The sequence below is a fragment of the Diplotaxodon limnothrissa genome, linkage group LG10 (genome assembly GCF_057381915.1).
Source record: "Diplotaxodon limnothrissa isolate DT_005_m linkage group LG10, D_limnothrissa_male_GT1.1, whole genome shotgun sequence".
In the NCBI taxonomy this organism is placed as follows: Eukaryota; Metazoa; Chordata; class Actinopteri; order Cichliformes; family Cichlidae; genus Diplotaxodon; species Diplotaxodon limnothrissa.
The window spans coordinates 182,048-470,405 of record NC_140605.1 but is presented as its reverse complement, the minus strand read 5'-3'; the positions used below and the strand labels follow the sequence as shown (position 1 = coordinate 470,405).

General features: G+C 44.5%; 4 protein-coding genes and 1 pseudogene across 4 annotated transcripts; 2 read left to right on the top strand and 3 right to left on the bottom strand.

Annotated features, from left to right (window-relative positions):
• The first annotated feature begins 28,023 nt into the window (after positions 1 to 28,023).
• Positions 28,024 to 43,009, top strand: LOC146623663 (uncharacterized). The gene is made up of 3 exons (XM_085363273.1): positions 28,024 to 28,437; positions 32,604 to 32,730; positions 40,810 to 43,009. The coding sequence occupies exons 1-3, from the start codon at positions 28,165 to 28,167 to the stop codon at positions 42,405 to 42,407; spliced, it is 1,998 nt and encodes a 665-aa protein (XP_085219399.1). The 5' UTR covers positions 28,024 to 28,164; the 3' UTR covers positions 42,408 to 43,009.
• A 35,324-nt stretch (positions 43,010 to 78,333) lies between these two features.
• LOC146623662 (uncharacterized) lies at positions 78,334 to 87,755 on the bottom strand. The gene is made up of 4 exons (XM_085363272.1): positions 87,730 to 87,755; positions 86,006 to 86,084; positions 80,860 to 81,107; positions 78,334 to 78,451 (listed from the first exon to the last, which is right to left on the bottom strand). Exons 1-4 carry the CDS (start codon positions 87,753 to 87,755, stop codon positions 78,334 to 78,336), a joined length of 471 nt encoding a protein of 156 aa, XP_085219398.1.
• A 13,718-nt stretch (positions 87,756 to 101,473) lies between these two features.
• Positions 101,474 to 194,655, top strand: dmpk (DM1 protein kinase). Its single transcript, XM_085364212.1, has 15 exons — positions 101,474 to 101,639; positions 119,043 to 119,134; positions 173,648 to 173,731; positions 173,907 to 174,002; positions 174,128 to 174,276; positions 176,020 to 176,113; positions 177,254 to 177,451; positions 180,285 to 180,533; positions 180,767 to 180,846; positions 182,226 to 182,322; positions 182,453 to 182,601; positions 185,153 to 185,250; positions 187,889 to 187,950; positions 188,142 to 188,216; positions 194,554 to 194,655. The coding sequence occupies exons 1-15, from the start codon at positions 101,474 to 101,476 to the stop codon at positions 194,641 to 194,643; spliced, it is 1,779 nt and encodes a 592-aa protein (XP_085220338.1). The 3' UTR covers positions 194,644 to 194,655.
• LOC146623661 (uncharacterized) lies at positions 137,443 to 140,860 on the bottom strand (annotated as a pseudogene).
• Positions 194,656 to 197,932: 3,277 nt separating the features above from the next.
• Positions 197,933 to 211,221, bottom strand: LOC146623659 (rab3 GTPase-activating protein catalytic subunit-like; the record flags this gene model as incomplete). Its single annotated transcript, XM_085364832.1, has 10 exons — positions 197,933 to 198,716; positions 199,008 to 199,123; positions 199,945 to 200,048; positions 204,436 to 204,532; positions 205,277 to 205,504; positions 208,882 to 209,073; positions 209,251 to 209,352; positions 209,954 to 210,126; positions 210,267 to 210,359; positions 211,074 to 211,221. Coding segments are annotated over 10 exons (1,437 nt in total), but the record flags the coding sequence as incomplete, so codon positions are not given.
• Between the last annotated feature and the right edge of the window lie 77,137 nt (positions 211,222 to 288,358).

Genomic DNA, 288,358 nt, shown 5'->3' with positions numbered 1-288,358 from the left:
TTTTTTACCACAGTGGACACCTGTTTCTCGAGTTTAAAAGAGCCATCCAGGAACACTCCGAGGTTTCTTACAGTGGACGAAAGATAGCTAGCGAGAGGGCCTAGGGCATCAACTAACTGGTCTAGCGGAGTGTGACTACCAAAGACTATGATTTCGGTCTTATTCTCGTTCAATGTAAGAAAATTATGTGATAACCAAATTTTTACTTCATGCAAACAGTTGAACAGAGGTTGCAAAGAAGCAGTCACATCAGATTTCAAAGGTAAATAAATCTGGATATCATCGGCATAACAGTGAAAGGAGATGTTGTGTTTTCTAAAAATTAATCCCAACGGCAACATGTACAAAGAGAAAAGAGCAGGACCGAGCACGGACCCTTGAGGCACACCACAATAAATAGGGGCAGAAGCCGAGGAGTGTTGCCCCATAGCAACAGAGAACGACCTCTCTGAGAGATAGGATTTAAACCAAGATAAAACCGTACCTTTGAGACCAACAACATGTTCCAATCTTGATAGAAGAATGTTGTGATTAACCGTGTCAAAGCAGCAGTCAAGTCAAGTAAAACTAAGACCACAGAATATCCAGAATCAACAGTTAAAAGAAGATCATTAAAAACTCTAAGTAAGGCTGTCTCTGTGCTGTGGCGAGGTTTAAAACCAGACTGAAACTTTTCATTAATACCATTTGCATCTAAAAAGGCCTGAAGTTGTTTTAGAATTACCTTTTCCAATATTTTGGAAATAAAAGGGAGTTTAGAGATCGGCCTGTAGTTAGTGAGAGCATTAGGGTCAAGATTTTTCTTTTTCATAATAGGTTGCACAACAGCATGCTTAAAGACAGACGGTACACAACCTGATGACAATGATGCATTCAGCAGAGATAAGATACAAGGACCAATAACATGTAAAGCTTCCTTAAAGAAACGAGAAGGAAGAATATCATGCGGGGAACCAGAGATTTTGAGATGATCAATTATATCTTTTAAAGCAGAATAAGACACTGGCTCAAACTGTTGAAAGACAGTCAAGCATTCAGGAGCTGGAACTGGGTCTAAAACTGATGATGGATGAGATGGATGAGAAGCCCTTAGAGCTGAGATTTTATCAGAGAAATACTTTAAGAATTTATCACAAAGAGCAGGGGAGGCATCCCTATAAGTGGTAGTGCGAGGGTTTATCACAGAATTAAAAGTATTAAAAAGTGCTCGGGGGTTGTGGCTATTAGTCATAATAATGCTAGACAAAAAGGCAGATTTGGCAGCTTTAACAGACTTTTGATACTTAGATAGACAATTATGGAGGATGTCCAGAGAGACGTGGAGTTTGTCTTTCCTCCATTTTCTTTCAGCACGACGACATTCACGCCTAAGGGCGCGAGTAGTATCATTTAGCCAGGGTTGTGAGGATTTGGCACGTTTAATTCTCAGAGGTGCCACAGAATTAAGGATGTCAGCGCATGTAGTATAAAAGAGGTTAGCAAGCTCATCCGCTGATAAAACCCCATTACAGTTAGCATCAGAGAGGGGAGAGTCAAGGAAAGCATCAATGAAGTGGGCGATTGACTGGGAGTTAATCGTGCGCGATTGCCGCACAGGACCATCACTGTTCAAATCCACATCGCTCGCTACAGTATTAAACAAAACCGGAAAGTGATCTGAAATCCCAAAGTCCTCTATGTCCGTGATGCAAATATCCAGACCATAAGACCAAATCAAGTATATGACCTTTAGTGTGAGTTGGTTCACTTACCCACTGGGTGAGATTGAGGGTGCTAATAAGAGCGAGGAAATCCTTAGCTAGCGAACTGTCCTCACAGCAAACATGAATGTTGAAGTCACCAACAATTAATATACGGTCATAACGTGGCACCAGTAGATCAGCAAATTCTGGAAGAAAATCCTTAATAAGTTTCGGGGGACGATACACCACAGCGCAGAGGATGGAGGGGACGCAGTTCACTTCCAATAACTGCACCTCGAAACTGCGGTACAGAACAGGTGGCAGCTGCCGACATCGAAGTTTGTTTTTAAAAACTGAAGCTAGCCCTCCACCTCTTCCAGTGGTCCGGGGTGAGCTAATAAAAGCATAGTCAGGTGGGAGCAGCTCCGAGAAGGGAAAAAGTTCGCCGGGGCGAAGCCAAGTTTCCGTCAGGAATAAGAAATCCAGTCCCGACGATAGAATAAGGTCATTTAAAATAAAAGTCTTATTCGTCAGTGACCTTGTATTTAATAAGGCCATACGGAGAGTGGTCACACTGTTACTGGTAGGAGAACGCCGCAGCAGGCGAAGGTTGCCGAGATTCAGGCCTCCTCTGGAGGACCGCACCCAGCACCGACCGGGTGGAAGATCAGCTGGGAGGTCCAGGTAACCATAAGGTCCGACAGGGCGAATCCAGCAATGACAGAACAGTGTGAAGTTAGCATGGTCTCGGAGGGCAGAAATACATGACAAAATGTTTGTAGAATAGCGATCATTTATTGCAACATAGGACTTTAAAAGGGCCTTGATACGAACACGGATGCCGCCACGTTTACCCCGTCTCCGTGAACATTTCCTTTGAGAGAAGGTAGATGGTAAGTGGCGGAGGTAATCAGGAAAGTCCTTCGAAAGCGGAGGAGGATCGTCAGATCTCCATTTAAAATCTTGTGTCTGGTAGTCCAAAGGCCGGAGATTCAAAAGAGTTTGGCGATCATAGACAAGTAACGTGGAGACATCAGGGCAGCACATAGAGAGAAGGACAATAAACAACAAACAAAAACGGAGGAGACGGCTTGCCGTGAACACTGGCGCCATCTTGTGACTTATGAAATGTGAAATACATAAATAATTAATTAAATGTGTAATTACTTACATGTGTCATAACTATTTATTTAATTCCAATTGTAATTAATTATTGACACATTTAATTAATTATTTAATGGTGTATTTAATTAATTCATTATGGCAGTCCTGGCATTCCATAGACATGGGGTTAGTATCTTGCCCAAGGATATTTGGCATGCAGCCAGGAGGCAGCCTGGGATCGAACCATCAACCTTCTGATTAGTGGCTGACCTGCTCTGCCACCTGAGCTACAGCCACCCACAACACATGATAAGGAACTCACTACTGATAAGTTGTACAGGAGGCGGACTGGGAAACTGCATGTTTAAAAGCCCAAAGGTAATCAATTAATACAAGGATGAAACTCCTCTGATATAAGTGGTTGATGAGAACTTACATAACCCCAGTCAAACTGAACCACTGGTCCCCTGTCATCCCATATAGCTGTAGTAAATGTTTAGACAGAAAGTTTAACCGTGTATGTAGCTGTCCAATATTACAGCATTACTGGAAATCAATTATATAAACTCTAAGATCATTGCAAAAATGTGCATATTGGATCGAGAGAACTGTGTTTTTAGCTCCAGACAGCTAAAACTGATTGATTCTGGACTCCTGCAGGCCACGTGGTTCATATCTTTGTTTTGGAAGAAAATGGATGTACCCTCAAGTCATATGTAGGTGAAGAAGATGGCATCATGTATTGTATTGGAATGACTTGTATTCATAGCTGGACTGGCCATCGGGCATACCAGGCATTTGCCCGGCGGGCCGCTGGCGATTTTTTGTTTTTATGGGCCGATGGATTTTTTATTTTTTTTTTGGAAGGGTATAAATAATGAAAGGTGCTGGATTGGCCAATTGGTCATGATCGACTCTGGGCTGGACCAATTACAGCCGAGGAGGTCGGATGCACCCTCCCCCTTGTTTAGCAATCTTATAGACGAACTAAAGAAAATGGAGAACAAAAAAAGGAAAGGAGGTGAAGAAAAAATTAGGGCCAAAAAGAAACAAGCCCTTCAGGCAGACGCTGCCAAATGTGTAAAAATAATTGAATTGTTTGGCGGTAGCTATGGCAGAGATTCCACAGATTTAGCAACATCAGCAAGTGGTGGAGGCCAGCAGGTGGATGAGGGAAAGGTGAGGCAGGAGGAGAGCCCCGAGGCGGCCGCCGGTCTGACTGTCAGGTGAACTGAACTTCAGGTAAGAAGTTATGACCTGCAGTCTATCTGGGTCAGATATAAACCAAGTTTAGTTGTAGTTTATTTTCGTTGTGCTGAGTTTTTACAGTCGCTTAGAATAACTCGTACTGCGTACTAGCTAGCATGACGGAGTTTCTATAGTGCTGGGCGGGTGCTATGAAGTTACTGATATAGTTACTGAATTTTATTTTATGCTTATGGTTGGTTTCTCAAACTCTTCAAAATCTTAACAAATTGTGCCAATCCTTACATGTTGCACCAGGCTGATTTATCATCAAAAGTGGAGAAGTCTGTGACAGAGGAGACAGAAGAGCAGCAGAGAGAGACGGAGCAGCAGGGACATACAGAAGAGCAAGAGAGAGAGTTGGAAGAGCAGGAGAGTGAGAGCCAGGGCATAGATTACTTTGCTCGCCCTGAACCTGCCATATTACAGGCCTTCTTAGATTACCAACCACAGCAGAACAGCAGCAGTGCAGTTGTGATGAGGGTGTTCAGCTGTAAAGATGGCACCAACAGAAGTGGCAAAGAACACCATTTATTGTTCAGCTTTGTGTGTCTGGCATTTGCAAGGTGGACTGACACCAGCACACAAATAATTTCCCCCAGGGATCAATAAAGTATTCTGATGATTTATAACAGGCATGAGTGACTGGCGACATATACATCTGCACACAGAGGAGCATGAAAAGAGCACTACACACCAGACCTGTGCTGAAGCTTTTTTCTCAAGGTGCTCAAAAGGCAACATCAGGAGCTTGTTTGCTGGCAGTCAGTTGTCAGCTCACAGAGCACAAGTGAAAAAGAGACGGCAAGTTTTAGAGCGTATAGTGGATGTGATCAAAGTACTTGGGAAGAGGGGACTCAGCTATAGGCATGTGGAGAATGAGGCTGCATACACTTTGGGTGATAACACCATCGATCATGGTAACTTTCTGGAACTGATAGGCAAGTATGATATGTGCCTTGGAGAACATTTGAATGACTGCATTGAAAAAAGCAAGAAGTTGCATCAGACCAGTGGATCAAGAGGTAGAGGATCTCTCATCACCCTACTCTCCAAAACAACTGTTAACTCAGTGATTGATGCACTTGGCCATCTCATTCAAGAGAGCATCGCCAGTGATGTCCAGAAAGCTGGTGTCACAGGCTGGGTCTCTGACCCAGCGCTCTGAGTTCATTTTGTATTTGTCTCATTTTAGATATGTGATTAGTTTGTGTCATTCCTATTTAGCTTTAGTTAAGAAAAGGCAGTTATTATTTATTGTTTCCTTGGTTTCTATGTTTGAGTTCTTGTATCGTTCATCACGTGTTAGGTCTGTTAAGCTTGTGTTGTCATGTCTAGTTTCAGTGTTTCCTGTTTTATTTTGAAGGAGTCGTGTGTTCTTTGTTCATTGTATTTAGTTTCACTTCCCCTGTCCTGTCATTAGGTTCATGTCAGTCAGCTGTTCCTCCATGTGTTCCCACTTCCCCTAATCACCTCCTGTGTATTTAAGTCCTGTGTTTTCAGTGTGTCATTGTCAGATCGTCTGCTTTGTTTGCAAGCCAAGAAGTTGCGTCAAGTTTCCTCATGTCAAGTCCATGTTCCTGTTGTAGGTTTTTAAGTTAATTTAGCTCACCCAGTTTAGTTTGTTAGCCTTGCATTTTGCCTTTTGTTTACAGTTATTTTGCCAGCCTCAATAAATGGCTCGTTTTCTGTTATTCAAGTCATGTTTCACATTTTGTTTCCGTCTGCATTTGGGTCCACCCTTCACTCTACACACAGTCAGCCCTGCTGATTGTGACAGCTGGGGTGTTTTCTGTTCAGCTAGACACAACCCAAGACATCACAGGTTATGATCAGTGTTCAGTAATCATCAGGTGTGTTACTGAGGCTGTGCAGGAGAGGCTTGTCTCCATAGTGAGGTGCGAAGCATCCACGGGGCAGTACTTTGTAAACTTACTTTCCGGAGTTTTAGAGCATCTGAATCTAGACAAGGCCATGTGCATTGGGAATGCAACACATGGTGCTTCAAATATGCAGGGCCAGTACAAAGGCTTTTCAGCACTTATGACTGCCCAGTCTCCAACTCATGTGCATGTGTGGTGCTATGCACACATACTTAATCTTGTGCTTGCTGACACAACACAAAGTGTCATTGAAAGTGGATCACTCTTTAATTTACTTAATGACATAGCTGTGTTCATCAAGGAGTCCTATCACAGGGTTAATCTGTGGGAGAAGCAAACCCAAGAGACAAGACACAGACGCCTCAGTCCAATAGGTGAGACACGGTGGTGGGCCAAGCATGATGCCCTCCAAAAACTCTTTGGACATTTTGGAAAACCAGATGATGGCCTCTTCGTTGATGTAGTGCTGACGCTGGAAGCCATTGAAAAGAGGGAAAAAGAAAAGCCAGCTGTTCGTGCCAAAGCACGAGGCTTTAAAGAGTGTCTCTTGAAGCATGAAACTGTGTTAACAGCACAGATATTTCTTAGAGTGTTTGAGCAACAACTTCTCTGTCGAAGTACCTCCAGTCAAAGGGGATGGACATTATCTCTGCCCATCATGTGGTGACTGCCGCACAAGATAGCCTCAAAAGTATCGCCAGGGACTTTCCAACTGTGAAGGCAGCTGCAGACACATTTGTGAAACAGACAAATCAAAAACTAGAGGAGAGGGAGAACAACACAGACATGGAAGTGGAGGCTGAACTACCTGAAAAGAGAGCCAAGAAGAGAAAAGGCCAGAGAGATGCCTGAAGATGAGTTGCAAATCAATGCTGAGAAATCATATGAGGTGAAAGTGCACAACATCATCCTGGACAGTTATTCAAGCAATCCACAGACGATTTGTCATACATGGCCCTCTTCTTGCGGATTTGGCATGGTTGGACCCCAGGAAGTTTAGCCAGGTCAGAACAGTTTCTCTTCCAAGTAATGCATTTCAAAACCTCAGCACCCGTCTACTTAAATTTGACAGCAGGGCTACAGTTAATAATAATAATAATGATAATAATAATGATAATAATGGATTGGATTTATATAGCGCTTTTCAAGGCACCCAAAGCGCTATTCATTCACTCTCACATTCACACACTGGTGGAGGCAGCTACGGTTGTAGCCACAGCTGCCCTGGGGCAGACTGACAGAGGCGAGGCTGCCATATCGCGCCATCGGCCCCTCTGGCCAACACCAGTAGGCGGTAGGGTAAAGTGTCTTGCCCAAGGACACAACGACCAGTACTGTGATCATCTGAGCAAGTCCATCAATTGCCATTCACTGTTCTTTGTCCTTTCACTTGTGTCCTGTTTTTCAGGTTCCCATATAATTTCTTCAGAAGTAAGTACTGTATATGATGCCAGTATTTTCCCATATTTTCTAGATACTGTATTAGTACTGTGTGTAAAATGCCATCAAAAACTCAATTAAGTGTTATTCTTATTCTTCTTTCTCACCTTTCTTTCTCTGTCTCCTTGTTGTGTTAAAAAAATATATTGTGCTACCATGCTGTTTTGTATTGTTTTGGTAAATAAATAGTTTATGAAAATATCACTAAATCTGTCATTTATTAATTTTAATATTAATTAATGATCATGTCTCACCTCTAGTGTTCTTGGTCTTAATTTCAGGTTTCTACCATGTGTTGTAGATAGTTCAGGAGGTTAACTCTACCAAGCAGTCTTTTTGTTTCCGCTATGTACTGTTTAAAATCCAGAATAGGGAGGATGGTGTAGGTTTACGTTCATTAGATTGCCTTGTTGGTATATATGTGTGGCGAGACGGGGTAGAAATAAAATAAATACTCTTCACAGTTTTTCTTTTTTTAAAAGAGACAACACCACCCTGGGAATTCCGCCCAGAGAATACTGGAAATAACACTAAATCACCGAAAAGGCGCCTAGGTTCGCTATACTCAGTCCAGAGACGAGGTTCAATGATAAACAAATTGACAATTTATTAATAATTATTTAAAACACCAAATAAAAACACAATCATAAATATTCACATACAAATATGCTTAAAAAGGTATTCAGAGCCGAGGCTTACCAGTGGAGGGGCAGGGATGCCTCACACAAACTAAAGAAAGAAAACACACCAACACACAGGTGCAACACACTATCACACTAATAAACTAAACAAGGCGGGTGTGTACACTCAAGGGATCCCACCACCAAGGCACCCTAGTCTCCTCCACGTCGGCACTCCGCATCTGAATAAAAGAAACAAAGAAAATTTTAATATATTACAACAAACTAATGTGTAGCACCGGGGGATAACCCAACTGCAAGACCACACTGGTGATCTACAGCTAGAAAAAGGGCCTCCCACCAGTGGTGTAACAAAAATCCAAACTACAAATCAAAAGCAATAAAACAACATACAATCTGGATAAAACTCTAAAATCTGGAGCAAACGGAATCGCCGTACTGCTCCAACTTGCCATCACACGACGACAAGTTAACAGTCAATCAATATGCACGCCAGCTGACTCCGATAACTGGCATGCATATGGCCGTTGTCCACGCCGACGTCCACTGTAAAAGCTGACAGCAGCAGGGAAAGAAATCTCACAACGGGAACAGACGGTAAAAGCACAGCAAGGCAAAACAGCAGCACTTCAGTTCGCGTAGCTTGGCGCAAAACTAAGGCCCACACTTCCTGCGAAACATAATAAATAATTACTATAAAAGAACAATAGAAGGCAGAGAGCGTAACAAAAGTTGATTACGTACCAAGTAAGCCGTGTCATAGAACGTAAGCAGAATAGCTCAGAGGAGGCTTCTATAGCTACGACCAGCCGCGATGGAGACTTCAGAAGAGTAACCCGCAAATGATCTCTACCACACCAAGGGGGAAGTCAGGTGACCGAAAAGGAGATCACAGGCAAGCGACCCAGGGACACTCAAATGGCCACTATTTATACCAGCGCCCCCTAAGGTGCCAGGCTGAAAGTGGGTTGGACCGAGGGATAACATTCATCCTGCCACATTCTACCCCTCCTTCTTGCATCGTCGCCCCGACGATGAATTACAAAGACACCCAGATTAGTCCCAAGGCCTAAAAGATGCAGAGACAGCATGTACCCTAAGCTCAGAAATAGAGTTAGCAGCCCCTTGTGCCACCTCCCCTGTTGGTCTTGGGAGACGATGGATGTTTGAATGCTGGCCAGCTGTGGACCGGGTTGTTTTTCGCACCACCACATTTCTTGTATCAGAACTCGTAGAGGGAGCAGGAAGAGAGCTAGATGGAACTGGTGCTACACTCGGAGTAACTGTACAAGTGGCTGGGACATCGAATGTTCGGTCTTCTGGCGGGAGCAACAACTCAGGGCTACTTGGAATCACTGCCACTGGGCTGTAAGATGGTGAAACATTTACTTGAGGAGCTCCTATGCTCAGGAATAACAGGTCAATGTCACTTGATGAGTCATGTCCTGGTTCTGGGGAGGATATTTCTGGGCCATGTGGGCTACTGCTTGGAGCAGGCCCTTCTGATGGTGTAGCTGCCGTTACCACAGCCTTCAACAAGGTACGATGAACATGCTTCACGCTGCTGGGATCATCTGCAGGTGCAATGGTATATACTGCCCCACCTCCTTTAGGTGCCCTCAGGATTCTATATACCACTGGTTTCCATCGATCTTGGATTTTACATCTCCCTCTTCCACTCAAATCGCGCAGGAACACCAACTGGCCGTCGTTCAATGGTGCCTCTTTCACCTTTTTATTGTGGTGCCTCTTTCTGCGGTCGGCAGCCAATTGCAATAGTTCCTTGGCTCCTTCATGTACAACCTGTAGCCGGGCTTGATGCTCCTGAATCCACTCGTGCACATCTCCACTGATGGGGTCCGGTACTCTGCCCAACAGAAAGTCCACTGGCAACCTGGGTTCTTGCCCAAACATCAATAAAAATGGAGTTTCCCCAGTAGCCTGATGGGGAGTGGTATTATAACAGTAGAGTAACTGGGGCAAACATACATTCCAGTCTCTTTTTCTGGATACTGGCAGGGTCCGCAACAAATTGTGCAAAGTCCTATTAAAACGTTCGCACTGACCATTTCCAGCCGGATGATAAGGAGTAGTGTGGGACTTCTCAATACCATAAAACCTGCAGAGCTGCTGGATCAGGGAGCTTTCAAAGTTACGACCCTAATCGGAATGGATACGCGCTGGTACACCAAACTTCGAAAACCACTCAGTCACGAGAACCTGGGCCACTGTAGCAGCGCATTGGTCACGACAGCCAATGTATACTTGCTGAAAACATCAGTCATCACCAAAACGTTCTCCAGCCCATTCCGGGAAGGTTCGAGCAAGGTGTAATCAATGGCCAAGATTTCATTTGGTCGAGAAGCCAACAGATGTCCCATGAAACTTTGAGCTGCTGGTTGGGTGTCTTTTGCAATTTGGCAACGTTCACATCTCTGACACCAACGAGCTACCTCAGCAGACATACCTGGCCAGTAGCACCGTGAGCGGAGAAGTGCTAGAGTCCTTTCCACACCTTGATGGCCGTGCTCCTGATGAACATGAGTCAACACCTGCTCAAATAGTGCACTAGGCAGCAAAAGCTGAAGTACCACCTCGGCACCGTCCGGGCGATGAACCTGACGATACAGAACTCCTTCCCTTTCAATCAGACGATCCCATTGTCGTAGCAGCACCAGAGCAAGTGGAGCAAGCTGCTGCCGCTCCTCAAAGCTGGGTCGCTGCTTCCGTCTCCAGAACACCAAGATCTCTTTTATCACTGGGTCGGCCTGTTGGAGGGTATGAAGATCAGGAGTAGTGAGATGGGGCAAAACTGTAATGGCAGCTTGTGATACCTCAGCTGGTCCCAGCCGCAAGGCTTGTTGAAGAGGTCCAGGCAAGGCTGTACCAGGAACCATGGCTTTAATCTCCTGAGGATCAGGTGGATGCTGGCGAGATAAAGCGTCTGCATTCTTATTACTCCTTCCTGACCTGTACTTTAAGTCGAAGTCAAACGAAGCGAGCTGAGCTGCCCAGCGCTGTTCAGTAGCCCCAAGTTTAGCAGAAGACAAGTGACTAAGAGGATTGTTGTCGGTGTAAACAATACACTTGTGGCCCAACAAGTACTCTCTAAATTTCTCAGTCATGGCCCACTTAAGTGCCAAAAACTCCAGCTTCATTGAGCTATAATTTAGCATATTGCGCTCAGTGGGCCTCAAACCCCGACTGGCATAGGCTATTGGCCTCACCTTACCCCCTTGCTCCTGGGAAAGCACTGCCCCTAGGCCGGCATGGCTGGCATCCACTTCTAAAATAAAAGGCAAAGAGAAATCTGCATAAGCAAGCACTGGTGCTGTTGTCAGTTTAGTCTTTAATGTCTCAAAACTTTGAGCACACTCTGCAGTCCAGTTCTCCGCGACACCATGCTCTGACCTCTTCTTTGATTTTCTGCCTCCCCACTCTGCCACCAGTCTATGCAGAGGTGCCGCCAACTTGGCAAAACCCTCTACAAAACGGCGATAATAGCTGGCAAACCCAAGAAAGGAGCGTAGTTCCGAGACAGTCTTAGGAGGCTGCCAGTTAGCCACCACTTCCACCTTGCTAGGGTCCGTGGAGACACCTTGATCGGAGATGACATGGCCTAAGTAGCGAACCTCCCGCTGGAAAAAGGCACATTTGGCAAGCTTTGCTTTTAAACCCTCCTGCTGAAGCCGACCTAGCATCACATCCAGCCGCTCAAGATGTTGCTGTACTGTTGATGAAAAGATTACAATGTCATCAAGATAGAGAAGCAGAGACTGGCACTGTTGATCACCGAAAAGGCGTTGCATTAGTCTCTGGAAGGTGCTAGGGGCATTACAGAGCCCAAATGGCATTCGGTTCCACTCAAATAGGCCGAAAGGAGTACAGAAGGCAGTCTTGGGCCTATCCTCTTCCGTAACTGGGACCTGATTATAGCCACTTGCTAAATCCATGGTGGAAAACCAACGGGCACCAGTCAGCGCATCTAAGGATTCTTCAATGCGCGGCAGGGGGAATGCATCTTTCCTTGTCTTGTTGTTCAATTGCCGATAGTCAACACACATGCGCGGGCTGCCATCCTTTTTCTTAACGAGCACAATGGGAGAAGCATAGGGGCTGCTACTCTCTCTAATCACCTTGGCCCCTAATAACTGGTTAATATGCTCTTTCACAACCTCGTACTCTGAAGGGGGGGATACGCCTATAGCGCTGCCGCACGGGGATATCATCTAAGAGTGGAATGTCATGGGAGATCAAGTTAGTGCAAGCCAAATCAGTGTCATGAGCAGAAAAGACAGAGCTGTATTTCTTAAGGAGAGACCTCACCTGTCCCCGTTCCTCCGCTGACAGTTTAGACAAATCAATCCCTTCCATCTGATCCTGCACAGTAGGAGTGGCGGTGTGAGATGCCATTGTGGCTACATTAGGGGGTATTTCTGTCACACCAGCGGGCAAACTGACCACATGAACATCTTCCCCGGTCCTGGGGTAAAGCAAGACCGCCGTAGTCCCCACATTAACAACTGGTATGTATGCAGTACCTCTAACCACTCGAACCAACTAAAAGTCCAGCAGGCAAGTTAACATCAGTAGGTTCAAATAACACGGTGGCACCTGAATATTGCTCAGAACAGGTGGCGGCCACTACTTTCATTACACCACCCGGAATGCAACATGCTCGCTTACCCCTCACTCTCACATGGCCAGACAATTCCAGTGGGGCTCTTATACTAACGTCATGGCACTCTTGCAGCGCCTGCACAAGGGGTTTAGGGGCCTCTGTGACAAAGCCCAAACTAAACAATGCTTCACCGTGTTGCCCAAAAAGCTCGTGGTAACACTTCCGAATGACATTCATCCCCAATACACCCGGAACCGTGGAAGGTCCTGCACCTGGAGGATCTTTAACGATCAACACGCCACACTGTGGAAGAAACTTGTCACAGAGCTCTACACTTAGCTCGATATAGCCAAGGTAAGGAATGGACAACCCATTAGCCGCTTTAAGCTGCAACCAATGACAAGCTTGGAGACGCTCTTGACCCCAGGACTCAAAATGCTGGCGGAAAAAACTTTCAGTAATGGTGGAGACCATGGACCCCGTATCAACCAAACAAGGTACTTTTATAGCGCCCATGTCCACATCTATATGAGGACAGGATGAAATTAATTTGGAGACTGCCTCTGGACCATTAGAAGCAACCCTTGAGCCAATAGACACCCCACCCGAACTGTGGCTCGGCAATACGGAGGGTGCTAGTTTTCCAAAGCCGTATTTAAAGGAGAGTGCCTGCGATTATGCAGAGGGGCCTGCGAAGGAGGCCGGGAACGAGGAACGCGTTCCCCATCACACTCCCGAGCAAAATGTCCAGGTTGCTGACAACGACGGCATATAATGGAATCGCCCCGTCCTGAGCGAGGCATTCGATGGGGGCCCTGCAATCGAGCAATGCTCTGAGTGAGCTGATTAAGTTGCTCCTGCTGGCACTTTAACAATTCCTTCATCTCGCTCATCTCAGACAAATGGGTAGACTGGGCTATTCCTGAAGGACCGTGTGGCGTGGGTGTGGTCCTTGGCCAGCTGCAGAGGAGGAGTGACGCAGTGAGCTCCCGGGGCGGCGCAGGGGCGGGGTGAACAGGTGTGCTGGGATCTGACAGTGATTGTGTCTCTTTATATGTTGGCAGTGACAGACGGAGACGGAGGTGATAGCAGAGAAAGAGAGCGCGGGAGCATATGTGTCCACGTACAACCCCGAGTTTAATAAAAAGTTCTGCATTGTCAAAGTCGCTCCGGCTGGTATTTCTTGGGTCCGCCGTTACACTGGTGCCGAAACCCTGGCGTGATGTCCGGTCCCCTGCCGGCTCCCCCTGCTCCCCCGGCGGCGCCGCCGCCCGCCCCGCCGCCCGCCCAGCCGCTGCAGATCTTGGGCCAGATGATGGTGGACATGGCGGCGATGGCGGCTCGTCAGGCGGCCACGCAGGACCAACAGTTGGCGTTGCTTCGCCTGCAATCGGAGCAGCAGACCGCGGCTCTGGGGCAGCTGCTGGGGAATGCGGCCGCGCCGGCTCCCGCCCCTCCGCTGTCGGTGACGTTGCACCGGATGCGGGATGGGGAGGACCCGCTGGTTTTCATCGAGGCTTTCCAGGCCACGGCGGTGGCCTGTCGGTGGCCGGAGGAGGAGTGGGCCGCCCGGCTGCTGCCGCTTCTGTCGGGTGAGGCCCAGACGGCGGCGCTGAGCCTGCCCCCCGGCTCGCGGGGGGTGTTCGAGGACGTGTGCCGGGCGGTGCTGGATCGTTTGGGGCTCTCCCCAGAGGATTACCGCCGTCAGTTCCGGGCCAGCAGGATGTCGGGGGGGGAGCGGCCGTTTGCCTGGGCTCGGCAGCTGGAGGATGCGGCAGCGAGGTGGCTGCGACCGGGCCCCTCGGCTGGGGAGACGCGGATGCTGAACATGGTCGTCCTCGAGCAGTTCGTGGGAGGCCTGCCCGAGGCGACGGCTCGTTGGGTTCGCTGCCACCGCCCGGCGGATTTGACGGCGGCGGTGACGCTGGCAGAGGACCATCTGGCGGCCGACCCGGTACCGGGCCGTGAGGAGCCGCGGCGGGGCGCCCGTGTTCCGCCGCCCAGGCCACCGGCGGCGGCGTCGCAGAGGAGAGGCGGCGGCCCTGCGGGAACGGAGCAGGCAGCAGGGTGGAGCCCCAGGAACCCGTTCCGGCCGCTGCTTCCCGCCGGAACCCCGGCGGCCGCCGAGGTTGCCCCGGAGCCACGGGGAGCCGCACAGACGCCGGGGCCGGACTGTTGGAAGTGTGGGCGGCCGGGGCACCTGCGCCGAGACTGTCCGCTCATGGAGGTGGGGCAGGTGTTCCGCGTTGCCGGCGCTCCAGCGCCCGCCCCCGGTCCAGGAGTGACGTACCGCGTGCCGGTAAGGTGTCAAGGGGGTATTCGCCATGCTTTGGTGGACACGGGCTGCACGCAGACTCTGGTCCACCAAAGTTTGGTTCGCCCCGGGGCATTGTTGGAGGCTGACTGGGTGGAGGTTAAATGTGTGCACGGGGATATTCACAAGTACCCAGTAGTGTCACTGTTGCTGAAATTCGGGGGCAAAACGCATAGAGTGAAGGCGGCGGTTAGCCCGCGCCTGTCGCATCCCCTTATTTTGGGTACGAATTGGCCGGGGTTCCACAGCTTACTGGGGCAGTACGCGGGGATGCGATCGCGGTCTGTAAATTCGTGTGACGTTTGCGCGGCGCTCGGCGGTGACGCGGGGTCGACCGACGCTGACTCTGGGGGGGAGGAGGAGGCGGGGACTTCCACGGAAGCCCCGCCGCCTCCCGTTGTGTACCCCACGGAAGATTTTCCACTAGAGCAGTCTCGGGACGACACCCTACGCTCAGCCTATGACCAAGTGATGGATATTGATGGTCGCTCGGTGCGCCCCGACGCTGCGCGAACGTACCCTCATTTCCAATTGCGGAACGATCGGCTTTATAGAGTGAGCCGTGACACTCACACTAATGAAATCCGCACACAGTTATTGGTGCCGCAAAGCCGCCGGGAAATGATTTTCCAGGCGGCTCATTCGAACCCCATGGCAGGGCACTTGGGTGGCGAGAAAACTCTGGAGCGCATAATGGCCCGATTCTATTGGCCGGGCATTTGGGCCGACGTGCGCCGCTGGTGTGCGTCGTGCCCCGAATGCCAGCTGGTTAACCAGCCGGCCATGCCAAAGGCGCCGTTGCGCCCATCACCGCTGATGGAGATCCCGTTTGAGCGTATTGGCATGGATCTCATCGGGCCATTGCACCGGAGTGCACGCGGCTATCGCTTTGTGCTGGTCCTGGTGGACTACGCAACGCGGTACCCGGAAGCAGTGCCGCTACGCACCATTTCAGCGAAGAGCGTGGCGCAGGCACTGTTTCAGGTCATCTCCCGAGTCGGTATTCCGAAAGAAATACTGACTGACCAGGGCACGTCGTTCATGTCGCGCACATTGCGGGAACTGTACGAATTACTGGGTATTAAATCTATTCGGACCAGCGTCTACCACCCTCAGACTGATGGGTTGGTGGAGAGGCTGAATAAGACTTTAAAATCCATGATTCGTAAGTTCATTCGCGAGGATGAACGCAATTGGGATCGCTGGTTAGACCCTCTGTTGTTTGCAGTGCGGGAGGTGCCCCAGGCCTCCACGGGATTTTCTCCCTTCGAGCTGTTATACGGCAGGAAGCCGCGGGGGGTGCTCGACCTGATTAAGGAAAACTGGGAGGAAGGTCCGAGCCCTGCGAAAAGTGAAATTCAGTACGTGCTGGACCTGCGAGCAAAGCTGCACACACTGGGGAGGCTCTCACGGGAGAATTTGCTCCAGGCCCAGCAGCGGCAGCGACGCCTGTATGACAGAGGGGCTAGACTCAGGCAATTTTCACCAGGAGATAAGGTGCTTGTGTTACTTCCTTCTTCCAGCTCTAAATTACTCGCCAAGTGGCAAGGACCCTTCGTGGTCACACAGCGAGTGGGGGACGTTGATTATGAAGTGGTACGGTCGGACAGGGGCGGGGCCACGCAGATTTACCACCTCAACCTCCTCAAAGCCTGGAGGGAGGCGGAGACCGCTTCTCTAGTGAGCTTGGTAAGAGGGAGAGATGAGTTGGGGCCGGAGGCGCCAAAGTCTAGCATCCCCGCCTCCCTCCATTGCAGTGACCATCTCACACAGGCCCAGAGGGCGGATGTTGCTGCATTGCAACAGCGCTTTGCCGACGTGTTCTCCCCCTTGCCCGGCCGTACTTCTCTCATAGAGCACCATTTTGAGACGCGGCCTGGCGTGACGGTGCGTTCACGGCCCTACAGGCTGCCGGAACATAGAAGGCAAATTGTTTTCCGGGAATTGAAGGAAATGCTGAGGCTGGGAGTAATAGAAGAATCACACAGTGCTTGGTGTAGCCCCATCGTCCTTGTAGTAAAGAAGGATGGGTCTATACGGTTCTGTGTCGATTATCGCAGAGTGAATGAGGTGTCACGTTTTGATGCTTATCCCATGCCCCGGGTCGACGAGCTCCTGGACCGGTTGGGCACCGCTCGCTTTTTTACGACTCTGGATTTAACCAAGGGCTACTGGCAGATTCCCTTGTCTACAGAGTCCCGGGAAAAGACGGCCTTCTCCACTCCGTATGGGTTGTACCAATTCGTGACGCTTCCGTTCGGCTTGTTCGGCGCCCCTGCCACTTTTCAGCGCCTCATGGACCGGGTGCTGCGGCCCCACGCTGCCTATGCTGCCGCCTACCTAGACGACGTCATCATTTACAGTGACACGTGGGCGGGGCATGTGCGGTGTGTGGCCGCGGTGCTGGAGTCCCTGAGGCAGGCGGGGCTCACGGCCAACCCGAAGAAGTGTGCGGTTGGACGGAGGGAGGTACAGTATTTGGGGTACCACTTGGGGAGCGGGCAGGTGCGACCTCAAGTGGAGAAGACGGCGGCGATTGCATCCTGCCCGCGTCCCAAGACGAAAAAAGAGGTGAGACGGTTTCTGGGGCTGGCCGGCTATTACCGGCGGTTCGTCCCAGGGTTCGCGGACCTGACCAGCCCCCTGACTGATCTCACCCGCAAGGGTGCCCCAGATCTGGTCCAGTGGACGGAGCGGTGCCAGGCGGCGTTTGTGCAGGTGAAACGGGCTCTCTGTGGAGAGCCGCTGCTGTTCACACCTAACTTCTCCCTCCCTTTTTGTCTGCAGACTGACGCCTCGAGCAGAGGGCTGGGGGCCGTTTTGTCCCAGCAGGTGGGGGGAGTTGACCGGCCGGTCGCGTACATCAGCCGGAAGCTCACGGACCGCGAGTCACGGTACAGCACCGTGGAGAAGGAGTGCCTGGCGATCCGGTGGGCGGTCGACTCCCTTCGCTACTACCTCCTGGGCCGCCCGTTCACCCTCTGCTCGGACCACGCCCCGCTGCAGTGGCTCCACCGCATGAAGGATGCCAACGCCCGGATCACTCGGTGGTATCTGGCCATGCAGCCCTTTAAGTTCAAGGTGATCCATAGGCCGGGCGCGCAGATGGTCGTGGCCGATTTCCTCTCTCGCTCGCGGGGGGGGAGTAGGTTCGGCCGGATGGGCCCCGGCCTCAGTCGGGCGGTGGGGATGTGTGGCGTGGGTGTGGTCCTTGGCCAGCTGCAGAGGAGGAGTGACGCAGTGAGCTCCCGGGGCGGTGCAGGGGCGGGGTGAACAGGTGTGCTGGGATCTGACAGTGATTGTGTCTCTTTATATGTTGGCAGTGACAGACGGAGACGGAGGTGACAGCAGAGAAAGAGAGCGCGGGAGCATATGTGTCCACGTACAACCCCGAGTTTAATAAAAAGTTCTGCATTGTCAAAGTCGCTCCGGCTGGTATTTCTTGGGTCCGCCGTTACAGACCGCTATGGACCCCATACTGAATGCCATAAACAGAAGGGACAGAACTGCTTCTATGCCTAACGCCACTAGGCAACCCTTCACGTTCCCACCTAATAGCTTCCCCTCTAATCTCCAGCAATGTCAGTGTTGGCTGCCTCCTTACTAGCTGCTTTAACTCCCGCCGCAAGGTACTATCTAAGACCTGTTCAACAAATTGATCTCTTAATAAAACGTCAGCATTGGGCATGCCATTGGGGGCACTCGATTTAACTTTTTCCATAAGACCCAAGAGAGCGAGGGAAAACTCTTGCAGTGTCTCACTTTCCTGCTGTTTTCTAGAGAAGAAAGCTTCCTGCAATGCTACATAGGAGTCTGAACAGCCATAAAGTTCTTGCAATATAGTAATTATCTTAGCAGGATCAGTCCTCTCTGCACTAGAGCGATATTTGATCTCCTCACGTGCTTCCCCTTCTAGGTGGTCAAACAGGAAAAATGCTTTATCAGCCAAAGACAAATGACGTGCTCTAGCACAACCTTCTATTTCCTCCAACCATTCATTCAACCCTATACCTGATTTTCCTCTAAACATAGGGCATTTTCTGTCACGGGGCACAAAAACTAGTCTCTCTGCTACAGAGACACCAGCCGTTGGGGGTTAACAGATGATGCAGTTGAAGTAGAAGGTGTAGCACTAGTACCTGACCCAACAGCCCTCTCCTGGCGCAGCCTCTCATTGTCTGCTTTCAGCTGCGCAATCAAGTCCCTGAGTTCCTGTAACTCTTCCTCCATCTCTGTAACACAGCTGTGAAACCCCACACCAAAGTAGCTGCTGCTTTGCCTTTATTCTGTACAAAATAAAATAAAAAACAGTTTACGTTACACCAGACAACAAAAAAAGAACACACGTCTCTGTGTTAAAGAGTATATCCTGTCAACAACGCCAAGTTTGTGGCGAGACGGGGTAGAAATAAAATAAATACTCTTCACAGTTTTTCTTTTTTTAAAAGAGACAACACCACCCTGGGAATTCCGCCCAGAGAATACTGGAAATAACACTAAATCACAGAAAAGGCGCCTAGGTTCGCTATACTCAGTCCAGAGACGAGGTTCAATGATAAACAAATTGACAATTTATTAATAATTATTTAAAACACCAAATAAAAACACAATCATAAATATTCACGTACAAATATGCTTAAAAAGGTATTCAGAGCTGAGGCTTACCAGTGGAGGGGCAGGGATGCCACACACAAACTAAAGAAAGAAAACACACCAACACACAGGTGCAACACACTATCACACTAATAAACTAAACAAGGCGGGTGTGTACACTCAAGGGATCCCACCACCAAGGCACCCTAGTCTCCTCCACGTCGGCACTCCGCATCTGAATAAAAGAAACAAAGAAAATTTTAATATATTACAACAAACTAATGTGTAGCACCGGGGGATAACCCAACTGCAAGACCACACTGGTGATCTACAGCTAGAAAAAGGGCCTCCCACCAGTGGTGTAACAAAAATCCAAACTTCAAATCAAAAGCAATAAAACAACATACAATCTGGATAAAACTCTAAAATCTGGAGCAAACGGAATCGCCGTACTGCTCCAACTTGCCGTCACACGACGACAAGTTAACAGTCAATCAATATGCACGCCAGCTGACTCCGATAACTGGCATGCATATGGCCGTTGTCCACGCCGACGTCCACTGTAAAAGCTGACAGCAGCAGGGAAAGAAATCTCACAACGGGAACAGACGGTAAAAGCACAGCAAGGCAAAACAGCAGCACTTCAGTTCGCGTAGCTTGGCGCAAAACTAAGGCCCACACTTCCTGCGAAACATAATAAATAATTACTATAAAAGAACAATAGAAGGCAGAGAGCGTAACAAAAGTTGATTACGTACCAAGTAAGCCGTGTCATAGAACGTAAGCAGAATAGCTCAGAGGAGGCTTCTATAGCTACGACCAGCCGCGATGGAGACTTCAGAAGAGTAACCCGCAAATGATCTCTACCACACCAAGGGGGAAGTCAGGTGACCGAAAAGGAGATCACAGGCAAGCGACCCAGGGACACTCAAATGGCCACTATTTATACCAGCGCCCCCTAAGGTGCCAGGCTGAAAGTGGGTTGGACCGAGGGATAACATTCATCCTGCCACATTCGTATCAGTGTACATCAAAGCAGTTGTTTTCATGCAAAGGCTTTATGGCTTTTCCTATAATGCCTGATGGGCCGGTCTCTAGTCAAAATGCCCGGGCCAATTTTTTGTCTCAGTCCAGCCCTGCTTATATTCTCAGAGGAAAGGGAGCAGATTATAAAAGAAATGTGGTCACATTTTATGGAACTCCAAAGTGTTCAAAATTAAATAAATAAATAGGTCAAGATGAAATAAATAACTATGTGAATAAATAAGACACAGATATGTAATGTGAGAATGATATTGTGAAATAATGGAACACATTTTGAAAACAATGCTCATTATTGTGAAACATATTACATTCTGCTATATAAATTTTCTTATTATTGTGAAATATTATTTCATGGTCATTATTTTTCACAATAACAGAGATTATTCCTGAGGCATTTTATTTATTTCCAGCCGTTTATATTCCAAAATGACCTTTTTTCAAAGTCAGTCTTTATTTCAAAATCCCGTTTTTCCCGATGGTCTATTTATTTCATAATGCGACTTTTCAGCAGAATGACTTTGTCTGTCAATCAAGAAAGACAGGGCGGAGCCAGTTGTGTGATTGGTTGCTCCTTTACTCAGACATAAGTAATAGCACATGAATTGTCGATTTAGGTTTAATGGTGCAATGCGTCTCCTATGCAGCTGGCGGCAGTATGCAGCTCAAAATAAACTTAAGGCACCGACAAATGCAAAACACTGGGCGCGAATAACGTTACAGGTGTATCAATTCTTGTGAAGGGCATGGCTGCAGGAAACAAGTCCGTTTCTGAGTTACTCAGAGAACTTGCTAACCGCTTAGATTGAACGTCTTCACCTCAGTCTGCGTATTGCAGCAGTGTACTGGAGATGAAGTGGTCCCTGGTCCAAGTTCTCATCACAACCGCACAGTGTTAACGTTAGCAAATGCTAACGCTATCACAGCTAGCTCCACTCCACGAAACGCTGTTCAGGGTAAGTAACGATATGTTATTATTGCTTGGTTAGTCTGTCTGTCTGGCAAAAATGAGCTTTTTAATCAGTTTAGTCACAGATTTTTTTTAATACTGTTTTTTTATCATAGCAAAGAATTCTATAAATTAGGTAAGAGAAAATAATTGTCTTCTGGGTTAATGTCTGTATTACTATTTACATTGTTGTAGGTAATAGTTATTCATGACTGTTTTAAAGTGGCTTATCTTCTGTGCTAATATGGAAGACAAGTAATCTATGTGAAAGAAAAGAAAGCAATTTTAGTTCAACGTAGTGATTTTGTAAGTGGGTATAATTTGAAAATGCTTTTACTAGTACAGTGGATGTTCTTTAAATATTTAACATTTAAAGTGTGTGTCACTTTACAGACTCCAACTTCAGTTTTGGTTTGGTCTCACCGTTGTAGGTCATAACACAAACAAGTCGTCAAGTCAAGCAGCTGAGGAAAGGGCTTAAGGAAACCATGGTATGGCCACTTCTGACAGAAAGATCAGACATCATTCCTCCTTTCTTACCAAGGGAATCAGAGACTGCTCCCTGTTGTGAGGTAAGGTCAGGTCACATCTTTTAACATCTGAATAGTAAAGCTATTTGGTTAATTTATGAAGGATGAACATTAATTGTTGACACAAAACACCAATATACTGTTTTGTATGCGTGGGTTAGTTGAACAGCTGGGTTACATTTAATAAAAATACACCTAATGTTGCTGATGCTCTTAAGACTACAAGATAAGTAAAGCTATAAAATGACTGTGGCCTGCCACAGAAGATGAAGATGAGGAAGAAGATGAATGCTCTCGAGGATAAATGCAGAGTGGCAGGTTACCTTCGGTCCTTCATTGAAAATGGTAAGTCTGCTGCGATAGGTATTTTGCCATTGGTTTTCTCTGATTATACTTTGGTAAATTACATACAGTCCAGTGATCTTGGGTCATTAACAAAGTACACTATAGTAGAGCTGGGCGATATGAGATTTTTTCATATCACGATATTTATTTTTATTTATTTTTTTATAAAAAGGACAAGAGCGGTGAGGTCTATCGCAATAGTTTAATTTTTCTATTGAGAAAAAGTTATTTCGCAATACATATCGTTATCGTTCTATCGCCCAGCTCTACGCTATAGTATAATTTTGTTTTGTTATTTGCTCCATGCAATACATAAGAGTGGTGGCATTATCAGTTGCACTAGAATTGTATGTAGACTACTTTTAGCTTTGTTAACATAAAAATATCTATAAAAGCTACAACAGCAATTTGAGTGGGGCAAAAATGTCTGGTGCCCTGTATGTAAGTGGTCATCTTTATGGTATTTCTCCATAAAAGATTCAAAATAATGAATATAGGATGTCATTATAGTTTAAAACAATCTTCTGTTGCAGCATCTTGTGCACAACAAAAAGCCCTCATCAAGTTTTGGACAGGATGGGAAGTCTTGCCGAGAAATGACTGTGGAAGTGGTCAACAGCAATCTTCCAAAGTCTTCCACCGGTTTTGAAGTACTACGTCTTCCTGCACACTACTGTACCTATGAATCATTTCTAATGGACATTCAGGTGTGTCTCAACTCTACTGACTCAGGTTTTGGTCTGGTTTACGATTGATTCCATAACCACATGGTAAAATTAGACCATTTCTTCTTTCTTGCATCACATTACTGTACTCGGTGTTCAAAGAAACGGACAATCTAGTGAGTTCTAGTTCTTTTTAATACACTTGACAGTGAAAAATACAGAGTACAGGTGTGCATTTATGGCTTTTTTAATATAAACTGATGAAGAGTTCAGATATCAAAATCAGTTGTTCACTGTACATTATAAATTACACAATATGTTTTGTTTATACTCGCTACTGATACAAAAAAAATTTCTAGAAAAAATTATTTGAATTAAGATGTTACACTACTCTACTGTGTTCATTGTATTAAATCTGCTCAGAGTTGACATGTACTGTATATCCAACCAAGAAATGAATATCATTAAAGTGACAGCTGTATAAAACAAATCCTGTTTTATAGCCACTCGCTGTTTTGTTGAAAATGAAATTGGTTATGCTGTTTTGAGTCAGTATTAGCTACAAAGCTGTAGAAATTTAAAAAAAAAAAAAATCCTCCTGACATAGAAACTGATTAAATGTAATAATGTCTTTCTACAAGTGATTTTGAAGTATTGGTAGCACAGCAGGGTCTTGTTCATTCAGTGCATCTGGGAGCTGAATCTCAGGAATGGTGATCTCATTTGATGGGCAGCGATTATGTTGTCCTGTCCAGTCCACACCATAATCCTCATCAACCTGAAAGAGCATGCACATGTTTTAAATCTAAACTGAAGAGGTGTTTCCTGCAGCTGTTCCTAGATGGACTTATTGAGTCTGCCAGGGCCTATGTGAGTTGCTTAGGCATTGGCTACCAACTAATTATTCATTCACCCATTCTAGGTCAGGATTGGTTCTCTTCAGGTATAACAAATTTAACTTTGTTTAAAGTATTGCCATCTATACCTGACAGGTGGGATAAAAGAGAATGGCTTGGGAGGCGCACAGCAAATCTCAAAGTTTTCCAATTAATGCTGAAAGAACCAAGGATGTAAATGTATTCTTGTTTTAGCTTTACCGAAGACACCAGAGAAAGTATATCTATAATGCTGCTGAAATAGACAAAACCATTTCAATAAACTCGCTATTTAACATCAACCTTGTTATGCGTTATCAGAGAACAATCAACTGCAAACAGCAATGAAACATTCAACTATGTACTATTTAAAGCACTAATGACCCTGCTGTCTAACAAGATGTGATAAGTAAGTAGACTGTGGAAAGCTGGTGGGTCTACTCTCTGTGTAAAAGGTTCCTACAGGCTCCACTGACCCCAGTCTCCGAGTTAACACACTAACAGCTAACACTGCTAAACGTGTCTCAACGCCGAGATGGCGCCGATAGCTTTAGCCGTAGCTGCCCCACTTAGTTTAGACAGTAACAAAAAAAAGTAAGCGATAATAATTCATTGTCAAACGTCATAATTAAGGTCAACACCTAAACAATGCTGTGTACAGAATCACACAGGTGCTCAATTACAGCATAAACTTACCTTAGACCATCCTCCGTCATTTTCCTCCTAATTGTGCTCGGAGACACAGAAAATGTATCGGCAATTACCCCGACGGTTATCCCGGACAGCACTAAAGTCCTGAGTGCTGCACTGGGATTTCTAGACGTGGACGGCCAACATTTGAAGACTGTTCTTCCTCGGCGTATTCCAAACGAACACGGTGCTGAATTGATCTTAAACCTTTGACAATGCTGTCATCGATGCGAACATCTTGAAGAGCAATTATCATCCCAAGCATTTCAGAAACATCTAAACGACTCAAAACAGTATCTACAGGTAAATGATCCCTCTCTATCTGATTTGCTTAAATGAGCAGAACTGGCTGAAGTTCACACCAGTCCGCCATCCTCCGTGACTTTTGACCTAGCATGCTGTTGCTAGCTGCAGTAGCCGTCCGCGGAGCCGGTATCCAGGAAAACTAGTCGATGGTAAACGATAAGCCAATAGGTGCAAAGGTCCAGCCCACTTACATTGATTGACAGACAAAGTCATTCTGCTGAAAAGTCGCATTATGAAATAAATAGACCATCGGGAAAAACGGGATTTTGAAATAAAGACTGACTTTGAAAAAAGGTCATTTTGGAATATAAACGGCTGGAAATAAATAAAATGCCTCAGGAATAATCTGTTATTGTGAAAAATGATGACCATGAAATAATATTTCACAATAATAAGTAAATTTATATAGCAGAATGCAATATATTTCACAATAATGAGCATTTTTTTCAAAATGTGTTCCATTATTTCACAATATCATTCTCACATTACATATCTGTGTCTTATTTATTCACATAGTTATTTATTTCATCTTGACCTATTTATTTATTTAATTTTGAACGCTTTGGAGTTCCATACCAGGACTGCCAAAATGAAATAAATAAATATATCATTAAATAATTAATTAAATGTGTCAATAATTAATTAAATGTGTCAATAATTAATTAAAATGTGAAATACATAAATAATTAATTAAATGTGTCGATAATTAATTAATTGTGTCAATAATTAATTAAAATGTGAAATACATAAATAATTAATTAAATGTGTCAATAATTAATTAATTACATGTGTCATAACTATTTATTTAATTAATTAATTCCAATTTGAATTAATTATTGCCACATTTAATTAATTATTTAATTAAATGTGGCAATAATTAATTCATTATGGCAGTCCTGGCGTTCCATACATGTCTGCCTACTGGTGGCAAACATGGTCGGAGCAGATGGCCCTGCCCCTCCCTGAGCCTGGTTCTGTCGGAGGTTTCTTCCTGTTAAACGGGAGTTTTTCCTTCCCGCTTGCTCATAGGGGATCATATGATTTTTTTTGTAGGGTCTACCTTATAATATAAAGCGCCTTGAGGCAACTGTTGTTGTGATTTGGCGCTATATAAATAACATTGAATTGAACTGAAATGAATTAAATTGAATTTTGAAACTCTGATCGGCTCTTCCTGCCTTAAAACATGTGTTGCCCCAAATAGGTGAAAAACAAGAGACAGAAGACTGTCTCACATGCCCTATAACAAATATCATCTGTGCTTTTTTTTTAAAAAAAAGGATTATTTTTCATTTTTTGGGCTTGCAGAGTATAAATACAGGTTCAATTGAAGGTTTGTTACTGATGTTTGTTCAGTTTTATGCAGACTGGGGGTGTCTCAGTGGAAAAACAGAACATTGCTGATGCCGCTGTACAGACCAGCAATAAAGTTTAAGATTTGGGAGTTGAAACCCCCCTCTTTCATATGGCAGGTACAACAAGCAAAATCTTAGTCTAGGTTTGTTGTTATTCCAAATGAATCTATTAAAGATACTGTTGAACTTATCAGAAAAGAGGCAGATGAAGTGACTGAAATGGTGCTTGTTAAAACACTGGCTTTGGGATTTGTATAAAAAGTTTAACCCATCTGAGAAAATTATTTCCACATCCATCCGTTCTTGGGAGAACATTACATAAATATGACCATTCTATTCTGTCAAAGACCTGACGAGCATCCAGTGATAATAAAGCTGTATCCTTAGCATCAAATTTCTCATGAACCCTTCTTATGTTGTGAAACCCTTGACGTTCTAGTACAAAGCCATTTTAATCATTATGAACTAAATGTGTGATACTAATCTTCTTGCTAAAACTTTACAAAGTATTTCAGTGTCCAAACCCGTCTGACTTATTGGTCTACATGATGAGGTTTCAAAGTAACCATTGCCTGTCTCAGAGTGAGAGCCTCATTTTGATATGCTTTTTCATACATGTTAAAAAGCAATTATTAAATAAAAGGAATTAAGCCATGGCTTTCTGCCATCAATTAAAATACAGTGAAAATAACAATGAATAAAGTTTGACAGGTTAGAGTGAAATGGCAATCATATCAAGTCAAGACAAAGTAAACTTTATTGTCATCTCTGCTATATCCAGTGCAGCATACAGAGAGATGAGACGACAAGGCTCTAGTTACATCAGTGCAAAGCAAGCTAATAAATAGATATAAAAATGAGACAAAAATACATACATAAGCTTGAGAGTTACAAGAGTTACATATATATTTCACCTGTAATATTCTGAATATTTGTAATTGAGCTAGTCGTATACATTTAGAGCTACTTCTTATATTTTGTCAATGTTGTAATATGTTGTATTATTCAATTTAGTTCAGTCTTTTCCTGAGATATTACACGGGTGAAACGTTGCCCTGCTTTATTTGGGACTACACAGCATTTTATATCCCAGCCTTTTGGATATTGAGACACAGAAATACACACACAAGAACAAACTCGTTTGATTATCTGTGTATGCATGAATCTATAATAAGTGCCAGACAGAATACGAGCTGTATTAACAGTAAACAGTAATATTACTAAGAAGGCGATCCAAAGTCACACCGCAGTGTGGCGCTGCAGCTAGCGCTGTCACAGCAAGAAACTTTATGGTTCCATGTCTGCTGTGGATATCTGTGGGGCATTTGCGTGTTCTCCGTCTGCCTGCGTGTATTTGCTCCAAATATTCGCCCTTTTCCCACAGTCCAAAGTCCTGCGAATTTGAGCTGATGGCTCTTCACTAAGCTAGACAAAGTGCTTACAGTTTATACCAAAGGCCTGCCTCCAGATGTTTTGAGTGTGCAAAACTAGTGCGGCGTATACAACCTCATCATCCTCCTAAAATACACTGGAATACTCACGGGAATACATCGCAGTAATATAACGTGTTTATGTCTTTTCTTTATCTTGGAGTGTCGTTTTTATTTGGAATGAGGCATTCACTGAGCAGTATGAGACTAAGTTGTGGTTGTGCAGGATTCCCAGCAGCATTCCTGTAGGCTCCGCCAACAGCTGTCCAAGTGAGACTGTCCGGCAGAGCGCAGGCTAGAGGAGGGGAATGGGACCGAGAGCTAAAGCAGTGAGTTCATCAGGACAAACACACAACGGATACCGTTCCACAACAGGTATTCGAAGAATTTGAAGAGACAGCCAGACTTTTAGGGAATTCATTCAGCTTGAATTTTTAGGAAAACGGTATTCTGTGATGTCTTTCCAAGACCTTCGAGACTCTTTTGAAACGTTCTCGCAATACATGAAAACGGGGCGCAGTCGGAATAAAGAGCGATTGCAAGCCAGCCTGGCCGGGTTATGCGAGCTTGGGCTTCTCAAACAGAGACAGGAAAGCAGGGTGTTGCGCGCTCTTGGGATCAAGGACCCTTCGTCAACCGGGGGCCCGGATTGGGGAGCTCTATGCTCGGAACTTTGTGCTATGGACGCACCGAAAGGGAAGGAAAGCTGTGGTCTCAATCTCCACCATGTAAGTTCTATTTGTCCTAGCTTATTAGCCAAATTAATATTAAAGTTAGTATAGCCGATGTGAAAGCCAGCTACTTTAAATTTCAGTTGATCCGTTTTCCAAAAGTTCGCATACGAAGACAGCTGATCCCATACATAAGGGTGTGTGTGTGTGTGTGCGTGTGTGTGTGTGTGTGTGAGTGGGGGGGGTAGCGGTGTGTAGTGCTAATACCCGTGCCTCGTTTCTTAGCATTTACTTGCGCTGACTTGTAGGGATTGATTGGCTTTGAAATAGCTTCTTGCTTTTACATTACGATGGTAACTATAACGACCTAGAACGCGAAAAATGTCGGTGGCTGCTCTTTGTGCGGGGTTAGTGCATGAAAACGTGGAGAGCCAGGCATACATTACCATTTTTGGTCAGTTTGGGGGAGCTTCATTACATTATCCATTTTATGCTGAACACAGTGGCTTATCCAGAGATCTGTCTGTTGAGTTTGAATCATTTCTCACATGAAGACTGAGGTCATTATTTTGGCATTACACCAAACCATCTTTGACTCTTTAAAATGAATTCCACGAATCAACAGCAGATAAGAAGTTGCTCTGTGGCCTCAGGATGCAGTTCGGATTCTCATTCAAATATCAACTTATATATTTATATCATTGTAAATTATACATTATGCTATATATTGCAGCACAATGTAGCATGGGATAATCATTTACAGTTTTGGAATTTAATACACTATTATTATCTCCAAGGATGCTGCACTTTGTCTTGGTTTTCACTTCCAGAAATAAAGATGCAATTTAAAAAATGTAACCATGTCAACAACAGTTTGTAGTTTGAAGTATAAGACACTGTTTTTCACATTATAAAGAGCCATATTCATTCTGTGCAAATCTGAAACTCTTACTGAAACGAGGTAACATCTGAAAGACAAGTAGCTGCCATTTCTATCAATAAATCTAGTGTGCGCTTAAAACAGGAGTGAGACAAATGTCCTCCTGTAAAAGGATGCAGCAGATGAGCTGCTGACTGTGACAGTGAACAGTGTAAGACGTGCTACATGGTGAATGGTGGAGTTTGTCCGACTCGGGATAAATAGTTTAAATGTTACAACTATGCCATATAATTCTTTTTATATGACTTTGCACAACACTAGGAGCACTGGGAATACAGGGCTTGATTGTAAAGAAACAAATAGTTCCATCTTGTGACTTTCTCTCTATCTACAGAATTTAGAAAATGTCCAAACTACTCTTAAGGTTGCACACAACACTCTGCCCTAACCCCAAGAGAAGATATTGTGACTTGGAACATTTGCCTCTTGGTTTTTCTTTCTGTTTTTTATGTAGCTCATCGGTTAATTCCTAAACCATGACACCTAATGCAGTGGCACTATGGCTTCATATTGGTTTCATATATAATTTGGACTGGTTGGGACTTATAGAGGTTAATACTGAAATTAGTCATTCACCCCTTGCTCCCTTGTATTTGTTTATGTGTGTGGCAGTACTGGAAAAAAGGGACAAAAAGGCCTTATGTCTGCAATGTGGGAACAAAGACAACTAGACTGAAAAAAAAATGATGCGTATGCATGAAGAGAGGGTATCTGTGTTTATTAGTGAGGAGTTGCTGACAGCTGACAGCAGGTGGGGAAACAGAGCAACCTTCACAGTGGCCTCCAGCGTGTAAAGAGATTAATGAGAGGGTATTAGGCAATGTGAATGCATAATGTGTAGTGTGTCTGTGTGAATGCAATTCAATTCAATTCAATTTTATTTATATAGCGCCAAATCACAACAAAAGTCGCCTCTAGGCGCTTCATAAATGCACTCTGCATTATCTAACAACTATGTTAATCATAACTGAATACAAGGTCTGATTGTGTTCCTCCCTCAATAAACCACCAGAACAATATGGGAAGGACAGTTTTCTTAAGGTAGGGGGACACATTCAAATCTGTATAAATGCACTGCAAAAATAGGAAAGACTCCGTTTACTGCCAGCATTATTATTATTAGGGCCTCTATTTATAGTGAAAGCTAAATTAACTATAAACTTTAGAATTCAAAAATTGCATTTTGCGGCCTACAGTGGCATACTGGCTAAATGTTTACTCCCTGTGAATAAACCATGTTTCTTATAGCTTAACAAGTGAACTGCATGTTCACTTGCTAAGCTATAAGGTACCTGTTATTGTACATGACGTAGTTTAATTGTGATAGTAAGTGTTTGTGGGTGTAGCTGTCTGTTAATGTCTAGGTCACTGCTCTGTCTGTTTCTACCTACTCTCATCCCGGGAACGACTAGAAAGTATTTTTGCATCTGCTCACACAGTTGTGCAGTTAGGGAGTAGTTGTATGAGATTCCAAGAGATTCCTATGACTTCATTTAAAAGTATGTATGATGTCAACTTCAACGAATTATTAAATTATTACATTTACTTATATTATTAATGATTATAGGGTCCCTTGGGGGCAATGTTCCCTCTAAGCTGTGCACTGCTGGCACGCTCTCTGCACACAAAAAAAAACTAACCTGAATTGAAATGAAAATGAAAACTTTAACAATTCTGTTCTGCATGTTAGTCAGTGACTGGCTGCTCCCGTATGGGATCAGAACGATGCCGCCTTATCCCACAGTCCAGCCAATGATGCGATTCACATTCGTATGCAGCTAATCAACGTGGTTGACAGGCTATGACAGCGTCCTTATGTGCGACACCGGTGTTTTAGCAAAGCGGCTGATGTGGAGTGAAGCCACGTTAATGACAACGTGTCCAACCATTGGAGATGTGAGCAGGACAGACGGAACAACTGACGGACAAAGTGTGGACTTTATACCAGTTTTTAAATCGTGTTGATCGGCCACGTAAAACCAGAGTTATGATAAAATATCTGCAATGTTTGTTTTTCTTCCTGAATACTGTCGTTGTTTCTATTTACTGCGGGAAGAAACGGTGAAAACAGCGTTTTATAAGGAAAACGCTCGAAAGCCTGTGAGCAAAACAGCCCCCCTCCCCCAGCCTTTCCTATTGGTGGAAAAATGATATGGCAACATGGCATTTAGTTGTTTAGGAAGGGGGAAGTTTTAGGAGTGACGGCGTGTTTTGAGAGATTTGAGACGTTTAGCACAAATCTTGTGTAGTTAGTGTGTAGTTAGTGTGTAGTTAGTGTGTAGTTAGTGTGTAGTGTAGTCAATAGTTGTGTTGTGTGTCAGAACAATGAGGCGCCTGCTGAGTGTTACAGGTGTTACAGCAGTGACACATCTGCTGCTCTCAGGCCTGCAGGTATCAGGCTGTTGTTCTCCTTCATCTCATTGTGGACAGAAATTATTTTTTGGAGCGGCACAAATAATTTGTGTGGCATCAGATTTGATGCAGAACAGCTGATTGTTCTGTAAATAGTTTGAAATGTTTATTTAAAAACGCCTTGGCTGCATTTTTAGGTAAACAGCTGCAAAAAACTTTGTTTCCATAACTCAGTTACTTTTTTGAAGAAGTAACTACATAATTAATTGCCCAACATTGGTCATTATTTACTGTATTTGCAGACAGAGTTACAGACTCTCTCCCAGACCACAGACTCATAATACAGTCAGAGCTTTATAAAAAAATAAAAAAGAAGAAGTTTTTTTTTTCAAACTTGGAGTTCAGGTTATTTTTTCTTCCAATAGTGTTAACATGCTGCACAGGTCATGAACTAGATTTATTTAAATTTTCATTGTAAGTGGGCTAAAGCAGGTAATTAAAAGTAGTCTAACATAAATGCTGTAATTTGATTATTTTAATAAACATGTAACTTGGATGGATTGGATGCTGGCGTGACCACAGTGCACACGTCTGCTGTTGCTCACAGTGGTCCAAGGGACGCTCAGGGAGTTTGTGTGTTCGCTCACACACATGAAACATTAGAGGGGACGTTGCTTGGGGGTTGCATCAAGAAGGGTGTTCAGCGTAAAACTAGCAAAGTAAACATGTAGAGCTGCTGTGGCAGCCCAAAGCCATGAATGCCAAAGCCACTGTTACATTTAATATACACCACAGCGATGAGTAGCTTCTGTATGGGAAGAAAATGTGACATAAAATGTGAACACAAATAGAAGCACACAGCTTTGGAATGAATGTTCAGTCTTTGATGATTTTTTTTGACAATTTGAATTTCTTTCTGTGTGTATTACAGAGCAGTCTGCAGTTTACTCCCTGGGGTTTAAGCACATCTTTAGAAGAGCAGGTGGCAGAGCTGAAGGTGGACTGTGAAGTCAAATCATCAGATTCCACTGATCTGGATGCCAGCCAGCTCATTTCAGGTAAAATTCAAGGCAGGGATAGCTCAGTAGGTAGAGTGGTGGCTCCATGGTTCGAATCCACGGAACAGTCCCTACACACTGCTCCCCGGGTGCCCAATAGCTGCCCACTGCTTCACTGAGTGAATGGGTTAAATGCAGAGAGGAATTTCCCCAATAAAGGGGATCAATAAAGTATACATTATTACATTGAAAGGCTCACATATCTCTATTATATGATCCAGAACTGGAAACTAAGATTGAAAAATACAATCATTTGTGTAAGTTTTAAAATCATATTTATTTATTTTCATTTATTAACAGTTTAGGAGTGAAGAATAGACAGAAAAGGGAGGGAGGGGGAAAGACATGCAGCAAAGGGTCACAGGTCAAATTCAAACTGGGGCATTATGGAATTAAGGCTACATTTTTCCATGTGTTTGAATTACTTTGTATTTGTGTGTGGATTACTCACAAAAGCATGCATTTGTGAGTAATTTAGATCTGTCATGGGAGCATGAAATTCTATTAATGTCAAAAGTTCCACACGGGAAAGAAATCAACAGCACAGTGTGCTAATTCAACAAGTGTAGAGCTCAACAGCTACGCGTGCAAACAAGCCATGTTGCATGCGACAGTGTCTGCTTTGTGAACACTGCAACAGATGCACACTCCTGCAGTAACTCCCTGCTCTTGAAGCTGAATCCTGCACGCACCAATCAACTGAATTTAGACTTTTCGGACAGCAGTGCCCAAACGAAGAAAAACCTCTAGTTTACCATTAAAGTAATCCAGTAACAGCTGTCAGCATTTCCACTGCTACGCAGAAAACAATACGTGTTGACAGTTAATTTGGCTAACTTCATTTTCCAAAATGTAAAGAAATATAGTTTCTAACAGAGCTCAATGTTGCTGCCACAAACTGAGGTACACTGGTCCATCAAGTGACCAATCACATTAATACCCCGCTTCCTTTGGGCTCCGCCCTTCAAACACTTAAAGGTCAGTTTTTTCCAATGAGCATCTCCAAAACTGCAGCTCTTGTGGGACTGTTTACCAGTACTGACACCTCAGTAACAGTAATAGTGGTGATCCAGTGACAGCGACAGCCAAGGCTCATTGATGCATGTGGGGAACAGTGGCTGGGCCGTGTGCTTTGATCCAACACACAACATAGAGTAGCTCACATTGCAGAAAAAAGTTCATGCTGGTTCTGATAGAAAGGTGTCAGAATCACAGTGCATCACAGATGTTTGCTGTTTTGGCAGCAACACGGGGACCAACACAACATAATTGGCAGCTGGTCAATAGGCCTAATCTGTGTAAGTACCACAGTTTACTTTTAACAAAGACAGAATGATTTTACAGGTCTTCGTTTGTTATATGTATGAGACTAGTAGACTCACAACCATGACTGGAAAATAGATGCGAAGAGAATTACTAGTGTGCAAAAGCATAATCAGTAATATCAATAGCAATCTAAGAATATGCTATAATCTCACACCATCCTCTTCAACTAAGCCAAAAACAGATATTGTAGTGGAGGTATCAGAAATACACAGCATTATGGCACTGATTCCTTCTTTAGCACTATGGTCACCCTGGTGTGTCGGCCAGAACACCACTGAAGGCCAAATTGTCCCAGAGTACAGAAGAAACAGCTTGAGGTTTGGTTTGAGGCACTTTATTCTCACGACTCAGTTCCTGTGGCTCTAAACACGGGTGTGCGTGTGTGGTTTGTTATTATTCACGCACACATCACATCCCATCGACAAATCCACCTCTCGTCCGACACTAAACTGGCCACCTTACTAACTGGATGACGTCACCTGACGGTGGGCTGGCTCAAACTAACAGAAGGTTAAACATTAAATGAACAGTATATAAACTTACAAACACCTGTATAAGAACTCAAATAGAATTATCCTTTGAACTTGGGGCCTTTTATGCAGATATAGTCTTGCTAAATGAACAAAAAACAACACACACACACACACACACAGAGAGAGAGAGAGACCCATTAACGACTCAGTTCAGAAGGACTGAACGGGGTCACCGTATCACAAAACAAATTGACATCAACAGGTTTGCAGGCGTTTTGGACAAATGGCAGGGTCAGGAAATAATATTTTTCAGAAAAAACTACCTGATTTCGTCAGTGGAGGAGATATGACTGAGTAAAACCCTGAAAAAGTAAAATTTAATTCATAAGGAAAATGTATACACATATGTATAAAAATGACTTTATTTCCCAATTTAAACATGTAGTACAACTCTTAAAATGTGTCTTAATTACTAGTAAACTAGTAAAACACACAGGAAGAGCCCATTTTCATATTCATGTTGACCTTCAGAGTGTTTCCCTGGCTGCCACCTTGTAACATCCTTTGCTTCCCACTGCACTGTATTAGCCAGTAAACACTAATTAGTGCTTTGAACTGATGCATAATACAACCCAAATTATTTCAGCCATCTTGGGTGCCACTGTCAGAAGAAATGGACGATATGGTAAATGATCATTTGACACACCTCAGCTTTAAACAGGTGATTTCACTCCATTTTAGTCTTTAAAACTGGAGATTTTGCTGTGTGATTTTTGTTATTCTTAAAGTGACACTAGAGAGTGTCTATATGAGTCCACTCCTCTGAGTGTTAAATGAACACTTTTGATAGTGTTATATTTTTAAAAGTAACCTAGTCAGTTTTGAAGATTAACAATGACTAACACTGAGCAGTGTTGATTTTCTAACACTGGAACATAACTCAAAATGTTAGAAATATTCCAGTGTTTGAAAATCAGTACTGGAGATTTTGCTGTGTAGGAGAAAGATTTGTAGTAAACAAAAATTGACAAATTTTAGAATTACATATGCCACATTCATTGTGTTTGGGTTTTTTTGCTTGTTGTTTCAGTACAGTGCAGTGGAATAAGCAAAACTGATTAAGTCTAAACAGTAGTAAAGTTCAGCTACAGTTAGCTGGATCATACCTACAGTTGCTTGCAAGGGTATTCGGCCCCCTTGAACTTTCCCACATTTTGTCACATTACAGCCACAAACATGAATCAATGTTAAGACCAACACAAAGTGGTGCACACGTGAGAAGTGGAACGAAAATCATACATGATTCCAAACATTTTTTACAAATAAATAACTGCAAAGTGGGGTGTGTGTAATTATTCAGCCCCCTGAGTCAATACTTTGTAGAACCAGCTTTTGCTGCAGTTACAGCTGCCAGTCTTTTAGGGTCTGTCTCTACCAGCTGTGCACATCTACAGACTGAAATCTTTGCCCATTCTTCTTTGCAAAACAGCTCCAGCTCAGTCAGATTAGATGCACAGCGTTTGTGAACAGCAGTTTTCAGATCTTGCCACAGATTCTGGATTGGATTTAGATCTGGACTTTGACTGGGCCAGTCTAACACATGGATATGTTTTGTTTTAAACCATCCCATTGTTGCCCTGGCTTTATGTTTAGGGTCGTTGTCCTGCTGGAAGCTGAACCTCCGCCCCAGTCTCAAGTCTTTTGCAGACTCCAAGAGGTTTTCTTCCAAGACTGCCCTGTATTTGGCTCCATCCATCTTCCCATCAACTCTGACCAGCTTCCCTGTCCCTGCTGAAGAGAAGCCCCCCCAGAGCATGATGCTGCCACCACCATATCTGACAGTGGGGATGGTGTGTTCAGAGTGATGTGCAGTGTTAGTTTTCCACACATAGCGTTTTGCATTTTGGTCTCATCTGACCAGAGCAGCTTCCTCCACATGTTTGCTGTGTCCCCCACATGGCTTGTGGCAAACTGCAAACAGGACTTCTTCTGGTTTTCTGTTAACAATGGCTTTCTTCTTGCCACTCTTCCATAAAGGACAACTTTGTGCAGTGCACGACTAATAGTTGTCCTGTGGACAGATTCCCCCACCTGAGCTGTAGATCTCTGCAGCTCGTCCAGAGTCACCATGGGCCTCTTGGCTGCATTTCTGATCAGCTCCTTGTTCGGCCTGAGAGTTTAGGTGGACGGCCTTGTCTTGGTAGGTTTACAGTTGTGCCATACTCCTTCCATTTCTGAATGATGGCTTGAACAGTGCTCCGTGGATGTTCAAGGCTTGGGAAATCTTTGTGTAGCCTAAGCCTGCTTTAAATGTCTCAATAACTTTATCCCTGACCTGTCTGGTGTGTTCTTTGGACTTCATGGTGTCATGCCGTCACAGAGCAGCTGTATTTGTACTGACATTAGATCACACACAGGTGCACTCTGTTTAGTCATTAGCACTCATCAGGCAACGTCTATGTGCAACTGACTGCACTCAGACCAAAGGGGGCTGAATAATTACGCACACCCCACTTTGCAGTTATTTATTTGTAACAAATGTTTGGAATCATGTCTGATTTTCGTTCCACTTCTCACGTGTGCACCACTTTGTGTTGGTCTTTCACGTGGAATTCCAATAACATTGATTCATGTTTGTGGCTGTAATGTGACAAAATGTGGGAAAGTTCAAGGGGGCCGAATACTTTTGCAAGCCACTGTATATTCATAGTGCTTACAGAAAGCTAGTATGCATTCACTTCATTTACTTGACAAAGATAAGCCACAGGGATGTGCAGTCATGCTGTGTTCTCCTATGCAGGGGCACAATTACATACATTTACCAGTGATTCCCAAACGTTTTTGGTTAAGCCCCCCTTTGTTTTACAAGAGCAATCTTATTGTTTACATGAGATGAATTTCTACAATGGCAGATAGAGCCAAAATACTGTTATTGTTAATCTGACTATCTGCAGGTTTTACAGGCTTACATACACACACGCAGTTACTGTCCCTCCATTTACAAAAGCAGAGGCGTCACGGTGTGATTATTTTACGTGTAGTTGTTTTTTCCTGTGTAATAATATTCAACATTTCTATTAATACATTTTTCAAAAATGCCTCTCTGTGCAAAATGGTTTCAAAAACATAAACAGCTGTGGGATCCTGTTTGTCTGTGATTTGAACCGGGGGAACAAATTATGGCAGGATCAGCCTGATGTTATTTGTATCCCACTGTAACTTTACTGTATACAGAGCTAACATCTCCAAAATGTCAGGTGTAGTTAGTCATTACAAAAAGTGTTTGTGAACTAAAAATGTGGGGTACTGTTTGTCCGTGAGTTTGAGAGCCCAGCGCTGCTCCCGACGCAGGAAAAACTAATTCTGTGGCAGAGACCTACAGTGGGGCAAAAAAGTATTTAGTCAGCCACCGATTGTGCAAGTTCCCCCACCTAAAATGATGACAGAGGTCAGTAATTTGCACCAGAGGTACACTTCAACTGTGAGAGACAGAATGTGAAAAAATAAATCCATGAATCCACATGGTAGGATTTGTAAAGAATTTATTCGTAAATTAGGGTGGAAAATAAGTATTTGGTCACCTCAAACAAGGAAAATCTCTGGCTCTCACAGACCTGTAACGTCTTCTGTAAGAAGCTTTTCTGTCCCCCACTCGTTACCTGTATGAATGGCACCTGTTTGAACTCATCATCTGTATAAAAGACACCTGTCCACAGCCTCAAACAGTCAGACTCCAAACTCCGCCATGGCCAAGACCAAAGAGCTTTCGAAGGACACCAGGAAAAGTATTGTAGACCTGCACCAGACTGGGAAGAGTGAATCTACAATAGGCAAGCAGCTTGGTGTGAAAAAATCAACTGTGGGAGCAATCATCAGAAAATGGAAGACATACAAGACCACTGATAATCTCCCTCGATCTGGGGCTCCACGCAAGATCTCATCCCGTGGGGTCAAAATGATCATGAGAATGGTGAGCAAAGATCCCAGAACCACACGGGGGGACCTGGTGAAAGACCTGCAGAGAGCTGGGACCAAAGTAACAAAGGTCACCATCAGTAACACACTACAACGGCAGGGAATCAAATCCCGCAGTGCCAGACGTGTTCCGCTGCTGAAGCCAGTGCATGTCCAGGCCCGTCTGAAGTTTGCCAGAGAGCACATGGATGATACAGCAGAGGATTGGGAGAATGTCATGTGGTCAGATGAAACTAAAGTAGAACTTTTTGGTATAAACTCAACTCGTCGTGTTTGGAGGAAGAAGAATACTGAGTTGCATCCCAAGAACACCATACCTACTGTGAAGCATGGGGGTGGAAACATCATGCTATGGGGCTGTTTTTCTGCCAAGGGGACAGGACGACTGATCCGTGTTAAGGACAGAATGAATGGGGCCATGTATCGTGAGATTTTGAGCCAAAACCTCCTTCCATCAGTGAGAACTTTGAAGATGAAACGAGGCTGGGTCTTCCAACATGACAATGATCCAAAACACACCGCCCGGGCAACAAAGGAGTGGCTCCGTAAGAAGCATTTGAAAGTCCTGGAGTGGCCTAGCCAGTCTCCAGACCTCAACCCCATAGAAAATCTGTGGCGGGAGTTGAAAGTCCGTGTTGCTCGGCGACAGCCCCAAAACATCACTGCTCTCGAGAAGATCTGCATGGAGGAATGGGCCAAAATACCAGCTACTGTGTGTGCAAACCTGGTAAAGACCTATAGTAAACGTTTGACCTCTGTTATTGCCAACAAAGGTTATGTTACAAAGTATTGAGTTGTATTTTTGTTATTGACCAAATACTTATTTTCCACCCTGATTTACCAATAAATTCTTTACAAATCCTACCATGTGGATTCATGGATTTTTTTTTTTCACATTCTGTCTCTCACAGTTGAAGTGTACCTCTGGTGCAAATTACTGACCTCTGTCATCATTTTAGGTGGGGGAACTTGCACAATCGGTGGCTGACTAAATACTTTTTTGCCCCACTGTACCTCGGCACTTGTGCAGGTGAAGCCAAAGGGAAGATATGCTTCACCATATTTTCTAGTCTTTGGCTTGGAAGGAAGTTGTTTGTAAACAAATTTGGCGATGCTTCATCTCCTGCTTTGCGTTTGTGTGGGAGCCCCGTCAAAAACCTGTCCATTACGCTAGCAGTGTCCAAACATTCTTTCTTTGTTTTGTTTTTTTCTTTTCATACTGTGCCCCCGCCTGCAATGGCGCTGTGCCCCGCCTAGGGGGCGCGCCCCACACTTTGGGAACCTCTGCATTAATCTATAATTGATCAATATATTTGTTGGTGTGTATGATGGAGGAAGGACGAGCTATCCACAGGAAGCATTTTGAAAAAAAAATGACCAGGCTTGTGAAGTTGAACAGCTCTAGTTGTTCAGGTTTTTATTTATGGATTTGTAAAATCGATTTACATACATTCAGATTGTTTTGTATTTGTCATCGGACTGAAGCACAAGTTTGCAAGTATTCAAAATGACTCACAAATCATTGCATTTGTAAATCTTAGCTTGTGTTTGTGGATCATGTCATACACATTTGTGAGCCCTTTCAGATAAGTTTAACCCCATAGTGATGAAGAAATTTATTCCTAGAAACTGGTGGACTGTTGTTAAAAGGAGAACACGGCCCTGTCCCATTTGTCGAGTGTTGCTGCCATCAACTTCAAAATGACCTCTTTTCTATTTTCTATTATGAATAAACTATAGATTTATAAGATTCTGTTTTTAATTTACATTTGACATACATGCCAACTTTTCTTAGAACTGTAATTGTATCATATTTTCATAAGCAGTTCAGTTTCACATCTATAACATAGAGCGACAGACAGTAGCCGATGTTTTATCGGTTTTCTAATAATTCCACTCTTGTGGAAAGGTGCCTTTTTCAAGTTACTGCACATAAAAGGTGTCATATCCTAGGTCTAACCCTAGCCTTTCTTGACACCTGAAAATTTAGCTTATGGCTGTAAAATAAAGACAAAACATTGGTGTAGACATGTTTAATGGTTATCACACTGACGTTTTATTTTAAATCCTTGCAGTTTAAGCACATGGAAGAGTCTAGGCATATTATTCCTCTAATAAGGTTAATAGATTATTGAGTGAAAACTACTGTATTGTTTGTGTATCAATTATAAGTGTCACACTGGTCCATAGTTTTTCATTTTTATCTGCAATGGTCAAGATTCATAATTACAGGTAAATGTTCATTAAAGTGAGAACTGACATCAGAATGATCATATGTATTACCTCTGCTTTTTATTTTTGTTAGGGAAAGCCCGTGTAGCCAAGGAAAATGGATCTTCTGAAATGAATTGCTACCCCGTGACCTCATGTTCCCTCTCAGCCCCCGAGGGGAGTGGTGAGAAAGAGACAAAAAAAACATACATGTCCACCCTGACAAGACATGCCATCGTTACCGGTGCTTTAGGGAAATTGAAAGAAGTTGACCCCAGTCTGTATGATTATCAACAAACCCAAAAGGTTGAGACTTACATATTTGGAGTGATTCAACGACGAACTCTACCCACACGGCCCTCAAAGCCTCGTACGAGCCTGGCACATGATGCCCGAGTTGTTAATGTGGTAAGGCAGAGTAGTTTATGCCAAAAGGATGAACAACATTTACCAAAACAGGAGTTGGCTCAAGAGATCATTGCACCCTCCCAGTGGTCAGAAGGAATTGCTTCAGAGGCTGGCCTTAACCTAGATCAGGAGCAATACCTTAGGATAGGGCCTACTGAAGATCCCCCACTCCCATATCATCTTCAGCAAAAGGGGCTTTATACCAAACCCAGGCAAGCCTCCATGACGCTGCTTGACTATCCACATGGTAAAGATGTCCAACCAGACTCCAGCACTACTGAGCCTGACTTATCCCAACGTCTCCCCAAGTACCAGTCGCCTCCAGCAGCAGCAGCAGCAGCAAAGTCTACTCAACCATCTTCTCCCGAAGATCATCTGGTCAGTGCCGAGTATATTCCGGGTCAGCCTTGTCGGACCTCCAACCGAGCTTATGCACATCACCACACCAACCACCACAAAGGTCCTGGGGTGTCCAAATCCAACCGATGTGCATATTCTCCAGAAAGACTCTATCATCAGGAGCAGCAACCCACGGCTTTTCATATCCAACCCCCAAGGTACAGAGGAGGCCCAAAGAAATGTCGATCAAATGAAGACAGAGGTGGTGCCAGCAGAAAGCCAGGGAAGAAGGCGTGCAGGTCTCAGTCAGAGAATAGCTTACAAAGGTTTCCAGAGCGCAAGTTTAATACAGTCGAGAAGGATGGTAGTGGAAGTGGGAACGCTGGAAGGGGAAGCCGCGGTAATCAACCCAGAAGCAAAAAGCAGCAACAAAGTAGCGGTAGCTACAGGCGCTCGCTGTCCACTTTGGAGCTCAGCCAAGATGAAGCTGATCAGCCACCTGTGACAATACCTGTGCAAAGCAACCAAAACTGCTGTCTTAGGCGCACACGTAAACCCCGTCCTACACACGCATCATATGCTTACCCCACAACCTCGCACCATTTCCACCATCATCAGCACATGGAGTTTCAGTTGGAAAGGGACCAAACGCAACTGTGTCAGGCCACCGATGATTATTCTCACGCAGGTCAGGTAGAGTCTGAGTCGAGCATGAGTGAGGCTGACTCTCCAGATTCCAGCTCATTGTCCAGTGATTCAGATGAAAGTGGTGGTCTGGTTTGGCCACAGCAATTACCCCCAAGACTTTCCCTCCCATCAACACTTGCTCCATCTGGAGCACCTCTGCAGCCTAAGGCTTTTGTCAAGATAAAGGCCTCACATGCACTTAAAAAGAAGATCTTGCGCTTCCGTACTGGTTCACTGAAAGTAATGACCACTGTATGAAGTGAAACGAATGCCAAAGTGAAGTAACATGAGATGCAGTCCTTGAGTTTATGTACAGTGATGACATATTACATGGAAATGCTAATGAACTGATTTTGGACATGAATGGGTTTTAGTCTCAACAAGCAATGAAGGAAATGGCTGTCACTCTATGCATCTCCAATCTCTGTTTCAAAAGTAAGATGTAGAAATGACATTTTCCATGATAGTAGAAGTCTTAAATAGATGACTCACGCTAAAAAAGTCCTTGTCTTTGTTCAGATAAGTCCTGAAACACTGTCACGCATGCACATGTATATCATATTCCAAACCATGTATATCTTCACTTGAACTACCCTGACACAAATGAAAACGATAAGGGGCCTAATGTTAGACCAAGACTTTTGTTTGGGACTTGGTTGTATAAATCACAACACTACAGACTGTGTGTCTGTAGTGTGAAATTCATTTCACAACACTACTCCTCTTAAGGCACAACATACCAACAAGGTTTCACTAGAAACCAAGTTTCAAAGGTTTTGGTGAGCTTGCTGTCTGAATGTGCCTACTTTTACTCACCCAAAATGGTGCTATGTGTAAATCAAAAGCACTTATGAGCAGAGCTTAAGTACATTAATATTAATTTGTTTTATATAATATATTTGCATTGTTTAGTATGTCGTATGAAAGTAAGTCATTCATTTATAGGTATGTAGATGAGCACAGGCTAGTAGAACGACTGCAGCATTTAAATAAAGTCATTGCCAATCGTATTTAAATGTATTTGGCAAATAACTTGACCCCAGTTCAGTCACAGAGAGATGGCAGACTGATAGTAGACCAGTGACTCTGTCTTTATTGCCTGTTTATCATTTTACACATTTACAATAATTTTTAACATTAAGTTTTGTTGCTATCTTCAACCACTGTGTGACTCTGATGTCTCTGATATCTAAGGCTTAATATTCTCTTTCAAGTGTGTAATGTCAACTTTACAAAATTAAGGATGCAATAAGTTGGACAAGGGATTTAAAAATAGCAGATTATTTGAAATCAATCACCATAAAAATGAAATAATAAATGCTTCTATTGTGACAATGACTCAGCACACACACAGGCAGCTTTGCAGGGTGAGTGTCCATTTATTCACAATGTTTACAACACCACAGCACTGAGCACACTCATGTCTCCAGTCCCAGCAGGCTACTCAAACGGGGTGATTGCTCAGACAATCAGTCCCAGCTGCTCTGGAAAACTGAGCTTTCTGGTAACGTTAAATCAAACCGTGCTCTTTTCCCAAACTTAGCCAAATATCTTTGGTGCCTATGAGTAACCAAACAAAGGTCAGCTGCTCTCTTCAAAGCAATTTTGTGATCAAGACAGGAATAAAGTAAAAAAGGTGTGGTTATTATTTTATGTTCTTTGCCTTACCAAACAAAGTGCCTTTAGGTGGCTGCTATATAAATAAAATTGAATTGAACTGATATTTGTGTGTGTGTGTGTGTGTGTGTGTGTGTGTGTGTGTGTGTGTGTGTGTGTGTGTGTGTGACCAAAGGGGGATTTCTATGGGCTGGGCTGTTTTATGACTTTAGGATTTAGCTGTTTCAGTTAACTGAAGGGGAGAGGAGAAAACATGTCAACACAGCAGCAAAAGAAAAACTTGCAGCCACATTTGAAAATATTTAACACTGAGTCAGAAACCAGTTGATTTCAGCTTTTTTGTGCTATGCTACAGTCCGTTTATAGCTTTTTCTCCATTCCTTCATTCCTCCATCTGGTAGTAGTTAGAAACAGAACCCTCCCTTCTGGCCAAGAACCGAGAGTATTTCCTGCTTAGTTGGTGGTGGGACAGAGAGGCATAGAGCCTGCAGAGGAAACCCCAGAGAGAGAAACAGAGGCACAGTTAGAGCGTGGGAGGAGGGTGAACGAAGGCCTCATGCACATACATCTGGCTTTCATTACCCAGACAGAGAAGGTGATGGTAAGTGAGGGCAGACAGACAGAGGGCTTGTATATGTGCCACTTTTGGAGATACTGTACATTTCTCTCTTATTTTGATGTTTTTCTGACTTTCACTAAGTTTATCTACATTTCAAAAGCTTGGAACCGACTTTCTAAACCTGCCTTCACTGTAAACAGAACAGCAAGAAGGCGTGGCTCATTTTTTTCGCTATTATTTTAACTTTTTTCTGTTTGTAAAAACATGAATCTTGGTGCTCTGGGCCTTCAATGTAAAGCTCGTGTACTAGTCGTGTCAGCCAAGTCCTGAGGGAATGACAGAGCCATCAGAAGAGTAGTCAAAGAGCAAAAGGTTCAAAGAATTTAAAAAAATAAGAGCACACAGAGAAAATGGTTTGGTGTGAATGTTTAATCCCCCTCTAACAGTTTCTCCCCAGGGACACAACACAACTGATATTTTGACGTCATGTTTAAAATGCAGTCAGTCCAAAAAACATAATTATGTTAAACTCAGTTACTCAGGATTTATGGTTTAGCAGGAAATCTCCACCATGGCTGTGTCCTATCTGCGAAACACTTTGAAAACCTACGACATAACCCAACGTGAGTCTCCCAAAATATGTGCATCAGAGCGACAGACCCCACCTCAAAAGCACAGAGAGAGACCACAACTCCCCACAAAGGCCAAGAGCTAAACTAAAACACTGATGTTTAATGGTCATGTCAGCTTTGGTAACATAGAAATCTAGTGTAGTGTATTAATCTTCTTGTTTTACTGTGAAGTTGTAAAATGGTGTATTGAAACATGTTTTAAAGAGCTCAAACAAAGAAAGTTCTTATGTTCCCCAATGACTAATATATTGCTTTAAAGTTTGGAGATGATCCAGTGGAAAGCAAAGCTCTGAACAGGCTGAAACCTTTGGCTTCTACAAAGTGTAAACTTGAGATTTTTATTTATAGTGTGTGAGTTTGTAAAACTTTATCCATTCATTGTTATGTCGTAGGGCAAGGGTGGGCAACTCCAGGCCTGGAAGGCTGGCGTCCCTGCAGGTTTTAGACATGTCGTTGAACCAACACAGCTGATTTAAATGGCTAAATTAGCTCCTCAACATGTCCTGAAGTTCTCCAGAGGCCTGGTAACGAACTAATCATGTGATTCAGGTGTGTTGACCCAAGGTGAGATCTAAAACCTGCAGGACACCGGAGTTGGACAAAGTCTCTGCACTCCTGTCCCTTTAACTTTCCTCTTGTGTTAGCTTCCTGTTATCATCTCTTATGTTAACGGGTCGGTTTTGACCCGTGAATTAAATCAGCTATAAAATACACTAAACACAATAAGTTATCATCCAATTTGTTTCTCATCTCTTGGTTACCTTGTTAGGCTTCCTTATCCATGAAAATGTTGGTTTTAATACTTTTGGTGTGGGCCTCTTTTTTGTCACTATACCCCTCCATTTCAATACAAAAAAAAATAGGAAAATTAACCTCAAGAGAATCATATTAATAAACAAAAGGTTTTTGTGTTACCTGACTATTACTGAGGGACACATCGCTTAAATAAATCTATTTTATTGATTTTTTCATTTTAAGATTAATAACTAAAATATATATATACACATACACATATACATATATACACATACATATATACATATATACACATACATATATACATATTAGGGGTGCAACGATATTCGTATCGATATTGAACCGTTCGATACAGTGCTTTCGGTTCGGTACGCATATGTATCGAACAATACAACATTTGTAATTTATTTTATCAACTTTCCTTCTGACGATGCTGTCTGTGTTGAGCGCTCAGTGAATCTGCGTTCGACTACTCCGCCTAGGCTGCACTGTCGAGCGCAGATCCACTGAGCGCTCAACACAGACAGCATAGTCAGGAGGAAGAGCGCAGGGCAAGCTAGCGAGACAGAAGTTAAGCTCTCCTTGCAAGATGGACCTCCCCCACCCTCATTCAGATCTGGCGTTTGGAATTATTTTGGTTTTCATGTGACGTGTGACCCTGAAGGTAAGCGAGTCATGGACTAAAGTAAAACAGTATGTTGGATGTGCCATGCAATGCTTAATTACATTGGTGTGAACTAGTGTGTTAGCGCAGTTAGCTCGTTAACGTGTTGGCCGTCTAGCCCCATGCACGGGGCGATCGGCGGTAGCTCGTTAACGGAGATTTGCCGTGTTGTGGCGTTAAGGTCATTTCAACGAGATTAACCTGAAAGCACTAGTGGGAACACAACGAATATGACTGCACATTTACGCCGACATCATCCTAGTGCAAAGACAAAAACAACAAGCATGCTACTAACTTTAGCCGAGTCATTTAGACAGCTGTTAGCACATGATTCTCCTTATGCTGCTGAGAATATAGCCCAGAAGAAGCGGATAGTATAGCTTTTATTTTGGAAAGAGACATTTCTCTGTAATAAACTCTCTTTTCCAAAGATGAGTGATTCCTCAATCAGATACAGGGCTTGCAAAATCGCTAGCCCGACGTCCCGGAGCTAGCGATCTTTCCAGTCGGGCTACAAAAATCTCTCTGCCCTGCCCGTCGGGCTATTGTAGGAAAAATATATGTCAATGCTTTTGCATTCTTTCAGAAATGTAGCTGGGTAATTATGTCATTGGCATCGGTGAGCCACTGTCAATATGTGACATATTGAAATCGCGTTTGAATTTGCGCTTGTTTTTTTGCTTTCACTTTGCAATGACAGCACTGATCTGTGAGTGATGATAATTTGTGCACCAATTCCTCTGACATCGTCTTATTAATCGTTAGCTTACTATGCAAACATGACAAGTGAAATCTCCCGCAGCAAGCTTAAACATGTGAGAGGTTGATCGCGCAGAGAATCGCTGAGCTTATGTGAGTCCGTGTGTAAAAGTAGCAGTATATATATTTTAGTTCTGCTGAGCCAAATAAGACAGGTCGGGGTGAAGAAGTGACAGCCAAAGAAAAGCTTACCACAAAACGGAGAAGTTATGACAAATGAGACTATAAGGCAAAAAGAAAGTGCAGCTTTATGGTTTCATGGACAAAAGAATTTCTGTGGCTGCAATATGACGAGCTAAATAACCAGGGGTGCACATAAGTGGTCCGCAGGTGCGCATTCGCTGTCAAAATAAAAAACGCGCACAAGGGTTAGGGTTAAATTTAAAAACTGTACTTTTGAGTTAAAATATATATTTATAATTTTAATAAATGACAAATTAAAAAGGCATGAACATTTTTTTGTATCGAAAAAATATCGAACCGTGACACCAAAGTATCGAACCGAACCGAACCGTGAATTTTGTGTATCGTTGCACCCCTAATACATATATATATATATATATATATATATATATACACATATATACATATAGTGCCTAAGAAATACAGCAAGCTGCCCATACCTGAGGCCTTGGAAACTGCCAAGCAAAGACTCACAGCCTTGGCCAGCCGCTTGAGGAGGTACACCAGAGAGATAGAAGGCAGGAGAATAAACCAGCTGTTCTCCACAGAACCAGCAAAGGTGTACTCTCAGTGGCAAGGGAACAATAAGAGAACAGCACCACCAAGGCTGGAGACGGAGCAATACTGGAAGAGCATATGGGAGAAGGATGCAACCCATAACGGCAATGCTCAGTGGCTAGTGGATCTGAGGGCAGACCACAGCGACCTCCCTGAACAGGGTCCAGTAACCATCACAGTGGCAGATATCCAAGAAAGGGTCTCCAGTATGAAGAGTTGGACAGCACCAGGGCCCGACATGGTTCACGCCTACTGGCTGAAGAAGCTGACTGCACTCCACGAGCGTCTGGCAGCACAAATGAACCAGCTGCTAGTTAACGAGAGACACCCGGAATGGCTAACTGAAGGCCGGACGGTCCTGATCCCCAAGGACCCCAAGAAGGGACCGGTCCCCTCCAACTACCGACCAATAACCTGCCTCAGTACTACATGGAAGCTCCTGTCAGGCATCATATCGGCTAAGATGAACAGGCACATGGGTCAATACATGAGCGGGACACAGAAAGGAATTGGCAAGAATACCAGAGGTGCAAAACACCAGCTACTGGTAGACAGAACAATCAGCCGAGACTGCAAGACCAGACTGACCAACCTGTGCACTGCCTGGATTGATTACAAGAAGGCCTATGACTCAATGCCCCACAGCTGGATACTGGAATGCCTAGAATTGTACAAGATCAATGGGACCCTAAGAGCCTTCATCAGGAACTCAATGGGGATGTGGCGTACAACACTAGAGGCCAACTCCAAGCCCATAGCACAAGTTACCATCAAGTGCGGGATCTACCAAGGAGATGCTCTGTCCCCACTGCTGTTCTGCATAGGCCTGAACCCCCTCAGTGAGATCATTAACAAGACTGGCTACGGATACCGACTACGGAACGGAGCAGTTGTCAGCCACCTCCTGTACATGGATGACATCAAGCTGTATGCCAAGAGTGAACGAGACATCGATTCACTGATCCACACTACCAGGCTATACAGCAATGACATTGGAATGTCGTTCGGACTGGAGAAGTGTAGTCGGATGGTAACAAAGAGAGGGAAGGTAGTCAGAACTGAGGGGATTGAACTACCAGAAGGCAACATTGCAGACATAGAGGACAGTTACAAGTACCTGGGGATCCCGCAGGCAAATGGGAACCATGAAGAGGCCGCTAGAAAGGCTGCAACCACCAAGTACCTGCAGAGGGTCAGGCAAGTCCTGAGGAGTCAGCTGAATGGTAAGAACAAGATCCGGGCCATCAACACATACGCCCTGCCCGTGATCAGGTACCCTGCTGGGGTAATAGGCTGGCCAAAGGAGGAGATAGAAGCCACTGACATAAAGACAAGAAAGCTCCTGACCATGCATGGAGGGTTTCACCCCAAGTCCAGCACCCTGAGGCTGTACGCTAAGCGGAAGGAAGGGGGCCGGGGACTGGTGAGTGTCAGCACCACAGTCCAGGATGAGACAAGGAACATCCAAGAATACATTGGGAAGATGGCCCCAACTGACCGAGTGCTCAGTGAATACCTCAGGCAGCAGAAACCCAAGAAAGAGGAGGGAGACGAGGAACCATCATGGAAGGACAGGCCCCTGCACGGTATGTACCACCGGCAGATAGAGGAGGTGGCTGATATCCAGAAATCCTACCAGTGGCTGGACAAAGCTGGACTGAAAGACAGCACAGAGGCACTAATCATGGCAGCACAAGAACAAGCTCTGAGTACAAGATCCATAGAGGCTGGGGTCTATCACACCAGGCAAGACCCCAGGTGCAGGCTGTGTAAAGATGCCCCAGAGACAATCCAGCACATAACAGCAGGGTGCAAGATGCTAGCAGGCAAGGCATACATGGAACGCCATAACCAAGTGGCCGGCATAGTGTACAGGAACATCTGTGCCGAGTATAACCTAGAAGTCCCGAGGTCAAAATGGGAGATGCCCCCAAGGGTGGTGGAGAATGACCGAGCTAAGATCCTGTGGGACTTCCAGATACAGACGGACAAAATGGTGGTGGCTAACCAACCGGACATAGTGGTGGTAGACAAACAGAAGAAGACGGCCGTAGTGATCGATGTAGCGGTTCCGAATGACAGCAATATCAGGAAGAAGGAACACGAGAAGCTGGAGAAATACCAAGGGCTCAGAGAAGAGCTCGAGAGGATGTGGAGGGTGAAGGTAACGGTGGTCCCCGTGGTAATCGGAGCACTAGGTGCGGTGACTCCCAAGCTAGGCGAGTGGCTCCAGCAGATCCCGGGAATAACATCGGAGATCTCTGTCCAGAAGAGCGCAGTCCTGGGAACAGCTAAGATACTGCGCAGGACCCTCAAGCTCCCAGGCCTCTGGTAGAGGACCCGAGCTTGAAGGATAAACCGCCCGCAGGGGCGTGCTGGGTGTTATACCTGTCATTTATTAAAATTATAAATATATATTTTAACTCAAAAGTACAGTTTTTAAATTTAACCCTAACCCTTTTGCGTGTTTTTTATTTTGACAGCGAATGCGCACCTGCGGACCACTTATGTGCAGCCCTGGTTATTTAGCTCGTCATATTGCAGCCACAGAAATTATTTTGTCCATGAAACCATAAAGCTGCACTTTCTTTTTGCCTTATAGTCTCATTTGTCATAACTTCTCCGTTTTGTGGTAAGCTTTTCTTTGGCTGTCACTTCTTCACCCTGACCTGTCTTATTTGGCTCAGCAGAACTAAAATATATATCCTGCTGCTTTTACACACACACTCACATAAGCTCAGCGATTCTCTGCGCGATCAACCTCTCACATGTTTAAGCTGCCGGAGATTTCACTTGTCATGTTTGCATAGTAAGCTAACGATTGATAAGACGATGTCAGAGGAATTGGTGCAAATTATCGTCACTCACCAATCAGTGCTGTCGCTCTCTATACACAGTTCGCACGATTGCAAAGTGAAAGCAAAAAACAAGCGCAAATTCAAACGCGATTTCAATATGTCACATATTGACAGTGGCTCACCGATGCCAATGACATGATTACCCAGCTACATTTCCGAAAGAATGCAAAAGCATTGACATATATTTTTCCTTTCTACGATAGGCCGACGGGCAGGGCAGAGATAGATTTTGGTAGCCCGACTGGAAAAATCGCTAGCCCCGGGATGTCGGGCTAGCGATATTGCAATCCTTGTATCTGATTGAGGAATCACTCATCTTTGGAAAAGAGAGTTTATTACAGAGAAATGTCTCTTTCCAAAATAAAAGCTCTACTATACGCTTCTTCTGGGCTATATTCTCAGCAGCATATTAAACATATCAGGTCCCCATAAGGAGAATCATGTGCTAACGGCTGTCTAAATGACTCGGGTAAAGTTTGTAGCATGCGTGCTTGTTGTTTTTGTCTGCTTCCACTTGTCTTTGCACCAGGATGATGTCGGCGTAAATGTGCAGTCATATTTATTGTGTTCCCACTAGTGTTTTCAGGTTAATCTGAAATGACGTTAACGCCACAACACGGCAAATCTCCGTTAACGAGCTATCCCTGATCGCCCCGTGCGTGGGGCTGGACTGCCAACACGTTAACGAGCTAACTGTGCTAACACACTAGCTCCCACCCATGTAATTGAGCATTGCGTGGCACATCCAACATACTGTTTTACTTTAGTCCGTGACGCGCTTACCTTCAGGGTCATACGTCACATGAAAACCAAAATAATTCCAAACGCCAGATCTGAATGAGGGTGGGGGAGGTTCAGTTTGCCATGTTGCAAGGAGAGCTTAACTTCTGTCTGGCTAGCTTGCCCTGCGCTCAGTGAATCTGCGTTCGACTACTCCGCCTAGGCTGCACTGTCGAGCGCAGATCCACTGAGCGCTCAACACAGACAGCATCGACAGAAGGAAAGTTGATAAAATAAATTAAAAATGTTGTATTGTTCGATACATATGCGTACCGAACCGAAAGCACTGTATCGAACGGTTCAATATCGATACGAATATCGTTGCACCCCTAATATCGTTGCTGGGTGTTATATATATATATATATATATATATATATATATATATATATATATATATATATATATATATATAGAATAGAATAGAATAGAATTCAACTTTATTGTCATTGCACATGCACAGGTACAGGGCAACGAAATGCAGTTTGCATCCATCCAGAAGTGCTTTAGTGATATAGATATATTACAATATATATTAGCAATAATATAGATATGTGAGTATATTACAGAAATGGGTCTATTATGGTATGTTATAATGTACACGGTATGAAGTATGTTGTGAATATTCTATAACTATAAGTATGTACAGGCTGTAGTGAGTACAAGCTATGTACAGGATATGAACAGGATATAAATATGAAAAACTACACAGAATATGAAATGAAATAAATAACTTTACAGAATATATATGTATGTATGTATATATGTGTATATGTATATATGTGTATATGTATATATATGTGTATATATAAAAAAAAACACCCAGCACGCCCCTGCGGGCGGTTTATCCTTCAAGCTCGGGTCCTCTACCAGAGGCCTGGGAGCTTGAGGGTCCTGCGCAGTATCTTAGCTGTTCCCAGGACTGCGCTCTTCTGGACAGAGATCTCCAATGTTATTCCCGGGATCTGCTGGAGCCACTCGCCTAGCTTGGGAGTCACCGCACCTAGTGCTCCGATTACCACGGGGACCACCGTTACCTTCACCCTCCACATCCTCTCCAGCTCTTCTCTGAGCCCTTGGCATTTCTCCAGCTTCTCGTGTTCCTTCTTCCTGATATTGCTGTCATTCGGAACCGCTACATCGATCACTACAGCCGTCTTCTTCTGTTTGTCTACCACCACTATGTCCGGTTGGTTAGCCACCACCATTTTGTCCGTCTGTATCTGGAAGTCCCACAGGATCTTAGCTCGGTCATTCTCCACCACCCTTGGGGGTATCTCCCATTTTGACCTCGGGACTTCCAGATTATACTCGGCACAGATGTTCCTGTACACTATGCCGGCCACTTGGTTATGGCGTTCCATGTATGCCTTGCCTGCTAGCATCTTGCACCCTGCTGTTATGTGCTGGATTGTCTCTGGGGCATCTTTACACAGTCTGCACCTGGGGTCTTGCCTGGTGTGATAGACCCCAGCCTCTATGGATCTTGTGCTCAGAGCTTGTTCCTGTGCTGCCATGATTAGTGCCTCTGTGCTGTCTTTCAGTCCAGCTTTGTCCAGCCACTGGTAGGATTTCTGGATATCAGCCACCTCCTCTATCTGCCGGTGGTACATACCGTGCAGGGGCCTGTCCTTCCATGATGGTTCCTCGTCTCCCTCCTCTTTCTTGGGTTTCTGCTGGCTGAGGTATTCACTGAGCACTCGGTCAGTTGGGGCCATCTTCCCAATGTATTCTTGGATGTTCGTTGTCTCATCCTGGACTGTGGTGCTGACACTCACCAGTCCCCGGCCCCCTTCCTTTCGCTTAGCGTACAGCCTCAGGGTGCTGGACTTGGGGTGAAACCCTCCATGCATGGTAAGGAGCTTTCTTGTCTTTATGTCAGTGGCTTCCATCTCCTCCTTGGCCAGCCTATTACCCCAGCAGGGTACCTGATCACGGGCAGGGCATACGTGTTGATGGCCCGGATCTTGTTCTTACCATTCAGCTGACTCTTCAGGACTTGCCTGACCCTCTGCAGGTACTTGGTGGTTGCAGCTTTTCTAGCGGCCTCTTCATGGTTCCCATTCGCCTGCGGGATCCCCAGGTACTTGTAACTGTCCTCTATGTCTGCAATGTTGCCTTCTGGTAGTTCAATCCCCTCAGTTCTGACTACCTTCCCTCTCTTTGTTACCATCCGACTACACTTCTCCAGTCCGAATGACATTCCAATGTCATTGCTGTATAGCCTGGTAGTGTGGATCAGTGAATCGATGTCTCGTTCACTCTTGGCATACAGCTTGATGTCATCCATGTACAGGAGGTGGCTGACAACTGCTTCACTAAATGAGTGTTACTGTTTATGTGTGTCAAGATGGCGCCGGTGTGCATGGCTGACCGTCTTCGACCCCGTCTGCGCCTCGGCGTTGTACTCCTCGTTGTTTTATCTTTGGTTTTATGTTCTCTAGGTGATTGTACGCTAATAACTTATGATAGAGACACGCTCCTGAATCTTCGGTTTTCCTGTTCTCAACGTCTGGACAGCCTTGGGACCGCGGGTACCGCTATCCCCCTGATGCCTGTCTCCCCCACCAATGTGACCTACTTACCTCTTCCCATGCTCCGCAGGAAACGTCTCAGGAAACGGGGTAGAAGGAGTGGTGTCCGTGTCCGCTTCAAGGCTTATATCAGAGCCATGGCTACGGATTACCCTGCTACAAGCCGTGAGCTATCTCGTTTCATCCACTATCTCAGTAGCCGCTTTGCGGCTAGATTGCTAACCCACCGTTGGATATGCTCCGTCGGCCTTCAAACCTACTCTGCCTGCCCAGTGGCTTACCACTCTGCTCGATCTTGGATAACACCGCCTGGCCGTGGTGTTCAACACAACAACCTTAGCACCTTGCGACGGGCTACTACTAAGGACTTGGCTCCTCGGACTCGGATGGCCTTATTTAATGTTAGGTCTCTTTCAAATAAGGCCTTCCTCCTTAATGACTTTTTTCTCACCACGGGACTGGATGTTCTATTCCTGACGGAGACATGGACTTCTCCGGGTGAGTTCATCCCCTTCTCTGAGCTTCTCCCTCCTGACTGTGCCTTCTTTAGCTCACCTAGGCTTAATGGTAGAGGTGGTGGCTTAGCCTCGGTTTTTAAAAATAAACATGAAGCACGGCTGCTACCCTCCCCAACCTATTCCAGCTTTGAAGCTCAGCTATTGGAATTGACTGGCTCTCGGACTACTCTGTGTGTTGTGGCTTATCGTCCGCCTAAATACCATAAGATGTTTATCTCTGAATTTGCTGACTTTTTGGGATCCATTCTTTTTAAATATGGTTCTGTTATTATTTCTGGTGATTTTAACATTCATGTCTGCTGTATGGATGACCAATTGGCTAAAGATTTTCTTGCACTGACTGACTCTTTTAATCTTATTCAGTGGGTGAATGAGCCTACCCATGTTAAAGGCCACACCCTTGATTTGGTTTTTTCATTTAATGTGGATATTTGCATTAAGGAAATTAGAAATACTGGACTTTCTGATCATTCCCCGGTTATCTTCGATGTTGACCTGGGCAACACTGGACAATACTTAGAGGCTCCTCTTTACCCTACGCGTACTATTAATGCTGATACTGTGGTCAACTTTTCTACGTCTTTTGTGAACTCCCCATTTATTATGCTGGATTGTTTTACTCCACACACGCTTGAGAATTTTACTAATACTCTTTTAACTACTTGTTCCTCGATTCTTAACATTGTTGCACCTATCAAAATGAAACGCCCCAGAACTTACTCACAATGTTGGTTAAATGATTCTGTTCGTGCTTTACGACGTATTTGTTGGCGGGATGAGAGGAAGTGGAGGAATGATAGACTCCAGTCATCATATGATATTTTACGTATTAGCCGCTCAAAGCTCCAAACTGCTGCCAGAATGGCCAAAGCGGCTTTTCTCTCTAAAATTATTACCACTAATGGTGATAATCCTCGAATTCTATTTAAAATTTTTAACTCTGTGGTGAACCCCTGCCCCTCTATGCCACTGCCGTGCTCCCCGGGTCTTTGTGAAAAAATTTCAAACTATTTTTTAGATAAAGTTTTATCTCTTAAATCTACTCTTCCTTTGGTGACTGATAGTATGTCTATTCCTGATTGTTCTGCTACTCTTTATCAATTTGAACCCGTTTCACTCACTACTCTGAAGCGTCTAATTGATAAACTGAACAATACTAATTTTGTACATGATGTTCTCCCATCCCGTATAGTCAAGGATTGTTTTAATGCAATTGGACCTTGTTTATTGTCCATATTGAACCTTTCCTTGCTTTCTGGCTATGTACCTTCAGCTCTCAAACATGCTATAATTCAACCTGTTCTAAAAAAAAAGGAACCTTGATCATAGTGATTTTGCCAACTATAGGCCGATTTCTAAGCTTCCCTTTCTGGCTAAAATTCTTGAGAAGGTGGTTCTGCTTCAACTGCAGACCTACCTGGATGAGAATAATATAAATGATAAATTTCAATCGGCCTTCAAACAACATCACAGCACTGAATCAGCGCTGCTTCGTGTCTTCAATGATCTTTTACTAATGGCTGACAATGGACGCCCCTCTGTCCTAGTGCTATTGGATCTTTCATCGGCATTTGACATGGTTGACCATAACATCCTATTGGCGAGACTAGAGCACACTGTAGGCATCAAGGGCGCTGCCTTGGATTGGTTTAAATCCTACCTCTCCAATCGGCTCTCTTCGGTACATCTGGCCACATCCTCTTCTTCGGCTGTACCTGTTTGCTGTGGTGTCCCCCAGGGATCTTTGTTAGGCCCTACCCTTTTCTCATTGTACATGCTTCCTTTAAGTGCTATCTTTGAGAAATACCACATTGCTTTTCACTATTATGCGGATGATATCCAGATCTATTTTGAGTTAAACGATGATCTTGCTCTGTCTTTGAATAGCTTCCGAGAATGCATGTGTGAGGTCAAGAAATGGCTTTTGGCAAATACTCTTATCCTTAATGATAAGAAAACCGAAATTATGATTTTTGGTAGTAATGCCCTTCGTGCCAAACTCCTGTCCTCGCTGATCTGCACTGGTTGCCTGTCAAATATCGTATCCAATTTAAAATTTTGTTGTTTACTTTTAAAATTACCAATAACACTGCACCAAGCTATCTTAAGGAACTTTTAAACCCATATGCTCCTGCTAGGGCGTTAAGGTCATCCTCACAGTTACTGCTGGTTCAGCCCAGATCTAGACTGAAATCTAGAGGTGATCGATCGTTTGCTCTAGTTGCACCGGAGCTGTGGAACAATCTCCCGATTGGCATCCGGGCGTCTGATTCTATTCATTCTTTTAAATCACAGCTAAAAACATATCTTTTTAAACTTGCCTTTTCTACCAGTTAAATGCTGGCTTGCTTGCAGTGACCTATTGACCTATTGTATTAAATTCTCTGCTATCTTTCCATTATTGGTGGCTTTTATCTGTGAACATAATTCGTTACCTTTATGTATTTGATGTTAATGTGTGAACTGTTTTATTTTTTATTGTTTTATGTAAAGCACTTTGGTATGCCCAAGGCTTTTAAATGTGCTCTATAAATAAAGATTGTTGTTGTTGTTGTTGCTTCGTTCCGTAGTCGGTATCCGTAGCCAGTCTTGTTAATGATCTCACTGAGGGGGTTCAGGCCTATGCAGAACAGCAGTGGGGACAGAGCATCTCCTTGGTAGATCCCGCACTTGATGGTGACTTGTGCTATGGGCTTGGAGTTGGCCTCTAGTGTTGTACGCCACATCCCCATTGAGTTCCTGATGAAGGCTCTTAGGGTCCCATTGATCTTGTACAATTCTATATATATATATATATATATATATATATATATATATATATATATATATATATATATATATATATATATATATACACTGAACAAAAATATAAACGCAACACTTTTGTTTTTGCTCCCATTCCCCATGGGATGGACGTAGAGACCTAAAATTCATTCCAGATACACAATATAACCATCCCTCCCAAACAGTGGTCACAAATCAGTCCAAATGTGTGGTAGTGGGCACATCTGCTATATTGAGATAATCCATCCCACCTCACAGGTGTGCCACATCAGGATGCTGATCTGACATCATGAGTAGTGCACAGGTGTACCTCAGACTGCCCACAACAAAAGGCCACCCTGGAATGTGCAGTTTTGTCTCACAGCAAAATGCCACAGATGCCACAAGCAATGAGGGAGCGTGCAATTGGCATGCTGACAGCAGGAATGTCAACCAGATCTGTCGCCTGTGCATTGAATGTTCATTTCTCAACCATAAGCCGTCTCCACAGGCGTTTCAGAGAATATGGCAGCACATCCAACCGGCCTCACAACCGCAGACCTCGTGTAACCACACCAGCCCAGGACCTCCACATCCAGCAGGTTCACCTCCAAGATCGTCTGAGACCAGCCACCCAGACAGCTGCTGGAACAATTGGTTTGCACAACCAAACAATTTCTGCACAAACTGTCAGAAACCGTCTCAGGGACGCTCAACTGCATGCCCGTCGTCCTCATCGGGGTCTTGACCTGACTCCAGCTCGTCGCCGTAACAGACTTGTGTGGGCAAATGCTCACATTCGATGGCGTCTGGCACGTTGGAGAGGTGTGCGCTTCACGGATGAATCATGGTTCACATTGTTCAGGGCAGATGGCAGCTGAGAATGTCCCAGTTCTTGCATGGCCAGCATACTCACCGGACATGTCACCCATTGAGCATGTTCAGGATGTGCTTGACCGGCGTATACGACAGCGTGTACCAGTTCCCACGAATATCCAACAACCTCGCACAGCCATTGAAGTGGAGTGGACCAACATTCCACAGGCCACAATTGACAATCTGATAGACTCCATGCGACGATGTGTTGCACTGCATGAGGCAAATGGTGGTCACACCAGATACTGACCGGTTCTGGGTCCCCAGACCCCCAATAGCGCAAAAAACTGCACATTCCAGGGTGGCCTTTTGTTGTGGGCAGTCTGAGGTACACCTGTGCACTACTCATGATGTCAGATCAGCATCCTGATGTGGCACACCTGTGAGGTGGGATGGATTATCTCAATATAGCAGATGTGCCCACTACCACACATTTGGACTGATTTGTGACCACTGTTTGGGAGGGATGGTTATATTGTGTATCTGGAATGAATTTTAGGTCTCTACGTCCATCCCATGGGGAATGGGAGCAGTAACAAAGGTGTTGCGTTTATATTTTTGTTCAGTGTGTGTGTGTGTGTGTGTGTGTGTGTGTGTGTGTGTGTGTAAGACTGCTTTCTTCCATTTGTGCAACATCTCTAAAGTTAGAAATATCCTGTCTCAGAGTGATGCTGAAAAACTAGTTCATGCATTTATTACTTCCAGGCTGGACTACTGTAATTCATTATCATCAGGAAGTCCTAAAAACTCCCTGAAAAGCCTTCAGTTAATCCAAAATGCTGCAGCAAGAGTCCTGACAGGGACTAGAAAGAGAGAGCAGATTTCTCCTGTTTTGGCTTCCCTTCATTGGCTTCCTGTTAAATCCAGAATTCAAAATCCTGCTCCTCACATACAAGGTTAGGGTGCTAGCAAATATAATCAGCAGGATTCAACAAAGAGTGTGCTTTGTGAACATTAACTGAAATTGAAAAATTTGTTATCTAAAAGTTTGGAATTAAAAAGGTACACCGATAAGCTACACAAAACACTATTGTGTGTTGTAGCAGGAACAGGAAGTCATACTGCAGAGAGGGCAAACACTAAGTGACAGCACCACACTCTGGTAGAAAGTGGTTTCTGGTTGCATATTTACAAGCCCCAAATGGAAAACACAGAGGATAAGCGTCTAATGCAGGAATGATGAAAAGAAAATACAGACCAAAAACAGAAAGCAAAACCCAGGAGCCATGATGAGTAGTTACACCATGACCAGAAACAGTAGGAAATATACAGCAGCATGTTTCTCGACATATGACAGAGACAATAAATACAAGAGAAAATCAGGCAAATGAAACACAGCTGAAAGTAACCACACATGAGGCAACAAAAAGTAGAACTAATACAATAATATGCACTACCAATATAAACAAAGTTACAAAACACAGACTGAACAAATGAAGTTGACACAGAAGGGAAAGGCTCAGATACTAATACTAACTGAAATAAGCATTAACTGAAACAAAGAACTAAGACTCAACATACTTAGGCAAGTGTCAATCAAGAATAAGCAATCAAAGCAAGAACCAAATGGACTATTAAATAATAAAGAAGAATTTAAATGTGCAAAGCCCAAGACCCTGACAGAAAGAGGTGATCTGTGCTACATAGCAGCAGTTCTCTGTCTTGATGATTCTGAATTTTTGAAAGTCATGTTTGCCTGTTTAACAGTGGCATTCAGTCAGAACAAGTCAAATCTAAAAATATATAAATAAAAACGCGCCATAATAAAGCCATCTCTCTACTTTCATGTCAGACAGTGCTGTCATAAAGCTCCTCATGTGCATTCATCCTTTTCATTACTGCCATCTTGTGGCCAGTTCAATTCAATTTTATTTATATAGTCACAATCAGAATCTGAATATCTTTATTATTAAGTGAAATTAAGTGCAGAGTCAAGAGAAAACATTTAAATATAGTTACAAAAGAATAATACATATTAAAAAAAAAGACTTAGAACGCAGTCAACAGCAGTTGCCTCCTGGTGCTTTATATAGTAAGGTAAGGGCCCTGCAACAATACCAAGGAAACAGAGAAAACCCCAAAAATCAGATGAACCTCTGTGAGAAAGAATTTGCCAACAGTGGGGAAAAAAACTCCCCTTTAACATTCCAGCAGAACTAGCCTCAGAGAAATTATTTGCTCATCATTATGTTTTTTCTTGTGCAGAACTTGTGTCTCGTCAGTACATAATGTTTAACCTTTTTCTTGTGGCATCTTAAGACTATTCAGTCTCTATAGATGTCTTACTGTGAAAAGAGCATAGCATAGGGGACAGCTGGTATGAATAGACTGACGGGCCTAAGCCCTCCCTATCCCTATACTTCCGGCGGCACCACGAGCAGGCAGCAGCTGATAGTGCTCTGGCTAATTCAGAGTCCTTTTTATGGTGTATTGTTTTGTTTTTGTTTCATGAACGAGTTATGATGCAGACCACCCACAACATGCAGACAAAATCAGGAAAAACAGCACAATTTCCCCGACAAATCTGCTGACAGAGCTACGGAGCCTGCGTCTGCTAACTCCCCAACCCCCACCGAGGCAGCGAGGCTCAGCTGGCCGAAACGCAAGCACTGCAAATGTAAACAACAGCGAGGGAAGCGCACCAACACTAGTGCTAGGCTAAAGGGCTAACCCATTCCGGCCAGCACTTCCATCCATCCTGCTCTCCAATAGTGATGTGCAATACCACTGATTTCCTTTCCGATCCGATACCAAGTAAAATTCAGAGTGGTATCGACGATACTGATCCAATACCGATACTCTGTACAAAAACCTAATGTTTCATTGTATTTCATAATACAATATATAATTGTATTATGTAATCGTAATAATATAGCATCATAATGATTACAGGACATCAGAGTACTTGTTCATATTGCTTAATAATGCAGAATTATCCTATAGAAATAAAAAAAAACTGAAGTTGTGCGCTATTTGAACATGTTGCCTGCCTGCAGCACTAAAGGACTCCGCCAGAGACGTCTGTCTCCCCTAGCAGCACCTGTCCCTCTCCTCCTCTTCAGTTCGCCTCAAAATAAGCTCGTCATATTCTGTGATATGATTAACTCTGAGGTGCTTGACTAGGTTAGTGGTGTTGCCACAACACCTCACTGTCTTGCCACATGTATCGCAAACCACGTCTCAGCCGTTTGTGGAGGTAAAATACGTCCGCACATGACACCGTTCACAATCAGCCATTGTTGTGAGTGCGCACGCCAGGGGCTGACACATTTATACAGCCGTATTTCGCATATGACTGTGAAAGGCCTAGGAGGAAGTAGTTTCTTCCCATTTAGACGATCCGAATGATATAGTTTCTTTCCACGGTGTTCCTGTTAATGAAAAATTACAAATTTACCCCAAAGTACTAAAATATCGATGTTTTAACATGAGAATCGATTCTAGAACATAAATTACTGGTATCGGAAGAATCGATATTTCAATATCGATCCGCACACCACTACTCTCCAACGTTCACTCCCTGGACTATAAAATGGATTATCTGTGGCTCCAGCATTCAACCCAGCGTGACGTAAAGAACTGTTGTGTTTTCATCATCACGGAAACGTGCACGAACTCGGCTGAAGTGAGCCGCCACTGCTCACCACCAGAGATGGGCAGTAACGCGTTACTGTAATCTGATTACTTTTTTCAAGTAACGAGTAAAGTAAGGGATTACTATTGCAAAAACGGTAATTAGATTACCGTTACTTTCCCGTAGGAACGCTGCGTTACTGCGTTACTAAAACCGTGATTTTTTTTTTGCGAGAATGTCTCATGACAGTGACGTAAGCGAGTGCGCCGTTAGTGACAACAGCTGTGTGCAGATCAACAATGGATCATATATCGAGTGCGGAGAGAGTATGAGCGTGCAGCGTTTAAAGCGTGGAAGTACTGACCTTACTTTGAGTTTGATTCCATAAAAAGTGACAAAAACATTAGTGTCCGCTGTGCGTGGGAAGAAAACTTCTTTTTACAGCGAAAAAAACCTTAAACAACCTCCGAGTGCGCAACGATGTAATGGGAAATTCACAGAGAAACTCGTGGATTCTTCACCTGACTGCTGCGGCACACCTGCACCAGGGTAAACCTCTGCCTACCGCAGTCCTGCTTTACAGGTGAAAATAGAGCAACAGGACCGCTGAGTCTTTGATTTTATTTATTTTCTGCTGTGTTTTACTTGCATCTATTTGAAAGACTGAGTGTAAACACAAAAATTATTTTATTTTATGTGCTGGAATGTGCAGAAAAAAGGTTTAAATGTTAAACTAATTTCTTCCAGTCAGAGAATGTTGCATATAATTAAATTTTTACTTGATGCATAAAGTTAAAAGATTAAAACTGATAAAACAAGTTTTAAAAAAGGACTTTTCCATTTGATTACATTTTGTATGATGGATTATGCAGAGAAAGTAGAATTGGGCTGAAAGATTTATCGCTTTATCACCTATTCAGGTTGTAAATCATGTTTTTAAAAAGTAACTAAGTAACTAAGTAATTAATTACTTTTGAAAATAAGTAATCAGTAAAGTAACGGGATTACTTTTTTGGGGAAGTAATCAATAATTAGTTACTGATTACTTTTTTCAAGTAACTTGACCAACACTGCTCACCACAGGTGGAATTTTTAATATTAAAGTGTCATCTTTTCTATTCACTGAGAGAGTTTTCCTCGATACTTGTTATAGCACTGTATCTCCCACCAAATGCTAATGCTAACATGGCACTAGCAGAGCTGTCTCCAGCTATCAACGAGCTCCAGACTGCACACCAGTAAGCTTTTCTTTTTGTAGTCAGTGATTTCAACCATGCGAATCTCAAGACAGTCCTCTCCAAATTCCATCAACACGTGAACTTTCTAACCAGAAAAAGAACTGCCTGGATACAGTTTACACTAACGTGTGCGGAGCCTACAAGGCAGTTCTGTGCCTGCACATCGGCTCATCTGACCATGCCACTGTGTTGCTGCTGCCCACCTACACATCACTGCTGAAACGCACAAGACCTGCCAGGAAAACCATCAGAGTCTGGCCGAGTGGGGCTGTCTCAGGGCTTCAGAACTGCTTCGAGTGCACAGACTGGAACATGTACAGAGGCAGCCAACCAAAATTGCTTCTTGGACCTGTATGAGTTCACTGTGACTTGCTACATCACTAAGTGCACAGAGACGGTCTCCAAAAACATCACCACGAGAGCCAATGAGAAGCCCTGGTTCACTGCAGTGGTACGTGCATGTCTGAGAGAGAGAGATGCTGTTTTCCGGTCTGGAGATAAAATGGCTCTCAGAACAGCCAGAGCCTACCTCTCTCGCACCATCCAACAAGCAAAGCGCGCACATGCACAAAAGATCCAGAGCCACTTCCACAACACAAAAAAACTCTTGCAGGTTATGGCAGGGCATTCAGGCCGTCAGATAGTACAAGCCTGCATCAAACAGCTGTGAAGTGCTTCGAGAGACTTGTCATGGCACATGTGAAGGGCAACCTCCTCTGTTCACTGGATCTGCTGCAGTTTGCATACCGGCCGAACAGGTCGACCGAGGATGCTACTTCCACTGCACTTCACCTCTCCCTCTCCCACCTGGACAAGAAAGATGCCTGTTCATAGACTTTAGCTCAGCATTCAACACGACTGTTCCACAAAAACTGTTAGACAAATTTAGCAAGTTGAGACTGAGCACCTCTCTCTGCCACTGGATACTAGATTTCCTGTCAGAGAGGCCTCAGTCTGTCCGAATCTGTGACAATCTCGCTCCACCCACACGCCAGTCAGCATCCACGGTTCCACGGCAGAGACTGTTTTTTTTTTTTTTTTGGCCTGTCCCGTTTGGCTCTTTTGCATCAGAGTTGTTGTCTAAAGGCAAAGAAAGATGCCCAACGGATTTACTTTACCAAACTGACCATCCCAGCCTTGCGGTAATGGTCCATTTGATTCACCTTTTATTGTTTATTTTATTTTCACTTACTGAATACGGGACAGACTTGACTGGAGGAAAGAAGGGGAGAAAGAAAGAGGGAAAGAGAAACAGCTGAGAAGAGGGACGGGGGAGAAGGGCAAAAAACAAAAACCAACAGAACGGGCAGAGAAAAAAAATGCATATATCAATCACCTGGATCACCTGCTGAGAAAGAAAAAAGAAAACAAGCAGAAGAGAACAAGAGTAATAGAATAAACAACATCACAATGATATATGTGAATATAACAGTAAATACTAAATATTAAACATTATTGTGCAGCACATAAGATCAACAGAACACAGTGTGCTTTGAGGTAGGAGCCAAAAAGGGTGTAGTTTGTGGGTGTGATCACCCGTGTGTACACCTGTGAGCATGGACGCGCTTGTTTTTTGTTTTTTAAAAGGTTCCTTCATGTAATAATCTGCTAGAGGGTGTGGGGGGGCCACAGCCCCGTCCTCCAGGGCGTGAAGCAGGTGTGGAGGAGATCAAAACTCCAGACATCCAGAGGCCCCCAGAACACAAGAGACCAAGGAAGACCAACAGAGGGGCAGCCGCGCCACTGTCCCAGTAAGAGCTGAGGAGAGTCCCAGATGAGGGCTCACTCAGCAGCCGCGGAGCAGAAGCCAGGGGGAGTTGCAGTGACGCGCCCGTGAGCTCCGCCAGCAGCCAGCTGCGCCTGAGTGACCGAGCCCCAGGCCGAGAGGCCGGGGGCACCCCACCTCCGAAGTGGCCCGAGCGAGCCCCAGGCTCCAGGCTCCAGGCCCCGATAAGCGGCCGCCAAGGAGTGAGCCGGTGTGTACCTGGACGCCCATCCCCGGACACAAAGAACCACCAACGCACCGATGTCTGAGGGGGTCCGCCACTGGCAGGGGAAGTGGTGGTAGGGGGAGATAGGCCTCCAAACCTTGGAGGGCCTGAGATGTCCCCAGAGAGGTGGCGCCTGACACCCAACCTGACATATAGACACAGACATACAGGCACACACAGATACAAACATCCATTCCCACCCTCATGCTCTCATATGCACTTACTCCACACTCAACCAACGTGGAGACAGACATAAAGAGACGTTGTACACATGATCACACTCCCCAAGCGTACTCTACAAACCGGGTCTAGGTGCCCCCGCCCCTGGAGGGGGGAACTGCACCCAGACCCAGGTGGTGTTTCCCTTTTCCCTGCGGTGGGGGGAGGCAGACCGCCCCGACTCCGCAGCAGCAGGAAGGCTCCACACTCCAGACCGCAGTCGGACGGCCAACTCCTCCTCCTAGTCCTAGCCCCCCTGCTCCAGCAGGTCGCAGAGAATGGGGGTGAGAGAAGACTCCAAACCTCCCTCCACCCGCTCATTGTAATGTTGATGCATGTGTGTTCTAAGGTGCATTTAAAACCCAGGAGGGCATGGAGCTACCTGCCAGAGAGCAGCAGGTAAGCGCATGGTCCCTCCTGCTAGCCCTCAATATCTACGTGTATTTAAAATTGAGAGGTGGGCCACGATGCCAGGGGTGGGGTGTACACCCTGATGGTACTTTGGACTCCGTGTATCGTGCCCACCCCCAAGATCCTATATGTATGTGTTATGAGAGTGTGAGTAATGTGAATGTCTAAGTTGTGGGATAAAATTGAGGCAGAGGCAGCCAGAAGGGGACAGAGGGGGGGGGGGGGGGGGGGGGGGGGGTAGCCTCCTCTGCACCCTGGTGACATACCCCTACTCCAAGGCCCTGCATGTGTGGGTGGTTGTGGTGGAGCGGGAAGAGGGAGGCAGCTGGAGATGGGGAGGGAAGGAAGGGAGGGGCAAGTGACCCCTCCCTGGGGCCAGCTCCCCCGCTGACCCCAGTAGGCACCCCCATACTCCGCGACCCGCCAGGGAAAGGGGGCCCAGGCCCATCCAGACTGGGCCCAGTGCAGCAGCGCCGCCCGGCCCCACAGAGCCCGGGACAGTCCACCCAACCCCACCACAGAGAAAACTGCACCCACCCCACCATCCACTCATCTTCCAGACTACATAAGACAATAAACACCCAGGCTGAGATCTTCCTCCACCTCTCCTGTATCTCCCCCCTCCTGCAGAGTCAGTTCCTGAAGAGAGGAGACCTCCTGCAAGATGTAACAACCTCCCCCACCAGTTGAAGAGCCCCCAAGGTGGCTCGATGCACTGGCGGAACGCTGCGCCAGGCCCGGGCCCCCATACACCCACCCGCCCACAACCCCGGCAACATAACAACCAGGACCCGAGGCCCGGCTAGGGCCCCAGCCCAGAGACGGTGTGCCTCCAGAACCTTACACCGGTCCGGGACCCACCCAGGGGCAGCCAGGCTACCAGGTCAGTAACCCACGTCCGTCAGCACGGACCCTCCCCTAACCCCGCTGCATGCAGCCACGCGGAAACCGTCACCTAAGAGCCAACAGAGTCCTTAATAGGCCATGACTGCCACCCCGGGTTGAGCCCCCCAAGGAAGATGCTCCTGGGGAACCCCCCTGACGCCCTAAGCCTGTCCCTACCCCAGCGAAGGTGGGACCAAACTATGACCCCCCCATCCCCACTAGGTGATGGACCTAATCAAAGGAGCCCAGAGCAATTGATCTGATGTGGTGGCAGAGGCTGTATCAAGACTAATGTAATCTAATAGATAATTTCTATATTGGTTAGAATTAAGTTTGTTTTTTTTTCCCAGTTCATGAGGACTGTTTTCTTGGCTATGCATAGGGCAGTGAAAACCATATGGGCTATACAGTGGGGCAAAAAAGTATTTAGTCAGCCACCGATTGTGCAAGTTCCCCCACTTAAAATGATGACAGAGGTCAGTAATTTGCACCAGAGGTACACTTCAACTGAGAGAGACAGAATGTGAAAAAAAAATCCATGAATCCACATGGTAGGATTTGTAAAGAATTTATTCGTAAATCAGGGTGGAAAATAAGTATTTGGTCAATAACAAAAATACAACTCAATACTGTGTAACATAACCTTTGTTGGCAATAACAGAGGTCAAACGTTTACTATAGGTCTTTACCAGGTTTGCACACACAGTAGCTGGTATTTTGGCCCATTCCTTCATGCAGATCTTCTCGAGAGCAGTGATGTTTTGGGGCTGTCGCCGAGCAACACGGACTTTCAACTCCCGCCACAGATTTTCTATGGGGTTGAGGTCTGGAGACTGGCTAGGCCACTCCAGGACTTTCAAATGCTTCTTACGGAGCCACTCCTTTGTTGCCCGGGCGGTGTGTTTTGGATCATTGTCATGTTGGAAGACCCAGCCTCGTTTCATCTTCAAAGTTCTCACTGATGGAAGGAGGTTTTGGCTCAAAATCTCACGATACATGGCCCCATTCATTCTGTCCTTAACACGGATCAGTCGTCCTGTCCCCTTGGCAGAAAAACAGCCCCATAGCATGATGTTTCCACCCCCATGCTTCACAGTAGGTATGGTGTTCTTGGGATGCAACTCAGTATTCTTCTTCCTCCAAACACGACGAGTTGAGTTTATACCAAAAAGTTCTACTTTGGTTTCATCTGACCACATGACATTCTCCCAATCCTCTGCTGTATCATCCATGTGCTCTCTGGCAAACTTCAGACGGGCCTGGACGTGCACTGGCTTCAGCAGCGGAACACGTCTGGCACTGCGGGATTTGATTCCCTGCCGTTGTAGTGTGTTACTGATGGTGACCTTTGTTACTTTGGTCCCAGCTCTCTGCAGGTCATTCACCAGGTCCCCCCGTGTGGTTCTGGGATCTTTGCTCACCGTTCTCATGATCATTTTGACCCCACGGGATGAGATCTTGCGTGGAGCCCCAGATCGAGGGAGATTATCAGTGGTCTTGTATGTCTTCCATTTTCTGATGATTGCTCCCACAGTTGATTTTTTCACACCAAGCTGCTTGCCTATTGTAGATTCACTCTTCCCAGTCTGGTGCAGGTCTACAATACTTTTCCTGGTGTCCTTCGAAAGCTCTTTGGTCTTGGCCACGGCGGAGTTTGGAGTCTGACTGTTTGAGGCTGTGGACAGGTGTCTTTTATACAGATGATGAGTTCAAACAGGTGCCATTCATACAGGTAACGAGTGGGGGACAGAAAAGCTTCTTACAGAAGACGTTACAGGTCTGTGAGAGCCAGAGATTTTCCTTGTTTGAGGTGACCAAATACTTATCTTCCACCCTAATTTACGAATAAATTCTTTACAAATCCTACCATGTGAATTCATGGATTTTTTTTTCACATTCTGTCTCTCACAGTTGAAGTGTACCTCTGGTGCAAATTACTGACCTCTGTCATCATTTTAAGTGGGGGAACTTGCACAATCGGTGGCTGACTAAATACTTTTTTGCCCCACTGTATTCTTATCTGTAGTGACATTATCTAAGCTGCCCAACAAACACACTAAAGGGGAATTTGGAATGTTACATTTCAGACACTTTGACAAGTCCTCACATGTCTCGCGCCAAAACTTCTGAACTGGTGGACAGAACCAAAGAGCCTGGATGTAATTGTCCGGTGTATTGGTTTGACAGTGTGAGCAGTTGTTGGTAGATGTATAACCCGGCAGAGACTGTTAACCGCATGTCAACCGCAAGTTCCTGGGAGTTGACATCTCAGACCACCTCACCTGGACCACCACCTCCATCACCAAAAAGGCCCAGCAGCGCCTCCACTTCCTAAGACGCCTGAAGCGGGCCAACCTTCCTCCTTCCATTCTCACCATGTTCTACAGGGGCACCATAGAGAGCGTTCTGACCAGCTGCATCTCCGTGTGGTTTGGAAACTGCCAAGTCGCGACCTCAGCTAGCTACAAAGGATTGTTAAAGCAGCTGCCAAGATCAGAACATCTCTCCCACTGCTACAGGACATCTTCCACAAGCGCTGCACCAGTAAGGCCTCCTGCATTGTGCTTGACCCCTCACACCCCTCACATGGACTCTTTTCTCTCCTTCCATCCGGACGCTATCGCAGTATTGGGCCACATCCTCCAGACTGCGGGAAAGCTTTTTCCCACAAGCCATCAGACTCTTGAACTCACTACCGGCTCTCCCACTTCCCCCCCACCGCACACACCCACACAAACCATTAACTGATTCTATTGCACTTTACACACCACTACCTCTGACATGCTGTTCTATGGACAATTTTTACTCCCAAGAAAATCTGCTCAAGTTTACAAGCTGCTACACTGTTCACTTTAAACCACTCTAAACTGTGAATTGTAAAATGCAAATTTTATAACATTATCTCTTTTATTGAGAAAGCAATTGAACACGACAGTAGTATGGCTTTTTACACTATCTTTGCTTTCACATTTTTTAACTTATAGTTGAAAAGAAAAAAGAGGGAAAAAAGGGGGGAAAAAGACTTGGGTTAGGAGGTAGCAGGGTGGGTAAGTTCGCATAATACTCAGAGCTTTAAGGTAAAAAAAAGCATGGTTCATAAAAAAATCACACCTCACAGGCTTAACATATTCTGTCCATTTAGACCATATTCTGTAAAAGGTATCCCTCTGAACTTTAAGAGAAAATGACAATTTTTCCATCGTATAGATCTCTTGTACAGAGTGTATCCAATCTTCCATCGTTGGTGGTTCAGGCTTAAGCCATCTCCTCGTAAGAGGCTTTTTACTTGCGGCCAGTAGGATATACAAGAGTCTTCTATCACTGGAATTCAGTTTATCCACTGGTACATAACACAAAAATATGGTCTCAAAGGTTAAAGGACAAACAAATGAAAAAACAATTTGTAGATGTTCATGGATTAGAGACCAATACTGGCGAATAACTTTGCAATCCCAAAAGATATGGAAATGGTTAGCTCCATCTCCCCCATATCTCCAACATTTATCACCAATTCCTCGATATCTTTGTTGAGCAGGGGTGATGAAAAATCTCATAATGCTTTTCCAGCAAAATTCACGCCAAACATTAGACCCAGTGGTAGCCCACTGTATCATGCATGCGTGGCCCCAGCACTCCTCTGTAATTGACAAATTACCTTCTTTTCCCCACATTGCTGTAATATACAGAGTGCTGTCATTTTTACACCGCAGGATGCTGTTATATAGTTTGGAAATAATTTTACTTTGCGCTCCAGATTTGGTTAATAATAAAAATGTTTCTACAATTTGTAATTCGTTTAGGTTCACTTTTAAGTTTTGATTAAAATAATTTCTGACCTGTAGATATCTAAAGAAGTCGTCTGAGCCTAAATCATGTTTACTCCTTTCAAAGCTTTGGCATGCCCCCTTGTGGACAAATGAATAATAATTAGTTATACCTTTTGAAATCCAGTTTTTGAATCTATTATCGTACTGATTTGGGATAAAATCTGAATCATATGCACACCATCTTAAAACCTTGGAGGCATTTTCCAAACCGCAAATTTGTATTACTTTTTTCCAAGCAGATATTATTATTTGTAGTATGGGTTCATCTGCCATGTGTATTTTATTCTGCAATTTTATGTCCAATATTAAAGCTGTAACTGGTTTTCCTTTAACTATTGTTCCTTCAACATCTTTCCATCCGGCGGTGTAATCTGGACAACAGAGACATATCAATGGTCTTAATTGAGCTGCACAATAATATTCTCGTAGACAAAGAAGCCCACGACCTTCCTTTTCTTTCTTTAGTTGGAGCGTTTATATTTAACTCTAGTACCTGCTCCGGACCTGCTCTGTCGCCGCCACTGCCTCCCGCGTGGTCGGCCTCCGGACCGGCTCTGTCGCTGCTGCCACTGCCGTCAGCGTTGTTGGCCGCCTGAATTGTTTCCTCGCCGCCGCTGCCTTCTACGTGGCCGGCCTCCGGACCCGTTTCATCTCTGTCGCTGGCCCCCGGGTTGGCCACCTGTACTGCTCGGACTCCTGTGCTGTGCTGTTTTGTTTTGGTGTCAGTGAGGGCACTAATGAATGTCACAAAGGCACATTGCAATGTAAACACTTTCACCAAGTAGAAAACCAATGGAGTGATACACCTCCTGTTGTCAGACCTGCAGGTTTATCCCTGTGGTGTTCTCCTCTGTCTTTTTGTGGAAAAACACTTTTTTTTTTACTGGCACACATAATTTGTGGGACATCTTATTGCGACACCTGATTGTTCTCTCATTTAAGTTTTATTAATATTTTTGATTGATTGTACAAAATTAAACAACAGCAGGTGTATTGGCTGCATTTTTAGATAAATAGTTGTATATGGTCACAAAATGTGTGCATATGTTTTCAAAATGTACAATTTATATTTGCATTTCAAGTTATAATATATATATAATTTACTCAACATGTCTGTGGTTTTTTTACAGTAAAAAAAAATACTACTAGGATTTTAAGTTTTTGTGTGACTTCAGGAGAGTAATACTAATACAGTATGTCAATGAAAAAACAACTAAATTAAGACACGTGAGGTTGAGCTGGAAAAAAAACATGATACCAAACAAGGCAAAGGGGAAAAAACCCCAAAATGAAACAATTTGAAGGTGAAATACAAATGTAAAATCAAAAGGAGTCAAAAATGGCCAGTTATATTTTGGTCCTCAGAGGGTTAATCCAACAAATCATTTTTGTTCATGACAGTGCAGATTTCTGACATTTTGTGTAATTTAAGTATGTAACAATTTGATTTTTTTCTACCAAAAAACTTGGACTTGTGACTTGTATTTGTAAATGAACCGCTCCATGTTGTGTAGCTTTCTGGATTTTATACTTATTGGGCTACATATTTATTTATTATACAGGCTATATAGTACATAGAATCAAAACTCACATGTTTTATATAACTAAAGTGTTTAATTATGTAGGCTACAGAAAATAATTAAGTTACAGACTATATTTATATGAAAAACGTGTATACTTACTGCGTTTGAATCATTTCCACCATATGTAACCACCTGCATATGTGTTTGAAAAAAGGCTTTATTTTGCCACCCAATTTGATTTCTTTGCCCCCCTCAGAAAATTTCTCTACATCCACCCCTGCGTGTTAGAACAGCGGGTCTCCGGTGTCTGGCAACCGCTCGCCTTTTTCATTCACACGCTCAGGGACAGTGAGCGCAAATATAGTGTTTTTGACAGGAAGTTACTGGCCCTACACCTCGCGACGCGACATTTTTGAGGGTCGTAGCTTTCATAAACCCTTGACATTTGCAATGTCCAAGGTCTCTGACCCGTGGAGCGTGAGCCAACAGCGCCAGTTGGCAGCCATTTCCAAGTTTACGACAGACATTCAGCACGTGGCTGGTAAGTCTAACTGCGTGGCTGACTGTCTGTTGACCGTGCTGGTTTCTCCCGTTTATGTCGGCATAGACTTTGACGCTATGGCCGCTGACCAGCGTGCTAACCAGGGCCCTGTTTCAGGAAGCCGGTTTAGTGGAAAAACTGAGTAAGTATACCCTGAGTTAACGAAAACTCTGGGTTTTCGGTTTCACAAAGCGAGTTCAGCTGCAGCCTGAGTGAGTCACTATGACGACACACTCCGTGAAGCTAACCTGCCCCCTAGCAGGTTTACTACAACTAACCCTGACTGTCTCCGCCCCTTTGTCGGAAACCTGACAGTAGGAAGTGTCGGACATGGCGTGCCACTTCCTTGAAGAGCCAGTAGATCGTGAAGCCCAAATTCTCCGCAGAGCTCTCCGCCGGGAGAGAGTGATCAGAGCGCGTTTGGACATTTTATCATTTCCTGATGATTTTCTGTGCGAACGTTACCGTTTCTCAGCACAATCTATAATTTATTTGAATAACATCCTCAGGCCATATATTACGCATGTGACACATCGCGGACATGCTCTCAGTTCATTGCATATTATTTGTATTGCACTTCGGTTTCTTGCAAACGGGAGCTTTCTGTATAATATTGGTGACGCTGAGCACGTTTCCAAGGCTACCGTCTGTCGGGCAGTCAGGAATGTTACAGTTGCACTGAAACATCTCCTGTACACGTTTGTGGTGTTCCCCGGTCACAGACCCACAAGATTTATCAAAGAGGGATGCCACAAAATTGCAGGTATCAGGATGACCAAAACTTAATGTATGATGTGGTGATACTTGGACTACTACTTAAATTTCACATTTATTTTCAGGGTTCCCAGGCGTGATTGGCTGTATAGATGGCACTCACATTCCAATCATTGCTCCTTCAGTAAATGAAGGAGACTATGTGAACAGGAAGTCTTTCCACAGCATTAATGTACAGGTACATAGTTCCCTGTAGCATGTCAAACTAACAAATTATTTCATTATAGTAATGGATGCTAATTTGTGTTCTCTGCACTGTGAAGATCATATGTGATGCTGCCAACATTATCACAAATGTGGAAGCCAAGTGGCCAGGCTCTGTCCATGACTCACAAATATTCCCTGAATGTACACTGAGCACAAAATTTGGACATGGTGAGTTGAAAATACTTTAAAATATATAAAGACCAATTGCTTCAGGGACATTTGAACTGAAGTGTATCCTTCTGTCTTAGGAGAGTTCACTGGCTATTTGCTTGGTAATAGGGGGTATCCATGTTTACCCTATTTGCTTACCCCTTACCCTGACCCTGAACCGGGCCCACAGCAGCGATATAATCTGGCTAATTGCAGGACAAGAGCCAGAATTGAAATGACTATCGGAATGCTTAAGGCCCGGTTCCAGTGCCTGCAAAGACTCAGGGTCACCCCAGAAAGGGCATGTGACATTATTGTGGCATGTGTGATTCTTCACAACATTGCCACAATTAGAGGAGAACACTGTCCTTCTGAACCAAACATCAGCAGTGATCCAAACCATGAACATCCTGGCCCTCCCACGGACATACAAGATGGAAGCGCAGTCAGAGACACCATATGTCACAATCATTTCCTTTGACCCATCACCTCAACATGTTGAAAGAAGAATAAACAGATTTTTTGTTCAACTGGCTTTATTGGTCGCCTGTATTTCCTGTACACAAAGTATTAAAAGATGTAAACCTCATAAAGTGTCTCTGTTGCTTCCTCCTCTGTAACAGCTGTCAATGTTTCTTCATTATTTTCCTCTAGTAAAGAAATAGACAACATTGCTGTTCTACTGTAAACTCATATAATCTGTGGAGTATTACTCACAACTGCATGTTGGTCTGGCTCAACAGGAGGCTGCACCAGATGCAGTACACCACCACCATCAACTGATAGAATATGAGGTTTATACAGGTCACTTATAACTTACAAGGGACCAAATGGCAATTAACAAACATACCAAGCACCTTACACTTCATTGTCATTATGCTCTCAAAGACAACCAAGGCTGAGGGAAGGCAAAATCAGTCGGAAAATAACTTCACTACAAAATAATTCATTATGGTAAAGAGTTTATCAAATGAATGAGTAGCACTGCAAAGGTGACTGTGAAGAAAGGATGTATGCACATCATGTATTATTTTGAATTTACCCCTTATGTAGGCACTTGTGTCTTGCGGGGTTATTGACTCAGAGGATGTCCCCGCAGAGATGCCTTCGGCCACAGGGCGCCCACTGTTTTGGCTGAGGGCCAACTGCTCAGCCTCTGTGAGTGGTGGTGGTGGAGGACCCCCACCTGTTTTTCGGGCCTCCGCTTTTTTTCTGTTGGCTATAACGGGCCACATTTGAGCATACAGAGTAAGCAAATATGTACTTGTAATGTGCTCAGATAATTTCAATAAGTGCTTACAGAAAGAAAATTAATGTAGCCTCTAACTGCAATTGATTTACATGGGACAAACAGACCAAGCACTATGGCTCATAATACAATTACACCTTACCTGTTTGGACTATATTTTTATATTTCATTTTTACTTGCTGCCAGGCACGTTTGGGGCCTGTTGGGTTGCACCTGCGCTCACATCACATCACAAAATAAAATGTATAAAATAACAAATAAAATAACATATGATAAAATAACGTGTTAAATGGGTGGAAATCCCTAGATCAATGTTTATATTAACACTCACGCATTGACTCTGTCGGCTATGTTTTGCCATGCATGCTCCCTTTCTTTTGCAGCTGTGGCTGTGTTACTTTTTTCCGCGGAATTTGCATGTTATCGGCATATGCTGCCATCAGAATTTCGGCCTCAAGCGCTGTGAAATACATTGACCGCGCCTTCTTTCCCTCCGTCTCCATGGTGACTCGCTTAATCTGTGCTCCGCTTATCAGGGCTTTATGTATCCTCGTCCGCGCGCTTCACTTGGGGTTAAAGCAACTCCGCGTTGACTGAACTAATTGTTATCAGCCTTTCTGAAACGGAATATTCCGAGTTGGACAGTTCGGGGTTACTCAACCGTGAGTGTCGTTTTTCACTCTGAGTTTTCCAAACCGGCTTCCTGAAACAGGGCCCTGGACGTCCTTGCCTTTCAGTCTGAGCAAACGGGCCTTGCACTGGAGGACTGACCCATGTGGAACGGTGGGCCTAGCCTACTTTGCGATGTTTCCACCGACCGTCCACGTCCGGTAGTTCCCCTTTTTGGCGCCTCTTTGTGGCGTTGTTGCATTTTTGACTCAGTAAGTACACGTCCTCTCTCATCCAGGTGTCCGGGCCTCAGTCAAGCTGGTCAGCTCTAGGTTCGTTTGGTCGGCCCCTCGCAAATCGGTGAAAGACTGGGCAGCGGCGTACATCCCATGCCAACGCAGGGAAGCGTTTTGATCAGGTGCATGTGGATCTGGTTGGTCCTCTGCCACAGTCGCAAGGTTTCACGCACCTTTTGACTGTAGTGGACGACCCGGTGGCCCGAGGCAGTGCCTCTGGTATCCACTACAGCATCAGCGGTGGCCAGGGCATTTTCGTCAACGTCGGTTTCGTGCTTCGTCGTCATGTAAGCAAAATCAAAAATAGTATGGTACCAAAAATTGTTTTTTAGTTTAGCAGAACTTGAAATGTTTGTCCGTAGGTAAACAATTAGTATTGCACACTCAAAAAAAACCAAAGTTATTCTTAGTACTGTGTACTTGCAATGACTATGTTGTCCTAACATAGTTATCTTTACGTAAGCTTTACATTTTTTGAGGCAACGAGTTTCCATACATTGTTTAAGTTCAGAGAAATAACTCAGAATAAATAAGTTGCCCTAACTTATTTATCTTAAGTAATTTTTACTTTGTTTTTTGTTAAATTTTTTAAAAGCTGTGGGAACTAATTTGATTTTACAGTGGATCTGAATAAGGGCCTTAGGTTACACACAGCACAGCAGGACACTCGGGAATCTTTCATTGTTTTTCTTGGAACGTAGCTGCCACAAGAAAGCAGGATTTTTAGCACCTGAAGAACAGCTGAAAGTGCAGTTATAGGAGTGCCTAGTGTTGAAAGGGAAATGTAAAGTGATGTGCAAAACATGGTGAGTGTACAACTGTAAGGAAAACAAATTGCAGTTGTCCTACTTAAGGTAATCTATATCCATAATAAACCAAAACAATAGGTGTACTTTTTTGTGAGTGACTGACAGACTTTTAATCTTCGACACTAGGCACTGCTGGAAACTTTCTATTTCATCCCTCGATAAAGACAAAGAAGAAGTTGACTTTAATTAGCTGACCCTTATTACTGTAAATACAGACAGAGAATATATGTGGTTAGTTATACTGATATGATGTGGCTTATGTTATTTAGAGTATTCACCCCAAAAAATACACACTCCATTTTCAACAGTTTAGGTGAGGGGTTGGAGGTGTGCTGTACTCAGACTATACTATCCACCCCCAGTGAATTATTTCTTTATTTCTAATCATAAAGATTAAACATTCAAATGTGTTCCAATATGTTTAATTGCTTTACTTTATACACAAATGTAAGTTAATCTTGTTTCCCCATTCAGGTGATTGCTGCTCTGCATGTCTGGTTTTTAGTTTGACTTCCCTTGTTTTCTCTCCCCTCATTTGAAGTATTTATTTGATGGAGTCAAACCTCATCTGGTTTCGCCATGAAAGGCCATTCATTTGTTCATGAAAGTTATTTCAATCCACCTCTCCCCTACATCTAAAAAAAAAAAAAAAAAAAAAAAAAAAAAAAACAATTATTAAGGCACTGGTAATGGCAGCAGGAAATCATCATGAAATATCTGAACCAACCTACTTGGTGGTCAGTGGTTGGTTGTCCTTGTCCTTGTTTCGCTTGAGAATTTGACAACAAGAGACAGGAGCTGGGGTCCATTCAATAAAGCCCCTCAGCAGTACAGTTTGCTTGCTATTGTAACACAACCAGAGAGAGAGAGAGAGAGGACCCTTTCACAGAGGGTCGATCTTTTTGATTGCACTAAGGTAACTGAGAGTATATATAAAAATATTAAACACAATTTCATAACTTAATTTACTACAAGATTAAATAATTAAATTAAGTCAGTGGGCTTTGATCAGTGGTTGTTGATCAATGGTCATGACAGTTTGCATATTAATGATCATAAACTGACCTCCCAGCCCATTGTTCATTCAGTGGTGCTGGTTTCAGTCATTGTGCAAATGTCCTGTTTATAAGGTTGGAAACCTGCAGATGAACAGAATCAACTTTTTGGGATTTACTTACCTGAATGACTGAGCATGCATCAAGACACTGCTATACAAGCTGTACACCGACTACTTTACATCGCATCAAAGTCATATCTTCAGTGCTGTCCCATGAAAAGATACCAGTTATGTGTGTTCCTGTGCTTCCCTCTAGAGGACAGCTACTATAATAACATGGCAAGTGCAGTAACCTGCTAGGCTCTGTAGCGAGGGGGTAAAAGTTAAAACTCTAGGATGAGACTAGTGGATATGAACTTGACTTGTTAAACTGTCATTGCACACAGCCAGAAAAGTTAAAGGGAAAATATCTCTGTATCTTTTAGGTAAATGTTTAGCATCTGAAAGTCTTAAAATAATTTGTCATAAACCTTCAATTTAAATTTGTGAATTTAAAAGGTGGACTTGACTTTATGATTACCATCATTTGTCAGCACAGGATTTAGTCAGCGCACTTCCTGCCATAAATGTCGAGCTTATGGATACATGTAAAAACATAAACCAAAAAAAAAACCCATTATTATTATTATACCGTAATCATCCATAATGACCTGGCAATGCAAATTATTTTATTTTTTAGTAGTAAAGGACTCGCTGTAACAGCATATACTTTAATAATGAATATCCATGAAAAACGTTACACACAGTATATTTTAATGCTTGTACTGCTTCAGTTCCTCAGGCAGGGTGGGGCAGCATCAGGGGTGGTGGGGGAGGTGGGCGGAGTTAGCCGGATGAGAGACAGGTGAGTCTGGGATGGGCCAATAGAAGACTTCCTGGCAACTGAGCTACGAAATAAAAATTGGTAATGGTTAACTGACTTGATACAGGAACTAAAAATCTTCACATTCATTCATAGCCTTGGAAATTAGTTTATTGCTCTGTTGTTGGTTTTTTTTTTTGTTTTGTTTTTTTGTTTTGTTTTTTAAAGCAGCTCTCCGTAAACCTAGGAAATTTTACAATTCATCATTTATTCATTTAACCTTAATTAGTAATGATTTCATTAATTTCTTCACAAATACAATTTTAACCATCAGAGAAAAATATTCATAACCATCCCACAGACCTATAGCTATTTACAGCTAACACTAGTTACATTTATTTAGACTCTTTTTCTCCAATTGATCTTTCTGAGTTAACTTCAATAATTACTTCCTCCAAACCATCAACGTGTCTTTTAGACCCCATTCCTACAAAACTGCTCAAAGAAGTCCTGCCATTAATTAATTCTTCGATCTTAAATCTGATCAACCTATCTCTAATGATCGGCTATGTACCACAGGCCTTCAAGCTAGCTGTAGTTAAACCTTTACTCAAAAAGCCATCTCTAGACCCAGCAGTCTTAGCTAATTATAGGCCAATCTCCAACCTTCCTTTCATATCAAACATCCTTGAAAGAGTAGTTGTCAAACAGCTAACAGATCATCTGCAGAGGAATGGTTTATTTGAAGAGTTTCAGTCAGGTTTCAGAGCTCATCACAGCACAGAAACAGCTTTAGTGAAGGTTACAAATGATCTTCTTATGGCCTCTGACAGTGGACTCATCTCTGTGCTTGTCCTGCTAGACCTCAGTGCAGCGTTCGATACTGTCGACCATAATATCCTATTAGAGCGATTAGAACATGCTGTAGGTATTACAGGTACTGCACTGCAGTGGTTTGTATCATATCTATCTAATAGACTCCAGTTTGTGCATGTAAATGGAGAGTCCTCTTCACACACTAAGGTTAATTATGGAGTTCCACAGGGTTCAGTGCTAGGACCAATTCTGTTTACATTATACATGCTTCCCTTAGGCAGCATCATTAGAAGACATAGCATACATTTACACTGCTATGCAGATGACACCCAGCTCTATCTGTCCATGAAGCCAGATAACACACACCAATGAGTTAAACTGCAGGAATGTCTTAAAGACATAAAGACCTGTATGGCCGCTAACTTTCTGCTTCTAAAGTGAGATAAAACTAAAATGATTGTAGTTCACCTTAAAAATCTTATAAACAGGGTGTCTAACCAGACTGTGAGGAAAGTTGTTCTTGACTAATAAATGTCCCTAAATATGCATATTAAACAAATATTTGCTTTCTTCCATTTGCGCATTATCTCTTAAATTCTATCTCAGTGATTAAAAAGGAAAGAACAACAACAACATACATTATTATCAGGTTGTCGTAAAAACTGTGAAAAGCCTGTAGTTGTATCCAAAATGCTGCAGCACAGAGAGAGCCAACACCAAGTGAGAGCACCTCCCTTTTTCAGAGAGTGGTTGTTGTTTGGGGTGGCTTTACGTCAGGAGTTAGAGGCAGTCATCTACTAGTTAGAATGCTGGTGGTTTGATTCCTGGCTGCCCCAATCTGCATGTCAAATATCCTTGGACAAGATACTAACCCCAAGCTGCTCTACAGTGCATCCATTAGAGCAGTGGTTCCCAAAGTCTGGGAGCACAGCCATTGCAAGGGCGGCGTGGTATGAACAAAAAAAAGAATGCTTGGGCATTGCTTGCATAAGAGACGGGGCAAAGCGGAAGATGAAGCATCGCCAAATACACTTCCAAACCAACTTCTTTCCAAGCCAAAGACTGGAAAATATGATGAAGGATATCTTGCTTTTGGCTTCACCTGCACAACGTTGGTGCCACGGTAGGTATCCCTGGCAGAATTTGTTTCCCCTGCGTCGGGAGCACACGCTGGGCTGTCCACATCATGGACCAACAGATTCCAACAGTTGTTTTGCACAGAGAGGCATTTTTTGAAAAATATCTATTGCATCAATTGATAGCAGTGTTGAATGTTAGTACACGGTAAAAAAAAAAACAACCACATGCAAAATAATGACACCATAAAGATGGTTTGTTTTTCTGTTATTTAAAAGAGGTAGTAGTTTATTTTACTCCAACCTGTAATTTGTTGCAGTTTACTTTTATTAGTTTCATTGTTTACAAAAGGTGTGAGGTGTGAAATAAACTGCAGTGGGATTTTCTTGTAAAACAAAGAGGGGCCTAGCAAAAACCGTTTGGGAACCACTGCAATAGAGGATAAATGCTAGATAGTAAGCACTTGTGAAAAAAGTGCTTGGGTTAAAGAGGCAAGTTGTATGAAGTGCCTTGATTTCTCAGGGAGCAGATTCCTCTGCTTCCATGGCTGTTCCCAGGACCCAGACTCAGTGCTGGAAATTATAATTATCTGCTCTTTACCTTTCTTCCTTGTCCTCCTGCTGCTGTCCATCCACAGAGCTCTCTGTCATGTGATCAGCACTTCTGTTGTCATCAAGTTCTTCCTCCACATTGCTACCCACTGGACATCCCAAAGGCCAGCGCAGCTCCCCACTCTCCTGTTCACTGTGGTCTGTGGGCTCCACAACAATAGAGGGAAGACGCTCCCTCCTATAAACAAAGTCTTCGGGATAATCTGACTCTTCATTCATGTTGGCTTCAGGGAAGATCTGGTCAGGGAACAAATTCATAATGCTCTTAAAAAATGTAAATTGAAAATAAGTAACTGTAAGGACTGAAAGTCATGTGCTCATAAATAATACAATCTTATTTCAGTAGATGACGTTCTCAGCCTCCTTAGTTTTTTCAGGTACTGAAATAAATGCCAACTGGTTACAAATTAACAGAATTATTATTATTATTATTATTATTATTATAAAAAGGAATGAAATGAAAACCACAGTGAAGATGCTACTCAGACAAGCTCTGCAGCATCAATTACACGGCTGATATTCTGAAAAGTTGAAATTTTGAAACAAAATAAAGAGAGAAACAGACCTAAATGACTTTGAAGAAGGTTTCATTACATGTGATAGCAATATCAGTGAGCGACTGCTCAACGTGTGTTTCATCAGGCACAGTGACATAAATGGCTGTAACTGTTAAATGGTTTACTTTTGTTAAACCCACTGAATTAAAATGAAAGTCTGGGCTTTAATTACATCTCATGTGGTGGTGTTAACTGTAAAAACTGTCATTAGATCCAGCCTAAAATGTTCCTCTTTGGCAAAGTATATAGTTAGGGCTGGATCAGGTGAGTCCTGAGTCCTACAATAAGCTGCTGTTTCTTCTCCACTCATGTGTTTATACACCACTCTGCATTTAACCATTAATTATTATTAATCTGCTCTTTTCAACAGGGTGTCCTTTGTCCCATCTTCCTCCCCTCACTCCCAGCCAGTTGAGGCAGTTAGCCGCCCCTCCCTGAGCCTGGTTGTGCAGGAGGTTTCTTCTTGTTACGAGGGAGTTTTTCCTTCCCACTGTTGCCAAAGTGCTTGTTTACAGCGGTTCATATGATTGTTGGGATTTTCTCTGCTTGTGCTTGTGTTGAATGTTAATGTGCCTTAACCTCCTAAGACCCGAACTCTTCCACAGCATGCATTTTTTTTTTTGGAAAATATTTTTATTGAAAAAAGAAAACAACAGCACTTGCAGTTACCAAAATACAATCAACCTTTCTTCATTTTCCTAAGTAAATATACATAAATATATATATATGAAAAAAAAAAACAACGAACAGGAATCCCAAATACAGCAATCAGAGGACAAGGATGAAGAGTTACCCCAAGAACAGTTGACATAATAGCAAAATACCCTGTCCAGAAACCTTCCAGCTCAGGACACAGAAAAAACATGTGGCTAAGGTGACAAGGAGAACCGTGGCATTTATCACATTTATTTTCCACTTCTGGATACAATTCAGAAAGTCTAGACTTAGAGAAATGCACCCTGTGTATGACCTTAAATTGAATAAGTCCAAGACGAGCACAGGAGGTGGAAGATCGTACCCTCGCTATAGCCTGTTCCCAAGACTCCTCATGTATTCGAATTCCCAGTTCTCCTTCCCATGTACACTTAAGCTTAACATTAGAGTGGTTACTAAAAGACAGGATAGCATCATAGAGTTTCAAAATGGTTCCTCTGTGATGAGGAATAAATGATAACGTAGTTTCCCACTGCTGTTCTGGAGGCAAAGAGGGGAAATTTGGAAAACACTTGGCAACAAAATTTCGAATTTGAAAATAGCGAAACAAATGGGTCATAGGGAGATTATAACGAGAAGACAAGTTGGGAAAACTATCGAAAACACCATCCACATATAAATGTTTGAACTGTTTTATACCCTTGTCACACCACACTGAAAATGTCGAGTCCAAAAGTGAAGGGGGAAACAAATGGTTGTCGCTTAGAGGACCCGAGGAAGACGGCATTACAAAATTAAAGTGACGTCTAAACTGAAACCAGATTTTGACTGTGTTAAGAACCACCTGATTATCAGTGTACAGAGAGGGTCTTACGGGTAAAGAGGAATAGAGCAAAGCCGGTAAAGAAGAGCCCTTACATGATGACAGCTCCAATTTACACCACGAGGAACCAGAAGATTTTAGCCAGTAGCAAAGTTTATGGATGTGAGCGCCCCAGTAGTAGACTAAAAAATTAGGTAATGCAAGTCCTCCACTAAATCTGCATCGCTGCAGCAAGGTTTTAGAGACCCTAGGTGGCTTCCCTCCCCAAATGAAAGAACCAATAATCTTGTCCAGTGAAACAAAAAAATTTTTCGGCAAAAGTAAGGGAATTGACTGAAATAAAAATAAAAATTTTGGTAAGATGTTCATTTTAACAACATTAATCTTACCGATTAAAGAAAGGGGGAGATTACCCCATCTTTGAATATCAGATGCGATCCTTGATATAAGAGGAGACAAATTTTCTGATTTAAGGCCAGCTAGAGAGCGAATCACGTTAATCCCTAAGTACTTAAACCCAGATGGACTGAGACGAAAGGGTAGATCAGACTGTTGAAGTTGTCGTGCTGCCGTATTAACAGGAAAACACTCACTTTTCCCCAAATTTAATTTATAACCTGAAAACGAACTGAAGTTCTCCAGAATACTTAAAACAGCAGGGATGGAGCATGCAGGGTCAGTCATATATAATAACAAGTCATCCGCATACAATGATACTTTATGTGTAATTCCATTACGGATGATTCCCCTGAATACAGAAGAAGATCTCAATGTAATAGACAGAGGCTCGATGGCAATGGCAAAGAGTAAGGCAGACAAAGGGCAACCTTGACGACAACCACGACCCAGCGCAAAATAATCAGAGTAAACATCATTAGTATGAACACTGGCTTTAGGGGATGAATAAAGAAGCCGAATCCAGGAAATAAATTTATCGCCAAAACCAAATTTCTCTAAAACTGCAAACAAGTACTCCCACTCCACCCTATCGAAAGCCTTTTCAGCATCTAAAGAAATCACAAGTTCAGGAAGTTCAGATAGACGCTTTGAGTAAATAACATTAAAGAGTGTACGGGTATTAAAAAACAATTGCCGTCCCTTTATAAAGCCATTCTGCTCTTCAGATATAATTCGAGGAAGCACATCCTCAAGGCGAGATGCAATTACTTTAGCCAATACCTTTGCATCGGCATTAAGCAGAGATAATGGCCTGTAGGAACCACAGGAGGTTGGGTCCTTGTCATTTTTGAGAAGGAGCGCTATGGTTGCTTGTGTGAAAGTAGGCGGTAATGAACCCGTTTCCAAGGATTCGTTAAACACAGACAAAAGCAATGGTGCCAATTTACCAATAAATGTTTTATAAAATTCAATTGGAAACCCATCCGGGCCCGGGGCTTTATTAGACTGCATAACTGTAATAGCTTTTAATACTTCTTCAACAGATAATGGGGAGTCCAATTGCCCCGCATCATTAGCACCAATAACAGGGTTTGAAAGATTATGAAGAAATGCATTCATTTTAGCTTTATCCGTGGGAAATTCGGACCTGTACAACAAAGAGTAAAATGTTTTAAAGGTAGAATTAATTTCCAAGGGATCTGTAGTAATATTGTCATCAGAGTGTTTAATAATGGGGATCACACGCGAGGAGGCCTGACGTCGTAACTGATGTGCCAACAAGCGACTAGCTTTGTCACCATATTCGTAATATGAGCCACGACTGTGTAGAAATAAGTGCTCAGCCTCTTTGGTTGACATAAGATCAAATTCTGCTTGCAAATCAAGGCGCTGCTTCAGTAATTCTGGAGAAGGGTTCAGTGTATAACATTGATCAAGGTTACTAATTGCAGCTATAAGTTCTTTAAGCCTGGCATTAATCTTTTTATTAGCACGGACAGAGTAAGAAATAATTTGACCTCTCAGGTAGCATTTAAGAGTCTCCCATAGCAGAGAATATGAAACAGAATCATCCTGATTGAAGGACAAGAACTCTTCAATAGAGCCTGAAATAAATTCACAAAATTCTTTATCCGCCAGAAGGAGAGAGTTAAATCTCCAAAGTGGAGGACTACGTTTTTGGTTAGAAAGCTGAACATCCAATAGCAGAGGAGAATGATCAGATATTACAATACCAGAATAGTCGGAAGAATTAACACATGAATTAAGAGTTCTGTCAATGAAAAAATAATCAATCCTGGAATAAGACTGGTGGACCTGAGAGAAAAACGAAAATTTTTTGATTGAAGGGTTGCGAAATCTCCATGGATCAACAAGATCATTCTGTTTCATAAAATCTGAGAATGTTTTAGACATAGATGATGGAGTCAAATTACGAGGACTAGATCGATCCAAAATTGGATCAAAAACACAATTCAGATCACCACCAAGGATCAGCAAATGTGTATTCAGAAAGGGGATGTTACTCAGCAATCTATTAGCGAATTCAGCATCATCAAAATTCGGGGCATATACATTTACCAACAAAACCTTTTTCTGCATTAGGGTACCAGCAACAATGATGTATCTACCATTCCCATCAGCAATAACATCGGTCGAAGAGAATTGAACTTTCTTATTAATGAGAATGGCCACTCCTCTAGCTTTCGAATTAAAATTTGAGTGAAAGACCTGACCTACCCAAGGGCAATATAACCTATAATGATCCTTAATGCGAAGATGAGTCTCCTGTAAAAATGCTATGTCAGAATTTAGACGTTTCAAGTGAGTAAAAACCTTAGATCTCTTAACAGGGTTACCCATAGACAGCATGCATTTTTAATTTCTCTTTGATATTTGGGCTTATTGGGGCCCGATGAATGTAAAAACAAAGAATTACCAGATTTTATTTTTACTCATCTTTGCTTTTAAGAAAATTGAGAGCCACATATGAGGATATTCGTTTAAAATTTTGATAGAACAGTAGCAGTATATTGTCCTCATAAGTGGATATCAGGCCCATGTAGAGCAAAATTGAGTATTTTGGTCTAAATAACCTAAAATGTGATGTCCACATATGTAGACGCCAAGTCCTAGGAGGTTAAGGTAACTGTTTTTGTGAACTGGCACTATAAAAATAAAACTGAACTGAATAAAAAACCTACCTGATAGGCTTTGCTTCCTCTCCTCTGAACTGGACACTCCTCCATCTGAGATTCAACTTGAGTGAGAATGGTGTTCATACTACACACACACACACACACGTACACACACACACACACACACACACACACACACACACACACACACACACACACACACACACACACACACACACACACACAAGATGTAAGCCAGGGGTGTGATTGCCATTGTTTTACTTCTTTTAGCAACACACTCTGTATTTGGCTTCTAGTAATCTCCTCAGTTCCCGTTCACTTGATAAAGATTTGGTGTTGGTCATCTGAATGCCATCCTCACATTTTGCGCAGGACACAGCCTCCGCAGTGGTGAAACACTCTTCGTGGATAGGGCTTGATCGGGTTACCCTGATCCCTCAGTTAGAGAAAACCTAGGCTGCCGGAGTGTTCCTTCTTTGCTCACATCTGTTTACTCTTTGTGTTTATACATCACACTGCATTTAATCATTAGTTATTAATAATCTCTGGTTCTCTTCCATAATGTGTCTGTTTTCCTGTCTTCCTCCCCTCACCCCCAACTGCTTGAGGCAGATGACTGCCTCTTCCTGAGCCTGGACTTCTTGCTGTTAAATGGCTTTTCCTTCGCACTGTTGCCAAGTCCTTGCCCAAAGGCGGACCAAGCAGGGAGTCGTTGGGGTTTTCTTCATAGTATTGTAGGGTCTTTACCTTACAGTATAAAGCACCTTGAGGCAACTTTTTCTGTGATTTAGCACTCTATAAATAAAACTGAATGGAAATGAATTACTTTCCAGAGTGTGCCTCTCTGAGATATGGTTTTTATTCCTACATGCGTAGCCTCATTGGATGTGAGACATTCCATCATTTCTTTAATCCTGTCACAAATATTTTTGAAACACTTTGGCGACATAGGGTTCAAAATTTCTAAATTGGATTTGAAAGAATATCTAACTCAAGGTATAAAAATCAAAGATAAGATATACATGACACATTTATGAAACTGTAGTGTTTATACAAGGTGCTGATGGGCATTAGTAGACTGGACTGAAATGCGTAAGGATGAAATCTGCATGTTAACTATCAGAGACCTCACACTCTCAAAGTCTAGAGATTTCCAACAGGGTTCTAGGAATGTCCAGCTTAGTTCAAGTTTACAGGAAGCAGTGGACTGAGGAATGATTTACAGGGTTTTTGCAGTAGAGAAAAATGTCAAGTGTTATATGGTATACTGTAGGTATACGGAGGGAGACAGCTTCTCCTGCTGAGTTAATCTGCAGCTAATTACTAAGTACAAGCTTGATTAATGCCTCAACCCCATGGAGGGGGGAAGGGTACAAGAACATTTGTTTTCACTACTACTAGTTTTCAAATATATGTGCTGTAATTAATATATTTGTAACAGAAAGACCAGACCTACTCATAAAGACTTTTATGGCATATTACATATAAATAAACATACAATAGGTTTCTGTATATGCATTGCCATTCATTTAGGTCTTTTGAAATACTGGTCAGCAATATTTAGTATAGTCACTGTGTAGTTCAACACAGCTCTATTCCACACATTTATTAAATAATTAATTACTTCATTTGTTGCCAGTTCAGACTGCAGTCACCACAAGGCATTTTCTATTATCATTAAGGTAAAGACCATAACACACAATTCATATCCTCAAACCTTTAGAAAGTGGGTAGGTGGAAGGTAAGAGTATTTAAATCTTGTAACTTACCTATGTGAGGCAGGAATGCAGCTCATGTTTGGCCCAAAGACTTTGCGCACAAAACTAAAAAGGTATTCCAAGGAAAATGGAAAAACCTACACTAGTTCAGTTAAAAGTTAGTTACTGGGTGCTATCAGTCACTTTCCTGTCCTTCCTGCTAATCACAGGTTCAGTTTCCTCCTCTGGTTCTCTTCCCTTCATTGTCCAACAGTGTCATGTTTAGTGACGCACGCAGCACTTGGCATACACACTGGTGTGCAAACCTCCTTTCCAATCTGACCGTCTCAGTGTCACCTTTAATTACAAACAAAACCTTGATGTAACATGTGCAGCAACACGTGACTTGGCACGTGCTGATTAACAGGTGAGCTGTCCTGGCAGCACACATTCATCCAGTTAGGGAGATTATTTTACATCATAATTAATGCTACAAGCTTACCTCCATATAGCTTCAAATATGTATTAGTCAGCAGAGTTGTTGATGTCATAGTAATAAAATTCCCAGCTAAGGCTGTGGGAACTACTATTATGAGAACAGAATTTAGTTTAAAATCATAAGAACATGTTTCATGTAATTAAACACATGAAACATGTTGGAATTCATTTGAGATAATGTTTTACTAACACCTTAGTAAATATTAATAAATTATGTGAAGCTCAATCATATCACAGGTGTTTTCAGCACCAGTCCACCGAGGGGGTAGTGCTATTCTGTAACAGTGCTATTGTCTATTTAGTGACTTGCCACTGATTATTCTAATTGAATACTTGAATACTTGTATCTGTATGCTTTTAGCAGTCACCAAGGCCCAAACTATTGAAGGCTATGGCACAGTTATATATAGAGTTTTTCTGCACCCAAGTACATTCTAAAATTTACACACATTCGTTGGGGTTGCACATCTCGCCCACACATCTCGCCCACAGATACTTTGGCATTACAGTGCCATATGATGAATTCAATGGTTTGGATAGCCCAGTGCTTTTATCAGCAGTGTTGGTCAAGTTACTTGAAAAAAGTAATCAGTAACTAATTACTGATTACCTCCCCAAAAAAGTAATCCCGTTACTTTACTGATTACTTATTTTCAAAAGTAATTAATTACTTAGTTACTTAGTTACTTTTTAAAAACACGATTTACAACCTGAAGAGGTGATAAAGCGATAGATCTTTCAGCCCAATTCTACTTTTTCTACATAATCCATCATACAAAATGTAATCAAATGGAAAAGTCCCTTTTTAAAACTTGTTTCTCTGACTGGAAGAAATTTGTTTAACATTTAAACCTATTTTCTGCACATTCCAGCACATAAAATATTTTTTTTTGTGTTTACACTCAGTCTTTCAAATAGATGCAAGTAAAACACAGCAGAAAATAAATAAAGTCAAAGACTAGGGGTCCTTTTACTCTATTTTCACCTGTAAAGCAGGAGTAGGGTAGGCGGAGGTTTACCCTGGTGCAGGTGTGCCGCGGTCAGTGGAAGAATCCACGAGTTTCTCTGTGAGTTTCCCATTACGTCGTAGCTACTCGGTGCTTGCTCGGAAGTTTAGGGGGTTTTTTCGCTGTAAAAAGAAGTTTTCTTCCCACGCACAGTGGACACTAATGTTTTTGTCACTTTTTATGGAATCAAACTCAAAGTAAGGTCAGTACTTCCACGCTTTAAACGCTGCACGTTCATACTCTCTCCGCACTCGATATATGATCCATTGTTTGAAGAGAAAATCTCCGTCCCGGTTTCCCTCCAAGGCGTGAGCACCGATAAGCAGAGTTTTGTCCTTTCCTTATAAGACTCCTAATTATTCAAAGTAACACTCAAGTATGCCGTTCAGCTGGGTTAGTTACAGCGCCGGGAGTAGCTTGGGAGAACAAGGAAACACAGACTGCTTCAGGTTGCCTTCCCAAACCAACTCAAAGGTTTATTTAGTACAAAACAGCTTATATAGAGGAAAAAAAGGTTCGTGTGTCAGCAGGTTCTCAGTTCAAACCGGTACAGACCAAATAAGGAAACGTCTTCCTGCCTTGTGAGCAAAGAAGTATCCTTTGTGTAGTTTATCTCTTCAGTTACAATTTATGATCATCCCAGCAAAATACACTCCTAGACATAGAATACAGAGTTCTTTCATTAGTGAATTCTGAAACAAACCACCTGGCTTTTTAACAAGCTCTTTTCTAAAAGATAAGGAAGGGAGGATGGGAGTAAGGAAGTGGTCTCGTCTCTGTGGTATTTTCGACCTTGGGGTACCAGCCTGTGATTCTTACACATCAATTCTTGGGTCAGAGAGAAAGAGAAAAACAACTAGTAAATGGGCCTTATTGAGTAACTCTTTTCTGTATAATATCACAATAAAACAATATCCTGTAAATGCTACCATGGTATCAAAATATCACAACATTGTTGATCTGCACACAGCTGTTGTCACAAACGGCGCACTCGCTTACGTCACTGTCATGATACATTCTCGCAAAAAAAAAAATCACGGTTTTAGTAACGCAGTAACACAGCGTTCCTACGGGAAAGTAACAGTAATCTAGTTACCGTTTTTGCAATAGTAATCCCTTACTTTACTCGTTACTTGAAAAAAGTAATCAGATTACAGTTACTGCCCATCTCTGCTTATCAGTAGTGAAAATAACCAAACCAAGAAAAACTTAATGAACGTGAACAGTTTAAAAGAGTTTGTAAATGTTTGGGATGAAATGAACAAAATGTAATTTCGAATGAATGCAAACCAAAGAAAATGAAAGGAAGACAAAGCACATGACAGAGAAAATGACAAACATTCTTATGTTAAGTCTATGCAGGTTCTCAGTCATCCAGGTCATGGTAGTCTGCAACTGGACTTTAAGTTTTTTTTAAGATATTTCATCTCAGATTGCCCCAAATAGCTGAAAATGTTAGGATGCCTGGGTCGTTGACCCAGGGTTTTGAGTTTATATATTATTTATCATTTCTATGCTTTGGTTTCTTTGTTAGAGTTATATCTTATGGTTTGTCTCTGTGTAATCCTTAGTTGCTGTCTCCCCTGTCTGCGACATCCCCGTGTCCAGTCAGTGTCTGTGTCTGTCCTGGTCCCACATCTCTGTTTCCTCTGTTGCAGTGCCTGCGTGTGAGTCTGTGTCTTTAGTTCAGTTTGTGTTATGTTTCCTGTTTTATTTTGAAAGTCAATGTCTGATGTTAATGTATCTGGTTTCGTTTCCCCTTGTCTCGTTAGGCCTGATTTGCACCAGCTGTGTTTCCCTCCTGTTACCCATTCCCTGATTGCTCCCTCTGTGTATTTAAGCCCTGTGTTTCTCTGTGTCCGTGTTGTGATCTACCCTCATTTATGCTGTGTGTTCCGTCTGCCTGCTCATGTAAGTTTATTTTGGATTTTTTTGTTACGTTTTGCCATCCAGCAATAAAAGCTGAGTTTTGAAATACACTTTTGCCTGCCGTGAGCCTGCACTTTGGGTCCTATTCCTGCCTGCACACAGCGACACCTGACAGAAAAAACAGGCTGACACACTGACCGTGGAGCAAATTTTAGAAATACAAAGATATACCAGCAACCCTAGTTGTTTGTTTTCTGGGGCCAGAGTAGGCGACACTGAAGGAAACCTGAAACTGATGGCTAAGGACAAATGTCGATTCTGTCAAATAACAATTCACATTAGTAGTACTCAGTTACATCAACTGGAGGTTGCTTAAAATCAATATTGAATTTATGAATGTAACATTGTTTTTCCAATGTTAGCATTTTCTTTTCTTTTCTTTCTTCTGCCTGTCCCGTTTGGCTCTTTTGCCATCAGAATTATTGTCTAAAGGCGAAGAAAGATGCCCAACGGATTTACTTTACCAAATTGACCATCCCAGCCTTGCCGTAATGGTCTATTTGATTCACCTTTTATTGTTTATTTTATTTATTTATTTTCACTTGCTAGATACGGGACAGACTTGAATGAGGAAAAGAAAAGGGAGAAAGGAAGAGGGGGGGGGAAACAGCGGAGAAGAGGGATGGGGATAAAGGGCAAAAAAAAAAAAAACAACTAAATAAGCAGACAAAAAATAAATATATCAATCACCTGGATCACCTGTTGAGAAAGAAAAAATAAAACAAGCAGAAGAAAACGAGAGCAATACAATAAACAACATCACGATGATATATGGGAATATAACAGTAAATACTAAATATTAAACATTATTGTGCAGCACGTAATATTGACAGCGCACAGTGTGCTTTGAGGTAGGAGCCAAAAAGGGTGTAGTTTGTGTGTGTGAGCACCCGTGTGTACACCTGTGAGCATGGACGCGCTTGTTTTTAAAAGGTTCCTTCATGTAATGATCTGCTAGAGGGTGTGGGGGGGCCACAGCCCCGTCCTCCTGAAGCAGGTATGGAGGAGATCCAGACTCCAGACCCTCAGAACACAAGAGACCAAGGAAGACCAGCAGAGGGGCAGCTGCGCCACTATCCCTGAAAGAGCTGAGGAGAGTCCCAGATGAAGGCTCACTCAGAAGCCAAGGGGGAGTTGCAGTGACGTGCCCGTGAGCTCTGCCGGCAGCCAGCTGTGCCAGAGTGACCAAGCCCCAGGCCGAGAGGCCGAGGGCACCCCACCCCCGAAGTGGCCCGAGAGAGCCCCAGGCTCCAGGCCCCGACAAGCAGCCACCAAGGAGTGACCCGGTGTGTACCTGGGCGCCCATCCCCGGACACAAAGAACCACAACGCACTGATGTCTGAGGGCGTCTGCCACCGGCAGGGGAAGTGGTGGTGGGGAGATAGGCCTCCATACCTTAGAGGGCCTGAGATGTCCCCAGAGAGGTGGCGTCTGATACCCGACCTGACATATAGACACAGACATACAGGCACACACAGATACAAACATCCATTCCCACCCTCATGCTCTCATATACAATTACTCAACCAATGTGGAGACAGACATAGAGAGACACTGTACACACGATCACACTCCCCAAGCGTACTCTACGAACCGGGTCTAGGTACCCTTGCCCCTGGAGGGGGAAACTGCACCCAGAACCAGGTGGTGTTACCCTTTTCCCTGCGGTGGGGAGAAGCAGACCGCCCCAACTCCGCAGCAGCAGGGAGGCCCCACACTCCAGACCCCAGTCGGACGGCCAACTCCCCCTCCTGACCCCCCGCTCCAGCAGGTCGTAGAGAACGGGGGTGTGAGAAGACTCCAAATCTCCCTCCGCCCTCTCATATGTAATGTTGATGCATGTGTTCCAGGAGGGCATGGAGCCACCTGCCAGAAAGCAGCAGGTAAGCGCATAGCCCCTCCTGATAGCCCTCAGTGTCCACCTGTATTTAAAATTGAGAGGTGGGCAACGACGCCAGGGGTGAGGTGTACACCCTGATGGTCTTTTGGAGTCTGTGTAGCGTGCCCACCCCCAAGATCCTATATGTATGTGTTATGAGAGTGTGAGTAATGTGAATGTCTAAGTTGTGGGATAAAATTGAGGCAGAGGCAGCCAGAAGGGGACAGAGGGGGGATGCCTCCCCTGCACCCTGGTGACATACCTGCACCCCAAGGCCCTGCATGTGTGGGTGATTGTGGTGGAGCGGGTAGAGGGAGGCAGCTGGAGACGGGGAGGGAAGGAAGGGAGGGGCAAGTGACCCCTCCCGGGGCCAGCTCCCCCGCTGAACCCAGTAGGCACCCCCATACTCCGCAACCCGCCAGGGAAAGGGGGCCCAGGCCCATCCGGACCGGGGCCCAGAACAGCAGCGCCGCCCGGCCCCACAGAGCCCGGGACAGCCCACCTGACCCCACCACAGAGAAAACTGCACCCACCCTGTCATCCACTCATCTTCCAGACTACACAAGACAATAGACACCCAGGCTGAGATCTTCCTCCACCTCTCCTGTATCTCCCCCCTCCTGCAGAGTCAGTTCCTGAAGAGAGGAGACCTCCTGCAAGATGTAACAACCTCCCCCACCAGTTGAAGAGCCCCCAAGGTGGCTCGATGCACTGGCGGAACGCTGCGCCAGGCCCGGGCCCCCATACACCCACCCGCCCACAACCCCGGCAACATAACAACCAGGACCCGAGGCCCGGCTAGGGCTCCAGCCCAGAGACGGTGTGCCTCCAGAACCTTACACCGGTCCGGGACCCACCCAGGGGCAGCCAGGCTACCAGGTCAGTAACCCACGTCCGTCAGCACGGACCCTCCCCTAGCCCCGCTGCATGCAGCCACACGGAAACCGTCACCTAAGAGCCAACAGAGTCCTTAATAGGCCATGACTGCCACCCCGGGTTGAGCCCCCCAAGGAAGATGCTCCTGGGGAACCCCCCTGACGCCCTAAGCCTGTCCCTACCCCAGCGAAGGTGGGACCAAACTATGACCCCCCATCCCCACTAGGTGATGGACCTAATCAAAGGAGCCCAGAGCAATTGATCTGATGTGGTGGCAGAGGCTGTATCAAGACTAATGTAATCTAATAGATAATTTCTATATTGGTTAGAATTAAGATTTTTTTTTTTCCCCAGTTCATGAGGACTGTTTTCTTGGCTATGCATAGGGCAGTGAAAACCATATGGGCTATATTCTTATCTGTAGTGACATTATCTAAGCTGCCCAACAAACACACTAAAGGGGAAGTTGGAATGTTACATTTCAGACACTTTGACAAGTCCTCACATGTCTCGCGCCAAAACTTCTGAACTGGTGGACAGAACCAAAGAGCCTGGATGTAATTGTCCGGTGTATTGGTTTGACAGTGTGAGCAGTTGTTGGTAGATGTATAACCCATCTTGAACATCCTATGACCTGTATAGTGCACTCTATGTAGTATTTTGTATTGAATTAATTGAAGACTGGGATTTCTAATTAGATGAAAGGTTTTTAAGCAAATCTGAGTCCAGAAGTTTTGGTCTAAGTTAACTGATAAATCCGCTTCCCATTTTGCAATAGGAAGTGATATTGATTCATCTGTTTTAGAAAGCATTCTGTATTTTTTGGAAAGTAATTTTGGGGTTTTAAGAGTAAGAAATTGAACCACACTTGGTGGTGTTTGTAGTTCAACTTGACCCGGTTTAAATTAGATTTTCACCCAGGTGTCATCCACATACCTGAACCAATGACTTGGTGGTGTTCCAGGGTAGGATAACAAAGCCCTCTTTTCCACTTCTTCCATGTACAAATTGGCCACAATGGGTGAAACTGGGGAACCCATGGCACACCCATGTTTCTGCCTGTGGAGCTGACCCTTGTATGTGAAGTAGCTGGAATTAAGACACAGTTCCAAAAGCAAACACATGCTTCCGTGATTGGGATGCAAGTGAAGAGAAATGTAACGTCGTACGAGACCATGGTTTCACCTGCCTCCATAATGACATCTCTCAACTTCTCAAAAAAATCCAAGGTGTTCTGGATGTGGTGTTCAGAGCTGCCTCCCAGCGGATTGAAAGTCGAAGCCAGAAACTTAGAGATGTTTTAGGTGACCGAGTTGATCATACAGACAATCGGTCTTCAAGGTGCATTCTGTTCATGTATCTTTGATAAACCATACAGACTTTGTGTAGTTTCCCCTGGGTATAGCCTGAGGTATGAGGTCCGGTCAATAGCCTTGTCTTGTTCTAAATGCTTCAGACAGTCTATCACCCTCTTCCTGTAGCCACTTCCTGGGTCTCGTTTAAGGGGCTCATAAGTATTTTCGTCACGGAGCAGTGACAAAATTTTCTCATGATAGTCTTTCTGGTTTAGCAATACTGTGCACCATCCCCACCTACCCACATCAATGGTAAAATTTGTTTGCCTCACCTGTTCATTAAGCAGCTGGTGCTGTGCCTTCTGGAGGATTTTTGTTGCCCGGAAGCCTTTAACTGAAAGAGCTCATTTATAGAATTTTAGGAGTAATCCTGTTTTGTCGGCATCTGAAGCTATCTTACAATGCTGGGATTACAGCCATTCCCCAACTCTCTGTGAATGGTACTCATGGCCATTGATCAGTGATTGTTGATCAATGGTCATGAGAATTTGCATAATTATGATGAAGGAACTGACCTCCTAGCCCATTGTTCCTTCAGTGGGCTGGTTTCAGTCATTATGCAAATGTACTGTTTATAAGATTGGGGAAACCTGCAGAGACTGAAGAAGTCACTTGGATGGGTGATGAAATGTTTCTTCCAAAAAAAACACTATGTCCAGATGAACAGAATCAACCTTTGGAGATTTTCTTACCTGGATGATTGAGCATGCATCAAAATGTTGGGCTCGTTTTCTCAGGTCCCTTCCCCACTCAGACCAGGAGTGACATGTTTAGCCTGATTTCTCCTTAAAGTGCTGCCTGTTTGAGTTGCATCCAAAAAACGAGGTGAGCTTTTTGGACCAATGGGAAACCTCTTGTTAGGAGAGGCAGCATCCATCCCACTTTGGACGGAGCTGCTTTTATTTCTAGGAATCTGGCCAAATTTAATAAACCCTATAAAACATGACCGTCCCGAGTTGGGAGCGAGAAGCTGTCTCTCTCTGGAGCATCTCGTCTGCAAACCCCCAGTTCCCAGACCACAAAAAAACCAACCAAAAATCAGCAGAAAGAAAAAAATAAAAAGAATGAATAATATAATCCTTAGCTGAACCAAAGAATAAAATGGTGAAATGTGGACAATAATCTCTAATGTTAAGCCCCTTTTAGTAAACGATTTAATAAATGATCAGGATATTGATTTATGCTGCCTTACAGAAACCTGGCTACAGCAGGGTTAATATGTTATGAGTTAAGGAAAGGAAAGAATCAGCACTCCCCTCTTCCACTCCAGCTCAGGAATCAACCACAGTTTGATTGATTTTAAAATTCATATAGACCCTGAAAATGACAGCCTGAAAAGGGGCATTCATCCTGATATTAGACTCGGTCGGCATGTCTCTTCACATGAAATTTTGCATTTTACGTGTGTAAAAGCCATTACGTTGCCTAAAAATAAGATCAAGATCAATAAGACCTATAATACAATTTTGAATTTAAAGAATACTTCCAATAGTTTAATTTGATGATGTAATTTCGGCTGTAGCTTAGGAGGATTCGGCTGGTGAAGCTGAGGTTTTCCCTAAGGCATTTTTCTGGTGTTTTCCGACCAGCGCCTGGATTGTTCCCAAGATTGTTTGTGTGTCTGTGTTTCCTGGATGCTGTTGATGCCTGCTTGGTGCCCATGGTTGGCTTTGATGATGCTCTTCGGCCTCGTTGCCCATGGTCTCCCAGGCTAAACCTCCACTGTGAACCTTGCCGAAAACTGAGACCGTTGCGTCGGGTTTCTGGACTTGTTGACGCCTGTGCTCCAGCCTGTGCCTGGTGAACACCAGATCACTTTTAACCAAAACTTTTATTTTGTTTAAAATAAACTTCTCCATACTCCAATAGCAGTGTTGGGAAGGTTACCTTTACATGCCCCAAAATGTATTTTGTAACGTATTCCGTTACGTAACTCATTGAGAGTAAGGTATTCTGAATACTTTGGATTACTTAATATACTGTATTATCATGCTTTTTACAACTACATGTACTTTTGCTGTGTGATTTATTACTATTACTGAAGGCTACTTGCCATACCGATACCAACTAGATTTTTAAATCTTAATATAAAATGAGTAACAGTAGGGTGGACATTAGGTACGGCTGCACTTTTTGCAGCGATCTTGTATAGAAAACTATTTGTATATAAAACAGGTCTGCAGCTCCGAACCGTAGTAAAGGGCTAATACGTCGGGTTCCGTGTTGGCCTCGTAGCCGAAAACTAGCTTTACTTTGTTGTCTGGGTCAACTTTGCTAGCAAGAGACAGAGAGAGGCGTTGAAAGGCTGCTGCAACGGAACTTATTGTTTCGGAGGAAAACACGAACACAGTGTACAGTCGAGTCTTAATAGCTTACTTACAACTGGGCCCATGAGGCTACATTCTTTAGGTCTATGCCTGTAACACTCTGCCTATTGCCTCCATATTAGATATTAGATAATTTTTTGAACAATAATTAAAAAAAATATTTCGTCACATCATTATGCGGGCTGCAAGTAGGGGTGACATGGGCCGCGAGATTGAGACACAGGTATTACAGCCTCTTAATGCGTGTTTTGTTTGGGTTTCCACCAGCATGGAATTACCAAAAATAGAAAGAGCATAGCTAACATATGAAACAGGAAAAGACCGCTGTGTAATTCCTTCATTTCAACAAAGGTCGTGTCCAAATTCATGGGCTGCATCCTCCTGAGGACGCATTTGTAGACCAATTACGTCACAGCGACACGACGAAGGCCGTCCAAATTTGTAGACTCCTCCGAATGCAGCCGACAAATGTGTCCTCCTTTTCCCCGAATTTGAAGGATGGGTCGGGTGTGTCCTTCGTGGCCCACCATATCCCAGAATTCATAGCGCGGCCCAACCAAACTCCACTTTCCGGCAATGGTGGCTCTACTAAGTTTTAAAGGTTGTGTCCAAATTCATGGGCTGCATCCTCCTGAGGACCCGGCCTTCGCGGTCTACGTGGGCCGGGTCCTCAGAAGGTCGGGTAGGCCCGAAGTAAAAGGCTGGGGAAATTGGACAGTCTAGCCTTCTGATTAGCGTCACCGCTGTCTCGGTGGAGTTTAATAAACTCGCCGTCTGCTCCTTGCTATCTAAAATATAACAGGACACTGGCGTAAATTCTCGACTGTCTCATACTTCTGTTTAATCAGTTTTCTGTTTGACGTTTATTCAGCTGTGTAAAAACCAAGGAGGAACCCACCCAGGGGATTAATAAAGTTTTATTTTATCTAATCTAATAACTTTAATCTCACCCAAACGGATTTACTCACGAACAAATAAAACACTGAAAAAAGCCCAACAATAACATTTTTAGGTTGTCTAAGTGACTTATATATTACGTTTAACCTGAGTAGTGAAAGTCCGCGGTGATCTAAAAATGATGTGCCGGGAGTTGTGCCGTTCTCAGCGGCTTCAGTGACCCTCGAGCTCCCGGCTAGCTATCGAGCTGGTGGGTAGTGTAAGAAATAAATATATATTTAGTGCTTATTGTTACTTGTTTTAATATAGTTTGCTTCCAGTTTAAGAGAGGGCCAACTTTGAGTATAAACTAGGTCGGAGGCTGACAGGAGACTGCACGCTTTGTGCAGAGAACAGGAAGCATGGCATACAGAAAGTGAAACTAAGCAGAGTGCACTCCAGATCAAAACTGTGTGTGACATATAGCAGAACTATATATACGCCTTTTGGCTTGCAATGTTTTTAGAACTGTGGGTGCGTGTTCGTGTCTACAGTTCTCCGTTTCCGGAAATGTACAATAAAGATGATTTTTTTTGAGCTTGACCACTGAGTCCAGTCTTTCTCTGTCGGCAAAGGAATTCAGGAAAAAGAACCGGAATTTAATAGTAGCAGACGTCTCCGAAAAGTCAAAGCACTTTCACAAATATGCAATACCTTGGTAAATCGAGCAGATATTTGATGTTTACACAGCTACTTTCTCGCCTGAAAATATGTTAAAAGTTTATTTTGTGACCCATAAAGATTAGAAGGGGAATTTTAAAACTTAGTAGCGGCCGCCATTATTGGAAACTGGAGTTTGGCTATGAATTCTGGGATGTGATAGGCCACGAAGGACACACCCGACCCATCCTTCAAATTCGGGGGAAAGGAGGACAAATTTGTCGGCTGCATTCGGAGGAGTCTACGAATTTTTACAGCCTTCGGCGCGTCGCTGTGACGTAATCGGTCTGCAAATGCGGCCTCAGGAGGATGCAGCCCATGAATTTGGACACGACCAAAATTACTCTTATTAATCTTTCTGGGTCACAAAATAAACTTTAATCATATTTTCAGGTTAGAATGTGGGTGTGTAAACCTATGGTCATTTGACCTATGGTCAAATGAAACAAAAATTGAATTTTTTTGTCACAATTATGTTTCCTTCATTTGGCGAAAAAAGAGAAGCCTTTAACCCAAAGAACACCATCCCCACTGTCAAACATGGTGGTGGGAACCTAATGCTCTGGGGGTGTTTTCCAGCCAATGGACCAAGGAACCTATTCACAGTAAATGGGACCATTAAAAGAGCAATGCATGAAGATTCTCAACGACAACATCAGGCAGTCTGCAGAGGAACTTGGCCTTGGGCACCAGTGGATATTTCAGCACGACAATGACCCAAAACGCATAGCTGAGGTAGTGAAGAAATGGTTAGGAGACAAAAACATTAACATTTTGCAGTGGCTCAACCAGAGTCCTGACTTGAATCCAACTGAGAATCTGTGGAGGGAGCTAAACATCTGGGTGACGGCAAGAAGACCCTCCAACTTGAAAGATTTGGAGCTCATTGCTAAAGACGAATGGGCAAAAATTCCTGTGGAGACATGCAAAAAGCTGGTCTGTTATTATAGGGAGTGTTTGATTGCTGCAATAACCAATAAAGGCTTATCTATAGGTTACTGTGAAAGGTATGAATAATTCTGGACATAAAACGTTTTGCTCAAATGTCAAAAGCTGAGAATTTTTTTTCCCACAATGATGCCTCTTGTACATTGTACATATGCCTGTGTCATTTCTGGTAAAAAGAAAAACACTTGCTGGTTGAATAAAAACAACTTTAAGTCAAAATATGCCAGGGGTGTGAATAATTATAGGTTTGACTGTCTCTCTCTCTCTCTCTCTCTCTCACTCATATATACACATATATAATGTATGTGATGTTGAGTGTAAGGTGAGTGTATTTATAAATAAGGAGGAGAAAAGGGAGAAAAGGAAAAGAGAGAGAGGAAAAGAGGCAGGTTGTTTGGAATGTCAAAGAAGGAAAAGTTGGGGACAAGAAAAAAAATCTTGTTAAAGAGAGTACAGACAGACCACTACAGCTCAGGCAGCCAAGGGCAAAAGAGGGATACAAACAGTAGTAACAGATGAACAAACAATTTTAACCCTAACAATACAATTTTTCAACTCCATTGAACTGGATGAGAGGAAACGGCTTCTACTGCATTCCTGAGAGAATGAGTGACAAAAATATGACATGATGAGAACTGAGAAGGATAACAGAGAGACGAGAAGGGTGGGACAGAAGAAAAAATGAAGAGAACTAAAAAAAGATTTTGGACAGTTGACAAAATAAGAGATTTACATTTTCAAAACAAAAGCAAAATCTAGAACTGATTCTGGTCAGCAGTTCCTCTTTGCTCTATCACAAGAGGAAGGACAGGGAATAAAAGCAAACAAGGGCTGGTAATACAAAGAGCTACTAATGCACAAAATGAAAAGAGGAATTGTTTCTGAACAGTTCAGTGCTTTGCTATTACCTTAAACTGTTGCAGTAGGAACTTTGGATTACTTTGAAAAGGGGCAGCTGAAAGACAGCGAGAGGGAGATCCAGACCAAAAAAGGTGTTGAGTCAGAGTTGGAGAAACTGCAGGCTTAACAGACGCACGGCTATGGGAAGAGAAGAAAAAGGAGAGACCCCGACAGACATCCAGGCATCTGAAAGACATACAAGCGAGGGAGAGTGTAAGTGACAGTAAACTGAGGGAGGGATAGAGAATATGATAAAAAAGAGGATGTCTGTATGAAAACCTTTGCTCATGTTCTGTGATCAAGCAGAACAGCTAGAAAGGAAAGGCAATTGAGGAGGGTTTTGCAGTAGAATTAGGTCGTGATCTGGAGAAAGCCGTTACTATAGACATAATTTTAAAGAGTCAAACCGGAGAAACTGCAAACTGAAGATTTAAAGTCATGGACACCAGGGCTTCACTACAGCACTAAAACAAACAACCAAGCCCTCACCCCCTGGGAAAAATGTCAGCGGGGCCTGACCTAGGTGCATCTGATCTGGCAGAGGGCCACCGGACCACAGGACCTGTTGGACTCCAAACACTGTTGGATCTACTGGTTGGCGTCTATCAGGAATTCTACTCTTCACCCTTTGCAAGGGAGAAGTATGTCTCTGGTTTTCTCCAGTGGGGTGAGTTCTTGCCTCTTGTTTTAGGTGTGTGTGATTAGGTATTTTATTTTGTATATAAAAGTATGTAATTAGCCAACTCCTCACAATTGCTCCTTTATAATATCTCTAAATATTACTCTGCTGGACATTATATGCTTCTTGGCAACCATTTTGTTTTGCTCTCAGTCTCTCATTCACTTGTACTCGTGCTGTTTAAGAGCTACATTTCAGAACAGAAAACCAGAACTTTACTTATTATTCATTAATGGATGGACATACAAGTATGACTCACTGGTGTAAATATGTGTAACTTAGAATCCACATTCTTCCCATCTTAAACAGTTAAGCTTCATTCGAATATAATTCACTGGTCATATAATCTGTAGTTTAGACGTAGCAGCAGGCTGTGGAATTGAAGTATAATGAAACTGCCAATGATTTTAGGATATAAGTATTTACAGAACAGGGATCATGCATGGAGAACCTTCAAACATAGTAGCAAAGTGGGCATAATCTATGGAATTTTTCATTATCTGTGTAAATAAGTTTGATGGAATCATACTTATATACATTATGATTCCCTTATGAATTCACTGTCACCCCAAGGATGGTTGAACAGGCAATAGGTTGCCAAGAATACAGTGATTTAATACCAGATATAATGATATAATCCCACAGAGAGAATCACAGCTTACATATAAAGCTGCTTTTTGTGTTCGTCTTTTGATTTTGCATCCCCTCTTTCTTCCTCATTATTGACAGAATTGATCCATACGTGTGACTGGCTATAAGTATACCAACTGTATTTTCCAGTAGGGTGGAGAAGCTATCATCTTTTCAGTGACGTGACATTCCAAATTTAACACAACATGTGTTCAAGAATGAGGATCTGGTTTCAGGAAACCACCTGATCAACAATCAAGCAGATTTCTGTTTTTAGCTGGACTAAAGAGTGTGAACGTCACAAGAAATAATCTTGCTTCACACAGGTGGAAGACTCATGGGCATGACAGCTAAGGGGAAAATATTCAATTATTCTATGCTGAGATGGTAGAGCATCACAAGTATCTCTTTCAATAAAACAATTTTAATAGAAAACTAAAATGGTTAAGTACAATAATAGTTACTGTAGGCAGGAAGAAGTGTAAAAAAGCACTAAAATATTACAGTAAAAATAACTTCTACAATTAAATCATTAACTAACAAAAATATGCAAGTATATTTAGAAATTACTTAAAGTATTCAGAGTTACACCACTGACTGCAAGAAAATAGTCCCTTTGAATTTCACGTAATTAAATGATTAGACAAGAATTAATACAGAATCAGTGTTTTAATTCGCTAAGCACTTCAGCTCTAATTCTACATATACAAATTATAATTTGTAGCTTATTTTGGATTTTTTGTTGCACTTTTCTGATTCTACATAACTAAACTGTAAATCAGGCATTCTCACAGCACAGTTAATGATCTTTTTTTCTTATTATGGATAAATGACTCATTTATTGCTCTCCCTTCTACTTAGTCTGCTGTACATTAGAGGTGCAAAAGTGCAATAGGAGATGTCTGTGGAAGAGCAGCACAAAATGCAATTTAACTTGGCTCCTAGACCTCAGTCACACAGGCCTAGAGACCGGTCAGTATTTTATTTTATTTTTTTATATTTATATATATATATATATATATATATATATATATATACACACACACACACACACACACACACACACACACACATACATACACACACATTAACAAACCACATCAAACCAAGTTCTACAAAAGGAAAGTGTGTTTTCATAGTCCTCTTGTGCCATCTCTTTTTCTGTCTGGTTTGCTTATGGTGTCTTACCTCCCTACATGGCTACCTAAACAGAAGATGTCATTGATGGGTACCAAGCCAGTGTCAATATTTACAGGAACGAGCCATGACTCCATTACTGCATTTTCTTTTCTTTTCTCTTTGTTGTATACTCTTAAAATGCTATCTTAACAGCACTGGTCAACAGAAGTTTTGGTAGCAAAAACCATTTCAGTAGCAAATGCAAAATCCAATATAAAAATAAAAACATATGTTGGTGGCACTTTCTATTACAGCTCCAAAAAATAGAAAAAGCTTGGTGTCAACCATGGTGGCCAAGCTGTCATCCCTGTTAGAGAACACCTTCCACCCCATGCAGGTCTTTTTGACAGCACTGAGCAACTCCTTCAGCGACAGGCTGTGGCAACTAGTGTGTCAGGGAGGGATTTAGGAGCTTGTTCCTTCCAATTGCTTCTTTACAATGACCCACAGCAGTACAATTACTGTATCTTTGTATTTCTCACACACATACACATGATATTCTAATAACATCAGTGTCTGTTATTACTGTAGAATACTGTCACTTTTTGTTTAATATATTTAACGCCTGTTATGTCCCGGTGTAGGGGTACCGGAACGCAACATAAGGGTTAAAAGCAAAGTGACACCGCCCTGGTTCCCAAAACCATACACAGAAGCCGATTTACAAGTTAAAGGTGGTTTATTTTGTCTAAACTGAAGCTTAACTCTAGGGAGAACAAACAAAACAAGCTTATTCAGAAATGGAGGTGCTATCTAAACCCTAGGTGAAACAAAAACCAAACAAAAGTCAAGTGCTACTCCTAACTGAATAAGTAAGGAGAAAACATTACAGACAATAGTAAGGCAGTTCACCCCATCTGCTTCCGCACCCATTTACACATGAAAAGTAATCTATTTACAAAGCTCAACAGTCCTTAGCAAAACATGTGCACAAAAGTCACAGAGTTTGGAGGCCAAGGACGGATCTGCTGCTGCTGTCAGTTGCTGTCCCGAGACAACTGCTGGAGAGGGTTTTTCAAAACAGCCACTTGATCAGGAAGCCAATCAGCAGCCGTCAGCTCTGGAATGACCTGTAGACTTTTAAACACAGAACAAAAAAAGACAGCCACCGGGATCCGAATTATGGCCCGGACCGTAACACACCTTTAACAGAAAGTGTGGAAACCAGTGCAGTTAGACACATTCCTCAGGCTAAGGCAGTATGCTGCACAGTTTGGAGCTTGTTGTCAAGTGTATCAACTCTAGTCCAATGGACTGCTTTCAAACATATCCTGTTCAAAACATAACGCATTTGCATTTATATAGCACTTTCCTAGTCTTAAAAATCACCTTGAGTGATTTTAGACCACAAGTCACAAGTTACATCCTTTTCCTTCTGGGTCAATTAAATGTTTTATCCAGTTGGGAGAGAGACATTTTTTCAGAGCCTTGGCGGTTATTAGCCTTGATAGAACTAGGTTATTTATTAGGTCATGTGCAGTGACTGTCCAAGGATCAGTGATGTGGATGACATGAAAATAACCTCTGAAAATAACAATCTCATTATATAAAATAAAAAGCATCAAAGCACCACAGGACTCTATATATTACTTTTAGTCTACTAACCCAGAGAATTGGCTTGTTGTTTTTTTAAATGTTTGTTGCTTTTTTAAATTAAATATGAGGGTGACTTTTCACACTTTTGTGAAGTAACTTTGCAATACGTTGTATATCTAAAACTGTTCTTTCTTCATCTAAAAAGTTTACGCTGTACGTCTGTGTCACCCATATTCCTCTCTGGACCTGAGAATGAAACAAAAAATAATGGACTGGAAAACTTCCCTCTATTCATAAACGATAGCTGCTATTTTTAGTTGTAAAGACTGAGTCCAAATCTGACAGTTGCTATGCTGAAGAGGAACTCCATTTATGGAAAACAGAACAATGTTATGCTTAACAGCAAGGACACAGAACAGGGAGCAGTATGCATACTCACAGGTTATAAGAGGCATCTGTGTTTTTTGGGAACCAGTTGGCCACATCTAAAAAAGAAAGGAATGCAAATTTCACTTTTAGGGATATCTCCATTCACATATGTAAAAAGTGTACATACCTGATAGTATTCTGCTTAAGAATATTTGACTTGGGTCCAACTGGAATGGAATGGACTGTCAATTACATAGGAGTTTTCTAGTTCTAACTACTCCAAGCCACGTTACAAGCAAACATTCACGCATATTTATGCACCACTTTATTTACACAGAGCCTTATCGTGGCACTCAGGTGTGTACCACCCTATGAGTGCCATACATGCTAAGAATCAACAAATCAACCCAAGATGCAGATTATTGAGCTGTGAAAACAAGCCAGAGTATATGCAGGTCACTGTATGCTAGCACAAGGAGAATATGAAAATTTCACACAGAACAGTCTCAGCCAACTTAAACCCAGAGTTGTCTTACTGTGATAAGACCCCTGAACCAAACTGCTGACCACATGTCCATCTATTAACTTGTGTTTTTTGTTTGTTTGATTTATAACAGTTAGGTACGTTTAACTCCATCTTATGCTGTAGAAAGCAATTTGGTGGCATTATTTGTGTCCACTTGTCCTAGTACATCGAAAGGTTTTGAAAAGTTAGTGCTGAATTCTATGAATTTTCTTTTCTTTTAGACTTTGGTCTTGAATCACCATAGATCATCTCACAAACAGGGACTCCACAAGGGACTGTCCTGGCTCCATTAGATTTCACATTGTAAATATACAGCAGACTTCAAATACAAATTTGAGACCTACCCCATTCAGAAATACTTGGATGACACTTCCATTGTGGTGTGTGTATCAGGAATGGACTGGGAAGCTTTCAAAAACTTTCAGCAACTGAAGTCACAAAAACAACCTTATATCTAAAGTCTCTAACACGAAGGACATGATAGTAGATTTCTGAAGATTCAGGCCTCCTGCTGTCAAGGTTTTTAGGGTGGGCATAGAGATGGTAACAAAATATAAATATTTAGGTTTATATCTAGACAACAAACTAGACTGGTCCCTGGATACAGACAAACTATACAAAAGGGGAAAAATCACCTCTTTTTGTTAAGGAAACTAAGATCACTTAACATCTCTAGTAAACTCCTGCAGGTGCTGTTCTGTCAGCCTGTGGTGACAAGTGTGCTGTTCTATGCCGTTTGGAGAGGAAGGATCAGAAAAGGCATGCAAAGAGACTGGACAAACTAGTGAGAAAAGTTGGCTCTGTAATTGGAGTCATACTGGACACACTGGGGAAGGTGTTGGAGAGATGCAATCTAAATATGTTAGAAGCCATCCTGAATAACCCTGATCACGAATATCTTTATGGAACAAAAACATCCCATCATTACAAGAAGACTCTACTCTCTATAACGTAAAACAGACAGAGGCAGAAAATAATTTGCCCCCACATATTTTTAACTCAAATACATATAGCAGATGAGCTATGTCAGACATGAATTTCCCATTGGAATCAGTAATTATTGTTATTCAGGTCATTCACAAGAAAAGAAAAAGAAATCCATTCTGGGTTTTTATCAGTTAATTAGTTCATTTCCCATCAGTCAAAACAAAACAAAGCAAAAAAAAAAAAAAAAAAAAAAAAAATCACACACACAAAAACTCTACACCAACCAGGAAGCAAAACAAGTATGAATCCCACCCAGTACTCCATAATTCTGTCATGGTCTGCAGAAGCAGACTGTGAAGGAGGACCCAAGTGCAGACACGGAAGGAGACAGAAATGAGTTTAAACAAAAGGAGAGCCATTCATTATGGCTGATTAAACATAAAATACAAAACGAGGTAAAACGAGGGAATGTTAGGGTGTCTGGGTCGTCAACCCAGAGTTTTCAGTTTTACAATATTATTGAACTTTGATTTTGCCATTATTTATCATTTCTAGTCTTTTGGTTTCTTTGTTAGAGTTGTCTGCCTTCTGGTTTCAGTCTCTGTGTTCAATGGTTGCTCTGTCTCCCCTGTCAGCTGTATCCCCTTGTCAATTCCATCTTTCTGTGTTATGTTTCCTGTTTTACTTTGAAAGTCCGTGTCTCATGTTAATGTGTCTGTGTTTGCTTCCCTTGTCTCATTAGTCCTGATTTGTCCCAGCTGTGTTTCCCTCCAGTATCCCATTCCCTGATTGCTCTCTCTGTGTATTTAAGCCCTGTGTTTTCTTTTGTCTGTGTCACGATCTCCCTCATCCCACACTGCATGCGAGAAACTACAATGAGGAAACATGAACATGACCATTGATTAGCATTCAAATATCTCAGTGAATACATAAAGATTACCACAAAGCAAGAAAGCACGAGACAAGGCTAATCAAAAGGTATTGGCTGAAGAATATGCTTATTACGCCAACCCTTTTAACAACAGATCTTTTTAAGCATGCAGCTCATGTACATAGGGCTCGAAGCAAAGAATGAAGCAAAACAAACAAACAAACAAACAAACAAAAAAAAAACTTTCCACCTCACATGAGTAACTACATTAAATTAAATTTCATAAAAATAATCAATGCAAAACAAGAGTTTCAGTATTATTATTTTTGCTCTTTTCATTCTTGATTTATATATTTTTCTAATACTCTATTTTTACACGTTTTTAAACAAGGAAAATGAACTCCACCTTTTTAAATCACTGTCATAACTATTCCACAAGTTAACTCCTCTAACAGAAACACATCTCTGCTTTATGTTTGTCCTTATCTTGTTTTTTTTTTTTGTTTTTTTTAAACAAATCTGATCCCCTTAAGTCATATTGAAACTCTGACTTCAAACAGCTTCTGAGTACTTGTCATGAAACGCCGTGTGGCAGGCAGGAGATGAGGACTCAAAGTGCAGGACTCACAGACTCAAGGGATGAACTCAAAACCACAGCCTTATTTGCTGGTCACAGAAAAATGGGCATACAAAGTAAACTAAACTGGGAAACAATAAACTAAAACACACAGGGAGATCCACACAGCAAGAGGGACAACACGACACTGACTCAGAGAAACACAGGGTTTAAATACACTGGGTGTTTAAGCTGCTGCCGTCTGGCAGGAGGTTCAGGCTGCTGAGGTCCCGAACAAATAGACTCAAGGACAGCTTTTACAACAGGGCAATAGCCCTGATCAATGTAAATAGCTGACCTGACTGGATACCTCCCTGGACTTTTTAGGGGGAGGTAACAATGTTTAAAACGATAACAATAATATTTATATTTATAACAAGGTGCAATAATAATTAATGTGCAATAATAACAGTGTGCAATACACATACACTTATTCTTCTTTTTTATACTAAGTTAATATACTGTGTTGTGTTGTTTGTTACGTTGTGATGTGTCATATCGTGTCATGTTGTGTTATATGTAGTGCCGACGTAGGACAGTTTTTCCAATTTCATTGTACTACTGTACTATGTATGACGTATGACTGTGCAATGACAATAAAGAGTTATCTTATCTATCTTATCTTATCTTAAGTAACGAGGGGAATGAGACACAGAAGGAGGGCACAGCTGGGAGAAATCAGGACTGACGAGACAAGCAAAGCAGGACGCATTCACATAAGACACGCCCATCAAAGTAAAACAGGAAGTATCACACAGAGACGCGAACTTGACACGGTGGAGACAGCAACTAAGAAACACAGAGACATAAACCATAAGGCAGAGGACTCGAAGAACCAAAATACACAGAGGGAAACTCAAACAGGCAGACACAGACTTACACAGAACAGAGGGGACACAGAAACATGAAGGGCAAGGGATTGAAACTAGAAACCATAGAATAACTCACACAAGTACAATAATACAAAAATCACAAAGAACTAAACATGCTGGGTCAGGAGACCCAGGACCCTGACAGTACTATGGCAAAGCAAGTTATTTTGTGCTTTATACATTATCTGTGCCATTTTATATTCAACTAAATCATAACATTTCAGGGTATTCAGAACAAAATGTTATTTGTTTCTATATAGTTTGATTCATTTATAATTCTTATAGCTCTTTTTTTGTAACTTGAAAATAGGAAGAGTATTTGTTTTATATGCATTACCACATATCTCTAGACAGTAAGTCATATATGGAAGCAACAGAGAACAATAAAGTGTGTATAAGGATTTCTTGTTCAGGACAGTTCAGTTTTGTAGAGAATGGTTTTTGACATTTTTGTTTTCACATGGTTTATATGAGACTTCCAGCTCAGCTTATCATCAATTATCGCTCCAATAAATTTATTTTCATATACTCTTTCAATTTCAATTCCATTAACCCCGATATTTGCCAAAAATAATAAATTTTGTTTTCTTTCTATTTAACGATAACTTATTTATATCAAACCAGTTTTTTAATATATTTAACTCCTTTTCCACTGTAGTCAGAAGCTGTTCTAGGTTTTTACCTAAGCAATACAGAGTGGAATCATCAGAAAATAATACACATTTTAACAGTTTGGAAACACTACATAAATCATTTATATATAATATGAATAATTTAGGTCCCAGCACAGAGCCCTGAGGAACACCACAAGTTACCTTCAACTTCTTAGATTTTACCTTATTGATTTCTGTCATCCAGGTAACTTTTCATCCGCTTGTATGCCATCCCTCTTATACCATATCTCTCTAGTTTATTCATTATTATAGAATGACCAATTGTATCAAACGTCTTTTTTAGATTAGATTAGATTAGATTAGATTAGATAGAACTTTATTAATCCCTCGGGTGGGTTCCTCTGGGAAATTCGATTTCCAAAAAAGCACAGCACCGACAGAAGTTACAGAGTTACAGAATATTATATATATATATATATAATACACACACACACACACACACACACACACACACACACACACACACACACACACACACACACACACACACATATATATATATATATATATATATATATATATATATATATATATATATATATATACAGAGACAATATAAATAAAGTATACGAAGGGGATAAATAGAATAAATAGGAATAAAAATAAAAATACAAGTGAATTGCACATTTCAAGTATTGAGTCTATTGCACCGTTGACTATTTACAAAAGTATTGCACAAAAGGTATTGCACAGTGAGGTGAAGAGGCACTACAGCTTAGTTGTTCCCCCCTCCTTTGTCCTCCTGTTTCCCCTCCCTCTCCCCTCCAGGGAGGAGTTAAACAGTCTGATGGCGTGTGGGACAAAGGAGTTTTTAAGTCTGTTAGTTCTTGTCTTTGGGAGAAGCAACCTGTCACTGAACAGACTCTTCTGGTTGTTAATGGCCGTGTGCAGAGGATGTCTGGCATTGTCCATAATGTCCATCAGTTTCTTTAGTGTCCTTTTCTCTGCCACTGTCACCAGAGTGTCCAGCTTCATGCCGACCACAGAGCTAGCCCTCCTGATCAGTTTCTCCAGTTTCTTTAAGTCTATAAAAACACCAACAGTATATTCCTTATTATCTATTGCAGTAGATATCCCTTCTACAAGTTCCATCACTGCCATCGAAGTGGACCTTTTCGCTCTAAAGCCATATTGGTTATCACTTCGGAGATTATGCTTCTCAATATATTTATCAAGTGTATTAACAAATAACTTCTCTAAAATTTTTGAACCTGAACAGAATCATGAAATCTTTAACCTTACATGACATAGAGGGAAGCAACACAGATGACCTAACAAAGATGGAATGAAAACACACTGACTAAATACTCACAGGAATTGATCAGGGGAAGTGGAAACACATGGAGAAACAGCTGACTGGAATGAACATAATGAACCCACAGGGGAAGTAAAACAAAACACGTTGAACATGGAAACACACAACTCTTCAAGCTTCGCCATGATCCTATCTTTCGGGTTAGGTTCAGGTCATTGATAAAGGAGGTGGCTGACATCCAGAAGTCCTACCAGTGGCTGGACAAAGCTGGACTGAAAGATACGACAAAGACACTAATCATGGCAGCACAGGAACAAGCTCTGAGCACAAGATTCATAAAGGCTGGGGTCTATCACACCAGGCAAAACCCCAGGTGCAGGCTTTGTAAAGATGCCCTGAGAAAATCCAGCACTAAACAGCAGGGTGCAAGATGCTAGTGGGCAGGGCATACATGGAACGCCATAACTAAGTAGCTGGCATAGTGTACAGAAACATCTGTGCCGAGTATGACCCGGGAGTCCTGAGGTCAAAATGGGAGACACACCCTAGGGTGGTGCAGAAAGACCGAGTTAAGATCCTGTGGCACTTCCAGATACAGACGGACAAACTGTTGATGGCTAACCAACCGGACATAGTGCCGGTAGACTGTAGTGATAGATGTAGTGATACCGAATGACAGCAACATCAAGAAGAAAGGAACACAAGAAGGGCTCAGAGAAGTGCTGAAAAAAAGTGGAGGGTGAAGGTAACGGTGGTCCCAGTGGTAATCAGAGGACTCGGTGCAGTGACTCCCAAGCTAGGAGAGTGGCTCAAGATCCCAGGAACGACATCCGAGATCTTTGTCCAGAAGAGTGCAGTCCTAGGAACAGTTAAGATACTGCGCAGGACCCTCAAGTTCCCAGGCCTCTGGTAGATGACCCGAGCTTGAAGGATAGACCGCGTGCAGGGGTGAGAGGGGAATATTTTTAATATTTTTTTTTAAATTGTTACATCACGGTCTACTGGTACAGAAGTGCAACATAAGGGTTAAAAGGAAGGTGACCCAGCCCCGGTCCCCAAAGCCAACCCAGGTTCAGCCCTGGATTTACCTGGATTTGGGGCCGGTGTCCTGCAGGTTTTAGATGTGTCCTTAATCCAACACAGCTGATTTAAATGGCTAAATTACCTGCTCAACATGTCTTGAACTTCTTCTCTACTTTTTCCACTCCTTAATCATCCACTCCACGGACAAAGCTATTGAACTGCGTACATTTTCTGTTAAGCATTCTGAATTTGGTTTTTGCTTGCTATAAATTGGCCTCAAACCACACTATAGCAGAAGAAAAGGAGGATGAGGCACCAAAGTTAAAAATGGCAGCCACTTCCTCACTTTTGGAGCAGCACAGGAAGGCATTGGTGAGTGATTTCAAAACATCTTTCAGCCTACTGGAGTCGAAGTTTGACGAAGTCCGGTCTGCAGTGAAAGATCATGGTCAATGACTCAGATGTTTAGAAACTATTTAAGTCAGTGGGTTAGGGAGCTCCACAATGTTTGTTCCAACCTCAGCAAGTCTAATACTAAACTTTTGGCTAAAGTAACGGACTTAGAAAGAAAGAAATAGATGTCAAAACCTGCGTATTCTGGGACTTGAAGGCGTTGAAGGTTCGTTCCACAGAATTCTTTGTGGACCTGCTTAGTGAGGTCTTCAGGAAAGACAGGATCGGCTGGAGATTGCCAGATTTCAGATTACCCTGAAAGCCTGTTTATCTGGTCATTACGGAGGGCTGAGGGACAGCCCTGTGAGTAGATTTTTCTGATTTTCTCCTACTCTTGGGATATGCAAGGACTTTTGTTCATGTTTCAGCATTACAGATTCATCTTCTTTTCTCTTCTCTCCTACGATTTACAAGCAGGTACACCATACTTATTCTAGGATTGATTATTTTCTCAGATAATCGGTTGTCTTCGTGGGTCCAATCCCGTGAATACCAGAGGATAGTAATATCATACCATAAAATGTGTTATCAAAGACTTTTCCTGATGTTCCTCAATCCAGACGACACTGGCATTTTAATTCAACTGTACGGCAGATGACAACCTCCTAGAATTCATTTAGGAACAAATAAGCTCGTTTTTACAAATAAATACCACAGGAGAAAGTCTAAGGAGCTTGGAAAGAAAAGCGTCTGGACTTCTTGAACTTTCTTGCAGACATTTCATCTGAGAAGCTTCTTCAGTTCTAAGAGCAATTGGTGGAGAGTCCCAGATTTTGAGCCCTATGGGAGTGTCCCCAAGAGGGTCACGGACCCCCTATTGATCCTCAACCTAGTCACACGAGCCAAGCTGTGAACGCGAGTGTGGGTCACAATCAGCCAAGGTTTCGGGTGAACCCACTGTGAAACCTAGCCCCACCCTATCATGTGATTTACTGAGGCCAACAGGCCCAGGATGTGTGGGCATTAAGGCACCTGGGAAGGGATCTCAAAACTGGATTATAGATGGCAGACAGTTTGGTGTTGTAAAGAAGTCCAGACGCTTTTCTTTCTTTAGCTCCTTAGACTATGAAGACCTGGATGACTGAGAACCTTCACAGACACCACAGGAGTAACTTATAGCCTAATAATTTGGGATACACTGAAAACCTTCCTCAGGGGTCAAACTATTTCCTAAACAGCAAATATAAAAAAAGGCCCGTATATAATCACTTACTTTAGTTAACCAAATTAAAGAAATAGATCTGCTCTGCGCTACGGTAAAAAACCCAGACTTATACAACAAGCGCGTGGAACTTCAGACTAAATTTGATCTCCTTTAAACACACTAAATTGATGGTCAGCTTCTGAGGAGTAAGAGTTTGTTTCATATTCATAGCGACAAATCAGGTAAGACGCTAGCTAACCAGTTAAGGGGCTTTCAGGCAAAACAACATATCACAAAAGTCAGAATGAATAATGGTAATATCACCTTGGATTTTTCCAAAATTAATGATATGTTTAAGACTTTTTACTCTCAACTTTACACCTCTGAACTCCCACAGGAAAGCACTTTAATGGATAACTTTTTAACGCTTTGAACATTCCTACGCTTTCCTCTGATAGTAAAAATAGATTATACAAACCCATAATGCAAGAGGAGCTGAGCGCAGCTAATTCCTCACTGCAGTGTGGAAAATCACCTGGACCTGATGGATTTCCCATAGAATTTTTCAAAGCATTTTCATCAATGCTTTCACCTCAATTATGTCTAATGTGCATGAATCGGAGCGGATTCATGCACGTGTTGTAAACTTCCGCCATCCTATTTCAAGGCAAGTATCACTCTTGTCCCAAGAGGAATGTCCAGTGGAATGTTCGTCCTACAGGCCAATCTCTACATTAAATGTCGATGGTAATATTTTGGCTAAATTTTTGGCACGCAGGCTGGAAAATAATTTCCCATCCATTATATCAAAAGATCAAACTGGTTTCATTAAGAATCTTTACTCTTATTTCAATATCTGTTGTCTATTAGATATATTATACACCCGTTCCGGTCAGAATCCTGAGTGCATTCTTTGCTTAGATGGGAAGAAGGCATTCAATCAGGCTGCTGCCAATATTTATTCCCAAATCCTTTGATTCTTTAAATTCAGTTATATCATCTTATATATGGAGAGGTAAACACCCCCAGTTGAATAAAGCTCTTCATCAAAAGTCTTGGACTAATGGAGGCCTGGCACTGCCTAACTTCCGGTATTACTATTGGGCAGCAAATACGTGCTTATATCTTGGGTCTATTTCCAAAACAAAGATAATTGCCCTTCCTGGGTGTCCATGGAGTTGAACTTGGCTACAGATTCATCTATTCTGGCTCTGATTGGATTTTCACCCACCCTACCCCCAAACAAGAGCAACTGATAATCCAGTTGTCTGGCTCACGGTGAGGGTGTGGGCTCAGATGAGGAGGCATTTAGGCTTAAAAAAATTTAACATCTTAAAATATGTATCTCCCACTGTGATAAACCATGGCAGACCCGAAGACATTTTCAAGCTTTTCAGGATGCTTTATTGAGGCACACGGTTGCTGAATACACACATGAATGGCTGCAGTACCCCAGCTGTCAGCCGACACATCCACAACACAACAACTCAGACTGTGCAAAGCCTTTTCATCTCACCTACAGCAGCACTGCAGACCACGCCCCGCCATATACCCCCATTGCCCGACAGGCCGGCAAGCCATCTAGCCGAACCTACTGTTCCCCCCGCCCAGACCGTTGGTGCTCCTGGGCCCTGGTGAGGGACAGGGATGTGACCACTCTGGCGGTCGCCCACATATCCAGCAGCGCCAGTGACAATGTGGATCCAGGGGACGCCCTGCGTACCCAGCGGCAGCCCTGGAACTGGTCCAGGGGGCCAAGCAGCGACAGCGCAGTAGACGTAGAAGTGAGCCGGGGCTCACCGAAAGCTGGTCCACCTCCTCCACCGCCAGCAGGCATGCCTCCTGTACACTGGCAGTCGCGGACCCTTGGGCACCTCCAGCAACAGTGTGGCAGGTTCCTCCTGCGCTCTCCATGAGCTGACCTCCGGCTCTTGCTGAGCAGGTGGTTGAGCTGGTGGCGAGCCCAGGAGATGCTCCGCAGCCCTCCTCCAGGGAGCAGGAACGGGCACAGATCCCTGCCGGGCATAAGCTGCTACCACTTGATGAGTAGGGATGGGTGCGGCGGCCGGCTATGTCCTGGCTTGTCGCATCCTGGGGCCTGACATGGTCGTCAGAACAGCCTGGACCTCCTCCACGCCAACGCTGTCGGGGAATGCCGGTGAGAGTGAGAGTGCCAGATTCTTCATTACCTGTAGATGCTGCTGGGTCCAGTCTTACAGCTCTTCTGTGCTGGCCATTTTGGCCACCATTCAGGCCAACTCCTCCCCTTGGCGGCCAGTTTGTGGGTCTGCCGTGCCCCCCATCCTGGGTTTCGGCACCACTGTGATAAAACAAGGCAGACCCAAAGATATTTTCAAGCTTTTCAACATGCTTTATTGAGGCACATGGTTGCTAATTACACACATGAATGGCTGCAGCATCCCAGCTGCCAGGCGACACATCCACAACACAACTACTCAGACTGTGCAAGGCGTGATAGCAGATGCCACGCAGGTGCATCCATCTCACCTGCAGCAGCATTGCAGACCATGCCCCACCACACCCATATACACATTTTTTCAGATATCTGCAGATCAGACATTTTCTCAGACATTCTCAGACACTAAATTTTCCAATAGCAGCAGCTGCAATGTCAGGGATATGCACCTTAATGTACAGGGTGGGCCATTTATACGGATACACCGTAATAACATGGGAATGGTTGGTGATATTAAAGTCCTGTTTGTGGCACATTAGTATATGTGAGGGGGCAAACTCCTCAAGATGGGTGGTGACCATGGTGGCTATTTAGAAGTCGGCCATCTTGGATACAACTTTTGTTTTTTCAATAGGAAGAGGGCCATGTGACACATCAAACTTATTGGTATTGGTATTTTTTTTCCCGTTTGGCTCTATTGCCATCAGAATTACTGTCTAAAGGCAAAGAAAGATTCCCAACGGATTTACTTTACCAAATGGACCATTGCAGCCTTGCCGTATTGGTCTATTTGATTCACCTTTGCTTTTATTGTTTATTTTATTTTATTTTCACTTGCTAAACACGGGACAGACTTGACTGGGGAAAAGAAAAGGGAGAAAGAAAGAGGGAAAGAAAAACAGCGGGGAAGAGGAACGGTGATAAAGGGGCAAAAAACAAAAACCAACAAAACAAACAGACAAAAATACATATATCAATCACCTGGATCACCTGTTGAGAAAGAAAAAAGAGAAAACAAGCAAAAAAAAAGAGAGCAATATAATAAACAACATCATCGCGATGATCTATGGGAATGTAACAGTAAATACTAAATATTAAACATTATTGTGCAGCACGTAAGATCGACAGTGCACAGTGTGCTTTGAGGTAGGAGCCAAAGAGGGTGTAGTTTGTGTCTGTGAGCACCCGTGTGTACACCTGTGAGCATGAGCGCGCTTGTATTTAAAAGGTTCCTTCATGTAATGATCTGCTAGAGGGTGTGGGGGAACCATAGCCCCGTCCTCCAGGGCATGAAGCAGGTATGGAGGAGATCCAGGCTCCAGACATCCAGAGCCCCTCAGAGCACAAGAGACCAAGGAAGACAAACGGAGGGGCAACCGTGCCACTATCCCAGAAAGAGCTGAGGAGAGTCCCAGATGAGGGGTCACTCAGCAGCCGTGGAGCAGCTGTGCCAGAGTGACCAAGCCCGAGGCCAAGGGCACCCCACCCCCCGAAGGGGCCCGAGCGAGCCCCAGGCTCCAGGCCCCGACAAGCAGCCACCAGGAGTGAGACGGTGCGTACCTGGACGCCCATCCCCGGACACAGAGAACCACCAGTGCACCAATGTGTGGGGGCATCTGCCACTGGCACGTGGAGTGGTGGGGGGAGATAGGTCTCCATACCTTCGAGGGCCTGAGATGTCCCTAGAGAGGTGACGTCTGATACCCGAACTGACATATAGACACAAACATACAGGCACACACAGATACAAACATCCATTCCCACCCTCATACTCTCATATGCAATTACTCAGCACTCACCCAATGTGGAGAAAGATATAAATAGACACTGTACACACAATCACACTCCCAAAGCGTACTCTAAGCCCCAGATCTAGGTACCCTTGTCCCTGGAGGGGGAAACTGCACCCAGACCCTGGTAGTGTTACCCTCTTCCCTGGGGTGGAGAGACACAGACCGCCCCAACTCCGCAGCAGCAGGGAGGCCCCACATTCCAGACCCCAATTGGATGGCCGACTCCTCCTCCCAGCTCCCCCGCCCCAACAGGCAACAGAGAACGGGGGGTTGTGAAGACTCCAAACCTCCCTCCGTCCGCTCATAAGTAGTGTTGATGCATGTGTGTTCCAGGAGGGCATGGAGCTACCTGCCAGAGAGCAGCAGGTAAGCGCATAGCCCCTCCTGATAGCCCTCAATGTATACGTGTATTTAAAATTGAGAGGTGGGCAACGACGCCAGGGGTGAGGTTGTACACCCTGATGGTCATCCGGATGCTGTGTAGCGTGCCCACCCCCAAGGTTTCGGAAATGTCCTAATCTAGAAAAATACTGGAGAGACACATTTCAAACTTTGGCACTAATTCTTGGATAGCATGTGGGTCCTAATCCATTAGCTACACTTTTTGGCACCACTGGAGAGACTGATGCACAGTTGATCTTGTCACAGTGTCACACACCGTCTTTCACTTCCCTTGTGGCTAGGCATGCAACCCTGCTAAGATGGAGTAGCTCAATGGCTGAGGGACCTTATGTGTTATTTAGGCCTCGAAATGATCCATTATTCAATTAGTAATACCAGCAGGAAATTTTACAAGGTGTTGGGGCAATTCCTGAAATATTTTTCCCCACTTCTAGCACTACTCAGTAAATTCTCTGTTTTTGTTGCTGTTGTTGTTTTGTTCTGCTTTTTGTTTTGTTTTGTTGTTTTGTTGTGGGTTTTTTTTTAAACTGGCTCAAGGGACAGGGCTATTGTGTGGGATGGGTAGGGGGTAAAGTGATAAAAGCAATTAAAAGATATGAGAATGTGTTATTAAGCTGTAATTTATTACATCAGCTTAAGCAATAATTGTGAAACCTACTTACTTATTGTATAACAGTTGTGTGTATCTCTTTTTCTTTGTTGTTTCAATCTAATAAATATATATTTAAGAAAAAAAATTTATTTAGAGCACACTAATAAATTGTCCCACACTGATAAATTACTGCAAAATTGTTAAATTAGGAAAAAATGATATTTTTAAAATAATGCCACTGCATTACCATTTTTAGGTCCATTATTTCAAATAACACTGAAATAATAAAGTAAAATAATTGAAATCATTGTCTCTTCTCTCCTTTCTCACAGCTGAGCCTCTAGTAAAGGAGGTTAAGAAAACCCGCATCAAAAGAGAAGACTTTCACATCTTGAAGGTGATTGGCCGGGGCACATTCAGCGAGGTGAGCGAGAATTGTACCTACTACTTTATATGAGTATAATTTTTAGGTATTGACTTAAATTCTACATTTAAGAATATGAATTATTTAGCTGCCTTTTTATGTGGAATGGGGTTTTACTGAAAGGAACTGGACCTGTCTGCAATGATACTACTTACACTCCACATAGTTTCTTCTTAATCATTTCTACTAGATCTTTTAATATCAACATGTCAAGGCCACCAAAATGGGTAGAACTCTGTCACGGCGGGGTATGCCAGTGAGTTTGTGAAAAGGACCCAAAAGCAGACACTAGAGAGGTGAACTGAAGTTGAAACCAAGAGTGAGCTATTTATTATGGCTGGTGGACATGAACATAAAACACGAGCAAAGGCAAAACAGGAGCGACAACTAAACTGAAACCTAAAATGGGAAAACTAAAAAACTACTGTATTTTCAGACTATAAGGCAAAAAAACCTCACTCAACTCATTCTTCTTGCTTCCTCCACTTCCGTACCATTGATTCATTAATGTTGAATTCTCTGCAGTGGCTCTATTCCCATGTTGTTGCAGTATATTAATGACTAACCTCGTATTGTGGATGGATTATCTCAGTTGTTCTCCTGACTGAACTTTAGTCCGTTTATAGCATCCTGCTATGCAATTGCATTAGTCCCTAACCATCAGGAACCCTCACGGTAACTTTTATCGTATGGAAAAAAGTTAGTGTTCATCCTCCATCTTCACTGTGTATGTTATACTAACATAGCTGTGTAGCTAGTGATCACATAGCACATCATTTCATTATATACCAGCTAGCCCAACTTAAGTAACCCTACAAAAGTCACTGCTGTTTAGGGTTTTTTTTGTCTTCATTTATGTTGGAAGTGTTAGCAGAGCTGTGCGTTTTAATTATTCAGAAATCTCTCAGTCAGAACATGCTATATCATGTTTAGGTGGAAACTAGCAAGCTAACTTCCTGCTAACTTCTATCTCCGTTAAATTTAATACATTCTGTTTTCGTGGATGCCTGGATGAGATGAAAGAATTTAGATAGTTTTTAACTGTCAGTGATGCCGCAGTGTTCGGGACCTGAAGGGACAGAGTTTAGGACCCAGATTACTCTGCGAGGTTCCTAACTACCGTAGCCGTAATGCTCTGACAATCCATCAAGCGGTGCAGCTTCATAGCTTACCAAAGTCATACTAAAACATTTTTGACAGATTTTTGAGTGCCGTGTACCACATAAAATCGGTTCGAGGTCAGTAAACACAACCAGAATTCATGCATAAGGTGCACCGGATTATAAGGCGCACTGTTGGTTTTTGAGAAAATTAAAGGATTTTAAGTTTGCCTCATAGTGTAGAAAATATAGTATGAAAACTGTGACATGGCTGAGGTAACTATGAAAACTATAAATCAGCTATGACAACTGTGATAACTATGATGACTATGGTGACTATGACTACTAAGGTTACTATGACAAGACATGGAAGGAAAAGAAATGACCTGACACTGAACAAAGGAAGACAGAGGACTTATTACAGACAAGAGGTGATCAGGGAAAATGGAAACACAAGACTTTCAGAATAAAACAGGAAACATGAAGAGACGTAAAGATAAGATAAGATAAGATAACCTTTATTAGTCCCACACGTGGGAAATTTGTTTTGTCACAACAGGAAGTGGACAGTGCAAAAGTTATGACGCAAAAATTAGAATACAATAAGAATAAATACAGTACACAGCTGTACAGAATAGAATAAAATAATATACTATATACAGTAGAATAAAATAGAATAAAAATATACAATAAGATAAAAATAGAATACGAATGCTATATACAACTGAGTAAAAATACAACGATGCCAGAAAAGATTATTGCACTTAGTGTTATTGCACATGTGTGGATGTGTGTGTTTGTTCAGTTAAAGTCTTTGTTGTGGAGTCTGACAGCAGTGGGGAGGAAAGACCTGCGAAATCTCTCCGTCCCACACCGTGGGTGCCGCAGTCTCCCACTGAAGGAGCTGCTCAGTGCTGTCACAGTCTGCTGCATAGGGTGGGAGATGTTGTCCATCAGGGATGACAGCTTAGCCGCCGTTCTCCTGTCACTCACCACCTCCACTGGGTCCAGAGGGCATCCTAGAACAGAGCTGGCCCTTCGGATCACCCTGTTCAGTCTCTTCCTGTCCCCAGCAGAGATGCTGCCGCCCCAGCAGACCACACCATAAAAGATAGCAGAAGCCACCACAGAGTCATAGAAGGTCTTCAGGAGTGGGCCCTCCACCCCAAACGACCTGAGTCTCCGCAGCAGGTACAACCTGCTCTGCCCTTTCCTGTAGAGGGCGTCTGAGTTATGAGTCCAGTCCAGTCTGTTGTTCAGATGAACACCAAGGTACCTGTAGCTGTCCACAGCCTCAATGTCCATACCCTGGATGTTCAGTGGTTGCAGTGGAGAATGCTTGTGCCTGCGGAAGTCTACCACCAGCTCCTTGGTTTTACTGGCGTTGATCTGGAGGTAGTTCAGCTGGCACCAGTCCACATATTAACACCGGCTAGACAATATGAAACACACAGACAAAAAATACATGAGACTAACACAGAAAACCTAGGAGAAATATAAATTAAACTCAAGGCAAACAAATAATAATCCTAGAACTTAGCATCCTTTCAATATAACATACGAAGTCATAAATACAAAAATAAACACAAAATGCTGGATCATAGACCCAGCAAAAGTTTAACAAGTTTATTTATACAATAAAGTTCACAAGGCAAAGGCTTTCTGTCAGTGAAGTCTAATGTCCAAACAAAACAGGGAATTCTACCTCTCCTTAACTTCATAGAAGTCTTCACAGAAGACCTCTCTCTCTGATCTCCAGGGTTTTCTGCACAGAACAAACAAGTTAAGTAACTTACAGGCTGAAGGCAGACCACAACAACAAACAAGAGAACCAGATTCACTAACTATTTCAATGATCCAGTGTAAACTGAAAGCAACCTAAATAGTAGCAGGAAAAGACATCCATCCATTTTCTTCCACTTATCCGGGGCCGGGTTGCGAGGGCAGCAGCACAAGCAGAGAAGCCCAGACCTCCCTCTCCCCAGCCACCTCTTCCAGCTTGTCTGGGAGAACACCATGGCACTCCCAGGCCAGCCGAGAGATATAATCTCTCCAGCGTGTCCTGAGTCTGCCCCAGGGCCTCCTCCCGGTGCGACATGCCCCAAAAATCTCACCCAGGAGGCGCCCAGGAGGCATCCTTATTAGATGCCCGAACCACCTCAACTGGCTCCTTTCAATGTGGAGGAGCAGTGGCTCTAGTCTGAGCCCCTCCCGAATGGCCGAACTTCTCACCCTATCCTATCTCTAAGGGAGAGGCCAGTCACCCTTCAAAGGAAGCCCATTTTCGCCGCTTATATTCGGAATCTCATTCTTTCGGTCACTACCCACAGCTCGTGACCATAGGTGAGGGTAGGGGCATAGATCGACGGGTAAATTGAGAGCTTCGCTTTTACACTCAGCTCTCTCTTCACCTCAACAGACCGGTACAGCGTCTGCATCCACTGTACCGGATCTGTCTGTCAATCTCCCGCTCCCTGCTTCCTTCTCGTGAACAAGACCCCGAGATACTTAAACACCTCCACTTGCGGGACAATAAACTCGTCCCTGACCCGGAGTGGGCACTCCACCCTTTTCCGGCTGAGGACCATGGCCTCAGATTTGGAGGTGCTGATTCTCATTCCCACCGCTTCACACTCAGCTGCGAACCATTCCTTTTTTTTTTTTTTTTTTTTGGAAGTGACATCAGAAACAGCAGCATGTGACATCACGTGATGGCGGAGCTTCAGTTCATCCTTTGTCATCCTTTTTTTTTTTTTTTCTTTCTTTTTAATAGGACAGGGGGAAAGAATGAAAGAAAGAGGGGGAGAGGAAGAAAGAAAACCAAAGGGGAGAAGAGACGGTGAGAAGGGGGGGAAGAGAGAAAAAAAAAACAAAAAAAACAAAAAAAACCTCCTGGGTCACCTGTATGGAGAGAAAGAAAAACAAAAAAAACAGGGGAGACAGCAAACAACAAAGAGCAACATAATAATAAAAAAAAAAAAGCACCATCACAATAAACTAGCTAGTCATAGATATCAATAGTTACTAAATAATAAACGATATTGTGCAGCACGCAAGATAGACAGCGCACAGTGTGCTTTGAGGCAGCAGCCAAGAAAGCTGTAGTCCGCATCTGTGAATACCCATGTGTACACCTGTGTGCATACCTGTGTGGATCAGCATGCTTGCATTCCAAAGGTTCCTTCATGTAATGATCTGCTAGAGAGTGTGGGGAGCCACAGCCCTGTCCTCTATGGTATCAAGCAGGTATGGAGGAGATCAAAACTCCAGACATCCAGAGGCCCCCAGAACACAAGAGACCAAGGAAGACCCACAGAGGGGCAGCCGCGCCACTGTCCCAGTAAGAGCTAAGGAGAGTCCCAGATGAGGGCTCACTCAGCAGCCGCGGAGCAGAAGCCAGGGGGAGTTGCAGTGACGCGCCCGTGAGCTCCGCCGGCAGCCAGCTGTGCCTGAGTGACCGAGCCCCAGGCCGAGAGGCCGGGGGCACCCCACCTCCAAAGTGGCCCGAGCGAGCCCCAATAAGCGGCCGCCAAGGAGTGAGCCGGTGTGTACCCGGACGCCCACCCCCAGATACAAAGAACCACCAACGCACCGATACCTGAGGGAGTCCGCCACCGGCAGGGGAAGTGGAGCTGCGAACCATTCCAAGGCGAGCTGGAGGCCATCAACCAATGAAGCCAACAGAACCACATCATCTGCAAAAAGTAGAGATGAGATCCTGAGACCACCCAAGTGAAAGCCTTCCGCCACTTGGCTACGCCTAGAAATTCTGTCCATAAAAATTATGAACAGAATCGGTGACAAAAGGCAGCTCTGGCGGAGCCCATCACCCATCAGGAACGAGTCCTACTTATTGCCGGCTATGCGGACCAAGCTCTTGCAACGGTTGTATAAGGACTGAATGGCCCGCAGCAATTGGACACATTTACTGTTAGCTATTAGCACCAGCTGTCAGCATCAGCTGCTAGCCGCTGCGCTGTCTTCGGATAGCCGGTTTCTGGACTGTATTTGTTGCTCCTAATCTGTGGAACAATCTTTCCCAGCACATTAGAGGGGCCCCTTCACTGTCCACTTTTAAAACACGTCTTAAAACCCATTTTATCTCCTTGGCTTATGACACAGTCTGACCCTGATTTTATTATTTTAATCTAATGTGCTGATTTTATTGTTTTAAATGTAATTCTCATCAACATTTTTATACTATTTTATTATTGTTTTTGCTATTTGTGCTAATATTATTATTTTAAATGTCATTTTAATAATCATCTTATTTTTTATTTTTTAAATATTTTTTATTCATTTTATATTATTATTATTATTATTATTTATTTTATTTATTTTTCTTATTTTTTAACATGTTCAATGTATCATTTCTGGCATGTCAAGTGTACAGCACTTTGTGTTCAGCTGGGGGCTGATCTGAAAGTGCTATATAAATACTACAGGGAGTGCAGAATTATTAGGCAAATGAGTATTTTGTCCACACCATGCTCTGCATGCATGTTGTCTTACTCCAAGCTGTATAGGCTCGAAAGCCTACTACCAATTAAGCATATTAGGTGATGTGCATCTCTGTAATGAGAAGGGGTGTGGTCTAATGACATCAACACCGTATATCAGGTGTGCATAATTATTAGGCAACGTCCTTTCCTTTGGCAAAATGGGTCAAAAGAAGGACTTGACAGGCTCAGAAAAGTCAAAAATAGTGAGATATCTTGCAGAGGGATGCAGCAGTCTCAAAATTGCAAAGCTTCTGAAGCGTGATCATCGAACAATCAAGCGTTTCATTCAAAATAGTCAACAGGGTCGCAAGAAGCGTGTGGAAAAACCAAGGCACAAAATAACTGCCCATGAACTGAGAAAAGTCAAGCGTGCAGCTGCCAAGATGCCACTTGCCACCAGTTTGGCCATATTTCAGAGCTGCAACATCACTGGAGTGCCCAAAAGCACAAGGTGTGCAATACTCAGAGACATGGCCAAGGTAAGAAAGGCTGAAAGACGACCACCACTGAACAAGACACACAAGCTGAAACGTCAAGACTGGGCCAAGAAATATCTCAAGACTGGTTTTTCTAAGGTTTTATGGACTGATGAAATGAGAGTGAGTCTTGATGGGCCAGATGGATGGGCCCGTGGCTGGATTGATAAAGGGCAGAGAGCTCCAGTCCGACTCAGACGCCAGCAAGGTGGAGGTGGAGTACTGGTTTGGGCTGGTATCATCAAAGATGAGCTTGTGGGGCCTTTTCGGGTTGAGGATGGAGTCAAGCTCAACTCCCAGTCCTACTGCTAGTTTCTGGAAGACACCTTCTTCAAGCAGTGGTACAGGAAGAAGTCTGCATCCTTCATGCAGGACAATGCTCCATCACACGCGTCCAAGTACTCCACAGCGTGGCTGGCAAGAAAGGGTATAAAAGAAGAAAAACTAATGACATGGCCTCCTTGTTCACCTGATCTGAACCCCATTGAGAACCTGTGGTCTATCATCAAATGTGAGATTTACAAGGAGGGAAAACAGTACACCTCTCTGAACAGTGTCTGGGAGGCTGTGGTTGCTGCTGCACGCAATGTTGATGGTGAACAGATCAAAACACTGACAGAATCCATGGATGGCAGGCTTTTGAGTGTCCTTGCAAAGAAAGGTGGCTATATTGGTCGCTGATTTGTTTTTGTTATGTTTTTGAATGTCAGAAATGTATATTTGTGAATGTGGAGATGTTATATTGGTGTCACTGGTAAAAATGAATAATTGAAATGGGTATACAGTGGGGCAAAAAAGTATTTAGTCAGCCACCGATTGTGCAAGTTCCCCCACTTAAAATGATGACAGAGGTCAGTAATTTGCACCAGAGGTACACTTCAACTGTGAGAGACAGAATGTGAAAAAAAAATCCATGAATCCACATGGTAGGATTTGTAAAGAATTTATTCGTAAATCAGGGTGGAAAATAAGTATTTGGTCAATAACAAAAATACAACTCAATACTTTGTAACATAACCTTTGTTGGCAATAACAGAGGTCAAACGTTTACTATAGGTCTTTACCAGGTTTGCACACACAGTGGCTGGTATTTTGGCCCATTCCTCCATGCAGATCTTCTCGAGAGCAGTGATGCTTTGGGGCTGTCGCCGAGCAACACGGACTTTCAACTCCCGCCACAGATTTTCTATGGGGTTGAGGTCTGGAGACTGGCTAGGCCACTCCAGGACTTTCAAATGCTTCTTACGGAGCCACTCCTTTGTTGCCCGGGCGGTGTGTTTTGGATCATTGTCCTGTTGGAAGACCCAGCCTCGTTTCATCTTCAAAGTTCTCACTGATGGAAGGAGGTTTTGGCTCAAAATCTCACGATACATGGCCCCATTCATTCTGTCCTTAACACGGATCAGTCGTCCTGTCCCCTTGGCAGAAAAACAGCCCCATAGCATGATGTTTCCACCCCCATGCTTCACAGTAGGTATGGTGTTCTTGGGATGCAACTCAGTATTCTTCGTCCTCCAAACACGACGAGTTGAGTTTATACCAAAAAGTTCTACTTTGGTTTCATCTGACCACATGACATTCTCCCAATCCTCTGCTGTATCATCCATGTGCTCTCTGGCAAACTTCAGACGGGCCTGGACATGCACTGGCTTCAGCAGCGGAACACGTCTGGCACTGCGGGATTTGATTCCCTGCCGTTGTAGTGTGTTACTGATGGTGACCTTTGTTACTTTGGTCCCAGCTCTGTGCAGGTCATTCACCAGGTCCCCCCGTGTGGTTCTGGGATCTTTGCTCACCGTTCTCATGATCATTTTGACCCCACGGGATGAGATCTTGCGTGGAGCCCCAGATCGTGGGAGATTATCAGTGGTCTTGTATGTCTTCCATTTTCTGATGATTGCTCCCACAGTTGATTTCTTCACACCAAGCTGCTTGCCTATTGTAGATTCCCTCTTCCCAGTCTGGTGCAGGTCTACAATACTTTTCCTGGTGTCCTTCGAAAGCTCTTTGGTCTTGGCCATGGCGGAGTTTGGAGTCTGACTGTTTGAGGCTGTGGACAGGTGTCTTTTATACAGATGATGAGTTCAAACAGGTGCCATTCATACAGGTAACGAGTGGGGGACAGAAAAGCTTCTTACAGAAGACGTTACAGGTCTGTGAGAGCCAGAGATTTTCCATGTTTGAGGTGACCAAATACTTATTTTCCACCCTAATACTCCGGCCCGTCTCCTCCACGCTGAGATACTCGACATCAGACCAACTCATTCTGCGCTTCCAGCACCTCTCGACCTTTCCGCCGGCTACACCCTGGCATCCCCTTGGTCCCGCGTCGAAAGTATGTCCACTGCGGATCCAGACGGAATTACAGGATTGACAGCAGGAACCCGATACCATCCTTGTGGTCATCTCACCGCCGCTCCGCTAGGAAGCCTGGTGGACAGACTGCTGACCGTAGTGTGCTTGCTAGCCCTGCCCGGTCAGCTTACAAAGCTAGCGGCGACTATCCCGTTTCCATCGGATTGCTTAATGTCCGATCCTGCTGTTTACTGTCTACCGAAAATCAAATTTGACTTTTTAACTGATTTTTCTAACTTTCTTGCCGTAATCCTACTCTTATCTCCAAATATACTACTGCTGGGCGATTTTAAAATCCACATGGACAACACATCAAATTCAGCCACAAGAGATTTTATATCCTGTCTGGACAATGTTGGCTTACACCAATATATGGACGTTCCCACACACTCCAGAGGACACATTTTGGATCTTGTTTGCTGTATTGGTGTCACCCCTAAGAATTGTGCTGAATTGGACAACTCACACTCTCACATAACACATACATATAGGGCCTTGGGGGTGGGCACGTTTCACAGCATCCAGAGGATGGCCGGTGTATTCCAACCCACCTCTGGCGCTGGTGCCCTACCCTCAATTTTAAATGCATTTAGACACTAAGGGTTTTCGGGAGGAGCTGTGCTGCTCTCTGAGAGGAAGCAAGTACCATGCTCTCCTGAGTTTTAAATGCACTTTAGAACAGCACACAGCAACACTACATATGAGCGGGCGTAGGGAGATTTGAGGTCTTCACTCACCCCGGTTCTGTTAACCGTCAGGGCTGGGGGGCTGGGAGGAGGTGCTGGCCGTCAGACTGGGGTCTGGGATGCGGGGCCTCCCTGCTACTGCAGATAAGGAGGTGGTCCGCTTGCCTCCACCCCAGAGAGAAGGGTTACATCTCCTGGGTCTAGGTGCAGCTTGCCCCTCTGGGGGCGGGGGTACCTGGACCTGGGATATAGAGTATGTTTGGGGAGTGTGACTGTCTGTGCAGTGTCTATTTGTGTCTGTCTACACGTTGGGTGAGTGCCGAGTATTTGGTTGTGTATATGGGGGTGGGAATGCACGTTTGTGTCCACGTGTGCCTGTTCGTCTGTGTCTATATGTCAGGTTGGGTCTTAGACTCAACCTCTCTGGGTACATCTCAGGCCCTCTAAAGTACGGAGGCCTATCTCCCCTCACCACACTCCCTGCCGGTGGCTGATGCCCTCAGACATTGGTGTGTTGGTGGTCCTTGTCGTCTGGCGCTGGGCGCTCATGTATGTACCGCCTCACTCCTGGTGGCCGATTGGCAGGGCCGGGCGCCTGTGGCCCGGCTGGGATCCTTCCGGGGGGTGGGATGCCCTTAGGCCTCTGGGCCTGAAGCTCGGTCCTCTCTAGCACAGCTGGCTGCCGGCAGAGCCCGCGGGCACGCCACTGCAACCCCCTCTGGCCTCTGCTCCGTAGCTGCGGGGTGACCTCTCCTTTGGGGCTCTACTCAGCTCTTCCCAGGAGGGTGGCACGGTTCCCCCCCTTTTGGTGGTCCTCCTCGGGTCCTTGTACTCTGGGGCCTCTCGATATCTGGGGCCTGGATCTCCTCCATACCTGCTTCATGCCCTGGGGGACGGGGCTATGGCTCCCCACACTCCCTAGCAGATCGTTACATGGAGAAACCTTTTTACAAGCATGCTGATCCACACAGGTGTGCACACAGGTGTACACACGGGTGTTTACAGACGCGGACTACAGCTTTCTTGGCTGCTGCCTCAAAGCACATTGTGCGCTGTCTATCTTGCGTGCTGCACAATATCGTTTAATATTTAGTATCTACTGTTATCTACTGCTAGCTAGTTTATTGTGATGGTGCTGTTTTTTATTATGTTGCTCTTTTTTTTTGTTTGCTTTCTCTTCTGTTTTTTTTTCTCCATACAGGTGATCCAGGTGTTTTGTTTGTTTTTCTTTCCTTCTTCCCCCCTTTCTCACCGTCTCTTTTCCCTTTGGTTTTCTTTCTCTCCCTCTCTTTCTTTCATTCTTTCTCCCTGTCCTATCCCACAGTCATGTCTGTCCCGTTTGTAGCAACCGAAAATAAAATAAATTCATAATTATAATAAAGGTCAATCAAATGGACCAATATGGCAAGGCCATGATGATCCACTTGGTGAAATAAATCCGCTTGGCATCTTTCTTGGCCTTAAGACAACAATTCTGATGGCTAAAGATCCAAACGGGACACAAAAAAAAAAAAAAAAAAAAAATTGTGCTGTATTGGACATGCCTTTTTCAGACCATAAATTAGTTTTATTCACTGTTAGTCTCCCACTATACAAAAATAAACAAAACCGCTCAATTACTTTTAGAAATATTAGGGGCATTGATCTATCAGATCTTTCCCATGGCATTAATAATTTACCTATCACTGATGCCTCAGCTTCCATAGATGACCTGGTATCTCACTATAACAATGAACTTATCAACCTCTTATAATAATAATAATAATAAATTTTATTTATGAGCGCCTTTCAAGTCACCCAAGGACACTTTACAATAGGATAAAACAATTAGTAAAACAATGGCAGAATAAGAACAATAAAATAAAGCACAAGATAAAATGAACAAACAGTGTATTCACAGTGAATATGCAGATTTGAACAGATGAGTTTTGAGTTGGGATTTAAACTGGGGGAGAGAACCAATATTTCTTATTTCAGGGGGCAGAGAATTCCACAGCCTGGGAGCAGAGCAGCTGAAAGCTCTGCTTCCCATGGTGGTGAGGCGGAAGGAAGGTACAGTAAGCTGGACAGAAGAAGAAGAACGAAGTGAACGGGCAGAACAAGTGGTGGTTAACAGGTCAGAAAGGTAAGAAGGAGCGAGGTTATGAAGGGCCTTGAAGGTGAGCAGAAGTAGTTTGAAAATTATCCGGAATTTCACAGGGAGCCAGTGAAGTTCCTGAAGAACAGGGGTAATGTGCTGGTAGGAGGGGGTTCTGGTGATAATGCGAGCAGCAGAGTTCTGAACCAGTTGAAGCTTATGGAGGGATTTTTGGGGGAGACCATGCAGAAGAGAATTGCAGTAGTCAATACGGGAGGTAACAAGACTGTGGACAAGAATGGACGTAGACTGGGTGGAAAGAGAAGGAAGCAATCTGTTAATGTTGCGTAGATGGAAGTAGGCAGAACGGGTGAGGTTATTGATGTGTGATTTATAAGAAAGATACCTTGGCTCCCCAAAAAACTCTGTTTCTTTCTCTCACTCTGCGCCATGGTATTTACCTGAACTTCGCCAACTTAAAGCTACTGGACGCCTCCTGGAACGTCTCTCCAGGAAAACAGGACTTACTATTCACAAGGACATGTATCTCAGTCATGTACAACATTATAAAGAAGCTATCCATCCAAATCTGCCTACTACACCTCTGTTATTGAATCCGCTGAAGGAAACACTCGCACTTTGTTTTCTACATTGCACAATGTTGTTAAACCCCCAGATACCTTTGCCATACATACACACTCTGCCGCAGTTTACAATAAATTTATGGACTTTTTTTTACACCAAGATTGAGAATCTTTATCAACAATTGCCCTCATCCTGGGATATGGTCAATTGTTCTATATGCATTTTTTGTCCTTCTCAGCTGTCATCCTATCTATCCAATTTTGAACTTCCCACAATAACTCAGCTATCTTCCATAATTACTAACTTAAAGTCATCATCGTGTAAACTTGATCCACTGCCGACAAATCTTGTTAAACTCTCATTCTCGTCTCTTGCCCCACTGATTGCTAATATCGTACACTCTTCTCTTATATCTGGTTCTGTTCCTTCTTCTCTTAAAACTGCTATAATAACCCCAATACTGAAAAATAATGGTTCAGATCCCTCCAATCTAAATAATTTCAGGCCAATTTCAAATCTCCCTTTCTTAGCAAAAATTTCTGGAAAAGATAGTGGCTGCACAGGTTCATCGTCATCTCACTGGAAATAACTTGTACGAACAGTTTCAGTCCGGCTTCCGTTCATGTCACAGTACAGAAACAGCTCTAGTAAAAATCATCAATGATCTTCTGCTTGCAGCTGACTCTGGACTTATCTCCATCCTCATCACCTTTATTTATAAAGCATTTTAGAACAACCACAGCCGACACAAAGTGCTGTACATTGGAACTGTAAAATAAAATTACATGAGATATAAATAAAAAACAAATAAAAGAAGAGTGAAATCATTAATGAAATAACTACTTCAATTAAAAGAGAAACTAAGTCTCACTGAGGTTAAAAGCCAAGGAATAAAAGTGGGTTTTAAGACATGATTTAAAAGTGGACAGTGAAGGGGCCTCTCTAACGTGCAAGGGCAAATTATTCCATAATTTAGGAGCCACGATAGAGAAGGCCCTGTCCCCTCTGAGCTTCCTCCTGGATCTTGGTACCTCCAGGAGCTGGTCAGCTGACCTGAGAGACCGACAGGGTGTGTGGGGATGAAGAAGCTCAGAGAGGTAAGGCGGGGCAAGACTGTGAAGGCATTTAAAAACAAACATAAGAATTTTAAAATGAACTCTAAAAGACACAGGCAGCCAGTGCAGAGAGGCTAGCACAGGGGTTATATGCTCTCTTTTTCGAGTTCCTGTTAGGAGTCGTGCAGCCGCATTTTGAACCAGCTGCAGACGTGAGAGCAATGACTGACATAAAAATAGAAATAAAATAGAAATAAAAGCATGGATCACTGTTTCAAGGTGCTGCCTTGAAAGAAAAGATTTTACTCTTGCCAGTCGCCTTAAATGATAAAAACTGGACTTCACCACTGCTCTGATTTGGTTGTCCAATTTAAAATCACTGTCCAACTTAAAACCAAGGTCAGTAACAACAGGTTCAAAATAGACTTCCAAGGATCCTAAATCAACAGAGGACTCACAGGGACCACTAGGTCCAAACACCAACACTTCTGTTTTCTTTTCGTTAAAATTTAAAAAGTTTAGAGCCAACCATGTCATCTAGACATGTCAAGAGAGGTTTTATGGAGATGCCATTCTTCTGCTTTAGTGGTAAATAAATTTGGCAGTCATCCGCATAACAATGAAATGCCTCCTAAGGATGGAACCCAGAGGCAATAGATACAATAAAAAGAGCAGTGGCCCTAAAATTGAGCCCTGTGGGTTGCCACATGACGGAGGAGCAAAAGATGATTCGGAACCGAGAAGGCTGACAGAGAAAGTTCTATCTGACAAATAAGACCTAAACCAATTACGTGCAGTGCCACCAATACCCGCTACATCATTTAATTGAGAAATTAGAATATTGTGGTCTACTGTGTCAGAGGCAGCAGTTAGGCCAAGCAAGACAAGAACAGCATGGTTACCAGAATCACATGGCAGAAGGATGTCATTAAAAACCCTTAATAATGCAGATCCTGTGCTATGAAGGGTTTTAAAACCTGATTGAAAAACGTCAAAGATGCCATTATCATCTAGAAAATCTTTCAGTTGACTAAGAACAATTTTCTCTAAAACCTTGGAGAGTAAAGGCAGCTTGGAAATAGGCCTATAGTTCGCTAAAACTGTGTGATCAAGGCCAGGTTTCTTAAGCAATGGCTGCACTACTGCATGTTTGAAATTTGCAGGAACCATACCAGAAGACAGACTGCTGTTAATAATGTCAAGGACATACTGTTGTATACTAGGAAAAATTTCTTTAAAGAATTGTGGAGGGACAGGATCCCGGGGGGAACCTGTGGGCTTAATATGGCGAACCACATCCTCTAAAGTGGAGAGGGTCACAAGCTCAAACTGAGTACAAACAGCAGCGTAAGGGTCAGAGACAGAGGGGTCAGAGTCAGGAGCTGTGATAAGAGCCCTGGTGGTGACAACCTTTTCAATAAAAAAGTTCAGAAAATTACTTCCAAACAGACATTCAATGGAGTATTAAGAACAGTGTCAATGGTCCTAAATAACCCATGTGGGTTATGACAGTTGGAAGAAATAATATTTGCAAAATATTCCCTTTTTGCCTCTTTAACAGTGTTCTGGTAGCGATGCCAGCAGTCTTTTAGAATTTGAAATGATACATGCAGTTTATCCTTTTTCCATCTCCGTTCTGCTTGACGACATTCCCTCTTAACAGCACAAGTTAAAGCTGACCATAGGCACCAAACAGGCATCAACAGGATCCAGAAAACACAGAGACACAAACAGTCTTGGAAATAATCCATGCACTGGTCGGGAAACAGCAGAATAATTCTTTAGAGAAACCTTTAGCTTCACCAGGCGACTGCTTCGTTTACCCCGGCAGTGGTGACAACCCAGAGGCAGTACAGGTACAGGTAACCCGGGGTTTCTGATGCAAATGGGGGCAAGGGTTGCTGCCCACCAGCTCCAAACGACACAATATTTTGGACCACAGGTTTGAGGTCCAATAGTGTCTGCCGATCATACCTCAGCAGAGACTTTGTTTCGTGGATGACACAAATTAAAAATAATATAAACAGGAACAAACTTGGCAGTGACAGACGAGCAGCCACACACACCGGCGCCATCTTGCCATCCTCATTCTCCTTGAGCTTACAGCAGCTTTTGATACTATCTCCCACTGCATCCTCCTTCACAGATTAGCATCTATTGGCATCAATGGTACAGTACTCGCCTGGTTTATCTCTTATCTCTCTGGCTGCTCATAGTTTGTTCAGTTACTCCCTCACAGATCAGTATCTAATCCAGTTAATTCCGGTGTACCCCAAGGCTCTGTCCTGGGTCATTTACTTTTTATCATCTATCTCCTACCCCTAGGTAATATTTTTAGGAAGCATAACATCCAGTTTCACTGCTAAGATGACACCCAGCTCTACCTTTCCTCCAAACCCACAGCTACTCTCCCACCCACATCCATTTCTGACTGTTTAAGTCAAATCAAGGTCTGGTTTACTCACAACTTTCTTAAACTTAATGGCAATAAAACAGAATTCATTTTAATAGGCACCAGATCAAAACTGACTACAGTTCCAACCAGTCTTTCGTTATCCGTTGATAACTCTGATGTCACACCCTCCCCTCAGGTTAAGAGTCTTGGTGTCATCCTCGACAGCACTCTGTCCTTCACAGCACATATAAATAATATCACTCGGTCTTCCTACTTTCATCTCCGTAATATTAACCGTCTTCGTCCCTCACTCACTCCACACAGTACCGCCATACTTGTCAATGCTCTTGTCACATCTCGTTTAGATTACTGTAATTCTCTTCTCTATGGTCTACCTCGAAAATCTCTCCATAAATTGCAGTTAGTTCAAAATACAGCTGCTCGTATTATTTCCAGAACAAGAGCCACTGAACATATAACACCTGTTCTTAAACAGCTCCATTGGCTCCCAATTCACCTCCGTGTCAATTTCAAGTTCCCGCTTCTCACTTTCAAAGCCCTTCATAACCTCGCTCCTATCTATCCGATCTTCTCCATTAGGGCTGCCACGATTAGTCGACTAGTCACGATTACGTCGACTATCAAAATCGTCGACGACTGATTTAATAGTCGACGCGTCATTTGAAGCTTTGTAAGATCCCAAAAGCAGGAATAAGTAGCAGGATTTAAGAGTGTAATAACGGACTGAAACAGAAGATGGCAGCACTGCATGTACAAGGATGCCAGCTGCCGTTAAACCCCGAAGAAGAAGAAACTGTGTCCCAGAATTCATAGCGCGGCCCAGCGCAGTTGTCAACAATGGCGGCAGCTAGTTAGTTTTAATATTACTCTTATTATTCTTTCTGGGTCACAAAATAAACGTTTAACATATTTTCAGGCGAGAATGTAGCTGTGTAAACCTCATATCTGCTCAGTTTATCAGGACACCACATATTTTCAAAAGCGCTCCGACGTTTTCGGAGGCGTCTGTTACCCACTAGCTCGATAGCTAGCCGGGGGCCATGAGAGCACCGGACTCCCGGCAGATCGTTTTCAAACCCACCGCCCTACTCAGGTTAAACATATACAAGTCACTTAGATAACTTAAAAATGTTATTGTTTGGCTTTTTTCAGTATTTTATTTGTTCCTGAGTAAATCGGCTGAGTTTATTAAACTCCACCGAAACAATCTGCACATTTAATTAGAATTCAATTAACTATCATCTTGTCTTTATTTTTAGTTAGCACAGACCTTAAACACTTAAAGCTGTAAGCTAATGATAGTTATATAAGAGCAGATGCTGCTGGTGCAATAAGCTGTACTTTTACGTTCAATGGATGATGATCTGATTAGTCGACTAATCGCAAAAATAATCTGTGACTAGTCGACTATCAAAATAATCGTTTGTGGCAGCCCTATTCTCCATACATACTCGCCCCTTCGTACACTCCGCTCTTCTTCAGCTTTCCTTCTGTCAGTTCCACCTGCTCGCCTGACTACTATTGGACTCAGAGCCTTTAGTTGTTCTGCCCCGAGACTTTGGATGCACTTCCACTTGTTCTCCTGACCACACACTGTCTCACCACTTTTAAATCATGTCTCAAAACTCATCTATTTAGAATTGCATACACCTGATCTGTCTTAGTCCATTTTTACCTTGCTCAGTTTTTATACTTGCCTTTATACTTTTATGACTGTTTATGTCTAAATTTTATTTGACCATGTTTATTATATATACATATTTTTTTAATGTTTTTTTTTTAAATGCTATTGTTCACGTGTTATTGTAAGGTGATCTTGAGGGTCTGAAAGCCACCTATAAATAAAATGTATTATTATTATTATTATTGTTAATTTCAGTGAGGCAACAGCAGAAAACCCACTCTCACAGAGATAGGATGTGGCAAAGGGAAGCAGAATGCCCACAGCTCTCTGTCCTGTGAGTGGATTCTCCCTCTCCACACCAAGCCAGTAAAGCAGCAAGTCCTCACACAGGGACCCTGACATAACAAAGCAAACAGCCTTGATTGCTATCTATATTGTTCACCTGTAAGACAAAGCTTGTCCTTCACTACATCAAGAAGTTGTTCCTCACTTCAAATATCACATAGGCACCTTGCAACTATGTCATTGGACAGAGGGATGGCACTGATTGTCTCATCAAGCACCACCACCAACCAGAGGCGGAGCCAGACATTTGAAACACCCGGGGCTTAGCCCTAAAGGGTAGTATTCATGTGGGATTTATTTTTTTTTATTTTTTTTTTTGGGAGGGGGGGTTAGAAATGACTGAAAGATTAATAATAGGCTCCGTTTTGAGTTTTGTTCAAAAAAGAATGACTTCATATAGGGAAATGATAGGTTTGTAGCTTGAACCCATCCGCTGGAACGTTAAGGACAATCTGCTACGTTACTCATGCATGAGGGAGGCGTCGTTCCACCACTTGACCACCATCAGACTCTCAGCCAGGCTCCCCATAGCACTCCTTTTATTGTGGTTACATGAATATGCATAGGGTCATTAACATATAGCATCTCACATAGGTATACATGTGAACAAAGAATACTGTGTGTGTGTGTGTGTGTGTGTGTGTGTGTGTGTGTGTGTGTGTGTGTGTGGGGGGGGGGGGGGGGGGGGGGTACTGCTGATCAAAGGGTCATAAAAGCACACAAGCAAACATCCTTGGTCAGGAAGAGGGTAGACCCCCCGGTGAGGAGGTCCAGCAGTTCATCTAAACAAAAAGCACTTAGACTAGAACAGACGTAGCTACGTTAATCCTACCATAAAACAATAAGACAAGGTACGACCTCTTCCCATGCTCCCAGGATGTAGCTTGTTAAAGATCACACAACCTATCACTACACAATTGATTATACACCTCTAAGAATATATGGTTAAATATTTCCTAATACAAATGCCAATAATAAAATCTAAACCCATCATCACCACCCTGTATTGTCATTTTTTAAGGCTATACGGCGTATATATATCTTCAGCTCTACACCACTTGTCAACATTTTCAGTGCAGGCTTCATTTCATACACACATATTAGCCTTAGCATCCATGTCACGCTGCTGCAACAGTATGAAATTGGTAAAGGTGTTAGCAATCATTTTATTCACCATCGATCTTACACATGGCAAGATGCAACCTGTAAACAAGCAAAGCAAAGCCAATAATGTAAGAATGGGAGTCAAAAACTTTAGAAACATATTCCACCATGGTCCAGATGTCAACCAGGCTATCCAGCCTTGTGACGCGTCTCCTCCTGATGTGTGGTCCGCCACATATTTCTGCAGAGCAGTTAAGTTCTGCAGTGCTTCATAGATGTCTCCTCCAGTCGTATATCCATCTGGGATAAACGTACAACACGTCTCTCCAATCAGCTTACACACTCCTCCTTGTGATGCTGTTATCAAGTCCAGGGTCAGCCTGTTCTGCAGTACCATCGTTCTGATGGCCCTTTGCTCCTCCGCTAAGACTGTTCCCAGAGTCTTAGTGAGATTAATGTGTCGCAGTAAGGCATACCGGTTGATCTCCACATGATCCCGCACCTCTGCAACTCCGATGTTTGGGATCAGACTTTGGAAGAATTTAGCTCCTCCACTCCAAATGCGAAATTCTCGTGGCACTCCAGTGTCTACTGTTACTCCAAAAGAGTTAGGTGAGGCTATATTCACCTCACGCTTCCGTCGATTTTTATTACAAATTATATCAGTAAGGAAGCTGACTAAATATTCACTGATAATTTATGGCAAAGGGGTGGGATTAAATAAGTGTATACTTCTTCCCACTCCCTTTCAACATGTAAATTAATCAAAATGGTTTTTTGTATGTAATTTGTATAGTATTTTTTTTCTCTCTTATTTCTTTTCTAAATGTACTTGTATATTGTTCACATGTTGAAATAAATTACCAATCAATCAATCAATCAATCGGTTGCCAGGGTGATGTTCAACTCTGTCCATGAAGAAGACATGATCCGATAACTTCACCACGGCACACAATCCTCCCCATCCTTCAGGGAGTGATAGATAGGCTTTATGTCCACACAGGAAATACCAATCAGCCAAAACTCTTGTTCCTTTACTGCTCGGCACCGTCCTTGCACAGCCTGTCCACTTCTGACTCTTTGCTTTTACTGGTATTCTGTAAGCCCGGTTGAACTTGCATTCAGTCCTCCTTGATGTCAAGTTCTCAGCGCACTTCGCACTGGTCAAGCATTTCATGCACCTGCTCTCATTCTCTGGAGGGCAGTAGGTGTATACAGTGGGGCAAAAAAGTATTTAGTCAGCCACCGATTGTGCAAGTTCCCCCACCTAAAATGATGACAGAGGTCAGTAATTTGCACCAGAGGTACACTTCAACTGTGAGAGACAGAATGTGAAAAAAAAATCCATGAATCCACATGGTAGGATTTGTAAAGAATTTATTGGTAAATCAGGGTGGAAAATAAGTATTTGGTCAATAACAAAAATACAACTCAATACTTTGTAACATAACCTTTGTTGGCAATAACAGAGGTCAAACGTTTACTATAGGTCTTTACCAGGTTTGCACACACAGTAGCTGGTATTTTGGCCCATTCCTCCATGCAGATCTTCTCGAGAGCAGTGATGTTTTGGGGCTGTCGCCGAGCAACACGGACTTTCAACTCCCGCCACAGATTTTCTATGGGGTTGAGGTCTGGAGACTGGCTAGGCCACTCCAGGACTTTCAAATGCTTCTTACGGAGCCACTCCTTTGTTGCCCGGGCGGTGTGTTTTGGATCATTGTCATGTTGGAAGACCCAGCCTCGTTTCATCTTCAAAGTTCTCACTGATGGAAGGAGGTTTTGGCTCAAAATCTCACCATACATGGCCCCATTCATTCTGTCCTTAACACGGATCAGTCGTCCTGTCCCCTTGGCAGAAAAACAGCCCCATAGCATGATGTTTCCACCCCCATGCTTCACAGTAGGTATGGTGTTCTTGGGATGCAACTCAGTATTCTTCTTCCTCCAAACACGACGAGTTGAGTTTATACCAAAAAGTTCTACTTTGGTTTCATCTGACCACATGATATTCTCCCAATCCTCTGCTGTATCATCCATGTGCTCTCTGGCAAACTTCAGACGGGCCTGGACATGCACTGGCTTCAGCAGCGGAACACGTCTGGCACTGTGGGATTTGATTCCCTGCCGTTGTAGTGTGTTACTGATGGTGAGCTTTGTTACTTTGGTCCCAGCTCTCTGCAGGTCATTCACCAGGTCCCCCCGTGTGGTTCTGGGATCTTTGCTCACCGTTCTCATGATCATTTTGACCCCACGGGATGAGATCTTGCGTGGAGCCCCAGATCGTGGGAGATTATCAGTGGTCTTGTATGTCTTCCATTTTCTGATGATTGCTCCCACAGTTGATTTTTTCACACCAAGCTGCTTGCCTATTGTAGATTCACTCTTCCCAGTCTGGTGCAGGTCTACAATACTTTTCCTGGTGTCCTTCGAAAGCTCTTTGGTCTTGGCCATGGCAGAGTTTGGAGTCTGACTGTTTGAGGCTGTGGACAGGTGTCTTTTATACAGATGATGAGTTCAAACAGGTGCCATTCATACAGGTAACGAGTGGGGGACAGAAAAGCTTCTTACAGAAGACGTTACAGGTCTGTGAGAGCCAGAGATTTTCCTTGTTTGAGGTGACCAAATACTTATTTTCCACCCTGATTTACGAATAAATTCTTTACAAATCCTACCATGTGAATTCATGGATTTTTTTTCACATTCTGTCTCTCACAGTTGAAGTGTACCTCTGGAGCAAATTACTGACCTCTGTCATCATTTTAAGTGGGGGAACTTGCACAATCGGTGGCTGACTAAATACTTTTTTGCCCCGCTGTATGTACCCACATAAATGAAGCGGGAGCTGCCCCACTGACAGTGATCCATTGTTCATCACACACAACGGCAGTTGAGCTGCGTTCAGCTTGTTCAGCAATATTATGTCTGGCAGTGGGTCTGACACTTGAGGCCAGGCCAATAAGTCAGTTTGCTCAGAACAATTCACGTTCAGAAGTGGCGACTTACTCCAGGTGATGTTCAGAGGTGTACTGTAATTGGCCTTGGACTAGAGGACTCTGTTGCCAGGATGAGTTGCTAAGCCCAACAGACACCAACTCCTGTCCTCTGGTATGCTGTACGGCCACAGTCCAGATGTATATGCGGATAACGGCATATGAGCACACACATAGCAGTCCGTCCTATTGTTCAAGTGAGCAGTTGTATTCATAAACTGCCACCAAAAGTTTGTAGAATAGCCATGAGGGTATTGGGTGTGGTTTCCTTGGACATACAGGGTCTCCACAGCTGACCATGATGACATCAAAGCCATTACACCCAGCAGGGTAGACAACACTTTACCAGCCATTCTGATGAGTACCTGTGGCTCAGTTGGTTTCTTCACCGGATTGAGACGAGGGGCCCTGGAGGCTTCCCCCCCCTTTGTACCCGGTCTTCCTGCCACTTACTCCGAGCTGGCCTGGATGTGTGTCACCTTTTTGCAATGGCTTTGGTGTATCCAGGTGGGTCGTTCTGCAATCTTCACAGCAGTTGGTGTTGTCAGCAGAGCCTGGTATGGTCCGTCCCACCGTGGCTTCGACCAGCACTTCTTCTTTATGACCTTTATCAGCACCCAGTCCCCTGGCTTCAGACGTTCTTCCTGTACAGAAACAGAATCATCTGGCAGATTATTTGCACTCATGACTTCTTTGCTTTTAAGCATTTTAATCATCCAGTCTGCTAGTGTGTTTTCTTCTTCTGCTTTATCATTATCATTACAGAACACTGGAACTCTAAATGGCCTGCCATATATTATTTCAAAAGGCGTTAGGCCATTATCAGTTGGCGTGATTCTCATATACATTTTCACTAGCTCAATGCAGTCTACCCATGTTCTGCCTGTTTCCTCCATTGTTTTCCTGAGTCTCAGCTTTACTGTGCCATTAGTCCTTTCAACCAGCCCTGCACTTTGTGGGTGGTATGAGCAGTGGTTTTTCAGCGTTATCCCCAGATGTTGTGACATTTTCTCAATTACTTCATTCACAAAATGAGGACCATTGTCACTGTAAATAGTCTGGGGGATCCCATGCTCTGGGATCACGTTTTTGCATATTACTTTAGCCACTGAAATAGCATCTGCTTTCTTAGTGGGGACAACTTCTACCCACTTTGAGAACGGGCACACAATTACCAGGCAGTACCTGTAGGTGTTACAGTTAGACAACTCAATGAAATCCATATGGATTACTTCAAATGGGTAGCTGGGTCTGGGAAACCTTCCTCTTTTAGGTCTGAGGTTCCCCTGAGCATTATGTTTACAACATATTAAACATGCTTTACAAAAATGTTTTGAATAAGCATTGAATCCCAGTGTGAAAAACTGCCGTTCGACTGCTGCTACCATCCCAGCTGTTGAGACATGGCAGAGCCCATGGCTCAAAATTGCAGCAGTCCTATATAAGTTTTTAGGCAATATAGGTTTATCACAAAGATAGTAGACATCACCTCGCAGGCTTGCTCCTTTAGTGAGCCACAGCTGCTTCTCAGCTGGAGGTGAGTGTGACTGCATGTCTGCTAACACATCATGTGTGATGGGCATAGTTTGCTCCTGAGACGCCAGAACATGAACCCCATGTGTTCCAAGGGCCGCTTCCTTTGCAATTTTATCTGCAAAGGCGTTGCCTAGTACAATGGGGTCAGTGCCACGTGTGTGTGCTGCACATTTGCAAACCGCAACTTTACTAGGCAGTAAGACTGCTTTCAACAGGTCCTGTAAAAGTGTCGCATGCTCCACAGGTTTCCCTGTTGATGTTGTCATGCCTCGTCTTGACCACTGAGCGGCAAAGAAATGAAGTGTAGCATATGCATACTGACTGTCTGTATATATAGTCACTGCCTGCCCTTCAGCTGCTTTGCAGGCTTCCGTCAGAGCCACTATCTCAGCTGCTTGGGCAGACATGGAATGTGATAACTGCCCAGCACTGATGACCTGCACATCATCCACAACAGCAAAGCCCATTTTAGTCTTTCCCTCTGCTGTTTTAAAACTGGAACCATCAACAAACCAAACCCTGCCCTCAGTGAGTGGTATGTCCGTTAAATCACTTCTAGGTTTACACTGTGTTTCTACATGCTCACTGCACACATGTGGTGTACCCTCCTCCTCCGTGGGCAACAATGTAGAGGGATTCAAAGTTGTACACCGCTTAATAGTTATGTGTGGCTGGGAGAGCAACAGTGACATTAAAGACAAGTGTCTTGCAGGTGACAAGAATGTCATTTTAGTCTGCAGCAATAAAACATCAACCTCATGTGGAACCAGCAGGGTCAAAGGGTGAAACAAAACAATTTCACCAGAACACCTTACGGCTTCAGCGGCTGCACACACAGATCGCACACAGTGAGGTAAGGCACAAGCCACAGGATCCAGCCTCTTAGAATAATAAGCTACTGGCTTCATTCCACCTCCACATTTTTGTGCTAACATGGATGTCATAAAATGTCCTTTACAGTCAACAGTTTGAACAAAAGGCTTGTTATAATCTGGAAGCCCTAGAACCGATGCTCCTGTCAGCATCTGTTTCAGCGTGCACAGAGCTTGCTCCCCCTCAGGGGTCCAACTTAAACTGTCTGACATAGCTAAAGGTTTACTGTACATCATATCTAATAATGGCTGTGCAATTTCAGAGTAATGGGGCATCCACGATCGACAGAAATTTAGCAACCCTAGGAATTGCATCATGTGTTTCTTTGTCACTGGCCTAGGTGCTGCCAAGATAGCTGTTTTCCTCTCTGGATGTATGCTTTTCCCTGCTGCACTAAGCAGATGTCCTAAAAATTTCACTTCTGTCTTTACCCACTGTAGCTTTGAAAGTGAGGCCTTGTTACCTGTCTCAGCTAAGTGAGTCAGCAATGCCAATGATATGTCTTTGCAGTTCTTCTCTGAATTGGATGCAATTAAAATGTCATCGACATATACCAACATCTGTGAATGTGATGGAATCACAAAATCAGACAGACAATTTGTAATATTCTGTGTGAAAATTGTAGGACTATCACAAAAACCTTGCGGCAATCTAGTGTATGTGTATTTTTTGCCTTGATACGTGAAACCAAACCAGCCTTGTGAATTCTCATGTACTGGTATGGAAAAGAAAGCATTACTTAAATCTACCACAGTGAAGTGTGTCATGTCTGGCTTAAGCTGATTTAACAAGGTGTGGGGGTCGGGGACGCATGGAGCGATGCTCTCCACTGCCTGATTTACAGCTCTTAAATCTTGAATCATGCGCCACGACTGTGAATCAGCCTTTCTAACTGGGAACATGGGTGTGTTACATACTGCTTGTGGAGCTTCAACTAGTATCCCTGCTTTAATCATATCCTCTATTACTGGTTTAATGCCTTCCACTGCATCAGGCTTCAAGGGATATTGCTTCACTCTTGGCCTAAAAGACGTTTTGGGCTTTATTACTACTGGACTCGCTGTTGTTATTAACCCCACATCAGTCTTCCCAGTAGACCAGAGCTTCTCTGGGACCTGTTTAAGCTCCGGGTGATCTTTGACATCTACAACATATCATTCTACTGTGTCATCCTCACCCCCCATTAAATGTGTTTGTGGTGTAGTATGTGTCACCCATCCCAGCTTTTTACGAAAGATGCTGTGCTGCACGTCTGTCTCCCAACCCCCTCCAGCTTGCTGCCACATTCCAACACTCTCCCCCTGTCTCACCAAAGATGCTAAGTCTGTCCACTCAGCTGTGCCACTCTTTGTCAGTGAAATATGTGGTGTTTGCCCTGTAAAAAGTTGTTGTGCAGCTTCAGAAAGGATCACACTACATCCAGCCATGGTTTCACCATCAGTATATATTGCTTTTATGGTGATTCTCTGTGGCCCTAATTTCAGCACTTTATCTGTGTAGGCCTCATCAGGCCCAGGCATGGTCTTAAATCTCAGTGTGACATGCAAGTCTTCTGGTGGCTGTATGTCATGGCTAGTTGTCAACATTTCCTCAGCTGCAGCTAACAGTTTACAGTTTATTTGATCAGGTCTGGAGGCCGACAGGTCAAGTGTCCAGTAATAATGCAAATCCCCACTGTCCTGATGAACCATTGTCTCAGCAGTTTCACCTTTTCCTGCAGCTATCATCCCAATGGATGTTGGAATTATTGAAATTCCAAGTTTCATCATCATATCTCTTCCCAAGAGGTTCACCGGACAAGTTGGGCACATTACAACTGAACCCTGAGCTGCCTCTCCTGTGGTAGGATCTCTAATCCACACTGGTTTAGAGATTCTATGCTGATTTAACTGACCATTTGCAGACTTCACATAAATTGTGCCATTTGAAGGATCAACTCCTGACACATGATCTTTTAAAACAGTTTTATCTGCACCTGAATCACACAGAAATTGAACAGTTTTGCCTTGCACAGTTAACGTGCGAACTGGTTTTACTTCTTTCCCTGACAGATTTAACAATACTTCAGTCAAATCTAGAGTTTGAAACACAGGCTGTTGTAAATTCTGGCAAAGTAAGGGATCATTTGTACATGTATGTGTGTTAGCAGTGTCAACAGGTGCTAGTCATTTATTATAATAAGGGTTTCTTGGATCAGGGCGTTTATACTCTTCAGGCATGCGATCAGGACACTCCCTTGCGTGATGGCCCATTTCTCTACATTCATAACATTTATCAAATCTCTTGTCCCGTTTCTCTTTAGGGCCCCAATTTCTTCTACTTCTCTCACCTCCGCCTCTATTTCTTCCCCGTCTGAACTGTCCCTGGAAAAAGATTTCATCCGCTAAGAAAGCAGCGGCCTCAGAGTTTTGTGACTTCTTTTTTTTATTTTTAATGACTTCCTGTGCATGGCGGGCCCAGTTCATGCATTCAAAGGACCCGTCAGTGTTATGACTAACATTTTGTTTTCTGATGAAATCAGCAATGGGTGAATGAAAGCCATTCATCAAAGCATGTTTTAACTGTTGCTGATATGGACTGGCCTTCTCTGCACTCTCTTCAAGGCCGCTATGTTCTTTGAAAACTTCCTCTAATCTTGCCCTGAACTCATGAACATCTTCTCCTGCCTTCTGAATGCATTGGGCAATTTTGTTGTAATCTACAGAAGCTTTAAAAGTATTTCTAAGACGCTCATAAACCCCGTCAACTTGGCCTCTTAAATTTGCATGGCCATAGGGTAGGACGGTATTACCATCCCTCCCTGTGTAGGTGCCTCGCACCCGAGCCCAGTTATATGTGAGACACTTCCTAAAGGTGGCTTCTGTTTCCTGACCGTTTAAACAGTATGAGGAGCAGAGTTGCTTGTGTTGGGCGATAAATTCATCAACATTAGTCAACGGGTTTCCTAAATCTTTACATGCCTCTGCACATTCAGATTCAGTCCATGGCCTGTAAACACAAATAACACGGCTTCGGTCATCTTCAATACCAAAATGGGGATTCGCAACCTCCACCATGGGAAAGGTATCATGGAAAGGGGAGGCAGGCATAGCAAATGCACTCGCCTTATCCCCTTTAGCTTTGGATCTAGTGTTATAAGGGCTTAAATATTCTGCTGCGGCGTCCCCAAACTCCAGCCGTACTCTGTCCTCCTCCTCTCTCTCTCTCTTCTCCTGCTCCTGCTTTTCTTCCTCCTCTCTGGCCTCTCTCTCTCTAATGCTGCTCTACGCTGTTGGTCCTTTAACGTCAGCACCACTGAAGTAGACCGCACCGTCTCATCTTCAGGTTTCACAGCTAATGCCTGCAAAGCTGCTCTCTTCGCATTCACTGCCTCCTCTCTTTTCTGCGCCTGCTCTAACCACAGTTTAGCGGACGTCAGTTGTAACTCTCTCTCCTGTTTCAATTTCCCTTTTGCACAAGCTGCCTTTACTGTCAACTGGTCTACTAACATTTGACATTGTCCTACAACCAATTTACCTTCAAAATCATATTTCTTGCGCCAATGTCCTAAATACTTTGCGCTACCGGGAGCGAATTTCACCATAAACTTCTCATCACCCTCTGACACACTCTTGGTTGCTTGGGAACCCATAATAACAACAACAGCTGCTGACGTCACAGACCACGCGTTCTGCTCCGCACACACTCACACAACCACAACAACAACAAAAAATATCCTCGCACACAAACAACAAAAATTAAGCCTATTGTCTCAACGCAGTCTCACACAGGGGCCGCGCGCTTTGCCGCACACAGTGGCAAAGACTTACATAGCAGTGATCACGCGCTTTATCGCACACAGTGATAAAGACTTTCAACGCAACCTCACACAGTGGATGCGTACTTTGCTGCACACAGTGGCAAAGAATAGTCGCACACAGTGACTACACGCTTTATCGCACACAGTGATAAAGACTTTACAACTCAGCCTCACACAGTGGCTAAGATTTTTCACATACCTACTTGGTGTTGCTTATTGCGAGTAGCATCAGCCCCAGATCCTGTCAATCTTCATCCATCGAGGAGAAAAAACAGACGGCTAATCCACCGGCCCGATGATGAATTCTCACGCCTCGGGACTTTGCTGCAGGACCTCTATAAGTCCTGGCTGACGTCAGTCTGTCGGCGTGTCTCTTGAACCCATCCGCTGGAACGTTAAGGACAATCTGCTACGCAGCAAAAAGCAAGACACAAGGCACCAAAGTTCTCTGGTTTACTCATGCATGAGGGAGACCTGGCTGGAGCCAAGCGTCGTTCCACCACTTGACCACCATCAGACTCTCAGCCAGGCTCCCCATAGCACTCCTTTTATTGTGGTTATATGAATATGCATAGGGTCATTAACATATAGCATCTCACATAGGTATATGTGGCTATTCTATTCTATACATGTGAACAAAGAATACTGTGTGTGTGTGTGTGTGTGTGTGTGTGTGTGTGTGTGTGTGTGTGTGTGTGTGTGTGTGTGTGTGTGTGTGTGTGTGGTACTGCTGATCAAAGGGTCATAAAAGCACACAAGCAAACATCCTTGGTCAGGAAGAGGGTAGACCCCCCCCGGTGAGGAGGTCCAGCAGTTCATCTAAACAAAAAGCACTTAGACTAGAACAGACGTAGCTACGTTAATCCTACCATAAAACAATAAGACAAGGTACGACCTCTTCCCATGCTCCCAGGATGTAGCTTGTTAAAGATCACACAACCTATCACTACACAATTGATTATACACCTCTAAGAATATATGGTTAAATATTTCCTAATACAAATGACAATAATAAAATCTAAACCCATCAGGAAAAATATATATCACATGTGCAGGACACCTTAAACTAGTTTTTTAATTAAGCAGCAAGGCAGAACAAAGTTGGGGCTGTATCAAGACACGAGGACTAAACCCCAATTCAACCAGAGCCAGAACTGATCCGGAATTAAAACAGGACTACAACAGTTCAAAATCAGGACTACTGAGGACTTAACCAAGACAGAACCAGAATCAGAACTAGATGATAGTAGCACTAAAATCATCATAGACCTGCACTACACTTATTTTTTTTAATTCTACCAAAGTCCACTATTTAGATTGAGAAAAAAGTTTATATAATTATTTAGCCTTGTTGTGTAAACAAGCTGCATAACTTAATAAATATAGAATTTGAAAAATAGCAAACCTAAAAAGAAACACTAGGTACGAGATACATGAGGACCTGTGATACGGTGATACTTTTGGTAAACAACCATTTGACTAACATGTGTGTCTCACCTGCTCTTGTTCATCTCTGTTCTGTCCTCATTCTCCATCTCCCTCTCTCTCCCTCTCTGTTCCTCTCTCTCCCTCTTTGTGCTGACAATCATCAAATATACAGTTGAAACCAGATATTTACTCTTCAGATCAAAACACAAACATTTTTTTAATTGTAACGTCAAATCAGACTAAATGTTTATTTTTTAGATAAATATAAAAAACACATTTGTTAACTTTAAGAGTAAAGAGAGAAACTATCTGTATTTCTTAATTGCAAATGGCACCAAATTGTATTCAAACTTGAGCCACACTTATGGAGCTCCACAGTTCTTTTCCTGGTGTTTTGGTTGACATCTCTTGATTTTCCCATGTCACAGAAACAGGCTCTGTGTTTTTGCCTTATATGCATCCACAGCTGTGCCACCAGTTTACTCACATGGACTCTACAAACCAATCAGAAGCTTCTTCAGCTCAGAATGGAATCGTCTGGAGTTTCTTATTAATTAACAAACTTAGTGTATATGTGCTCCTAAATTTGATGAAAGTGATAAAAAATAGACAGCTCTGTCTCTCTTTATTCTGACATTTAACTAATTCAAAAGATGTTTCAATATTTATCTAAAACAAAAGTTTACTCTAAATTGATGTTGTACAGTAAAAATGTTTTATGTTTTCTCCCTAAAGTGTAAATATCTGGTTATAAATGTGAATATCCTGCTGTGTACTGAAATCCCTCTTGTTTTGCATAGAAATATACTGAACAACATACAAAGCATAATATATAAAATAACATTTACCTGAGTTTTTTCTTTGAAAGAAGCCTCTAATGTCCATTCTTATATTTCAGTACATAACTGAAACCGATTTAGTCGGGGAGGGTAAGAACTGAGAATATGAAATAAACACGCGTAAGCTAAGACTCTCTAAAAAAATAGCATTTGTTCGGCTTTTCATTTCGCCATTTGTTGATTCACTTGAAGAGCGAGTAACGTAATATGGGTCAAGTGATCAGTTTGATATCAATCTTTCGTGATTCACCGTCATATTTACATTATTTATACGGTACGAATGATTTGCTTTGGTACCTGGTCAAACTTAAGCTCTCCTTAGTATGGCTGGCTGCGTTTCTCCAACAGCGCACTCACGGGCAGCAGCGGCCCCGCCCTCTCGCTCAGTGTCTGAGCTCGGATCATACCAATATCAGGGGGATTCACGCACAGTCGTAAATTCCCACAGTGTGCACTATGTGCTTCGAATATTGTGTGTACTTTTTGTTTTATACAGTTGTCAGCCAGGCATCTAACTATGAAAAAATTACACTCCAAAAGACCCCGGGCTTCTGACAAAACAACCCGGGCTTAAGCCCAGTAAGCCACCCCCTCCTCCGCCCCTGCCACCAACCTTCCCATTAGTAGGTCACTTGCTCTATCACCTGACCTACAGTCACCCCGTTGTTGACACCATATCTAAAGGTGCATGGAGTATGAGGTCCTCTGCTATCATGTGTGGTTTCTTGCACTGGGCAATTCTATATGCAACTTTGTGAGATGTCATTGGTGCTTTGTCGTACTAATGGAGATTTTACGAAGTGTTTTTTCCCGTTGATGGCATTCTCCAAGTTTTCTTTGAAAGAACTAAACTAACGTATTAGTGTCACTAAGGTGTGATGTCTCCAATTGTATTCTTAATTTCTTTGGTCTGTCAGCTGCCAGTTTTCAAATATAAAATACACACAGGTCTCTCCCCATCTTCTACCGGACATTCACCTTGAAACCAAGAGCAAGATAAGCTTCATCAAAATTTATTTTTGGCTTATTATCAGCACTTGCCTCATTTGTCTCAGATGCAACACCTGTTTTTCTTTTCATAACTATCATATAATTCACCATTTCAACGGCCATCTACGGATGTGAGACCACTAAATGCACAGATTACTAATATAACTGAGGTGACTTTCTTTGTTCCACCATAAAAGTGATTCTGGTGTTAAGCATTAGTTCTGCATGACTTTTCTGTTATTTGGGAAGTATTTCTGCCAAGTAACCTATGCCCCACCTGTCATGACTCTACCACACACTTTGAGAATCACTGGACAAAACTATATTCAGTCCAGTTTCCTCAGCGATCAGCTGACTGTGACAGGAAGATGGTGCCTTTGCTCGGCTTGACTTCTACCTGCCTGCGTTTTATTGTATTTTATGCTATTATATTAGCCCTGACGTTTAATATATGGAGCTATGCTGCTGTGATTTATGACCAGTTTTCCTTGCTCCACATCAAAGAGTCTATGGAACGTCTTTATGATGATTGGGACAGTTATAGAAAAACTTTCCCCCCACCATTTGTGTGCTCTTCCACCTCACCAGATTACTTCTTGCTACTGGAAACGGTTGCTACTCCGGAGAATACACAGTCCTAGTCTTGTTAGACCTTACCTCAGCCTTTGATACAGTCAATCATACCATCCTGATACACAGACTGAGAGACCTGGTTGGGATGTCTGGCTCCGTTCTAGACTGGTTTTCATCTTATATATCTGAAAAGAGTTTTAGTGTGTCTGCAAACCAGATCATGTCGGAATCTACAGAGTTGTTGTGTGGAGTTCCTCAGGGCTCTGTGCTGGGACCTATTCTGTTCAACCCCCTGAGCGACCGTGGCTCAGGGGGTTGGGAAGCGCATCTGTAACCGGAAGGTTACCGGTTTGATCCCCGGGCTCTCTGTCCTGGGTGTTGTGTCCTTGGGCAAGACACTTTACCCTCCCGCCTACTGGTGTTGGCCAGAGGGGCCGATGGCGCAATATGGCAGCCTCACTTCTGTCAGTTTGTCAATCCATTATTATTATAAGCTCTCCAATCTGATTAACTGTTTAACCAACATTAAACAATGGTTGAACAATAATTGCTTACAGCTAAACCTGGCCAAAACAGAAACTTTGATTATTTTACCAGACAGTGCAATACCTGATATTAAACAGCGACTGGGTGACTTAGGTTCCTCACAGAAACATAACCTCAGAAACCTGGGTGTTATATTTGATAAAGCTTTTTCTTTGGAGGGACATTTAAATCAGATAGTAAGAACCTGCTTTTTTCACTTGAGGAACATTTCAAAACTTAGATCCATCGTGTCTACAAGCGAACTCGAGATGATAATACATGCTTTTGTCTCTACAAGACTCGACTACTGTAACAGTCTGTTTACTTGTCTAAACAAGAAAAGGCTAGCTCGTCTGGTTGTCCAAAACTCTGCAGCAAGGCTACTGACCCGCTCAAACAAGGGAGCTCATATGACCCCTGTGTTAAAGTCGCTGCACTGGCTACCAATCACATTTAGGTTCCATTTTAAAATTCTAGTTTTAACTTTTAGAGCACTACAGGGACAACTACTGGTTGTGGTTTAGGGAGTAAAAATGAGGAGTATAATTAATAATTTTGCCTATGATAAATCAAGAAAATTTTGTAAGGCTGTTAAAGATCTAGGAAGGTCTTTAGCAGCCATTTCCCCCTTCAATTCATCATACAAATCATGTAAACAGGCACTTTGGGGAGCCCTTCTCTTTCACCCTGCTTCTCCAGCCAAAATCCAGAAGCCAAAGGAATAATCAGCAACACTCCTACCTTGCCAGAAGTAAGGTAGGATCCATGCGCTAGGATCCCCCAGTGTGGAACTTGAACACATTGAACTTGGAAACAAAGTCATCAATAGAAAGCTCAGCAATAGTTTTTGGGACTGCCTGTGCCCATTTTGGAGTTCATTTACCACATTAACTCCACGAGAAAGGCTACTTTTGAAAGGTGAAATGAATGTTTTGTTTTTGGTTCATGTTTTGTTATGAGTGAGAGTCAGAAAATCTCCACTTTTCCCACTCACCCAAAAAGATTTTACAGAAGGAACTAAAACTATCAGAAAGTCCAACAAGTTTATTTACACAACAAAGTTCCCCAATCAAAGACATTGGTTTCTAGTCAGCAACAAAATAATAATAATAATAATAATAATAATAATAATAATAATAATAATAATAATAATAATAACTTTATTTATAAAGCGCTTTCAAACAAAGTGCTGTACAACTATTTGAAACTAAAAAGATAAAAAAGAAATAAAAGCAATACATAGCAATACAGGTAAAAGACACAATACAAGTTAAAAACAGTAAAAATTTAAAAACTAAAAGCCATAGAATTAAGCCATGTAAGATAGGGTGAACAAATGTGTCTTCAGCTTAGTTTTAAAAACCTCCACAGAGCATGCCTGCCTGATATCTTGAGGGAGGGTGTTCCACAGAAACGGGGCACGAAAAGAAAAAGCACGCTCTCCAATTGTCTTTTTTTTGGCTCTAGGAACCTTTAGAAGGCCAGAATCCTGAGATCAGAGAGCACGGGATGGAACGTAAAGATGTAAAAGGTCGGAGAGGTATGAAGGTGCCAGTCCGTTTCCACACGCCCAAGTTTTTTACCTTGTCCCTACAATTTATGACACTGTCATCAATTCTCAAGATGAAATTTTGGGACAAGTGCTGAAATTTGTGTGGCCCAATGACCATCAACTCTGTTTTATCAGTATTTAGGAGCAAGAAATTATCCGATAACCAGGCCTTAATTGCAGATAGACAAGATTCTAGTTTAGAGACTTCAGCACAATTTTCAATGGTTAAAGGAACATAAAGCTGCAGGTCATCAGCGTAACAATGAAAGGTTACATTAAAAGAACGTAAAAGAACACCAAGAGGCAGCAGGTACATAGAAAACAGCAATGGTCCAAGTACAGAGCCCTGAGGGACCCCATGCCTCACTGCACAGGTCTCAGAGAGATCATTTTTAAAACTAACAGTCTGAGACCTCCCAAGCAGGTAAGCTCTCAGCCATGATAAAACATTTCCTGTAATTCCAATAAAATGTTCAAGCCTATCCAATAAAATGCAGTGATCCACAGTGTCAAACGCAGCACTTAGATCCAGCAGTAATAAAACTGAAGTGCGATCATTGTCTGCATTTACCAGCAGATCATTTACCACTTTGACTAAAGCTGTTTCTGTGGAGTGATTTGGTTTAAAAGCAGACTGAAATGCTTCAAACAGATTGCTTGTTGACAAATGCTCAGTGAGCTGCTTAAAAACCACTTTTTCAAAGACTTTAGATAAAAAAGACAGATGTGAGATGGGTCTATAGTTTGCGACCATGTCAACATCCAGTCCAGGCTTTTTCAAGATTGGCACTACCACAGCTGATTTAAAACATTCAGGGAAGACTCCAGTTGTCAATGAAGTATTTAAAAGAAACAGAATGTAGGGTCCTAGTACTGACCACAGTTCCTTTATAGCCCAGGCTGGTAGAGGATCCAAAGAACAGGTTGTACATCGAGCTGCTTTTACAACCTTAGTTAATCCAGACAGAGAAATAACCTTGAAGTCAGAGAACAGTTCATCAGCACCAACAGGCAAAGCAGCCGAGTAGTCTAATGAACAGCTTGAGGAGGGAGTAATATGATTCCTAAGTATTGCAGCCCTGTCTCTGAAAAACGTAAGAAAGTCATGAGCTATCAAATTAGAACAGCAGAGAGTTGACTTACTCTCTGTAAGTTGCGACACTGTGTTGAATAAGAGTTTTGAGTTATGTTTATGACTCATGATGAGATTTGAGAAATAATTTGCTTTCGCTGCCGACATCGCTGATTGAAGAGAAGACAGTGAGTCCTTCCAAGCCTGGAGAAATACTTCTAGTCTGGAAGATCTCCAGTGACGCTCTGCTTTTCTACAATTTCTTCTCAAATTCAAGAGCTCCTCATTTAGCCAAGGCATAGGGTTCCTTTTTTGACATTTTAATTTCTTTACGGGAGCAACAGAGTCCAGTAGTTCAAGAAGTGTATTACTAAGGTTCGCAGTCAAGGTGTCCACACATAACTCCTGGGTAAAAATAGGGTCCAACACATCAGGTAGATGTAATTTAACTCTGCTTCGGGGCTAATATAACGAGATGATCTGAGGGGCAATCTTCCCCTCTCAGAAACTGGAGATTTAGGGATTCAAATATCAAATAAAATTGCTGAGTGGTCTAAGATAGGTAAAACACAATTTTCAGTCATTGATACATTCAGTCCGTAACCCAAGACAAGGTCTAGGGTGTGGCCCTTACGTGTTGGCCCAGACACAAATTGTGTGAAGTTTAAGGAGTCAATTACATTTAAGAAATCTTTGACCAGGGGTTTATCCTCACAACACAGATGAATATTAAAGTCCCCCACTATAACAATCCTTTCATAGTGAGCGATAAAACATGTCAAGAAGTCTGAAAATTCTGAAATAAACAAGTCATTATATTTAGGTAGATGACTATATTTAGAACCACAGGACAGCTTAAAGTCAGGAGTTGGGACTCAAATGAGGTAAAAACACCAGGACTGTCACGGACCGCCGGGGCAGACCGTGTGGAGTGAGTGGAGGACCCAAGAGCAAACAGAGGTGAGGACACAAAACCGGACTTAACAGAAGGCGAGCCTTTATTTAGGGCCGAAAACTTAAGGAACAAGGCAGCAAAGCAACTGAGGGAAAACCTGAACATAGACTGGGAAAACTATGGCTAAACAAAGTACAAACTAGGACTAGTTAAGGCTGGGAAACTATGACAAGGGGTAGGGGAGATAACACAGACGACGCGACGCAGACTACATGAAACACAGAGACTAAATACACATGAGGGATGATCAGGGGAAGTGGCCACACATGGGATCACAGCTGACACACATGAACCTAACGACAGGACAGGAGGGTGCAACTGAATACACTGACAATGAATGCAGACTTACAAAGTAAAACAGGAAACATGGAAATTAGACATGACAAGAACTAAACATAACCACGCAGACAGGACTCATGACCCAGGGAAACTTAGTACAGGGGAGATGACATAACTGACAGCATGAACTTGACAGTACAAGACACACAGACATAAACACACGAAGGGCAAGGGAGACTTAATGCAAGGGTAATATATACAAATGGCTGGGCTACCTTAGAGAACCTAAACAAACAATAAACATCAAAATAGGCTAAACATAACACACTGGGTCACACGACCCAGGACCATGACAAGGTCTTTGATGATAGAGGCTACCCCGCCTCCCCTCCCAGACAACCTGGGGGAGCTGAAGAAGCTGGCATCGGAGGGGCAAAGTTCCAGCAAGGGTGCCACTTCACCAACGCGCAGCCATGTCTCAGTTAGGAGCATGACGTCCAGCTTATGAGTATCAAAAAAGTCCCGAAGAACATGAGTTTTATTTGATACAGATCTTGCGTTTAAGAGAGCTAATTTAACTCTCTGTCCATCCGTGGTAGCAGGCAGTAGTTGTAGGTTGTTCATATTTGCTCCACCTCACCTCATATCCCGTCGGCATGGCGACCAATAAAGCACTGTCGGGTGAGCATGCTCCGATGACGTCGGGTAAACAGGAAGAAGGCAGCGCTGTTTGAGGCCAAAATAAAGTCCTAAACAGCCAGGGTCGCCGATGGTAAGGACCCGCCGCATCCGAGTTCTGACCCAAACACGCTTCCCAGAGCTCGTTCCGTGCATATGTCCATTTCTCCAGCGCTTCCGTTTCGAAGGATTCCAGGGGGGATCACGGCGATGCAGTTCCTCCGGTACCGACACCAGAGGCGGCGGGAGTCCTCCACATCGCTCGCTAACGCTGGGAAGCTTCAGCAGTGAGTCACGGATATTAAGCAGCGTCTGTCGCTCATACACCAACAAAGAGTGGGTTTTTAAAACTAGCAGGGACACCACTAAGAACACAAAACATAAATATTGCAGAACCGAGAGACGGCATGCCATGACACCCGGCGCCATCTTTATCTTACAGTTATTTAACAAAACAGGTAATTCCACTACTATTTAGTGTCACAGAATCTCCCACAGAAAGCAAGACCTCTCTCTCCAGCCTCCAGGGTATTCTGCACAGAGGAACAAATCGATGGTAGAACACAGCAGCAAGCAAGAGAGCTAGGCAGTGAACCACTACCACTAACACTGGTTCCAACAAAGACTAAAGGCAATCCATATTGACTACACTGTAAAAAAAAAAATCCTAAAAAAACAGTAATTTTCCGGCAGCTGGGGCACCAAAATAATACCAGAAAATAACTTTCTCATAAAAATACGGTTATTTTCAGTAATGACAATACAGTTTGTTGCCCTAATTTTACATGGGATTTTGCCTTTTTCAAGTGCTTTTAAACATTAAATTATGAACATTTTAACGTGATTAAACAATGAAATTACCTATAAACAAGGTAAATGAATGCAGCAATATGAATAATAATACTTAAATGTACAGAAATATACAGTTAACAGTTGGTTTAAATAATAATAATGGATTGCATTTATATAACGCTTTTCGAGACCCTCAAAGCACTTTACAATGCCACTATTCATTCACTCTCACATTCACACACTGGTGGAGGCAGCTACAGCTGTAGCCACAGCTGCCCTGGGGCAGACTGACAGAAGCGAGGCTGCCATATCGCGCTATCGGCCCCTCTGGCCATCACCAGTAGGTGGTAGGTGAAGTGTCTTGCCCAAGGACACAACGACCGAGACTGTCCGAGCCGGGGCTCGAACCGGCAACCTTCTGATTACAAGGCGAACTGCCAACTCTTGAGCCACGAACGTCCTAAATAATATTATTTGATGTAAAAAAAAAAAAGTTTATAAGAATCATTTTATATATTTTTCCATAGCATTACATTTGAATTTAACAGTTCAATTTTTCAAATAATGGACAAATATTTGTGAAATTATGATACATTTGTGAATGTATTTTAACAATCTACATATGCATATGTACAGACAAATATACTTAAAAAACAAGAAAATTATGTTTTATTACATTTACAGTGATTTTACGTTATTTTACATTTGAAATGTAAAATAACAGTCTATTTATGTAAATTTAATGATATTCTAGAAAAACAGTACAAAATTGTAAAATACACAGTAAAATACTTTTATATTACAATTTTGTTTTTTACAGTTTAGTCATCTGACCCAGGATTTGAGTTTGCCTGGACCTGTTAGTTATTTCTGTAAAGAGGTACAAGTTAATTTGTTATTTCCTGAGTGTATTATTTCGTTATGCTTTTGAGTTTGCTAGTTCTCAGTTTCTTGTTTAGTCGGTTCCCTTTCATTGCTAGCCTGTCTGTCTCTGTCCAGTCTCCATGTTTCACTGTCTCTATCTCTGTCTCTCTCTCTCGGTCTCCCTCTCTCTGTACCTCGCTACATCTTCCTCAGTCATGTCTCTGTGTTTGTTTATCTGTTCCTTGAGGCTACGTCCACACATACACGGTATTTTTGAAAACGGAGATTTTCGGTTTTCATTTTAAAAAATAATCCCGTCCACACGGAAAGGCAGAAATGAAGGAAAACGCTGCTAGGAACATGCCAAAGCAACAGGTGGCGATATATTCCTAACCGTGCAGAAATGTTGGCCAATCAGAAGTCTAGAAGCCTCGGTGGGAAAAAGTAAACAAAGCTGGGGCATAGAAGCAGGACCGAGTCGTATGTGGGGATGGACAGTAACTGTGTGTATATGTAAGCATTTAAACACTGCAGAGAGTACAATTAACAGTAATAGTATTGTAGAAATTCATTTCACCGAAACAATAACGTGGCGCACAGTGTGACGTCAAAAAATGCGCACATCTTTGACGCTGCGTTTTCTCCGTTTTTCTCGTCCACACGTAAATGCAAAAACGGAGTTTTCAAAAATATCCACCCTGGCCGGAGTTTTTAAAAATCTCCATTTTCAGTGACCAAAAATGCCGTTTACGTGTGGACGAAAGGTGCAAACGCATAGAAAAATTTGCGTTTTCAAAAATACCTGGGTACGTGTGGACATAGCCTGAGTCTAGTTGTATATCTCAGTGTGTTTATGTTTCCTGTTTTATTTTGACAGTCCCTAGTCTCATGTGCGTCATGTTCATTTACTTCCTCTGTCTCATCAGTTAGATTATGTTCATCTGTGTTCCTCAGGTGTGTCCTCTCTGCCCTGATTTCCTTGTATATATTGTTCAGTCAGGCATTTTGACTAGAGACCGACCCACCAGGTACTACAAGAAAAGCCATAAAGCCTTTGAATGAACACAAATGGTGTTGTGACAGTGATGTACACTGTCTTGTCAAATCAAATCACTTTTATTGTCACATCACATGTGCAGGTACACTGGTACAGTACATGCGAGTGAAATTCTTGTGTGCAAGCTTCACAAGCAATAGAGGTGTGCAAAAATACAATAACATAAGAACAAGCAAAATATAAGAATGGGTAAATCTGAGAATTATATGCATAAATATATGTACAATATAAGAGTATATGCGCATTACTAAATTTCAATTTCAATTCAATTCAATTTTATTTATATAGCGCCAAATCACAACATAAGTCGCCTCAAGGCGCTTCATAGATACAGAGAAAAAAACCCAACAATCATATGACCCCCTATGAGCAAGCACTTTGGCAACAGTGGGAAGGAAAAACTCCCTTTTAACAGGAAGAAACCTCCGGCAGAACCAGGCTCAGGGAGGGGCGGCCATCTGCTGCAACCGGTTGGGGGTGAGAGAAGGAAGACAGGATAAAAGACATGCTGTGGAAGAGAGACAGAGGTTAATAACAGATATGATTCAATGCAGAGAGGTCTGTTAACACATAGTGAGTGAGAAAGGTGACTGGAAAGGAAAAACCCAATGCATCATGGGAATCCCCCGGCAGCCTATGTCTATTGCAGCATAACTAAGGGAGGATTCAGGGTCACCTGGTCCAGCCCTAACTATATGCTTTAGCAAAAAGGAAAGTTTGAAGCCTAATCTTAAAAGTAGAGATAGTGTCTGTCTCCCGAATCCAAACTGGAAGCTGGTTCCACAGAAGAGGGGCCTGAAAACTGAAGGCTCTCCCTCCCATTCTACTTTTAAATACTCTAGGAACAACAAGTAGGCCTGCAGAGCAAGAGCGAAGTGCTCTAATAGGGTGATATGGTACTACAAGGTCATTGAGATAAGATGGGGCCTGATTATTTAAGACCTTGTATGTGAGGAGCAGGATTTTGAATTCAATTCTGGATTTAACAGGAAGCCAATGAAGGGAAGCCAAAACAGGAGAAATATACTCTCTCTTTCTAGTCCCTGTCAGGACTCTTGCTGCAGCATTTTGGATTAGCTGAAGGCTTTTCAGCGAGTTGTTTGGACATCCTGATAATAATGAATTACAGTAGTCCAGCCTGGAGGTAATAAATGCATGAACTAGCTTTTCAGCGTCACTCTGAGACAGGATATTTCTAATTTTAGAGATGTTGCGCAAATGGAAGAACGCAGTCTTACATATTTGTTTAATATGTGCATTGAAGGACATGTCCTGGTCAAAAATGACTCCAAGGTTCCTCACAGCGTTACTGGAGGCCAAGGTAATGCCATCCAGAGTAAGAATCTGGTTAGATACCATATTTCTAGGCTTTTCAGGGCCGAGTACAATAACCTCAGTTTGATCTGAATTAAGAAGCAGAAAGTTAGCGGCCATCCAGGTCTTTATGTCTTTAAGACATTCCTGCAGTTTAACTCATTGGTGTGTGTTATCTGGCTTCATGGACAGATAGAGCTGGGTGTCATCTGCATAGCAGTGAAAATGTATGCTATGTCTTCTAATGATACTGCCTAAGGGAAGCATGTATAATGTAAACAGAATTGGTCCTAGCACTGAACCCTGTGGAACTCCATAATTAACCTCAGTGTGTGTGTCCATTTACATGAACAAACTGGAGTCTATTAGATAGATATGATACAAACCACTGCAGCACAGTACCTGTAATACCTACAGCATGTTCTAATCGCTCTAATAGGATATTATGGTCGACAGTATCGAATGCTGCACTGAGGTCTAGCAGGACAAGCACAGAGATGAGTCCACTGTCAGAGGCCATAAGAAGATCATTTGTAACCTTCACTAAAGCTGTTTCTGTGCTGTGATGAGCTCTGAAACCTGACTGAAACTCTTCAAATAAGCCATTCCTCTGCAGATGATCTGTTAGCTGTTCGACAACTACTCTTTCAAGGATGTTTGATATGAAAGGAAGGTTGGAGATTGGCCTATAATTAGCTAAGACTGCTGGGTCTAGAGATGGCTTTTTGAGTAAAGGTTTAACTACAGCTAGCTTGAAGGCCTGTGGTACATAGCCGATCATTAGAGATAGGTTGATCAGATTTAAGATCGAAGAATTAATTAATGGCAGGACTTCTTTGAGCAGTTTTGTAGGAATGGGGTCTAAAAGACACGTTGATGGCTTGGAGGAAGTAATTATTGAAGTTAACTCAGAAAGATCAATTAGAGAAAAAGAGTCTAACTTTACACTAAATGTGTATACTAAATATGTATATCTACGTGTGTGTGTGTGTGTGTATGTATGTATGTATGTATGTATGTATATATATATATATATATATATATATATATATATATATATATATATATATATATATATATATATTTTAAATTAAATAGAATAAACAATAAATTAAAATATACAGAGGTTTGCAGTTGGACATGTGCAAAACAAGTAGCATTCATATACAGTATGGAAATAGTAAGGTTTGTCGGTCGTACACAAGGAGACATGTGCTACTCGTGAAAAAATAAAGGAAAAGTAAAATTAAACACAAAAACCAGCTGTTGCTTGGGGGAGCTTGCGACGAGGCTGTCATACTCGGCGCCGTATGATTTCTATACATTTTACATCAGATGAAAACATTGGTTGTAAGGTTCAGATAATTATTTATTAAAAGCTAGACATTTAAATGAGAATAAGAAAGAAAAGTATTTCTTTGTGCCCCCCTTTCCCTGTTAATACCCTACCTGGCCCCCTGGCAAAACTTTGCTAGACCCGCCCCTGCACAGTTACCAGCTGTCAGCTACATAGAAAAGGATCCTGGTGTTATTTGTCTCTCAGAAACAGTTCATAACTTCCCTTCAAGTCATTCATGTCGCCTAAAATGTAAACCTGTTTCTCCATCACCTGTTCATGATGATTCACTGATGATTCAGTAAGGACTAGTGATGGTAAATTTGATTCTTTTTATTGAATCGAGCTTTGAAGTGAATCTGATTTTTTGAGTCAGTTGACCAGAGAGTGCAAAAAATGTACATTTTCACTCAAACTTAATTTGTTTCTCTTTTCATGTAAATCCTACTGCTAAGATGAATTATTCTAAAAGAAAACAACTATTTTATAGAGCAAAAAACAGCAAAAACATTTCTAAAATTAAGCAATTTCCTATCAAAATTGCTTAATAAACATTTATTTTGTTTATTTTTATTTTATTAGTATTTTCCTTAAATGTGTCAAATATATATTTTCTCATCTAAATGTCCACTGAGCTGTGAGCCAGGGGGCGGTAATGCGCCTTAACATTGGTTGCCAACCAAGAAGAAGAAGAAGAAGCTGTGAGCTAGGAGGGAGGGAGGGGGTGAGTGATTCGTTCACTCTATGATTCAGCACAGGAGGGAGGGGGTGAGTAGCTCAAATGTGCTGTTAGCATGTTAGCACAGCGATGCTACTGTGAACCGAGGAGCTATTGTCTTAATGTGAGCTTCTACTCCAGTTTTCTTCCAGTTCAGAGCAGAAATTTTTTTGTTAAGATACTGGATGTTGTGTTTTTCTCCACAATTTAAATTATAAGCTAGATACATTACTGTTAATGGCAACAGGGATGAGTCAGTGAGTCAGTTGGGCTTGTGAATCATGATTCATGAGTCAGTAAAGTGATTCTCGAGTATTGAACGATTCGTTCATGATTCGCGCATCACTAGTAAGGACATCTCTTGTTTTCATGTTCACATTTCCCTCTCACCACATATCCAAACCGATATCAACACCAGCAGCTTTTATGGCTGTGGCTCCAGCAAACATCAGCTGATACTAGAAAGTAATATTAAATCAATTCTAACAACAGCTTATCAAGCATAAACCTGCTGCTGTTGTTTAGCGTGACATCCACTGGTTTCCTCTTTCTGGCGCAAAGTGGGCGATAAACAAACGAGAGAAAAGCCAATCAGCTGATCACTGATCAGTTTCATGATTGAAGCAGCAACAAGAGAGGGAGGGGGAGAGAATGAAAGAAGAAGAAACAGGTGTGCAGCAACGACACAGACTAACTCCAGCTTTGAGTCTTGTTTTTCACTCTAGCTGAAGTACCTCAATACCATTTTATTCTATTTGTCTGTGATAAGATTGTTTTCAGAGCCATTGCCCAAGCAAGGGGGAGGGTGCATCCGACCTCCTCGTCTGTAATTGGTCCAGCAAACAAAAAATTACCATCGGCCCACCAGGCAAATGCCCAGTATCCCCGATGGCCAGTCCAGCTGTGGTTAGTGGTCTGTATTTTTCTGCAATTCCAGCAATAAAGCTGCTTTGAGTTGTGTTCTCCTTAACTTTTCGTGCCACACACAGCTGGAGACAGAGTTTTAATTCATTTGAAAGCCTTTTATTATTATTATTTTAAAGTATTACTTTTGTTGTATTAATATCCCTTAATAAGTCCTCGAGCCATTTTTCAGCCACTGTGTTTTTTAATTTCAAGCCATTTTCACTGTGTTGAATAAAATATAGCCAAACTTGCCAAACATTTTTTTATTTTATTTTAAAATTGTGGTCTAAATTCATTAGATTAGCCTAAAATGGCTAAGCTACAGAAATGCATCCACCTTTAGTCCTCGTGGCAAAAAACGCCCCATTGAAAACCATCATAAACCCTATTTTTCATCCCAAATTTATCATAACATAAATGAATGCAGTTCTGGACTTTTCTGGGGAGTCGGGGGCTTACATTTGTAATTTTTTTATTTGGCCAGCAGGTGGCGCCATGTTTTCACATTTAAAGCAATGGTCCAAAATTCATTATTTTTCCCACTTTTTTTGTTGACTACAATGATTTTTCTGTCACTATCAATGCTGCACAATGGCATGTGTGTTTTTAAAAAAATAATAAAGGTCTTTTTGCCTAAAAAAAATAAAATAAAGATCTTTGTGCCAAAAAAAGTTTTTTTTTTTGGACATTTTTGTGTCTAATTTCAAAAATCTTAAAATGCCACACTGCAATAAAAACAAATAACTATAAAAGCTAGAACCAAAACCAAATCTGACTTTATTTGGCTTCAAACTCAGATTGTTGATGCAGACTTTTTATGAGAATAAATGAGAATAAGCCGTAGTGCTGAAGTATGTCATTTTGACGACTTTTCCTGTCTGCACAGAAAACGTGCCCATAAACGCACAGAGTAGGAGTATGAGAAAATGTGAGGATACAGGAGAGTGATTAGACAATTGTCCTTCACAGATGATTTATGAGATTCATGACGGCTATTTCAGAGGCAGAAACGATTCGACACTGTACCCAGGGGAGAGGAGATCATAAACAAGCTGTTCAATGTACTTAGAAAAATGGAAAAATAACTTGATTTCTGGCACACGCGGCGACTGTCACAGCAGCCATATCGCCTTGATCCGGTGATTGACACAGCGGCCGAACTATATATATACAGTTTTGGGGAGTAACGGAATACATGTACCGCCGTTACGTATTTAAAATACAAAATATGAGTAACTGTATTCCGTTACAGTTACCGTTTAAAAAGGTGGTATTCAGAATACAGTTACTTTGTTGAAATAAAAGAATTACACGGCGGTCTTTCCCTGTTTCATATGGTAGGCTATGCCCTCTCTATCTCTGGTAATTCCACGCCGATGGAAACCCAAACAAAACATTAAGAGGCTCAAATGACTGTGTCTCAATCTCGTGTCTCATAATGACGTGAAGAAATATTTTTTAAAATTATTTAATATGATGGCAATAGGCAGAGTGTTACAGGCATCGCCCTAAAGAATGTAGCCTCATGGGCAGTGTAGTCTGTGCTGCAGGGAGAATGGACTGTCATACCCGTTATGTGTCTGTGAGCGAGGGAGGGAGAAAAAGGAGAGTGGAAAAGTACGAGTTGTCACCGACCAGAAACGGGAGCTGGAAGCATGTAAATATAATAATAACCACTGCAGCACAAAAGAGTTCCTGACGAGCCCGGTTGTAAGTAAGCTATTAAGACTCGACTGTACACTGTGTTTGTGTTTTCCTCTGAAACAATAAGTTCCGTTGGAGCAGCCTTTCAACACCTCTCTCTGTCTCTCGCTAGCAAAGTTGACCCATACAACAAAGTAAAGGTAGTTTTCGGCTATGAGCCCGACACGGAATACATTTTAATAGTAACCTTCCCAACACTGTGTGTGTGTGTGTATATATATATATATATATATATATATATATATATATATATATATATATATATATATATATATATATATATATATATATATATATATAAGATAAGATAACCTTTATTAGTCCCACACGTGGGAAATTTGTTTTGTCACAGCAGGAAGTGGACAGTGCAAAAGTTATGAGGCAAAAATTAGGATACAATAAGAATAAATACAGTACACAACTGTACAGAATAGAATAAAATACTATATACAGTATAATAAAATAAAATAAATATACAATAAGATAAAAATAGAATACAAATACAAATACTATATACAACTGAGTAAAAATACAACGATGACAGAAAGGATTATTGCACTTAGTATTATTGCATATGTATGGATGTGTGTGCTTGATCAGTTAAAGTCTTTATTATGGAGTCTGACAGCAGTGGGGAGGAAAGACCTGCGAAATCTCTCCGTCCCACACCGTGGGTGCCGCAGTCTCCCACTGAAGGAGCTGCTCAGTGCTGTCACAGTCTGCTGCATGGGGTGGGAGATGTTGTCCAACAGTGATGACAGCTTAGCCGCCATTCTCCTGTCACTCACCACCTCCACTGGGTCCAGAGGGCATCCTAGAACAGAGCTGGCCCTTCGGATCAGCCTGTTCAGTCTCTTCCTGTCCCCAGCAGAGATGCTGCTGCCCCAGCAGACCACGCCATAAAAGATAGCAGAAGCCACCACAGAGTCATAGAAGGTCTTTAGGAGTGGGCCCTCCACTCCAAACGACCTGAGTCTCCGCAGCAGGTACAGCCTGCTCTGCCCTTTCCTGTAGAGGGCGTCTGAGTTATGAGTCCAGTCCAGTCTGTTGTTCAGATGAACACCAAGGTACCTGTAGCTGTCCACAGCCTCAATGTCCATACCTTGGATGTTCAGTGGTTGCAGTGGAGAACGCTTGTGCCTGCGGAAGTCTACCACCAGTTCCTTGGTTTTACTGGCGTTGATCTGGAGGTAGTTCAGCTGGCACCAGTCCACAAAGTCTTGGGTCAGTCCTCTGTACTCCTTGTCGTCCCCATCAGTGATGAGGCTGACTATTGCAGAGTCATCAGAGAACTTCTGCAGGAAGCACTGGGTGGAATTGTGGGAGAAGTCTGCAGTGTAGATGGTGAAGAGGAACGGAGCCAGAACCGTTCCCTGTGGGGCCCCCGTACTGCAGACGACCCTGTCCGACACACAGCCCTGAGTCCTCACATACTGTGGTCGGTCGGTGAGGTAGTCCAAAATCCAGGTAGTGAGGTGATGGTCCACTCCAGAGTTCACCAGCTTGTCCTTTAGAACTGAGGGAAGAATGGTGTTGAAGGCACTGGAGAAATCAAAGAACATGATTCTCACAGTGCTTCCAGCGGTCTCCAGGTGAGCGAGGGAACGATGTAGGAGGTGAATGACGGCATCATCCGCTCCAATGCCAGGCTGGTAGGCAAACTGAAGTGGGTCCAGTGATGAGCTTATTAGGGGCCAAAGCTGAGCCAGGACCAACCGCTCCAGGGTCTTCATCAGGTGGGATGTCAGACCCACCGGCCTGTAGCTGTTGAGGTCCTTGGGGCGTGAAGTCTTTGGCACTGGTACAACACAGGAGGTTTTCCAGAGCTGTGGGACTCTTCCCAACCTCAGGCTCAGGTTGAAGAGGTGCACCATCACCCCACACAGTTGGTCCGCGCAGGACCTGACGACCCTCGAGCTGATGCCATCTGGGCCCGCTGCCTTCTTGCCATTAATCCTCCTCAGTTCCCTCCTAACCTGGGTGGTTGAGAGAGACAGGCTGGAGCCTTGTGTTGAGTGTGTGTTGGAAGCTGTTGTTGGGGGTGGGGGGGAGTGAGCAGGGTGAATAGAGGAGGTGTGAAGTGTCTGAGGTGGAACAGCAGCAGTGGGGGTGGGTGAGTCTGCAGCCGATGTTGCAGACTGCCTCATGGCTGAATCAAATCGGTTGAAGAAATGATTCAGTTCATTTGCCCATCTCACATCCCTCCCAGGCAGAGAGTTCTGCTGTTTGTGGCCCGAGATGGTTCTGAGGCCTCTCCAGACTTCACCAACGTTGTTTTGTTGAAGCTGGTTCTCCATCTTCTGCCTGTAGCTGTCCTTCCCATTCCTTATCAGTCCCCTCAGCTCTCTCTGCACCCTTTTCAACTCCTCTTTGTCTCTGGATATGCAACTATATTCAGCTGTGCACAGCTCCTAAGGGATCAAGTTTATGACCATACGGGAGGCGCAGAATAGCGAAATATGGACAGAGGAAATTCGTGCTACTCACGTGGGCTGCTCACTTTGGCCGGTGTTTACAGGTCAAAGAATGAAACAATCCTTTGCCTCTCGAGTGGGAAATCCGGGCTACGATGTCCCACAACAGGTTTCATCACATCAGGACGCTGCGCTTGACGGCATGATGACAGGCAATGCCGATGACATGAAGACAAACTATACCAACGGCTGCCAGATGGCTGCCTTCATAGTGTGGGCGCACCACCTGCAGATGCTGTGCGTCCAGACAGAGACCTGTTTGGATGAAAAACTCGTCCCATTCAGAGGCAGGTGCAGCTTCAGGCAGTACATTCCAAAAAAGCCGGTGAAATATGGTATAAAGATTTGGGCAAAAAGGTACGTGTCATTACGTGTCAGTTACGCACGCATTTTTTTCATTCTTGCCCATTCTTGTCCAAAATATACACAGGTTTTTTTTCTTTTCTTTTGTTTTCATTTTTTGTTAGGTTGTTGGCACCTACTCCTGCAGGAGGAGAATAAATCGGTGGCTTCCACAACCTCCTTGGCGTCTCATTTTACAGTGACTGTGTGGACTATATTGTGGACATAAATCGAGCCAGTCTGGCAGTAGAGGAAATGACATTTCTACATTCCCAACAACATAAATGTTGAAGTTTATCCTTCTAAAATAAATGTTTTTCTGGTTCAAAGTGATCTTGTATTTTTATTTACATTTTTTTTTTTTTTTTTTAAAAACAACAAGGCAATAAGCATTTAGTGGTGGAAAAACGTGAAAACATGATATTTACTGCCCCTGCAAAAAAAAAAAAAAAAAATGATGGATCAAAATGAATGTTGGTGGCAATTTTTGTCCCATATAAAGGCCTAATTATAATAACAATCAAATATTACTTCAAATGTATTTTCTGGAAAATTTTTAAGTTTTTTGTTTTTTTCGGCTAAAAAAACAGTGCGCTCATGTAAAGAAACTGGGATTTAAAGGGTTAAAACCCCCGAAATATAATTAAAACTTTATATATTTCAGGCAGAAGTAGTTTTAAAAGACTGACTCATTTAAAGTGGAAAAAAATATTAATATATAACATTTTTATAGCACTTTTTTGGGCGTGGCCGTTTTTTGGCTCGAGGATCAAAGGTGGATGTGTTTTTGAGGACTTAGGGTTAAAGTATTTTATTATTTTATTATTTGTTGTTACCTATCATCCACCTGGGCTTTTGTACTTTACTTCTCAGACTTTCTTATCTGATTTAGTGCTCAGCTAAGAGAAAATAATTATTGTTGGTGAATTAAACATCAGTGCAGATACTGAAAATGACAGCATCAAGATGGCCTTTAATTGATTATTAGGCTCAATTGCCTTTGCTCAAAACAGAATAGAACTAACCCACCACTTTAATCACACTCTGGATCTTGTTCTTAAACTATGTTTAAGGATATAATTCTGCCACCTACTTCTTCTTAATTGCCATGCACCAACACAGTGCATTGCAGCAATATCTTTGTGCAATATCTCTAAAATTAGAAGCATCCTGTCTCAGATTTATGCTGAAGAACTAGGTCGTGCATTTTTTACTTGTAGGCTGAACAATTGTAATTCATTACATGCATGGAGAGTACTGACAGGGACTAGAAAGAGAGCAGATCTTGCTAATCCTGGCTTTTCTTCATTGGCTCCCCGTTAAATCCAGAATCACATTTAAAAACCTTTTCCACACATACAAAGTGTTGAATAATCAGACCCCATCTTATCTTAAAGACCTCATAGTACCATATCACCCCAAAGGAGCACTTAACTCTCAGACTGCTGGCTTACTTGGAGTTCCTTTGGGGATAAATAAAGTCTCTCTGATTCTGATTCTGTTCCTGGGATATTTAAAAGCAGAATTGCAAACAGAGCTTTTAGCTTTCAAGCCCCTCTTCTGTGAAACCATCTTGGATTTGGGAGACAAATGCCCTCTCTACTTTTAAGATTAGGCTTAAGATGTTCCTTTTTGAGGGCTAGATTAGGTCACCCTGACTCCTCCCTTAATTAATTCTACAATAGGCTTGGGCCACTGGGGGCTTTCCACGATGCACTGAGAATTCTTCATTCATCTCTTTTTACTCACTATGTGTTTATACAACACTCTGCAGGTAGTTATTATTAATCATCAGGCTCTCTTACTGTCTTACTCCCCTCACCTCCAACTGGTTGCAGCAGATGACTACCCCTCCTTGAGTCTGGCTTCCTTCACACTGTTGCCAAAGTGCTTGCCCCTAGGGGGTCATCAGATTGTTGGGGTTTTCTCTGTTTTCTCTGTATAATTGCAGGGTCTTTACCTTAGAGTATAAAATGCTTTGAGGCAACACTGTTGTTGTGATTTGACACTATATAAATAGAACTCAGTTGAACAAACTGAATTGAAAAAGAGCAACCAAAAGAACAAAAAAAAGTTCCCCAAAGCAATGCTTTGAGCTATTATACTGAGAAGTATTCTGATATTTGGCAGGTGAATGAGTGTTTGTCAAAACATTCAAATATTCCAATAAGCAATGTTTCATTTGTACATAATTCGATACAGAACACGACCATCTCTCACTGTTAGAATGTTTTTGTCATGGTTCTGGGCCATGTTGGCCCAGTGTTCTTAGTTTCCTTGTATGTTTGTATTTTGTTCCTTGCTTAGGCCATGTTTTCTGAGTTGCCCTGTTGTGTTGTTCCCTAAGTGTTCTCCCTTCATGGCTCTTACCCCCTGTGTGCCCCTCTGTGTATCTGTGAGCCCTCGTCTCTCCTTATGTTTTATTCCATGCTTCCCCTGCCCATTATGTCTAAGTTCTCCCCGTGCTCTCTCTTCCCCCTGTGTGCCCTCTATGTATTTATGAGCCCTCGTCCCCTTTCGTGTTTATTCCGTGTCTCCCCTGCCTGTTACGTTGGTGTTCTACTCGTGCTCTCTCTCCTCCTGTCTGAACCTCTGTACTTCCTGTTTCACCTCTCCCGTCAGTGTTCAGTTCACCCCGCCCTGTCTCGTTATGATTATCAGTGTCACCTGTGTTCCCCGTGTGTTCCCACTTCCCTCGTTAACCCTCTGTGTATTTCTGTCTGCGTCTCCCTCTGTTCAGCGTGACGTCGTCCCTCATGCTGCGTGGATTTCCCTGTGTCTCTCTCTCTCCGAGTGTTAGTTTACTTTTCCCAGTTTAGTTTTGTATTTCCTATGTTCTGCCTCTTCGGCAATAAAGCTGCCTTTTGAGTTCATCCCCGTGTGTGTGAGTTCTGCATTTTGGGTCCTCCTCCTGCCTGCCACACAGCCGAGCCTTGACAGTACGACGTCACCAGACATGGACCCAGCAGGCTCCTCCCGGGAAAGCGATTTGGCCCGCATCTTCGGCCTGTGGGAGCGAGTTTCCCACGCCTCGGACATTAAAACCATGTCCATTGGGATAAACGCCATCGAGGCTATTCTCAAAGGGAATCCCCATCTCCACGAGCTCTCAGGATTTTCGGGCCTACTGTCCAATCTGCAGAAAGCCAAGGAGACAGTACAAATCCGCGAGCTCGTCATACCGCAACAGCGACCGCCACAATCGGGAAACGTTTCCACGCTGCTGCCACTGGACTCCTCTCCATCCACCCTCCACTCTGACTGTCACTCACCCGCTGCTTTTCTCGCAGCAATGTGGTCGGAGGATGAGGAGCCGGCCGCGATCTCTCCGTCGTTGCCGGTTTCCTCCATCACCGCACCTCCGGCTTCCCGAAGAAAACGGCATTCACGCCGCCGACGCGCCACCCCACAGCCGGACATTCGGCCTTCTAATTCACCTGCTGTGGTGAGTGAGAACTCTGTGTCTTTTCCAGACATTATGACTGTTCATTCAGGGGCTGTGTTTTGTGTGGCGGAAGTCAATGCGAGCTGCTTATCGCCTGCGCAGCCCTTCACAGCTCCGTTAGCTCCCTCGCCGCCCTTCACAGCTCCGTTAGCTCCCTCGCCGCCCTTCACAGCTCCGTTAGCTCCCTCGCCGCCCTTCACAGCTCCGTTAGCTCCCTCGCCGCCCTTCACAGCTCCGTTAGCTCCCTCGCCGCCCTTCACAGCTCCGTTAGCTCCCTTGCCGCCGCCCTTCACAGCTCCGTTAGCTCCCTCGCCGCCACCCTCAGTTCAGTTAGCTCCCTCGCCGCCACCCTCAGTTCAGTTAGCTCCCTCGCCGCCACCCTCAGTTCAGTTAGCTCCCTCGCAGCCACCCTCAGTTCAGTTAGCTCCCTCGCAGCCACCCTCAGTTCAGTTAGCTCCCTCGCAGCCACCCTCAGTTCAGTCTCCTGTGTCCCCGCTAGCTCAGCCATTAACTCCACCACAAGCTCCATTTTCACCTCTACCATCGCTTCAGTCATCAGTTCGGTCTGCCACTCAGTCGCCCTTAGCTCCATCATCCACACTACCACCTGTTTTTCTTCCACCACAACCGTCACTACACCCAGCCACTCAGGCTGCTACTCAGTCAGTCATTCAACCCATAGCCCTGCCGTTACTATACCCTGTAGCTGAGCCACTAGCCGCCCGACCCACAGCCACTTCAGCCACTCCTTCACCCGTTACACCTCCACTACAACCATCACTGCAGTCTCCAGTGTCCCCAGTGCAGTCTCCAGTGTCCCCAGTGCAGTCTCCAGTGTCCCCAGTGCAGCATCCCTTAGCACAGTCATCCACTCAATCACCAGCTCCACTTTCCCCTCAACTACCACTACCACCTCTAGCTCAATCTCCTGTGCACTCACCTCTGGTTCATTCTCCTGTGAAGTCATCTACTCCACTGCCTACTCCACTCTCACCACCTCCGTTACAACAGACATCAGTTCAGTCCCCTGTGCCAGTGCAGACGCCCTCAGTTCAGTCCCCCGTGCAGTTATCTACTTCACCACCATCAGTAGCTCAGCTCCCACTCTCATCCGCCTCTCCAGTAGCTCAGCTCGCACCTGAACCATTGGCCCAGTCCCCGATAGCAATACGGTCTTCTGTTCGGCTTAACATTCAGCCAGGGGTCCCAAACCTCTCTGGCTCTACATCAGCTCCTGCTGGAAGCTCGGATGAGCTCATCCAGGACTCCGTGGCTCCCACGCCGCCATCTACCTCGGCCGCTGGGGGTTCCAGTGAGCCCGGCCAGCACCTCCCTGTCTCCGCTGGAGGGTCCGAGGGGCCCGTTCAGCCTCCTGTCTCCGCTGGAGGGTCCGAGGGGCCCGTTCAGCCTCCTGTCTCCGCTGGAGGGTCCGAGGAGCCTGTCCAGCCTCACGCCGCATCAGCTGGAGGGCCCGAGGAGCCTGTCCAGCCGCCATCTGCGACCGCTTCGTCATCGCCTGGCCCAGCCTCCTCAGAGCCTTCGTCTGGCCCAGCCTCCTCAGAGCCTTCGTCTGCTGCAGCCTCCTCAGAGCCTTCGTCTGCTGCAGCCTCCTCAGAGCCTTCGTCTGCTGCAGCCTCAGCCTGTGCTTCGCCTGGTCCCGCCTTGACTGGTCCCGTCTCGACTGGTCCTGTGCCCACCGGGCCTCGGCCAGTACGCCTGACACTGGAGTGCCGCCGCCGTCGCCTTCCGCACGGCCGGCCCCCGGACCGCCTTCGCCTGAGTGGCCGCCGTCGCCTTCCGCACGGCCGGCCCCCGGACCGCCTTCGCCTGAGTGGCCGCCGTCGCCTTCCGCACGGCCGGCCCCCCGAACTGCGTCCACGTCGCCGCCGTCGCCTTCCGCGCGGTCGGCCCCCGGACCAGCGCTGTCATCGTCGCCGTCGCCTCCCGCGCGGCCGGCCCCCTGAACTGCTCCGTCGTCTCCTTCGGCGCCGCCTCCCGCGCGGTCGGCCTCCTGAACTGCTCCGTCGTCTCCTTCGCCGCCGCCGTTGCCTTGCGCACGGCCGGCCTCCTGAACTGTTTCCACGTCGCCGCCGTTGCCTTGCGCACGGCCGGCCTCCTGAACTGTTTCCACGTCTCCGCCGTTGCCTTCCGCATGGTCGGCCCCCTGAACTGCTCTGTGTTTGGGTTATTTTCTTGGGCTCCGGTGTCTGCTGTGCTCTTCTTTTGTTTTCTGTTCCGAGCCCTCTGTCCTGGGCCCCCGCCGCCCGCCCTGGGTTGTTTTCTGTTTGGTTTTGTTTTTCTGTGTTTGGGCTGTCTGGAGCCAGCCCTTGAGGGGGGGGTACTGTCATGGTTCTGGGCCATGTTGGCCCAGTGTTCTTAGTTTCCTTGTATGTTTGTATTTTGTTCCTTGCTTAGGCCATGTTTTCTGAGTTGCCCTGTTGTGTTGTTCCCTAAGTGTTCTCCCTTCATGGCTCTTACCCCCTGTGTGCCCCTCTGTGTATCTGTGAGCCCTCGTCTCTCCTTATGTTTTATTCCATGCTTCCCCTGCCCATTATGTCTAAGTTCTCCCCGTGCTCTCTCTTCCCCCTGTGTGCCCTCTATGTATTTATGAGCCCTCGTCCCCTTTCGTGTTTATTCCGTGTCTCCCCTGCCTGTTACGTTGGTGTTCTACTCGTGCTCTCTCTCCTCCTGTCTGAACCTCTGTACTTCCTGTTTCACCTCTCCCGTCAGTGTTCAGTTCACCCCGCCCTGTCTCGTTATGATTATCAGTGTCACCTGTGTTCCCCGTGTGTTCCCACTTCCCTCGTTAACCCTCTGTGTATTTCTGTCTGCGTCTCCCTCTGTTCAGCGTGACGTCGTCCCTCATGCTGCGTGGATTTCCCTGTGTCTCTCTCTCTCCGAGTGTTAGTTTACTTTTCCCAGTTTAGTTTTGTATTTCCTATGTTCTGCCTCTTCGGCAATAAAGCTGCCTTTTGAGTTCATCCCCGTGTGTGTGAGTTCTGCATTTTGGGTCCTCCTCCTGCCTGCCACACAGCCGAGCCTTGACAGTTTTAGACAAATCACCAATTATGACAGTCTTCTCGTTTTGTGCATCCAATCGTTTAAGTGGTTATTGTGCTGCTTTTGGTCTTGTCACTACCACAGGTCGCAGTGGCAAAGATGCGAAACACACAACAAGTGTATGCTCTGAAGATTATGAATAAGTGGGACATGCTGAGGCGAGGAGAGGTACACAAGCACAGATAACCTCACATTCACAACACTAAGAATAGGGTTATGACAACATAATGGGGACTCAAACTTTAAATCTATAAGGTTTTTGTTATTGATAATTCAGCATTATATTTTTCTGCCTGCTGCTTTTCATTTGTCTGGCATCGAGTTCTCTTCATGCTTTACACAGACAGCATGTTACCAAGAAGAGAGGGAAGTTTTGTTAAGGGGTGACAGACGCTGGATCACAGAGTTGCACTATGCCTTTCAAGATGATAACTACCTGGTATGTTTATACATGGTCAATCAGATAAATATGTTTTACAAATGTGTTGTCTACATTTTAGCATTTTATATTTAACTTGAATCCGATTACTAATTTTCACACCCTTCCAATCCCTTCTCACTCAGTACCTGGTGATGGATTATTATGTAGGTGGAGACCTGCTGACTCTCCTCAGTAAATTTGAGGATCGGATCCCTGAGGACATGGCTCAGTTCTACTTGGCAGAGATGGTTATGGCCATTGACTCAGTCCATAGACTGGGTTATGTGCACAGGTAGACTGCTTATTGATTTTTTACTTTTTTTTTCTTATTTAGGGCTACAGTCATACACAGCAAATCCAGCATGTCCAAATTAACACTGTCGGATTTGATTTCAACACTATTAAAGTGTCTATATGGGTCCACACCAGAGTGTTAATTTAACTCTTTTTGGAGAGTTGGTACGTTAACTCTGATTTAGTGTTAAACACCAAATCTGTCTGGAGTTGATAATTTAACACTTGGTGTTAAGAGTTTATATATTAACTCTCAAAGAGTATTTTAGTTTAACTACGTAAGAGTTATCTTCTAATTCATTCTAAAAAGCGGGAATTTTACTGTTCTGAACTTCTAGAAATTTCTTTTGGAAATAAACATTTACTAAAAAGATGCAATGGTTTTTGAAAAACATTTATTCTGAACTGTGCACCACAATTTCAAAACATTTTCTGAAAGATGTAACAGTATACATGTTCTCACTTTCATTAGAATTGTGTTTATCAAAAGGTCTGACATGGTAAATGCAAATAACAGCATCTCATCACTTATTTCTTCAATACAATATGCATGTCCTTCATTCATCCCTTTGTGGAACTTCAACGCACTTCTGCTCTCCCCCATATTCCATCTTCACAAGCATATCCTGTGCGGAGATCGAATAAAAATTAGTTGACACTAATTAATGGCACAAATAATCCAGTAAACAATTGCAGCACAGTAAAAAAAAAAAGAATCCTCTTTGAGCCATTACTTGCGTAAAGTATTTTCCCAAAAGACAAGGACACAGGCAACAGGTAATACTGAACTAAATGTAAAACCTCAACCTTTTTAATTTTTACCTAAACCGTGTGCACAAAACTCTGGAGGGATCTATGCTAACGTAGAACCCAGTCAGGACGTCAGCTACTGCTGTTTGCTCGTTTTTTTTTTTATGGGCGATCGTTTTCAGGCTTCAAGTAGCACCATTATACCAACATTTCACATTCTAGACATTGTTTTAGGTGTATTTGACCAAAAGTTTGACTGAAAATTCACATGCAAGCTTTTTTCAAGGCTGTGGTATTTGCCCGCAAACAATACCTTTCAGCTAGCTAAAACAGAATATTATGCTATCAGCGAGCAACATGGCTAATGCCTTTCACACAGCTTTGTCTCAACTCCAAAGAGCCACAGAAGTAAAAGCTCATAATAATAATTGAAACAATCTTTGAAAAATGACTTACCAAGCATGGCAAACAACTCAAATATGTAGAGCAAAATGTTCTGAAACGGCTTCACTTCAGCTTCGATTGGAGCCGTGCTGGGGGCGGAGTCTGTGAATTTACTCTGTTGGTGTCATAGCCCCTGTAGGAGTTCAGAGTTAAGAGGTCAAGAGTTAATGTTTCCATTGTAACACCTCCAGATTTGACAGAGAAACACTCATTTTTAACACTTGATTTTAACTACTATCATTTTACACCTCAGAGTTACATTAAAAGAATGTGACTCTGCTTAGAGTAAAATTAACTCTACTTTTGCAAGAAGACTATTAACACCAAAACATTTAACACTTTTGAATTTGCTGTGTACCGAGTTTGCAGAGAAACATTATCTAAAATATATGTATCAGAGATATGAGGTTCAAATATTAATATTAGCTCTTTCCTAAAACTGACTAACATAAACAAACTATAATCATTTGATCATAATGACTTTTTTTGTTAATGAAATCTGACATTTAGAGGTTAAATAGCCCTATTTACCTGTTTTCTTACACAGAGACATCAAACCTGACAACATCCTGTTGACAGCTGATGGGCATATTAGACTGGGAGACTTTGGTTCCTGTCTGAGGCTACTTGATGATGGGATGGTGAGAGTTCATTGTGTGCAAGTAACAACGGACAGACAGACAGACATTAGTTTTCACAAAAAAAGATGTGCATAAAAAGCAACACTGTCTCCTAAAAGTAGTGCTCTCATACATTCTCAGTTACATTCTTAAACTAACTCATAGCAACAGTCTAGTTTTACAGTAAAGATTACAATATGTCATGGAATACCTGGAGAGAGGAAGGTCTGCACATCCCTTGACCCGGACAGGGCTGGACTGGGACAAAAAAATCGGCCCGGGCATTTTGACTAGAGACCAGCCCACCAGGTATTATAGGAAAAGCCATGAAGCCTTTGAATGAACACAAATGGTGTTGTGACAGTGATGCACACTGTCTTGTTGGTATATATGTATGTTTTCTATACATTTTACATTATGACCACTCTGGCTGTAAGAGTCAGATAATTATTTATTAAAAGCTAGACATTTTAAATGAGAATAAGAAAGAAAAGTATTTCTTTGTGCCCCCCAATCCCTGTTAATGCCCTACCTGCCCCCCCTGGAAAAACTTTGCTAGACCCAGCAAACATCAGCTGATACTAGAAAGTAATATTAAATCAATTCTAACAACAGCTCATCGAGCTTAAATCTGCTGCTGTTGTTTAGCGCGACATCCGCTGGTTTTCTCTTTCTGGTGCAAAGTGGGCGATAAACAAACAAGAGAGAAAAGCCAATCAGCTGATCATTGATCAGTTTCACGATTGAAGTAGCAACAGGAGAGGGAAGGAGAGAGAATGAGAGAAGAAGAGGCAGCTGCGCAGCGTAAAGACACTTAATAACTCCAGCTTTGAGTCTTTTTTTCATTCTAGCTGAAGTACGGGACAAATTGTGTTCCTTTTCAACTCAATACCATTTTCTTCTGTTTGTCTGTGACAAGACTGCTTTCAGAGGGAGGGCGCATCTGACCTCCTCGGCTGTAATTAAAAAAACAAAAACAAACAAACAACAACAACAAAAACTCAGTTTACTTGTCATGGAGCTTCCTTATTTGTTCATTTTTAAGACAGGACTAAAAACACGCAGCGATGATTTTGCTACATTCTAGTATTTCCTTGAAGCAGGTCATGGCTTTTAGTTATTTCTATTTTTTTTTTTAAATCTATCTTCTTTTCTTTGCAGGTGCACTCGTCTTTAGCAGTCGGGACCCCAGACTATTTGTCTCCAGAGATCTTAAGAGCAGTTGAGGGAGGTGGAGGTTATGGTCCTGAGTGTGACTGGTGGGCTCTGGGCATTTGTGCTTATGAGATGTTGCTGGGGACCACACCTTTCTATGCAGAGTCCATCTCTGAAACATATGCCAAGATCATTCACTTTCAGGTACATACAAGTAGCTTTAATGTCATATAAATGCCAAAATGAAAATTTGGAGTATAATAAAATTTCTGCACACATTTTAATAGCGATGGCAGATTTCCATTCACTTCTGTTGCAAGTATTTTTAATGATCCGTCTGTGTGCTGGTAAAACAAACAAAATAACAAAATGCAATTTTGGCACATAATTCAACAATTATAATGGACCAAATGGGCCTTTATCACTTTATCCAGACCAAAAAGGTTTTTAAAGAAGACAGTATCTGAGTGTAATTCTCCGGACTGAAACAAAAATTGTAACTAAATATTTCCAAATGTTTAAATCTGTTTTTATTCATTTGTTTATACAACCTAGTGTGTATAGCATAATGGCACCAGTTTAATATCTATGATGCAGTGTAAACAGAAATAAGCACTGCTAGTCTGGATTGTCTGTTTGTTTCAGTTTTGTTTTTCATAAGTCAGTGGAGAAACTTAAAGTACATTTTTTTCAAGGGTTATAGTACCATGATGTATAGGTGGTTTAAAAACCTTTGGTTGACTTATCAAGTTCATAATAACCTTCATGTGATTTCTGATAAAGGAATGAGGTCATAGTTGTTCTAAGCTTCATAAACACAATTATTATTTTGTTTCATGTTAAATGTATATTAACTGGCCATTACATAATAGTTTCTATTCAAACTGACCACCTTAGTCTATTCATGCAATGCGTTTTCTGCCAAGCAAAGGCAATTTGAAGTTTTCAATTCAATTCAATTCAATTTTATTTATATAGCGCTTCATAGATACAGAGAAAAACCCAACAATCATATGACCCCCTATGAGCAAGCACTTTGGCGACAGTGGGAAGGAAAAACTCCCTTTTAACAGGAAGAAACCTCCGGCAGAACCAGGCTCAGGGAGGGGCGGCCATCTGCTGCGACCGGTTGGGGGTGAGAGAAGGAAGACAGGATAAAAGACATGCTGTGGAAGAGAGACAGAGATTAATAACAGAAATGATTCAATGCAGAGAGGTCTATTAAATAGTGAGTGAGAAAGGTGACTGGAAAGGAAAAACTCAATGCATCATGGGAATCCCCGGCAGCCTATGTCTATTGCAGCATAACTAAGGGAGGATTCAGGGTCACCTGGTCCAGCCCTAACTATATGCTTGTTTACTGACACTTTGACAGAGGGACTGGATAAGTGTGGAATTGAGCACAATTGGGCTTTAAATTAAATCTAAAACACAATCTACAAAAGTTAAATGAATATGGATACTTTCTGAAGTAACTGTATATAAATATAATAACAAGTGTATAGCTATAGGTTCTGTATACTTTTATATTTGTGTAAAAGTTTGTCATAAGATGGAAGACGAGAAGTGAGGACCCAAATGCAGACCTGGGGAGGCAAACTGGGTTTAACTTATGGCAAGCAGTTTATTGAATAGCTGCTGAAATCCAAAAAGTCCAAGAGAAGAAACGTCCCCTCTTGGAAACGCCAGCAATAGTCCTCTGGCGTGACGCCCAAGCGGTCCACTACTGCCCAGTGGACATCCACTAACCTGCTCCTGGCTGCTGTGGGCAGGCTAAGATCCTCTGCCTGGGCTCCCCTGACACCACACCCTGAACCCAGTGCAGCTGAGCCACAAATAGGGATGGGTACCGGTGTCCGGTGCCATGATGGCACCGGTTCTGACATAAACGGTAGTAACCAGACCGAAAAGCAGCGCACATTTCGGTGCTTTTTTTCGGTGCTTTTTTTTCCTGAGCTGTGATACACTTTAGATTCTAGCCAATCATTTTACGTTTCCGAGGATAGTAGGCGGGGCCAGGTACGTACGTTCTGTTAGAGCAGAGCTACAGATTAAAAATGTCCAAGGCAAAGCGGTCAAAAGTCTGGCTGTACTTCACAGCAAAATATGCAAACTCAGCAGCAACAAGTGCTTTAAGCTGATACTGTGATACTGTCAAAGGAGGTAACACCTCAAATCCGATGAAACACCTGGCGACGCATAGCAGTTTTTTTAAAAGCCCAGAAATGCGCCGTATTTGATAGCTTGCTGCGAGACCTCACACCGAGCACATCTACTGCGGGTGGGTTGCCTGTTATGCAACATCCCCCAAAAACACGAAGAGGAGAGTCCTGGCCCCTAGCCCTGCCAGTGTAGCAGAAATGATGACGGATGATGGTGGCAGCAGCAGCCGTTCTTCTCTGCGTGAGTAGCTAATTTACGTTGAGTAGGCTAACCACGTTATTACATTAATGCATGTAAGGTGAACTAGCAAACACCATCATAGCTACATGCGGCTGTCCTCTTGTTTGATGGCAGATACTCCCTTCACCCTGGCCAAAAAGGCTAAAATGACCAAAAAAAAAGTGGAAAACAGTTAAACATGAGAGGTTTAGGACAAAGTTTGTGTTTTTTCCATTGTTTAAGCACTGCTTCCAGCCAAGAGTGATACCATATATGCCCCATAGCTGCAGAAAAGGCTAACATTGTTATATTTTTACAAAAAACAGCTGAACATGAGAGGTTTTTGGACCAATTTTGTGTTCTCCATTCTTTAAGCACCGGTTTGAGCACCGTTTGAGCACCGGCACCGTTTCAAAAGTACAGATTTGGCACCGGTATCGGATAAAACCTAAACGATACCCATCCCTAGCCACAAACCACACTCTGCCACATAAACAAACCAAGAATTTATGGAATGCTCAGAAAAACAAGGCCAGGATCATAATTTTTAACAGCATAGTTTTTAACAGCATCAAAGCACTCAAAATAATGTTGCTAGAAAAAACAACAAAGTTAACAACTTTCTTCAATTGTTACCTTTTTTGATAACCCTTAGGAGTATTTTGAGTTTCCTTCTTCTGGCCCTGAGATTTCAAAGGAGGCTCGTTCCTTCATCAATGAACTGATCTGTGACAGGGAAGTCCGTCTTGGAAGGAAAGGCTCCAGTGAATTTAGGAATCATCAGTTTTTCAGTGGACTGGACTGGAGTTCCCTGCATAAAGTCCCTGCACCTTTCCTGCCTGAAGTCTCTAATCCAACTGACACATCAAACTTTGACATCCTCGACGACTGTCTTAGTGAAATGGTAACTTAAAAGAATTTTCATTTAGTATTTGTGTGTGCCATACACTGGCATAAGTCTCATATAAACATATTTGGTTAACTTTCATAGCCAGCATATAACATTAATAAATAAACCAACCTAATCCTATAAAGCTGCCAGTGTGGTCAACATGGGAAATGTGTGTAGCTTCTGAAAAAATAAGAGCAGTTGGTGGTTGTTTGCATGAAAAATTTGAAATCTGTTATGTTTTGCAGGAGACACTATCTGATGTAATGGACAGAGCTCCAACAGGAGTACACTTGGCTTTTGTTGGATACTCTTACACTGCTACCAGGTGAACTCAAGTTTAACTTATGTAGTTCAGCTAACTTACCATAACTACCTTTCACATCAAACTTCTTCCACTTATCTGGGGCTGGGTCGCAGGGGCAGCAGCCTAAGCAGAGAAGCCCAGACCTCCCTCTCCCCAACCACCTCCTCTACGGAAAAACCAAGGAGTTCCCAGGCCAGTCGAGAGATGTAATCTCTCCAGTGTGTCCTGGGTCTGCCCCCGGCCTCCTCCCAGAAGACCTCACCAAGGAGGCAGTTTAATCAAATGCCCAAACCACCTGAACTGGCTCCTTTCCATGTGAAGTTGTAGCTCCTCTACTCTGAGCCCCTCCCAGTTGGCTGAACTCCTCGCCCTATCTCTAAAGGAGAGCGTTTAAGCGAAGCTCTCTATTTACCAGTTGATTTATGTCCTTACCCTTATCCCCTCAGGCTTCCTAAGTTCTAAAGCCAAAGGTTTGAATGAGCTATTAAAACCACAGTAGGGGTCTGTCCCCTTTGGATGTGGTGGTTGACCCACTATTAATCGTGTTAATCAAGGTGTGAAAAACAACGCAGAGCTAATGCACCAGGTGTTTCTGGGAAAAAAGCAACAACAACAACAACAAAAAACAAAAACAAGAAAAAGAAACCGTGAGACCGTGTCCAATCCTAACATGTGACCTGTTGAGGTCACCTGTAGCAAGGTGTGAGTGGGGATTAAAAGACTTCATTATAGGCAGTTGACAGCTGGTGTCATAAGCCACCAACAATTGTTGAACTAAGCCACCACCTTAGTTCAACAATTGTTGAAGTATTTTACTCTTTAGGTGTCATTCACAAATACATCATACCTACCAGTGGCTGTAGCTCAGGTAGTAGAGTGGGTCACCTACCTCTTAGGTACTATCCTTAAGAGGTAGCAAAGTGGTTTACTTTACACTTCCTCCATGTAAAGTTTGGCTACAATGGGTGAGACTGGGGAACCCATGGCACATGGCATTGGTTCTGTTGCGAAAGGAACTGTCTTGCTGTTGTTGTTTTTTGACAGTCTCCACTGCCTTGGATGTAAGTATACAAGTGAAAAGTGAGACCATATCACAGGACACTATGTTTTCTTTTAAAGTCAGTGTAAGTTTGCAGACCTTGTTGGTGAAGACCGTGAAGTTTTTGGTGTGATAGGGTGTGTTCCCCATAAGCAGAACTAAGATGGTGGCAAGTCTGGCAGGATTCTAGGTGGGTGAGTTTATATTGCCAAGTTTGGCTCTGAAAGGGCGCCTTCTTTGGGGATCTTCAGAAGTCCCTAGGTCCCTATATACAGGGTGTAGTATCCCCATGGTAAAGTTGTTGTAGGGAATAAATTACTTTTCTTATAATATACTTCTTTATTTTGTCTATATTTTATAGTCAGACAGGTGCTGTTGACCGCAGTCAAGATATCATGATGCAGATAAACCACACCCAGCTTAGGGAATGTGAGAATCTGTATGGACTCGAAAAACTGGTAAGTCGATCTCACTCTAGAAACTGCATACACCTCAGAGCTTCCATTTAAAGACACCTATGATCATGTAATTATCATAGTGGACTTTCCTTTTTATCCCACTGATGATCTGCATGTGCTTTAAATTCAGAGTCAGCTATGGAAAGTTACAGACAATCTACCAGACAATCTGCCTCCACTGTTTGAGCTTCCACTTACTTTAGACCAAGATGCTGCTGCATCCACCCACACCACCACAGTGGAGGAGGCGATATCAGGACTTGATGAAGACTTGCAGAGGTATCAGCTAATATAATCTCATCTGCAGTCCATCTACATAATCTGAATATAATTCCTATCTCTTCTCAATTTACAGTAGGCTTTATTTATTACACTTCATTGGATGTTAAATCTTAAGTTTTTTCAGAAAAATTTAATATGGAAATGGTTTGGTCCTTGAAGGAAATATTTCAATATGAAAAAGCTGCAGTGTATTTTGCATTTCCTTTTTGAGGTCAAAAGGCCATTAACATCATGGACATCTGGCTAATTGTTATCAATGCATGTTAATTTATGTGCTGAGATATTACATACGGATAATGGTGACTATGAAATGTGGTAACAAAATCAATCCAGCACTATTTACCACCACTGGACTTCTGAAATCTGTTCTGAAATACATATTGACTGTGACATTTAACACCTGACCACTTGTATTAGAGTATTAGTATTAGACATTTATTCCTTCATTAGGCCATAAATAACTTCCATGAACTGTAAAGCAGATCAAGTAGGTTTACTTGAACTCTAAGTTGATCAGCCCTGGGATTGGCAAGTTTTCCAGTTCCAGAAGACTTGATCAGGAAAGAATCATGCAGGTTGAAACGAGAATCTCAGCAATTGAAGATAATGTAAATAAGCTCCCAACTAAGGTAAAGAAAAAAAAACAACCAAAAAACAAAACTGGATACAAGATAACAAAAAGACATTCAGAAGAAAAAAAATTGTAGTGCGCTATATTGCGAAATTCTTATTGTTTTCTCAGTTATACTGTTAATGATAAAGCAAGCAAGTAAGTAAAATTTTATTTGTATATCACCTTTCAAGACAAAGATCACAAAATGCTTCACAAGAAAATACCATACATTAAAAAAAAACTTTATTAAATGCAAGTATAAAAAGATTAGTTTTGAGTTATTTTTTGAAAGAGACAACTTAGTCCAAAGATCTGAAGCTCAGGGGAAGAGAGGTCACTGTGTCTATAGTTTCAGCCTCGTATGGTGTTTGCTGTTTGCTGTTTGTCATTGACAAACTCCAGTGCGAGCTGGAGGCCACCACCTGATGAACCCAACAGAACCACCTTTTATCTATAAAAACTAGGCTCAGAATTGGTGACAAAGGGCAGCCCTGGCAGAGTCCAACACCCACAGGGAATGAGCCTGACTTACTGCCTGCAATACAAACCAAGCTCTCGCTACAGGGACTGAATAACAACTGGCCACACACCCAATACCCGCAAAGCACTCCCCGCAGGATATTCAAAGGGATTGGTATAATGTCCACAAAACACATGTAGGGGCGACCATGACGCTGGGGGTTGAGAAGCGCATCTGTAACCGGAAGGTTGCCGGTTCAATCCCTGGGCTCTCTGTCCTGGTCGTTGTGTCCTTGGGCAAGACACTTTACCCTACTGCCTACTGGTGTTGGCCAGAGGGGCCGATGGCGCGATATGGCAGCCTCGCTTCTGTCAGTCTGCCCCAGGGCAGCTGTGGCTACAACTGTAGCTGCCTCCAGTGTGTGAATGCGAGAGTGAATGAATAGTGGCATTGTAAAGCGCTTTAGGTGCCTTGAAAAGCGCTATATAAATACAATCCATTATGTAGACTGGTTGGCCAAACTCCCATGAATAACCTCGAGAGTATAAAGTGCTGGTCCAGTATTCCACAGCGAGTATGAAAATTGCATTGTTCCTCCTCAATTTGGGGTTTGACTAATGGAGAGACTCTTCTTTCCAGTATCCTGGCATAGACTTTCCCAAGGAGGTTGAGCAGTGTGATCCTGTATAGTTGGAGCACACCTTCCTGTCCCTCTCCTAAAACAGGGGAACCACTCCAGTCTGCCAGTCCAGAGGCACTGTCCCAGACCTCCATGCAATGTTGTGGAGATGTGTCAGACAGTCCTACAACATGAAAAGTTTCCAGGAGCCTTTCTGTTACTGTGCAGTTGCTTAACCACATAGTGACCTAAACCCCAGTGATGGGCAAGTTGTCCCCCTTCTCCCCAGACTCTGCTTCCATAGGTTCTCAGTTAGCAAGGTCATGGTTTTCTAAGGAGCTTGGAAAGAAAGCAACTAGACTTGTTTAATTTTTTTGAAGACATTTCACCTCTCATCCGAGAAGCTTCTTCAGTTCTAAAATCAAATGGTGGAGCATCCCAGGTATTTAATCCCCAGTCGGTGTTATCCTTTAAGAGGGTCATATTAATCATGTGACTCATCACATGAGCCAAGGTGTGATAAAAGCCGTGGGTCATTGTCAGCAGAGGCTTTGGGTGAAACCATTGTGAGAGCTTGCCTCACCCTAATATGTACCCATTGAGGTCACCTGACGCAAGATGTAAGTGGGGATTGACGCGCCAGGGAAGGGATCTCAAAACTGAATTGTAGGTAGCATTGTCAAGTACAGACAGGTTTTAAAGGTTCGTTAAATAGTATGAGGTATTTTTTTTACAATGCTAAAATTTAGGGTTTTGACTGCAGATCAACTTTGAAACCCTAACTATGACGTAACTGCAACATATTAAAATTCATTTTTAGAATAAGACACTGAACAGAGTTTACTTTATCCTACAGACCATTTCATGAAGCAGAGATGCGATATTGTGAGCTGGAGAAAGAAATGGATAGATTAAGGGAAGAAATGCAGGAATGGAGAATCCCCAAGAAGACAGGCAAGTGAGCAACCTTCACCACACCATCATCTTCATGTCATCAACATCAGTCCGTACAGTCTACCTCTGTTTAAGTACAGTCAATATCATTCTGACATGGTGAAGATCTTTGTCGACTTTTATCAGTCAACCAATATTTATGTGACCATTTATGAAAGCAGGGAAATAGACAGAAGTCTAGTCCACGTTAAGATAAAGATGTATTTTAAATTTAGTCCAGTTAATCCAGGTATTTTAGTAAGACACGTGGAAATCTATACAGTATCTCACAAAAGTGAGTACACCCCTCACATTTTTGTAAATATTTTGTTATATGTTCTCATGGGACAACATTAAAGATATGACACTTTGATACAATTTAAAGTAGTCAGTGTACAGCTTGTATAACAGTGTAAATTTGCTGTCCCCTCTAAATAACATAACAGAGAGCCATTAATATCTAAACCACTGGCAACAAAAGTGAGTACACCCCTAAGTGAAAATGTCTAAACTGTGCCCAAAGTGTCTATATCTTGTGTGGCCACCATTATTTTCCAACACTGCCTTAACCCTGTGGCCATGGAGCTCACCAGAGCTTCACAGGGTGCCACTCCTCTTCCACTCCTCCATGATGACATCATGGAGCTGGTGGATGTTAGAGACCTTTTGCTCCTTCACCTTCCATTTGAGGATCACCCACAGATGCTCAATGGGGTTTAAGTCTGGAGACATGCTTGCCCAGTCACGTACCTTTACCCTGAGTTTATTTATCAAGGCACTGGTCTTTCTGGAGGTGTGTTTGGATTGTTATCATGTTGGAATACTGTCCTGTGGCCCGGTGTCTGAAGGGAGGGGTTCATGCTCTGCTTCAGTATGTCACAGTACATGGTGGCATGTACTGTGTATTAATGGCATGGTTACCTCCATTAATTGTAGCTCCCCAGTGCCAGCAGCACTCATGCAGCCCCAAACAATGACATCCCACCACCACGCTCGACTGTAGACAAGACACACTTGTCTTTGTACTCCTCACCTGGTTGCTGCCACACATCCTTGACACCATCTGAGATAAGTTTATCTTGGTCTCATCAGACCACAGGTGATCCATGTCCTTAGTCTGCTTGTCTTCAGAAAACTGTTTGTGGGCTTTCTTGTGCATTATCCTTAGAAGAGGCGTCCTCCTGGGATGACAGGCATGTGATGTGCGGCGTATGGTCTGAGCACTGAAAGGCTGACCCTCCACGCCTTCAACCTCTGCAGCAATGCTGGCAGCAATCATACATCTATTTTTAAAAGATAACCTCTGGATATAAGGCTGAGCATGTGCACTCAGTTTCTTTGGCCGACCATGGCGAGGTTTGTTCTGAGTGGAACCTCTCCTGTTTAACTGCTGTATGGTCTTGGCCACCGTGCTCCAGTTCAGTTTCAGGGTGTTGGTAATCTTCTTATAGCCTAGGCCATCTTTGTATAGAGTATCAGTCCTTTTTTCAGATCCTCAGAGAATTCTTTGCCATGATGTGCCATGTTAAACTTCCAGTATGACCAGTATGAGAGAGTGTGAGAGCAACAACACCAAATTCAACACACCTGTTCATCATTCAAACCTGAGACCTTGTAAAACTAACGAGTCACATGACACCAGGAAGGAAAAATGGCTAATTGGGCACAATTTGGACATTTTCACTTAAGGGTGTACTCACTTTTGTTGCCAGCGGTTTAGACATTAATGGTGCGCTGAGTTATTTAGGGGGACAGCAAATTTACACTGTTATAGAATCTGCACACTGAGTACTTTACATTGTATCAAAGTGCCAAATCTTCAATGTTGTCCCATGAAAAGACATAACAAAATATTTACAAAAATGTACTTACTTTTGTGAGATACTGTATAACTCACTGTATTGTCCTGAAAAACATATGTGGGCTTGAATGAGTTCCAGACGACACTGATCCACTATGAATAAACAAAGTGCTGTACAATCCCGGCCATGTCTGTTTATATTGGAGGCCTCAGTCAGAACATGGTGATAAAAAGCCATTCTAAAGATACCGCTCGTATGCAGAAAATTGGATCTTAATACAGTGTCATGAGGTTTTTAAAGATCAGTGATACTGCTGGACTGATGGATAAATGTGGTGCAAAAGCATGTACACATAAAGCAGGGGTGTCAAACTCCAGGCCTCAAGGGCTGGTGTCCTGCAGGCTTTATATCTCACCCTGGGTCAACACACCTGAATCACATGATTAGTTCATTTCCAGGCCTCTGGAGAACTTAAAACATGTTGAGGAGGTCTTTTAGCCATTTAAATCAGCTGTGTTGGATTAGGACACATCTAAAACCTGCAGGACACCGGCCCTCGAGGCCTGGAGTTCGACACCTGTGACATAAAGCATGTGCCTTGCTTCATTTGGGGCTATTAAAAAAGTGAGTAGTCAATTTGACTTCACAGCTTTCACCCACCTGCTTTCTTCCTCTATTTACACACATTGTTTTTCCTTTCTGTTCATCTCATATACGTACTGTTTTTTAATCGGTTCTCTCTCTTCTTTGTGTTACTACAAATGTGGATGGCAAACAGTGCACACAAACAGCCAAATGCCTGCAACAGTGCACACACATCATAAACATTGACATTCCTCTCTCTCATCCAATGACAGAGTTGAGTAGCTGCCCATCATCTCTTGCTCTGCCTGCCCACTGTGTGGAAGCAACAAGGGATGTAAGCCTATCTTTAATCCACTTTCATATTGTCTTTCTCTGCCTGACATGAGAAACAAAGCACTTTTTAAAAACAAGCATGTATCTGTTTGATTCTCCAATGTATTTGATAAACTATTACAGTGGTTGTCACAGTTAGCTTACCCATAGTCTCTGTGTACATTCACTATTGAAAACTTGCATTTGTTACAGAGAAGGAAAGCACCTCCAGCCTGCCATTACCCACTGGTGATTCCTCTCCACCGCCACCTGCTCCTGTTCCACAGGGTACAGACATAATGCTATAGAAATATTGTATCAGTTACAGTTAGTGTTCTACATTAGAATGTCTGAGTAAAAAGAGTTAAAAAAAAGATCGGGAACATCAATCAAATGAATCTGTGTCTCCCATTTAACTTCCACATTGGTTGAGTAGAATAGATTTTTCCTCAACAAATATGTAATTTGCAAGTCTCCTTAAAATAACTCTGGGAAAGACTCTATGTCCTTGTTTGGCCTAACATTATTTTTCAGGTTTAAATTATGGGATGTTCAACAATATGTCAAAGCTTCAACACGTCTTCAGTGAAATGTTTTTATTTGATACTTCATTTCATATACAAGACACCGTACAAAACATAAAAAAATATTGTTTTGCTTTGTTCTGGGGGGCTCATATCTTTTTGGGTCTTGGGTTGATTTTGAATGTACTATTTATTTATACTGAAAATAACATCACCTCTACTCTCAAACAGTTTCAGAACTTGGTGTAGTGGATTACAAAAAATCATTTGAGATTTTGCAAGTCAGTATATAGTTTCTACAGATTTGTCAGCAATGTCACTGTCATTAAAATTGTTTATATATTGAATTCATTTATATAGCGTAAAACCACAACAACAATTGCCTCAAGGCACTTTTTATTGTAAGGTAAAGATTCTACAATAATATAGACAAAACAGAGAAAATCTCAACAATCATATGACCCCCTATAAGCAAGTGCTTTGGGAACAGTGGAAAGAAAACCTCCCTTTCAACAGGAAGAAGACTCAGGGAGGGGCGACCATCTGCCCTGACCAGTTAGTTAGGTGTGAGGGAAGGAAGACAGAACAAAGACATACTGTAGAGGAGAGCCAGAGATTAATAATAACCAATGATTAAATGCAGAGTGGTGTATAAACACATAGTGAGTGAAGAAGAAACACTCTTCTTCATGCATCATGGGAACCTCCTAGCAGCCTTGACCTAATACAGTGTTAATCCAGCCGCAACGATTTGCTTTGTGTGCATTGTCAAAAAGGAAAATTTTAAGCCTAATCAAAAAAGTAGAGTGGGGGTCTGTCTCCCAAATCCAGACTCAGAGCTGGTTCCACAGAGGGGCCTGCAAGCTGAAGGCCCTGCCTCCCATTGTAGTTTCTTTTTTTTTTTTTTTTTTTTTTTAACCTGTCCTGTCCAGCAGTTGTGGCAAGCAGAATTATGTTCTGAATACTTTGTTGTGCTAACCATATTTGCTTTCCCAAGGGAAGCACCATAGAATCTATGTAGTCTAATGTTTTTGTTTTATTGGTTTACTTTATTTTACTATTCATATGACTGTCTTGCAGATGTTGTTATGCAGGACGAGACAGGGGTAAAGGCCAGACTAGTGAAAGATAAGTGAAGAAAGCAGAAAAATAGAAAGGGGGGGGGGGGTTGAGGATGAAGTGAATAGATTCTGTAACAAAGCACACACAAACGATACACACCACAAAAACACAAACAAACAAATATGCAATTTTCCTCTGTGTGTGTGTGTGTGAGAGAGAGAGAGAGAGAGAGAGAGAGAGAGAGAGAGAGAGAGAGAGAGAGAGAGAGAGAGAGAGAGAGAGAGACAGGCAATGTGAGTGCCTGTGTATAAGTGTTTGTCATTGAACGTACTTGAAAATTGAGGATGAGCGGCTGCAATAATGCCATGCCCCTAGAGCCAGAAGCAGACAGGGAAAGACCCAGGAGATCCTGACTGTTCACGGCACCTAAGAGACCTGGCCACACAGCCCGATGACAACCATGCATCCACCCCAGCCAAGAGAAGAGGGAGGTCCCGGAACAAGCTCCAACAGCTCGGATGGGGGTGTCAGACCAGAGGCACTGGACAGTCAACCCTGCTGGAGGCCGGCCACCCCAACACGAGCCTCAGATGGAGCCACAGTCCCCGAGATGTTCGAGAACCACCCAAAACCCAGCTGTGCTCCACCATATGATAAAGAGGCTCTCAAGCTACCCCAGACCACATCTCCAAGGGAGCCGACCAACCACGCCAAAACGCCCAGTCAGGTACCCCGGAGTCACCAAGCGCTCAAATCCCGAGGAAGTGGGTAGGTCTGTGGCAACCAGTGAGGAGCAGCAGGAAGGGAATCCCCCACCCCTAATAACAATGTCCCTGAGGATCAAGGCCCATTCCTAGCCACATGCACACACAGACCCACACACAGAAACTGCACAGACACACATATCCATCCACATCCATCCCACCACATTATACTTTTAATTACTCTTGTAACTACAAGAAAGCCAGCAGCCTGAGAGCAAAGCAGTCCATTAGTGTGATATGGTATTATGAGGTCATTAAGATAAGATGGGGCCTGATTATTTAAGACCTTGTATGTGAGGAGCAGGATTTTGAATTCTGGATTTAACAGGAAGCCAATGAAGGGAAGCCAATACAGGAGAAATCTGCTCTCTTTCTAGTCCCTGTCAGGACTCCTGCTGCAGCATTTTGGATTAGCTGAAGGCTTTTCAGGGAGTTTTTAGGACTTCCTGATAATAATGAATTACAGTCGTCCAGCCTGGAAGTAATAAATGCATGAACTAGTTTTCAGCATCACTCTGAGACAGGATATTTCCAATTTTAGAGATATTGCATTCTACACGTTAAAGAAACATGTAGGAAAGCAGGCCTACGTGTTTCTTTAACGTGATCATTGAAGAACATATCCTAACCCCATCCAGAGAGTAAGCATCTGATTAGATACCATACATCTAAAATTTTGGGTTGAGTACAATAACCTCAGTTTGACCTGAATTTAGAAGCAGAAAATTAGAGGTCATCCAGGTCTTTATGTCTTTAAGACATTTAGATTAAGACAGGCAGTTTAACAAATTGATGTGTGGTATCTGGCTTTTTGGATAGATAAAGCTGCATAGCAGTGAAAATGTACTCTGTGCTTTCTAATGATACTGCACAAGGGAAGCAAGCTGTAATAAATTATTATATATTGAACAGTATTGAATGCTGTACTGAGGTATAGCAGGACAGCACAGAGAGGAGTCCACTGTCAGAGGCCATAAGAAGATCATTTTTAACCTTCACTAAAGCTGTTTCTGTGCTGTGATGAGCTCTGAAACCTGACTGAAACTCTTTTTTTTAAAACAAAAATCCTGTCCTGTCTAGAAGGTTTTGCAATCAGAATTATGATCTGAAGGCACTGTTGTGCCAAACACATTTTCCTTAAATGATCTATATCTTTTATAGTATGACAAATCCTAAGGCAGGACAGGCAGGAGAAAAAAAAGGAAGGAGGTCAAACTAAGGATACAGTACAAATAGAAATGCACACTGGATCACCAACTGGAAAAAACATATAGCACCTGGAACACAAAAATATGAAAATGCACAGATGTCTTGTGGTTTGTGAGAAAGAGACTGTGAATGTCTGTGTCTCTGTCATGAAATGTACTTGAAAATAAGGGTGGGAAGCTGCAATAACAGCCCCCAGGAGTCAGAGGCAGACAGAGGTAGATCCAGGAGATCCATTCCATCCGCAGCCCCCAAGAGTACCTAAGACCAGAGGCCACACATCTCTGCAACACCTGCACGTCCATCCCAACAGGAGGGAGGCCCCAGATGGAGTGCCTACAACCAAAGGGCAAGAGTCACAGAGGACCAGAGGCCACCCTGGTATAAGCCGTGGCCCCAGGTTCTCAAAAAGTCCGAGCTACCCTGGACCACCAAGGGAGCTGGCCAACAACCATGCAACCATTTTTTTTCTCCAACTGTTCAAATTTTATTTGTGAAGAAATTCATGATGGCATTACTAGTTAAGGTTAATGGAAAGTTTGGCTCAACAGAGCTCTGACTTTTTGTCAGCCTGGCTACAGTGCTGAAGACAAACCAAGGGTTGTTCTTGTTTCCTTCAGTGGTGAATTGTAATGTGTTGTATTTTTCCAGGCTAAATTATGATCTTCTAAATTAGATGCCATTTTCTCTCCAGCTTCCAAATTATCTGCTTCAATGTGTGCGTCTGAAAGTTATACCAGAGAGTCAAGGACTTCTGATTGGAAGTGGTCTTTTTCAGAGTTGTACATAGTAAAGATGTAAAATTATTAACAAGATAATCAACCTCTGTGGGAGTAGAGTTCAGGTAGCTGCTCTGCACTGGCACATGGTAACAGGACTGATTCCTACTCTCCCAGAGCACTTTATTCCTCATTCACACAATCACATTCTTCTATGCTTAAGTCCGTTTTATCTACCAATTACACTCATTCATACTCCAATGGATGCATGGGAGAACAACTTAGTGTTAGTATCTTGCCCAAGGATATTCAGGCATGCATAGTGGTACAGCCAGGGTTTAAACCACCAACCTTGCATCAGTATATGACCTGCTTTACCTCCTGAGCTACAGCCACATGGCGTTAAAGATGATAACATTGGATGAATTTTTTTTTTAAAAACGTAGTTACAGCACTTTCAGAAAGACATCTACTGTGATACAATCTATTCCCCACTGCGGCATAAACCATTATTGTAAATGTAAGTAATATTGAGAAATGATCTGACAAAAACATTTTGAATCAACTGAACGCATTTCAGGGAGTTTTTAGGACATGCTGCTAATAACTAATTACAGTAGTCCAGTCTAGAAGTAATAAATCTATGAATTTGTTTTTTTCTCAGCAAACGTTGCCCATTGGGGAAAAACGATTAGAAAAAGAACAGGTTGGCGATATACAGAGGTCTTCTGTTTAGGACTATGCTTCATCCTCACGTCACCCAGCCATCCTGTTTTCCCAGGAGCTCGGGACAATCCGCTGGAGGCGCGCTAACAGTGCCTATGCTAGCTTTGGGCACACCAACAGGGGACTAGCTAGCTATGGGTTTTTCAAGGGTGTGGAGTTGGGCCTTCAGTGATTCTGGCCTCCATATGAAACAGACTACATTTATTACAAGTATCATTACTGCTATAGGATGCACAGAAGTAACAAAAACATCTGAAACCCTGCGCAAGAATGGGCATGAGGGATAGGTGAAAAGGTCATGGTGCTAGCGAGTCGGTTACAAGCTAAGCTAAGCTAGTGAGTCCATAAAGACCCAGTGTGAATTCAATAAAGGGACTAGATTTTAAAATCCCTGATATTATTGTGTGGATATATACTTAGTGTGAATATAATTAGTGGGCGGTTCAAGACAAAGTGTGCTTTGAAAAAGTTATGTGATGATTACACTATGAAATAAGACGCGTTTTTAATTAAACGTTCATGAAACGTGTTTGTAAATGCTCCTACTTTGTAAAAGAATGCATTTTATTTCACTATACTTACTAGGATGTATAATGATAAATATGAGTTCACTGCAAGGTTTACTGGATTTCTATTAAAATTATGGGAGGCTGTGGCTCATGAGGTAGACTGGTTTGTCCAGTTGTGTTGATGTTTTAATCCGGTCTCCTTGTCAAATATCCTTGGGTTAGATATTGAATCCTAAATTGACACTGATCAGTGTGACACACACACTGAAAATCTGCTTGGTTACCTGCTGAAAAAAACAACAACCAAACAACAGCACAACAGAGAAACCACAGCAACACCAGGTACTTCGAAAGTATAACAACTTTATTAACTGCTGACATGTATTCAAACACTTTTGGTCCTATTGAACTTACCAAGTCAGCTTCAATAATTACTTCATCCAAAGCATCAATGTCTATTAGACCACACTCCTACAAGGTTATTCAAAGACTTTCATCATCAAATGTGGAATAGAAACATCAACTGTGATTCATTTGTAGAGGAATGGCTTGTTTGAATGAATTCATCCAGGATTTAGATTTGTATCATAGCACATTACTGGTGAATGTTACGATCTTCTTATGACAGGGTTTAATCTCTGTGTTGAACCTCAGAGCAGTATTTCATAATGTTCATGATAACATTGTATTACAGACATAATAATATACCACTAGTAAAAAGGGGATTATTCATTTATTTAAATGTTATTTATTGATATATTCAAGCTTGTGTGGGTAAACATGCTTCCCTTAGACAACATACATTTATCTATGAAGCCAGATGACACAAATCAGTTAGTTTCAAGTTTCACTTAAAGTCTTTTTATTAAACTGATTTTTTCTCTGATTTCTCTGTAATATGTTATATGTATTACAGGTTCTTTACCTTGCAATATAAAAAGGCACCGACTGACCGTTATGCTGTTGGTGCTGTATAAATAGAATTGGGGCAATTTGGGGTTTAGTCTTCCCCAAGAATACTTTACCTCTAATGGCCAAATTAAACATGATGTACAATTCAGTTTAATGAATGATTAAAGAAAATATTTTTGTAATGTTCTTTCTTTGTTCTACAGATTCGTCTGCCACAAGTAAAGAGTGAATCATACCTTCTGGTGTGTGCAGAAGGGGGGAAGCTCCAAATATGGAGGAGACACTTATCCTAAGCTCTCTGAAGATGTCACCACTAGAACAGGAGAAAAGAACTGAGCCTCTGCTTTTTGCTCACTCCTTGCCTGAGACCCTCACAGCTTTCCAAACTTCCACCTGAAAAGAAAAAGCAGGTTAAACACTGTTAATATCAACTGTTGTGAATGTGTTACAGAAGATATGAAGAGAAAAGCAGTTGCTGGAAGTTAATGAGGAAGAAATGATGAAGACATCTTCTGACCTGCCCTGCCTGCTTACCAGCCTGAAAGTCATAGAAGAAATATATTGATTTCAGAACACACTGAATTTACTTTGTTGTGTGAACACTGAAAGGGAAACGAGTCAGATAAATTGCTCCCTAACACACTACCTTTACGCATTTCAAACCATATTGCTACAATTTTTTTGTATTATGTATCAACACAGTTTGTATTTGTGTTCCATAACAATGGTTTGCTGTGTGACTTTAGAACTGAAATTGTTGACCACAATATCTGTTTATGGCAGATAATCCATCCCACCTCACAGGTGTGGTATGTCAAGGTGCTGATTAGACAGCATGAATATTGCACAGGTGTGTCTGAGACTGCCCACAATAAAAGGCCACTCTGAAATATGCCGTACATGTGTAGCACAATGACACACATGTCGCAAAACCAGTCAGGATCCGGTTCAGCTCATGGAAACAAAAGTGTTGTGTTTATATTTGTGTTCAGTGTAACAAATACTGAGACGTGTAATAATGTCGTGTGTTGTTCATCTGAGGACGCTGCAAAGAACCAGATTATTTTTATTATCCTGTTTGTCTGTTATGTGAACCTTTAGAGGATGTACCTTATAATGACTGAGTGTGTTTATCGCACTATGTTAAATGTAACTGTGAGCGACATGAGGCTTACTGCTCATGGTTACCTCATCAGTGGTGAAGTCAGCCAGCTTGATGCAAGAAACAGGAAGAAGAAAAGGATGAAAGAGCAACACACAGATGAAAAACAAAAACAGACTTTCTAATCGACAGAGCTGAAATCTGAACATGTCACCAGCTGCAGGAGGCAACGCTCTGAACCACGTCGTTCCTCCTCCAGATGGAGCTTTCACTGCCTATAGTCTCTTGACATACAATGGTTGGATTCTCCTATGATACTGTATCAGCTGAGCCTCAAATTCTTATGATCTCGAGCTTCTTCAGTCTCAGTGAATCCTTAGTTGGCTCAGATGCATCATCTGGTGTTTGAGTGTAACAAGGTGGTTGTAACACAAAAGGAGTGTAAACAGGTGAGTGTGGTTTGTAGTGTAAACTAAAGCAGCGTGTCTAACCAACCACATCTCCATCGCTCCACAGCTGCTGAGGGAGCTACAACCCTCATTCAGCCTTTCACAGACATACGGCAATGAACTGTATGAACAATAAACTTTATTCATACACACAAATCCCTTTAAGGTTGTGTCAGCGAGGGCAAACGTGCCACATCAAATACATGGAGCTACAAGCTGTGGTGACCCACTGTCAGTAAGGGAGCTTTATTACACACACACAGCATCACAACAACAGTTACCTCAAGCTGCTTCTATGTTATAAGGCAAAGACCCTGCAGTTACACAGGAAACATTAGGTGACCGTCTGTGAGCGACAGTGGGAACCAAAGCCTCTAACAAACATCCATCGATAGATGAGGGGCAGACGGGCTGAATGCAGAGAGGTCTACTAACACATGTTGAGTGAAGAAGAAACATCCAGTGCATTATGGGGAACTTAGACCTATAACTTAGACCTGTGTGCGCCTTAGCATATGCTACTTCCGGCGCATAGCGCTTAGTTTCCGGTGTGATATTCGCTCCTTGTTCACGGTCGGGTTTTTCAACCAAATGGACGAATCAAGTGGCGATTTACATTTCTCGAGATGTCGAATGTATCTGTAGATGATGTTGATCGACTTGTCGATATTTTTTCCCCCCGCGCCTCAGAGAGAGACAGGATTCAAATTTTATACTTCTCAGTATTTGTATACAGCGCTCCCTCGTTTATCGCGGGAGTTACGTTCTAAAAATAACCTGCGATTGGTGAAATCTGAAGTAGCCAACTTTATTTTTTACAATTATTATAGATGTTTTAAGGTAAAACCCGTCACTACACAATAAAGTATTCTGATTCTGATATACACTCAGACAGGCATGAACATTTTCACACGTTTCTCTCTTGTTTAAGCTCTCAAAGCTCAAACCTTCGTAGACAAATAAGTCCAGTATTACAGAAACCAAAGATCAAACCGTGTTTTCAGGTCCAGCACATGAGAACAGAGCAGCTGAGAGATAATTCAACATCAATGAATCATTAATGAATCAGCGATTCTGTACTGTACAGGAGAGACGGCACGGAGGAGATCAACAATAGTCTGCAGCCAATCAGGACGCAGAACACAAAGCGCTGTGCGCAAAAAAACAAAACAAAAAAAAAAACATGCAAACCTGCACAAAAAAAATGTGCGAAACAGCGAGGCCGCGTTATAGCGAGGGACCGCTGTAATTTTGAAGGTACGTCACAACATACCCTTCGTAAATACTCATGCATAGAGACCCTTACCACGGTTTGTTGACATGCTGTGTAGGTGTGTACTTGACTAGCAGGGAAACCTTTGACTATTGTTCACCTGTAGTTTGAATGCTGAACATCTGCCTGTTTAAATCATAAGAACTGTCACTATACAGAGATGTGCTTCTGATTCTGTAATGCAGTTCTGCTTGTGTTGAGTGATGTAAACCACCAATCGATCTGCACGCTTCAAACGTCAAAACTGATCATTTGATTTTTTTAATGACACAGCAGTGGTGAGTGTTCCCACCTTCTGCTCTTTGTAACTTAACGCCATCTTTCTGTTTTCATATTTTGGACATGATTTTGGAGTCCATCTTTGCAGCAGCAATTGACCGCAAAGTAAAGCTACCGGAAATGTACAACCCTGCATCCGATCTTAAAACAGGAAGTTAGCATTTTCTCGTGCACAGGGTCTATTGCAGACTAATCAAGGTTGCCTATCCAACCCTAACTATGTGCTTTATCAAAGAGGAAAGTTTTGTCTGTCACCTGAATGCAAACTGGAAGCTGGTTCCACAGAAGAGGGGCCTGAAAACTGAAGGCTCTGCCTCCCATTCTACTTTTAAATACTCTAGGAACAACAAGTAGGCCTGCAGAGCGAGAGCGAAGTGCTCTAATAGGGTGATATGGTACTACAAGGTCATTAAGATAAGATGGGGCCTGATTATTTAAGACCTTGAATGTGAGGAGCAGGATTTTGAATTCATGTTCCAGTTGATGCATCAGAGTCAATCTGGGATCCAGTGTGGAGCACATGGACACTTTTAAGGCTTAAAGAACAAACCGATGATTCGATTAGATACTCGGCTCCATCTCTGGAGTCACGGCCACCAAAGCTTTGTTTCTGCTAACACTGTAAACATATACAAATGCACATTAATAGTTGTTACTGCAGAAAGAGAAAAAGAAGCGTCAAAGACAGGAAGGAGATCTGCTCCACTGTGGAGAGAGCTGCACAACTTTGTTCCTGCAGAATTGTCACACAGTCAAACTGATAATTCTTCATTTTTCATTGATAGTTAAACAGACTGGTTCTTATAGCTCTGAACGTGCTTCACAGCACAGCAGCAGCAATTGTGTGTTTCAGGAAGAAACAACGTTACAATAGAGCAGACTCTCCTGACACTGACAGACAACACTGCGTCTTTACATCAGTGCTGACCACGTCCTTCCAGTTTCATCTACATGAAGTATATATAAATAAAACAGCGCTGACTTCATGTCTTGTTCTAGGACCGGGACACCGACCTATTCTTGATGCTGATATTGAATAAGTGGTTGACTGGTGTGTGTGTGTACCTCTAAAGATGTCTCTATAGATGACAAATACATGACTGTATGCATGAAACTGACAGCAAGACGTGGGAAGGACACGGAGGCAGAGTGAGAGTTACCCTCTGAGCACTGATGAAGAGTCTGTGGATTATACTGCCAGCCAGGCCCTGGCCTGCTCCTGTCACTACCACCTCTGGTTCCTCCAGCAGGGAGCTCACAAACCTAGAGACAACACACAATGTGGAAAATGTTACAATATTCCCACAAAACAAAACACTTAAATAAGAACATGTGAAACCTGAAGACACCAAAACTATAAAATAAGACCACCAACATGAGCGAGAAAGAAACGTGTGAACTGACTGTGATCCTTCAGACGCCGTCTTTGTGAAACAGATTCATCGTGACAACAAGTTACTGACTAACTATCTGTAGTGACGGTGAAGACGGTTACATGTCACCAACAGCACAAACAAAGCTGTCAGTGAGCGCAGCTCAAACTCTGCGACTCACTTCTTCAGTTCATCAGCAGCCTCTCCGCTGTCGTCCTCAGGAACGGAGAACTTGGCCTTGAGCGAGCGAGCTTGAGTGATGACTGTCTCCATGCTCAGCAGCTGGTTAATGAAATCCTGCACACAGGACAAGAACAACTGTCTGCTCAATCCTGACAGCATGAGACCCCAAGACTGTCACATTTATACACATACGTGGTTTTTCCTACGTGGAACGTTATAGGCTGAGTCTCGGGGTGTAAAAGGCGTGTTTGGAGTCACAGTGGATACATGGCATACTTAAATGTACTTTGAGAAAGCCAAGAATACTTTTACACAACAAGACTGTCCAATCAAGCAAAACTAACATGGTGGGGTTTAGCTGTGCAGCTGTACAGTGTTATTCAAAGAAAAGGGGCTGTATGGATACTGAGTGCTAGTGAGAAGAACATTTTTATATGTGAAGAAGTGATGATTGTTCTCAGACTTTAGGACAGTATTAAAGCAGGTGTTTAATGCACCTAACGTGTGATCAAACTCAATAATAACAATCTCAGTCTCTGCTTTCGATCACTGATAAACACATCCGATATCAGCAGAGTATAAAAGCTTTGAGCCCAGGTGGGAACAGCCGAAGGAATTACCTAGGTTTAGAAAAAATCACTGAGGAAGCACTGGAGTTTGTTACTCCAGCTCCCACTACAATCCCACTGCACCACACCCCTGTTTTCATGGTTCAACCATCAACAGTCATAATAATTATCAGCCAAGTTCTCAGCCATGGTGCACACTGTCCAGTCTACGTACACCTCATGTACAGCACATACTCAACTACAACACAAACACAGTTAACAATCAATCAATAATTTATTTAAAAACAAAACTTTTTTGGGTGAATCTAATGATACTTTCTTTTAAACTGAATTCTTTGTGGAAAGTCCGGTCGAGTTTTCACTGACCTCTAACTTCTTGTAGTCCTGGTTGGGGGACTGCAGGAGCTTGCTCGCTTGAACTGTAGCTTGCTGAATGGTTTTTTGCACTGATGGAATATCTTCAGCAGACTCTGAAAGAGAAGAAATGACAGTGTTTCCAGAGTGACAGAAAGCTGTGATTAAAAGAAAGACCTGCCACGTTTGTAACCTCAATTACTGTTAACATGAGAAAAAGCCTAAAATCGAGTAAACCTGCAAACTATTATCTTACTAATACAGATCCTTTTGAAATAAACAAAACCTTCACAACATTTTATAATAATTTTTACAGAGATTAAAACATATCCACAAAGTCTTGATGGATTATTATTGGAGTTAATTAATCCAGCTATTTCAGAGGATCACAGAACACATCTGCAAAATAGAAACTAGGCCTTTTGTCCAGGACTATACCCACATGTGCTTTGGCACAAGGAAAAACTCCCTTTAAACAGGAAGAAACCTTCAGCAGAGCCAGGCTCAGGGAGGGGCGGGGCCATCTGCAATAACCGAGTACAATAACCTCAGTTTGATCTGAATTAAGAAGCAGAAAGTTAGCGGCCATCCAGGTCTTTGTGTCTTTAAGACATTCCTGCAGTTTAACTCATTGGTGTGTGTTATCTGGCTTCATGGACAGATAGAGCTGGGTGTCAACTGCATAGCAGTGTAAATGTATGCTATGTCTTCTAATGATGCTGCCTAAGGGAAGCATGTATAATGTAAACAGAATTGGTCCTAGCACTGAACCCTGTGGAACTCCATAATTAACCTCAGTGTGTGAAGAGGACTCTCCATTTACAGTGGGGCAAAAAAGTATTTAGTCAGCCACTGATTGTGCAAGTTCCCCCACTTAAAATGATGACAGAGGTCAGTAATTTGCACCAGAGGTACACTTCAACTGTGAGAGACAGAATGTGAAAAAATAAATCCATGAATCCACATGGTAGGATTTGTAAAGAATTTATTCGTAAATCAGGGTGGAAAATAAGTATTTGGTCACCTCAAACAAGGAAAATCTCTGGCTCTCACAGACCTGTAACGTCTTCTGTAAGAAGCTTTTCTGTCCCCCACTCGTTACCTGTATGAATGGCACCTGTTTGAACTCATCATCTGTATAAAAGACACCTGTCCACAGCCTCAAACAGTCAGACTCCAAACTCCGCCATGGCCAAGACCAAAGAGCTTTCGAAGGACACCAGGAAAAGTATTGTAGACCTGCACCAGACTGGGAAGAGTGAATCTACAATAGGCAAGCAGCTTGGTGTGAAAAAATCAACTGTGGGAGCAATCATCAGAAAATGGAAGACATACAAGACCACTGATAATCTCCCTCGATCTGGGGCTCCACGCAAGATCTCATCCCGTGGGGTCAAAATGATCATGAGAACGGTGAGCAAAGATCCCAGAACCACACGGGGGGACCTGGTGAATGACCTGCAGAGAGCTGGGACCAAAGTAACAAAGGTCACCATCAGTAACACACTACAACGGCAGGGAATCAAATCCCGCAGTGCCAGACGTGTTCCGCTGCTGAAGCCAGTGCATGTCCAGGCCCGTCTGAAGTTTGCCAGAGAGCACATGGATGATACAGCAGAGGATTGGGAGAATGTCATGTGGTCAGATGAAACCAAAGTAGAACTTTTTGGTATAAACTCAACTCGTCGTGTTTGGAGGAAGAAGAATACTGAGTTGCATCCCAAGAACACCATACCTACTGTGAAGCATGGGGGTGGAAACATCATGCTATGGGGCTGTTTTTCTGCCAAGGGGACAGGACGACTGATCCGTGTTAAGGACAGAATGAATGGGGCCATGTATCGTGAGATTTTGAGCCAAAACCTCCTTCCATCAGTGAGAACTTTGAAGATGAAACCAGGCTGGGTCTTCCAACATGACAATGATCCAAAACACACCGCCCGGGCAACAAAGGAGTGGCTCCGTAAGAAGCATTTGAAAGTCCTGGAGTGGCCTAGCCAGTCTCCAGACCTCAACCCCATAGAAAATCTGTGGCGGGAGTTGAAAGTCCGTGTTGCTCGGCGACAGCCCCAAAACATCACTGCTCTCGAGAAGATCTGCATGGAGGAATGGGCCAAAATACCAGCTACTGTGTGTGCAAACCTGGTAAAGACCTATAGTAAACGTTTGACCTCTGTTATTGCCAACAATGGTTATGTTACAAAGTATTGAGTTGTATTTTTGTTATTGACCAAATACTTATTTTCCACCCTGATTTACCAATAAATTCTTTACAAATCCTACCATGTGGATTCATGGATTTTTTTTTTCACATTCTGTCTCTCACAGTTGAAGTGTACCTCTGGTGCAAATTACTGACCTCTGTCATCATTTTAGGTGGGGGAACTTGCACAATCGGTGGCTGACTAAATACTTTTTTGCCCCACTGTACATGCACAAACTGGAGTCTATTAGATAGATATGATACAAACCTTCACACATTCACGTGTTATCAGCACGGAGCGTCTCTGTCAACCTCTGGAAGTAAAGCTTTTAGTAAGTGTCATAAGATCAAAATACATTTTTTAAAGAAGTGAAACGAGGACATTATTGTTGTGTCCAAGCTATGTTTTGTATTTTGTAGTCCAGACTGAATCAGAATTAATTTGCATACAACCTGGATATTCACCAAAGCATTTCTGACCTGCTGAAACATTCTGGGATATTACAGAATAAATGAAAACTAGCTTTCTGGTTTAATTAGAGAAAAGGTCTGAGTATCACAGCAGGACGTTAGCTGATTGAGGTTTCTCCAAAGTACTAGAAAACTCTCCTCAGTGATGTCCTTACTAGTGTCTCTCATTGGCTGTCTCTAGACTCAGAACTGGTCTTAGCAGTATACCGTCAACTTAGAGACGATCCAGAAACTAAGACCTGTTATAATTATACGTGAACTCTCATTAGCTAAATTAATGGTTGCACTGCAGGTGTCAGGGAACAACAGCAACACGACTGAAAGATCTTTAGCTTCTTCTAAAAACCAAATCAAATTATGCCCTGCTCCAGATGTGACAGTCTGAAGACGAAATCTAGACTTTTCTGTATCCTGGAATAATTATCAATTTATTGTGTGTAGAATAAAATAAAGAGTGGGTTTTATCTGATTTCTGATCATTACTGGAGAAAACTTGACTGAAAGAAATTCATGTTGGGGAAACTTTCCAGGCTCCTTTCACAGTGAGGGTTGGGTAGCTAAACTAAATCACATTTACCTGCATTTTAACACCAGGGTCATGTTCTACCCATCATGCCTACGCAGCCCTGAAAATATCACGTGTCCATCTCTGATACTTATAAGAGCTCAAAACTGGCCCAAACCCTGATGGAGTCCAAGGGCCTGCAGTGCAGAACACATCTTGAGCCCAAATCTTGGGGGGCTCAGGATTTGGGCTTTTTCTGCAGCTCATGGGCTGCATTCACTGAACCGACCACAAACTCATCTGTGCACCAAAGTACACAGTGAGACGTCCTTTACCCTCACATCACTGGACACTTCCAGGTTCTGGGTTCCAGTCACTCTATACCAGTGGTGCCCAAATCTTTTTGCATCACAGCTGTGATACAGAACGGCTGTGTGGGCGGAGCCTGTTTCGCTTCAGTGCCGAAAAAAAGGGGTTGTATTTTGATGTAATGACTGTGTCGATGCAATCAGTCATTACATCACTCAGCTCAGGACTGAGCTGTCTAGACACCAGCGTGTATCATACAGTGCATCCACTTGCAGCCCTCCTCGTTTCCCAGCCGTCGCGCCCCCGTCTGCACATCCCCACACAGTCCTCACATTTCACAGTCAGTGATTGTAAAGAGTTCCTCTGCAGTGGCTCTGCCAGGAGCCTGTCTGCAGAGAAGTCATTCCTTTGTCGCTATCAGTGGCTTCATCCACCTGCAGAGGAAAGCAGCTACCATGCACCTTATCATTAAGCACTCGATAGGCAACTTTACGGGGGCAGAGCACAGACGCAGTTTTAGCAGAGACACTGTTGAGCACGACGGTTTAGAAGTGTGTGTCTGAAAAAGCCCTCTGACTTGTCTTTGTGCTCTGGATATTTGGCGTCTTAGCTTGCTAAGCTTTAAACTGTCACAAACTTGCACTTTAAGTCAGACACGCTGCGGCCTCTCCTCATCACCCACCGCTGCGCAGGTATGCTTCATCTTATCTTCTTTGGCTTGGAAACATATTTGGTGATGCTTAATCCTCTGCTTTGTGTTTGTGTGCGAGCCCCGTCAAAAGCCTGTGCATTATGCTGGCAGCGTCCAAGATTTCTACTTTTTTATTCATGCAGCTTCTGGTTTTTTTTCTCCATTAACATCTCGGGTTGCATTTCATTTTCTTAGTACTTATTTTAATATCTTTAGTTTTTTGTGTTTCGGTCTTACTGTAATTTACCTGCTGTGGGCTCAGAGTTATTTTCCCTGATTTTATTTCATATAAACGTGTTTCTCAACCAAACGGTGAGGACTTACCTTCTTCCTTCAACTTCAGAATAGTTGCATGAAGTATACAGGGCAGGAGGTGACGGGCCAGGTCTGCAGGTTTCTGCATCGCCATGTAGTGCAGAACCTAAAGACAAACCCCCAAAAAGTTTAGTTTGCCTGGCTTCTGTTTTCCTTTTGCTCTTTCAGATCAACAGAATATTTTTGCACAGCCAACAGGCTGCCTCTGAAGAAGACTCCAGATAAACGGTGACCTTTCTCTATGATGGTTATTCACAGAGGGACCAGTCATACCCAGATCTTTAAATCTGTCATAAGACTATCAGTGAGCATTATTTTTAACTTTCTCTTTTTGGATAAACAATGTCTTTAAAAGACAGGCAACATTTTCAGTGACGGTGCAAACTGGAGCTCCGAGCTCTGCTTTCATATGTGCAGGAAGAACATGCAAACGCTTGGCAGGGACCTGCCCGGGTCCAAATCCAGGACCCTCTTTGGGTGAGGAAACAACTAACCCCAGTTACTGTTTGTCCCTTTCCCATAAAGCCGACCGGATCATTAATAGAAGCTGGTTTAAAGTTGTTCTTCATTTAACACCATCACACCACAGAGAGCTGCTGTGTGTCAGTTAAACATCGTGTGTGACAGCATCAGATCCTTTTTCATCAACATGTGAAAATGCTTCAACATGTCTGTGAGCACAGATCTGTGTTAAACTGACTTCTCCAACATACATGAGCCAAAACGGTCCCATGGCACAAGCGGATCCTGAAAATCAGCAGAAACATTCATGAAAACACTTTGTGATCCACTTAGTAAACACATTTGGCTTAAAACATGCATGTGGCAAAACGAACGACCTGCTTCAGACCTTCTCGGCCTCCTTGGTGTCATCAAAAAGTCTTTTTTGGCGTCGTGCAGGTGTGACCCTGGCAGTCTCCCAAGCCTCCACCCACATGTTGCCTGGGATCTTCATCCTGGGACTGAGTGTCCCGGTCACCATCGTGTTGCCCTTCTCATCAACCACTTCCTCTTCTACGTAATCCCGAGGTGAATACCAGCGCACAAAATCCTCCAGGACACAGCCGGGGTTGGCTGCCTGTGGACAGAGACACAAACTCGTACTTTAAATGAAGTAATGTGTAAATATATTCACTGACACCTCATACTGGCACTGACGACTCGAACAGGGCCCACTCACGACACCACTGCATTCATGGACCCAAGCACACCAGGCTGTCACTGAACATAAAATGTCATTTAGGCATCAAAACGATTTCCTTCTGTTCAGGACTGGAAGTAAATACGTGTGATCTGGCAACAAAAATGTTTTACTTTTTTGTGTAAGAGTAAATCTGAAAATCTATGAATAACAAATCAATTGTATTTTAGTATTAAAACCAGTTCAGACTGAATAAAGAGCTCGTCCACACTGGATCAGAAACATAGAGACATGGTGGGAATAACCAACACTGTAGATTCAGGGCAGCTGCAGCATGACTTACACTGTGTGCTGGTCATTATCACTGCATTACTGCCTCAGGTCTGCAGGTCTCTGCAAAGACAAGGTTCAAATAACCTCTGAAGATGATTTATAAAACTGCAATGAGCTGTTTGAAAACTGACGACCACGTGATCGTCTGGTGATCAGAGGTTTCTGCACTCACGTAGCTTCTCCCAGCATGACTGCATCCATCATGCCACACGTGTCAGTGACAGAGTCACAGCTTTCCACAGCGTAGGCTGATCAACAGTCCTCTTATTTCACACTAGTTTACTTGTAAAAGCCTACATGACATTTATTATTAATTCATTAATATCCCATTCATTAACTGCACAGAGAAGACGTCGTTTTCTTTAAGCTAACAGTATTATTAAAGTTCTTCATGACTGGGCCCAGTGTCCTCTTTATGGTCACCCTACCACAGCAGTACTCTCTGTGACTACTGTGTGTGTGACTGCACAGTTATGTTCACTGCAGGCAGTTCACACACACACACAAAACATCCTGAACAGTAAAACTAGCAGACATGTAGCAACTCGAGGGCACACTGACGCTAATGTGTGTATAAGAATTTCTTTTACTTATGTAGGCGGGGTTCACCCTGGACAGGTCGCCAGTCGCAGGGCGAACACAGAGAGACAGACAAACATTTAACCCAGGGGTGGCCAACTCCACCAATGAATGATGAGTGTAAGCAGGTAAGAATGTATGTAAGCTCTGCTCCAGTGTAATGCATAGGTACAACAATACGCTTTAACTTTAATATAGTTTGGTCACATAATTCAATTCAATTCAATAAAACTTTATTGATCCTGAAGGCTGACCCCGATGGAAATTGGGTTAAGGCTGCCGACCTTTGCCAGCGCCATCTTACCCTTCTGACCATACATACATGACACAAACATCACATGGGGAAGACAGGTCAGAGAGGTATAACAATGGAAAATGCACCACAATGCACCAAAGATAAGGAGACAAAAATAACTCCCCCCAGACTGAGCTCCAACAGGGAGATCAGTTTGAGAACAGAAAAAAAACACCTCTGCACATGAAAAAACTCTTAATACACGAAAGAAACACATGACAAGCAACAGGGATGGGTAAAGGGTGAGAGACAGCCAGTGTAGACAGTACATCCGGGCCTGCGTGCGCTGGTCTCCTTGATCCACCGTCAGCATCGGAGGGGAATAAGCGTCGAAGGCGTTTGGAGGGGGGAGGAGTGTACATCTGCATGTGTATATATATGTCTGTGTAAGTGTGTGCGTGTCCAGAGTTCAGCTGAGACAGTGTCCTCCTCCCTGCCAGGCTAAGTAAACAGTCTTCCAGCCAACCCAGGTGGCCTTGCATGGAGTGGGAAGAACAGTCTACACACAGTCGTTATCAGGGAGTTGTTGTTCGGCTCCAGCCTTGAGCCCACGGCTGGGGCCGAAGGGGTATCCGCATAAGTGATGGAGGTTTTTACTTTAGTGCGAACAGCTCATATGAATTTCAAAGCTGTTCTAACACTCCGACACTGGTCTCTCAATCTCCCGTTGGAGAGCCGTGAGCTTCTCCATGATGTTATCAAACTTGCGCTCCGTGATGTTATCATTCTTGTGCTCAGAGAGCCGATTCTGAGAACTCACGACTGTTAACTCAAAAGACACGACGTCGTAGTCTCACTCCCAGCGCTTTATTTGTTACGCCATTTTTCTCCACACCAACAACAACCCTTCGCGGGCAACAGTACTCTCGCAATATAACAGAAAATAACAAGTTAACAACGACCGCAGTGAGCTTCTCCAAGATGTGATCCAATTTGCACTCAGAAGTCTTATTCTGAGTATTCACAGCAGCCGTAAGCTTCTCCAAGATCTTATCCATGCTGCGTTCAATGAGCCCATTTTGAGAAACTCACGCCTCTTCCCATCGTTTGAATCCCAGCGGGCAGCCTTGTGGGGGTTTGAACAGCCGGTTCCGCTTTCTTAATTCTTCGATAAGTCAGGGCCAAGCCAGCTCCGATCAGCCAGAACCCTGTTACCATGGTTCCGAATAGGTAGATCTCTTCAGCACTCAGGCTCACCCGAGCCCAGACTTCTCGTTGAGAAAGGGGTGTCAATTGCATTCAGGGAGCAGTTGATCCAACCCATAATTCTTCTTTTAGGTTTTAGAGAACAGACTGTGAGAGAGTGTTCTAGGGAAAAGTAATACAAAAAACACGAGACTAGACAAGGACACAAGAGGCTAAGCAGGGAAGCTAAGGGAGAGGAGAAAAGTGCGACTGCCTTTGTTAAGAGCAAAACTCTCTGAATGCTGTAAACACACCGTGTTTGGGTGGCTGCATCCCAAAAACACCACAGCAACACTGAAGTCTGGAGGTGGGAGCATTATGATTTTGATGTTCCCAAAAAAATGTGTGATTGCTTAGAAAAGTTATGCATAAAAACTTTATAACAAGCTGCAAAAGGGACTGAGCCATTAAATCTAACTCCAGGAAGGATGAATGGAGACATTGTTGATTAAAATCTGCTGCCATCTACCAGGATGATGAAGATGAAACAAGGATGGATGTTTCAGCAAGACCATGATCTCAAACACAGCCAATGGAAACTGTTGGTTTCAGAGAAATCAAGTAAAGCTGCTGGAACGGCCCAGCCAATCACCTGAGCTGAATCTGTGGGAAGGATCCACGGAGCATTCGGGATTTATAGACTGTTTGTGTGGTGAGTGGGTCAAAGTCATGAGCAATGATGGGACTGGTTTCTCCATACAGACGCTGCCATGAACTGTCATCACCAACATTTGTATAAAGTAATAAATAAATGTCTGTGTGTTTAATGTCCCTGTGTTACCGACATCTGGTGATAATTTCACATCAAAGCACCTTTAGAAATATATTTGCTTAGAGAACTGCTGACGTGTTCAATACTTATTTTACCTGCTATAAAATGAAAATGTTAATATGTGTGACATCTTTAAAATCAAAGCAGCACGAGCCTGTGAGGTACCCACCCACAAATAAGATGGTTATTTTCCCACCGGTAACGCAACTCAAGGACAAACTCCTGCCAGAGGTGTCCAACAGCCCGCAGCCCACCGTAGTAATAGTTGACCAGACACACACACAGAGCCAGACGGTAGGTCAGACTGTCACTGGGGGCTGACTTCAGCTGGTGGAAAAGGTTCTACAACGAGGGAAAAGACCAGCATGAAATCAAACAGCAGGACACCAAATTTAATACATTATAATAAAAATCCTGACAAAGTACTGACAGCACTGAGCCCGTCTTCACTCTGAAACTTATATTGGACCTGACCTGAGTGTAACCTTGAGTGTGCGAGTGGTGAAGAGGCAAACATACATAATCAGAGGTTTTCTCTTGCTCCGATGTCCCACTGGAGTTGGACAGCTGAGTGTTATTCTTACAGTCAGACTTCTCCACAGCAGCATCTGGAAACAGATACTGAGACACAAACACAAATAAATAAGTCTGTCATTTAGAAACTCTGTTGTTTTATAGATGTTAGAAGAATTAAACAAGTGCAGCTCACGTAGTCATCACTTCATGATAAAACACAGGATGCTGATCGCTCAGTGGCAAAAGCAGGATGTGACCAGAAGTAGACAATAAAAATAAGAACGCTGTCTGATATCCTGTTTAAGATGACGCTCTTGTGCTTTACTGAGCTGCTGTCAGATGGGATCAATATCTGTGGCCAGCACTCTAAGACATAAATGCAATTACGGCTGTAGTTTTAAGATTCAAGGCTGTCTTAGCTCGAGCTCGAGCTGCTGAGTGTGACGGGCTCAACAGTAACCAGGAAGGAAAAACTGTTTGTGACAAGAAGCAGAGGAGCCACATCAGTACGAGTCAAACTACCACACGCTCCGAGGTCTCTGCTGCTCTGAATATCACGCTCACCGTCTCCTAACACGGGATCCACACCTCTTCTGTCAGAATCAGTTTCCTCATAAAATGAGCTGAAACCATTAAAACTCAGTCAAGTATTAGTCAACTCCGACTAGTTAATGCCTTTTAAACAGGTTACATGATTAACTCTTACCAGAAGGACAGAATTGAGTATCTCGGTGTTAAGGGGCGACTCATCGATGCGTCGATGGCGGCGAATGTGCTTCCGGGCACTGTGCACCATGTTGGAGACAGACAGTTTGGAAATGGGCACAGTTGCTGCTGGCTCGGTCAGCTTGGACAAAGCAGAGCTGATATCACTGTTTTCTACAGACGACAAACACATCCAAGAGTTTCTGTTCAATTGCTGAGGCCCGGGTCAGCACAGATGCCCAGATCTCCCAGTAAGCTACGCACGTTTCCAGAATGCAGTATGGTCACTCAACAAGTAAAGTCAGGAACCTGACCTTTGCCCTCATCTTCAGCGTATCCTCTTCCAGGAATCTCCTCTGTACACTCAGTCCTACAGCAGAGTTTAAAGAGCTCTGTCACAGCCTCACCTACAGGGAACATAAACAGTTACTGACCTGATATTTTCTTATTCAAACTTTTCATGAAGCACACGCTTCAGCACAGCGAAGCAGGACAACATCTGTGTAACATTTTCTAAATCATGGACGTGGCAACAAAAGAAAAGTCCACTTTACATCACATGTAAAGTGCTTGGGGCTGTCATGAGAGGCGGGGCACACCCTGGACAGGTCGCCAGTCTGTCGCAGGGCAAACACAGAGACAGACATTCACACCGTGGGAAATTTAGAGCCCCAATGAACCTGTCCCCACTAACTGCATGTCTTTGGACTGTGGGAGGAAGTAGGAGGCCCACACATAGAACAATGAGGAAAAAAAGACACTTTATTTGTCCTTGACTATGTTCTTTCTATCGGTAGCTTGATTACATCCGTCTTATCTGCTGCGTATCATTTGATGCATGAATTTTAGCTTAGAAATAGTTTCCTCTGTGCTGTTTGGACAAAAAACAAAGCCATAAAAAGTCTTCACACATCACACAACAATGTGTATGTTTGTAATGGATCCAAGTGTATTAGCAACCAGAAAAATACAACATTAAGGTCAGTGCACTTAATGCACTGACCTTAATGTTGTATGTAGCGGTGTGTTTGAAATCTGTACTGACTAGTAAAACCTCTGTGGTCTGCCCCAAAGCATCATGGTCTCTGCCCCTGAGTGTCCCACTGATCAGTTTAACTTACCCAGTAAACACTGAGGATTTTCAGCCGTCCTGACTCGAACTGACCAGTGAGGAGCTTGAAGAGGGTCGAGGTCACTGTTGGGTGATAAACAGAGTAAACAGTAGAGGAGAGTTTCTGATACACTTTTAGTTAAAGGGTTTTTATAAGTAATGAGTCATGTTTGATTACATGTGACGTAGTCCTTCACCAGTAATCAAGATAATTACACATGTAAGCATTTCCTTATGTCACACTCAGTTTGTCCCTTCATGCTTGTTAGACCTGTGCCAGCTCTGTTTGGGCCTTACAATCAAACCCATGTACGTTTACCCTTTTAATAAACTGCTCCACCCATTTCCTACTTTACGAGTGAAATATGAAGCAATGCAGTGTGTACACGAATGCAACACTCAGTGCTCAGCGCAGCGTTTTGTGTGCTATAGTGCAAGTGAACAGCTCACTCCCATCAAAGCTTTTCCATTGGATCGTTAACACAAACACCAAATGTCAGGAGGACATGCGCCTCAAACTGGAGTTGTCTTTCTAGCCCGGGTACTGTGTTATCCTTGTCTGTATACCGAGCTTCTTATTAATAATCAGCTCTGCACAGGAGCAGAAGCAGAGTCCAGCCTGTTGCTCTTACAGTATAATACTCATAATAAAAGCACAGTAACCGTGGTTAGTCACTGAGCAGCCCGGTGCGTTTCGCTTGATTTCTTTAGTCAGGGTAAATTCATTCACCTGCACGGATTAGCTAAACGAACTTTACAAAACAAGTTTCCCCTACAGCCGAGTGCTCACCTAAGGACCTAAGTTACGGATTAGCTTACACACACATTTAACTTACCGAAAATAATACGGTGGGGCCTCAGGTCCTCCTGTCTGGTAGTCCAATTTACTGAAGAACACCTCAGGCTGTCACTTTGAAATAGCCGGTAATGTAAACGCTGGACCTCTCAGCATCTGCCATTCCCGAACAGACACATGCAAGTTTGTCCGTGACCGCAGCCGCGCTGTACATTTATTTCAGTTTCAATATTTTTTTCAGTTTCAATATTTTTTTCGGTTTCATTTCAAGGTGGCATCGTTCTGATCCCATACACACACAAATCCTGATTTACAAGTACAAAATATTTATGACCACAATTTGAGCCCATATACTCTCTCTACCACAGCTGCCTTTGAACTTGCCTGGGCCAGGTCTGAGTCCAGCTTTGCTACTCCTGCCAGGTCACATGACACAGGGGTGTGCTCTGATGTCAGCAGGCAGGTCAGTGGAGCCCTCTGGTGGTGGATATATGGCAGTGAAACAGGAGGAGGCCTGAGAACAGACAGCAGGCTTAACTAGCAGGACAAAGTACTTGAAGGAGTCATCACAGCCAATCAGCTCTCAGGAAAATGGAACATCACATACATTTGCTCTTCTTTGATTTTCATCAATGTATTTCCTTTGATAGATTTTCCGTCAACACTTCTGCTTGATTAGAAGCTCATAGGCAGTTCCTGTCACTCTACAATAACACAATGTAAAGGCTGCGCTCTCTGCCCTCCCTAATTTGACATATTTTGTTGTTTTGTGTGTGTGTTTGTCTGTGTGAAGTTTTGATGTGTATGTGAAAAACACAATTTTGAAAACACTGGAAAAAGACCTCAAGACATGTTTTCCTTTACTTTACTTTACAACAACAAAATAAACTATCACAGCTATGCAGATGACACACAAATATATATCACAATGTCACCAGGAGACCGAGGCCCTGTACAGGCTCTTGGTAAATGCATTGAGGAAATCAATGACTGGTTGTGCCACAATTTTCTCCAGCTAAACAAAAACAAAACTGAGGTAATAGTCTTTGGCGCCAAAGAAAAACGATTACAGGTCACCAGAGAACTTCAATCTATACATCTAAAAACCACAAACCAGGCGAGAAATTTGGGTGTAGTGATGGATGCAGACCTAAACTTAGAAAAACACATTAAGACAATAACAAAGTCAGCTTACTATCACCTCAAGAATATATCAAGGATAAAAGATCTGATGTCTCAACAGGACCTGGAAAAACTAGTCCATGCATTCATCTTTAGTAGGCTTGATTACTGTAACAGCATCTTTACAGGTCTACCTAAAAAATCAGTCAGACAACTACAGCTCATTCAGAACTCTGCTGCTCGAGTCCTCACTAAGACCAAAAAAGTGGACCACATCAGTCCAGCTCTGAGGTCTTTACACTGGCTGCCTGTCCGTCAGAGGATAGACTTTAAAGTTCTGATGCTGGTCTATAAAGCTCTGAATGGTTTAGGACCAAAATACATCAATGACCTCCTGACCCAGTATGAACCATCCAGATCCCTCAGGTCATCTGGATCCGGTCTTTTATCAGTTCCCAGAGTCAGAACCAGACACGGAGAAGCTGCATTCAGCTTTTATGCTCCTTATATCTGGAACAAACTCCCAGAAAGCCTCAGATCAGCTGAAACACTCAGTTTATTTAAATCCAGGTTGAAGACTCACCTGTTCTCAGCTGCATTTGAATAAAGCACCAAATCCACACTTTAAGCTTAAATTTCAAAACTTACATTTAACTACTGATTTTATCTACTGTTCTGATTTTATCTGTTTTGATTTTATATACTGTTTTGTTTGTTTGTTTGTTAATTAGTTAGTTAGTTTATTTGCTTGTTTTATTCAATTTTAAATCATGCTTTTTATTTGTTCTTGTTTCTAATGTCTCTGTAAAGCACTTTGAATCACCTTGTTGTTGAATTGTGCTATACAAATAAACTTGCCTTGCCTTGCCTTGCCTTTACTTTCTATGAAACAACAATTCCCACCAAGGCTTTTCAGTGTGAAATTTAGTGTATAGAAAATACCTGTGCCAGGTTGTCTCCATCTAGTGGTGAACATGGCCTCACCACTACATCAGGTGAGCTTTTCACTGTGCACAGTGACACAAAAGTAATTTAACAATTTTTAAAAAAGCAATGTTACAGATTCAGTAAGAACTGAAGTTTATCATAATCCTTCAAGTTTCACTCAGTAACAGCAGCTTTTTAATATTATTGGCTATATTTTAGAGTCACATTTATATGAAATGTCAAACAATCACAGAGTGACACTGAACTAAACAATCAATGCCATGTGAGTTGTTCTTGTTTGTTCTTTATCTCGGATTTATTGTAAGCAGCGGGAGTAGAAGCTAAAGAAAAATAGTAAAGATATGAATGAATCTCTGCTCTTACAGCTTTTATTGTGCCATAATGTCTGCTTTGAAACTGTCCTCTTGCTCGTCTCTTGGATGCTCACCTCTTCTTCACCTGTTCCTTTCACCAAACTGCTGCACTCTCGTTCTCTGCTCTCGCCTCCTCTTCTGATTATAATTAGATGCAGTCAGCATGTGCCAAACAAACTCCCCCCAAATCTATCATGTTTGATATGATGATGACGTTTTTAACATCTTATTTATGCACTTGTTGGGTGGGAAAGAGTAAACAAAGATGGGGCATAGAAGCAGAACTGAGTCCTACGTGTGGACGGACAGTAACTTTGTGTATATGTAAGCATTTAAACACTGCAGAGAGTCAAATTAACAGTAACACTATTTTGTCTAAGTCCGCCATTGTAGAAATTCATTTCACCGAATCAATAACATGGCGCACAATGTGACAATAAACGTATAAAACACAAATTCTTACCTAGCAGGAGAATAAATAATCAGTATTTTAAGGCTACTGCATGTATAGATGTCACTGCTGGCTCACATAAGCTAGCTCTGAGACCCGCCAGAGTTTACGCCACAGTTGACTGTCGCGAAAGAGTCGTAAATCACCGGCATTGTAAAACTTAAAATGATTCCAGGGCATGTTATAAAACACCCAATAGATGTGCTGGATATTAAACGGTATCAAACGACTAAATGAACACAGGGTTACAATTACATGCTCACGTCGTCACATCGAGAGTTTATTCATTAATCATCAGAGTTCAACAATGTTACATCCAGTTGAAAACAGCTTCACTAACGCCAGCAAAACAGGCTAACAGTATATAAGAGCACAAAACCAGCCGTGCTTATCGACAGCTCGACATATCCTCAACAACTCACCTCAGTATGTGTAACCCGTTCATGTGTTACGCCTGTTGTTCTTGCGTTGTGTTCTGGCGTGAAAGTAAGAGGCAGGAGACAGTACTGGGTCTTTGGCTCTTTACTGCACATCTGCAACACAGAAACATGTGTCTGATCTGTGTGTGTCACGCGACTGCCAGTACACCTCTCCTCCGGCCATGCTGAAAGGAGCTGTGTCTGCAGCTTCATTAACACTACAATAATATAATGAATCAAATACAACAAATTGTTTTAAAACATTAACTTAAGCTCTCAAAAACAAAAAGCACAAAATAAATAATATGTCACTGAAAAAACATCAAAAACAACTTATAAGAACAATAAACAAAATAATTCAAAAACAAATAAACAGTCAGATAAATACAATTCAATAACCAGGACCCAATATTCTGGTACTTATAGTTCAAACATTATACTTCAGTACAATTATATTAATAACCGCCATCTAACAGGCAATACAACACTGTACTTGTAAAAACAATGAATGAAAGACTGCATCTCCAAAACATAAGAACATCTCCATACCTGCAACACAGAAATATGTGTCTGATCTGTGTGTGTCACGCGACTGCCAGTACACCTCTCCTGACGAAGGAAAAAAGAGTGCATGCTGTTAAAAAAAGACTGCCGCGAGTAGCCGCTAGCAATCAGGCTAACTTAGCATGCTAGCATTTTAGCTGCGTTCTCGGCTAAAACTCATTATAAGTGTATATTAGTGAACTCCGCCCTCCACAAAACTTATCCCGAATGAGTCTCTTAATGACAAACAAAAACGCGGCGGTTTGGCTGTATTCACATTGCAGCTTGGGATCTGAACAAACTTTAATTAGCTGAGAGCAACGTGGCAGTGACTTACCTCCGGCCATGCTGAAAGGAGCTGTGACCGGGGCACACATGCACGCGCCTACGTTACCACGCAGCGCACACACACACATGAACGCACTATACACATATGCAGCATATTTATTTTACTTGGTTTTAGAGTTGGAGTATTTACATAGTGATCTGAAATATTTTGCTGCTGAGCAGCAGAGCTCCAAAGCGTCCCCCTGTAACCATGGTTACGCAGATGCGTTCCGACTGTCACGTCACCGAGGAGAACCTGTTTCAAATGTATACCTGGATCAACCTGCAATCAGTTTGAAAAGTTTTCTGCTGAGATCCGCAGCTCGACTTCCTGGCACCCCGGGATAAGATAAGTTGCTGTGTTTTTCACGGAGAAAAAATAATTAACATGGAATAACGTCAGTGTTAGATGAAAAAAAAAAGATGCAAGCAGAAGAGGACAGCAGATTGAGAAGAGATTTCTTCAAACGGTAAGGAGCTTCTAACAAGTGATATCTGATAAGCTTAAATCTTAAATCTAATGTCCAGATTCATGCTAAACTTTTCTGATTACTCCGTGTATCTGCACCGTTAGACTTTTCATCGCCACTTTACGGTAACATACTGGCGTCACTGCTGCCAGCGTCATACCGTGACGCCGTGTTACGCTAGCTTACCTTTCTGCAGGATGATACCGTTTTTTGCTGGTGTGGTATAATACTCTTGGACAAATTATGGTAACGCACCGTAGCCTTTTTTACGGTATCTCACTGGCGACAGTTATGTCAGTGAGATACCGTTATGTCGTTATGTCGTAAATTACGTCAACAAAGTAACATCATACTGTGATTAAGAAATTGGTATACTACCGCTTATTCACGGTATGTCACTGTAAGCCCGCTGCAAGGTAATAAACTGCAATATATTAACCAGTAACTTACCGTTATCACGCATCATCAGTACCAAAAATATTCATCTCTGCTAGAGGATACCGTGTCCTAACAGGCGGTCATTTACTCTTTTAACAGGTCGTAATTTACCGTAATTTCAGTTAACAGTAACATACTGTAAGAGACTGGAGGGTTCCAAAAAAGTTGGATGGATGGATGGATGGACGCACGCACACACACACACACACACACACACACACACACACACACACACACACAAAATATAATTCATGTGCTTTGCACCACTTTATTTCAATTCTGATTTTTCCCTGCTGAAATGCACATTTCCAAAATCAAAAACTGAAAAGAACTGAAAACATATTTTCATTGAGCAAGCACTTGTTTTTACTAAACCATGTAATCCATTATTTTCTCAGATGGTTGTACAAACAATAACGATATTATGTCATATCCATATCATGGCAGACAACACATGCTCAAGTGTTGGGTTTCCTTACTTATATTTTGTAGGGTCTCAAACCTACAATGTGAAGTGCCTTGGCATTCATTTTGTTGGCACCATACAAACAAACTGAATTGTAATGGATATAATATCAAGCCCCACACGTCTGCCTTTATATACACTTTGTCCAAAATACTGGCTCACACGACCAAATCATTGCACAAAACAGGGTCCACAAGGACATGGATGAGCGTGTGTGGTGTGAAGGAACTTGACTGACCTGCACTGAACCCTGATCTTGCTTTGTGGACTGAGTTCATTGATTTGTAGGGTGAGCCAATACATGTGACAATTAAAGTGTAAGTAGCTGAAATAATTTTTAACAAACGGGTAAAAGAAGGTTAGCACTGGTGCTGCACAGCAAGAAGGTCCTGAGTTCAATTCCACCATCAGGCCGGGGTCTTTCTGTGTGGAGTTTGCATGTTCTCCCCGTGTTTGCGTGGGTTCTCTCCGGGTACTCCGGCTTCCTCCCACCGTCCAAAGACATGCAGCTTGTGGGGATAGGTTAATTGGATAATCCAAATTGCCACTAGGTGTGAATGTGCGAGTGAATGTGAGTGTGAATGGTTGTCTGTCCCTATGTGTTGGCCCTGCGACAGACTGGCGACCTGTCCAGGGTGTACCCCGCCTTTCGCCCTATGACAGTTGGGATAGGCTCCAGCGCCCCCCGCGACCCTGAAAAAGGATAAGCGGAAGCGAATGAATGGATGGATGGATGGATGGGTAAAAGAAGGAAAAAAAATCAAAACTGTTGCACTCAAAAAAACCTATTGGACAGAGACAGCGTCTTGCAAGATGGCGAGAGAGCTTGTCTTCATTGTTGCTCGTCTTGTGTAAATGTCCAGAAAGCATGGGCCATGGATCATCTGTGGAGACATGGGTAACAACACATTGGTCACTTAAATTATACAAGAAATTTACTAATTTCCCTAATTTGAAGTTCTCCACTCAAATTCAGTAAGCCACTGGAGGAAAGTTGTGACATGAGGGTTAATGTGAACAACCTTTCGCTTCACAGTGGTCCCAGTCTTCCTGCTTGTCCCAACCTTGGAGGTACATTTTGTTCCCTCTTCAGGGTTTATCCTTACAAAAAACCTTGCACCCGCTGACTCCTGGTATTCCAGGTTCAATACATAGAATGAACCAAAGAAGACTGACATTGCATCAGCACAGGTGTTCTCTTTGTCCAGCTCAACAATTACACGCCCCTCTGCACTCACCATCCAGCAGGTGGCGGTCATTGAACTTTGTCCTTAAATGTATAGGGGCAACATGTTGTCATTATGCAACATAAAATAATTTCAATACTTCACTTCTTCACACTGTCTAGATAGTCATAAAGCAAATACCTACGTACAGTTAATTATTAATGGCCTTATGTACATAAGTCCATTTTAACATATTATAATTGTACATAATTGGGAATTATTCTGCCCATTAAACACACCTAACAAAGAGTCAGCCCAGTTAAATTACCGGAGGTGAATCAACTGTATGGTTATTTTGGAGTTTATAGTTTGTGCTGCTGTTAAACTTTACAGTATTGACTTCAGTATTTCTGCTGTTGGTGTAGCTAGACTACTGTTGATCAGTAATATGTAATGTGAAATTTGATATTGTTACTTTGCTGGATTCACTGAGACACATGTCCAACAACCTTGGTTTATAAAGGAAATTACAGAAATTTGAGCTAACAAAACAGAGACTGGATACCTGTGTCCACAAAAAGCTCCTGTGCCAAACAGAAATTTTAATATGGTCTAATCAGCTCTATGTCATAAATGACTTCTTACCAAGCATAATCAGCCTTGGGGTGCTTGGCAGGCTTTTAACATGCAAACTGAACAATATAAATTTGCGTGCACTGAAGCCACAAAATTTAGAAATACACAGTTGCAAAAACTTCAGTGACCAATTACCTTTCCTGAATGACATATTCAATGCAAAAAATAAGAGTATTGTCAATAGGGACCAATTCCCAGTTTTTACATGATCAAAATTATTCACAAAAGGCTTCAATAAACAGAAAATGTGTGCCGACAAGAGAGCAGTGCACAAACATGAAAAGATATTTGAGCTCGACGCTTTAATGGGTTTAACATGACTTAGTCAGCACTCCGCACCGTACAGGTAGTACAAGCACACCTGAAAACACTGACCAGCTAACAGCTTTAAGCATTTGGGCGCAACCTCGGTAGTTCACCGATTCACCTGTTGCAAACGTCCAAGTTTCTATCAAGTCTCATAAATCCATCGGCAAATTACCTAACTAGTCTTTTGAGTCTCCACATTCAGAGATATTGACATTTTGTCTTTAAATGAAAATATCCTGGTAGGGTAGCTTAAAAGTCAAAACAAACAGTACTAAGAACGCATTTCGGACTTCTCTCGAATAAGTGAAAAAAACACTTACCTTCAGACTGATTAGCTGGTTCCGATCCAACTTTAATGTGTCCCATGTCAGTCCGTTTTAGGGAAAAAGTGTTAAGTGGTTTCATTTAATTTTGAGATACTCCCGCATGGACGAGCAGCAATTTGGAGTCTAGCAGAGTTACCACGAATAGCATACGATCTTCAGATATAATCCAATCAACCTTGCATTTAACCCGATTGAACATCCAGTTACCTCTGACTACTTCTAAGTTGCACATGTTAACGGTCTCATCATCACTCTGTGCTGCAGCGAACTGTATCTGTGGCACAGAATAGTTGATGGCCATGTTGTTCTCCTGCTTTGCAGCTTTTTTTGAGTCTGAATTGCGGCTTAAACGTGCAAAACTAAGAGAAGCAGATCAATATTTTCTTCTTGTTGTTATTTAATGGTGGTTGGCAACCAGCGAAAGGAGCATTAACCACCTCGAGCAATATTTTCTATCCCCATTGTTGTTTTGAAAGTGAATACCCGACGTGTGCGTCATACGTCACGTTGTACGTCAGGTGAAGGTGTGGTGTCGGCTATCGCACCTGTCGCATTACAAAGCTTTAAAAACGTAACAATCGCTTTAAAAACACAACCCAACGCGCTAAACTGTGATAATGTGTTACATTATCACGTATATCAGGACATCTCTTCTGAACCAAGACGAAGTGGTGCTACAAAGGAATTATTTCTTTAGGAGAGCATTTAATAGCAGTCTGGCCTGCAACAAAATGCACCGCTAAAAATACAGTTTCTGCTTGTCCCAGAATTTATTAATTTTGAGAGTGAAGTTGTAGGACTGATGCTGGTTAGTGGTGTAGGTTTCATGGATGTGACACCTTGTGTAAAATGACGACCAGAGCATATTATTAAATCAGTTCACTGTAGTTAGGCAGAGGTGTCTTAAAAAGTACCACCTTATACAAAACAAATGAAGGTCCAGTATAAGAAAGAATAAGAAGAGAAAAAAGCAACATCCTGCTAAATGAAGTCATTTTTAAACATTACTCTAAATGTAGCCATTAGTTTTTGTTGCTGGCCATACAAAAATAAGTATACTTCAATTATATTTCCCAAGTATACCTTACCTAGTACGTATACTAATAATGCTTCTTGGGACTATATTGGCCCCCGTTTTAGTACATAACAGTATTCTTGAAATTAACTTTTAGATGTACTTTTTGTTCACCATAATTGTACTAGCATAATGTCATAATGTCTACAAGGGTATAATTAAATATACTCGACTCTATCACAATACTAACCTTACAAGTATACTATTAATTAATAGTATTACTAATGTTTCACATTGTTTGACTAAACAAATGCATTTATTAATATATGAGGTTCCATTCAGTTCAAGGAATTAAATTTTAGTGTGGCTGCAACTTACTCCTTAAGTTAAAAATTATGCTGTATATTGTAGTTTATATGTTATACTGCTTTCACAGTGAATCACATTTTATAGTAATACACTCTGAATGAGGATTTAAGTAATTACTCTTAGATCTACAGTAGAAAACAACAGAAATCCGGATGGTGTAATAGTATAATCTCAGTAACATCACCAATTGTTACATTTCCTGTATTTTACAGCTGTTTCCATGAGTACGGTGAGTTACCGTAAAAATAGTGTAATCTCATGGAATTTTCCCACAATTACATGCAAATTACAGTACTAAACTGCTAACATCCTTTAGAGTTTTTTACTGTTGATTTTGCAGTACTAAGATATGGAAATTACTGCAAAGGCTAACTGTAATCGGGTAATTTCATGGTGAGAAATGTCTTTGACAAAAAAATGCAGGATTAATTAATAGCTGTATATGACTGCTAGGTTAGGACGTGGTTAGGCAACAAATACTTGAGAGAGAGATTTTGCTCTATTAACTCATTCACTGCCATTGACGTGTATAGACGTCAATTGAAAGCATACGTTTGAAAATGGCTGGCAGTGAATGAGTTAATATTTATTGGAAATCTTTTTCTTCATAAGATTGTGGGCAAAGTCAATAAATTGTCTCCTGGCTTTCAGGTCCCCTTGAGCCAAATTTACAGTTTTTGCAATTAAGAAAAGAAAAAAAGATTTAAGGTGAAACAAATTTTTTCAATTCATGGAATTGAAAATTGTTCCTAAAGTTTGCAGTCTTTTTTTTAGTTAAAAGTTAAAGCAGAGCTTGTTTTTTTAGCTTCTTTGATAATGTAACTCTGCATGTGTGTACATGCATGTGCACTGATGTGTGCATGGGGGGTGATTTAACATTACAGTCCCTTGAAATAGCATTCATAGTCCTTGAACTTGTGCACATTTTGTCACCTTACAACCACAAACAAAAGATGTTTTTATTGACAGTTTCAATGGTAGATTAACACAAAGTAGCACATAATTGTGAAGTGGTATGAAAATAATACATGGTTGTCAAAATTCTAAGCAAATGAAATTTGGAAAAGTGTGTCATTCTTTTCTATTCACCCCCTGCTCTTCATAGAGCCACATTTTGCTCCAGTTACACCTGCAGGTCTTTTGGAGTACGTCTCTACCAGCTTTGCACATTTAGAGACTGAATTATTTGCCCATTCTTCACTGTAAAACAGCTCAAACTCAGACAGATTGGATGGAAAGCGTCTCTGAGTCTGTATGACTATGTTTACTGTTTTGTCTATTTCAAACAGATGCCTGTCCTCACCTCTGCAGTGCTGCCGTCTCCTCTAACCCGGCATGTTTCTAAGGTATGTTTTCTTTCTTTTGGATGTTGTTCTTGTGGTTTTTCTCCAGAGATGAGGTTTGCAGTGTCTGTGTCTTAACAGTAACACTATTTTGTCTAAGTCCGCCATTGTAGAAATTCATTTCACCGAAACAATAACATGGCGCACAATGTGACAATAAACGTATAAAACACAAATTCTTACCTAGCAGGAGAATAAATAATCAGTATTTTAAGGCTACTGCATGTATAGATGTCACTGCTGGCTCACATAAGCTAGCTCTGAGACCCGCCAGAGTTTACGCCACAGTTGACTGTCGCAAAAGAGTCGTAAATCACCGGCATTGTAAAACTTAAAATGATTCCAGGGCATGTTATAAAACACCCAACAGATGTACTGGATATTAAACGGTATCAAACGACTAAATGAACACAGGGTTACAATTACATGCTCACCTCGTCACATCGAGAGTTTATTCATTAATCATCAGAGTTCAACAATGTTACATCCAGTTGAAAACAGCTTCACTAACGCCAGCAAAACAGGCTAACAGTATATAAGAGCACAAAACCAGCCGTGCTCATCAACAGCTCGACATATCCTCAACAACTCACCTCAGTATGTGTAACCCGTTCATGTGTTACGCCTGTTGTTCTTGCGTTGTGTTCTGGCGTGAAAGTAAGAGGCAGGAGACAGTACTGGGTCTTTGGCTCTTTACTGCACATCTGCAACACAGAAACATGTGTCTGATCTGTGTGTGTCACGCGACAGCCAGTACACCTCTCCTCCGGCCATGCTGAAAGGAGCTGTGTCTGCAGCTTCATTAACACTACAATAATATAATGAATCAAATACAACAAATTGTTTTAAAACATTAACTTAAGCTCTCAAAAACAAAAAGCACAAAATAAATAATATGTCACTGAAAAAACATCAAAAACAACTTATAAGAACAATAAACAAAATAATTCAAAAACAAATAAACAGTCAGATAAATACAATTCAATAACCAGGACCCAATATTCTGGTACTTATAGTTCAAACATTATACTTCAGTACAATTATATTAATAACCGCCATCTAACAGGCAGTACAACACTGTACTTATAAAAACAATGAATGAAAGACTGCATCTCCAAAACATAAGAACATCTCCATACCTGCAACACAGAAATATGTGTCTGATCTGTGTGTGTCACGCGACTGCCAGTACACCTCTCCTGACGAAGGAAAAAAGAGTGCATGCTGTTAAAAAAAGACTGCCGCGAGTAGCCGCTAGCAATCAGGCTAACTTAGCATGCTAGCATTTTAGCTGCGTTCTCGGCTAAAACTCATTATAAGTGTATATTAGTGAACTCCGCCCTCCACAAAACTTATCCCGAATGAGTCTCTTAATGACAAACAAAAACGCGGCGGTTTGGCTGTATTCACATTGCAGCTTGGGATCTGAACAAACTTTAATTAGCTGAGAGCAACGTGGCAGTGACTTACCTCCGGCCATGCTGAAAGGAGCTGTGACCGGGGCACACATGCACGCGCCTACGTTACCACGCAGCGCACACACACACATGAACGCACTATACACATATGCAGCATATTTATTTTACTTGGTTTTAGAGTTGGAGTATTTACATAGTGATCTGAAATATTTTGCTGCTGAGCAGCAGAGCTCCAAAGCGTCCCCCTGTAACCATGGTTACGCAGATGCGTTCCGACTGTCACGTCACCGAGGAGAACCTGTTTCAAATGTATACCTGGATCAACCTGCAATCAGTTTGAAAAGTTTTCTGCTGAGATCCGCAGCTCGACTTCCTGGCACCCCGGGATAAGATGAGTTGCTGTGTTTTTCACGGAGAAAAAATAATTAACATGGAATAACGTCAGTGTTAGATGAAAAAAAAAAGATGCAAGCAGAAGAGGACAGCAGATTGAGAAGAGATTTCTTCAAACGGTAAGGAGCTTCTAACAAGTGATATCTGATAAGCTTAAATCTTAAATCTAATGTCCAGATTCATGCTAAACTTTTCTGATTACTCCGTGTATCTGCACCGTTAGACTTTTCATCGCCACTTTACGGTAACATACTGGCGTCACTGCTGCCAGCGTCATACCGTGACGCCGTGTTACGCTAGCTTACCTTTCTGCAGGATGATACCGTTTTTTGCTGGTGTGGTATAATACTCTTGGACAAATTATGGTAACGCACCGTAGCCTTTTTTACGGTATCTCACTGGCGACAGTTATGTCAGTGAGATACCGTTATGTCGTTATGTCGTAAATTACGTCAACAAAGTAACATCATACTGTGATTAAGAAATTGGTATACTACCGCTTATTCACGGTATGTCACTGTAAGCCCGCTGCAAGGTAATAAACTGCAATATATTAACCAGTAACTTACCGTTATCACGCATCATCAGTACCAAAAATATTCATCTCTGCTAGAGGATACCGTGTCCTAACAGGCGGTCATTTACTCTTTTAACAGGTCGTAATTTACCGTAATTTCAGTTAACAGTAACATACTGTAAGAGACTGGAGGGTTCCAAAAAAGTTGGATGGATGGATGGATGGACGCACACGCACACACACACACACACACACACACACACACACACACACACACACACACACACAAAATATAATTCATGTGCTTTGCACCACTTTATTTCAATTCTGATTTTTCCCTGCTGAAATGCACATTTCCAAAATCAAAAACTGAAAAGAACTGAAAACATATTTTCATTGAGCAAGCACTTGTTTTTACTAAACCATGTAATCCATTATTTTCTCAGATGGTTGTACAAACAATAACGATATTATGTCATATCCATATCATGGCAGACAACACATGCTCAAGTGTTGGGTTTCCTTACTTATATTTTGTAGGGTCTCAAACCTACAATGTGAAGTGCCTTGGCATTCATTTTGTTGGCACCATACAAACAAACTGAATTGTAATGGATATAATATCAAGCCCCACACGTCTGCCTTTATATACACTTTGTCCAAAATACTGGCTCACACGACCAAATCATTGCACAAAACAGGGTCCACAAGGACATGGATGAGCGTGTGTGGTGTGAAGGAACTTGACTGACCTGCACTGAACCCTGATCTTGCTTTGTGGACTGAGTTCATTGATTTGTAGGGTGAGCCAATACATGTGACAATTAAAGTGTAAGTAGCTGAAATAATTTTTAACAAACGGGTAAAAGAAGGTTAGCACTGGTGCTGCACAGCAAGAAGGTCCTGAGTTCAATTCCACCATCAGGCCGGGGTCTTTCTGTGTGGAGTTTGCATGTTCTCCCCGTGTTTGCGTGGGTTCTCTCCGGGTACTCCGGCTTCCTCCCACCGTCCAAAGACATGCAGCTTGTGGGGATAGGTTAATTGGATAATCCAAATTGCCACTAGGTGTGAATGTGCGAGTGAATGTGAGTGTGAATGGTTGTCTGTCCCTATGTGTTGGCCCTGCGACAGACTGGCGACCTGTCCAGGGTGTACCCCGCCTTTCGCCCTATGACAGTTGGGATAGGCTCCAGCGCCCCCCGCGACCCTGAAAAAGGATAAGCGGAAGCGAATGAATGGATGGATGGATGGATGGGTAAAAGAAGGAAAAAAAATCAAAACTGTTGCACTCAAAAAAACCTATTGGACAGAGACAGCGTCTTGCAAGATGGCGAGAGAGCTTGTCTTCATTGTTGCTCGTCTTGTGTAAATGTCCAGAAAGCATGGGCCATGGATCATCTGTGGAGACATGGGTAACAACACATTGGTCACTTAAATTATACAAGAAATTTACTAATTTCCCTAATTTGAAGTTCTCCACTCAAATTCAGTAAGCCACTGGAGGAAAGTTGTGACATGAGGGTTAATGTGAACAACCTTTCGCTTCACAGTGGTCCCAGTCTTCCTGCTTGTCCCAACCTTGGAGGTACATTTTGTTCCCTCTTCAGGGTTTATCCTTACAAAAAACCTTGCACCCGCTGACTCCTGGTATTCCAGGTTCAATACATAGAATGAACCAAAGAAGACTGACATTGCATCAGCACAGGTGTTCTCTTTGTCCAGCTCAACAATTACACGCCCCTCTGCACTCACCATCCAGCAGGTGGCGGTCATTGAACTTTGTCCTTAAATGTATAGGGGCAACATGTTGTCATTATGCAACATAAAATAATTTCAATACTTCACTTCTTCACACTGTCTAGATAGTCATAAAGCAAATACCTACGTACAGTTAATTATTAATGGCCTTATGTACATAAGTCCATTTTAACATATTATAATTGTACATAATTGGGAATTATTCTGCCCATTAAACACACCTAACAAAGAGTCAGCCCAGTTAAATTACCGGAGGTGAATCAACTGTATGGTTATTTTGGAGTTTATAGTTTGTGCTGCTGTTAAACTTTACAGTATTGACTTCAGTATTTCTGCTGTTGGTGTAGCTAGACTACTGTTGATCAGTAATATGTAATGTGAAATTTGATATTGTTACTTTGCTGGATTCACTGAGACACATGTCCAACAACCTTGGTTTATAAAGGAAATTACAGAAATTTGAGCTAACAAAACAGAGACTGGATACCTGTGTCCACAAAAAGCTCCTGTGCCAAACAGAAATTTTAATATGGTCTAATCAGCTCTATGTCATAAATGACTTCTTACCAAGCATAATCAGCCTTGGGGTGCTTGGCAGGCTTTTAACATGCAAACTGAACAATATAAATTTGCGTGCACTGAAGCCACAAAATTTAGAAATACACAGTTGCAAAAACTTCAGTGACCAATTACCTTTCCTGAATGACATATTCAATGCAAAAAATAAGAGTATTGTCAATAGGGACCAATTCCCAGTTTTTACATGATCAAAATTATTCACAAAAGGCTTCAATAAACAGAAAATGTGTGCCGACAAGAGAGCAGTGCACAAACATGAAAAGATATTTGAGCTCGACGCTTTAATGGGTTTAACATGACTTAGTCAGCACTCCGCACCGTACAGGTAGTACAAGCACACCTGAAAACACTGACCAGCTAACAGCTTTAAGCATTTGGGCGCAACCTCGGTAGTTCACCGATTCACCTGTTGCAAACGTCCAAGTTTCTATCAAGTCTCATAAATCCATCGGCAAATTACCTAACTAGTCTTTTGAGTCTCCACATTCAGAGATATTGACATTTTGTCTTTAAATGAAAATATCCTGGTAGGGTAGCTTAAAAGTCAAAACAAACAGTACTAAGAACGCATTTCGGACTTCTCTCGAATAAGTGAAAAAAACACTTACCTTCAGACTGATTAGCTGGTTCCGATCCAACTTTAATGTGTCCCATGTCAGTCCGTTTTAGGGAAAAAGTGTTAAGTGGTTTCATTTAATTTTGAGATACTCCCGCATGGACGAGCAGCAATTTGGAGTCTAGCAGAGTTACCACGAATAGCATACGATCTTCAGATATAATCCAATCAACCTTGCATTTAACCCGATTGAACATCCAGTTACCTCTGACTACTTCTAAGTTGCACATGTTAACGGTCTCATCATCACTCTGTGCTGCAGCGAACTGTATCTGTGGCACAGAATAGTTGATGGCCATGTTGTTCTCCTGCTTTGCAGCTTTTTTTGAGTCTGAATTGCGGCTTAAACGTGCAAAACTAAGAGAAGCAGATCAATATTTTCTTCTTGTTGTTATTTAATGGTGGTTGGCAACCAGCGAAAGGAGCATTAACCACCTCGAGCAATATTTTCTATCCCCATTGTTGTTTTGAAAGTGAATACCCGACGTGTGCGTCATACGTCACGTTGTACGTCAGGTGAAGGTGTGGTGTCGGCTATCGCACCTGTCGCATTACAAAGCTTTAAAAACGTAACAATCGCTTTAAAAACACAACCCAACGCGCTAAACTGTGATAATGTGTTACATTATCACGTATATCAGGACATCTCTTCTGAACCAAGACGAAGTGGTGCTACAAAGGAATTATTTCTTTAGGAGAGCATTTAATAGCAGTCTGGCCTGCAACAAAATGCACCGCTAAAAATACAGTTTCTGCTTGTCCCAGAATTTATTAATTTTGAGAGTGAAGTTGTAGGACTGATGCTGGTTAGTGGTGTAGGTTTCATGGATGTGACACCTTGTGTAAAATGACGACCAGAGCATATTATTAAATCAGTTCACTGTAGTTAGGCAGAGGTGTCTTAAAAAGTACCACCTTATACAAAACAAATGAAGGTCCAGTATAAGAAAGAATAAGAAGAGAAAAAAGCAACATCCTGCTAAATGAAGTCATTTTTAAACATTACTCTAAATGTAGCCATTAGTTTTTGTTGCTGGCCATACAAAAATAAGTATACTTCAATTATATTTCCCAAGTATACCTTACCTAGTACGTATACTAATAATGCTTCTTGGGACTATATTGGCCCCCGTTTTAGTACATAACAGTATTCTTGAAATTAACTTTTAGATGTACTTTTTGTTCACCATAATTGTACTAGCATAATGTCATAATGTCTACAAGGGTATAATTAAAATATACTCGACTCTATCACAATACTAACCTTACAAGTATACTATTAATTAATAGTATTACTAATGTTTCACATTGTTTGACTAAACAAATGCATTTATTAATATATGAGGTTCCATTCAGTTCAAGGAATTAAATTTTAGTGTGGCTGCAACTTACTCCTTAAGTTAAAAATTATGCTGTATATTGTAGTTTATATGTTATACTGCTTTCACAGTGAATCACATTTTATAGTAATACACTCTGAATGAGGATTTAAGTAATTACTCTTAGATCTACAGTAGAAAACAACAGAAATCCGGATGGTGTAATAGTATAATCTCAATAACATCACCAATTGTTACATTTGCTGTATTTTACAGCTGTTTCCATGAGTACGGCGAGGGCAGTGAGGCACAGTCCCCCGTCCCTCGACGCCCCTCGCGATGCCCCTCCTTCTTGGACTAACCCTCTTCAGAGGAGCCGTGAGAGCCAGGAACTTGTGAGTTTTGTATGTCCAGTCAGGCATCATTCATACCTGGTCTGTAGGAAGTTCCTGTCAGAAGGAGGTGGCACCGCGAGGGCGTCGAGGGGCGGAAGGCGGTGCCTTAGTGCCTCCCTCCTTCTGACATTGTAAAGGGACCCTAACTTTATTACTTTTTTAATAGTAGGATGTATGTATGTATGTATGTATGTTTGTTTGTTTGTTTGTTTGTTTGTTTGTTTTTTGTCCCACCAGGACATGCACACCTCACAAGTTCCCGGCTCTCTCGACTCGGTTGAAGACGGCTTTCTAGAAGAAGGCGAGGGCAGTGAGGCACAGTCCCCCGTCCCTCGACGCCCCTCGCGATGCCCCTCCTTCTTGGACTAACCCTCTTCAGAGGAGCCGTGAGAGCCAGGAACTTGTGAGTTTTGTATGTCCAGTCAGGCATCATTCATACCTGGTCTGTAGGAAGTTCCTGTCAGAAGGAGGTGGCACCGCGAGGGCGTCGAGGGGCGGAAGGCGGTGCCTTAGTGCCTCCCTCCTTCTGACATTGTAAAGGGACCCTAACTTTATTACTTTTTTAATAGTAGGATGTATGTATGTATGTATGTATGTTTGTTTGTTTGTTTGTTTGTTTGTTTGTTTGTTTGTTTGTTTATTTTTTGTCCCACCAGGACATGCACACCTCACAAGTTCCCGGCTCTCTCGACTCGGTTGAAGACGGCTTTCTAGAAGAAGGCGAGGGCAGTGAGGCACAGTCCCCCGTCCCTCGACGCCCCTCGCGATGCCCCTCCTTCTTGGACTAACCCTCTTCAGAGGAGCCGTGAGAGCCAGGAACTTGTGAGTTTTGTATGTCCAGTCAGGCATCATTCATACCTGGTCTGTAGGAAGTTCCTGTCAGAAGGAGGTGGCACCGCGAGGGCGTCGAGGGGCGGAAGGCGGTGCCTTAGTGCCTCCCTCCTTCTGACATTGTAAAGGGACCCTAACTTTATTACTTTTTTAATAGTAGGATGTATGTATGTATGTATGTATGTTTGTTTGTTTGTTTGTTTGTTTGTTTGTTTTTTGTCCCACCAGGACATGCACACCTCACAAGTTCCCGGCTCTCTCGACTCGGTTGAAGACGGCTTTCTAGAAGAAGGCGAGGGCAGTGAGGCACAGTCCCCCGTCCCTCGACGCCCCTCGCGATGCCCCTCCTTCTTGGACTAACCCTCTTCAGAGGAGCCGTGAGAGCCAGGAACTTGTGAGTTTTGTATGTCCAGTCAGGCATCATTCATACCTGGTCTGTAGGAAGTTCCTGTCAGAAGGAGGTGGCACCGCGAGGGCGTCGAGGGGCGGAAGGCGGTGCCTTAGTGCCTCCCTCCTTCTGACATTGTAAAGGGACCCTAACTTTATTACTTTTTTAATAGTAGGATGTATGTATGTATGTATGTATGTTTGTTTGTTTGTTTGTTTGTTTGTTTGTTTGTTTTTTGTCCCACCAGGACATGCACACCTCACAAGTTCCCGGCTCTCTCGACTCGGTTGAAGACGGCTTTCTAGAAGAAGGCGAGGGCAGTGAGGCACAGTCCCCCGTCCCTCGACGCCCCTCGCGATGCCCCTCCTTCTTGGACTAACCCTCTTCAGAGGAGCCGTGAGAGCCAGGAACTTGTGAGTTTTGTATGTCCAGTCAGGCATCATTCATACCTGGTCTGTAGGAAGTTCCTGTCAGAAGGAGGTGGCACCGCGAGGGCGTCGAGGGGCGGAAGGCGGTGCCTTAGTGCCTCCCTCCTTCTGACATTGTAAAGGGACCCTAACTTTATTACTTTTTTAATAGTAGGATGTATGTATGTATGTATGTATGTATGTATGTATGTATGTATGTATGTTTGTTTGTTTGTTTGTTTGTTTGTTTGTTTGTTTTTTGTCCCACCAGGACATGCACACCTCACAAGTTCCCGGCTCTCTCGACTCGGTTGAAGACGGCTTTCTAGAAGAAGGCGAGGGCAGTGAGGCACAGTCCCCCGTCCCTCGACGCCCCTTGCGATGCCCCTCCTTCTTGGACTAACCCTCTTCAGAGGAGCCGTGAGAGCCAGGAACTTGTGAGTTTTGTATGTCCAGTCAGGCATCATTCATACCTGGTCTGTAGGAAGTTCCTGTCAGAAGGAGGTGGCACCGCGAGGGCGTCGAGGGGCGGAAGGCGGTGCCTTAGTGCCTCCCTCCTTCTGACATTGTAAAGGGACCCTAACTTTATTACTTTTTTAATAGTAGGATGTATGTATGTATGTATGTATGTATGTATGTATGTTTGTTTGTTTGTTTGTTTGTTTGTTTGTTTTTTGTCCCACCAGGACATGCACACCTCACAAGTTCCCGGCTCTCTCGACTCGGTTGAAGACGGCTTTCTAGAAGAAGGCGAGGGCAGTGAGGCACAGTCCCCCGTCCCTCGACGCCCCTCGCGATGCCCCTCCTTCTTGGACTAACCCTCTTCAGAGGAGCCGTGAGAGCCAGGAACTTGTGAGTTTTGTATGTCCAGTCAGGCATCATTCATACCTGGTCTGTAGGAAGTTCCTGTCAGAAGGAGGTGGCACCGCGAGGGCGTCGAGGGGCGGAAGGCGGTGCCTTAGTGCCTCCCTCCTTCTGACATTGTAAAGGGACCCTAACTTTATTACTTTTTTAATAGTAGGATGTATGTATGTATGTATGTATGTTTGTTTGTTTGTTTGTTTGTTTGTTTGTTTGTTTTTTGTCCCACCAGGACATGCACACCTCACAAGTTCCCGGCTCTCTCGACTCGGTTGAAGACGGCTTTCTAGAAGAAGGCGAGGGCAGTGAGGCACAGTCCCCCGTCCCTCGACGCCCCTCGCGATGCCCCTCCTTCTTGGACTAACCCTCTTCAGAGGAGCCGTGAGAGCCAGGAACTTGTGAGTTTTGTATGTCCAGTCAGGCATCATTCATACCTGGTCTGTAGGAAGTTCCTGTCAGAAGGAGGTGGCACCGCGAGGGCGTCGAGGGGCGGAAGGCGGTGCCTTAGTGCCTCCCTCCTTCTGACATTGTAAAGGGACCCTAACTTTATTACTTTTTTAATAGTAGGATGTATGTATGTATGTATGTATGTATGTTTGTTTGTTTGTTTGTTTGTTTGTTTGTTTTTTGTCCCACCAGGACATGCACACCTCACAAGTTCCCGGCTCTCTCGACTCGGTTGAAGACGGCTTTCTAGAAGAAGGCGAGGGCAGTGAGGCACAGTCCCCCGTCCCTCGACGCCCCTCGCGATGCCCCTCCTTCTTGGACTAACCCTCTTCAGAGGAGCCGTGAGAGCCAGGAACTTGTGAGTTTTGTATGTCCAGTCAGGCATCATTCATACCTGGTCTGTAGGAAGTTCCTGTCAGAAGGAGGTGGCACCGCGAGGGCGTCGAGGGGCGGAAGGCGGTGCCTTAGTGCCTCCCTCCTTCTGACATTGTAAAGGGACCCTAACTTTATTACTTTTTTAATAGTAGGATGTATGTATGTATGTATGTATGTATGTTTGTTTGTTTGTTTGTTTGTTTGTTTTTTGTCCCACCAGGACATGCACACCTCACAAGTTCCCGGCTCTCTCGACTCGGTTGAAGACGGCTTTCTAGAAGAAGGCGAGGGCAGTGAGGCACAGTCCCCCGTCCCTCGACGCCCCTCGCGATGCCCCTCCTTCTTGGACTAACCCTCTTCAGAGGAGCCGTGAGAGCCAGGAACTTGTGAGTTTTGTATGTCCAGTCAGGCATCATTCATACCTGGTCTGTAGGAAGTTCCTGTCAGAAGGAGGTGGCACCGCGAGGGCGTCGAGGGGCGGAAGGCGGTGCCTTAGTGCCTCCCTCCTTCTGACATTGTAAAGGGACCCTAACTTTATTACTTTTTTAATAGTAGGATGTATGTATGTATGTATGTATGTATGTTTGTTTGTTTGTTTGTTTGTTTGTTTGTTTTTTGTCCCACCAGGACATGCACACCTCACAAGTTCCCGGCTCTCTCGACTCGGTTGAAGACGGCTTTCTAGAAGAAGGCGAGGGCAGTGAGGCACAGTCCCCCGTCCCTCGACGCCCCTCGCGATGCCCCTCCTTCTTGGACTAACCCTCTTCAGAGGAGCCGTGAGAGCCAGGAACTTGTGAGTTTTGTATGTCCAGTCAGGCATCATTCATACCTGGTCTGTAGGAAGTTCCTGTCAGAAGGAGGTGGCACCGCGAGGGCGTCGAGGGGCGGAAGGCGGTGCCTTAGTGCCTCCCTCCTTCTGACATTGTAAAGGGACCCTAACTTTATTACTTTTTTAATAGTAGGATGTATGTATGTATGTATGTATGTATGTTTGTTTGTTTGTTTGTTTGTTTGTTTTTTGTCCCACCAGGACATGCACACCTCACAAGTTCCCGGCTCTCTCGACTCGGTTGAAGACGGCTTTCTAGAAGAAGGCGAGGGCAGTGAGGCACAGTCCCCCGTCCCTCGACGCCCCTCGCGATGCCCCTCCTTCTTGGACTAACCCTCTTCAGAGGAGCCGTGAGAGCCAGGAACTTGTGAGTTTTGTATGTCCAGTCAGGCATCATTCATACCTGGTCTGTAGGAAGTTCCTGTCAGAAGGAGGTGGCACCGCGAGGGCGTCGAGGGGCGGAAGGCGGTGCCTTAGTGCCTCCCTCCTTCTGACATTGTAAAGGGACCCTAACTTTATTACTTTTTTAATAGTAGGATGTATGTATGTATGTATGTATGTTTGTTTGTTTGTTTGTTTGTTTGTTTGTTTTTTGTCCCACCAGGACATGCACACCTCACAAGTTCCCGGCTCTCTCGACTCGGTTGAAGACGGCTTTCTAGAAGAAGGCGAGGGCAGTGAGGCACAGTCCCCCGTCCCTCGACGCCCCTCGCGATGCCCCTCCTTCTTGGACTAACCCTCTTCAGAGGAGCCGTGAGAGCCAGGAACTTGTGAGTTTTGTATGTCCAGTCAGGCATCATTCATACCTGGTCTGTAGGAAGTTCCTGTCAGAAGGAGGTGGCACCGCGAGGGCGTCGAGGGGCGGAAGGCGGTGCCTTAGTGCCTCCCTCCTTCTGACATTGTAAAGGGACCCTAACTTTATTACTTTTTTAATAGTAGGATGTATGTATGTATGTATGTATGTTTGTTTGTTTGTTTGTTTGTTTGTTTGTTTGTTTTTTGTCCCACCAGGACATGCACACCTCACAAGTTCCCGGCTCTCTCGACTCGGTTGAAGACGGCTTTCTAGAAGAAGGCGAGGGCAGTGAGGCACAGTCCCCCGTCCCTCGACGCCCCTCGCGATGCCCCTCCTTCTTGGACTAACCCTCTTCAGAGGAGCCGTGAGAGCCAGGAACTTGTGAGTTTTGTATGTCCAGTCAGGCATCATTCATACCTGGTCTGTAGGAAGTTCCTGTCAGAAGGAGGTGGCACCGCGAGGGCGTCGAGGGGCGGAAGGCGGTGCCTTAGTGCCTCCCTCCTTCTGACATTGTAAAGGGACCCTAACTTTATTACTTTTTTAATAGTAGGATGTATGTATGTATGTATGTATGTATGTATGTATGTATGTATGTATGTTTGTTTGTTTGTTTGTTTGTTTGTTTGTTTGTTTTTTGTCCCACCAGGACATGCACACCTCACAAGTTCCCGGCTCTCTCGACTCGGTTGAAGACGGCTTTCTAGAAGAAGGCGAGGGCAGTGAGGCACAGTCCCCCGTCCCTCGACGCCCCTTGCGATGCCCCTCCTTCTTGGACTAACCCTCTTCAGAGGAGCCGTGAGAGCCAGGAACTTGTGAGTTTTGTATGTCCAGTCAGGCATCATTCATACCTGGTCTGTAGGAAGTTCCTGTCAGAAGGAGGTGGCACCGCGAGGGCGTCGAGGGGCGGAAGGCGGTGCCTTAGTGCCTCCCTCCTTCTGACATTGTAAAGGGACCCTAACTTTATTACTTTTTTAATAGTAGGATGTATGTATGTATGTATGTATGTTTGTTTGTTTGTTTGTTTGTTTGTTTGTTTGTTTGTTTGTTTGTTTGTTTGTTTTTTGTCCCACCAGGACATGCACACCTCACAAGTTCCCGGCTCTCTCGACTCGGTTGAAGACGGCTTTCTAGAAGAAGGCGAGGGCAGTGAGGCACAGTCCCCCGTCCCTCGACGCCCCTCGCGATGCCCCTCCTTCTTGGACTAACCCTCTTCAGAGGAGCCGTGAGAGCCAGGAACTTGTGAGTTTTGTATGTCCAGTCAGGCATCATTCATACCTGGTCTGTAGGAAGTTCCTGTCAGAAGGAGGTGGCACCGCGAGGGCGTCGAGGGGCGGAAGGCGGTGCCTTAGTGCCTCCCTCCTTCTGACATTGTAAAGGGACCCTAACTTTATTACTTTTTTAATAGTAGGATGTATGTATGTATGTATGTATGTATGTTTGTTTGTTTGTTTGTTTGTTTGTTTGTTTTTTGTCCCACCAGGACATGCACACCTCACAAGTTCCCGGCTCTCTCGACTCGGTTGAAGACGGCTTTCTAGAAGAAGGCGAGGGCAGTGAGGCACAGTCCCCCGTCCCTCGACGCCCCTCGCGATGCCCCTCCTTCTTGGACTAACCCTCTTCAGAGGAGCCGTGAGAGCCAGGAACTTGTGAGTTTTGTATGTCCAGTCAGGCATCATTCATACCTGGTCTGTAGGAAGTTCCTGTCAGAAGGAGGTGGCACCGCGAGGGCGTCGAGGGGCGGAAGGCGGTGCCTTAGTGCCTCCATCCTTCTGACATTGTAAAGGGACCCTAACTTTATTACTTTTTTAATAGTAGGATGTATGTATGTATGTATGTATGTATGTTTGTTTGTTTGTTTGTTTGTTTGTTTGTTTTTTGTCCCACCAGGACATGCACACCTCACAAGTTCCCGGCTCTCTCGACTCGGTTGAAGACGGCTTTCTAGAAGAAGGCGAGGGCAGTGAGGCACAGTCCCCCGTCCCTCGACGCCCCTCGCGATGCCCCTCCTTCTTGGACTAACCCTCTTCAGAGGAGCCGTGAGAGCCAGGAACTTGTGAGTTTTGTATGTCCAGTCAGGCATCATTCATACCTGGTCTGTAGGAAGTTCCTGTCAGAAGGAGGTGGCACCGCGAGGGCGTCGAGGGGCGGAAGGCGGTGCCTTAGTGCCTCCCTCCTTCTGACATTGTAAAGGGACCCTAACTTTATTACTTTTTTAATAGTAGGATGTATGTATGTATGTATGTATTGTTTGTTTGTTTGTTTGTTTGTTTGTTTTTTGTCCCACCAGGACATGCACACCTCACAAGTTCCCGGCTCTCTCGACTCGGTTGAAGACGGCTTTCTAGAAGAAGGCGAGGGCAGTGAGGCACAGTCCCCCGTCCCTCGACGCCCCTCGCGATGCCCCTCCTTCTTGGACTAACCCTCTTCAGAGGAGCCGTGAGAGCCAGGAACTTGTGAGTTTTGTATGTCCAGTCAGGCATCATTCATACCTGGTCTGTAGGAAGTTCCTGTCAGAAGGAGGTGGCACCGCGAGGGCGTCGAGGGGCGGAAGGCGGTGCCTTAGTGCCTCCCTCCTTCTGACATTGTAAAGGGACCCTAACTTTATTACTTTTTTAATAGTAGGATGTATGTATGTATGTATGTATGTATGTATGTATGTTTGTTTGTTTGTTTGTTTGTTTGTTTGTTTTTTGTCCCACCAGGACATGCACACCTCACAAGTTCCCGGCTCTCTCGACTCGGTTGAAGACGGCTTTCTAGAAGAAGGCGAGGGCAGTGAGGCACAGTCCCCCGTCCCTCGACGCCCCTCGCGATGCCCCTCCTTCTTGGACTAACCCTCTTCAGAGGAGCCGTGAGAGCCAGGAACTTGTGAGTTTTGTATGTCCAGTCAGGCATCATTCATACCTGGTCTGTAGGAAGTTCCTGTCAGAAGGAGGTGGCACCGCGAGGGCGTCGAGGGGCGGAAGGCGGTGCCTTAGTGCCTCCCTCCTTCTGACATTGTAAAGGGACCCTAACTTTATTACTTTTTTAATAGTAGGATGTATGTATGTATGTATGTATGTATGTATGTATGTATGTATGTTTGTTTGTTTGTTTGTTTGTTTGTTTGTTTGTTTGTTTTTTGTCCCACCAGGACATGCACACCTCACAAGTTCCCGGCTCTCTCGACTCGGTTGAAGACGGCTTTCTAGAAGAAGGCGAGGGCAGTGAGGCACAGTCCCCCGTCCCTCGACGCCCCTCGCGATGCCCCTCCTTCTTGGACTAACCCTCTTCAGAGGAGCCGTGAGAGCCAGGAACTTGTGAGTTTTGTATGTCCAGTCAGGCATCATTCATACCTGGTCTGTAGGAAGTTCCTGTCAGAAGGAGGTGGCACCGCGAGGGCGTCGAGGGGCGGAAGGCGGTGCCTTAGTGCCTCCCTCCTTCTGACATTGTAAAGGGACCCTAACTTTATTACTTTTTTAATAGTAGGATGTATGTATGTATGTATGTATGTTTGTTTGTTTGTTTGTTTGTTTGTTTGTTTGTTTTTTGTCCCACCAGGACATGCACACCTCACAAGTTCCCGGCTCTCTCGACTCGGTTGAAGACGGCTTTCTAGAAGAAGGCGAGGGCAGTGAGGCACAGTCCCCCGTCCCTCGACGCCCCTCGCGATGCCCCTCCTTCTTGGACTAACCCTCTTCAGAGGAGCCGTGAGAGCCAGGAACTTGTGAGTTTTGTATGTCCAGTCAGGCATCATTCATACCTGGTCTGTAGGAAGTTCCTGTCAGAAGGAGGTGGCACCGCGAGGGCGTCGAGGGGCGGAAGGCGGTGCCTTAGTGCCTCCCTCCTTCTGACATTGTAAAGGGACCCTAACTTTATTACTTTTTTAATAGTAGGATGTATGTATGTATGTATGTATGTATGTATGTATGTATGTATGTTTGTTTGTTTGTTTGTTTGTTTGTTTGTTTGTTTTTTGTCCCACCAGGACATGCACACCTCACAAGTTCCCGGCTCTCTCGACTCGGTTGAAGACGGCTTTCTAGAAGAAGGCGAGGGCAGTGAGGCACAGTCCCCCGTCCCTCGACGCCCCTCGCGATGCCCCTCCTTCTTGGACTAACCCTCTTCAGAGGAGCCGTGAGAGCCAGGAACTTGTGAGTTTTGTATGTCCAGTCAGGCATCATTCATACCTGGTCTGTAGGAAGTTCCTGTCAGAAGGAGGTGGCACCGGGGCGTCGAGGGGCGGAAGGCGGTGCCTTAGTGCCTCCCTCCTTCTGACATTGTAAAGGGACCCTAACTTTATTACTTTTTTAATAGTAGGATGTATGTATGTATGTATGTATGTATGTATGTATGTTTGTTTGTTTGTTTGTTTGTTTGTTTGTTTTTTGTCCCACCAGGACATGCACACCTCACAAGTTCCCGGCTCTCTCGACTCGGTTGAAGACGGCTTTCTAGAAGAAGGCGAGGGCAGTGAGGCACAGTCCCCCGTCCCTCGACGCCCCTCGCGATGCCCCTCCTTCTTGGACTAACCCTCTTCAGAGGAGCCGTGAGAGCCAGGAACTTGTGAGTTTTGTATGTCCAGTCAGGCATCATTCATACCTGGTCTGTAGGAAGTTCCTGTCAGAAGGAGGTGGCACCGCGAGGGCGTCGAGGGGCGGAAGGCGGTGCCTTAGTGCCTCCCTCCTTCTGACATTGTAAAGGGACCCTAACTTTATTACTTTTTTAATAGTAGGATGTATGTATGTATGTATGTATGTTTGTTTGTTTGTTTGTTTGTTTGTTTGTTTGTTTTTTGTCCCACCAGGACATGCACACCTCACAAGTTCCCGGCTCTCTCGACTCGGTTGAAGACGGCTTTCTAGAAGAAGGCGAGGGCAGTGAGGCACAGTCCCCCGTCCCTCGACGCCCCTCGCGATGCCCCTCCTTCTTGGACTAACCCTCTTCAGAGGAGCCGTGAGAGCCAGGAACTTGTGAGTTTTGTATGTCCAGTCAGGCATCATTCATACCTGGTCTGTAGGAAGTTCCTGTCAGAAGGAGGTGGCACCGCGAGGGCGTCGAGGGGCGGAAGGCGGTGCCTTAGTGCCTCCCTCCTTCTGACATTGTAAAGGGACCCTAACTTTATTACTTTTTTAATAGTAGGATGTATGTATGTATGTATGTATGTATGTTTGTTTGTTTGTTTGTTTGTTTGTTTGTTTTTTGTCCCACCAGGACATGCACACCTCACAAGTTCCCGGCTCTCTCGACTCGGTTGAAGACGGCTTTCTAGAAGAAGGCGAGGGCAGTGAGGCACAGTCCCCCGTCCCTCGACGCCCCTCGCGATGCCCCTCCTTCTTGGACTAACCCTCTTCAGAGGAGCCGTGAGAGCCAGGAACTTGTGAGTTTTGTATGTCCAGTCAGGCATCATTCATACCTGGTCTGTAGGAAGTTCCTGTCAGAAGGAGGTGGCACCGCGAGGGCGTCGAGGGGCGGAAGGCGGTGCCTTAGTGCCTCCCTCCTTCTGACATTGTAAAGGGACCCTAACTTTATTACTTTTTTAATAGTAGGATGTATGTATGTATGTATGTATGTATGTTTGTTTGTTTGTTTGTTTGTTTGTTTTTTGTCCCACCAGGACATGCACACCTCACAAGTTCCCGGCTCTCTCGACTCGGTTGAAGACGGCTTTCTAGAAGAAGGCGAGGGCAGTGAGGCACAGTCCCCCGTCCCTCGACGCCCCTCGCGATGCCCCTCCTTCTTGGACTAACCCTCTTCAGAGGAGCCGTGAGAGCCAGGAACTTGTGAGTTTTGTATGTCCAGTCAGGCATCATTCATACCTGGTCTGTAGGAAGTTCCTGTCAGAAGGAGGTGGCACCGCGAGGGCGTCGAGGGGCGGAAGGCGGTGCCTTAGTGCCTCCCTCCTTCTGACATTGTAAAGGGACCCTAACTTTATTACTTTTTTAATAGTAGGATGTATGTATGTATGTATGTATGTATGTTTGTTTGTTTGTTTGTTTGTTTGTTTGTTTTTTGTCCCACCAGGACATGCACACCTCACAAGTTCCCGGCTCTCTCGACTCGGTTGAAGACGGCTTTCTAGAAGAAGGCGAGGGCAGTGAGGCACAGTCCCCCGTCCCTCGACGCCCCTCGCGATGCCCCTCCTTCTTGGACTAACCCTCTTCAGAGGAGCCGTGAGAGCCAGGAACTTGTGAGTTTTGTATGTCCAGTCAGGCATCATTCATACCTGGTCTGTAGGAAGTTCCTGTCAGAAGGAGGTGGCACCGCGAGGGCGTCGAGGGGCGGAAGGCGGTGCCTTAGTGCCTCCCTCCTTCTGACATTGTAAAGGGACCCTAACTTTATTACTTTTTTAATAGTAGGATGTATGTATGTATGTATGTATGTATGTTTGTTTGTTTGTTTGTTTGTTTGTTTTTTGTCCCACCAGGACATGCACACCTCACAAGTTCCCGGCTCTCTCGACTCGGTTGAAGACGGCTTTCTAGAAGAAGGCGAGGGCAGTGAGGCACAGTCCCCCGTCCCTCGACGCCCCTCGCGATGCCCCTCCTTCTTGGACTAACCCTCTTCAGAGGAGCCGTGAGAGCCAGGAACTTGTGAGTTTTGTATGTCCAGTCAGGCATCATTCATACCTGGTCTGTAGGAAGTTCCTGTCAGAAGGAGGTGGCACCGCGAGGGCGTCGAGGGGCGGAAGGCGGTGCCTTAGTGCCTCCCTCCTTCTGACATTGTAAAGGGACCCTAACTTTATTACTTTTTTAATAGTAGGATGTATGTATGTATGTATGTATGTTTGTTTGTTTGTTTGTTTGTTTGTTTGTTTTTTGTCCCACCAGGACATGCACACCTCACAAGTTCCCGGCTCTCTCGACTCGGTTGAAGACGGCTTTCTAGAAGAAGGCGAGGGCAGTGAGGCACAGTCCCCCGTCCCTCGACGCCCCTCGCGATGCCCCTCCTTCTTGGACTAACCCTCTTCAGAGGAGCCGTGAGAGCCAGGAACTTGTGAGTTTTGTATGTCCAGTCAGGCATCATTCATACCTGGTCTGTAGGAAGTTCCTGTCAGAAGGAGGTGGCACCGCGAGGGCGTCGAGGGGCGGAAGGCGGTGCCTTAGTGCCTCCCTCCTTCTGACATTGTAAAGGGACCCTAACTTTATTACTTTTTTAATAGTAGGATGTATGTATGTATGTATGTATGTTTGTTTGTTTGTTTGTTTGTTTGTTTGTTTGTTTTTTGTCCCACCAGGACATGCACACCTCACAAGTTCCCGGCTCTCTCGACTCGGTTGAAGACGGCTTTCTAGAAGAAGGCGAGGGCAGTGAGGCACAGTCCCCCGTCCCTCGACGCCCCTCGCGATGCCCCTCCTTCTTGGACTAACCCTCTTCAGAGGAGCCGTGAGAGCCAGGAACTTGTGAGTTTTGTATGTCCAGTCAGGCATCATTCATACCTGGTCTGTAGGAAGTTCCTGTCAGAAGGAGGTGGCACCGCGAGGGCGTCGAGGGGCGGAAGGCGGTGCCTTAGTGCCTCCCTCCTTCTGACATTGTAAAGGGACCCTAACTTTATTACTTTTTTAATAGTAGGATGTATGTATGTATGTATGTATGTATGTATGTATGTATGTATGTATGTTTGTTTGTTTGTTTGTTTGTTTGTTTGTTTGTTTTTTGTCCCACCAGGACATGCACACCTCACAAGTTCCCGGCTCTCTCGACTCGGTTGAAGACGGCTTTCTAGAAGAAGGCGAGGGCAGTGAGGCACAGTCCCCCGTCCCTCGACGCCCCTTGCGATGCCCCTCCTTCTTGGACTAACCCTCTTCAGAGGAGCCGTGAGAGCCAGGAACTTGTGAGTTTTGTATGTCCAGTCAGGCATCATTCATACCTGGTCTGTAGGAAGTTCCTGTCAGAAGGAGGTGGCACCGCGAGGGCGTCGAGGGGCGGAAGGCGGTGCCTTAGTGCCTCCCTCCTTCTGACATTGTAAAGGGACCCTAACTTTATTACTTTTTTAATAGTAGGATGTATGTATGTATGTATGTATGTTTGTTTGTTTGTTTGTTTGTTTGTTTGTTTGTTTGTTTGTTTGTTTGTTTGTTTTTTGTCCCACCAGGACATGCACACCTCACAAGTTCCCGGCTCTCTCGACTCGGTTGAAGACGGCTTTCTAGAAGAAGGCGAGGGCAGTGAGGCACAGTCCCCCGTCCCTCGACGCCCCTCGCGATGCCCCTCCTTCTTGGACTAACCCTCTTCAGAGGAGCCGTGAGAGCCAGGAACTTGTGAGTTTTGTATGTCCAGTCAGGCATCATTCATACCTGGTCTGTAGGAAGTTCCTGTCAGAAGGAGGTGGCACCGCGAGGGCGTCGAGGGGCGGAAGGCGGTGCCTTAGTGCCTCCCTCCTTCTGACATTGTAAAGGGACCCTAACTTTATTACTTTTTTAATAGTAGGATGTATGTATGTATGTATGTATGTATGTTTGTTTGTTTGTTTGTTTGTTTGTTTGTTTTTTGTCCCACCAGGACATGCACACCTCACAAGTTCCCGGCTCTCTCGACTCGGTTGAAGACGGCTTTCTAGAAGAAGGCGAGGGCAGTGAGGCACAGTCCCCCGTCCCTCGACGCCCCTCGCGATGCCCCTCCTTCTTGGACTAACCCTCTTCAGAGGAGCCGTGAGAGCCAGGAACTTGTGAGTTTTGTATGTCCAGTCAGGCATCATTCATACCTGGTCTGTAGGAAGTTCCTGTCAGAAGGAGGTGGCACCGCGAGGGCGTCGAGGGGCGGAAGGCGGTGCCTTAGTGCCTCCATCCTTCTGACATTGTAAAGGGACCCTAACTTTATTACTTTTTTAATAGTAGGATGTATGTATGTATGTATGTATGTATGTTTGTTTGTTTGTTTGTTTGTTTGTTTGTTTTTTGTCCCACCAGGACATGCACACCTCACAAGTTCCCGGCTCTCTCGACTCGGTTGAAGACGGCTTTCTAGAAGAAGGCGAGGGCAGTGAGGCACAGTCCCCCGTCCCTCGACGCCCCTCGCGATGCCCCTCCTTCTTGGACTAACCCTCTTCAGAGGAGCCGTGAGAGCCAGGAACTTGTGAGTTTTGTATGTCCAGTCAGGCATCATTCATACCTGGTCTGTAGGAAGTTCCTGTCAGAAGGAGGTGGCACCGCGAGGGCGTCGAGGGGCGGAAGGCGGTGCCTTAGTGCCTCCCTCCTTCTGACATTGTAAAGGGACCCTAACTTTATTACTTTTTTAATAGTAGGATGTATGTATGTATGTATGTATGTTTGTTTGTTTGTTTGTTTGTTTGTTTGTTTTTTGTCCCACCAGGACATGCACACCTCACAAGTTCCCGGCTCTCTCGACTCGGTTGAAGACGGCTTTCTAGAAGAAGGCGAGGGCAGTGAGGCACAGTCCCCCGTCCCTCGACGCCCCTCGCGATGCCCCTCCTTCTTGGACTAACCCTCTTCAGAGGAGCCGTGAGAGCCAGGAACTTGTGAGTTTTGTATGTCCAGTCAGGCATCATTCATACCTGGTCTGTAGGAAGTTCCTGTCAGAAGGAGGTGGCACCGCGAGGGCGTCGAGGGGCGGAAGGCGGTGCCTTAGTGCCTCCCTCCTTCTGACATTGTAAAGGGACCCTAACTTTATTACTTTTTTAATAGTAGGATGTATGTATGTATGTATGTATGTATGTATGTATGTTTGTTTGTTTGTTTGTTTGTTTGTTTGTTTTTTGTCCCACCAGGACATGCACACCTCACAAGTTCCCGGCTCTCTCGACTCGGTTGAAGACGGCTTTCTAGAAGAAGGCGAGGGCAGTGAGGCACAGTCCCCCGTCCCTCGACGCCCCTCGCGATGCCCCTCCTTCTTGGACTAACCCTCTTCAGAGGAGCCGTGAGAGCCAGGAACTTGTGAGTTTTGTATGTCCAGTCAGGCATCATTCATACCTGGTCTGTAGGAAGTTCCTGTCAGAAGGAGGTGGCACCGCGAGGGCGTCGAGGGGCGGAAGGCGGTGCCTTAGTGCCTCCCTCCTTCTGACATTGTAAAGGGACCCTAACTTTATTACTTTTTTAATAGTAGGATGTATGTATGTATGTATGTATGTATGTATGTATGTATGTATGTTTGTTTGTTTGTTTGTTTGTTTGTTTGTTTGTTTGTTTTTTGTCCCACCAGGACATGCACACCTCACAAGTTCCCGGCTCTCTCGACTCGGTTGAAGACGGCTTTCTAGAAGAAGGCGAGGGCAGTGAGGCACAGTCCCCCGTCCCTCGACGCCCCTCGCGATGCCCCTCCTTCTTGGACTAACCCTCTTCAGAGGAGCCGTGAGAGCCAGGAACTTGTGAGTTTTGTATGTCCAGTCAGGCATCATTCATACCTGGTCTGTAGGAAGTTCCTGTCAGAAGGAGGTGGCACCGCGAGGGCGTCGAGGGGCGGAAGGCGGTGCCTTAGTGCCTCCCTCCTTCTGACATTGTAAAGGGACCCTAACTTTATTACTTTTTTAATAGTAGGATGTATGTATGTATGTATGTATGTATGTTTGTTTGTTTGTTTGTTTGTTTGTTTGTTTTTTGTCCCACCAGGACATGCACACCTCACAAGTTCCCGGCTCTCTCGACTCGGTTGAAGACGGCTTTCTAGAAGAAGGCGAGGGCAGTGAGGCACAGTCCCCCGTCCCTCGACGCCCCTCGCGATGCCCCTCCTTCTTGGACTAACCCTCTTCAGAGGAGCCGTGAGAGCCAGGAACTTGTGAGTTTTGTATGTCCAGTCAGGCATCATTCATACCTGGTCTGTAGGAAGTTCCTGTCAGAAGGAGGTGGCACCGCGAGGGCGTCGAGGGGCGGAAGGCGGTGCCTTAGTGCCTCCCTCCTTCTGACATTGTAAAGGGACCCTAACTTTATTACTTTTTTAATAGTAGGATGTATGTATGTATGTATGTATGTTTGTTTGTTTGTTTGTTTGTTTGTTTGTTTGTTTGTTTTTTGTCCCACCAGGACATGCACACCTCACAAGTTCCCGGCTCTCTCGACTCGGTTGAAGACGGCTTTCTAGAAGAAGGCGAGGGCAGTGAGGCACAGTCCCCCGTCCCTCGACGCCCCTCGCGATGCCCCTCCTTCTTGGACTAACCCTCTTCAGAGGAGCCGTGAGAGCCAGGAACTTGTGAGTTTTGTATGTCCAGTCAGGCATCATTCATACCTGGTCTGTAGGAAGTTCCTGTCAGAAGGAGGTGGCACCGCGAGGGCGTCGAGGGGCGGAAGGCGGTGCCTTAGTGCCTCCCTCCTTCTGACATTGTAAAGGGACCCTAACTTTATTACTTTTTTAATAGTAGGATGTATGTATGTATGTATGTATGTATGTATGTATGTATGTATGTATGTATGTTTGTTTGTTTGTTTGTTTGTTTGTTTGTTTTTTGTCCCACCAGGACATGCACACCTCACAAGTTCCCGGCTCTCTCGACTCGGTTGAAGACGGCTTTCTAGAAGAAGGCGAGGGCAGTGAGGCACAGTCCCCCGTCCCTCGACGCCCCTCGCGATGCCCCTCCTTCTTGGACTAACCCTCTTCAGAGGAGCCGTGAGAGCCAGGAACTTGTGAGTTTTGTATGTCCAGTCAGGCATCATTCATACCTGGTCTGTAGGAAGTTCCTGTCAGAAGGAGGTGGCACCGCGAGGGCGTCGAGGGGCGGAAGGCGGTGCCTTAGTGCCTCCCTCCTTCTGACATTGTAAAGGGACCCTAACTTTATTACTTTTTTAATAGTAGGATGTATGTATGTATGTATGTATGTTTGTTTGTTTGTTTGTTTGTTTGTTTGTTTTTTGTCCCACCAGGACATGCACACCTCACAAGTTCCCGGCTCTCTCGACTCGGTTGAAGACGGCTTTCTAGAAGAAGGCGAGGGCAGTGAGGCACAGTCCCCCGTCCCTCGACGCCCCTCGCGATGCCCCTCCTTCTTGGACTAACCCTCTTCAGAGGAGCCGTGAGAGCCAGGAACTTGTGAGTTTTGTATGTCCAGTCAGGCATCATTCATACCTGGTCTGTAGGAAGTTCCTGTCAGAAGGAGGTGGCACCGCGAGGGCGTCGAGGGGCGGAAGGCGGTGCCTTAGTGCCTCCCTCCTTCTGACATTGTAAAGGGACCCTAACTTTATTACTTTTTTAATAGTAGGATGTATGTATGTATGTATGTATGTATGTATGTATGTTTGTTTGTTTGTTTGTTTGTTTTTTGTCCCACCAGGACATGCACACCTCACAAGTTCCCGGCTCTCTCGACTCGGTTGAAGACGGCTTTCTAGAAGAAGGCGAGGGCAGTGAGGCACAGTCCCCCGTCCCTCGACGCCCCTCGCGATGCCCCTCCTTCTTGGACTAACCCTCTTCAGAGGAGCCGTGAGAGCCAGGAACTTGTGAGTTTTGTATGTCCAGTCAGGCATCATTCATACCTGGTCTGTAGGAAGTTCCTGTCAGAAGGAGGTGGCACCGCGAGGGCGTCGAGGGGCGGAAGGCGGTGCCTTAGTGCCTCCCTCCTTCTGACATTGTAAAGGGACCCTAACTTTATTACTTTTTTAATAGTAGGATGTATGTATGTATGTATGTATGTTTGTTTGTTTGTTTGTTTGTTTGTTTGTTTGTTTTTTGTCCCACCAGGACATGCACACCTCACAAGTTCCCGGCTCTCTCGACTCGGTTGAAGACGGCTTTCTAGAAGAAGGCGAGGGCAGTGAGGCACAGTCCCCCGTCCCTCGACGCCCCTCGCGATGCCCCTCCTTCTTGGACTAACCCTCTTCAGAGGAGCCGTGAGAGCCAGGAACTTGTGAGTTTTGTATGTCCAGTCAGGCATCATTCATACCTGGTCTGTAGGAAGTTCCTGTCAGAAGGAGGTGGCACCGCGAGGGCGTCGAGGGGCGGAAGGCGGTGCCTTAGTGCCTCCCTCCTTCTGACATTGTAAAGGGACCCTAACTTTATTACTTTTTTAATAGTAGGATGTATGTATGTATGTATGTATGTATGTATGTATGTTTGTTTGTTTGTTTGTTTGTTTGTTTTTTGTCCCACCAGGACATGCACACCTCACAAGTTCCCGGCTCTCTCGACTCGGTTGAAGACGGCTTTCTAGAAGAAGGCGAGGGCAGTGAGGCACAGTCCCCCGTCCCTCGACGCCCCTCGCGATGCCCCTCCTTCTTGGACTAACCCTCTTCAGAGGAGCCGTGAGAGCCAGGAACTTGTGAGTTTTGTATGTCCAGTCAGGCATCATTCATACCTGGTCTGTAGGAAGTTCCTGTCAGAAGGAGGTGGCACCGCGAGGGCGTCGAGGGGCGGAAGGCGGTGCCTTAGTGCCTCCCTCCTTCTGACATTGTAAAGGGACCCTAACTTTATTACTTTTTTAATAGTAGGATGTATGTATGTATGTATGTATGTTTGTTTGTTTGTTTGTTTGTTTGTTTGTTTTTTGTCCCACCAGGACATGCACACCTCACAAGTTCCCGGCTCTCTCGACTCGGTTGAAGACGGCTTTCTAGAAGAAGGCGAGGGCAGTGAGGCACAGTCCCCCGTCCCTCGACGCCCCTCGCGATGCCCCTCCTTCTTGGACTAACCCTCTTCAGAGGAGCCGTGAGAGCCAGGAACTTGTGAGTTTTGTATGTCCAGTCAGGCATCATTCATACCTGGTCTGTAGGAAGTTCCTGTCAGAAGGAGGTGGCACCGCGAGGGCGTCGAGGGGCGGAAGGCGGTGCCTTAGTGCCTCCCTCCTTCTGACATTGTAAAGGGACCCTAACTTTATTACTTTTTTAATAGTAGGATGTATGTATGTATGTATGTATGTTTGTTTGTTTGTTTGTTTGTTTGTTTGTTTTTTGTCCCACCAGGACATGCACACCTCACAAGTTCCCGGCTCTCTCGACTCGGTTGAAGACGGCTTTCTAGAAGAAGGCGAGGGCAGTGAGGCACAGTCCCCCGTCCCTCGACGCCCCTCGCGATGCCCCTCCTTCTTGGACTAACCCTCTTCAGAGGAGCCGTGAGAGCCAGGAACTTGTGAGTTTTGTATGTCCAGTCAGGCATCATTCATACCTGGTCTGTAGGAAGTTCCTGTCAGAAGGAGGTGGCACCGCGAGGGCGTCGAGGGGCAGAAGGCGGTGCCTTAGTGCCTCCCTCCTTCTGACATTGTAAAGGGACCCTAACTTTATTACTTTTTTAATAGTAGGATGTATGTATGTATGTTTGTTTGTTTGTTTGTTTGTTTGTTTGTTTGTTTGTTTGTTTTTTGTCCCACCAGGACATGCACACCTCACAAGTTCCCGGCTCTCTCGACTCGGTTGAAGACGGCTTTCTAGAAGAAGGCGAGGGCAGTGAGGCACAGTCCCCCGTCCCTCGACGCCCCTCGCGATGCCCCTCCTTCTTGGACTAACCCTCTTCAGAGGAGCCGTGAGAGCCAGGAACTTGTGAGTTTTGTATGTCCAGTCAGGCATCATTCATACCTGGTCTGTAGGAAGTTCCTGTCAGAAGGAGGTGGCACCGCGAGGGCGTCGAGGGGCGGAAGGCGGTGCCTTAGTGCCTCCCTCCTTCTGACATTGTAAAGGGACCCTAACTTTATTACTTTTTTAATAGTAGGATGTATGTATGTATGTATGTATGTTTGTTTGTTTGTTTGTTTGTTTGTTTGTTTGTTTGTTTGTTTGTTTTTTGTCCCACCAGGACATGCACACCTCACAAGTTCCCGGCTCTCTCGACTCGGTTGAAGACGGCTTTCTAGAAGAAGGCGAGGGCAGTGAGGCACAGTCCCCCGTCCCTCGACGCCCCTCGCGATGCCCCTCCTTCTTGGACTAACCCTCTTCAGAGGAGCCGTGAGAGCCAGGAACTTGTGAGTTTTGTATGTCCAGTCAGGCATCATTCATACCTGGTCTGTAGGAAGTTCCTGTCAGAAGGAGGTGGCACCGCGAGGGCGTCGAGGGGCGGAAGGCGGTGCCTTAGTGCCTCCCTCCTTCTGACATTGTAAAGGGACCCTAACTTTATTACTTTTTTAATAGTAGGATGTATGTATGTATGTATGTATGTTTGTTTGTTTGTTTGTTTGTTTGTTTGTTTTTTGTCCCACCAGGACATGCACACCTCACAAGTTCCCGGCTCTCTCGACTCGGTTGAAGACGGCTTTCTAGAAGAAGGCGAGGGCAGTGAGGCACAGTCCCCCGTCCCTCGACGCCCCTCGCGATGCCCCTCCTTCTTGGACTAACCCTCTTCAGAGGAGCCGTGAGAGCCAGGAACTTGTGAGTTTTGTATGTCCAGTCAGGCATCATTCATACCTGGTCTGTAGGAAGTTCCTGTCAGAAGGAGGTGGCACCGCGAGGGCGTCGAGGGGCGGAAGGCGGTGCCTTAGTGCCTCCCTCCTTCTGACATTGTAAAGGGACCCTAACTTTATTACTTTTTTAATAGTAGGATGTATGTATGTATGTATGTATGTATGTATGTATGTTTGTTTGTTTGTTTGTTTGTTTGTTTGTTTTTTGTCCCACCAGGACATGCACACCTCACAAGTTCCCGGCTCTCTCGACTCGGTTGAAGACGGCTTTCTAGAAGAAGGCGAGGGCAGTGAGGCACAGTCCCCCGTCCCTCGACGCCCCTCGCGATGCCCCTCCTTCTTGGACTAACCCTCTTCAGAGGAGCCGTGAGAGCCAGGAACTTGTGAGTTTTGTATGTCCAGTCAGGCATCATTCATACCTGGTCTGTAGGAAGTTCCTGTCAGAAGGAGGTGGCACCGCGAGGGCGTCGAGGGGCGGAAGGCGGTGCCTTAGTGCCTCCCTCCTTCTGACATTGTAAAGGGACCCTAACTTTATTACTTTTTTAATAGTAGGATGTATGTATGTATGTATGTATGTATGTATGTTTGTTTGTTTGTTTGTTTGTTTGTTTGTTTTTTGTCCCACCAGGACATGCACACCTCACAAGTTCCCGGCTCTCTCGACTCGGTTGAAGACGGCTTTCTAGAAGAAGGCGAGGGCAGTGAGGCACAGTCCCCCGTCCCTCGACGCCCCTCGCGATGCCCCTCCTTCTTGGACTAACCCTCTTCAGAGGAGCCGTGAGAGCCAGGAACTTGTGAGTTTTGTATGTCCAGTCAGGCATCATTCATACCTGGTCTGTAGGAAGTTCCTGTCAGAAGGAGGTGGCACCGCGAGGGCGTCGAGGGGCGGAAGGCGGTGCCTTAGTGCCTCCCTCCTTCTGACATTGTAAAGGGACCCTAACTTTATTACTTTTTTAATAGTAGGATGTATGTATGTATGTATGTATGTATGTATGTATGTTTGTTTGTTTGTTTGTTTGTTTTTTGTCCCACCAGGACATGCACACCTCACAAGTTCCCGGCTCTCTCGACTCGGTTGAAGACGGCTTTCTAGAAGAAGGCGAGGGCAGTGAGGCACAGTCCCCCGTCCCTCGACGCCCCTCGCGATGCCCCTCCTTCTTGGACTAACCCTCTTCAGAGGAGCCGTGAGAGCCAGGAACTTGTGAGTTTTGTATGTCCAGTCAGGCATCATTCATACCTGGTCTGTAGGAAGTTCCTGTCAGAAGGAGGTGGCACCGCGAGGGCGTCGAGGGGCGGAAGGCGGTGCCTTAGTGCCTCCCTCCTTCTGACATTGTAAAGGGACCCTAACTTTATTACTTTTTTAATAGTAGGATGTATGTATGTATGTATGTATGTATGTATGTATGTATGTATGTATGTATGTTTGTTTGTTTGTTTGTTTGTTTGTTTGTTTTTTGTCCCACCAGGACATGCACACCTCACAAGTTCCCGGCTCTCTCGACTCGGTTGAAGACGGCTTTCTAGAAGAAGGCGAGGGCAGTGAGGCACAGTCCCCCGTCCCTCGACGCCCCTCGCGATGCCCCTCCTTCTTGGACTAACCCTCTTCAGAGGAGCCGTGAGAGCCAGGAACTTGTGAGTTTTGTATGTCCAGTCAGGCATCATTCATACCTGGTCTGAAGGAAGTTCCTGTCAGAAGGAGGTGGCACCGCGAGGGTGTCGAGGGGCGGAAGGCGGTGCCTTAGTGCCTCCCTCCTTCTGACATTGTAAAGGGACCCTAACTTTATTACTTTTTTAATAGTAGGATGTATGTATGTATGTATGTATGTTTGTTTGTTTGTTTGTTTGTTTGTTTGTTTTTTGTCCCACCAGGACATGCACACCTCACAAGTTCCCGGCTCTCTCGACTCGGTTGAAGACGGCTTTCTAGAAGAAGGCGAGGGCAGTGAGGCACAGTCCCCCGTCCCTCGACGCCCCTCGCGATGCCCCTCCTTCTTGGACTAACCCTCTTCAGAGGAGCCGTGAGAGCCAGGAACTTGTGAGTTTTGTATGTCCAGTCAGGCATCATTCATACCTGGTCTGTAGGAAGTTCCTGTCAGAAGGAGGTGGCACCGCGAGGGCGTCGAGGGGCGGAAGGCGGTGCCTTAGTGCCTCCCTCCTTCTGACATTGTAAAGGGACCCTAACTTTATTACTTTTTTAATAGTAGGATGTATGTATGTATGTATGTATGTATGTATGTATGTTTGTTTGTTTGTTTGTTTGTTTGTTTGTTTTTTGTCCCACCAGGACATGCACACCTCACAAGTTCCCGGCTCTCTCGACTCGGTTGAAGACGGCTTTCTAGAAGAAGGCGAGGGCAGTGAGGCACAGTCCCCCGTCCCTCGACGCCCCTCGCGATGCCCCTCCTTCTTGGACTAACCCTCTTCAGAGGAGCCGTGAGAGCCAGGAACTTGTGAGTTTTGTATGTCCAGTCAGGCATCATTCATACCTGGTCTGTAGGAAGTTCCTGTCAGAAGGAGGTGGCACCGCGAGGGCGTCGAGGGGCGGAAGGCGGTGCCTTAGTGCCTCCCTCCTTCTGACATTGTAAAGGGACCCTAACTTTATTACTTTTTTAATAGTAGGATGTATGTATGTATGTATGTATGTTTGTTTGTTTGTTTGTTTGTTTGTTTGTTTTTTGTCCCACCAGGACATGCACACCTCACAAGTTCCCGGCTCTCTCGACTCGGTTGAAGACGGCTTTCTAGAAGAAGGCGAGGGCAGTGAGGCACAGTCCCCCGTCCCTCGACGCCCCTCGCGATGCCCCTCCTTCTTGGACTAACCCTCTTCAGAGGAGCCGTGAGAGCCAGGAACTTGTGAGTTTTGTATGTCCAGTCAGGCATCATTCATACCTAGTCTGTAGGAAGTTCCTGTCAGAAGGAGGTGGCACCGCGAGGGCGTCGAGGGGCGGAAGGCGGTGCCTTAGTGCCTCCCTCCTTCTGACATTGTAAAGGGACCCTAACTTTATTACTTTTTTAATAGTAGGATGTATGTATGTATGTATGTATGTTTGTTTGTTTGTTTGTTTGTTTGTTTGTTTTTTGTCCCACCAGGACATGCACACCTCACAAGTTCCCGGCTCTCTCGACTCGGTTGAAGACGGCTTTCTAGAAGAAGGCGAGGGCAGTGAGGCACAGTCCCCCGTCCCTCGACGCCCCTCGCGATGCCCCTCCTTCTTGGACTAACCCTCTTCAGAGGAGCCGTGAGAGCCAGGAACTTGTGAGTTTTGTATGTCCAGTCAGGCATCATTCATACCTAGTCTGTAGGAAGTTCCTGTCAGAAGGAGGTGGCACCGCGAGGGCGTCGAGGGGCGGAAGGCGGTGCCTTAGTGCCTCCCTCCTTCTGACATTGTAAAGGGACCCTAACTTTATTACTTTTTTAATAGTAGGATGTATGTATGTATGTATGTATGTTTGTTTGTTTGTTTGTTTGTTTTTTGTCCCACCAGGACATGCACACCTCACAAGTTCCCGGCTCTCTCGACTCGGTTGAAGACGGCTTTCTAGAAGAAGGCGAGGGCAGTGAGGCACAGTCCCCCGTCCCTCGACGCCCCTCGCGATGCCCCTCCTTCTTGGACTAACCCTCTTCAGAGGAGCCGTGAGAGCCAGGAACTTGTGAGTTTTGTATGTCCAGTCAGGCATCATTCATACCTGGTCTGTAGGAAGTTCCTGTCAGAAGGAGGTGGCACCGCGAGGGCGTCGAGGGGTGGAAGGCGGTGCCTTAGTGCCTCCCTCCTTCTGACATTGTAAAGGGACCCTAACTTTATTACTTTTTTAATAGTAGGATGTATGTATGTATGTATGTATGTTTGTTTGTTTGTTTGTTTGTTTGTTTGTTTTTTGTCCCACCAGGACATGCACACCTCACAAGTTCCCGGCTCTCTCGACTCGGTTGAAGACGGCTTTCTAGAAGAAGGCGAGGGCAGTGAGGCACAGTCCCCCGTCCCTCGACGCCCCTCGCGATGCCCCTCCTTCTTGGACTAACCCTCTTCAGAGGAGCCGTGAGAGCCAGGAACTTGTGAGTTTTGTATGTCCAGTCAGGCATCATTCATACCTGGTCTGTAGGAAGTTCCTGTCAGAAGGAGGTGGCACCGCGAGGGCGTCGAGGGGCGGAAGGCGGTGCCTTAGTGCCTCCCTCCTTCTGACATTGTAAAGGGACCCTAACTTTATTACTTTTTTAATAGTAGGATGTATGTATGTATGTATGTATGTTTGTTTGTTTGTTTGTTTGTTTTTTGTCCCACCAGGACATGCACACCTCACAAGTTCCCGGCTCTCTCGACTCGGTTGAAGACGGCTTTCTAGAAGAAGGCGAGGGCAGTGAGGCACAGTCCCCCGTCCCTCGACGCCCCTCGCGATGCCCCTCCTTCTTGGACTAACCCTCTTCAGAGGAGCCGTGAGAGCCAGGAACTTGTGAGTTTTGTATGTCCAGTCAGGCATCATTCATACCTGGTCTGTAGGAAGTTCCTGTCAGAAGGAGGTGGCACCGCGAGGGCGTCGAGGGGTGGAAGGCGGTGCCTTAGTGCCTCCCTCCTTCTGACATTGTAAAGGGACCCTAACTTTATTACTTTTTTAATAGTAGGATGTATGTATGTATGTATGTATGTTTGTTTGTTTGTTTGTTTGTTTGTTTGTTTTTTGTCCCACCAGGACATGCACACCTCACAAGTTCCCGGCTCTCTCGACTCGGTTGAAGACGGCTTTCTAGAAGAAGGCGAGGGCAGTGAGGCACAGTCCCCCGTCCCTCGACGCCCCTCGCGATGCCCCTCCTTCTTGGACTAACCCTCTTCAGAGGAGCCGTGAGAGCCAGGAACTTGTGAGTTTTGTATGTCCAGTCAGGCATCATTCATACCTGGTCTGTAGGAAGTTCCTGTCAGAAGGAGGTGGCACCGCGAGGCCGTCGAGGGGCGGAAGGCGGTGCCTTAGTGCCTCCCTCCTTCTGACATTGTAAAGGGACCCTAACTTTATTACTTTTTTAATAGTAGGATGTATGTATGTATGTATGTATGTATGTTTGTTTGTTTGTTTGTTTGTTTGTTTGTTTGTTTTTTGTCCCACCAGGACATGCACACCTCACAAGTTCCCGGCTCTCTCGACTCGGTTGAAGACGGCTTTCTAGAAGAAGGCGAGGGCAGTGAGGCACAGTCCCCCGTCCCTCGACGCCCCTCGCGATGCCCCTCCTTCTTGGACTAACCCTCTTCAGAGGAGCCGTGAGAGCCAGGAACTTGTGAGTTTTGTATGTCCAGTCAGGCATCATTCATACCTGGTCTGTAGGAAGTTCCTGTCAGAAGGAGGTGGCACCGCGAGGGCGTCGAGGGGCGGAAGGCGGTGCCTTAGTGCCTCCCTCCTTCTGACATTGTAAAGGGACCCTAACTTTATTACTTTTTTAATAGTAGGATGTATGTATGTATGTATGTATGTTTGTTTGTTTGTTTGTTTGTTTGTTTGTTTTTTGTCCCACCAGGACATGCACACCTCACAAGTTCCCGGCTCTCTCGACTCGGTTGAAGACGGCTTTCTAGAAGAAGGCGAGGGCAGTGAGGCACAGTCCCCCGTCCCTCGACGCCCCTCGCGATGCCCCTCCTTCTTGGACTAACCCTCTTCAGAGGAGCCGTGAGAGCCAGGAACTTGTGAGTTTTGTATGTCCAGTCAGGCATCATTCATACCTGGTCTGTAGGAAGTTCCTGTCAGAAGGAGGTGGCACCGCGAGGGCGTCGAGGGGCGGAAGGCGGTGCCTTAGTGCCTCCCTCCTTCTGACATTGTAAAGGGACCCTAACTTTATTACTTTTTTAATAGTAGGATGTATGTATGTATGTATGTATGTATGTATGTATGTTTGTTTGTTTGTTTGTTTGTTTGTTTGTTTTTTGTCCCACCAGGACATGCACACCTCACAAGTTCCCGGCTCTCTCGACTCGGTTGAAGACGGCTTTCTAGAAGAAGGCGAGGGCAGTGAGGCACAGTCCCCCGTCCCTCGACGCCCCTCGCGATGCCCCTCCTTCTTGGACTAACCCTCTTCAGAGGAGCCGTGAGAGCCAGGAACTTGTGAGTTTTGTATGTCCAGTCAGGCATCATTCATACCTGGTCTGTAGGAAGTTCCTGTCAGAAGGAGGTGGCACCGCGAGGGCGTCGAGGGGCGGAAGGCGGTGCCTTAGTGCCTCCCTCCTTCTGACATTGTAAAGGGACCCTAACTTTATTACTTTTTTAATAGTAGGATGTATGTATGTATGTATGTATGTATGTATGTATGTATGTATGTATGTATGTTTGTTTGTTTGTTTGTTTGTTTGTTTGTTTTTTGTCCCACCAGGACATGCACACCTCACAAGTTCCCGGCTCTCTCGACTCGGTTGAAGACGGCTTTCTAGAAGAAGGCGAGGGCAGTGAGGCACAGTCCCCCGTCCCTCGACGCCCCTCGCGATGCCCCTCCTTCTTGGACTAACCCTCTTCAGAGGAGCCGTGAGAGCCAGGAACTTGTGAGTTTTGTATGTCCAGTCAGGCATCATTCATACCTGGTCTGTAGGAAGTTCCTGTCAGAAGGAGGTGGCACCGCGAGGGCGTCGAGGGGCGGAAGGCGGTGCCTTAGTGCCTCCCTCCTTCTGACATTGTAAAGGGACCCTAACTTTATTACTTTTTTAATAGTAGGATGTATGTATGTATGTATGTATGTATGTATGTATGTTTGTTTGTTTGTTTGTTTGTTTTTTGTCCCACCAGGACATGCACACCTCACAAGTTCCCGGCTCTCTCGACTCGGTTGAAGACGGCTTTCTAGAAGAAGGCGAGGGCAGTGAGGCACAGTCCCCCGTCCCTCGACGCCCCTCGCGATGCCCCTCCTTCTTGGACTAACCCTCTTCAGAGGAGCCGTGAGAGCCAGGAACTTGTGAGTTTTGTATGTCCAGTCAGGCATCATTCATACCTGGTCTGTAGGAAGTTCCTGTCAGAAGGAGGTGGCACCGCGAGGGCGTCGAGGGGCGGAAGGCGGTGCCTTAGTGCCTCCCTCCTTCTGACATTGTAAAGGGACCCTAACTTTATTACTTTTTTAATAGTAGGATGTATGTATGTATGTATGTATGTATGTATGTATGTATGTATGTTTGTTTGTTTGTTTGTTTGTTTGTTTGTTTTTTGTCCCACCAGGACATGCACACCTCACAAGTTCCCGGCTCTCTCGACTCGGTTGAAGACGGCTTTCTAGAAGAAGGCGAGGGCAGTGAGGCACAGTCCCCCGTCCCTCGACGCCCCTCGCGATGCCCCTCCTTCTTGGACTAACCCTCTTCAGAGGAGCCGTGAGAGCCAGGAACTTGTGAGTTTTGTATGTCCAGTCAGGCATCATTCATACCTGGTCTGAAGGAAGTTCCTGTCAGAAGGAGGTGGCACCGCGAGGGTGTCGAGGGGCGGAAGGCGGTGCCTTAGTGCCTCCCTCCTTCTGACATTGTAAAGGGACCCTAACTTTATTACTTTTTTAATAGTAGGATGTATGTATGTATGTATGTATGTTTGTTTGTTTGTTTGTTTGTTTGTTTGTTTTTTGTCCCACCAGGACATGCACACCTCACAAGTTCCCGGCTCTCTCGACTCGGTTGAAGACGGCTTTCTAGAAGAAGGCGAGGGCAGTGAGGCACAGTCCCCCGTCCCTCGACGCCCCTCGCGATGCCCCTCCTTCTTGGACTAACCCTCTTCAGAGGAGCCGTGAGAGCCAGGAACTTGTGAGTTTTGTATGTCCAGTCAGGCATCATTCATACCTGGTCTGTAGGAAGTTCCTGTCAGAAGGAGGTGGCACCGCGAGGGCGTCGAGGGGCGGAAGGCGGTGCCTTAGTGCCTCCCTCCTTCTGACATTGTAAAGGGACCCTAACTTTATTACTTTTTTAATAGTAGGATGTATGTATGTATGTATGTATGTATGTATGTATGTTTGTTTGTTTGTTTGTTTGTTTGTTTGTTTTTTGTCCCACCAGGACATGCACACCTCACAAGTTCCCGGCTCTCTCGACTCGGTTGAAGACGGCTTTCTAGAAGAAGGCGAGGGCAGTGAGGCACAGTCCCCCGTCCCTCGACGCCCCTCGCGATGCCCCTCCTTCTTGGACTAACCCTCTTCAGAGGAGCCGTGAGAGCCAGGAACTTGTGAGTTTTGTATGTCCAGTCAGGCATCATTCATACCTGGTCTGTAGGAAGTTCCTGTCAGAAGGAGGTGGCACCGCGAGGGCGTCGAGGGGCGGAAGGCGGTGCCTTAGTGCCTCCCTCCTTCTGACATTGTAAAGGGACCCTAACTTTATTACTTTTTTAATAGTAGGATGTATGTATGTATGTATGTATGTTTGTTTGTTTGTTTGTTTGTTTGTTTGTTTTTTGTCCCACCAGGACATGCACACCTCACAAGTTCCCGGCTCTCTCGACTCGGTTGAAGACGGCTTTCTAGAAGAAGGCGAGGGCAGTGAGGCACAGTCCCCCGTCCCTCGACGCCCCTCGCGATGCCCCTCCTTCTTGGACTAACCCTCTTCAGAGGAGCCGTGAGAGCCAGGAACTTGTGAGTTTTGTATGTCCAGTCAGGCATCATTCATACCTAGTCTGTAGGAAGTTCCTGTCAGAAGGAGGTGGCACCGCGAGGGCGTCGAGGGGCGGAAGGCGGTGCCTTAGTGCCTCCCTCCTTCTGACATTGTAAAGGGACCCTAACTTTATTACTTTTTTAATAGTAGGATGTATGTATGTATGTATGTATGTTTGTTTGTTTGTTTGTTTGTTTTTTGTCCCACCAGGACATGCACACCTCACAAGTTCCCGGCTCTCTCGACTCGGTTGAAGACGGCTTTCTAGAAGAAGGCGAGGGCAGTGAGGCACAGTCCCCCGTCCCTCGACGCCCCTCGCGATGCCCCTCCTTCTTGGACTAACCCTCTTCAGAGGAGCCGTGAGAGCCAGGAACTTGTGAGTTTTGTATGTCCAGTCAGGCATCATTCATACCTGGTCTGTAGGAAGTTCCTGTCAGAAGGAGGTGGCACCGCGAGGGCGTCGAGGGGTGGAAGGCGGTGCCTTAGTGCCTCCCTCCTTCTGACATTGTAAAGGGACCCTAACTTTATTACTTTTTTAATAGTAGGATGTATGTATGTATGTATGTATGTTTGTTTGTTTGTTTGTTTGTTTGTTTGTTTTTTGTCCCACCAGGACATGCACACCTCACAAGTTCCCGGCTCTCTCGACTCGGTTGAAGACGGCTTTCTAGAAGAAGGCGAGGGCAGTGAGGCACAGTCCCCCGTCCCTCGACGCCCCTCGCGATGCCCCTCCTTCTTGGACTAACCCTCTTCAGAGGAGCCGTGAGAGCCAGGAACTTGTGAGTTTTGTATGTCCAGTCAGGCATCATTCATACCTGGTCTGTAGGAAGTTCCTGTCAGAAGGAGGTGGCACCGCGAGGGCGTCGAGGGGCGGAAGGCGGTGCCTTAGTGCCTCCCTCCTTCTGACATTGTAAAGGGACCCTAACTTTATTACTTTTTTAATAGTAGGATGTATGTATGTATGTATGTATGTTTGTTTGTTTGTTTGTTTGTTTTTTGTCCCACCAGGACATGCACACCTCACAAGTTCCCGGCTCTCTCGACTCGGTTGAAGACGGCTTTCTAGAAGAAGGCGAGGGCAGTGAGGCACAGTCCCCCGTCCCTCGACGCCCCTCGCGATGCCCCTCCTTCTTGGACTAACCCTCTTCAGAGGAGCCGTGAGAGCCAGGAACTTGTGAGTTTTGTATGTCCAGTCAGGCATCATTCATACCTGGTCTGTAGGAAGTTCCTGTCAGAAGGAGGTGGCACCGCGAGGGCGTCGAGGGGTGGAAGGCGGTGCCTTAGTGCCTCCCTCCTTCTGACATTGTAAAGGGACCCTAACTTTATTACTTTTTTAATAGTAGGATGTATGTATGTATGTATGTATGTTTGTTTGTTTGTTTGTTTGTTTGTTTGTTTTTTGTCCCACCAGGACATGCACACCTCACAAGTTCCCGGCTCTCTCGACTCGGTTGAAGACGGCTTTCTAGAAGAAGGCGAGGGCAGTGAGGCACAGTCCCCCGTCCCTCGACGCCCCTCGCGATGCCCCTCCTTCTTGGACTAACCCTCTTCAGAGGAGCCGTGAGAGCCAGGAACTTGTGAGTTTTGTATGTCCAGTCAGGCATCATTCATACCTGGTCTGTAGGAAGTTCCTGTCAGAAGGAGGTGGCACCGCGAGGCCGTCGAGGGGCGGAAGGCGGTGCCTTAGTGCCTCCCTCCTTCTGACATTGTAAAGGGACCCTAACTTTATTACTTTTTTAATAGTAGGATGTATGTATGTATGTATGTATGTATGTTTGTTTGTTTGTTTGTTTGTTTGTTTGTTTGTTTTTTGTCCCACCAGGACATGCACACCTCACAAGTTCCCGGCTCTCTCGACTCGGTTGAAGACGGCTTTCTAGAAGAAGGCGAGGGCAGTGAGGCACAGTCCCCCGTCCCTCGACGCCCCTCGCGATGCCCCTCCTTCTTGGACTAACCCTCTTCAGAGGAGCCGTGAGAGCCAGGAACTTGTGAGTTTTGTATGTCCAGTCAGGCATCATTCATACCTGGTCTGTAGGAAGTTCCTGTCAGAAGGAGGTGGCACCGCGAGGGCGTCGAGGGGCGGAAGGCGGTGCCTTAGTGCCTCCCTCCTTCTGACATTGTAAAGGGACCCTAACTTTATTACTTTTTTAATAGTAGGATGTATGTATGTATGTATGTATGTTTGTTTGTTTGTTTGTTTGTTTGTTTGTTTGTTTGTTTGTTTGTTTTTTGTCCCACCAGGACATGCACACCTCACAAGTTCCCGGCTCTCTCGACTCGGTTGAAGACGGCTTTCTAGAAGAAGGCGAGGGCAGTGAGGCACAGTCCCCCGTCCCTCGACGCCCCTCGCGATGCCCCTCCTTCTTGGACTAACCCTCTTCAGAGGAGCCGTGAGAGCCAGGAACTTGTGAGTTTTGTATGTCCAGTCAGGCATCATTCATACCTGGTCTGTAGGAAGTTCCTGTCAGAAGGAGGTGGCACCGCGAGGGCGTCGAGGGGCGGAAGGCGGTGCCTTAGTGCCTCCCTCCTTCTGACATTGTAAAGGGACCCTAACTTTATTACTTTTTTAATAGTAGGATGTATGTATGTATGTATGTATGTATGTATGTATGTTTGTTTGTTTGTTTGTTTGTTTGTTTGTTTTTTGTCCCACCAGGACATGCACACCTCACAAGTTCCCGGCTCTCTCGACTCGGTTGAAGACGGCTTTCTAGAAGAAGGCGAGGGCAGTGAGGCACAGTCCCCCGTCCCTCGACGCCCCTCGCGATGCCCCTCCTTCTTGGACTAACCCTCTTCAGAGGAGCCGTGAGAGCCAGGAACTTGTGAGTTTTGTATGTCCAGTCAGGCATCATTCATACCTGGTCTGTAGGAAGTTCCTGTCAGAAGGAGGTGGCACCGCGAGGGCGTCGAGGGGCGGAAGGCGGTGCCTTAGTGCCTCCCTCCTTCTGACATTGTAAAGGGACCCTAACTTTATTACTTTTTTAATAGTAGGATGTATGTATGTATGTATGTATGTATGTATGTATGTATGTATGTATGTATGTTTGTTTGTTTGTTTGTTTGTTTGTTTGTTTGTTTGTTTGTTTGTTTGTTTGTTTGTTTTTTGTCCCACCAGGACATGCACACCTCACAAGTTCCCGGCTCTCTCGACTCGGTTGAAGACGGCTTTCTAGAAGAAGGCGAGGGCAGTGAGGCACAGTCCCCCGTCCCTCGACGCCCCTCGCGATGCCCCTCCTTCTTGGACTAACCCTCTTCAGAGGAGCCGTGAGAGCCAGGAACTTGTGAGTTTTGTATGTCCAGTCAGGCATCATTCATACCTGGTCTGTAGGAAGTTCCTGTCAGAAGGAGGTGGCACCGCGAGGGCGTCGAGGGGCGGAAGGCGGTGCCTTAGTGCCTCCCTCCTTCTGACATTGTAAAGGGACCCTAACTTTATTACTTTTTTAATAGTAGGATGTATGTATGTATGTATGTATGTTTGTTTGTTTGTTTGTTTGTTTGTTTGTTTGTTTTTTGTCCCACCAGGACATGCACACCTCACAAGTTCCCGGCTCTCTCGACTCGGTTGAAGACGGCTTTCTAGAAGAAGGCGAGGGCAGTGAGGCACAGTCCCCCGTCCCTCGACGCCCCTCGCGATGCCCCTCCTTCTTGGACTAACCCTCTTCAGAGGAGCCGTGAGAGCCAGGAACTTGTGAGTTTTGTATGTCCAGTCAGGCATCATTCATACCTGGTCTGTAGGAAGTTCCTGTCAGAAGGAGGTGGCACCGCGAGGGCGTCGAGGGGCGGAAGGCGGTGCCTTAGTGCCTCCCTCCTTCTGACATTGTAAAGGGACCCTAACTTTATTACTTTTTTAATAGTAGGATGTATGTATGTATGTATGTTTGTTTGTTTGTTTGTTTGTTGTTTGTTTGTTTGTTTGTTTGTTTTTTGTCCCACCAGGACATGCACACCTCACAAGTTCCCGGCTCTCTCGACTCGGTTGAAGACGGCTTTCTAGAAGAAGGCGAGGGCAGTGAGGCACAGTCCCCCGTCCCTCGACGCCCCTCGCGATGCCCCTCCTTCTTGGACTAACCCTCTTCAGAGGAGCCGTGAGAGCCAGGAACTTGTGAGTTTTGTATGTCCAGTCAGGCATCATTCATACCTGGTCTGTAGGAAGTTCCTGTCAGAAGGAGGTGGCACCGCGAGGGCGTCGAGGGGCGGAAGGCGGTGCCTTAGTGCCTCCCTCCTTCTGACATTGTAAAGGGACCCTAACTTTATTACTTTTTTAATAGTAGGATGTATGTATGTATGTATGTATGTTTGTTTGTTTGTTTGTTTGTTTGTTTGTTTGTTTTTTGTCCCACCAGGACATGCACACCTCACAAGTTCCCGGCTCTCTCGACTCGGTTGAAGACGGCTTTCTAGAAGAAGGCGAGGGCAGTGAGGCACAGTCCCCCGTCCCTCGACGCCCCTCGCGATGCCCCTCCTTCTTGGACTAACCCTCTTCAGAGGAGCCGTGAGAGCCAGGAACTTGTGAGTTTTGTATGTCCAGTCAGGCATCATTCATACCTGGTCTGTAGGAAGTTCCTGTCAGAAGGAGGTGGCACCGCGAGGGCGTCGAGGGGCGGAAGGCGGTGCCTTAGTGCCTCCCTCCTTCTGACATTGTAAAGGGACCCTAACTTTATTACTTTTTTAATAGTAGGATGTATGTATGTATGTATGTATGTTTGTTTGTTTGTTTGTTTGTTTGTTTGTTTTTTGTCCCACCAGGACATGCACACCTCACAAGTTCCCGGCTCTCTCGACTCGGTTGAAGACGGCTTTCTAGAAGAAGGCGAGGGCAGTGAGGCACAGTCCCCCGTCCCTCGACGCCCCTCGCGATGCCCCTCCTTCTTGGACTAACCCTCTTCAGAGGAGCCGTGAGAGCCAGGAACTTGTGAGTTTTGTATGTCCAGTCAGGCATCATTCATACCTGGTCTGTAGGAAGTTCCTGTCAGAAGGAGGTGGCACCGCGAGGGCGTCGAGGGGCGGAAGGCGGTGCCTTAGTGCCTCCCTCCTTCTGACATTGTAAAGGGACCCTAACTTTATTACTTTTTTAATAGTAGGATGTATGTATGTATGTATGTATGTATGTATGTATGTTTGTTTGTTTGTTTGTTTGTTTGTTTGTTTGTTTTTTGTCCCACCAGGACATGCACACCTCACAAGTTCCCGGCTCTCTCGACTCGGTTGAAGACGGCTTTCTAGAAGAAGGCGAGGGCAGTGAGGCACAGTCCCCCGTCCCTCGACGCCCCTCGCGATGCCCCTCCTTCTTGGACTAACCCTCTTCAGAGGAGCCGTGAGAGCCAGGAACTTGTGAGTTTTGTATGTCCAGTCAGGCATCATTCATACCTGGTCTGTAGGAAGTTCCTGTCAGAAGGAGGTGGCACCGCGAGGGCGTCGAGGGGCGGAAGGCGGTGCCTTAGTGCCTCCCTCCTTCTGACATTGTAAAGGGACCCTAACTTTATTACTTTTTTAATAGTAGGATGTATGTATGTATGTATGTATGTTTGTTTGTTTGTTTGTTTGTTTGTTTGTTTTTTGTCCCACCAGGACATGCACACCTCACAAGTTCCCGGCTCTCTCGACTCGGTTGAAGACGGCTTTCTAGAAGAAGGCGAGGGCAGTGAGGCACAGTCCCCCGTCCCTCGACGCCCCTCGCGATGCCCCTCCTTCTTGGACTAACCCTCTTCAGAGGAGCCGTGAGAGCCAGGAACTTGTGAGTTTTGTATGTCCAGTCAGGCATCATTCATACCTGGTCTGTAGGAAGTTCCTGTCAGAAGGAGGTGGCACCGCGAGGGCGTCGAGGGGCGGAAGGCGGTGCCTTAGTGCCTCCCTCCTTCTGACATTGTAAAGGGACCCTAACTTTATTACTTTTTTAATAGTAGGATGTATGTATGTATGTATGTATGTTTGTTTGTTTGTTTGTTTGTTTGTTTGTTTGTTTGTTTTTTGTCCCACCAGGACATGCACACCTCACAAGTTCCCGGCTCTCTCGACTCGGTTGAAGACGGCTTTCTAGAAGAAGGCGAGGGCAGTGAGGCACAGTCCCCCGTCCCTCGACGCCCCTCGCGATGCCCCTCCTTCTTGGACTAACCCTCTTCAGAGGAGCCGTGAGAGCCAGGAACTTGTGAGTTTTGTATGTCCAGTCAGGCATCATTCATACCTGGTCTGTAGGAAGTTCCTGTCAGAAGGAGGTGGCACCGCGAGGGCGTCGAGGGGCGGAAGGCGGTGCCTTAGTGCCTCCCTCCTTCTGACATTGTAAAGGGACCCTAACTTTATTACTTTTTTAATAGTAGGATGTATGTATGTATGTATGTATGTATGTATGTATGTTTGTTTGTTTGTTTGTTTGTTTGTTTGTTTTTTGTCCCACCAGGACATGCACACCTCACAAGTTCCCGGCTCTCTCGACTCGGTTGAAGACGGCTTTCTAGAAGAAGGCGAGGGCAGTGAGGCACAGTCCCCCGTCCCTCGACGCCCCTCGCGATGCCCCTCCTTCTTGGACTAACCCTCTTCAGAGGAGCCGTGAGAGCCAGGAACTTGTGAGTTTTGTATGTCCAGTCAGGCATCATTCATACCTGGTCTGTAGGAAGTTCCTGTCAGAAGGAGGTGGCACCGCGAGGGCGTCGAGGGGCGGAAGGCGGTGCCTTAGTGCCTCCCTCCTTCTGACATTGTAAAGGGACCCTAACTTTATTACTTTTTTAATAGTAGGATGTATGTATGTATGTATGTATGTATGTATGTATGTATGTATGTATGTATGTTTGTTTGTTTGTTTGTTTGTTTGTTTGTTTGTTTGTTTGTTTGTTTGTTTGTTTGTTTTTTGTCCCACCAGGACATGCACACCTCACAAGTTCCCGGCTCTCTCGACTCGGTTGAAGACGGCTTTCTAGAAGAAGGCGAGGGCAGTGAGGCACAGTCCCCCGTCCCTCGACGCCCCTCGCGATGCCCCTCCTTCTTGGACTAACCCTCTTCAGAGGAGCCGTGAGAGCCAGGAACTTGTGAGTTTTGTATGTCCAGTCAGGCATCATTCATACCTGGTCTGTAGGAAGTTCCTGTCAGAAGGAGGTGGCACCGCGAGGGCGTCGAGGGGCGGAAGGCGGTGCCTTAGTGCCTCCCTCCTTCTGACATTGTAAAGGGACCCTAACTTTATTACTTTTTTAATAGTAGGATGTATGTATGTATGTATGTATGTTTGTTTGTTTGTTTGTTTGTTTGTTTGTTTGTTTTTTGTCCCACCAGGACATGCACACCTCACAAGTTCCCGGCTCTCTCGACTCGGTTGAAGACGGCTTTCTAGAAGAAGGCGAGGGCAGTGAGGCACAGTCCCCCGTCCCTCGACGCCCCTCGCGATGCCCCTCCTTCTTGGACTAACCCTCTTCAGAGGAGCCGTGAGAGCCAGGAACTTGTGAGTTTTGTATGTCCAGTCAGGCATCATTCATACCTGGTCTGTAGGAAGTTCCTGTCAGAAGGAGGTGGCACCGCGAGGGCGTCGAGGGGCGGAAGGCGGTGCCTTAGTGCCTCCCTCCTTCTGACATTGTAAAGGGACCCTAACTTTATTACTTTTTTAATAGTAGGATGTATGTATGTATGTATGTTTGTTTGTTTGTTTGTTTGTTGTTTGTTTGTTTGTTTGTTTGTTTTTTGTCCCACCAGGACATGCACACCTCACAAGTTCCCGGCTCTCTCGACTCGGTTGAAGACGGCTTTCTAGAAGAAGGCGAGGGCAGTGAGGCACAGTCCCCCGTCCCTCGACGCCCCTCGCGATGCCCCTCCTTCTTGGACTAACCCTCTTCAGAGGAGCCGTGAGAGCCAGGAACTTGTGAGTTTTGTATGTCCAGTCAGGCATCATTCATACCTGGTCTGTAGGAAGTTCCTGTCAGAAGGAGGTGGCACCGCGAGGGCGTCGAGGGGCGGAAGGCGGTGCCTTAGTGCCTCCCTCCTTCTGACATTGTAAAGGGACCCTAACTTTATTACTTTTTTAATAGTAGGATGTATGTATGTATGTATGTATGTTTGTTTGTTTGTTTGTTTGTTTGTTTGTTTGTTTTTTGTCCCACCAGGACATGCACACCTCACAAGTTCCCGGCTCTCTCGACTCGGTTGAAGACGGCTTTCTAGAAGAAGGCGAGGGCAGTGAGGCACAGTCCCCCGTCCCTCGACGCCCCTCGCGATGCCCCTCCTTCTTGGACTAACCCTCTTCAGAGGAGCCGTGAGAGCCAGGAACTTGTGAGTTTTGTATGTCCAGTCAGGCATCATTCATACCTGGTCTGTAGGAAGTTCCTGTCAGAAGGAGGTGGCACCGCGAGGGCGTCGAGGGGCGGAAGGCGGTGCCTTAGTGCCTCCCTCCTTCTGACATTGTAAAGGGACCCTAACTTTATTACTTTTTTAATAGTAGGATGTATGTATGTATGTATGTATGTTTGTTTGTTTGTTTGTTTGTTTGTTTGTTTTTTGTCCCACCAGGACATGCACACCTCACAAGTTCCCGGCTCTCTCGACTCGGTTGAAGACGGCTTTCTAGAAGAAGGCGAGGGCAGTGAGGCACAGTCCCCCGTCCCTCGACGCCCCTCGCGATGCCCCTCCTTCTTGGACTAACCCTCTTCAGAGGAGCCGTGAGAGCCAGGAACTTGTGAGTTTTGTATGTCCAGTCAGGCATCATTCATACCTGGTCTGTAGGAAGTTCCTGTCAGAAGGAGGTGGCACCGCGAGGGCGTCGAGGGGCGGAAGGCGGTGCCTTAGTGCCTCCCTCCTTCTGACATTGTAAAGGGACCCTAACTTTATTACTTTTTTAATAGTAGGATGTATGTATGTATGTATGTATGTATGTATGTATGTTTGTTTGTTTGTTTGTTTGTTTGTTTGTTTGTTTTTTGTCCCACCAGGACATGCACACCTCACAAGTTCCCGGCTCTCTCGACTCGGTTGAAGACGGCTTTCTAGAAGAAGGCGAGGGCAGTGAGGCACAGTCCCCCGTCCCTCGACGCCCCTCGCGATGCCCCTCCTTCTTGGACTAACCCTCTTCAGAGGAGCCGTGAGAGCCAGGAACTTGTGAGTTTTGTATGTCCAGTCAGGCATCATTCATACCTGGTCTGTAGGAAGTTCCTGTCAGAAGGAGGTGGCACCGCGAGGGCGTCGAGGGGCGGAAGGCGGTGCCTTAGTGCCTCCCTCCTTCTGACATTGTAAAGGGACCCTAACTTTATTACTTTTTTAATAGTAGGATGTATGTATGTATGTATGTATGTTTGTTTGTTTGTTTGTTTGTTTGTTTGTTTTTTGTCCCACCAGGACATGCACACCTCACAAGTTCCCGGCTCTCTCGACTCGGTTGAAGACGGCTTTCTAGAAGAAGGCGAGGGCAGTGAGGCACAGTCCCCCGTCCCTCGACGCCCCTCGCGATGCCCCTCCTTCTTGGACTAACCCTCTTCAGAGGAGCCGTGAGAGCCAGGAACTTGTGAGTTTTGTATGTCCAGTCAGGCATCATTCATACCTGGTCTGTAGGAAGTTCCTGTCAGAAGGAGGTGGCACCGCGAGGGCGTCGAGGGGCGGAAGGCGGTGCCTTAGTGCCTCCCTCCTTCTGACATTGTAAAGGGACCCTAACTTTATTACTTTTTTAATAGTAGGATGTATGTATGTATGTATGTATGTTTGTTTGTTTGTTTGTTTGTTTGTTTGTTTGTTTGTTTTTTGTCCCACCAGGACATGCACACCTCACAAGTTCCCGGCTCTCTCGACTCGGTTGAAGACGGCTTTCTAGAAGAAGGCGAGGGCAGTGAGGCACAGTCCCCCGTCCCTCGACGCCCCTCGCGATGCCCCTCCTTCTTGGACTAACCCTCTTCAGAGGAGCCGTGAGAGCCAGGAACTTGTGAGTTTTGTATGTCCAGTCAGGCATCATTCATACCTGGTCTGTAGGAAGTTCCTGTCAGAAGGAGGTGGCACCGCGAGGGCGTCGAGGGGCGGAAGGCGGTGCCTTAGTGCCTCCCTCCTTCTGACATTGTAAAGGGACCCTAACTTTATTACTTTTTTAATAGTAGGATGTATGTATGTATGTATGTATGTTTGTTTGTTTGTTTGTTTGTTTGTTTGTTTGTTTGTTTTTTGTCCCACCAGGACATGCACACCTCACAAGTTCCCGGCTCTCTCGACTCGGTTGAAGACGGCTTTCTAGAAGAAGGCGAGGGCAGTGAGGCACAGTCCCCCGTCCCTCGACGCCCCTCGCGATGCCCCTCCTTCTTGGACTAACCCTCTTCAGAGGAGCCGTGAGAGCCAGGAACTTGTGAGTTTTGTATGTCCAGTCAGGCATCATTCATACCTGGTCTGTAGGAAGTTCCTGTCAGAAGGAGGTGGCACCGCGAGGGCGTCGAGGGGCGGAAGGCGGTGCCTTAGTGCCTCCCTCCTTCTGACATTGTAAAGGGACCCTAACTTTATTACTTTTTTAATAGTAGGATGTATGTATGTATGTATGTTTGTTTGTTTGTTTGTTTGTTGTTTGTTTGTTTGTTTGTTTGTTTTTTGTCCCACCAGGACATGCACACCTCACAAGTTCCCGGCTCTCTCGACTCGGTTGAAGACGGCTTTCTAGAAGAAGGCGAGGGCAGTGAGGCACAGTCCCCCGTCCCTCGACGCCCCTCGCGATGCCCCTCCTTCTTGGACTAACCCTCTTCAGAGGAGCCGTGAGAGCCAGGAACTTGTGAGTTTTGTATGTCCAGTCAGGCATCATTCATACCTGGTCTGTAGGAAGTTCCTGTCAGAAGGAGGTGGCACCGCGAGGGCGTCGAGGGGCGGAAGGCGGTGCCTTAGTGCCTCCCTCCTTCTGACATTGTAAAGGGACCCTAACTTTATTACTTTTTTAATAGTAGGATGTATGTATGTATGTATGTATGTTTGTTTGTTTGTTTGTTTGTTTGTTTGTTTGTTTGTTTTTTGTCCCACCAGGACATGCACACCTCACAAGTTCCCGGCTCTCTCGACTCGGTTGAAGACGGCTTTCTAGAAGAAGGCGAGGGCAGTGAGGCACAGTCCCCCGTCCCTCGACGCCCCTCGCGATGCCCCTCCTTCTTGGACTAACCCTCTTCAGAGGAGCCGTGAGAGCCAGGAACTTGTGAGTTTTGTATGTCCAGTCAGGCATCATTCATACCTGGTCTGTAGGAAGTTACTGTCAGAAGGAGGTGGCACCGCGAGGGCGTCGAGGGGCGGAAGGCGGTGCCTTAGTGCCTCCCTCCTTCTGACATTGTAAAGGGACCCTAACTTTATTACTTTTTTAATAGTAGGATGTATGTATGTATGTATGTATGTTTGTTTGTTTGTTTGTTTGTTTGTTTGTTTGTTTGTTTGTTTGTTTGTTTTTTGTCCCACCAGGACATGCACACCTCACAAGTTCCCGGCTCTCTCGACTCGGTTGAAGACGGCTTTCTAGAAGAAGGCGAGGGCAGTGAGGCACAGTCCCCCGTCCCTCGACGCCCCTCGCGATGCCCCTCCTTCTTGGACTAACCCTCTTCAGAGGAGCCGTGAGAGCCAGGAACTTGTGAGTTTTGTATGTCCAGTCAGGCATCATTCATACCTGGTCTGTAGGAAGTTCCTGTCAGAAGGAGGTGGCACCGCGAGGGCGTCGAGGGGCGGAAGGCGGTGCCTTAGTGCCTCCCTCCTTCTGACATTGTAAAGGGACCCTATCTTTATTACTTTTTTAATAGTAGGATGTATGTATGTATGTATGTATGTTTGTTTGTTTGTTTGTTTGTTTGTTTGTTTGTTTGTTTGTTTGTTTGTTTGTTTTTTGTCCCACCAGGACATGCACACCTCACAAGTTCCCGGCTCTCTCGACTCGGTTGAAGACGGCTTTCTAGAAGAAGGCGAGGGCAGTGAGGCACAGTCCCCCGTCCCTCGACGCCCCTCGCGATGCCCCTCCTTCTTGGACTAACCCTCTTCAGAGGAGCCGTGAGAGCCAGGAACTTGTGAGTTTTGTATGTCCAGTCAGGCATCATTCATACCTGGTCTGTAGGAAGTTCCTGTCAGAAGGAGGTGGCACCGCGAGGGCGTCGAGGGGCGGAAGGCGGTGCCTTAGTGCCTCCCTCCTTCTGACATTGTAAAGGGACCCTAACTTTATTACTTTTTTAATAGTAGGATGTATGTATGTATGTATGTATGTTTGTTTGTTTGTTTGTTTGTTTGTTTGTTTTTTGTCCCACCAGGACATGCACACCTCACAAGTTCCCGGCTCTCTCGACTCGGTTGAAGACGGCTTTCTAGAAGAAGGCGAGGGCAGTGAGGCACAGTCCCCCGTCCCTCGACGCCCCTCGCGATGCCCCTCCTTCTTGGACTAACCCTCTTCAGAGGAGCCGTGAGAGCCAGGAACTTGTGAGTTTTGTATGTCCAGTCAGGCATCATTCATACCTGGTCTGTAGGAAGTTCCTGTCAGAAGGAGGTGGCACCGCGAGGGCGTCGAGGGGCGGAAGGCGGTGCCTTAGTGCCTCCCTCCTTCTGACATTGTAAAGGGACCCTAACTTTATTACTTTTTTAATAGTAGGATGTATGTATGTATGTATGTATGTTTGTTTGTTTGTTTGTTTGTTTGTTTGTTTGTTTGTTTTTTGTCCCACCAGGACATGCACACCTCACAAGTTCCCGGCTCTCTCGACTCGGTTGAAGACGGCTTTCTAGAAGAAGGCGAGGGCAGTGAGGCACAGTCCCCCGTCCCTCGACGCCCCTCGCGATGCCCCTCCTTCTTGGACTAACCCTCTTCAGAGGAGCCGTGAGAGCCAGGAACTTGTGAGTTTTGTATGTCCAGTCAGGCATCATTCATACCTGGTCTGTAGGAAGTTCCTGTCAGAAGGAGGTGGCACCGCGAGGGCGTCGAGGGGCGGAAGGCGGTGCCTTAGTGCCTCCCTCCTTCTGACATTGTAAAGGGACCCTAACTTTATTACTTTTTTAATAGTAGGATGTATGTATGTATGTATGTATGTTTGTTTGTTTGTTTGTTTGTTTGTTTGTTTGTTTGTTTTTTGTCCCACCAGGACATGCACACCTCACAAGTTCCCGGCTCTCTCGACTCGGTTGAAGACGGCTTTCTAGAAGAAGGCGAGGGCAGTGAGGCACAGTCCCCCGTCCCTCGACGCCCCTCGCGATGCCCCTCCTTCTTGGACTAACCCTCTTCAGAGGAGCCGTGAGAGCCAGGAACTTGTGAGTTTTGTATGTCCAGTCAGGCATCATTCATACCTGGTCTGTAGGAAGTTCCTGTCAGAAGGAGGTGGCACCGCGAGGGCGTCGAGGGGCGGAAGGCGGTGCCTTAGTGCCTCCCTCCTTCTGACATTGTAAAGGGACCCTAACTTTATTACTTTTTTAATAGTAGGATGTATGTATGTATGTATGTTTGTTTGTTTGTTTGTTTGTTGTTTGTTTGTTTGTTTTTTGTCCCACCAGGACATGCACACCTCACAAGTTCCCGGCTCTCTCGACTCGGTTGAAGACGGCTTTCTAGAAGAAGGCGAGGGCAGTGAGGCACAGTCCCCCGTCCCTCGACGCCCCTCGCGATGCCCCTCCTTCTTGGACTAACCCTCTTCAGAGGAGCCGTGAGAGCCAGGAACTTGTGAGTTTTGTATGTCCAGTCAGGCATCATTCATACCTGGTCTGTAGGAAGTTCCTGTCAGAAGGAGGTGGCACCGCGAGGGCGTCGAGGGGCGGAAGGCGGTGCCTTAGTGCCTCCCTCCTTCTGACATTGTAAAGGGACCCTAACTTTATTACTTTTTTAATAGTAGGATGTATGTATGTATGTATGTATGTTTGTTTGTTTGTTTGTTTGTTTGTTTGTTTTTTGTCCCACCAGGACATGCACACCTCACAAGTTCCCGGCTCTCTCGACTCGGTTGAAGACGGCTTTCTAGAAGAAGGCGAGGGCAGTGAGGCACAGTCCCCCGTCCCTCGACGCCCCTCGCGATGCCCCTCCTTCTTGGACTAACCCTCTTCAGAGGAGCCGTGAGAGCCAGGAACTTGTGAGTTTTGTATGTCCAGTCAGGCATCATTCATACCTGGTCTGTAGGAAGTTCCTGTCAGAAGGAGGTGGCACCGCGAGGGCGTCGAGGGGCGGAAGGCGGTGCCTTAGTGCCTCCCTCCTTCTGACATTGTAAAGGGACCCTAACTTTATTACTTTTTTAATAGTAGGATGTATGTATGTATGTATGTATGTATGTATGTATGTTTGTTTGTTTGTTTGTTTGTTTGTTTGTTTGTTTTTTGTCCCACCAGGACATGCACACCTCACAAGTTCCCGGCTCTCTCGACTCGGTTGAAGACGGCTTTCTAGAAGAAGGCGAGGGCAGTGAGGCACAGTCCCCCGTCCCTCGACGCCCCTCGCGATGCCCCTCCTTCTTGGACTAACCCTCTTCAGAGGAGCCGTGAGAGCCAGGAACTTGTGAGTTTTGTATGTCCAGTCAGGCATCATTCATACCTGGTCTGTAGGAAGTTCCTGTCAGAAGGAGGTGGCACCGCGAGGGCGTCGAGGGGCGGAAGGCGGTGCCTTAGTGCCTCCCTCCTTCTGACATTGTAAAGGGACCCTAACTTTATTACTTTTTTAATAGTAGGATGTATGTATGTATGTATGTATGTTTGTTTGTTTGTTTGTTTGTTTGTTTGTTTTTTGTCCCACCAGGACATGCACACCTCACAAGTTCCCGGCTCTCTCGACTCGGTTGAAGACGGCTTTCTAGAAGAAGGCGAGGGCAGTGAGGCACAGTCCCCCGTCCCTCGACGCCCCTCGCGATGCCCCTCCTTCTTGGACTAACCCTCTTCAGAGGAGCCGTGAGAGCCAGGAACTTGTGAGTTTTGTATGTCCAGTCAGGCATCATTCATACCTGGTCTGTAGGAAGTTCCTGTCAGAAGGAGGTGGCACCGCGAGGGCGTCGAGGGGCGGAAGGCGGTGCCTTAGTGCCTCCCTCCTTCTGACATTGTAAAGGGACCCTAACTTTATTACTTTTTTAATAGTAGGATGTATGTATGTATGTATGTATGTTTGTTTGTTTGTTTGTTTGTTTGTTTGTTTGTTTGTTTTTTGTCCCACCAGGACATGCACACCTCACAAGTTCCCGGCTCTCTCGACTCGGTTGAAGACGGCTTTCTAGAAGAAGGCGAGGGCAGTGAGGCACAGTCCCCCGTCCCTCGACGCCCCTCGCGATGCCCCTCCTTCTTGGACTAACCCTCTTCAGAGGAGCCGTGAGAGCCAGGAACTTGTGAGTTTTGTATGTCCAGTCAGGCATCATTCATACCTGGTCTGTAGGAAGTTCCTGTCAGAAGGAGGTGGCACCGCGAGGGCGTCGAGGGGCGGAAGGCGGTGCCTTAGTGCCTCCCTCCTTCTGACATTGTAAAGGGACCCTAACTTTATTACTTTTTTAATAGTAGGATGTATGTATGTATGTATGTATGTTTGTTTGTTTGTTTGTTTGTTTGTTTGTTTGTTTGTTTTTTGTCCCACCAGGACATGCACACCTCACAAGTTCCCGGCTCTCTCGACTCGGTTGAAGACGGCTTTCTAGAAGAAGGCGAGGGCAGTGAGGCACAGTCCCCCGTCCCTCGACGCCCCTCGCGATGCCCCTCCTTCTTGGACTAACCCTCTTCAGAGGAGCCGTGAGAGCCAGGAACTTGTGAGTTTTGTATGTCCAGTCAGGCATCATTCATACCTGGTCTGTAGGAAGTTCCTGTCAGAAGGAGGTGGCACCGCGAGGGCGTCGAGGGGCGGAAGGCGGTGCCTTAGTGCCTCCCTCCTTCTGACATTGTAAAGGGACCCTAACTTTATTACTTTTTTAATAGTAGGATGTATGTATGTATGTATGTTTGTTTGTTTGTTTGTTTGTTGTTTGTTTGTTTGTTTTTTGTCCCACCAGGACATGCACACCTCACAAGTTCCCGGCTCTCTCGACTCGGTTGAAGACGGCTTTCTAGAAGAAGGCGAGGGCAGTGAGGCACAGTCCCCCGTCCCTCGACGCCCCTCGCGATGCCCCTCCTTCTTGGACTAACCCTCTTCAGAGGAGCCGTGAGAGCCAGGAACTTGTGAGTTTTGTATGTCCAGTCAGGCATCATTCATACCTGGTCTGTAGGAAGTTCCTGTCAGAAGGAGGTGGCACCGCGAGGGCGTCGAGGGGCGGAAGGCGGTGCCTTAGTGCCTCCCTCCTTCTGACATTGTAAAGGGACCCTAACTTTATTACTTTTTTAATAGTAGGATGTATGTATGTATGTATGTATGTTTGTTTGTTTGTTTGTTTGTTTGTTTGTTTTTTGTCCCACCAGGACATGCACACCTCACAAGTTCCCGGCTCTCTCGACTCGGTTGAAGACGGCTTTCTAGAAGAAGGCGAGGGCAGTGAGGCACAGTCCCCCGTCCCTCGACGCCCCTCGCGATGCCCCTCCTTCTTGGACTAACCCTCTTCAGAGGAGCCGTGAGAGCCAGGAACTTGTGAGTTTTGTATGTCCAGTCAGGCATCATTCATACCTGGTCTGTAGGAAGTTCCTGTCAGAAGGAGGTGGCACCGCGAGGGCGTCGAGGGGCGGAAGGCGGTGCCTTAGTGCCTCCCTCCTTCTGACATTGTAAAGGGACCCTAACTTTATTACTTTTTTAATAGTAGGATGTATGTATGTATGTATGTATGTATGTATGTATGTTTGTTTGTTTGTTTGTTTGTTTGTTTGTTTGTTTTTTGTCCCACCAGGACATGCACACCTCACAAGTTCCCGGCTCTCTCGACTCGGTTGAAGACGGCTTTCTAGAAGAAGGCGAGGGCAGTGAGGCACAGTCCCCCGTCCCTCGACGCCCCTCGCGATGCCCCTCCTTCTTGGACTAACCCTCTTCAGAGGAGCCGTGAGAGCCAGGAACTTGTGAGTTTTGTATGTCCAGTCAGGCATCATTCATACCTGGTCTGTAGGAAGTTCCTGTCAGAAGGAGGTGGCACCGCGAGGGCGTCGAGGGGCGGAAGGCGGTGCCTTAGTGCCTCCCTCCTTCTGACATTGTAAAGGGACCCTAACTTTATTACTTTTTTAATAGTAGGATGTATGTATGTATGTATGTATGTTTGTTTGTTTGTTTGTTTGTTTGTTTGTTTTTTGTCCCACCAGGACATGCACACCTCACAAGTTCCCGGCTCTCTCGACTCGGTTGAAGACGGCTTTCTAGAAGAAGGCGAGGGCAGTGAGGCACAGTCCCCCGTCCCTCGACGCCCCTCGCGATGCCCCTCCTTCTTGGACTAACCCTCTTCAGAGGAGCCGTGAGAGCCAGGAACTTGTGAGTTTTGTATGTCCAGTCAGGCATCATTCATACCTGGTCTGTAGGAAGTTCCTGTCAGAAGGAGGTGGCACCGCGAGGGCGTCGAGGGGCGGAAGGCGGTGCCTTAGTGCCTCCCTCCTTCTGACATTGTAAAGGGACCCTAACTTTATTACTTTTTTAATAGTAGGATGTATGTATGTATGTATGTATGTTTGTTTGTTTGTTTGTTTGTTTGTTTGTTTGTTTGTTTTTTGTCCCACCAGGACATGCACACCTCACAAGTTCCCGGCTCTCTCGACTCGGTTGAAGACGGCTTTCTAGAAGAAGGCGAGGGCAGTGAGGCACAGTCCCCCGTCCCTCGACGCCCCTCGCGATGCCCCTCCTTCTTGGACTAACCCTCTTCAGAGGAGCCGTGAGAGCCAGGAACTTGTGAGTTTTGTATGTCCAGTCAGGCATCATTCATACCTGGTCTGTAGGAAGTTCCTGTCAGAAGGAGGTGGCACCGCGAGGGCGTCGAGGGGCGGAAGGCGGTGCCTTAGTGCCTCCCTCCTTCTGACATTGTAAAGGGACCCTAACTTTATTACTTTTTTAATAGTAGGATGTATGTATGTATGTATGTATGTTTGTTTGTTTGTTTGTTTGTTTGTTTGTTTGTTTGTTTTTTGTCCCACCAGGACATGCACACCTCACAAGTTCCCGGCTCTCTCGACTCGGTTGAAGACGGCTTTCTAGAAGAAGGCGAGGGCAGTGAGGCACAGTCCCCCGTCCCTCGACGCCCCTCGCGATGCCCCTCCTTCTTGGACTAACCCTCTTCAGAGGAGCCGTGAGAGCCAGGAACTTGTGAGTTTTGTATGTCCAGTCAGGCATCATTCATACCTGGTCTGTAGGAAGTTCCTGTCAGAAGGAGGTGGCACCGCGAGGGCGTCGAGGGGCGGAAGGCGGTGCCTTAGTGCCTCCCTCCTTCTGACATTGTAAAGGGACCCTAACTTTATTACTTTTTTAATAGTAGGATGTATGTATGTATGTATGTTTGTTTGTTTGTTTGTTTGTTGTTTGTTTGTTTGTTTGTTTGTTTTTTGTCCCACCAGGACATGCACACCTCACAAGTTCCCGGCTCTCTCGACTCGGTTGAAGACGGCTTTCTAGAAGAAGGCGAGGGCAGTGAGGCACAGTCCCCCGTCCCTCGACGCCCCTCGCGATGCCCCTCCTTCTTGGACTAACCCTCTTCAGAGGAGCCGTGAGAGCCAGGAACTTGTGAGTTTTGTATGTCCAGTCAGGCATCATTCATACCTGGTCTGTAGGAAGTTCCTGTCAGAAGGAGGTGGCACCGCGAGGGCGTCGAGGGGCGGAAGGCGGTGCCTTAGTGCCTCCCTCCTTCTGACATTGTAAAGGGACCCTAACTTTATTACTTTTTTAATAGTAGGATGTATGTATGTATGTATGTATGTTTGTTTGTTTGTTTGTTTGTTTGTTTGTTTGTTTGTTTTTTGTCCCACCAGGACATGCACACCTCACAAGTTCCCGGCTCTCTCGACTCGGTTGAAGACGGCTTTCTAGAAGAAGGCGAGGGCAGTGAGGCACAGTCCCCCGTCCCTCGACGCCCCTCGCGATGCCCCTCCTTCTTGGACTAACCCTCTTCAGAGGAGCCGTGAGAGCCAGGAACTTGTGAGTTTTGTATGTCCAGTCAGGCATCATTCATACCTGGTCTGTAGGAAGTTCCTGTCAGAAGGAGGTGGCACCGCGAGGGCGTCGAGGGGCGGAAGGCGGTGCCTTAGTGCCTCCCTCCTTCTGACATTGTAAAGGGACCCTAACTTTATTACTTTTTTAATAGTAGGATGTATGTATGTATGTATGTATGTTTGTTTGTTTGTTTGTTTGTTTGTTTGTTTGTTTGTTTTTTGTCCCACCAGGACATGCACACCTCACAAGTTCCCGGCTCTCTCGACTCGGTTGAAGACGGCTTTCTAGAAGAAGGCGAGGGCAGTGAGGCACAGTCCCCCGTCCCTCGACGCCCCTCGCGATGCCCCTCCTTCTTGGACTAACCCTCTTCAGAGGAGCCGTGAGAGCCAGGAACTTGTGAGTTTTGTATGTCCAGTCAGGCATCATTCATACCTGGTCTGTAGGAAGTTCCTGTCAGAAGGAGGTGGCACCGCGAGGGCGTCGAGGGGCGGAAGGCGGTGCCTTAGTGCCTCCCTCCTTCTGACATTGTAAAGGGACCCTAACTTTATTACTTTTTTAATAGTAGGATGTATGTATGTATGTATGTTTGTTTGTTTGTTTGTTTGTTGTTTGTTTGTTTGTTTGTTTGTTTTTTGTCCCACCAGGACATGCACACCTCACAAGTTCCCGGCTCTCTCGACTCGGTTGAAGACGGCTTTCTAGAAGAAGGCGAGGGCAGTGAGGCACAGTCCCCCGTCCCTCGACGCCCCTCGCGATGCCCCTCCTTCTTGGACTAACCCTCTTCAGAGGAGCCGTGAGAGCCAGGAACTTGTGAGTTTTGTATGTCCAGTCAGGCATCATTCATACCTGGTCTGTAGGAAGTTCCTGTCAGAAGGAGGTGGCACCGCGAGGGCGTCGAGGGGCGGAAGGCGGTGCCTTAGTGCCTCCCTCCTTCTGACATTGTAAAGGGACCCTAACTTTATTACTTTTTTAATAGTAGGATGTATGTATGTATGTATGTATGTTTGTTTGTTTGTTTGTTTGTTTGTTTGTTTGTTTGTTTTTTGTCCCACCAGGACATGCACACCTCACAAGTTCCCGGCTCTCTCGACTCGGTTGAAGACGGCTTTCTAGAAGAAGGCGAGGGCAGTGAGGCACAGTCCCCCGTCCCTCGACGCCCCTCGCGATGCCCCTCCTTCTTGGACTAACCCTCTTCAGAGGAGCCGTGAGAGCCAGGAACTTGTGAGTTTTGTATGTCCAGTCAGGCATCATTCATACCTGGTCTGTAGGAAGTTACTGTCAGAAGGAGGTGGCACCGCGAGGGCGTCGAGGGGCGGAAGGCGGTGCCTTAGTGCCTCCCTCCTTCTGACATTGTAAAGGGACCCTAACTTTATTACTTTTTTAATAGTAGGATGTATGTATGTATGTATGTATGTTTGTTTGTTTGTTTGTTTGTTTGTTTGTTTGTTTGTTTGTTTGTTTGTTTTTTGTCCCACCAGGACATGCACACCTCACAAGTTCCCGGCTCTCTCGACTCGGTTGAAGACGGCTTTCTAGAAGAAGGCGAGGGCAGTGAGGCACAGTCCCCCGTCCCTCGACGCCCCTCGCGATGCCCCTCCTTCTTGGACTAACCCTCTTCAGAGGAGCCGTGAGAGCCAGGAACTTGTGAGTTTTGTATGTCCAGTCAGGCATCATTCATACCTGGTCTGTAGGAAGTTCCTGTCAGAAGGAGGTGGCACCGCGAGGGCGTCGAGGGGCGGAAGGCGGTGCCTTAGTGCCTCCCTCCTTCTGACATTGTAAAGGGACCCTATCTTTATTACTTTTTTAATAGTAGGATGTATGTATGTATGTATGTATGTTTGTTTGTTTGTTTGTTTGTTTGTTTGTTTGTTTGTTTGTTTGTTTGTTTTTTGTCCCACCAGGACATGCACACCTCACAAGTTCCCGGCTCTCTCGACTCGGTTGAAGACGGCTTTCTAGAAGAAGGCGAGGGCAGTGAGGCACAGTCCCCCGTCCCTCGACGCCCCTCGCGATGCCCCTCCTTCTTGGACTAACCCTCTTCAGAGGAGCCGTGAGAGCCAGGAACTTGTGAGTTTTGTATGTCCAGTCAGGCATCATTCATACCTGGTCTGTAGGAAGTTCCTGTCAGAAGGAGGTGGCACCGCGAGGGCGTCGAGGGGCGGAAGGCGGTGCCTTAGTGCCTCCCTCCTTCTGACATTGTAAAGGGACCCTAACTTTATTACTTTTTTAATAGTAGGATGTATGTATGTATGTATGTATGTTTGTTTGTTTGTTTGTTTGTTTGTTTGTTTTTTGTCCCACCAGGACATGCACACCTCACAAGTTCCCGGCTCTCTCGACTCGGTTGAAGACGGCTTTCTAGAAGAAGGCGAGGGCAGTGAGGCACAGTCCCCCGTCCCTCGACGCCCCTCGCGATGCCCCTCCTTCTTGGACTAACCCTCTTCAGAGGAGCCGTGAGAGCCAGGAACTTGTGAGTTTTGTATGTCCAGTCAGGCATCATTCATACCTGGTCTGTAGGAAGTTCCTGTCAGAAGGAGGTGGCACCGCGAGGGCGTCGAGGGGCGGAAGGCGGTGCCTTAGTGCCTCCCTCCTTCTGACATTGTAAAGGGACCCTAACTTTATTACTTTTTTAATAGTAGGATGTATGTATGTATGTATGTATGTTTGTTTGTTTGTTTGTTTGTTTGTTTGTTTGTTTGTTTTTTGTCCCACCAGGACATGCACACCTCACAAGTTCCCGGCTCTCTCGACTCGGTTGAAGACGGCTTTCTAGAAGAAGGCGAGGGCAGTGAGGCACAGTCCCCCGTCCCTCGACGCCCCTCGCGATGCCCCTCCTTCTTGGACTAACCCTCTTCAGAGGAGCCGTGAGAGCCAGGAACTTGTGAGTTTTGTATGTCCAGTCAGGCATCATTCATACCTGGTCTGTAGGAAGTTCCTGTCAGAAGGAGGTGGCACCGCGAGGGCGTCGAGGGGCGGAAGGCGGTGCCTTAGTGCCTCCCTCCTTCTGACATTGTAAAGGGACCCTAACTTTATTACTTTTTTAATAGTAGGATGTATGTATGTATGTATGTATGTTTGTTTGTTTGTTTGTTTGTTTGTTTGTTTGTTTGTTTTTTGTCCCACCAGGACATGCACACCTCACAAGTTCCCGGCTCTCTCGACTCGGTTGAAGACGGCTTTCTAGAAGAAGGCGAGGGCAGTGAGGCACAGTCCCCCGTCCCTCGACGCCCCTCGCGATGCCCCTCCTTCTTGGACTAACCCTCTTCAGAGGAGCCGTGAGAGCCAGGAACTTGTGAGTTTTGTATGTCCAGTCAGGCATCATTCATACCTGGTCTGTAGGAAGTTCCTGTCAGAAGGAGGTGGCACCGCGAGGGCGTCGAGGGGCGGAAGGCGGTGCCTTAGTGCCTCCCTCCTTCTGACATTGTAAAGGGACCCTAACTTTATTACTTTTTTAATAGTAGGATGTATGTATGTATGTATGTTTGTTTGTTTGTTTGTTTGTTGTTTGTTTGTTTGTTTTTTGTCCCACCAGGACATGCACACCTCACAAGTTCCCGGCTCTCTCGACTCGGTTGAAGACGGCTTTCTAGAAGAAGGCGAGGGCAGTGAGGCACAGTCCCCCGTCCCTCGACGCCCCTCGCGATGCCCCTCCTTCTTGGACTAACCCTCTTCAGAGGAGCCGTGAGAGCCAGGAACTTGTGAGTTTTGTATGTCCAGTCAGGCATCATTCATACCTGGTCTGTAGGAAGTTCCTGTCAGAAGGAGGTGGCACCGCGAGGGCGTCGAGGGGCGGAAGGCGGTGCCTTAGTGCCTCCCTCCTTCTGACATTGTAAAGGGACCCTAACTTTATTACTTTTTTAATAGTAGGATGTATGTATGTATGTATGTATGTTTGTTTGTTTGTTTGTTTGTTTGTTTGTTTTTTGTCCCACCAGGACATGCACACCTCACAAGTTCCCGGCTCTCTCGACTCGGTTGAAGACGGCTTTCTAGAAGAAGGCGAGGGCAGTGAGGCACAGTCCCCCGTCCCTCGACGCCCCTCGCGATGCCCCTCCTTCTTGGACTAACCCTCTTCAGAGGAGCCGTGAGAGCCAGGAACTTGTGAGTTTTGTATGTCCAGTCAGGCATCATTCATACCTGGTCTGTAGGAAGTTCCTGTCAGAAGGAGGTGGCACCGCGAGGGCGTCGAGGGGCGGAAGGCGGTGCCTTAGTGCCTCCCTCCTTCTGACATTGTAAAGGGACCCTAACTTTATTACTTTTTTAATAGTAGGATGTATGTATGTATGTATGTATGTATGTATGTATGTTTGTTTGTTTGTTTGTTTGTTTGTTTGTTTGTTTTTTGTCCCACCAGGACATGCACACCTCACAAGTTCCCGGCTCTCTCGACTCGGTTGAAGACGGCTTTCTAGAAGAAGGCGAGGGCAGTGAGGCACAGTCCCCCGTCCCTCGACGCCCCTCGCGATGCCCCTCCTTCTTGGACTAACCCTCTTCAGAGGAGCCGTGAGAGCCAGGAACTTGTGAGTTTTGTATGTCCAGTCAGGCATCATTCATACCTGGTCTGTAGGAAGTTCCTGTCAGAAGGAGGTGGCACCGCGAGGGCGTCGAGGGGCGGAAGGCGGTGCCTTAGTGCCTCCCTCCTTCTGACATTGTAAAGGGACCCTAACTTTATTACTTTTTTAATAGTAGGATGTATGTATGTATGTATGTATGTTTGTTTGTTTGTTTGTTTGTTTGTTTGTTTTTTGTCCCACCAGGACATGCACACCTCACAAGTTCCCGGCTCTCTCGACTCGGTTGAAGACGGCTTTCTAGAAGAAGGCGAGGGCAGTGAGGCACAGTCCCCCGTCCCTCGACGCCCCTCGCGATGCCCCTCCTTCTTGGACTAACCCTCTTCAGAGGAGCCGTGAGAGCCAGGAACTTGTGAGTTTTGTATGTCCAGTCAGGCATCATTCATACCTGGTCTGTAGGAAGTTCCTGTCAGAAGGAGGTGGCACCGCGAGGGCGTCGAGGGGCGGAAGGCGGTGCCTTAGTGCCTCCCTCCTTCTGACATTGTAAAGGGACCCTAACTTTATTACTTTTTTAATAGTAGGATGTATGTATGTATGTATGTATGTTTGTTTGTTTGTTTGTTTGTTTGTTTGTTTGTTTGTTTTTTGTCCCACCAGGACATGCACACCTCACAAGTTCCCGGCTCTCTCGACTCGGTTGAAGACGGCTTTCTAGAAGAAGGCGAGGGCAGTGAGGCACAGTCCCCCGTCCCTCGACGCCCCTCGCGATGCCCCTCCTTCTTGGACTAACCCTCTTCAGAGGAGCCGTGAGAGCCAGGAACTTGTGAGTTTTGTATGTCCAGTCAGGCATCATTCATACCTGGTCTGTAGGAAGTTCCTGTCAGAAGGAGGTGGCACCGCGAGGGCGTCGAGGGGCGGAAGGCGGTGCCTTAGTGCCTCCCTCCTTCTGACATTGTAAAGGGACCCTAACTTTATTACTTTTTTAATAGTAGGATGTATGTATGTATGTATGTATGTTTGTTTGTTTGTTTGTTTGTTTGTTTGTTTGTTTGTTTTTTGTCCCACCAGGACATGCACACCTCACAAGTTCCCGGCTCTCTCGACTCGGTTGAAGACGGCTTTCTAGAAGAAGGCGAGGGCAGTGAGGCACAGTCCCCCGTCCCTCGACGCCCCTCGCGATGCCCCTCCTTCTTGGACTAACCCTCTTCAGAGGAGCCGTGAGAGCCAGGAACTTGTGAGTTTTGTATGTCCAGTCAGGCATCATTCATACCTGGTCTGTAGGAAGTTCCTGTCAGAAGGAGGTGGCACCGCGAGGGCGTCGAGGGGCGGAAGGCGGTGCCTTAGTGCCTCCCTCCTTCTGACATTGTAAAGGGACCCTAACTTTATTACTTTTTTAATAGTAGGATGTATGTATGTATGTATGTTTGTTTGTTTGTTTGTTTGTTGTTTGTTTGTTTGTTTGTTTGTTTTTTGTCCCACCAGGACATGCACACCTCACAAGTTCCCGGCTCTCTCGACTCGGTTGAAGACGGCTTTCTAGAAGAAGGCGAGGGCAGTGAGGCACAGTCCCCCGTCCCTCGACGCCCCTCGCGATGCCCCTCCTTCTTGGACTAACCCTCTTCAGAGGAGCCGTGAGAGCCAGGAACTTGTGAGTTTTGTATGTCCAGTCAGGCATCATTCATACCTGGTCTGTAGGAAGTTCCTGTCAGAAGGAGGTGGCACCGCGAGGGCGTCGAGGGGCGGAAGGCGGTGCCTTAGTGCCTCCCTCCTTCTGACATTGTAAAGGGACCCTAACTTTATTACTTTTTTAATAGTAGGATGTATGTATGTATGTATGTATGTTTGTTTGTTTGTTTGTTTGTTTGTTTGTTTGTTTGTTTTTTGTCCCACCAGGACATGCACACCTCACAAGTTCCCGGCTCTCTCGACTCGGTTGAAGACGGCTTTCTAGAAGAAGGCGAGGGCAGTGAGGCACAGTCCCCCGTCCCTCGACGCCCCTCGCGATGCCCCTCCTTCTTGGACTAACCCTCTTCAGAGGAGCCGTGAGAGCCAGGAACTTGTGAGTTTTGTATGTCCAGTCAGGCATCATTCATACCTGGTCTGTAGGAAGTTACTGTCAGAAGGAGGTGGCACCGCGAGGGCGTCGAGGGGCGGAAGGCGGTGCCTTAGTGCCTCCCTCCTTCTGACATTGTAAAGGGACCCTAACTTTATTACTTTTTTAATAGTAGGATGTATGTATGTATGTATGTATGTTTGTTTGTTTGTTTGTTTGTTTGTTTGTTTGTTTGTTTGTTTGTTTGTTTTTTGTCCCACCAGGACATGCACACCTCACAAGTTCCCGGCTCTCTCGACTCGGTTGAAGACGGCTTTCTAGAAGAAGGCGAGGGCAGTGAGGCACAGTCCCCCGTCCCTCGACGCCCCTCGCGATGCCCCTCCTTCTTGGACTAACCCTCTTCAGAGGAGCCGTGAGAGCCAGGAACTTGTGAGTTTTGTATGTCCAGTCAGGCATCATTCATACCTGGTCTGTAGGAAGTTCCTGTCAGAAGGAGGTGGCACCGCGAGGGCGTCGAGGGGCGGAAGGCGGTGCCTTAGTGCCTCCCTCCTTCTGACATTGTAAAGGGACCCTATCTTTATTACTTTTTTAATAGTAGGATGTATGTATGTATGTATGTATGTTTGTTTGTTTGTTTGTTTGTTTGTTTGTTTGTTTGTTTGTTTGTTTGTTTTTTGTCCCACCAGGACATGCACACCTCACAAGTTCCCGGCTCTCTCGACTCGGTTGAAGACGGCTTTCTAGAAGAAGGCGAGGGCAGTGAGGCACAGTCCCCCGTCCCTCGACGCCCCTCGCGATGCCCCTCCTTCTTGGACTAACCCTCTTCAGAGGAGCCGTGAGAGCCAGGAACTTGTGAGTTTTGTATGTCCAGTCAGGCATCATTCATACCTGGTCTGTAGGAAGTTCCTGTCAGAAGGAGGTGGCACCGCGAGGGCGTCGAGGGGCGGAAGGCGGTGCCTTAGTGCCTCCCTCCTTCTGACATTGTAAAGGGACCCTAACTTTATTACTTTTTTAATAGTAGGATGTATGTATGTATGTATGTATGTTTGTTTGTTTGTTTGTTTGTTTGTTTGTTTTTTGTCCCACCAGGACATGCACACCTCACAAGTTCCCGGCTCTCTCGACTCGGTTGAAGACGGCTTTCTAGAAGAAGGCGAGGGCAGTGAGGCACAGTCCCCCGTCCCTCGACGCCCCTCGCGATGCCCCTCCTTCTTGGACTAACCCTCTTCAGAGGAGCCGTGAGAGCCAGGAACTTGTGAGTTTTGTATGTCCAGTCAGGCATCATTCATACCTGGTCTGTAGGAAGTTCCTGTCAGAAGGAGGTGGCACCGCGAGGGCGTCGAGGGGCGGAAGGCGGTGCCTTAGTGCCTCCCTCCTTCTGACATTGTAAAGGGACCCTAACTTTATTACTTTTTTAATAGTAGGATGTATGTATGTATGTATGTATGTTTGTTTGTTTGTTTGTTTGTTTGTTTGTTTGTTTGTTTTTTGTCCCACCAGGACATGCACACCTCACAAGTTCCCGGCTCTCTCGACTCGGTTGAAGACGGCTTTCTAGAAGAAGGCGAGGGCAGTGAGGCACAGTCCCCCGTCCCTCGACGCCCCTCGCGATGCCCCTCCTTCTTGGACTAACCCTCTTCAGAGGAGCCGTGAGAGCCAGGAACTTGTGAGTTTTGTATGTCCAGTCAGGCATCATTCATACCTGGTCTGTAGGAAGTTCCTGTCAGAAGGAGGTGGCACCGCGAGGGCGTCGAGGGGCGGAAGGCGGTGCCTTAGTGCCTCCCTCCTTCTGACATTGTAAAGGGACCCTAACTTTATTACTTTTTTAATAGTAGGATGTATGTATGTATGTATGTATGTTTGTTTGTTTGTTTGTTTGTTTGTTTGTTTGTTTGTTTTTTGTCCCACCAGGACATGCACACCTCACAAGTTCCCGGCTCTCTCGACTCGGTTGAAGACGGCTTTCTAGAAGAAGGCGAGGGCAGTGAGGCACAGTCCCCCGTCCCTCGACGCCCCTCGCGATGCCCCTCCTTCTTGGACTAACCCTCTTCAGAGGAGCCGTGAGAGCCAGGAACTTGTGAGTTTTGTATGTCCAGTCAGGCATCATTCATACCTGGTCTGTAGGAAGTTCCTGTCAGAAGGAGGTGGCACCGCGAGGGCGTCGAGGGGCGGAAGGCGGTGCCTTAGTGCCTCCCTCCTTCTGACATTGTAAAGGGACCCTAACTTTATTACTTTTTTAATAGTAGGATGTATGTATGTATGTATGTTTGTTTGTTTGTTTGTTTGTTGTTTGTTTGTTTGTTTTTTGTCCCACCAGGACATGCACACCTCACAAGTTCCCGGCTCTCTCGACTCGGTTGAAGACGGCTTTCTAGAAGAAGGCGAGGGCAGTGAGGCACAGTCCCCCGTCCCTCGACGCCCCTCGCGATGCCCCTCCTTCTTGGACTAACCCTCTTCAGAGGAGCCGTGAGAGCCAGGAACTTGTGAGTTTTGTATGTCCAGTCAGGCATCATTCATACCTGGTCTGTAGGAAGTTCCTGTCAGAAGGAGGTGGCACCGCGAGGGCGTCGAGGGGCGGAAGGCGGTGCCTTAGTGCCTCCCTCCTTCTGACATTGTAAAGGGACCCTAACTTTATTACTTTTTTAATAGTAGGATGTATGTATGTATGTATGTATGTTTGTTTGTTTGTTTGTTTGTTTGTTTTTTGTCCCACCAGGACATGCACACCTCACAAGTTCCCGGCTCTCTCGACTCGGTTGAAGACGGCTTTCTAGAAGAAGGCGAGGGCAGTGAGGCACAGTCCCCCGTCCCTCGACGCCCCTCGCGATGCCCCTCCTTCTTGGACTAACCCTCTTCAGAGGAGCCGTGAGAGCCAGGAACTTGTGAGTTTTGTATGTCCAGTCAGGCATCATTCATACCTGGTCTGTAGGAAGTTACTGTCAGAAGGAGGTGGCACCGCGAGGGCGTCGAGGGGCGGAAGGCGGTGCCTTAGTGCCTCCCTCCTTCTGACATTGTAAAGGGACCCTAACTTTATTACTTTTTTAATAGTAGGATGTATGTATGTATGTATGTATGTTTGTTTGTTTGTTTGTTTGTTTGTTTGTTTGTTTGTTTTTTGTCCCACCAGGACATGCACACCTCACAAGTTCCCGGCTCTCTCGACTCGGTTGAAGACGGCTTTCTAGAAGAAGGCGAGGGCAGTGAGGCACAGTCCCCCGTCCCTCGACGCCCCTCGCGATGCCCCTCCTTCTTGGACTAACCCTCTTCAGAGGAGCCGTGAGAGCCAGGAACTTGTGAGTTTTGTATGTCCAGTCAGGCATCATTCATACCTGGTCTGTAGGAAGTTCCTGTCAGAAGGAGGTGGCACCGCGAGGGCGTCGAGGGGCGGAAGGCGGTGCCTTAGTGCCTCCCTCCTTCTGACATTGTAAAGGGACCCTATCTTTATTACTTTTTTAATAGTAGGATGTATGTATGTATGTATGTATGTTTGTTTGTTTGTTTGTTTGTTTGTTTGTTTGTTTGTTTGTTTGTTTGTTTTTTGTCCCACCAGGACATGCACACCTCACAAGTTCCCGGCTCTCTCGACTCGGTTGAAGACGGCTTTCTAGAAGAAGGCGAGGGCAGTGAGGCACAGTCCCCCGTCCCTCGACGCCCCTCGCGATGCCCCTCCTTCTTGGACTAACCCTCTTCAGAGGAGCCGTGAGAGCCAGGAACTTGTGAGTTTTGTATGTCCAGTCAGGCATCATTCATACCTGGTCTGTAGGAAGTTCCTGTCAGAAGGAGGTGGCACCGCGAGGGCGTCGAGGGGCGGAAGGCGGTGCCTTAGTGCCTCCCTCCTTCTGACATTGTAAAGGGACCCTAACTTTATTACTTTTTTAATAGTAGGATGTATGTATGTATGTATGTATGTTTGTTTGTTTGTTTGTTTGTTTGTTTGTTTGTTTGTTTTTTGTCCCACCAGGACATGCACACCTCACAAGTTCCCGGCTCTCTCGACTCGGTTGAAGACGGCTTTCTAGAAGAAGGCGAGGGCAGTGAGGCACAGTCCCCCGTCCCTCGACGCCCCTCGCGATGCCCCTCCTTCTTGGACTAACCCTCTTCAGAGGAGCCGTGAGAGCCAGGAACTTGTGAGTTTTGTATGTCCAGTCAGGCATCATTCATACCTGGTCTGTAGGAAGTTCCTGTCAGAAGGAGGTGGCACCGCGAGGGCGTCGAGGGGCGGAAGGCGGTGCCTTAGTGCCTCCCTCCTTCTGACATTGTAAAGGGACCCTAACTTTATTACTTTTTTAATAGTAGGATGTATGTATGTATGTATGTATGTATGTATGTATGTTTGTTTGTTTGTTTGTTTGTTTGTTTGTTTGTTTTTTGTCCCACCAGGACATGCACACCTCACAAGTTCCCGGCTCTCTCGACTCGGTTGAAGACGGCTTTCTAGAAGAAGGCGAGGGCAGTGAGGCACAGTCCCCCGTCCCTCGACGCCCCTCGCGATGCCCCTCCTTCTTGGACTAACCCTCTTCAGAGGAGCCGTGAGAG

What these genes read in the sequence shown, in the direction of transcription:
- LOC146623663 (XM_085363273.1), top strand. Translation starts at nt 28,165, where the DNA reads ATGTCTTTCCAAGACCTTCGAGACTCTTTTGAAACGTTCTCGCAATAC. An exon ending in GTGGTCTCAATCTCCACCAT is followed by an intron (nt 28,438 to 32,603) that starts GTAAGTTCTATT and finishes TGTGTATTACAG; the next exon opens with AGCAGTCTGCAGTTTACTCC. An exon ending in TGCCAGCCAGCTCATTTCAG is followed by an intron (nt 32,731 to 40,809) that starts GTAAAATTCAAG and finishes TATTTTTGTTAG; the next exon opens with GGAAAGCCCGTGTAGCCAAG.
- LOC146623662 (XM_085363272.1), bottom strand. Translation starts at nt 87,755, where the DNA reads ATGAGCTGCATTCCTGCCTCACATAG. An exon ending in GAGGAAGCAAAGCCTATCAG is followed by an intron (nt 81,108 to 86,005) that starts GTAGGTTTTTTA and finishes TTCCCTGACCAG; the next exon opens with ATCTTCCCTGAAGCCAACAT. An exon ending in CAGGAGGACAAGGAAGAAAG is followed by an intron (nt 78,452 to 80,859) that starts GTAAAGAGCAGA and finishes TTTATTTCGTAG; the next exon opens with CTCAGTTGCCAGGAAGTCTT.
- dmpk (XM_085364212.1), top strand. Translation starts at nt 101,474, where the DNA reads ATGTCAGCGGGGCCTGACCTAGGTGCATCTGATCTGGCAGAGGGCCAC. An exon ending in GCCGGGGCACATTCAGCGAG is followed by an intron (nt 119,135 to 173,647) that starts GTGAGCGAGAAT and finishes TCACTACCACAG; the next exon opens with GTCGCAGTGGCAAAGATGCG. An exon ending in ACGACTGTCTTAGTGAAATG is followed by an intron (nt 180,534 to 180,766) that starts GTAACTTAAAAG and finishes TATGTTTTGCAG; the next exon opens with GAGACACTATCTGATGTAAT.